A 243,793-nucleotide genomic window follows, 5' to 3' on the forward strand; every position below is an offset into this window, starting at 1 on the left:
ACGCAGCTTTCACCTGAAAAATGTTGTAGCATATTTGCGTGAATCATCTCTGAGGAAGAGGATACGGGAGCTGGGCTGTGCCTCTGGTCCAGAGGCAGGCACTGAATGCTGGGATACCCAGCAAAGAGATCTCCCACAGACACACACAAACTCTGCGTTTACACATGCGCCTGTATGTATTTCTGCCTTTAGAACTGCAGAGGTAAACCTCTCCAGTGAGGGAAACTCTTCTCGGTGAATCCTGCCTGCAGAGCAGGTCCCCGGTGCCGGCTGGGGTTCACGAGAGGGGAAAGAGGAGTGGGGCTGGGTGAGGGGTGTGAAATGGGGGCTGGAGGTATCAGGAAGGATGCAGAGCAGAACAGAGTGGGAGAAAAGTCCAGCAAAGTCTCTAGCATGGCTCTGTGCCTACCAGGCAAACCCCAGAGATGTGTCGGGGCTGAATCCTCCTGCAGCTCCCTCAAGCTCCAGTTGGTCCCTAAAGCTACCTCTGTGCAGCAAGCAGTGTCTGGGGTGAAACATCTACGGAAAAACACAGGCACTTGGAAAAGCGTCTCACCAGGATCATTGTGATTTAGTGGAGACCCCCATGCAGCACCGTCCATCTTGCTCTCCTCCCCAGTGAGAGCACGGGGACAGCTGGTCTCAGAGCACCTCTATGCACCAGAGTTGGGTCCCAGGTAGCTCATTTGTGGCAGTTACATCACAGAAATGACATAAAACAGGCTGGAAGTAGCTCGGGAAACCACACAATCCAATCTACCCCCTACTCCTGTCCCAGACCTCCAGGTCCACATCTCCAGCTTGGAAAGAGAGGGAGAAGCTGGGCCCGTGGCAGCTGTTGGTGAGACGCGGTGTACGGTGAGATGCCTGGAAAGCAGGGGAAAGTTTTGTAGAGCTGATCACATGAAGCCCTTCTGTGCCTGTTCTGTTGAGTCCTTCCAATTTTTTGCTCTTTGAAAATTGGAGTGTTTCCTTCTGCTCAGTTTTGGTGTCTTATTAGTCTCAGGTTTCCTTGTCTTGCTGGGTAGCTCATTAGGGAGTGGATAATGAGTTTTCTCTGCCCACTGCTGATAGTGGTTGGAGCAAAATCTTTAACAGATATATTGTTTTTCCAAGTATTTCTTGAGCACTTTGTTTAAATTGGTGTTAACATAACAGAACAGGGGGGAATATTTTAAAGAACTCAAATACAACTAAAGTCTCTTTGTTAAGCAGGGTTTGCCACCCACCACGGTGTCTGACACCACTCAGGGACACCCCTCTGCCCCACCAAGGGAGGTTTCAGAGGTGCAAGTGGTACGTAGGTGGCCCTGCTGAGAAACATCATGGAAAGCAGTCTCCTGTCCTGAAAATCCACTGGGTCCAGCTAGACCTGCTAAAGGTACAAGAATTTAAATCACAGGAGCCCAAACTCCATCCACTGTGAGGCACCTGACCGAGCAATCTGGTTTGCAGAAATTTTAAGGGAGCCAGGGGCTCCTAATGTTCCTGTGCAGCCTCTGCCGCTGCCCAAGGCAGAAAAGCTGCTCATTTCAATTGGCCAAATTTTGTGAGTGAAGGGAAAATGATGGTTATTAGACACACTTTTTTTTGACCTGAAATGCAGCCTTTCACTCAGATAACAAAGAATGGTTTATATTATGGGAGTTTTCAAGTGTAGTGTTTTGGATAGTGACATCGGCAACAGAATCCCAGCATGAAAAATGCAAAATATATAAGTGAGTCTATATGAGTATGATGTCCTCCGTGTACCATGGGCATGCACCTCACAGTTCAATTAATTTAAAGGCAGCTCTAACCAATCTGGACCTGACTCAGCCATCCCTCTCAGGACTGTGATAGCACAGCTGGGCTGGCTGGGTCAAGAGCTCCCTGCTCAAATTCCATATGCAGGATAAATAGACGTGCAGACAAAAAATACGACGTGGCGTTTGCCAGAGGTGTCCACCTGCCTCACCTGCAAACAACGCTTTTGGCAGGTGTGAATTTGCAAGCCCCAGTTTCTCTGATCTCATCTGGAAAAGGGGGGCTTGGGAATGCATTTTAAGCAATTTTGTTTTACAGCTGCTCTGTTTTTGTATCCTGGTCGCTTCTCTTTTAGTAGGAAGGACACGGGAATGCAAAATGAACAAACTTACCCGCTGCATTTGGAAAGATTGCAGCATTCAGAACAGTGCAAACTGAAGCAAAGCGACATCCATCCTCTGCAATGGCTATCCCACCCTCAAACAGGCACTGGAGAGATGCACGGGTGTTTTTGCCAGTGGAGTCTCCACTCGGAGGGCTGTCCGGGCTGCGATGCCCCATGCCCATGTCCCACATAGCTGGTTCCAGTGCCTGCGGTCCTTCAAGACCAACGTTATGATGCAGGGAGCTCTTGCAAACCCAGATGCTCCATACAGTGACTGGCAAGTGGGTACATGAACGTCATTAACTGTCTGAAAGCATCGGGTGGACATGCCAATGGCGGACATGCCAAGGGTAGACACAGATATTCTGGGAAGGCCACAGAATGGGCAGAAGATGTGGGCAGAAGATGTCTGATGGTGTCCCAGCATGTGGTCGCTCCTCCGGGCCCCCACTGGGCTGTCAGTGTGGGGCAGACATCAGCTCCTGGCATGAGCATCTGCCCACGAAGTCCGAGAGAGAGGAGCAGCAGTAACAGCCCTGCCTGCTGTCACACAAATACAGCTCATGCACGAGTCCTGGGGGTCGTGGTTCAGCTATCGTGAGCAAGGCATGATTGCTGCAAGGGCTTGGGCACAGAGGCGTGCAGGAGTGCTGGCAACCGTTCATCTGAGCTTGCCAAACTGTCATGGGTCTAACCCGCGCAAGACACCGAGGCCAAGCACGTGACGGCTACAGGATTGACTCATTTATACTAAACGCAACAGACTTGCCACTTCGTGTGCTTTGCTGAAAGGATGTGAGGTGGAAACTGTGGAGGCTCTCTGATGGTTATCATCAAGCTTTGGACCCAGGCACATGAAGGAGCCAATTTGCATCTTAGCCTGAGCTTCTCATCTGGCTTTTTAAGAGAGGAGGAACCAAACCAGTGAGTAATCCTCATGCCACCAGCCTGTGCCAAGCAGCCGCAGCAGTGCATGGGAACAAATATATGTCACCTAAACAAAAGCAACTTCTCGGGTCCCACTGCTCCTCATGCTACTTGAAGATGTTCAAGCTTAGAGATCTTAGTGGGCGCAATGTTATCGGTTGCATTAATCCATCTTTATAAGATGCCGCATCCTGAAGCGGCCTCACAACGTTAATGCAGCCCCTTAGGAGGGTCTGGAGAGGGTTGTACATCAATGAAAGAAAAATTGCAGCAGACTTCACAGGGTGCAAGAAGTCCCTGAGCTGCAGGTAGATCATCCAGCTTGGGCACTAACACCCTCACTTGTGGTTCCTCCCGAGATCGCGTGGCCAGGAATCAGCTCACCGGCTGCTGTATTGAAGCCGACACCTGTCACCTCTGATGTCTGGTGAGACAGTGCAGAGCCCGGAGCATGATGCTGGCATTGGCTTCCAGCTTGGCATTGGAGCTTGCACTGCCCATGCATCCCCACTGACAGAGACAATTCCTGCTCCTGTCATGACCTGAACAGGGACTGGACAGCAGGTAAAACCTTCCCCAACACCGGGTTTCTAAAGCCATGACTGATCGCTTTCAGGGGGTGGTTTGGTTTTCCAAAGAGAAGGATACGGAACAACACTTTTTGGATGCAATCCTGGGAGGTGGTTTTCCAGTTTAGCTGGGATCTCCATTTGAGAACCAAGGTGGGACAGAAGGAGGTAAACCTAGTGTATTTGAGTGTCTGATCCATAGCAAAATAAGCACAGAGGCTCATGCTCATCTATAGAGATCACAGTTATCTGGGCTGTCTCCATAATCAAAGGTGAGATTTAGAGGACCCCAGAGAGTGATTTCGCCAGGCTTGCCTTCGACACCTCCAGCGCAGCGGAGAGAAAGCACTCTGGAAACATCTGTCTGTCTCCCTGAGTGGTTATGGGATCCCACACCACCATGGGGTTAGCTGCTGTATGGTGACAGGCAGGTCACACAAATACCACCCACCAAGCCTTTTCCGCAGCCAGCAGTACCAGCCTCGGGTAGGACAATGCAAGTACAACCAGGTGATGGTGGGCTCCTGAGCCCTGGATCCCCTTCCCAATGGATAGGATGCATCCATCCCACCAGAATTTGGTAACACTTGGTAAAAACTTTCTGAGAACTGTTTCCCTCCTGTCTGAGCATGGACAGTGCCAAGCACAGCATCTCATAAACCAAACCTGCATCTGTGCGGTAGGCATCTCTGTGGGGAAGCAATCGACCACCCGAGAAACATTAGAGACAGGTTATTGTCAGCAATAACTGGGTAGTCCAGCAGTGATCCTGCCAGGGATGGGGTAGAGGAACCCCTGGGGATGCATGGGATCAAGAAAACCTCAAGTGATTCTCTCCATCACTGGTGGCAGTGAGGTGCAGGTCCCCCAGGTGAGACCACCATCCTCATCTCTTCAGAGAGTCACAGAATAGTCAGGTTGGAAGGGACCTCTGGAGATCATCCAGTCCAACCCCCTGCCAGAGCAGGGTCACCCAGAGCAGGTGGCACAGGAACGCGTCCAGGCGGGTTTGGAATGTCTCCAGAGACGGAGACTCCCCCACCTCTCTGGGCAGCCTGTGCCAGGGCTCTGCCACCCTCACAGCAAAGAAGTTCCTCCTCACGTTGACATGGAACTTCCTATGGTCAAGTTTGTGCCCGTTACCTCTTGTCCTGTCGCTGGGCACCACTGAAAAGAGCCTGGCCCCATCCTCCTGACACCCACCCTTGAAGTACTGATAAGCGTTGATAAGATCCCCCCTCAGTTGTCTTTTTTCCAGACTAAAAAGACCCAAATCCCTCAGCCTTTCTTCACAAGAGAGGTGTTCCAGTCCCCTCAGCATCTTGATAGCCCTTTGCTGTCCCCTCTCCAGCAGTTCCCTGTCCTTCTTGAACCGGGGAGCCCAGAACTGGACATAGTGCTCCAGATGTGGCCTCATCAGGGCAGAGTAGAAGGGGAGGATGACCTCCCTCGAACGTGGGCACTTCAAGTTCAGAGTTCATCATGTTGCCTTTAGGTAAAAGGCTTTAAGGAGCTGGAGGTGCCATTTTGCTCCCATGCTGCTGCTACCCACAAGGAGGGAGCAAGACCCCCAGGGCTGCTCCTGCGGGGACCCTCCCGGGTGGCACTGCTGAAGCAAAGCCCTCGCTGTGCGAGCGATGCTCTACCATCCCTCTGGCTTGCGCCAGGAGTGCTCTGTGTCCCGCGTGAAAGGTGAGAGAGCATTTAAGCCACTTTTAAATCTGTGTAAGACCTTAAACCCTTAGTGTCACATAAGGACTTAAATGCTTTAAGACTGTAGCATGTCATAAGACAGAGTTAAAACAACATAAGCCTCCTTTAGCCTCTGCGGTCCTTGAAGGGCAGTCTTACAGCTTCCCAAGGGCTCCTAGTTTAAAGGTCCCACAAAACCAGGCTTGCAGAGAGTTGTCCCTTCTGTTGGGCTGCTCCGAAGGCTCCCGTTCGACCCCGGCTGCATCAGGCTGTGTGCATGCAGGAGGTCTCTTCTCCTTCCTTCACCAGGTTTGGATGCCGCATTAAGACAAAGGGCTTCTGGAGCTTGTCAAACCGAGCTGGTTTTTTTTCCCCCCTTTCCTTGGTTGTGGGTTTGAAGAAGCAAGTCCTTCTGGTGCATCTGGTGTGTCTCGGAGAGGAAGAGGACGCTGCAAGATAAAGCAAGAGCGTTCCCCAGCTGGCGCTGACACAGAGGTCCGAGCGAGGAGGCAGGAACACGCATCTGAGCAGCAACGTGCAAGGTCAGGAAGAAAGCCCTGCAAGGCAGGCAGATGAGCGTGCCCTATGCAAACACACAGACCCTGATCCATAGGGCTTATCACAGGCTATAAAGACATATTTTGTGGAAAACCCTGTTAAGATACTGGCTGCACATCACTGCTTTAAGCCCCTACAGCAACTTAAACTGGCTGTAATGTTAAGCCTTCAGAGTATTTTAAACTGCTTAGATTGCTCAAAAGACCAGCTTAATCTTAAACTGCGGTGCAGCTGCTTAAACAGTTTAAGCTGATCTAAAAGCTCGCAGGAACAGGGAGTGCTTGAACTATGCTTAGCCCTTTTTGTTGACTGAAGTGCGGTGCTGGCCCTGTCACACCCAGTGTGACACCGGGGCTGACATATAAGCTGTTTTTCTAAATAGACCTTGCAGAACCTGGTGGAGGAAAAAAAAAAAAGACTTTCTATTATCCCTTCCCGGCACCAGGCACAGCTCCAGGTGTGCTCATCCTTCCCCTGAGTACCACGAGCACCCCAGGGAGAGGAAGGTCTCCAGGCACGATGTCCTCAGCTATGGAGGGCACCGGTGCTGCGCAGCACGGTGGGAACTGTCACCTCTTTTTTTTTGGTCAGACACTTAATCTTTGCAATCAGAGTTTTGCAGGGGAAAGATACTCACTAGTTGGATTATTAACGGTGCTTCCTTGCACAGCCCAGCGGGAGCGAATGTTGGTTATCATCTTTCTCTAAAATAAGCAGTTGCTGGAATCTCCAGCTATGAAGGCAGAGGACAAAGCCCCATCCCTGAGCAGGATGAAGCCACATCTAAACCAACACCTGGTTTGCCATTGAGTCAGCCCGGTCCTGTGAATCTCTCCCCCAACAGGGCTATTTTTTCCCTTTCCAACAGAGAAAGCCCAGGGTTGTTTTGTTTTTCATTAAACTTTGTTTTTCCAATTTCTTTGTTTTTTTCTCTTTTTTAACACCATGACTGCAGCCAAGGACTTGTGCAATATGTGCATTGGCTTGGGAAAAAAGGGTAATTCTCCAATGTGCCTGAAGTCTGGCTGGATAGCCTGCCCAGGTATTAGAAAACAAGTAAATGTGGTTCCCAAAGTACAGATTATATTAGGCTCAGCAGAGGCATTGCCTAGTGGATGAACGCACTTGATGAAGAGACATGTTCGTGATGATTTTGGTCTGCCGTGTGAAATTCTCAGTTTTAATAGCATCATGATATTCAGAAAAAAAAAAAAAAGAAACAAAAAAAGAAACAAAGCATTACCTGCCCGGTTGTACCAAGCATCTGTGAAAAACTGTGGAAACCTCGTGCTGTAATTTTTGCTCCCTGGAATATTTATAACCGTTTTGACATATTTATTACTCAGGGAGTTTGAATTGAATGCACCTGTTATTTTGTTTTCCTAATGCGTGTTATACCAAGACCCAAGCAGTCCTGTTCCTCCTGATGGTGGTATCTAACTGGCCTGAATGGTCTTCTAGTGCTTTTGTAGTGTTGTTTCCTAATAATCGGCTACAATATGCTCAGCAGCACCATGGTCTGGTGCTTCCACATCACGTGTTGACACACACACACACACACAGAGGGGTCATCAGTGCTAAGAATGATTCTCCAACACGACAAAGACCTTGAAATGCTGCAGGGCTCTGGGAACATGTCCCATTGTCCATGTCCAGCTCTTGCAAGGGGATGGAGGTCCAGGCCCGCCTCTGGTAACATCTGAAGTTATTTCATAGGGTCTTGTTGAGATATGAAAATCTAAAAATAGGAGTCACAAACTGAGGAGGGGACTGAAGGTACCGGAGAAAAGGCCACGAGTGTCACTGGTCCTGCTGACAAGCTCACCATGGATTAGATCTCAACAGGGCATCCTCCCGCCCTCCTGTCAGAATTCTGTGCTCCCGTCAAACACCTCTGTTTGCGCAGAGGGAGGTCATGCCCTGTAGGAAAAGCCTTCCCCCACCCGCTTTGCTTTCCTGCCTGCCGAGACACCAGCCGCCAGACCAAGCACCAGAGCCCCGACGCTCAGCACGGCCGGATCCTTCCCCTGCACATCCTCTGGGAGCTCTGCCTACTGTGCGGGGACTCGTGAACTTCCTAGCAGGCTTTCTTACTCGGGAATCATTATCATTTATTGATAGGATGCCTTTTGCAAGCCTCAGGGCACTATTGCGGACTTTCAGGCTGTGCACATGCGAATTCGGTTCACCCATCGCAGAGAAGCTGCTGCGGCATGCAGAGATGTTACAAAACTGTCTTGGCCAGGAAGCAAAAAGCAGTTCCTCAGTGTGTGTGTGCGTGTAGCAACTGCAGCAAAATCACTGGCTCATCAGCCCGAACAACGTGTGCAGGAACGACACGCGTTCCCGGGGCTGGGAACAGGGCTCTTGGGAAACACCTTCCCCGCTGCACTATGCAGATCACTATTCCAACAGCATTATTCCAACCTCATCCACCCCATCCCCAACTCCTGAACACCCTCACCTCAGCCCACCCTCACTTACCCTGTACATTTACCCCCAGGCCAGCCACACCAGCCCTATCCCACACTCCCCATACAGCCCCAAGCGTCCCTAATGGAGCATCTCCACCAGCTTTGTCAGTCTTCTTTCCACCTTCAGCTACTGCCATGGGCAGAATGGGAGAAACGCATTTTATAACCCAAACTCCTCAGGACTCTACCTCAAGCTAAGGATTGAGGGCTGTGGTGCATTTTGAGCAGGTTTTCTGGGCAGTTTGTGGCACCCGTATTAAGGCAGCATGGCCTCCATGTTTGACGGTTGGAGCAGAAATGCAGCAGACCCCCTTCTCAGCTTGCCTTGAGTTCTCCTACGAGAAGATATTGCAGTAGTCAATGATCAGAAACGGAGTGACTCAGAGAAATGCAACATTTCCAATAAATGGGCAATGAAACAAGCTTGAGGTCAAAGAGAAGCTGCCAACTCTTTCTGATGGGTTTTCCAAAGTGCAGATTCATCCTTGGGAGTGAAGATTTAAAGGCATTTCTGCCCACTGAAGGCTCTAGGGTGGTGGAGTGCCCAAGCTCTTGAGGCTTCTGAGACGCCCGGTGGAGGCATTTCGACAGATTGCAATGCTGTCCTCATGGCATGGGGGCGCGCCATGTGGAGGTGGAGATGACACCCTCAGGGTTTTCATGGGGTGACAAGGATGTGGAAGTGGGCTGGAGGTCAGTACCAAAGGCTGAGGAAAGGTGTTCTCCTGAAGAACGCCATCAAGATGGCTTCATGCAACCGGTTTAGCCAGCGCTCTAGGGAGAATTTCCTTGAAGAGACGGGGACAGGAGCATGGTTATATTTCTTGCAGCCAACATGCACCTCTCTCACCCCTGAGAAACGCGTGCCTACCCTGCCACCTGCCCATCCTCTCCCAGGGCCCCAGCTCCTGCGTCTGAGCAGCACAGAGACAGTGTCCTCCCCTAACTGGGTTATAGGAGATTGGATTAGCAATTTGTGAGTTAGTAAAAGTCTAAGAATGGAAGATAAAACAAAGTGTGACAGGCTAAGCAGCCCCTGTCACTGGGGATTGATCACAGTGCTAATAGCCAGCGACAGCCGCACATTAATAACACAATAACCCAGCTTTGGATATTGGCACTATCACAACCCTTTAACCTGGTAATAACTCATTGGGAAAATGCTAACAGTGTCATAGCCAACATGTCTCTGCTGCTTACATCCCCCTCTACCTGCCGGCCTGGCAGAGGACGGTGGCAGTCGGACCACTGAGGGGTCATCGGCTCTTCCACAGGTGATGTTTCAGGTCCCATCTGCAACCCCATGGTGCCCTGTGCTCCACCAGGGACATGGCACCTGGGTGCCCTTGGTGTCAGGCAGGGAGAGGAGCTGGGCAGGCAGGGACGGGGCATGTGCAGGGGTGAACCTGTAGTGGTGGCACACAGCAGGGGATGGGGAAGAGCTGGGCTGTAGGGTGCTGGTGGAACCAGGAGTGTGGGACCGAGCTTGAGCTCAGAGCAGTCAGCAGAGGCATCTGAGAGAACTTGAAAGCAAGTAGTTTGTTTGGGGTTTTTTAAATTTTTCTCAAATACTCTGGATTTTAATGACACGAACCATTCCCAATATGCCTAGGAAGCCTTCTGCTGCTACTTCTGGCTGTGGTGGGAGAAGAGACACTGGGGAAGTTATGAAAAAATCACAGCTGTTTAGAAAATAGGAAATTAAATTAGAGATCAAGCTTTTTGAGAAATGTACATCAAAATTTGGGGGGAGGCGGGGAGGGGAAGCAAACCCTGTCTTAAGGCAGACAGCATCGCCTTGTTTACAAAGGCTTTCCTGAAAGCTGCTCCGTGTCAGGGAGCTCGAAGGGGGAGGAGAGATGGAGAAATATCCCTGCTGTTTCTCCACCCCTGAGCACAAGCAGCAGGAGGCATTTCCCTACCTCGGCTGGAGCCCAGGCTCTGCTTTGGCACCCGCCCAGCAGCTGCATCTCTTGGCTGCGCTGGTCGGAATAACGCTGAGAGCAACCGATTTAAGGGATTCAAAGGTCAGCAAATCCCAAGTGCCAGCTGCAGGAGAGTGGGGCTGCGGCACCAGCGAGACATCCGCAGAGGAGCCCTTCCCCTCCCAGCGGGGACCAGCTCATTGTCACTGCCTGTGCCTCAAACCCAAGACCTCCCTGGGCCAGGGCGGGGATGCATCCAGAGATGGGTCCACCAACATCTCTGCAGTAGCCAGAGCCCCAGCACAGGTAGAGTCAGACCTGCGAAGTCCTGTTGCTGCCCCAATTTGGCCAGATCAGCGATACGGGATTGCTTATGGCCCATTACACCCACGGGCTGTGGAGTGCATCCTCTCTGTCACCCTTTCCAGCAGACAAACTGCCCTCATTTTCGGCTCAGACAATCCTGGGAATGTCCGCGTGTGGCTGTGCAGCCCAGACACGGAGGAGGAGGTGCTGGTGAAGGAGTGGGGTATTGTGCCATAGTGCAAGGACTTGTGTCCCCCCTGTCTTCAGGGGGGCTGCCTGCCCTCCCTGCAGCCCACCATCCCTGCAAGATGGATTAACCCACTCATTGTGCGTCAAGCAATGCAATTTAAGGGCAGAGAAACCCCCAGCTTTTATAAAATGCATTAGTTATCAGCATGGCATGCTCTGCTCCACCTCCCCATCGATGCTGAGGTTTCTGCTCAGACCCTCCTTTGGAGTCGTGGCCACTTGTTGCCCAGAGCATCAAGTCACTACCAGCCAGCAAGAGGGCAAGGGGAGGCACAGTAAAACTGGGGGAGTTAACATAGGGATACGGCTACACGGCTGTGCCCCAGGGGAGTGCAAACCCCTCCAATGCACGGCTCCCTTCGGCAGGCCAGGAGAGAGGATCTTTCCTTCCTTCCCAATGGGCTTCTACCCACATGGTGCTGCTTCCCATCTCTTTGGGGCAGAAGGCAGACCCGAAAAAAATAAAAAATAAAAAAAGGTGGAAATGCAATCTGGCTTTGAAGGATCCCCTGACTAATTAGTTTTGGAGGCTGAGATCAGCCAGCCTTGCCTGCAATTACTCTGACAAGAAAGGACCCCTTTGAGATTTGCTGCCCAAGGGGGGCATTTCCCCCCACTGCCCCACTAATGGATCGAGGGCCAGAGAAGTGATCAGGATGGAAGACATCCCGATGCCCCATGCTAAGCTGCTTTTTTTCTCCAAAGGTGCCCCAACAAGGGGGTTTGCTGCAGTGTACTTCTGGTGCATGCAAGGGACATGCATCAACAGTGAAAAAGGGAGGGCTCAGCTTGTTTGGCTTAATTAGAATAATGAAGCTGTGAGCCTAATAGGAGGAGGTTGGGAGTGCTGAGGCTGTAATTGGCAGAGATTGGGAAGCGTGAGGCTGTCGGCTGGCAGCCATATGGAAGCAGCAAAGTGAGGGTAGTGAGTGACAGCCCGAACCTGTGGCGCTCTCATTAATTCCAACAGCAGAGCTGTGATTGATGTGTCAGCTCCCTGCTGCTCTGCGATTCGGGCGGCTGATTCCACCTCACTTCTGCTGCCGCTACTGCTGCAGCCCGGGCTGGGGAAGGGAAACACGGAGAGGGGAGGAGAAGAGGAAAGCGCATAAAGGAGGGAGAGAACAAGAGGAGGAGAAACAGGAGAAAGGTTGCGGAGATGGAAGGATGGATGGATGGATGGATGGATGGATGGGTGCGGGGGTGGATGGATGCGGGGGTGGATGGATGGATGGATGGATGTTATAACCTAGGCATTGATGTCTGCGAAGCCTGGTCAGCCCCAAAGGCAGTCTTCAATTCAGGCTTTTAATCCAGACTCAGGTTTTGAACCCAGGAGTCACTCTGTGTTGGAGTCAGAATTGTTCCATAGCCCCCAAGACCCGTAGGGCTCTGTTCCTGCTCGTGCTTTTGGAGATTTTGGCAGGCTGCAGGCAAATTGGCAGGGCCAGGCTCCCCGCCTTGACCCCTCTGCCTGCACAGCGGGATGCACCGCTCGGTCTTTACAAGTTTGTCTTCCTGCTGAGAAGCAATCCGCTCCCACCGGTGCCTGACACATGGACACCCCGTGGGCACGGGGCAGCAGTACTCCATCACTCTGACTTTGCCAGCGTGCACAGTCCTTGGCTGAGACTGCAAAGCTGGTGTGTCTGAGGTGTGGGTATCTATAGACCCACAAAGAGTTTGCAGGGGAGAGACCTCAATTTGTGGCAGGAGAGACTCCTCCTTTTCCCCATCATAAGGAGGACAAGAGCAGCCCTTACAAAATGCACGCTGAGAAGCAATATGCTGCTCAGACCCCCTTTCTTTCATTACCCTAAATCTGCCGTGATCCTGGCAGAGTTACAGTATTGCCAGCCCTCAGTGTGTAACCAGCTAACTAGATTTAGCTGCTTAATCTTTCTGCAATGCTTCCAGTGCATCCCTTCAGCTCCAATCCTATCCGAATGGGACCAGCCTGTGTAGGATGCACGCTGGAGGCTCTGCACCAGCAGCAGCCCACTCGTGCCCTTAAGCCGTGGCTACCAGGCAGGGTCTGCCTGCGCAGCCCATGCCATGTGCCTCGAGACAGCTCATCAGCCGAGTGTGCAGGGAGGAGGGGAGAACACGCCTGTCCCTGGGGAGGGAGCAGGTCTGCTCAGGAAAAGGTGTTTGTGGGATATGGCCTGGGGCAGGACATCACGAGAGTGGGGAGCATAGAATCACAGAATCAGAGAATGGTTTGGGTTGGAAGGGACCTTAAAGCCCACGCAGTCCCGCCCCCTGCCCTGGGCAGGGACACCTCCCACCAGCCCAGGTTGCTCCAAGCCCCGTCCAACCTGGCCTTGAACCCCTCCAGGGATGGGGCAGCCACAGCTTCTCTGGGCAACCTGGGCCAGGGGCTCACCACCCTCACAGCAAACAATTTCTGCCTCAGATCTCATCTACATCTCCCCTCTTCCAGTTTAAAACCATTCCCCCTCATCCCATGGCTCCCCTCCCTGATCCAGAGTCCCTGCCCAGCTTTCCTGGAGCCCCTTTAGGGACTGGAAGGGGCTGGAAGGTCTCCCCGGAGCCTTCTCTTCTCCAGGCTGAACAACCTCAACTCTCTCAGCCTGTCCTCACAGCAGAGGAGCTCCAGCCCTCCCAGCATCTCCAGGCCCTCCTCTGGACCTGCTCCAACAGGTCCCTGACCTTGTTATGCATGGCTGGAAAGAGTTTGGATCAGACCAGAGTCGTGTTTCTGGTCTGCAAACACCAGACACGGGGAAGGGACTGGTCAGTGTTAGCTGAAGCAACTACTTATCTGTGGGCAGGGGGTGGTTATATGCCAACCCTATTTAATTTCTATTCTGTCTTGCCCAGTCATTTTGAATCTTTTCTGTTGAAATAGCTAGTTATTGCAGATGTCCAAAAGCCAGGTTTGGTAGTTTAAATGTTCTTTTACCTCCCTTTAGGGAAGGGAAAATGCCTGGGCAGATCCACCTCAGTGCTATGACTAAATGGGTGTCTTGGCATGGCATGCAAGCAGTTTTCCCTCATGGAGCAAGACATGGCTATGGGAGGCTGTGGGAGAGAAGGCCAGGAGAGTCCTGTCTGTGTCACCATGATCTGATGTTTCATCTAGCGTTGTCTGCCTGCACGAATCAAGACTTCTCATCCTTCCCTCTGAGGAAAGCAGCTACCCATGAAGGGGAACGGGGTATAAACTGCCAAGTTGATAACTCATTTGGGTAAGGCTATCAAGGCTCATTTGCTTTGCCTTGTTGCCTTCGTGAAGGAGCAGGCGAAATGAAGCATTAGCATGTGGAGAACAAAACTTCAGCTTTACCCTCTCCATACGTTCCCGTAGTCCCAGCTGGGGGGAAGCTGAGGTGATACCTCACTCCAGGGCTGGCTCCTATACACTGCAAAGCCGATGGGGAAAAATGGGTTGCCTTTTTCTCTGGGCAACGCCATTGAAAACACACAGACACTCCACTAACTTGAAGAAGCAAGAAAAGCAAGATGGAGAAGGAAAAATTGTTTTTGATTGCAGAGCTCCAGCCATGGAGTTCCTCTATCAGGAAAAGAAGTAACAGCCGGGGCAGCAAGAGGCTTTGTATCCAGTACAGTCACTTTTTCTAGTAAGTAGTCACTTGTACGATGAAGACCGTTAGATAAAGTATCTCAGAATAACTCTCATTTGCAGACTACGTGGTGAGGAGGTGGTTTCTCAGCAACTGGTACCTCCTACACAGCGACTGCAACTGTTCCTGGAGTAGGATGAGGCTTTTGCTCATGATGATGCTGAGATGTGCTTCATGCAGCTTTGTTCCGGTCTGGGTGGCTTCCTCGGTGTCTTTGTCATAACTGGACGTGCAGAAGTCCAAATGACAGGGGCTACATTTGAACTGGAGGGAAGGTCTTCTGCCAGCTCCCTCTGCACAGCGAAGAGGCCAGGCTGACCCTGCTTTCCCAGTGTGGTGGCTGGGGGGAAGCCACAAACGCACGGCGAGACTGTGGGTGTCTCTGTGGGTTTGGGTCAAGCAAGCTGTTCCGCAATCAGTTTGTTCTTCAATGAAGTGGGTTTCCTAACAGCCAGCTACCACTTCACCTCCGAGCTGGGGAAAACAGACTGTCGCAAGCTGTTCCCACGCCCGCTCTCACAACCCAGCCTGTGCATTTGCTATGAGGGGCAGCACTGACCCCGTTACTCTTGGACCGATCATCAGCGCAAAAGATGCGTGGTGTCTGATCCTCCCTCAGATCACTCCTGCAAGGGCTGGCATCTGAGACAGACCATCAGCCCGCAGCTGGCTCCACTCTCACCTGCGAGGGGACAGGTCGTCCTGCAGCCTTCACATCTATGCTGCTTGCTCCCGGATCGTTTGGCCCAGAACGCGGCATGCAGGCTTGGCTGTTCCCAGTGCAGAGCCGGGCGTGCCTTCAGATCCCCGCTGGCAGCTCCAGGTCAGTGGCGCTGGTGTTGCTGGCGTCCTCAGACCAAGCGAAAGCATGGCATGCATCCCAGGTCTGAGCAGTTTGAGCAGAAAGCAGCACTGATCCTGGACAGGAGCTTTGCTTTGGTAGAGCAGTGAAGAAATTAATTAGAAGTATGTGCCAGCAACCAAACACAGCAACTCTGTCAGGTTTTCCCACACATTTCCCTTCCTATAGGTATTTCCAGGAGCTGAAATGCAGAATTAAGCTGGCTGAGAGTCTGTGATGCTGTTTCCAAAACTCTGTCCCTACAGCTCTGCAGACAGTCAACCTGTCTTGTAGCTACCGTAGCTGAGCAGATGAGATGAGTGCTGATGCTTAGGTCTCTGGAGCTTCACGGGTCTTGCATGGGTGGTAGACAACAGAAGGCAGCATTTGTTGAGTAGTCAAGAGAAGAGAAATAACGACTTGACGGCCCATGATTTGTCCTCTGTGTCCATCTCAGCATTTCTAAAGCTTATGAGTGAGCAGCAGACTGATGCGGAGCGGGGATGTGCATGAAGAGATGTCTGGTTTGCGTGGGCCAATGCGCGGCCAGCTCGCCAACTGCAGCAGCCCTTACCTGTCTGGGATGCCCTGAGCTCCCTCTGTGGTCGGTCTGGGGCTGGAGAGGTTGTAAGGACTCACGGGCAGGGTCTAAAGAGCCCATCATTCATTGTGGCCAACGTAAGAATAATGAGACAGAAAACTATGAAGATGGTCCCAGGACCCCATGTGCTGACTTGGTGACAAGCCCCACGTGCCCGGTGATGTCTCCCACGCGGCTGCAGGCTCTGCATGTGCCAAAGGTGGCCAGACATCGTGGCCAAGATAGGACCCCTCTGCTCAGTGCCAAGGATGTGCAGCTGTGAGGCAGCAGGTCCTCAAAACCACCCCTACAGCTGCCAAGTGCCAGCGCCGAGCTGAGCCAGGCATCTCGCTGAGACAGAGCTCTTATTTCACCCTTTGCCACTGGTGCCTTGCAGTGGAACGGGGCGGAGAAGCAGCACCTGCACAGCAGCTGTGTCTCAGCTGGGAGCTGCGATCTGCGACAAGGAGAATGGTGCAGCTTCCTAAACTGCTGCTCACTAATAGGAGTCTCCAGATTAATTCCTTGCTCTGGTCCCCATGCATCCGCGCAGGGGGAACAGAGGCTGAGTACCGATACGCTTCCCCTGGCAATCCATCGCCCTCGCTCCGTCTCCGAAGCATCCCGTGCCAGAGTTGTCAGTGAGCTGCAAGCACGGCACAGTAGCAGACAGTACACACACCCTGCAGGCACCTATAGGCAGGGAACGGGCAGAGAAAAGAGCACCTGGGACAATTCAGCCTAGACTGATTTTGGACATCAGGCACCGGAACATGCATTAGCATCGCTGAACCGTCCAGGGGATCCTATCCTGGTGCTGGCCCGTGGTCCCAAAAAACTGTGGATCCACAGGATCTACCACCTGGCTGTAGCCTGGGTCTGCCAGGGGATGCAGAGGACACACCAGCCTCACTGACCAGGGACTTCCCAGGCACCTCCAACAGCTTTAGCTGCCATCAAGGTTCTGCCACGGTTAGTTTCCCCCTTGTAAGTTACAGACACAAAGGTACTGGTGTGGTCTCCTCGGTCAACATTTCACCTGGATCGTTTTCAGCAGTATTGATAAGAACCACCATGTGTCCTCTTGGCAGAGCTCCCTGGAAGAATCGCAGAGCAAAGCCCAGCCAGTTGTGCGGCTGTGGCACTGCCTGGCACAGGGCAGCGGGCGTGGAGGAGCTCCTTATTCCTCTTGGTTGACCCTTCTTGCAGATATTGGCTGGGTTTTGTATTCTTCACAAGGACACCTTTCTCAGTCAAAACACCTAGATGTTGCCAGCTGATCAAAGTGACTGGGAGAGGGACCACATTTCTTTTCCCACCTGAACAGTACTGGCACAGCGGGGTCATTTTCCATGTTGGCTCAGCCAGTGCTGTGCTGCTGAACATTGCTTCTCTTTCTCTCCACTGTTTATTCACAGCATGGTGTATTTTTTTCTGCTTTGAGGGCTTCCACACCCAGATGTTCAGAGATAATGGTGCCTTTACTGTAGCATAGCCAAGACACGCTGAGAAAAGCTCTGAGGAGGGTCACCCTGGGGGCCGGGGCTGGTCAGGGAGCTTAGATGAGAGCTGCCAGAGTGGGCTATGACAAGAAATCTCCATCCTACTTGCAAACCCAAGCATGATTACGGGCAGCCATCACCACCTCGTGGGGCTTTTCCCAGCATTTCCTCCAGGCACAGCATCCCACAGTGCTGCGATCATCTCTTCTGCAGGCAGAGACTTTAAAGCCTTCCCCTCCTTGGTCTGGGCTTTTATTAACCTCACCTCACTGTGCTGAATAACTTTCTGCTCCACGCATCGCGCTGCCTGCTCGACTGGCCCTGTTTGGTGTGAATTTGGGTATGGGGACACACGCCCTTGCCAGGAGTTGCTGGCCGACCACGCTCGGGCTTAATGATTTTCATAACGCAGAATTGGAACTGTTTTGACTGCAAACAAGCCGTGTGATGTGGATCTGCTTCTTAATCACATCAGACTCCTCAGGTTTCCAGTGTGAATACTCATAAGTTCAAAATTCATGTCTGAAACACATGCTGCTGCATCTTTGTGTAGAAAACATTCCTGTTGGCAAGCTCTGCAGGAGTGCTTATAAAGAACAAATATCAAAGTGTGACAACCACGGCTGATTACAAATAGCAGGAACATTTGCAGAGCACTGCTCTGCAGAGCTGGCCCCGCACAAGAGGCTTCTCCGTCTGCCGTCGAAGCAGAGCCTGGGCGCTCCCCGGGGACCGTCCGACGCTCGGCATTGCTACCCACGAGCCACAGAGCTGCTCTGACTCACCAAAGCCGGGAAAAATAACATAAAAGGTGTAAGCAGGGTGGCAGAAACGGAAGAGGGAGAGAAATACACGCCACAAAAAAAAATGAATTCTGAAAGCAGAAGCAATATTAGTGGGAAAGCAGAAGAATTCGGTTCCTGCTGTAGTCTGCACAAAGGCAGAATGATGGACGTGCAGAAGTTATTCTTGTGCTGCCTTTTTAAAGCTGCAACAAGGAACAGGTTAAGCAACCTTTTCATGTTGGTGCTGCAGAACACGCTGTCCCGCTCCAGGACTGCAAATCCCACTTCAAAATACCAGAACATGTTCCTACAACAAAACAAAACACTTTATTGTGATTTTTCCGGACAGGTTTACACGCTAACTTTTAATATCTTTGCAAAGTATGTTGCCTTGGGTATTCTATTTGCATCCACGTCGGTATACCAGCGATGAACTTGGTCTTCCTTGCAGCAGATTACATGATGGTCCGTGGGTTTTATGGGAATCATGAGGCAATCCAGAGAATTTCTTCCTGGATGTCACCGATAAAGTGGTGATCCAGTAATAGCACCACAGCCTGCTAGCAGTTAGTGTTCTCAGACATTAAATAAATGTTCATGGACAATTTTCAGGGTACATATTGTACCATCTGTCATAGCAGCACTGGTAGGTTTTAATTATGGTTTATACTCTGTCTTCAAGCACCTGGATTCATTTTTTCACACTGTCTATTATTCATGATGATCTGCTAAGCAGTGCCTTACTTCTGCTTTCTGCTATTCCCTTTCAACAGCTGGGCCAGCGATATCAATGGGAAGGTGCCCAAGGTGTGCAGTACGCGAGGACATTTCTTGCACAGACAATTCCCAGTCTGGGGGGGGGGAGCGAATTCCGCGACCGTTTCCAGCTTTATCTTTGGGATAATTTGCCTTAGGCTTTTACTCGGATAAATGATTTGCAGAGAGAAAAATGGATCACAGCAGCTTCCCAAAGAGGAAGGAGATCTCGGTGTAGAAGAAACTTAGCCCAGCTCCGGTAATCCCACACGCAGCTAGGCAGCCCCCGCTAGTAATAAAGCGTCTTGCTTTCTGTCTCCCTACAACCTGGATATTTCAGACCAATTTGCTCTTGTCAACTCAGCCATGAGACAGCTCGTGGTGGAGGTTTGCAGCTCTGTTATTAAAGTTACTGCCTGTGGGTTGTGAGCATCGAGGGATGGCTCTGAAATAAGCGCTAAAGTTACAGTGAACAGCGTCTTCAAGCCGCGCTAAAGCCATTGACGCAGCGAAGCCGTGCTTGGCCGAGTAGCTGTAATCACACTACGGAAAGTACGGCAGGGATATGGTCGGAGAGGACCTGCTGTTTGCATGTTGGGGCCACGTGGGACAGCATCGCCTTCCAGTGACTTCTCCAGCAACAAAGCGCAGCTCTGAATTTTAGCAGAGCGTGCCCACAGCCCTCACCGAACGATGGTGTGGCCTCGCAATGTCCACGGAAACTTCAAATACGTCTTTAGCATGGGATGAAACAGACCCTTGGCCAATCCGCCCGATAAGAAAGCGTCCATGAAACAATAAGGGCATAGACCCAAAAGAGGTGGGGAAAACCCAGGCTGCCAGATATACTTGCATCCATGATATGGCACTTTCAATGAGTAATCACTTGCCAATACATATGGTGTTTTTGTAGATGTGAAATGTCACGGAACATAACGTACTGATATGTTTAAAAATAAATTGCTGGGATAGCTTAAAAAATAAATGACTGAAGTGAAGGGACTTATGGTGCATTTTGCTGTGGATTAATTTTGTCGTTTGATTTGGGTAAAGCTTGATTCAGGTGTCAAACTCAGTATTGACTTAATAAACTGGGGGTTTTTCGCTTGCTCTCTGAGGAGTACTGGGGAAGGAGGTCAGTCTCTTAATTAATTTATGCAAATTGCTGTTTTCTTCTACTCCGGATAAACGTTAGTGATACCTGTCTTATCTCCTTATAGCTAATTGAACAGCAACAAACATGTAGCCACCCGCAGGACTTCAGGAAAGTCACAAGCAGGTAGGATGAAACTCTTAAATTTGTCCCAGAACACCTGCAAAGTGATCATAATAATTATATATGTGTGCACAGACACTTTTTAAAGCACTGATCAAAGGGCAACGTCCAAAACCCACATTCGGTTTGTCGGCATCAGGAAGGGTTATCTAAAGGCATCGGGACAGTGTATGGCCACAGCCCGGGCTCCCACTGCAGACCTTGCTCTGTGCATGGAGCAGAGGTACCCAGAGCTGTTAGCAGGAGCCTCGAGCACCAAGCGTGAGCTCCTGGCTGACTATCACGCTGAACCCATGCTTGGCAAATCCGCCCCCACAGCCCCTTTCTCAGTTTCCCCCATGTTTGACCCACCTCTTCCTCCCACAACTGTGTCATAGAATCAGAACCATAGAATCACAGCATCACAGAATGGTTTGGGTTGGAAGGGATCTTAAAGCCCAGCCAGTGCCACCCCCTGCCCTGGGCAGGGACACCTCCCACCAGCCCAGGTTGCTCCAAGCCCCGGCCAACCTGGCCTTGAACCCCTCCAGGGATGGGGCAGCCACAGCTTCTCTGGGCAACCTGGGCCAGGGGCTCACCACCCTCACAGCAAACAATTTCTGCCTCACATCTCCTCTAAATCTCCCCTCTTCCAGTTTAAAACCGTTCCCCCTCGTCCCATGGCTCCCCTCCCTGATCCTGAGTCCCTGCCCAGCTTTCCTGGAGCCCCTTTAGGGACTGGAAGGGGCTGGAAGGTCTCCCTGGAGCCTTCTCTTCTCCAGGCTGACCCCCCCAGCTCTCTCAGCCTGTCCCCACAGCAGAGGGGCTCCAGCCCTCCCAGCATCTCCGTGGCCTCCTCCAGCCCAACTCCAACAGCTCCGTGTCCTTCTGCTGTTGGTGTCCCAGAGCTGGAGGCAGCACTGCAGGGGGGGTCTCACGGAGCGGGGCCGAGGGGCAGAATCCCCCCCCTTGCCCTGCTGCCCACGCTGATGGGGATGCAGTCCAGGCTGTGGGGGCTTTCTGGGCTGCCAGCGCATGTTGCTGGCTCATGTGGAGCTTCTCATCCACCAACACCCCCAAGTCCTTTTCCTTGGAGCTGTTCTCAATCCATTCTCTGCCCAGCCTGAATTTGTGCTTGGGATGAGCCCAAGAGCTTGCATTCCAAGTGCACCTTCACAGTGTGATTTCTCCGTCAGTATAGCTTTGCTATAAACAAAGAGATTAATACAGAATGAGGCGCTATAAGGTGCCATCCAGCTTCTGGGAGCAGCTGTTGAGAGTTCGGTGTAGAGAAGGGCAGGGATGAGCAGGATGGCACCGCTGGGTTTCCAGCCTGCACCTGGCAGTGGTGCTGTGGGCACCAAAATAGTGGTGCAAATAATGCAAATTCCTGCTCCACAGGGAGTGGAGTGAGGGAAATGGGGTAGGAGAAGGCTACAGGCACCAACCAGCTCCAGTCATTGCAGTGGGAACGATGTGCCCCACAACCCATCTCACTTTCTGCTCATTCCTTCCTCCGTCCCCTACCTATGGGTTATTTGCGGAAGAGGAAGTCTTCAAGATACCCAAAAAATCACACCTGCGTTCATTTTGCTATCAAAACACTCCAGGTAGCATTTGTTTGTGTTTTCGTTGTTGGTTTCTTTTTTTTTCTGAAGTAATTTCGCATGCTTTTTGTTAAGGCGCAAGAAAGAAAACAAAGCAAAGCCAGTCCCTCAGGAAAAAATCCCAGTGAAGGGAAGGGAGTTGAGGAGATGTCAGTGCAGCTGCACAGAGCAACTGTCTTGGTCTGAATGTCATTTTTGGGAGCTTCCTAAGGATTTCATCACCCACGGACAGGACAACCTGGATTGGCTGCAAGTCATGAGGAGCTAGATCCATGCAGATGTCCTAGGAAAATCTGCCTGTTTTCCTGCTGGAAGATAATACAGAACTAGTCAGCAAATGGCAAATGCTTATTTCCAGGAATTTTAGAGGATAATTTGTCACAATTTCCTTTTGATCTTTTGGGTTTTTTGCCAGAAAAAAAAAAAAAAAAAAGAAGTTACAGGTCTCATTTTTCAAAAAAAAAAAAATTATTTGGGCGCAAAATTTCAGGGTTCTGCAAGAAACCATGTACAGTTTTTAAAACTGAGTTCTAAATTTCTTGTTTGTTTGGTGGGTTGTTTTTTTTTTTTTGAAGTAAACCTGTTTTGTGCAGAACTACGAAGCCTCCAGCATTATTTCTAAGAGATCTTCACATTTTGTTCCCTTCTTTTTTATTTATTTTTTTTTTAAGAGAACTATTTGAAAATTTGGCCAAAGCGAAAAGAAATAAAAAATTAAATAAATAATCACAGGAGTCCCGTCTGGCATGAAAGTTACTTTTACTGGCAAAATCAAACCCAGATACGATGACAGCAACATACCCTTGGCTGTGCAGAAGGGAAGCAGCCTCAGCCCAGCAGGAGAGCTGGAGGTAGGGACTGGAGGCTGGCCCATTACCACTTCTATGGCACAGCAGGTTTCCCACGTCTCCGTTGCTTTTTTGATGAGCGGCGTAAATAGCGGAGCCACTCTTCCCTATGAAAATGTTCCGTGTTTTTGCGAGTCGCTCCCCTGCCTACCCCCTGGGGCTCTTCTCTCCAACCCATCGCATCCTTCCCCTGCTTCCTCCCCGAAGTTCAGCCTGGATGTATTTCTCCCAAACCACCTTTTGTGGAGCTGAAAGTGGGGATGAAGGTGATCTTGCCCATCTGTCTCCTTCCACATCGCACCCCCAGAGCACCCCGCTCAGCAACCAGCACTCTGGGCTGCAGAGGGATGGTGGCATGAGGATGAGGAGGAGTGGACATGGGGCAGCTTAGCAAAGACGTTCTTATCACCGTTGGTTCCCAGCCTGTGATGGGTGCTCACAGCAACCTGAATGTCAGTGTCCCCACTGTGAGCAGGGGGTCCAGGCTCTCCTGACGGCCAGCAGTGGTCCAGGGATGCATGCAGGTGGTCTCACAAGTGGGTCTGGAGCTGTCAGAGATGCCCTGGTCTCAGCTACACCTTCAGGAGGCATGGCCTCTTGTTTGTCTGCCTCCAAGCAAACATGACAGGTGCGAGGGACTTTTTTATCAGGCTCTAGACAATTCCATTTGGGTAATGCCAGCTATCAAAGCCAGGGGACAGCCCACCTGAGAGCAGAGGTGGGCTGGCGAGCCCTGCAGCAGGGCTCGGAGCCCACCACCCCACCCAGACACTTAGGGCTGGTGGCACAGCACAGGTGGCTTGGTCCTGAGCATCGCCCCTGCCGCTGGCTGCCTGAGCTCTTCTCATGTGCTCTGGGGCAAAGTCAAACGGGTTTGCTTAAAACAACCCCCGCTGAGCCCCGCGCAGGCACCTCCACTCTGAGCTGCATGGAGGGGCTAAGCACAGGCGGGTACCTCAAGCACGGAGGCAAATTTGGTGCTCGAGCGAAGTGCGAGACTGTGGGAAGCGTCTGGACCCATTGCGGCTCCACTGTGACTGGCGGCGAATCGCTACGTGCCAGCCTGGCAGCCAGCTGCCACCGTCCTTATGGCTCTGCCTACATGCATCCCCTCTGCAATGGTTTCTAAATGTGCAATATCAACATTGCAGGAGCACAGGATTTTTGCATGTAATTATCCTAAGGTTTATTTGAATAAAAAGATGGTGAGGGGGGAGGAAGAGCCCATCTAAATCTTGCAGATCATGCAAAGTCTAGCAGCTCTGCGAGCAGAGCTTGGAAATGCCGATAGACAGTTAAGAGCACAGACACACAGCCATATCTGTATTTGCTTTGAAGCGTGCTGCTAAAACATGTTGCCATTGAGATTCCTAAGCCCCACATTTTAAAATATTCATTGCCACAGCCCAGATTCTCTCTCGAGGAGCAGAAATCCAGGCAGAGTCGAGAATCTATCTGGCATCCCCTTGTGGCTTTGCTTCCCCCTGCTGCAACAGGAGAAGGATTCATAAAACCAAAGGACACTCCATATCTTTGTGGATCGTAGCCAGACCTCATGGCAGAGAAGAGAGGGTCCTCCAGGAGTTATCTCTTCAACGTCTGTAAAATCTGGGATGAAGAATAATGAGGAATTCGTAATAAAGGATCCTTAAGGAATATCTGTACTCCTATTAAGAGCTGCAGCAAGGAGCAGTAGCCAGGCAGTGTGGGTAGACCCCTTTAGTGATACCCTCAGAGTCACCTGGTCACCTTTAGAGACACCTGAACCAGATGTGCTGTGTCCAGGGGCAGGATGGATGCAGAGGAGGAGGAACTTCTTCCCTGTGAGGGTGGCAGAGCCCTGGCACAGGCTGCCCAGAGAGGTGGTGGAGTCTCCGTCTCTGGAGACATTCCAAACCCGCCTGGAGGCGTTCCTGTGCCACCTGCTGTGGGTGACCCTGCTCTGGCAGGGGGTTGGACTGGATGATCTCCAGAGGTGCCTTCCAGCCCCTGGCAGTCTGTGATTCTGTGATTCTGTGAGGTGCGACCCTCCAGCACGGACCACCAGCCCCTCTCTTCCTGCAGTCGGGTGTCTCACCCCCACCCCCTGTGTGCTCTGCTTGCCTTTCAGGTTCTCCTCACTGCCTCCGCTTGGTGCTGCTACCCTGAGGTGTCATGAGTGGCTTTACGTGAGAAAAATACATGCACTCTCTCGTGACCTACAACACTAGCAGTCGAATCTTATTCTCCCTGAGATTTCCCTAGGGTTTTGGTCACAGAGACCACATTTTGGAAGGACTCAATGCATAGAACGTGGCCCCTGGGTGACCACAGCTGCTTCAAAATGACCTTGTCTGGGGACAGGGGTCCTGTTTCAAAGAGTCCAGGCACACTTTGCTGTATGTACTGCAACTAATTTGGCGGTAGCATCCCCACAAAAAGACTGAGGAGCCCCAGGGGTTCAAACTGCATCTACAAATTGTAAAGTGCAGATGTTCTTCCCGCGCACGGTCCTCCCAGCAAGCTGCAGACCAAACCATAATTTTTGTGGGTCAAATTTCGTTAAGGAGGGCCGGGTGTTTCTCAGACATTTAACATTTGTCTCTGGTTATTTTCCTGGTGATTTACATAATGGATTAGTACAGATTAGCCCAGCATTCGGAGAGTCACCGGGTTGCTTTGCATGCACCATAGGCAAAGGATTCAGGCTGTAAATGGGATGATCTAATAACAAGCATAATTGCTGTTTTATAGACTATAAGTACTGCCATGTCAGTAGCTCGTCTAACTCTACAGCGAGGCCATTGTACAAATATAAATCCCGCAGTCACCGAACAGCTCTTCAGAGGTTCCTCAGTGCAACAGCTACAGCGAGTGTCCTCGCACTGACTTGGATGCACACGGGAAGCTGAACACCTCCGTTATGAACCACCGGCAGCAAAATTAATTGATCCAATCCTTTAAAGCTGCTGTGCTGAGCATCAGAAGATGCAGGGCTCCTTTGGTGCAAACGTTTCTACTTGCCCAAGCCCCAGAGCGTTGGCTGGGGGGAAACTGAGGCAGGAGCCTTTGGAAGCAGGGCGCAGAGTATAGGATGAGTTTTCCTTATCGTACCCCAATCCCAGTGCTTTTCTCTCCAATTCACTGGGGGTAAATTCAGGGTTCAACAATTAATTTCTCCCAGGTGTTTTGCACCACTCAGGAGCAAACCAACCCCATACTGTTAATATTACAAAGCTTTTTAGAAAAGGAGAGGCTGGATATTGCGACAGCACTTTTGAATCATTCATAATTTTGCACAGGGACAACTTCTGTAGGTGTCTTGTTGCCTCTATATTTGTAATGTTTTAGGACTAAAAATAACAAGGAATTGCTGCCCAGAATGTAAGCAAGGAATTAGAGTTGCGAAGAAACTTGAGAGTAAAACTGCAGTGGAGGACATCAGAGCTTTCCCACAGCTGCAACTACAAACCCAATTAATCCTGGGTTAGGCAGAATGAAAATGTGCAGCTGGAGAGATTCACAGTGAACGCTCTGAAACAGCTTTAACTTTCCATCCAAGCAATATGGAGATAGTGATTGAGAAGTTGTTCTGAAAATTGGTTTGAGCTCATTTGTGACCACAAACAGCGAAACGCTGTAATCCTAACCCCATGGACATTGTTTGCCAGCCCTGAGCACTTGTGTTGCCTCCCTGTGGCTTGACCTGTGCATTTCTGGGGAGAAAAGTGATGCTTTGGGGCATGGGAGGTGCACTCCTCCTCCTGCTATGTGCTCTCCTCGTGAGACTGCTCCCATCACTTGGACCAAAATACTGAAGTGGTTTTAAACAGCTGCTGCATTTCCTGGATCGCCTCCTGCAGATGGGCTTCAGTCTCCTTGCTGGAGCTGCCTGGGCTCATTCAGCAGTGACATCCATGGAGCCAGGCTTGGGGATGAGACACAAGACTACATGGGGAGCACAGCCATTGCATGCATGGAGGCACCGAAGCTTCAGGAAATCAGGAGCAAGGCAGCCTGGAGAGATGGAAGTGGGGAAGACCCTGTTCCTCTGTGGGGAACAGGGCACGGGGCTGATGATCCCGCCCTAAGGATGCTTTGAAATATCTACAAGCAAGGCGGAGGGTAGCCAACAGCATCTTGGTCAGCGCATCTGCAGGGGAACGTCAGCATGTTCCCATGCGACCCTGCTCAGGATTCTGAGATGATCTGAGGTGGTTTGGGGAGGTGAAACCACCACTGACCCATCATTGTCCTCCTTGTGCTCACCGTGGCTTGAAGCCAGCTCCAGCCCATCGCTCTCTTCAAAGTTCATTTTGCTGGTATCTCTGTGCCGTATGTAGACCAGTTGATCCACCCCACTGGTAGAGCCGTTGACCTAAAGCAAAGGCCACCCTCTGGTCCCTTTGTTTTGGGGATGAGCTCAGCTTTCTTTACAGCAGGTCACCGCCTCTATTCTTCCCTGCGCTTCCCACGCGCTTTGCCGTGCCCATCTCCTCCGAGTCCTTCTCTGTAGTAGGGGTCTGCTTAAACTCGCTGCCTAATGATTTCCATGCTGAGCTCTCCTCCGAGCCGAGGGGATGAGAAGAATTCACGTCCTGGAAGTTTCAGCCTCTTATTTTGGAATTAATTTTGCAAGCTCCTCCCTGGACCGAGCTCTCTGCGGGCTCAGGCATAACAGGGCCAGTGAGAGGGGAAAGTCATGTTGCTGGTTAAATCTCCAAAGCAAAAATAATCCATTTTAATGAAGGTTCACAATCTGCAATGAATGTGAAACAATGTTGTCAGCTAAGCTGTTGCATTATTCACTTTTATTTGTACAAGGTCCTTCCATTAATATTTGACTACAAGAGAATGCAATTAAAAATTTTCTACTTGAATAAACCTCTCACCACTGTGTTAGTTAAAGGATAAAAACCTTTTACGTTGCTGTAGAAGAGAATTTAGCACACTGGCTCTGTGCACGTGGGGCAACACCAACTCATTAAGCTTCCCGTACCCCAGATTTTGTTCTCTCTTCCCACTTCTTCACGGTGCCTTCCCTTCAGCCCTCACCCCATAAAGGCTCCTCTGAGCTTCCCTTCTCCCCCTCCCTGTCATTTTGAGTACCCCAAAGCAATCATTTCCTTCTGAAAACAAGCAGGGAAGGCGGGTGAGGGGGTTGTGCAGCCAGGTGGGAAGCACCCGTGGTCCGCAATTCCCAGTAATTTCACAAAAATAATAGTAAGGCTGCCTCAAAATGAGACAGAGCCCCACTTTGCCAGAAAGAAGTGGGGCTTTGCATTTGTGTGCATGGGTGTTTGCTGGCAGGGAGACGTGATTTATTATTTAAATTTTTGCATGCATGGATGGGCACTGAATTAGATGTAATTTCCCAGGGAGGGAGGAAAAACCTTCTAAGATCCTGGAAGACACTTCAGAGAAAACACGAGGTCGGCTCGCAGACTACTCGCAAAAGGGAAAACAGTAGGAGCAAGGGAAAGAAGGATGACATGCAAAGCATGGGGTTACATAGATAAGCATTATGCACTATTTCCCTTTCCAGAGCATCCAAGAATGAAGGGCATTTGGTGAAAACAAAGAAACAGAGTTTAGGTGGGCACAGAAGTGAATACGGTTAGTTTGTAGAGCATGATATGACAAGGCACTGATGAAGAAATAGGTCCGTGTGTGTACAGACTGGTCGCAGAGGAGAGGGCAAACCAAGTGTTTGGAGAAGAGATGAAGCAAGGGGACTGAAGTGTGGGCTCTTTTGAAAACACTTCCCTGCCTCCCAGGCTAATTCAGGGAGCTGTGGTGTACAATGGGGAGACAAACATTTTATCCTGGTCTAATTCGTCTCCTGGAGTCTCTCACACTACTCGCCTGTGACTGTAGCTGTTGGGAGAAGCAGCTCATTGCAAAAGGAAAGTTCACCCGTGGTTTAGGAGACTGAAATCCAGAACTGGGTTGGATAAAAAGAGAAAGTATGTGTGCGCATGTAGAAGAGGAGCCTGTGGCCTTAGAAAACTAAGGCCAGTAGAGGTTTGGAGCCATGGTTCTTGGAGTAGAAATTTGGGGGCAAAGAGAGCCAACCTTGGGGGCAGGCAGATGGCAAGGTGCAGGTGACCAATGCATTAGGTCAGGTGTAGAAGAGGCACTAGGACCAGAAGAATAGCAGTACCTTGGTAAGTGTCTCTTAGGGGGAAAGGACCCCTGGGAGAGTTTTCACTGCCCCAGGGATCTCCAGATAAGCAGAGGAGCAAACAGAGCCAATTGTGGGGGACAGAAGCCCTGGTTCAGCAGGTCCAGGTCCAGCATTCTGTAGATCACCATTGGTTTTTTGGAAGAAGATCTGCCAGGGCACACAGTGGACAGCCAGCTGTTGTGAGAGGTGGTCTATAACCCCATCACACACCAAAACCTCACTGGTCCCCGGGGGAAATTCACACACCGACCATTAAACACCACCCAGGAACATGGTAACATTTCTGGATCTACATCCACCTCGTTCCAGGACCAAGCAGGCACCTTACTGCTGTGCAACAAAATCCATGCCACGGTGTAAGAAGCTACCAGCGCTGTCCTCCTCTTCCTATGATGAACATTTTCCCATTTCTGTGACAAACACAGGTCCACAGCTAGATGTCCTTCACTGAGCAACGGAGATCCGTTGCTGGGGTTGGAGCAGCCCAATGTACGTGGATCCTGGGGCAGAGGGACACAACAACCAACCAGTAGCAATTGCAATTGATAATTAGGGAGTATTCTGCTCTTCCATCCTCTCCTGATCTCAGAGGTGGGCTCTTTCCTAGCCGTTGATGGGGAAGGTGGCAGTGATGTCCAGAGCTCATGGAGAAGCCGCTGGCACCATCTGTGGGCTCTTCTGAGATGCTCTGGCTGCACGGCTGAAGATCTCACATCCCACAGCTGCTACTGCAAGTGGGGGAATTAGCTCATCTAATGCTAAGTAATCCGTCCATCGAATACTAAGCACCACCTAAAGCAGGTCCTCGGAGTCTCAGATTGCACAACCATATATAGAGGAATCTTTGGACCTTAAATGCTCTATGCTTCAACTCTTCACTGATAAAATGAGGATTAAGAAGCTCATTCATCTCAGAGAGTGTTGTGAAAAATCAGTCCATTAGTTTGCGTCCCGTTAATGTTATCTAGGCCAAGGAGATGAATAATTCTGTCCCCAGAAGAAGATTTGTACAGCGAGCAGCATATAAGACAAGAGACCATACCAAACAATAAAGCTAAAGTGAGATCTTGAGAAATGGTTCGTTAAGTGTACGCCATTCATCCCCACACCCAGCAGAGGGTCAGGCTGCGTCTCACAGAAACAGCGCATGTTTATGAGCAGAGCCCGCGGTGTGGCTTGACGCGCACAGGGGCTGCGTTAAAGCTTTGCAAAACACCCTAATTGGGATGTGCCCCACCTTGCCGGTGATCGATTTGCAACCTACGTTCTATTATTTTTTTTTAAAGCTGTGTTTTTCTATGTAGTCACTTCAAGAGCTCTAATCCTTGTTAAGTGACAGCCATTCAGCAGGGAGCATGGGAACGAGTTCGTGGGGACCAGCCATCCTCGCTGGAGATCAGCTACTCCTGGAATAGCTGAGGCAGCCCAGAGCCACGGTGGGGGCGAGCAATTTGCTTCCAGTGCTCAGAAATTTCACTGTTATCGCCCGCCTTTGTTCTCTGAAGGGTTAGTGTAACTCCTTCTTACCAAGTCTGCGTCTGGAGGCCACTTAAGTGTCGGCGCTCATGAAGAATGCATGAGCTTGGAGCTGCGTCCCTCCTCCAACACACAAATCTCTGCTTGAGTAAGGGTGGATGCTGCCAGTCGACTGCGAGGGGTTCTGCCTTTGACTGCCGTGGACCCAAACATGTCCATCTCAGGCACTCATCACTGTAGCAGTCCTCTAGCTGTTGCGAGCAGCTGAACCCAGAGCCCTCTGCTCCTTGAGGTCCTCAAGAAAGGGACCCTTTAAGCATCCAGGGAGGTGACAGCAGCACCTGCGGCATGGCCAGTCCTTGCTTTCCCACACAAAAGCAGAGCAGGATGGGGGTTTGAAAGAGGACAAGTTTGTTCAGTGAAGGGAACAGGTTTTCTGATGCTTCTCCTGACTCCTGTGGGAGCTTGGTGGCTTTGCAGGGCTCCTTGTACGCTCCCGTCAGTAAAACTAAACACGAATGAAATTCATGGCTTCAAGATTTGTTTTTAGAGGTGAAATGCTTAGATTTCTTCTTCTCTGTCCTGCATTAGTCTGTAGACAGGAAGGATTTGGGTTAAAATATCCTATTTTCTTTCCTTTTCACCCTCAGCTCTGGAAAGAGATGGGGTAAAGGTAGACTTCAGCAGCTGGGCTCCTATACTGAGCCACAGCCAGATTTCAAATCCTCAGCAGAGCCTGTGGGCCTCCAGCTGTGGCTGCCAGAGCTTTTCTTCAAGCAGAAGTAGTCAAAGTGCAGCCTCTGGGTGTCCAGGACGTATAAGGCAAGGTGGTAAGATACCTCCACCCAAGCCGTTCAAGTGACGTGCCCAGATATGCTCAGGGCTTCACAAATGAGCAACCAACACACCACCCGCGTTTGAATCTGCTGGCTTTAAACCTGCACCATTCGCCGCACCAAACAGCTTTTGTATGCGATAAATGAAACCTGAAATATCTGCTTCTGACAGCCTCCAAGGTATTCATGGACAAGGCTTCTGATGATAGAAAGAAATATTTTCATTTCATTCAAAGTACCTCCGCTAGTTACAAGCTTGCCCTTTTAGCAGAGACCGATGTGGAAAAATCTCAGTGTCAGAGAAGGCAGCCTGAAAAAATTAAAAGCAAATGGAAAAGGCAGTGGCTGAACAGGAGCTGGCAACTAATCTTATCTGCAGTGAGCCCCTCTTGTAACAGGTACGGAGCTGCCTGGGAAGGACTAAAGGTGCTAAAATATGATGTTTATTGAATGATCAAGGAGTACTGCACTGGCTGTTCAGGAAGATTTATTCTCCATCTGTGCTTGTTTTTATTCTACTGGCACGTCTAATAAATATCAACTCTTTTAAACAAAAGCATCTCCATTTGCAAACGTGTTAGCAAACCTTTGGCATTTCCCAATGTTTTTGCCTCAGACCTCCCCGCCTGGAGGTCCACGTGCTCATCCCCAGGACTTGCCAGGATTTATCAGACTCATGGCGGGGGCTGGAGGTCCCTCAGGTTCACTCCTCTGCTTGTTGCCTGATAGAAAAAAAAAATCAAAGATCTCTTTTTTTTTTTTTTTTCCCCCCAGCACACGCACTTCCAGATGCACACACAGGTGGCTACCAATAATCCAGGGAATTTTAGAAAGCAATTACTAAGTAAAAGGTCCGCATTACACAAGCACGCTGAGGCTCAGAAACCTTTGCCGTGCAACTAGAGAAGAAAAAAAAAAAAAAAAAGATTTAAAAAAAAAATTGAAATTAAAATCACCAAATCCCAGGGCCCTGCGAGGCAGTAAGTGAAGTTTGGCAACTTCCAAATGCATAACCCGTTGTTACAAGCTGTTCCACGCGGCTCCCCAGAGGGCTGGTCCATAAAGGATAACAACCTTTGCCTGCTGGGAGCTATTAGCTTAAATGGTAGCGGGCTGCTGCAGCGTTTAAGCGTGATTATAATAGTGTCATTGGATTTGTATGCGCTGGGATCCACGCAGATGGATTTCACAAAAATTCTAAGAAATTACATCCAGGAAAGGGAGTTTAAGGGATGCCTCTACGCGTGGCAAGCGCTGGCTGACTAAAACTGCAAATAGAGGATGGCCAGAAAAAAATAACAAAAAAAAAAGAAAACCCCATGTTAAATGAGGTTCAATATTGTGATGGGGAAGTTAGGAGCAGAAACATTTTCCAGGCGCTGGAATCTGCTGGAATGGACAGATGTATTAATGATCAAAATGTCCACATCTCTTTTCTTTTTTTGCATTAAATTCATATTATTTTATTAAGACAGCCTATGGGTACCTGCGTGTCCATTAGGTATGCGAGCACATTAAATCATTCGCTGTGTTACACGCGGCGTTGCAGGAAATTTGGCAGGGTATCATAACCCTCCATGCCGGCGTTATCTGCAGATTAGCACTTCTCCCTTCCCATCATTTCTAGGGATTCAGAGGACAGACTTCAAGCCAGGAAATCTCATCAGATCAGATAGCAAAACCCGAATTTCCTCATCCTGGAAATGAGCTGGGAATTTATACCTGGCTAAAGCGCGTCACCCAGAAAAGCACCAATCTTGCACAATTCATTTGTCCGTCTTTGACTCACAGACGTCAGGGCACTTACACGTTGCAACCAACACACGTCCCAGTCTCCTCATGCACCTCCCAGCCACCTCGTTGAGAAGATAAAGGGCTACGCTCTTGCAGCATCTTCCGCTCAAGGTTTTTTTGTTTCTGTTTTCATTTTGGGTTCGCACACTGAATGGTGTAGTGGATCCTTTTGGCAGCTTTCTCGCCCGCGGAGCTGCCATAGCATCCGCACTGCTCCCCAGTCTGCCGGCGGGACGTCCTCGAGCCGCTGGGATGTGGCTGATGAAGCTGGGCCATCGCTGACGCGGCAGGTGACGCCACCAATGGTCACCCCACCAAACCCAAAGGTGCCCAGCACGGTGCAGCTGGGAGACAGCGAGCTTTCCAGCAGCTTCTTTGTTTACAGAGCCATTTATAAGCTTCCACTTAATTAAAATAGTCACTAATAAGACTGGCAGCTTAGCAGAAGCAGCCTGCATCCTTCATGCAGCCGCAGAGGGTCGCCTGCTCCCAGTGTCTAAAGCCACTGCCTTGGCTCAGTCGTGGCTTACCAGGGATGTTGGAATGAAGGAAAGGACCACCAGGAGACATGACTTCAGACTGACTGATACCAGCCTGAAACAACCTGAGCATGACACTCATTTTCGGAGCCGAGCTTACGCATCCCCATCCCACGCCCATCCTTGCAAAGAGCCAGCTGAAGCGGGTGCAGAGGAGCACGGTACCCACCACCCTGCCCACACACGAGTGGGCAGCCCTCAGATTTCACCCCCACAACCAAGACAACAATCCTTGGCTTTACAGCCCCAGCCAGTGTCACCTACACAGCCTCAATAGGTTTAACCCTTCGTCACCTCTCCAAACTTCCACCGCCTGGCCAAACACTGCCTCGTTGCCCGATAACACTTTTTTTAACTTTTCTCAAAATCTTTCCCTCCGTCTTAAGGCTTAAGGAGAACAAAAAAAAAAAAAAAGCACATTCCCTATTTAGAAACATTCTTGTGATGTTTATTGGAACAGGCTGAAAGAGCTGAGGTTTGAAAATTAGTATCTGGCAAGGAAACAGTGTCCTCAGGGGCCAGAGAACAAGCCGCACTGGGAGGAAAGTGATGGGACCAGCCTTTAAAGGCTGGAAAATTGCAAACCAAGTGTGCTCAGCAGTATTTTCCTTTATGCAGTTCCTTTATTCTTAAGATGAAAATTGCTCGGGACAAAAGCATCAGCCTGATACCTGGGACAGTCTGCTCCTTACTCTCCTTTTTCCTGAGAAAATGTGTGGTTCTTTGAAGAGAAGAAATGTTCAGCAAGAAGCAAATGCCAACGTGACCATTTTTAATGCAAATTCTCCGAGATCTCTCCCCGCTCTTCTAATGCTGCATAGGAAATCTGTGACAGTGCCTTGGCAGGGCTGTCAGTCTGCACCGCCTCTGCACCGCCGGGAGAGGAACAGGGGCCTGTGGTGGTTTTACATGATGAGAAACTGCCTTGTTCATTTTCCAGCCTCTGATCCCTCAACGCGATAGCGAGGGCCTCTCCCACCCCTCCCCGGGACTTGCCGTGCCCATCGCGCAGAGGTTTTTATGCATGGACCGCGCTGATGCCGGCGGTATCGCTGCAAGGATGCTCCCGTGGGCAGGAGGGGTGGCAGCGGTGTCCCTTGCTGGGGAAGGGGCAGGCACAGAGGCACGTCCTTGCACCGCCAACCCCAGCATCATGCAGCATGCAGAGAGTTAAACCCCGCTGCGGTATTCCCGGGGGGTTTGTGCTTTAGCTGCTGCTCCACTGCCGGCTCCAGGGGTGGGGGGACGCGGCGGCTGTGACTTTCCCAGCAGTTCTTCCCACACTGTCCCTCCGCCGGGACTCGATGGAGCCCCGAGCTTTGCCCCGCGGAGCATTGCACCGGCCCGCGACCCGGGCTGCCGCTGCTCACCGCCCCCGCGGACGCACGGACGGACAGGCGGACGGATGGGGAGGCCGGCGGTTCCCACAGTCACGCCAGGGAGGGGGAGGAGGTGCAGCCCCCCCATATGCAGCCCCCGGGAGCCACAAATCATGATGGGCCCCTGCCACCACTCTCCGCATGGGTGCGTGCCCCGATTGAGGGTGCTGTACCAGCAGCCATACCCCTGAGCCGACCCCGCTGCTCTCTCGAGGTGTCTGCAGGCTTGGATGCACGCAGAGGACATGCATGAGAGTCCACGTTCCTCTACAATATGTCCTCTAGCACCCATCCTCCCCAAAACAGTCCCACACACTTCATTACCATCTTGGCACCAGCATGGACCTGTCCCCAGTGTGCACAGCATTGCGCGCTGGTGCACGCAAGTGTGCACACCTATAGGGGGGTCAGTGCCTCTGGCTGATTGCTCCACTGGCAAAGTAATCACGACTTTAATTAACATTCCTCTGCCCATAAACACACTCAGCCACAGTCCCGACCTGTGCATCACCTGTACCGCCACGCACACCACGGCGTGGACCATCCACACAGAAGCTGGAGGCACACGGGAGCTCATGGAACTATATTTTGGGGGCCCAGACTAGTTTCTGAAAGCCCTTCTTCAGTCTTGTACCCTCGTGCTAACTGGAGGTGACTCCTCTGCCCCAGAAATGTCCGTCCGGAGTACAGTTGCAGAGGGAATAGTGGGTGTAATGGTTCAGCAAGTGATGATTCATAGGTTCCAAGTGCTTTAGTAGTATTAACTAATTAATACTCACTAATTAGCCCCATCTGGTCAGCATGTGACCGAGTGCTACGTTATGCATGCAGGAAAGGTCATTTCTACCAGGTGCCCGTACACCTTGTCTTTCCTGTGGAGACAATGCTCCCAAAGCAGGAAGGTGGTGGGGTGGCCAGAGAAAAGCCTGTGCACAGTGTCCTCTGGTCAACCCAACCAGGAGAGAGTCCTTCCTGCGAGACGGGGTGACTCTGCTGCAGACCGCGAGCACCCAGGCCGATTTTCCCACCTGCGATGCACGAGGGGTGTGAGAGAAGGTGAGGGGAGAGCCCCGGGGACCGCTCCCAGTCTCCGGGATGCCCAAGCCGATGGGAAGGCAATGGAAACGCGCCGGAAGACCGCAGCGGGCAGGGAGCTGCCGAGCTGTAATCCAGCCGGCTTGGCTATTTAATGCTGCTTATTGCAGCCCTCCATTCTTCCTCTCCTTGCAAGACAAATGTGATCACCGCGCCGTACGCTCCACTAGCCTTCCCCAGCAACATTCAATTCACCACTGAGTTTTGCTGGGGGGCAGGATAAGATTGTGCAGATATAATAACTCCATTCGTCACCGCCGAGCCGGGGTGGGCAAACAGCGCTTTGTAAATGACTGGGGAAGTTTGGCAGCTCCGATCCCACCAATCTCCCTGACAGGCAATACCAGCGTGCCCTCGAGCCCCACAGCAGCGCAGCCGGAGGAGCCAGACCCACTGCCACCACGCTGGTGTGGACCCTGCCGCCCTGCAGTGCACCAGCCTGGATGCACGTAGGAGCTGATGGCCCTACTGATGGCTGACGGCACTGAGTCTGGGGGTGCTGGTACCCCAGCAGGGGTACCCCAGCCATGAGTGATGTTCTGAGACTGACTGCTGCGGTGAGCGCACCCGCGGCTCCTGGGGGGACCCATCTGCAGCCTCCTGTGGGCTTTGGGAGCTTTGCACTTGGAACAGGCTGCCCAGGGAAGTGGTTGAGGCACCATCCCTGGAGGTTTTTAAAAGATGGGTAGACAGAGTGCTTAGAGATACGTTTTAGTGATGTTTTTGGTCAATGTTAGGTTGATGGTCGGACTCGATGATCTGAAAGGTCCCTTCTAGCCTGGACAATTCTATGATTCTACGGCCTCACCAGGTTCCTGTGTCCCACCATGGATGTGTTACCCATGACGAACCTGAGCATCAAAAGCTTTTGGTGCTTCCCCAGCACGCTCACTCACACAGACCCTGGCGCTGCTGGCCGATGCATCACCCCTGCTCTATCCTGCCTCAAAAACATGGCTTCCACTAGCCAAAATATAAAAGAAAACAATGAGTATTTTAAAAATAAAAGGCGCAGACATGCCTGGCAGCTCCAGCCACATCCCACGCTGCCCCCTCACCTCTCTTGACACCTGGGAAATGCAATCCTGCTGCCGACATGTGGCTTTGATTCAGAAGCTGTATTAGCCCTAATTCCCTGTACAGATATCCTCTGCTGATCCAGGATCTGTGGGCAAGGAAGCCTGAGCCAATACTGCTAATTTCCATAGCCATCCGACAGCCTCTGCTACACTCCACGTTGGAAATGGCTTTGCAAGCCGGAGCCGTGGGGAAGTGCTCCCCACGTGCTGGGCTCACATGGTCCACAGAGAAATCACTGCAGGGCCATGGCTCGGTCACCTCCGGGGCAAGCTGGCTGTTAAAAACCCATGAGCTGCTAAGATCACCCATTTTCAACTAGATTTTTGGCCTACATCTGTTTTTAGGGTTTCGGGTTGGGTTTTTTCACAAATATTTAATTACCAAATTTGTACAGAAGGAGCCCTTTGAAAACCACTAGTTTAGCGAGGGCTTGCTACTATCTGGGCTTTTCATCCGAAGGCTAGCATCTGTTAAAGAAAATCCAAGGGGCTGACTTTTTCTTTCTTGACACAAAACAGCCTTTCCAGAGCTTAATAGAAATGTGAGTAAGGCGCTTGCTGCCAAGGATGCAAAAAAAAATTGATTTAGCGTGTTCAAGTTCATTCATTATTTTTTGCAAAATATTTTCGAGGGTGAATTTTCCTGCGTTTGTTTTCAGCAGAGTTTGCAGGAATGTGTTAAGATGCTTCTCAGTAGAACAGCGATTACCAATGTTCATTTTCAGGATTAAAAAAAAAATCCCAGGTTCCTCTGACTATTTTCATTTCACAAACAATTAGAAAACTGCCGCAGCTTCCCACACAAATACCGTATTGTGAGTATTTCTCTAGAAAACACGTAGCACACCTAGTCTTGTTTAAAGTGAGAATAAATAAATAAATAAATAAATAAATGACACAAATAATTATCAAAATGCCTTCCAGCGCTATATATTCTGACGGAGTAATGAAGTCAGGTACGCACTGTACTTCATCAAACCAAACAACTCACTTTTAGTATTCCTCCAGTGCTTTCTTCCAAGTAAGCACTATATTTATTTATGGATGACTATATAGGCACTCTATTTACTTATATATTTCCTCTGCTTTTTCAAGGAAATGGCATTACAGGTACTTCACATCAGGAGATGGAGAAGCATTATCTGGAACATGCAACTCAACCCATGGTGGGATCTGCTCTGCGATGCCCGTTCCTGTCATCCTGGGAGTGTGCCGCGAGGCTCCCCTGCCCAAGCATGGTCCTTTGGTCTGAGCAGCTCAGGGATGCCGCTAGGGGCAGCCTAGGTGTTTGGGTCAGTTAACGTATGAGAAGATCCACACAGTGAGTAGAGAGGAGAGGTTTAGAGGTTTTCAGGCACGGGAAGAGGAATTGGCAAGTTCTCCTTACAAACCACTGAAAAGTCAATTTACTGTTGCTGCTATTCTTCTTCCCTGTACTGGAATAGGAGGGAATTACTCACAAAGAGAGTAAAATAGGATGAGAGGTGCCATACTCCTTTTGAGTGAGACCCTCCATGCCAGAAAGTCCTCACCCTTCTGCTCAGTGGTGGGTTGGGGGTGCAAATCACTTGGACGAAGGTTCATGGAAGAGTTCTCATGAGCTGGAGCTATGAGATCAGCACAGTAAAGAGCGGAGCAGTATGGGGACGCAGCACATACAGCTGTGACTGGTCTAGACTGGGCAGACTGGGAGGAATAGCTCAACGGTAGGCAGGGCTGGAGCAGAGCTCTGGGAAATCCACACGGAAAATGGCAGTGGCCACAGGACATGTGCAGAAACACCATACAACAGCATGTCCCTAAGCAATGAACAACTGGGAAAGGCACATAAAAATCCACATCCTGGGAGTGCCTATGGAAAATGGCAATACACAGCAGGATACAAGGGTCGTTAGACCAAAATTCAAGGACTTTTGGCAGGGCAGCTTCATTTCTAAGAAAACTTTACATTTTTTATTGCTACATGGAGTGCACTATGTGCATTTATTGTTTGAAATAGATGAACACTTTCCCAGGGGTTGTGGTGTCTCCTGAGCAGACCAACAGATGTTGGGAACATCATTCTCATCCCTGCAACTTTGACTCCTGGAGCAAGCTGAGAGCAGAGCCCAGACCAGCCAAGGAGAAGTGAGCTGGGACCACCATGGGCATAAAAGTAAGGGCCTGAAGGTGGTGTGATACCCAGGACCAACCTGGGGTTGACTCCATTCAGTCTTTGCAATTATTTTTCCTTTCTTCTCTTCCAGATGCAGCTTCACTGGAGGTGTGGATGGCTCATGAACAGTTGGGAAGGAGACAGAGCAGCCTGGAAAATCCTTGGATGTGGAGATCTGGGCCACCAGTGGGGTCTTCTGAGCAGCAAGGAGCAAGACCAGGCTTCTAAAAACTACAGAAATGAAAACAGCCATAAACTGGGAAACAATCTTGTCTCTCTGATGGAAAAGATGCAACTCTCAGAGGCTTCAATGATGTTTTATGCCAATGTCCTAATGAAGCACAAGAAAAGACACATTTCTGACTATGGCCGTAAAAGAGACATTTGCATAATGTTTGTCTGCAGATTGGGGTGTTACGCTATGATAGCTTTAGAGGAAGGACAGGCTGTCCTCTTGAAAGTGTCGCTGAAAAATGTGCTTCCCTCAGAGACTAAGGGACGGCATTTGCATTCTTTGTTCGGTGGGAAATAAGCAGCCCAGAGGCTTCTTGGTGAGACATTCACCAGGTCACCACGTGCCTTGGGACAGCAGTGAGGGTGCAGAAGGGTGCCCACCACCTTCCCAAGCACATCCCAGTCTGGAAGGAGCTGGGCCGGCTGTGCCAGTCACGTCCCAGCAGAAGTGGGAGAAGTCGGGGGGCAGACGGTGACAAGCACAGCTGAAAACAGGAGCCACCAGCTCTGGGAAAATAACACTGGGGAGAAGTAGCCCCAGTGTCTTAGGTAATGAAATGTACACTTCTGAACAAGCCTAGGTGTAGGGCAGGAAAGATATTTGTCATCCAGATATTGGCAGGCAGGGAGGCAGGCATGAGATGTCAGGAAAAGACTAGGGCAGTGGAAAAGGTTGCACAGGTCACCAAGGTGGACGTCCATCCATATAACAACAACACTGGGTTTGTGGGAAATCATCCTCTGATTGAATTTTACTTAATAAAACTGGATGGAAGCAGCCAGCATTTACTTGCTTGATTGAGGAGTGCGACAGAGAGAGAGCTAATTACTTATTGCAACCTGGGGCTTAAAAAACAGCCAGAAAATCGGTATTTGAAATGCTGCTTTCCCTGGCCTGGCTGCTCTGACAGAGCATGGAAAAAGCCGTGGCAACACCATGTAACCCATCCTTCCCCATGCTCGCGAAAGGGGATGTGTCCACCCCTGAGCTCAGTGAGAGTGGAGCTGTACCCGGCTCCCACATCTTACCTGCTAAACCAGCAGGAGGGATCATATTTACAAAAAACTTCAGCTTCCTCATAGATTCTAGCAACAGAAATATAGGAGCTGATAGCGGACACCAAAACGGACCTTTTTTTAAAATTTTTTAAGGACTTCTATACTTGGAAGTCTCCTGTTGGACCTCAAAGTGGACCTGTTACTCTCTGCTCTTTAGATGATTTATTAATTACAGGCAGAGTTACGGCAGAACTGCCTTTCCCTCGGTCCTGGTGATTTGTGTGAGACTGGAAAAAACTTCGCCCTTTGCAGGAATAAACCCCACGTGCATAGCCAAAAAAGGGAATGTAGTCCTTAAAAGACTACACACACACAAACACACACAAATATCTATTCTTATATATATGGCTTTTGGTGACGCGTCTCATGCTTCAGGACTGAATCTATTTTTACGCTTTCATAAATGACCATGGAAGAGCATTTCAAACGAATCTCAAAGAATAACATCCTTTTGTTCACAGGCACAGATACACAGAGAATGGACTTGGCTGAAAAATAAAATAAGACTCTGAAAGAAGGAGAAAGAAGAAAGTTACCTGAATAACTACAGACTTAGAGCTTCTCATCTTGTTGTCACGGCGTGAGATATTTCTCCAGTTGGGAGAAAGAGCTCTGGATTCCCATCTTAGGAAGGATGTAAACAATATAAAATCTCCTTCAAATTCTGAATGAAAAGTGGCATTTGATACTGTTTTGGACGTAGTTAAAAGCTGTGAATGCTTATAGAGATGTGTTAATTACAGAGTACCTGCTTCTGGCTGCGTGGATGATCAGCCATGGAAGATATTTTAGTGCATTCAGGGAGAGAGCAAGAGCAGACACACCAAAACCTGAATCAATAGGTGCTCGTGCTCTTTCTTAAACTTAAAGAGAGTGCCAGGCTTGGAGAAAAAAGCTTATATTGTTTCTTACTGACCAAATCAGAGGATCTCAGCTTTACTTGTCCAGGAGGAGAGTAACAGGTTGGAACAGGTTGCCCAGAGAAGCTGTGGCTGCCCCATCCCTGGAGGGGTTCAAGGCCAGGTTGGACGAGGCTTGGAGCAACCTGGGCTGGTGGGAGGTGTCCCTGCCCAGGGCAGGGGGTGGCACTGGCTGGGCTTTAAGGTCCCTTCCAACCCAAACCATTCTGTGATTCCATGAGAGCAGGTACTTGGTGGTGTGAACATAGCAGCAAGACATTGTGTTCAGGACAAATATTTGGGATGCTCATGGCGAGGCATGAACACCAAAGAGGCTGATGGAAGCAAAAGGTCAGGTTAGAGAATTTTTTTGGTGGTTGTCTTGAATAATTAACCACCAGTGCGGTCTGTACCCCATGATACGCCTTGACTGCTCCCTGTTGGTGCTGAGCTGGGCAGACAGCAGGTTGGGAAATGCTGGGGCCAATACGGCCTCAGGCGCCTCTGTGCATCACTGGGCTCAGTACCTCCTGCTCCGGCTTCCGCTGAAAACAAAGAACTCCAGATAATGCCCCTTTTATTTGTTTTGGAGGAATTAAATTTAAATTCCCAAAGAAATTCAATGAAACGACATAATAGACAGCTCAATGCCCACGAGCCCAAGCTGCGCATGCCAGTAGACCAGAACAAAATCCATCTTTTCAAAACTCAGGTATTACAAATTGGGAGAAAGTTTTTGTGAGAAAGACGCCTGGACTAGAGTCAGGTCTTGAAAGAACCAGGAGGCAGCCTGACCTGCTGTTCCCTAAATAAGGATTTAGAAAACACAGTTTCTAACCAAGAAATCTGAGGGACCCAGAACATTCGTGTTTGAGATCTGAAGTTAGGATCTTAAATTCCTTTTCAAGAACATCAGCAGGAGGAGGACCAAATAAAAACTGTCACTGTTATTTTTCTTGTTGTCATTATGCGGTTACACGTGAAAGCAGAATGGGCCTTTTGCATCAGAGGATATAATACAGTCTGTAGGTGTTGTAGGAAGAAAGAGAAAAGAATAAGCAGAAGGGGAGGCGGGGAAGACGAGTGGAAAGTTACATAAAACTGCAAAGTTGAAGCCATTTTGGGCAATATGGTTATTAAGAAACTGAAAAACCATGAAGGCTGGGAAGGCTGTGCTTGAGTGGCCGTGTGTGGTGGCATCCATGTGGTTTGCTTGGTAACATGGAGAGAGCCTGCCCATGTGGCTGCCCCAGAGTATGCATCCTCACAGAGCCTGGCCAAGCACCGTGCGTGGGTTGGCTTAAATTTCTGACTTCCATCAGGGCACGACAAAGAGGATGGGAGACCCTGCCAGGTGCCTTCAACCTGTCTGAGTTCCAGGAGCTTCAGAGCAACTGGATAGCAATAGGACGACAGGTAATGGCTTCAAATTGGAAGAGGGGAGATTTAGATTAGACATCAGGAAGAAATTTTTCACTCTGAGGGCGGTGAGCCCCTGGCCCAGGTTGCCCAGAGAAGCTGTGGCTGCCCCATCCCTGGAGGGGTTCAAGGCCAGGTTGGACGGGGCTTGGAGCAACCTGGGCTGGTGGGAGGTGTCCCTGCCCAGGGCAGGGGGGTGGAACTAGATGATCTTTAAGGTCCCTTCCAACCCAAACCATTCTATGACTCTATCATCTAGGGTTTCCAATGCATCAACAAAGCCAAGGGGAAAGGTGAGGGCTCCCTTCCCTCCAGGGGAAAATTTCTAGAACCCAGAGGTGCTCATGCCATCCAACGCTGCAAGGTCGGACAAATCCTCCTGCCCCTGCAGTGCTCCTCAGCAGGGATGTCTGCACTGGTGACACTGGTCAAAGGCACGAGCATTGTCCCAGCAGCAAATGATGTAGGACAGGGTCGTGGCTGCTCACCTACGCAGCCGGCGTTCCTCATTAGGGCAGCAGCAGAGATAAAAGCCAGAGTAAAACCACAAAAGTGCAGAGCGTGGCTAAGCCGCGGGGCAGAAGCGAAAAGCACCGCGCAGGAAATTGATTCCATTAAAAAGTAATCTCAAATTTAATAAAAGTTATGATTTGATTATAGCCGTAGAACCGGAGGGCAGGGAAGGGAGTGCAGAGAGAGAGGTGGGGGGAGGCACTGGGGAGGGGGAGAGCAGCTCTCTGGTCTGGCTGAGCTTCCAACACAGCTCTTGCAGCTTGTCTGGGCTCCCATCCTGCCAGGCGACTGCCTGGTCTACCTACAAACATCTCTGCTCCTGCCTCCACCCCCCTCTGACCAGCAGCACGGCTCCCTGCGCTGCGCTCCTCCATCCCCACCATGGGAACAGGTATGGGAGGGTAGTGCAGCTGGGCAGGACGGAGAGCATCATGGCAGGGAGCTCATCCAAATAAAGTCAGCGTTTACGAAATCAGTGCCTCAGCGTGCTTGGATGAACGTAGAGCAGCCAGCATATCCACCCCAGAAGATGCTCTTGCATGCCAGGACCAGCAGACGCTGGGATGAACCAGGTGGCTGCTGATAGAGCCCAAATTCTGGGGAGGAGCTGATGAGGCTGATACCTTGAGTGCCCTCAGCTGTGACGCATCTGCAGCCTTTAAAAGCTGTCCTTGCCCCTAAGAGCTGCTTGGTCTGAAAGCAGCTTTTCTTTTTCTGGCCCTGGTGGAGAGCAGCCCCTGGTCACTGTGTGTTCTTCCCCTGGTAAGCTGAAGGTTACCCCTTGGGGGCATGGTTGGGAGGGATGCATCAGGGTGACACCAGCAAAAGGATGATGGGGACAGGTGGGTACCAGCCTGGTGGTGATCCAGACCCCACATTGCCACAGAGGATAGTAGTGGTTTCCCTCATTTTTGCTGGGGGAGGAATGGGCACGGCCTGGGGTGAGGAGATGCTGCATTGCTTTCTCATGACAACATTAGTGCTGAGTAAAACTGGTGGGGAAATAGGACCTAGAGGAACTTTCTTGCTCCCAGAGTGTTTTTTCTTGCATGTTTAATTAGATACTAAAGACCCACGATTCTGCTGTGCAAAATAAATTAGTACATACGTACTGGTTTGCATGTTAGGGTAACGCAGAAGCCCAGCCCCTATCCTGTCAAAAAGGAATAATAACTTGGCCTGTGAGGCAACGTCTGCCCTGAAATCACCGGCTGCCCCCTCTCCAGTTTCTCTGCTTATATTGATAAGGTTGGCAGCTGGATGGCTGCCAGCGTCTTGACAGTAAATGTATATGAATGATATATGTACACACCTAATATCATTACATGTGATAGGTAAAGATGTTTCTTTAAGCGTGGGTGACAGGCAGTGGCTGTTAGAGCACACACATATATGCACGCGCATATACAATGAAGGGAAGAGACAATAATTAACATAACACCAATTATCTGGGCATTACCTTTTAAGCTGAGCTATTATATTATTTGAAAGCATGTGGTTAGAAAGGGAAAGAACAAAAGAAGAAAATAAAAATGTGTTAGGACTAAAAGAAATCTGATATTAGGAATTAAAAGGAATCTAATGCTGGTATAAAGCCCACTACTGAGTGGGCATGATAAAATTGATAGTGGTGTTACTGAATAGTCAAATATGTCCCAAAAATATTTCTGCTTGGTAATTAAAAAAAAAAAAAGGACAGCATATTGGAAGTTTACAGAGCTAATGAGATATTTTTCATTCTAAACTGTAACTATGGTGGTTATTAAATTGTATTATTGAGTCAAATGCATTTAAACTAGAGATGCTGTGCAACCGGGCTTCCAAGTGTTTTGGAGAAACTCCTGGGGAACTTGTGGCTTAATAATATGTATGGTGATAATGTGAAATACTGAGAAAGCTTCAGAGGTTGGGGAGAAGGGAACACTGAGCTGAAACTGAGAGCAGAACGAAAGTGCTAAATTTATTTTGTTGAACACTGAACCTACATAAAATAGCAGGGTAGCCGGTAAAAGATACAGCTAATAATTAATTGGGAATATAACATTATTAAAATAGTATATTATGGCCACTCAGCAGGCTTTTCTGAGTGTCCGTGGTAAAGGATCGTAAGTCAATAAGGATAACCACTGGAGTCATTTTCTTGGGTGCCTCTCCCAGGCGTGTGTGGTGCGGCGTAGCTGGTGAAACAGGAGGACGGAGGACTACACAGGGCCACTGTGAGCCCAGGCAACTCCGAAAGAGAAATTAAATCTCCAGGGGTTCAGATGAACATCCTGGAGCTTCAAAAGCCACAGATAATCCTCCGGCATACTTTAATATACTTAACTCCAAGTCTAAAATACCAAATACTACACAAAGTATTTGCCAGAGGTAGAAAGCCGGAGAGACTGAATGTTGTCGCTGTCGTTGGCTTCTGCAGCAACAGGGTATTCGCCCAATAAAAATGCCCAGGTGGCCTTTGTTAGAGTAATGCCATCTTGTAGAAGAAGGTGAAAAATATAAAGGCATCCCTATGGTCCTTGACTTAAGGAAAACTTCCTTCTTCATCCCAAACCTGGTGATCAGGTTAATCCTGGGCATGGGAGCAAGTTGCATCCTCCCATGCCAAATCCACCTTTACCCGTGGCTGCTTGCTGATGCTTCAGAAGGCGGGGGGAGGGGGGGGCGGGAAAAAACAAACCCACCCAAGTTACACATCAAGTGGTGGAAATAGTAATTCTTTCTGATCCCGAAGACCAGAGAATTATATATAGCCTAAGCATGGCATACTAAATAAATCTCCTTGTATCCCCTATTTAGATGCACCAAGTAACTGCACGCCCAACCCCTCGCATCACAAAGTGGCAGTTTCTCACCATCTCCTTGGAGGAGGAGGGCTGGTGGAGGATGTACAGAGTTGTCTGGGATAGGGTGGTGGTGTGGGTTTGGGTGCTGCCTGTCCTGAAGAAGTGCTGGGAGCGACCACTGAAGGGGAACCTGGAGCGTATCATGCTGGTGGGACCCATGCTGATGTCTGACAGCCCCAACCTGCAGTCACGGTGTCCTTAGAGGGAGGCAGCATGACTCAGATGGTGTCATGGTCTGTTTAACTAAGAAACTAGAGAGAGGGACTTGAAAAAGCTTATTGCTCCATTTTGGGAGAGGAACAGCTGGTTGCTGCCTGTTCATCATCCCATCTTCATTTCCTTCTTGATCTTCAGCACAGTGCTGCTCCGCAAAGCCGTCTGACTCACCGCTTGTGAGTGGGAAAGTGAAGCTCGCTGTGAACTCAGGAAGCTTCCTTTTCAAGTTTTGATCAGGACTGGGTTTATCAGGAAGGCTGGGAGCTGAAGCTGGCCTGTGGGTGCAGGCTGGGGGTGAAGGCTAATGGGCATGTGCCCTTCTCCCAGGTCCTCCCCGCGCTGAGGCATCTCTGCTGCAGAAGTCATCAGGAAAAGCAGTGTTAAAGCAGCACAGCTCCTCTTTAAGTTGTGGGATTGTGGGGTTTTGGCATCATGTCAACTATTCCTGAAACAGTTCCAAATTATGCTCCTTTTCTTTGTGCCTTTTTTTTATAAAAATTTGTTGTTTTTCTCAGATAGTTGGTGCGTAAGTGTTCTTATTTATGTGAAATGGCTTCTTACAGGGCTTTTAAGTAAATACTCGGCTGGATGGATTTGCACTTTATTCTTCTGCTTGTAGATGAGTCATTGAAACTGTAAACTCTGGTCACAAAAAAAATAATATTTGCTTCTGTGACTTTGTTTCTATCTGTGAAGACGATGTCTGGTCTAGAGTTGGACATGGTACACTCTACATTAGGTGACAGCCCACAATAACTTTATGGATCCTGTGGTTACTTGAGCCCTGGCAGCATGAGAGGGCTCAGAGACAAGGAGGACAGCAAGGTCTTGGCTCACGAATGTGGCTGGTCCAGCAACTGAGCTCTGTGTTCCTACTGGTCAAAATGAGGTTTGGTGTGTCTAAGCAAGACCCAGGATTGCCCTCAGAATACCAAAGGGCTTTTTCTGGAGAAGACGCAGTTCAGCCCCAGCAGGAGAGGTCTCCTTAATGTCTCCTGAGAGGTACAGGCACCTTTTTGGACCTCCTAATAGTTTATAGACAGGCTATTCGGACATGAATTGGAGCAGTTCCTCCCCACGATACAAACCTTTTATTCAGAGTGAGTGCTTCACAGAAGCTTTTTGGACTGCTGTGTCCTGTTGCACCTGTTCTCCTTAGCGCTTTCAGGGAATGAGTATTATTGGTTGCTGTATTGGGATCTCTAAAGACAGATGGAAGAGCTGAAATTTAGCTGTGCATAAGCTGCAAGCTGAAAATGTCTTTAGCAATTGGCAATTAAACCTCAGCATGTCCCCGGAATGCGGACAGCAGAATGGGTTGCACGTCAGAAGGTGGTTGAGATGGTGAAGGACCAGGGTACTAGAAGATCTGCTGCTGTTCTGTGGCAGAGACCCCATCTCTGGTTTCACCCCCAAGTGCTGCACCTGATGATCGGTAGTCCCACACCTGCTGCCAGAGACTACTAGGGAGCATGTTCATGAACTTGCATGAAAATGTGCATCACCCTCACCTCAGCAGCCTTTGTGCAAAGACGAAGCTGCCTTGGTCCTCAGTGCCACCAGTTTACGCCCCCCCATCCTTGCGCCGTGTGCTAATGCAATGCTTTGTCTGTGCCGTGTAGCAACTCTGAGCCCAGGAGATGCCTTTTTCTTCAAAATCTGATCTGTCTTCGGGCTGTGCTGCAGGGCCCTTGTTGGGGGTGTTGAGTTTTCCCCTCTGTTTTTGCAGTACCCTTCGAGTCCTAGGGAAATGCGATGTTTTATCAGGCGCTGATTTTGCTACTGAAGCAAAATCCTTGCTGTCACTCACTTGTGTGTCGCACTGTCACAACACTTCTTTGGACCTGACTTTTTTTTTATTCATTATTGATCATGGGAAATTGTTTCTAGAAGTGGGATGTAATTTATTTATTACCAAGCCTTCCAGTGGAATGTGATTTGCACTGAAGTCCTCTTCCCTGAATCGTGCTTTGGCAAATACGATAAGACTCTGGAAGTAGGACAGCTTTGATGCTGAAGAGTCACTCTTAACATCCCAAATATGCTGTTGTAGATGTGGCTGTACCCTCCCTTCTGTGCTTCATTTCTGCTGCTGCCAGAGGCTCCCCGTCTCTTCCTCTTAAAATCTAAGCCGTCTCCTCCTGCCGTTGGTGGCAATAGGTAGGGCCTGAAGTCTATGAGACCCACTCACATTGTACCACATCAATATTATTACCCTTGATAAGCTCCCAGGAAGTATTTCAGGCAGAACAAACTTTTTTTATGGAAGGACGCGAGCAAATGAAATCATATATGTATAGTAAAGGCCAGTTGCTAGCCAACAAATAGATATTTTTAAGTACAGAGTCAGGTGTCTTATTCTGTTTGTCAGAACTATCCCTGATTTAAGGATTCACTATATTTTTGTATGTCAGTGTGTTTGTCTTCCCCACGAAGTGAGGGACAATGGGTTGAGGGGGGAAAATGGGATTTGAGTGCTTCCAGTCAACTAATATTCACTGACGTCCGCTGCTCTGAGAGCCTCCACGAGAGCCTATTCCAGCTGCAGGCATATTACGAGCTCCAGAGATAATCTGGGTAGAAGGGGGAAAGCTCCTAAAACTGGTGTTATAATCTGTAACGCCACAAAATCTTTCTTAGTTTAGCCTGATTATATATATTTTTTTTTCATGGGGGAATGCCATCTCTTTCATTTCCTCTGCTCTCCCTCTCCTATGATTCACTTTTTTCTTTTTTATCCATAAAAGTCTGAAATGTCCTCTTGCACTTCTGTTCCTATTGTACCCAGGATTTTAGTGGGAACATTTGAAAAATAAATAGTAGCCAAGGAGCACATTCTTTTTTTATTGTAGCTATTCTCTCTGCATATGCGATGGTGAATTAACTCTATTTTTGCAAGTCTCTTGATTTTTATGTATCAGTGGAGAGAAGCTAAGGCCATAAAGCTTGTTTGGTCCTGCAGACGTTTGTGTTCTTAAATATGTAAAGATACCCCAGTGGAGCCCACGTTGTTCCTCTATTTTTTTTTTTGGGCAATTCTGTTTTAGTGCATGTACTGCTAGTGATTTCCATTTTGTTTAATTCACTTTAAAAGCTGAAAATCTCTCCAAATCTGTTTCTTTTCCTATTTTTGAGACTGCCCGTTATTGTTGCAGAGTTATAGCATGACATTGCCTGAATATAGGCAATTTTCTACTGCAAACTTGTTATCATTATTCCGTCAATACATTTATTGCTTCAGAACCTCTAGGGCAGTAGTTGCTTTGCTCTAGTGAGCACCAGAGATAGCAGACACTTGCTGGTCCTAAAGCTGTGGAATAGGTGCCCTGGTCCATATTACACTGTCTGGGGCATTTTGTCCAAACGTGTATCTACCTAGGAAAGATTTTTCCCTTCCTTGGGCTTTTTGACTGGATCCTAACGTAGCCCTGGGTTTACAGTGGTGGGAGGCTTGTGGATGCGCGGACTTGAGCTCAGTGCCCTCTTCATTGAGTTATTTTTATAGTAGTTTATATCCTTCTCCCTTAATCTCATTTTATGTCTTTTTTTCCCCTCTCCCAGTCTTCATAGTACTAACTGTCTCTCATATTTAAATGCCCACATACACGATCAGTAGATCTTAAGAGTAATACTTTACCTCATCCATTTAGTAAATGCTGGGTATGGCTTGCTTTGCGAGTAAATCTGGATGATGTGATGCTCACGTTGCATGGTCTTTTCTTCAGTGGTCACAATAGTAATAAATAGGTTTATTGCTATTGTCAGAGACATATGTTTTAAGGCCAGCAGGGCCTTTATGATTATTTGGTTGGAGATTATGGATTGCTCAGAGCAGAATTCAAAGCACTGAGTCAAACTTAATAATGTGGAGGGGAGTATGCGTGATCCGAATGCATCGCTCGGGAAGACGCAGCCCTTATGTAGGTGTCATTTGTGTGGCGTGCGAGCAATCGTCTCCCTTCCCAAAGTCCGGAGTGTTTATCCTGTATCAGGCCTCCCAGACTGGAGGTGATGATCTTCCATGTGCTCAGAGTTTTCTTTGCACCCTGGAAAAAATTGCATGTTATTTACAGTTTGTATTCTGGCAGCAGCCAGACCTTGGAATGACAGTGTCTGTCAGCAAGCTGGCTAAAGCCTCTTAATAAGTATTACATGAATCACTGCATCTTTATGGTCCTGAAGACTTTATATTTTTCTGAAGGAGCTGCTGTTCCTAGAGATGCCATCTCAAAATGACACGTCTTCCCCCAAGAAAAGCACATTGCTCAAGGGGTCTTTAGAGCCATTCTGCCGCACTTAGGCCCTGCTGCGTCGTGCGGCTGATTATGATGCTCTGCAAAGAGTTGTTTCACAACTATGATTTTCCAATTACTTAAATCACCTGGAACCGAGAACCAAACCAGAGTTCCCTGTTATTTCTCTCTTTTTTTTTTTTTTTCCATTTGTTTGAGTGGTGCTTTTGGTTTCATTTTGCTTCCTCCAGAGAGCACTTGTCTAATGCCCAGTCTTGCTGTCTGGATGGAGACGTGAATCCCACCCACTCTTCCATTGCAGGTGGGCTTTGATTTAAATTTAAATTTAGGACATGAGAGCTAGGTGTCCCAGCTGCTGTTAAAATGACCACGGTTGGATGCACAGGGGACACAGACACATCAGGAAGCTAAATTTCAGTGCCTTAATCTCCAGCTCAAACCCACTCTTTCTATATGGGCTGCTTTTCTCCTGTTGAAACCAAGTGAGAGGGATGTTCTCAGTGCCTGCCAGACCAAATCTTCTGGGAGGCCGCTGCCAGAGGCTTAGTAAAGTGACCCAAAAGCACTGCTGTCTAGAGAGCCTCAGCAAACAGGAGCACTTCTGCCCACCCCAAGCTGCCTGGCCACAGACCCCGAGTTGCCCAGAGCTTTGAGGTGGATCTGCCCAGACCTCCACCTTATTGCTAGGGCCCAAAGAAGACTCAACCTAAACATTAGACAGAAAATACACTGAACGTGATCAAAAGCAAGCTGATCAGACAGAAGAAAACATTAAAAAGGCCTATTAACAGCTCTTCCCCAGCTCAGGATGTCATTGCAGGCAGATCCTTGCTTCCAGACTTGGTTTAGGCAAGTGACTCGTCAATTCCAGGGTTGCAGCAAACTGCACAGCCACTTCTTGTCCCAGGAGATCTTCCCTTTCCACTTTCTCCTGGGCCTGGCTCTTTGATCCCTGTCCCTCTGAGACCGTGGGCTCTCTGACACTGCTGGGGTTGCAGGTTCCCAGCTCCACCAGCCCAACCCTGATACCTCCCACCCTGTCCTCTCCAGCACCTTCTGCCCTGCAGTGGGCTCAGCAGTGATTTGCCCTTCCTCCATGGTATCCCACCTGATCCAAACTCCTTTCAGGAGGGGGAGACAGCTGTGAATGCGCCTTCTCCACCCAAGATGCTTCATACAGGTCCTGGTGGTAGCAGAGGGTAGGTGGATGTGCGGTTGTGTAAATTCCCATGACAACTAGAAATTGTATTTAGCAGACAGGGGGATAAGACTGGATAAGGATTTAATACAAAGCAGTTGAAATCTTTTTGAGAAAGGGAGCCTAATTATCTGAATTTTATAATTACCAGCTCTTTTATAGTATACACTTATAAAAGGCAGCTGGAACTTGGAATTACCTATCCAGAGCAGTTCACCATATTGTTGCTTCTGTGAGAACAATATGTTATAAACCACATACCAGTTAAGTTGTTTTAATTAACCAATTATCTATTCAAAGTTTCTTGTAGCTCTCTTTATCTCTGCTCTTTAGCTACAGTACAATATGGAAATTAGAGTAAATTAAAGCACTTTATTAGGCAAAATAGAATTAACAAAGAAAACAAGAAGTTACAGCAAACAAAACACAAGCCACCTGATCATGCTTGCAACATGTAAAATGATAACTTTAACTCTAGTTGTTAAAAATGATGAAGCATAATGAATTAAATCAGCTAACCCAAGTCATCCTACAGTTGTGCTGACAGAGCAAACTGTATCTGCTGGTGGGGCAGATGACTTCTGGAAGAGTGCAGAGCCCTCACCAGCACCATACGGGCTTAGTGCTGTCTGCAGGAGACTGTCTGTGCCTGCGAGCCCTGTCTCGCATCAGGCTCCCTCTGGAAGGGGGACCAGGACTTGGGGCCTACAAGAAAGCTGGAGAGGGACTTTTTACAAGGGCGTATAGCGATAGGACAATGGGTAATGACTTCAAGCTGAAAGAGGGGAGATTTAGATGAGATCTGAGGCAGAAATTGTTTGCTGTGAGGGCGGTGAGCCCCTGGCCCAGGTTGCCCAGAGAAGCTGTGGCTGCCCCATCCCTGGAGGGGTTCAAGGGCAGGTTGGACGGGGCTTGGAGCACCCTGGGCTGGTGGGAGGTGTCCCTGCCCAGGGGCAGGGGGTGGCACTGGCTGGGCTTTAAGGTCCCTTCTGACCCAAACCGTTCTATGACTCTGGGCTGTGCAGCCAGCTTCTATCAAAGTGCTCTTAAGGCCATGGTTTCTCCCCAGTGAGACCACAAGCCTTGCGAAACACACATACAGTAACACTCCATGCAAGGCCCAGCAGCTGCTGTCTGCTCTCAAACCACAGCTGGAGAATCTTCCCATCTCTTCCCTCCCCACTTTCTGAAATAACCCTGATATCAGAGCACTCATCCGGGGCACGGGCAAATCCCATCCTTGCCTGAGGGCAACAACCACATCCTCTGCCTCCAGGCAGTCTGTTGTTCCCTGGATGAGCTATTTAGCAGCAAGCTTGCAAGCAGTGCTTAATAAAGCACCTAAAATCAGGGTGGGCAGACAGGACTGGAGGGTTGCCTCTCTCCAGGGCTTTCCTCCTGGCTTGGGGCCCTTATGGGGTAACCCGTCAGGGCCAGGACTTCTTGGCCCCATCGTGATGGTACATCTTGTTCACAGCACGACTGCCGGGTCGAGGCGAGCAGCGGCTTTGCATGGAAGCAGGTTTATTACGAGAACAACATGCGTGCTGAGCAGGCAACAACTATTAACAGATAAAACCAGGCACACTGAGGATGTGATTGCTGCCAGGCTTCATGTTCGCAGATTGTTCTTCGCATCGGTATTGCTCCCTGCACAGCAGCAGCTCCTTTCCTTGTGAATCAAGGAGAGCCTTAAAAACTGAAGTCCCTTGCAAGGCTTTAGCTAAGGTATGTGCTTTCAGAGAAGTATTTGGACACAAAGAGTTGTCTTGTCACTTGGGTAAACAAGACACAACTATCAAGCTCGGTTTGGGGCTTATCAATTGGAACCAGCATGAAAGCGAGTTCTCCAGCTCTGGCTTGCAGTTGCAATGACTGGTTTCTCAAGATAAACCAGGAGTGCATTCAAGTACTTTTTCTCTCAAAGTGATATGAAAGTCACATTGTTGTTACTCCACATCTTACGAGCCGGTTCCCTAAATAGGATTTCAGAGACACAAAGTTAATGGGATGCTCGCCTTGAATGCAATTGGAGGCGTTACCAGATGGATTGATGGCTGCTACCCCTCGCTGCTCCTCCCCACCCCCAGCTTTCTTTGGGATGCTGTGTGCTCCAGGGAGAGGAGTCTGAGCACAGCATGCGTGCTGTAGTTGGTCTCTTATGGGTAATGCCTCCTCTTGGCAAAGCTGGCACTTGCTTATCGGAAAGCGATCAGGTGGGTAAAAATTAGGAGATGCCCACCTGGGGCAAGTCTTCTCGTGGCGCTTCCAAGGAAGGGAACAAATTGTATTCTGTATTTTGGCTGCTCTGTGTTTCTGGGAATATAAAAGGAGATGTGTCCTACCAGTTTGGGCAAGACAGCTCCAGCCATCTCTGACCTCTGGTTAATTGTACGGCTACAAGTTATCCTGGGATGTCTGTTAATTGAGGCACTGACCAATAATGATTTGTGGAAGGCGCAGACTGGGTGACCTGCTAACTGGGAGGCCATCCTGAGCTGCCTTCAAACATCCTTCCCTGGCGTGTTCAGACATCGGAACCGGCCGGAGATCTCCATTTCAAAGCTGTAACAAGGTCCCCCGATGATTCTCTCCTTGCTTGCGGGGATGCTGCTGATGGCAGGGAGCCAGGAGCTGCCTCTGCCCCTTCGCCCTCCCTCACCTGCCTCTTAGACCCACGTCGTCATTACAGGGAAAAACAGGAACACCTGTTTCGTGGAGCTATGGATTTATTGTTTGTCTAATTGCAGTCTAATCAAAATATAACAGTTATTATCCCAGTTACAATAATACTAAGACTCTGAATTAATACGGAAAAGCATCATTAATAACACAGTCATAAAAACCTTGCTGGTATTTGTCTCGAGTTATGCTCACCCTTCTGCTGTTCCTGAGCCTGGTGGCACTGGTCCTCCTGGAGCAGAAAACGGGTCTGGGTGTCAAATGGGTTGATGGCATCTCAAGCCATCACCAGGAGGAGCTCAGGGCGGCTGCAAATGCCCCTTCCCAGGGTGCTTGGTGTTACTTTTATATCTCCTCTTAATGCAGACGGCTTTCTTGTCACTGCTAATGTGTGTAAGCTGCACCAAAAAAATGCAACCCAACCTCAATTAATGTATAAAGTTGCTTGTTGTGCGGTTACCACTGAGGTTTGCTGCATCCTCACGTAGTGTTTTGCAGAGCTAAGTTGAAACAAGACAGGCAGTAGCCGCTGATGGACGGGGATTGCAGCCCAAATGAGCTAAAACCAGCTCATGGACCATGGTGAGCCCACAAGTCCCATCACTTTGGTCTCCAAGCGCAAAGCCAGCAGACGATCCCGGGCCCTGCGTGGAGAAAATCACGTTGGAAAAGGCTGTTTTTAGCTATTTGGCTATTTCAGTAGCAACAGTGTTAGTGATAGTTAATGGGAAACTCAGTGCAGTAAACAAGCCTGTTTACTGCTTCATGAATATCCCATGCTGCTCTGGATATTGTTCCTCATGTTAATAATATTATAATATTAATTATAGTTTAGTTTAATATTATATTGCTTATATTTAATAGGTTATATATATGAGAAATTAATATAAACATTTTGTCTTCCTGCACTGTTATGAGTTATCAAATATTAGAGCCAGGTAGTTTTTAAAATATATTTTCCCTAGGAAAATGCTGTTTTGTCAAAAATGAAGCTTTAAAATGGAGTAGGGCTCTTTAGATGTTATAAGGATTTAATCAAGGAAAGCCACGATGATGGCTTTGGTTTCAAAATAACTCTTTATTTATGGACAACTGTAGCACAAAGACTTTTTAATACTGAAATTATATCAGGGTGATTTGTTGCAGATGGTTTAATCCGGTCCATGTTCTAGCTTTTAAATGTGATAGGTACTGAGGGTTTTAAAGGTGTAGTAAGGACACTCTGGGAACTGGCTTTTGTCTGAAGTCCTTCTGCCTCTGGGCCTTGAGCTTCCAGCCTTAGTAGATGCTCCCTGGGGACCAAGCTCAATTGATACGAGGTAATTGTGAAATCTGAAAGGGGTCCCTTACGTCTCTGCTCTTCCGCTCCTGCTTTAAACGGCCGCAAAAGAGACTTCAGCTATGGCTACGCGCTGCACAGAAATTCTCCTTGACTCCCCGATTTTAGTGCTAGAAAGGCCCATTAAATTGCCTCGTCTGATGCCCTTCGGACTAGGGGTTGCTATCTGCTTGGGATCACAAAAACTCTCAAAAAGCAGTGTTACAGAAAGCAGCCTTAGCTATTTCAAAGAGGGGGGACGAGAGCTTGTTTTAGTAATATATTACAAGTATTCACACTACCCAAGCACCTGCTAACTGCCCTCAGTTTTAGGTATAAAATAATGGACTTCTTCCAGGGAGAAGTGTGCGTTTATAACTGCAGGCAATAATTAGAGGCTGGTGATTCAATGTAGTGCAAAAGGAATAATAAAAAAAACCCACCACCAAGCTGTGGGGGGAAAAGAGCTGAAAACTGCTCAAGTTGTTCTAGGATAAATTTAACTTTCCTGAAACTTATCCAGGCCGAGCTTTTCCCACCTCTAGAGAGCTGCCGTAGGGATGTCTTGAGCCAGTGTCTGTTCTCTGTGACTTACCTTGCCTGGGTCACACCACGTGCTCCTGCACCCAGGAAGCACCTGCAGGATGACCAAGCCTGTTGGGCACCAGCTCACCTTGTGATGATGTTGCCCTGGTCTCCTTGGCAGCTGAAAGAGGTGGGTGCACCCAGGGATCCCTACCCAACCCATCTCCGCCCCCTGCTTTAGAAAGAGCTGGGCCATGTCCCCAGCGCCTTTGGCTTCATCTCCATCCTCCAAGTACAACTGGGCACAGGAGACCCCTCTAATGGAGACCCCAACATCTTGTTGGATGAATCCCTATCTCCGTATTTTCTCACACGCAGTGCTCAATCCTCAGGTATAAGATTGATGCAGACGGCGCTCGGGCTGTTCCTGTGCGCCAGACGCTTTAATCCTTCCCTCGCACGCTACAGGAACGTGTTCACAAGTTTTATACAAACTTTTAATAGCTGATCCAAACAGGCTGGAAACAAGGTTTCTGAACAAGCAGCAGGGCTTGACCAGCACTATTAAATAGTGATTTTATCCATGTTCACACAGGTCTTGGATGAGGGAATGGAGAGTACATAGCATAAAACAGATTTATTTTTTTTCTTTTTTTACAGGAGCTTTAGATTAAATAAGTTTGTGGTAGCTGGTAGGATAAATTAGATAGGAGCTGGTGGGAGATAGCAGGGAGGATTAGTGGGCGCTTTTAGCAATAATGTAGAGCAGGTCTGAGGTGAGAAATGTTACCCGTAAGCTGCGGGGGACGTAGGCTCAATGGGAGAAGAGCTGAGGCTAGGGTTGGGGAAGAACTAGCGTAATGATGATCCTCCTTTTCTACATGAGCAGTGGTGGCCACACTCTGCTTTGCATGTCAGTGTGGTGGTAACAACATCCTCTGTTCCATTTTGTGACTGGAAATTTCCCTTTTCTTGACTTTTTTCCAGCGATGTGGATCAACCTGGCAAAATCTTGCTTGGTAAATTTCTGAAGAAATTCAGGAGAGAACATTAATTCTGTATTTCTCTTCTTCATCAGATCACTGCCCTTTAAGTATGCTCATAAACTCATTTTGCTCTTGCATTTCTTTGCAATACCTACAGAGAAGAGGTACTTACGCAAAACTATTTCTTTTTCCTGTGCGCTTCTCCATTCCACTGTTGTTTGCACATTAAAAAAGTGTTTGTCCCCCATTTCTCTCTGTATTTCACCTTCACACTTTGAAGGAATTCCTTCAGTCCTCTCACTGCTCAAGAATATTCTTGTTTGGGAAACACAGTTTTCACTAACCCAGCAGATGTCCGGACCCTTTGCAGTACCTATCACCCTTCTTTCGCTGCCCTTCCTTGACCTGGCTAGTTGGACCAGACAAGTCACTCTAATTAGCTTGCCTGTTAACTACTCAAACTCATTTTGGGCTGATTAAATGCAACTGTAAGCAGTTGTCTCCCTGCCACACAGTTTCTTACAAGGAAAGTGTGCCTTTCCCAAACAGTGTTTTTGTTTTGACTGTAACATCTGCGACAGCATAGAGCCATTTTCTAAGGAGCATGAAGATGTGCTACAGAGGCTCTGATGCCTCCAGGCTTGCTGGTGGCCTTCTGCAAAGGGACTTACTTATCTGGTCTTGTTGCTCTTTTTTTTAAAGCACTAAAATACACCAGACAAGATCCAGAGTGTGCTTGTATGGACAGCCAATTTGAGGTTTACACTGCCTAACAGTTGCTTACTGAGTGCTAGCAGCGTGATTCAGTGTGATGAAGTTGGGTAATGATAACGACTAACCCAGAAAGCCACGGTGTCTACCATAGCGCTGGCCCTGTTCAGCGTTTTGATCAGAACTGCTGCACCCAAAGCTTAGACCATACCTTTTATCTTGCTGAGAAGCTATTCACTCCTTGGCAGGTTGATTTCTTTTAGACTTAATGTGTCCAAACAGCTCAGCACAGCCTCAAAGCCATGATGGAGCTGTAGAGAAGATGGAGCCGGCTCATGCTGGTAGTCAAGTAGGTGACACAACAAACTATGTCCATCAGAAATCAGCTGAAGAGAAGATGATAGTGGCGTTGCTTCTCTACACCTAGAAACTTTCACATAAACCTTGGTTGACTGCCTTATGATCTTCATCATCTGGATGCATCTGGGAATGATGAAGGGATCTTCAGTCCTTCTTTCCCATGACTTGTAATTCTGCAAGGACTTGTTCCCATGCTTTTTGTTTGGGAGTCCTCTGCACAGCACAGACACAGCCCAAGAACAGAAGTAGCACTGTGGTTTTACCAGTGCCCATGGCCTTTGTGTTCACGCTGGTGGACCCTCTCACTCTCATCTCTCTGGTCTGCCTGGGACGTGGTCACAGTGGTGACAGGACAACGAGGTCTCCCTGGCAGACTGAACACAGACACTCTCAGCTGGTCAGTTTTCGGTGCAGCAGTTTAGCAGTTAACAGCTAGGAAACTTAATTTATCAAGGGTGTTGGGAAGGTGCTAGTTCATTTGGGCACCCAAGACCAATATGACTAAAGAGTGGTGGGTTCCCTTGCCCTGATCCCCCTTTTGCCTTCAGCAGAGGATCTGCCCTTTCTGAAGGCGGGGTGGGAGGGCAGAAAGTCCAGGTGATAAATAGACAGCAACGAGGTTTGTAGGTAGCATCACGGCTCCGTGGCCGTGCCTTGATATCAAACCAGTAGTTTTCCACCTCTCTCCAGGTGTTACTTCATCTGGGGGCTGCAGGAGGCCCCCTCAAACCTTTCCATATCTGGGTATTCACGTGGGATTCCCAAAGCTCAAGCGAGTCTCATCTCCTGGGGCATGATGGGCGTGACACCAGCCTTTTTCTTTCTGTGGCACTTATCTCTGCGGGCTGCCCTGACGAGCTAGAGGACAGAAGCTATTTTGGGTGGTGAAAGGCTGGCTTGACACATTCCTGCAGAGAGCCTCCCCCAGCGCCCGTTGAACTCGGGCGAGCTGTCGGAGAGAAGCCCGCTAATTAGCAAAGATCCTCGTGCTGCAGCCGGGAGCAGAAAGGGTGTCTCTGCGCGGCTCTGTACACAGCAATGACAGCTTCGGCTTTGCTATTCTGTCCTGGCTTGTTTTTATTGAAACTTTGCGTAGATGTGGAAAATGCACAATTAGAGGCTGTTATGTGATTGATTTCTGGGCGCAGGGGCCTTTCCTCCTTGCCTGGAAGGTCTGGCAGGTATTATTTAAAGAGCTAATGAATGTTAATGGGCACATTATTTGCAAATCTTGAAGTGGAATATTAGATCAGGGCTCCTGTGTGTCATGGTAATCAGCTTTCCCTCGCTCGCTCTGGCTCGGGGGGGAAACACCCTGCAGTTGCTTTGTTGTATGCTTTTCAGATTAATATCCTTTTTCCAATCCAGCAGCTTTTCTCTGGGTGTTTTAGTCAAAGAAGCAGATGGCTCGCATGCTGGTATTTGATGCCTGACCAAAGGGATTGTCCTGCTCAAAACCACCCCGCCGGGAGCACGAAGCGAGTTTCCTGCTTTGTCTTCTCCTGGGGGAGTTGGAAGGATGCAGGGGTGGGCTGGCTTGTCCACTCCACGGTAGCACACCAGTGATGGAGGCCATGGGCAGGGACAGACAGGCAGCATCTCTTCTGCTCAGTGCTTGGCACAGCCCAGGTGAACGCTCCTCTGGATGGGGATGGGCTGCAGATACCCCAAGGTCCGGCCATGGGAGCAGCTCACATGGGGAGCATCTTGCTGGGCTCCCCACTTTTTGCTCCAGTGCTTCCTAAGTTTATCTTGTCTGCCACCACTGCCCACCACCTCAGTGCTTCCCCTGCACCTCCATCCCTTACCCCCAGTGCCCTCCAGTGTGCCTCCAACCACCCAGAGATGTCTGCTGGGCGGCGTGGGGCCAGTCCAGACCTCCATGCAGGTTGGTGGCTCACCAGCCCACGTCCTCCTGATTAGCGAGCTGCTGCTGAATGCTATGGGTAAGGCTTGAGTCTTTCCTGCTGTGCTTCCAAAAATACAAAGAAGGATTCATCTCCCATCCCGTCTCCTGACTTTCACACAGTTCCTGGGAATGTGCTGATGTGGGGACGTCTGTCCCTCTCAGCTGTGGCTTTGGCTGTCCTATCAACTCAAAATGCCTGGCAGGCCACTGAATAGCACACAAGTCCTTTGTTTTAGAAAACCAAACAAAAAGAAAGGAAGAAATCACAGGTGACTTTCCAAATGCCTCTGCTGGAGCCTTTCCCAAGCATTGGATGAAGGAACGAAGCCGCTGTGCAGTGGAAAGTACAACTCTGCCACGCATCAGGAGGTGCCCAGGGGAGAGTGTTGCTCCGTAGGGTCCAAAGTGAGCTGCAAAAGCAGCAAGTTGTGAGGTTGCACAACCTCTGGGTGATGTGAAATCGTGATTTAGGTGCTAGGCTTGCAGAGAGCTGCTGCACGTGTAGAGGACCCGAGCGAGATAAGCAGCGCCGGGGAGCTGTGCCGTGGGAGGCGGCTGCTGCCCCAGGTGCCTGCAGGCACGATGCAAATGAATGATGGGGCAAGGCAGGCAGTCTGCTGCCACAATAAATCAGCAGATTAATGATGAAAGAAGATACATAACCGAGCTATATATTTCCAGCACCCTTCTTGGTGAGTCAGGAGGATTTCTGCTTAAGAAGGGGAAGAGTTTTTTACTCCGTAGTATCCTTGCTCTGTTGACTACAGACTTCTCGGTATCTACCCACCCATTCTTCTCAGCTCATCGGTGCCAACCTACTTTGTATTAACAGCAATTCAAATGTTAACAGCGGCTGTCCATGTTAATCAAAAAGAAGCTTAATACAAATATATGATTCCTGTATGAGCATTGTATAAATGATACTTGGTTATGTCTTAAGCTAAAATAACAATATACACTTTTATCCAATCCTGATACGTTTATAAATATATTTAAATGGATATAAATATTTATAAATAGTTTCTGTAATCTTCTGTAATTAGGCTTTAAGCTCTGTGACAGACAGCATCTGTTTGATCTGCGTGCGCTCCCGGCGCCTGTGTGTGTGTCAGGTTTCTCTAATAAAAGTGTCGGAGTCGGGCAGATGCCTCTGAAGGGAGCCGGCATCCTTGCTCCTTCCCTCGGGAGAAGGCAGCCTGGACCTGGACCAGCCTCCTGGGTGCAGGAGGAGGAGGCGAGGAAAAGCTGAGCTGGGAGCCCACAGCCCCTTCCAGGAGGCTGCAGAACAGGGGGTGATGGATGGACAAACAGCCCAGGGCCGCTGCAGCTCTCTGAGTTATTGTCAGCTGAAACCAGGTCTCGGAAGGAAGGACCAGCCAGCAAGGACGTGATGGGTGGGGAAGCTGTTCATAAAACCTTTTTATTTCTACTCATAACTCTTTTTATTTCTACTCTGTTTGAATTGGTCGCTTCGAGCTATCTTCATTGCAGAAGAAAAGAAAGTATCCTAATATATAGTCAAACAAAACTGGCCCTTTTTGCTCCAAAAGCCTTTTGGGGATGGTCTCCACACAGAGGAAATCGGGTCGATTTTTCTCAGGGCTGGAGGCAGCTGCTCGCTCCCTGGGACCATCTGATGAGCGTGGTGGCAGCAGGGCAGGATGAGACACGGCCACACAATGCCACCAGAAGCTCCCACAGGTACGTCCCAATGCACCTGGTGGGACAGAGCTGGATGCCTGTCTGGACTGCTTTTAGAGCTGGGGACAGGCTGATGTTGCTCAGGTGGCTCCTGGCTATTCAGGCAAGGCCACACAACACCACAAAGCAGGCAGCGGAGGATGATTTGTCCCCTGCCCTTGACCTGTTTGTCCAACTAGCCTGGCCACGTAACTACCTCTGCTGCATGAGAAGAGCGTGTTTTGCCCATGGCCTCAGGGGCACCTCTTTTTTTTAGGAGATGGAGGGGTCTTTGCTGTCATCCAGGCTGAAGAAGAGGACGTGGAGGAGGATGGGGAAGTTTGTATGTGTGGGATGGAGACAAATACTGGGAATGGGAGGAAAAGAGAAAGCGGTGCAGAACAAAGGCAGAACAGAAGCTGGAGCCTGGGCTGGTGCAGAGTGGGAGACCCATCCAGAGCTGGACTGGCTGTGCCAGGACACTGGGGTGGGAGCAAAACCCTTGGGAATAGGGACTGACTGGATTGTGGCTCTCCATTTCCAGCCCTGCTCTGGAGCAGGGGCACTATGATGCTCTGTGATGGATGATTGTCTTTTCCAATTTATGGGTTTAAAAATCACGGAATCATAGAATTGTTAGGGTTGGAAGGGACCTTAAAGATCATCCAGTTCCAACCCTCTGCCATGGGCAGGGACACCTCCCACTAGATCACGTTGCTCAGAGCCCCGTCCAGCCTGGCCTTAAAAACTTCCAGGGATGGGGCCTCCACCAGCTCTCTGGGCAACCTGGGCCAGTGTCTCACCACCCTCATGGTGAAGAACTTCTTCCTAACGTCCGGTCTGAATCATCCCATCTCTAGTTTTAATCCATTCCCTCTAGTCCTACCATTACCCAACATCCTAAAAAGTCCCTCCCCAGCTCTCTTGTAGGCCCCCTTAAGATACTGGTAGGACACTATAAGGTCTTCTTGGAGCCTTCTTTTCTCCAGACTGAACAGCCCAAACTCCCTCAGTCTGTCCTCATAGGAGAGGTGCTCCAGCCCTCTGATCATCCTCATGGCCCTTCTCTGGACACGTTCCAGTACGTCCATATCTTTCTTGTAGTAGGGGCTCCAGAATTGGACGCAGTACTCCAGGTGGGATCTCACAAGAGTGGAATAGAGGGGGAGAATCACCACCTCTGACCTGCTGGCCACGCTTCTCCTGATGCAGCCCAGGATACGATTGGCTTTCTGGTGCTAGCCCTTTCTGGGCTGCTAGTGCGCGCTGACGGCTCATGTTGATGCAGGAGAACAGACTGAAAAAAAAAAATGATAATCAAATTGCACATGGAAAAGGTGCAGAATGATCTTTGCTTTGCAGCTTTGACTTGGGCCCTGGCTGTGTATCTTTAATCTTTCAGAAGTCTTTAATCAGAAGAAAATCTGGCTTATCCCTAAAGCCCAGGGTCTGAGCCCGTGCAGTGCAAACAGAATCCTCCGGAGCCTCCAGGAGGAGATTGCACAGAGACAAGCAAACAGGCGGCTGTAGCTGTAGCTGTACAACCAGACAAGGACGTCACCGCACAGCAACAGCCAGGTACGGCGTCCAACAGGATGCAGAGGAAGAGAAGCGATGCTCCAGGCATGAACGGGGAAGAAATGAAACCGTGGCAGCTGCAAATTAATAAGCAGGCTGTGTATTTTAAAGGGGGAAATTGGAAAGCCTGGGAAATGTTGCCCACCCTCACCTGGAGGGAAACCTGCTGGTCCTTGCCAGGCTGGGTTTCTTTAGGGCTGATGTTGAGGATTTGCAGGGGTTTGGGGTTTTTCTTTTTTTTTAGAAATGGGGCAGCGCGCTTTGCTACCAGTTTGCTGAGAGATCACAGAAAACAAGTAGAAAACATGAGAAATCAGCAGAGCCTGTGCAGCCGCTCAGCTCCCCTTGATGCCGGCCGCGCTGCTCCCAGGATATATTGGCAAAACCGGCCCTGCCAGCACTGCTTTTCGGTCTAAAGCTAAGTGTATCTCCTTCAGACCCTGCCGGGACACATTATTTTGGCATGAACAAGGCTTTCCCCAGTGTCCTAATGGAGAGCAGACTTGCTTTAGAAGTGTTTTGAGGCAGAACTATCCAGGGTAGATGGTGGATCCTTGCTGGCCATCCTCGGAGACGCGCATTTGCCTGCGCCACCCAGTTTTTGCTGCTGGATTTCCCCTTTCCTCCTCTCCTCCCTTATTGAATGCTCCTGGCAGTTTTTCGCTGCGATTTAAAAGCTCAACGGAAATGAGGAGACTTGGAAACAATCCTGCTTTCAGCCTAAAATGTGGGAGAGGGAATTTCTCTGGATTTTCACAACCTTCCCGCCTGTCGTCACACATTCCTGGCTCCTCTACGGCAGGTGGGATGTGAGGGGTCAGAGAAGCCTCTGCAGGCAATATTTCTGGTCATGGAGTATGACAAGTTGCAACCCAAAAAGAAACCTGAAAAACACTTAACATCCTTTACAAAGTGGCTTTTTTCGTTTTGGTTTTTTTTTTTTAAATGCTCCTTTAAAATAGCAGCCCTGGTTTAAATGTCTTGAACTGAGAAGTGGAGAGGTTTGTTTTTTAATTTAGAAAACGTCAAAAACATGTTTGGACAGTTCTAAATTACTTTTTCTACTCAGGAACAACCTGAGTTCTTTAATTGCTTTTTAACGTTGTCTCACTTATTTGGAATAATACTTATTTCCACAAAAAATACAAAGTCGGTCTGGTGAGAGGGTCCAGCCTGCAAACAGGCTCAGGCTCTTGAGCTGCCCGGTGCAACGTGGTGGGATGAGGCGCTGGAGCCAGGTCCCAGCAAAAGCTACAGGCTGGGATGTGTTGCTCCCCTGCAGGGCTCAGCCCCAGGTGGCAAGGGAGATGTGGGAGACCTGGGGGGACACATCACTGCTCAGGGTCTGCAGGAGAGGAGCAGCATGCAGGCATCTGCATGAGTCCAGGTTGCCAGAAAAGAGGTCCTAGCCCAAAACCCATGGCTGGAGGAGAGGAGACCTGGGCCACCACCAGGACAACTTCATAGACGTTCTAAAGAGAGGTGAGACCGCCTCAGAGCATTTAGGTATCCCATAGCAGTTGTTTCAGGAGAGGTTGTGGTAGTGCCTGGTCCTCCCAGACTCCCTCTGCTCCCTGCTTCTCCCCTCTGTGTGATGGGATGGTGTCTATGGGAGACAGCTCTGCAGGAGTCACCCATGGGAGCAGCTCTCCGGGTCCGTGCCTGTGCACCTGGGCTGGTTTCCAACAGCTGAGCTCCCCATCAGGGTTTTGCTGGCTACCAGGATCAGCAGGGCCAGCAGCAGGAACCACATCTACCCCCAACACCGCCCTCCTGCGCTCTGCATCCCCTCCTGTCTCCCCACCTTCCCCCCCTGGTTCCCGGCTCCTCTTCGCTGTGCTTCAAGGAAACGCAGTCCGAAGGCAAAGGTGGGCAGGGATCCATCGATTTCCCCACTGCCCTTTGCAGCGCTGCTGTCTGGAAAGCTGGTGTGTGATGGAACCAGAGGCCAGCAGTTCTACTGATGGTAAGGCTTCATTGCACCGTTAATACCAGCAGGGGGCTTGGTACCAGCCAGAGGTGGAGGCAAAGTACGGGATGGCTTAACTAGCTCCCTGCCACCTTCCCCCACTCCCATCCTGCTGCAAACTAGGGAAGGGAGAGATTCGTCTTGGAAATGCAAAGGAGGGAGTCGGGAAAACAGGCAGGTCTGAACACACTTGGGTTTTCTTACACACTGGACGTGCCAGGAGTGGAGGGATCAATGTCTGTCTGCCCCCAAGAGCTCCCAGGTTACGCAAGGGTCAGGAAGACGGGACGGAGGTGGTGGTCAGGAGGACCTTCACACACAGGTGACCACCGTGTCATGGGAGAATGGATGGTGGGACAGGACCAGCGCAGCTGGGTACTCAGATGGGGGATGCAGAGATGGGAGGGCTTGGAAAGAAAGTGATGGGGTCAGCTTAACGAGCATGGGAGACTGTCTGAATCTTGCCCTGGTATATGCCTTGGGGAGAAAGGTGTCCAGAACTCAGCCAGGCACATGTCCTACCATTTGGGATCAGACAGAAGGGCCAGATATCCAAGCCGTGGTCCAGGGCACGCTGGGGGGAGGTCTGCAACCTGAAAGGTTCTCAGGGCTGGGGCACATCTTCAGGAATTGCAGTGAAACACCACCAGTGTGAAAGTAGCCTTCTTCCTTAGGAAGAGCTGTGATGTTTGTTGGGGGGTTGGCAGCCCTCTTTTAAACTTTGTAATTAATAACATAAGTTTTCCATTGCTACAGTGAAATGTATGATTTTTATATTGTTTTCTCATATATATTTATTTGGCATCACATATGAATCCAGGTAAAGCTTTAGGATCATGGACATGCCCGTCTTTAGGAGCAACAGCTCCAACTGAAATGGGCAACTCTCCCAGACCTTTATTTTGGGAAAGGGGTATCCTGGATGTCTCATTCGTCCAGCAAAGAAGGTCAGTGGGAGACACTACTGAGGTTTTATCCCAGCCCATGAGTTTTCTGTGAAAACTGGGGGGACAGGGTGACCTTCACGGTGCCCACAGACCCCAAACCATCAGAGCATTGGTATAACAGGCACACCAGACCAGGAGAGAAAGCATCAGTGGGGCAAGTGGAGGAGTGTGCTGGATATTAATTACTGCAGAATAAGACAATGAACAATAAAAGTTAGAAAATAATAGGCCCCCTGTGGGTTTAAATTCAACACCAATGCAAAAGGTTGAGGGTACCTCATCACGCAGCCTACCACCAGATGACTCTTAACCACCAGGAAGATGGAGGGGGCCGAGGGGGTGGAAACCAGCCCAGTACTGGGGGGACTTCAAATAGTCCCACAGAGAAATGGATAGATGTCTGGAGACAACATAGAAGATAACTCCTTCTAAGGACAGCTAGTAGAAGCAGCGCTAGATCTAATCCTGAGTAGGCCACGGGGCTAATTTAAAATGTTATTATTGAAGAGTCCCTCTGTAAAAGTGTCTGCAACGGACTTACACTCAGTAACATTGTAGAAATTTAAAAATAAAACTGAAAAGTTCATTGCCACTTCGTTTCAAAAAGGGTATCCGCATTAAAGTGGAGAGGCTTGTTAAAAAGAAATTAAAAGCAGCCGCCAAAAGGGTAAAATTTTTCCAGGGGACATAGATATTTTTTAAAGAGCTTCTATTAGATGATGAGAGCAAATCTATACAATTATCAAAAGAGACTTTAAAAGGGCAAAAAATTAGCTGTTCTCATTAAAGAACCGACTAAAGGAGCCTGTCAGAGGTAAAATAGTATCCTTCAAAAAGCAGAAGTCATGTTCAAGTGAGAAAAATAAAAAAAAGAGTGCAAGATGACAAATTAAGCGTAAAACTATGACAAAGGAGACAAACCCTTTTCTTGATGAGCAGCTTTCTAAGGTGTAAAAGTCTAATAATAGACCCTTTTTCTCAAACCCTTCAGTAGCTGTGGAGATCCTCGGGGCTCTTCCCACCGTGGAGGACCCATCCCGAAACCAGCCGTTGTTGGAAGAGGTTGGGGAGCAAACTGGGGAAATTAAGAGTATCAAAAGAAGCAGATGGCGTTCAGCCCAGAGGCCAAAGGATGCCTCATATGAAGCAGCCGTTTAGCGGTGCTGCGCAAGGGACTGTGTAAGGTAAACGTGGTACCATAGGAGCTGAAGGTGGTAAATGCAACGATATTTAAAAGGCCCACAGCAGCAATCCAGGGGACTGCCCAGCTGATCTCTGTGCTGGGCAAACAGTCAGGAAAACATAACAAAGACGTCAGTAGGCACAAGAATAAATACGAAATAGTGGAGAAGAGTTGGTGCAGGTTTTGCAGAGGGAAGTCCTTTGTAGAGCCGGTGAGCTTGCAGAGCAGGAGCTGCATTCGGCAGAAGCTTTGGAAAATTACCTTCATCAGAGGCTCTTAAAGAAATTAAACCACTATAGTGTAAAAGAGAAAGTCTTCCTCTGTCTAATAACTGCATAACAACACGAAACACAAATTAGGAATAAATTAGATTTTGCAGTGGAATAAAAGTGCCGAGGGACCTGCGGTGGAGCATCATCTGCCGATCGGGAGTTGACCTGGAGAAAGAAAGGAAAACATGTAGGGGATGAAGCTGCTGACAACATTTCAATATTCAGAGATGATGGTGAAAAGCTATGGCAAGGTCCCTCCATACTGAGCAACCGGACAGTAAAATGAGTGTGAAATTCAGTAGCAAGATGTGCAAAATCATGTGCAAGGGTGAAAGCATCCCTCTGTACTTGAACTAGTCATAAGCCTTAAATGAGCTATTACTGCTCAGGAAAGACAACTTTTTCCTTGCATACCCACGTTGCAGGTAGTGTTACGAAAACATCGCCTCAGTGATCTGTGATAGCCTAGAAAGTAAATTGAGTGTGGAAATTTTTAGGGGGAAAGTGTTAAACAGAAGAGATCAATTTGTCATTGCGCAGATCAATAATTCAGCTGCTACTTAAATACTGTTTGCAAATCTGTTCCGTCCGCTGGAGGGGGAAAAAAAAAAAAGGACAGAAAAAAACCCTAGAAACTGGAAAGGATGCAGAGAGAAGTGGGAAAGACAAGGGTCGGGGAATGGCTTTGGAAGTGGAACGATTATATGGACTGGGACTCTCTATCCTGGAAGAAGTGTGAGTGAAGGGCTGTGCGGTGAGGAGGGGCACGGGAGTGATTTTTCACAGCTCCCCGCAGCACAAAAACTAGGGGTATCAAACCATGGATCAAGACATTTGAAATGGGCAAGAAGAAAATGTTTTCTTCATATTCTGCATAGCTAGATGTCTTCCCCACAGGGTGTTGTTGTAAGGTTTGGATGGGCTGCAGGATAACTGACCAACCCAAGGGACAGCATCTGCTGGGAGATACAGGGATATGGTTTGGGCCCCATTGGCCTTACAACACCTCCCCAGGGAGATGGTTTGCTTTTCTTGATGTTATTTCTGGTTTTTAAGCTTCATGTAGGAATTCATCAGGAAGCTCCTGGAATGGATGACCTGGGCCAAACTCTAATTTGGGCTTGGAGGGGAATGAGGGAGGGTCTACAAGCACACGTTTCTGCGTATCTAGTCCAGACTGGAAATTGAGAGTCTGTCTTTAATACAGGAGATGGGATTTCAGGTTGAAACATAAGATCTTCCATATCATAGGAGACATCCAGCTGCTTCTCTAAGGGTATTCCCCACCGTACGTCATGCTCACCTTTCATTATTGTAAGGAGATAACCAGGATGGTGGTTGAATTTCTTGAAGAGCCTTTGAGGAAAACTATTTTTAAAATCCATCTCATGCTCTAGGAAAGCTGCAGTCCTACGAGCAGACGAGCATCGGTGTAATTGCACCCACGGAGGAAGGCAGCATCTCTGGGACAAGGGCCACACGACGGCTTCCCATCTGATCCCTTGCGGAGCCGTGCTCGGTGCCAGCTGAAGGCTGGCAGGTCATCAAACACAGGCAGGAAAAAGAAAACAACAGGGCACTGCTTCAAAGCACATTTCTAAAACGAACCGGGACTCAAAGCACATTTCCACTGCAGCACTGGGAAAAAAAAAAAAATATATATTTTGCTTACGGACTGCAGTTCTGCCACGTTCAGGTTTAAACCATCGGCCACGGAGCAGCGGTGCATAACATCGGCGGTGTAATTTTTCATTCTACTGTCCTGAAAATGGTTAAACCATCGTTTGTTCAAGGTTAAACAACCCAACAAAAGTTCCTCTTGTGCTGAGTGGAAATAGGCAGATTTTCTGCATGAAAAGTAAAATACATAAAGTTTTGAATACTTCGCATTTGAATGGAAATTTGTGCACCGCCCGAGCCCCACCAACGATGTGCTTGTAATGAGGAATCAACGCCGAGAGGGCTGGGGAGCGTGCACCCGGCGCAGCAGCTGCCTGCCTGCCTGCGCCCAAATGGGAAAATAATTTATTTTCCTCATCGAAATTTATTTCATGAAAAGTCATTATTCTAAAATCAATGTAAACGAATCAAACAGCAGAGGAGAGCAGCCCTCCAGCGCGGGGAGCGGCCGTGGTTTGTGCCGCAGTCGATGATGGCAAAGCTGGGCTGGTAGCGTGTCAGGGTAGATCTGGACGGTGGCAGCCAGGCTCACACAGCACCAGAGCAAAGTTTCTGGTGTGTCCTTCTGGGCATAGAATCACAGAATCATAGAATCGCCTAGGTTGGAAGGGACCTTTCAGGTCATCGAGTCCAACCATCAACCCAACACTGCCAAGTCCACCACTAACCCATGTCCCTCAGCACCACGTCTACATGTCTTTTAAATACCTCCAGGGATGGTGATTCCACCACCTCCATGGGCAGCCTGTTCCAATGCTTGATAACCCTTTTGGTGTAGAAATTTCTCCTAATATCTATCCTAAACCTCCGCTGGAGCAACTTGAGGCCATTTCCTCTTGTCCCATTGCCTGTTCCTTGGGAGAAGAGACGGACCGCCCCTGGCTACCCCCTCCTTTCAGGGAGCTGTAGAGAGCGAGAAGGTCTCCCCTCAGCCTCCTTTTCTCCAGGCTGAACACGCCCAGCTCCCTCAGCCGCTCCTCACAGGACTTGTGCTCCAGACCCCTCACCAGCTCCGTTGCCCTTCTCTGGACACGCTCCAGCACCTCAGTGTCTTTTTTGTGGTGAGGGCCCCAAAACAGGTCACAGTATTTGAGATGGGGCCTCATAGTGCCCAGTACAGGGGGACAATCACCGCCCCAGTCCTGCTGGGACTGATACAAGCCAGGATGCTGTTGGCCTCCTTGGCCACCTGGGCACACTGCTGGCTCATATTCAGCCGGCTGTTGACCAGCACCCCCAGGTCCTTTTCCACCAGGCAGCTCTCCAGCCGCTCTGCCCCCAGCCTGTAGCGTCCATGGGGTTGGTGTGACCCAAGTGCAGGACCCGGCACTTGGCCTTGTTGAACCTCAAACCATTGACCTCGGCCCATCGATCCAGCCTGTGCAGATCCCTCTGAAAACCCTTTCTACCCTCAAGCAGGTCGACACTCTAAGTTTAAGCCCCTCTTCTGCACACTCCACAGCATTTTCACTGTGGTCTGTTGCGGGGGATGCTCAAGGCAGGGAGATGTGGGGTCACCTTGTGCTGCATCCATCTCTGCAGGATAACATATATTCAGATTTATGAATTTATAACCACTGTAGATGGTGGTCTAGGAAACAAAGGTGATTTTTAGTGCTGAGACCAGGCCAGGGTGCACAGCATCTCCTGCTGACAGCCTCTGCATCTACAAGAGAGGTCCCAGGGATTAACCATCCCATTTGGATGCAGAAGCCCTTAGCAAAATCTGCTGGCCAATTCTCACAAATGCAGTGCTTTTTTATAGCTCTCTCCACTGATTCATTGGCAAACAGAAATTCCTCAAATTCTCACAGAAATAAATGCCTTTTGTTTCGGTACCTTCTTGACAGGCGTATTTATGATGATCACAAAGAAAAGATCACAACAAATCCTGGCAAAAAAAAAAGGAAGCAAGAAGAGCGAGCCGAGCTATAGATAATAAGTAACAAATCAGGAAAGGGAGGAAGATAATGGTTGTGATTAAAAATCAGATGCTATGAAATAAAGAACAATGGATGTGAGAAGTAAAAGTATCCATTAAAAAAAAAATCCATATCCAAATGTGTTATGGACAACAAGGAAGCATTTTAAATTATCTGGAACAAAAGAAATTCTAGCGAAATTACGATGTTATAGATCCATTTTTTGATAGGTGCAGCAATGCTGTCAATAATAATGCAGATGATGCAGAAGAGCCCAAAAGCCTGCTCTGCGAAACAATGGAGACGACATTTTTGCAGCTCTTGGTCCCCATCATTCTCTATTCAACAGCAACTGAGTAGCAGCTACCAAATTGTTAACAGTTTAAAAAATGTTAAGCTGCAACCTTAATTAACTGAAATAATTATTAAATTTTAAAAGCTTTAAATTAATTTTTAAGCTAGTTTTCATCTGCAAGATCAGCCAACTTGCTTCTAAATTTGTGGAGAAAAAAAAATCACTAAATATTTTAAAAGAATGACAGAATAAAGCTGGTGCGGCAGTGGTATTGCGAAGAGAGTGAAAAATGGGGCTGTGGTGCATCATCAACCCCCGTGACACCAGCTCGGGTGTCCCACTGTCCCCCTATGGCTTAGGCTGGGTCTACGCTATAAACTACCCTCCTTTGCTTCATCAAACATACGATATTTTTTTATAAGCTGGGGGGGAAAAAAAGATGTGTTTCCAAAAGCATCTTGTGAGCCTGGGGTTTGCCTTTGATGCAGAAGTTTATTTTTCTTGTTATTCCAGAAAAATAGTTTTGAGACATTTTAGTTTGTTGGGTCACAGCAGATAGAAGGTGACATGGAAGGTTTGATTTGTGATTTGTGAGATTAAGGGTTATTGTGGACATTCAGGGGATTGCTCTCAGTTAATTCACCACGACTCAAGCAGAATATCACCAAAATAGTGGCGGGGTCACTGTGACCCTAATTTTATTAGAAATCTTGAAGCAATACAAAGAGAACTGATGTTTATCAGGGGGAATCAGGAAGAAATTTTTCATTCTGAGGGTGGTGAGACACTGAATCACAGAATCACAGGATGGCAGGGGTTGGAAGGGACCTCTGGAGATCATCCAGTCCAACCCCCTGCCAGAGCAGGGTCACCCACAGCAGGTGGCACAGGAACGCCTCCAGGCAGGGTTGGAACGCCTCCAGAGACAGAGACTCCTCCACCACCTCTCTGGGCAGCCTGTGCCAGGGCTCTGCCACCCTCACAGCAAGAAGTTCCTCCTCATGTTGAGATGGAACTTCCTATGGTCAAGTTTGTGCCCGTTACCTCTTGTCCTGTCCCCGGGAACCACTGAAAAGAGCCTGGCCCCGTCCTCCTGACACCCACCCTTGAAGTATTGATAAATGTTGATAAGATCCCCCCTCAGCCGTCTTTTTTCCAGACTGAAGAGACCCAAATCCCTCAGCCTTTCTTCACAAGAGAGGTGTTCCAGTCCCCTCAGCATCTTGGTAGCCCACTGGCCCAGGTTGCCCAGAGAAGCTGTGGCTGCCCCACCCCTGGAGGGGTTCAAGGCCAGGTTGGACGGGGCTTGGAGCAACCTGGGCTGGTGGGAGGTGTCCCTGCCCAGGGCAGGGGGTGGCACTGGATGAGCTTTAAGGTCCCGTCCAACCCGAACCATTCTGTGATTCTATCAAATGATGAATTCCATTTCTACAGCAAAATGTGAGCCAACGAAAGTAAAATCCAGGTGATTTGGGTTCCAAAAGAGCATCTTTAAGAAGTAACTCCCTCGAGCCTTCCTCGAGCTTCTCCTTGCTTCTAGCACACCACTTCTCTCATTTGGCCAGGCTGGGGAGGCTTTGCCATAGGAAAGGGATGATAAATTTTTGGCAGGACTTTGTTAGAATGCAGATTTGGGTTTGAAGGAGCATTTTGCTGCTGCTGCTTTGTTTCTGCCCAAGCGAGATCAGACTTTCCCATGACAGCTTCCAATGTGACTGGTTGGAGTCAAACTACCAAAAGTAGCACGTGTTATTTAAGCTTTTTCAATCTCAGCCAAACTTGGCAGTGAACTGGTCTGGAAGGGCCTCTGCGCTGCTACGGAAGGAATTAACGCCCGCTGGGGTACGCTGGCATCCATACCCTGGAACCTGTGGCTTTTGGCACTGCCAGCTGTCCTGTACTTCGTCAGGGCTTTGCACAACAGTGTCCTGCCCCGTAACACCAAGCGACGGTGGGAATAGGTGGAGGGACATCAAACATCCCCCAGGGCAATGCCACCGCTGTGCAAGGGCACCGCAGGGAGCTGTAAGCCGGGAGCACAGCGTGCTCCTCTCCTGCTGCCCACAGGAATTGCGTGAGATTCAGTAATTCAGGTTGTACGGAGCCAGCAGGATCTTGGCTACAACCACTGGGAGGTTATAGGTGAGCCCAAGCCCATGCCCAGCTCCCAGTTCATGCTGGGTGAGTGATGGAGAGAAAGGAGCAGGGATGCAGGTGCTGAAGTCAAAGCTTCGGCACACACTGCTGGGCCAGGAGAAGACCCGCCCAAAGTGCAGATGGGATGGTAACATCCATGCATTGCTCTCAAGTGGGCACCAGCACCGTTGTCAGGTCCCCGGTGTTATGAGCGCCTTTCAATCAAAGCAGAGGAAGCTCCTCAAAGAAAAATGCATAAACAGAAGCACTAGCTGGAAAGTTTCTGTAGGTTTTACCATCTTCCTTCTGGTCCTTTGCACTTAATATTGAAGACATTCACCATCTTTTGGCAACTCACTGCTTTCCAAGGTGGTCTGGACACATGACGTCATTCATTTTGATGCGGTACAAACATTAGAGATCTTTCCTCCTTTCTTTCTTTCTTTCTTCCTTTCTCTCTTTCTTTCTCTTTCTTTCCTTCTTTCCTTCTTTCTTTCCTTCTTTCCCTCCTTCCCTCCTTCTTTGCCATAATGGCTTTCATTTTGAATAGCGTTCGCTGAGTTGAAATTTCTTTCCCAGCAGGCGAATGCGTTTTCCTGCACTGAAGCCAGGAGAGGGTGTATTTTGTCACCTGCGCCCTGGGCTGAAGCCCCGAGCTGTGGCTGCACCATCTGCTTGCCCCCACGTCTAGGCAGGGCTGCCGGGTCCCCGGTGGATGGAAGGGATGAGTTAGCAACGAGGGACCGCTGCCCTTTAACCAAGCCTGGCTGGGGACACATTGGGATGGCACCGACCGGGTGTTCAGTAAGAAACCATGCAGTGCTGCGTGCTCTTCATCTCGTATCCCCAAGGAGTGGTGACGGCTGGGATGGGAACTCATTAAACCCATCTCCCAGGCATTTGTAAGAACTGTTGTTGGTTTTTGCAGCTTCTCCTTTCAACATATGACACACATGAAGCTCTAAAGGCAGTGCAGTGCTTTTGGTGGTGCAGAGGAGGTTCACAGACCTTTGTGCGAGAACCTGTTCCTCGGCCACCGGTAGCGCAGGGTGTCACATCCCATTGCTCTTCTAGAAGGCCCAGGAAAGGCTGTGTCCAGCATCCCTCCAGGCGTTGAGCATCCCACTTCCCTGGCCCCAAACTCACCCCGGGAGGGAGATGAGTATTAGGTCTTCCCCAAGCTAAAGCCCTATTTCTAACCCTGCTCCACTGGTATTTGAAAATAAGTGGGCTGAATTGAGCTCTTCCCATTTCCAGAAGCCCAGGAGAACAGCTCAGAAAACACCAGCTTCTCTATTTCCAGCCTGGCCAAGCTTCTAGAAGAATCCAGACACCCACAAAAATAAGAAGCTATCTAGCCCCTGCAGCGATGGTTGTTATTCACCAGCACCAGTGCGTGTCACACCCCGGAGAGCAGCAAGGCAATGCCACTCGGATCGCACACGATGCCCTGCCTACGTGCCTGGCACCACGCTAGAACGGAGGGACAGCAGAGCTGATAGCTCGTTCACACCTTGCACGGCACCAACCCTGCCAGACCCAGGTCAGCCTTGGTCTGGTCATGCCGGGGACAATGCTTTTCCCTGGCACTGCTTGGCCAGGGTAGATGTTCTCCAGCTGGGAAGGGTGAGCAGGGGGAGCACAGGTGCTTCTGGTCACCAGCAGAGCCCTTAAATTCCCACCTGCGGGGCAACACTTTAAAGTAAGTTGCAGAGGGTGTGGAAGGACAGGCTCCCCTTGGATGTGCTGAAATATTTCTATTGTACTCACAAGGACCTGGCCTGGCTTGTCTGCCTGTTTGCCTAACTGATGATGGCTTGATAGCTGCAGCGGGGAGCTTGTTAATTGAATTCCAAAGGGACTAATTATGGCAGGAGTGAGAGAGCTCTCTGTCATCTCGCAGGTTTTTCCATGCATCTGGATTTGAGGGGGCTGCAGGAGCTGGGACCTGTTGGCAAGAGGCAGCTGGAGGAGCCATGCTGCCCCAGCCTGTGCTGCTGCTGCCCTCCTGCTGGGCGCAGAGAGGGGTGATGCCAGGGTTTGGGGAGATGCTGTCATGTTTCCCTTCTCCAGGCACCGGAGAGGTGCTCAGCTCACTGGGGACTGCGGGGCGCTAAGGTAAGTGTGAGGAGGTGGGTGCAGGACATGCATGCCTCCTGCTGCGTGTCTCCTGTGGTGCCGTTGGGTGGCTCCTGCATGGGTCCCTTCAGCTCCTCAGCTAAAACCTGATCAGAAAAAAGCAGCAAGGTGCTGTGTAGCTCCCCCACGGGCTCTTGCATGCCCAGGAGAACAGGCATAGAATAATAGAATCGCCTAGGTTGGAAGAGACCTTACAGGTCATGGAGTCCAACCATCAACCTCACACTGACAAAAACCATCACTAAACCATATCTCTAAGTACTATGTCTACCCATCTTTTAAAAACCTCCAGGGATGGCGACTCAACAACTTCCCCGGGCAGCCTGTTCGAATGCTTAATAACCTTTCAGTGTAAAAATTTTTCCTAATATCCAGTCTAAACCTCCCCTGGTGCAACTGGAGGCTGTTTCCTCTTGTCCCATCGCCTGTTCCTTGGGAGAAGAGACCGACCCCCCTTGGCTACCCCCTCCTTTCAGGGAGCTGTAGAGAGCGAGAAGGTCTCCCCTCAGCCTCCTCTTCTCCAGGCTGAACACCCCCGGCTCCCTCAGCCGCTCCTCACAGGACTTGTGCTCCAGACCCCTCACCAGCTCCATTGCCCTTCTCTGGACACTCTCCAGCCCCTCAGTGTCTTTTTTTGGTGAGGGGCCCAAACCTGGACACAGTATTTGAGGTGGGGCCTCACCAGTGCCGAGGACAGGGGGACGATGACTGGCTCCTTTTGTGATGGCAGCCCTCGGCTGCTGTATTGCCGAGCAGCCACACCGGGGCAGGGCTTGACATGGCAGCACGGAGCGAGACCCCTGGGCCGAGCATCTCGGTGGCCATCATCTCCAGGAGGGCAGGCTGCCAGCAACTAGTTATATGCACAGAGGGGGGTTTATCCCGCAGGCTGGAGGTGGATACGAGGAGCCGGAGTGTTGCAAAAACCCGTCCCTGTGAGCTGCAGGGGGCTGCTGCGGGTGTTTCCCTTGGCTGCGAGCCCCGGCCCTGCCACTTTCCCAGCCCCTGTCCTCGCACTGCATCCTGCATCCCGCCCAGCAGCAGCGGGGAGCTGCGCCCCAGGGAGGCGACGAGAATTTCCTGGGTTTAAAAATACGTATTTTTATATGCATGCATATATACATATGAATGCGGTCCTTCTTCCTGCTTTCCGAAGTCAACGTTAACTCCAGCTGTGCCAGTGGTGCAGCTCACAGCACAGACCCACGGACATAGCCATAATTGCTGGAGAAGCAGCGAAGGGGGCAAAGGATTTCCCCAACCTCCTTAGCAGCTGGGGGGAAAAAACTGTACTGGGCTGCAACATCCTAAACCAACTCCTGGCCCTGCCTATATGACAACTTAACTGACTGATATACCGTGCAGAAAATGATTCTTGGCCATTAAATGGTTTTATCGCAGTCAAGGAGTTTTATTGCAAGCAGGGACATGTATTTTCACCTGGCCCTGGCTGTGTGTTTTGGGGACATCGTGGCATTTTGGGGATGCATGGGGGCATGTGCCCTGCGTACCGTTGCCCAGCGCTGGTGCAGCAGTGCTGCTGCTACAAGGCTGCAAAGAAGTGGCTTATTTTTTTCATGGGCCAGGGAGAAGGCTGGTCCTTCCACGCAGCTGGAATAGGATTTGGAGTGCCCCGTGCACAAAGGATGGGCCGTGCAGGAATTCCACTTCCTTCCACCAAAGGCGGCGAGGGCATTGCTGGCTCTTGGGCATGAGAAGGGCTGCGCAGAGCCCTGCTCTGCAGCGGTGGGAGCAGGACACACATCTCTGGCAGCCTCGGCCATGGCCCCAGACATGTCTGCCTGGGGTCAGCCCCTTTGCTAATCGCCGTATTCTCCTCTCCTGGTAGAGCATATGGCTCCGCGCGTGCTACTGCCACGGCCAATCTCATATGGTGTCTCTGTTCCTCTTAAGCAGCAGGTTACAAATGTCTAAATGCCTTGAGAAGCGAGTCAGTGAAAGGTTTGTAAGGGGTATGGCAGTAGTGACTGTCATAGACTGTCAGTTCCCCCGCCTTCAGATTTTTGGGAAATGAAAAGTACAGCCCAAACAGCCCCCAGCTGTGCTTCCCATTTGCTTGACCATGCTGGTTTTTTGAAGCACCCAAATGAGGGACTTTTCAGGATGGGGAACTGCAGCTTCTGCAGCAGCTCTGGATAAAACCTCGCGGCAAGAAGAGCTGTCCCCAGAGGCTCGGATTTCGGCAGAAGGAGCTGTTTAGCCCAGTGTAACCTGAAACACCCCACAACCACAGGTCTGGGGTGCAGGTGTAGCCCGGGAGAAGCTACCTGTCTGTAATTGCTGGCACCAGCCTGTTTTATCCTGGGGTAGAGGCAGAAAGAGGTTTATAGACCCATACCCAGAGCTGCAGCTGGGTCTTCCACCTTGGGGACTCCAGGACACTCGAGGGCAATAAGAGGGACATATCTTAAAAATGTAAGAAACAACTTGCTGGGAAAAAAAACCCACAAGGTAAAGGCAAAAATTGAATCTACTCAAGCCAAAGTTTAATAGAAAAGGGACCGAAGTTAGGGACAGCTGCAGCAAAATAAAAGAAATCAAATTTTTAATGTATTTGCCTGTTCTTCACGCTGGTTCCAAAAAGTTTGGTGTGATCCAGGCAACAAGGTAATGAGTTGCTGAGATATTTACACTACTTCTGGACAGCACTCTGGTCTGGGGTATTAATTTGATTGGGAGGGGTTGTGTATTGCAGATAAGCTTCCATTTTTTTCATTACAATCAAACTCAGATACATTCTTCTTTTCCCCCAAAAGGTTTCTCGCTATTTCTAGCATAGGGTTTGTCCCCTGAGGGTCTCTGCCCCACTTCAAAGGAAAGAAAGGGGCTTTTGCCAGGGGCTGCGTGGGTACGTGGTTACCCAGGGAGTGGCTGAGGGTTTGCAGGATTGAAAACAAACCTGAAAGGATGGACCTACCTGCCCGGGGTGAATATTTCTATTCTGTCTCATTCTGCGTTTTCTGTAATTGCAGAGGTTCAGCTCTCAGGTTTTGTGCTTTTCCTCGGGGAAAAGGTGCAGGCAGGCTCTCCTAGAGCCCGGCTCAGGGGCCTCGCGGGGTTTTGCTGGCTTGTTATCAATAATAGAAGTGATGGTAATGAAACATCTCCGGCAGCTTCAGGTCTCGTTTCTCCTTCAGCCCGCATGTCTCGAAGGTAAACTATTACACTGCCGATATTGAGTGCAGGGTTGTTTGAAAGTATTAAGGCTCCAGTTCATCAGAGGTCACGTTTTATTTGATTTTGGCCAATTGGCAGTTCCCTGTGTTTGCATCTGCTCCTGGAAGTAAATGTCTTTTCGGATTCTGTGCCAACACCAGCAGCGGCCAAAGGCTTCCTGAGTGCCTGGGTCTATGGGGGTGGTGGATCTTAACCACCTCTCTGCCCCAAGGCTGGCGAACAGAAGATCCTAAGACACCACCTCTGAGGTCTGATATGGAGCATTTTCCAGCACCTCTGGCTTCCAGGCTGGAGAACCTGGATCCAAGCATCAGATGGAGCAAAACTCCCTGAACCGAGCAGGAAAACCCCATTTTGTGCACAGACCTCTCAGCTGGCAGCAGCAATCTGTCCCGTGGAACCCAGCTGATCTGTGCACGTAGGGTGGTCAAAGCTCCTGGGCACCTGGACGAGGGATCGGCGTTAGGAGGTTTCAGCATCGGTGCATGGATGCCTCCCTGCACCTGTGATGCTCGTGCGTGGTGCGTATCTCCTGCCCTGGGAGATGCCGGAATTGTTCCACTCCGACTGTCCATGGACAGCAAGTCCAACCTGAGTATTCTGAACACGTCATTTTTGGGTCCTGCCAGTGGTGTCACTCCTCCGGAAGACAGGAAAACCCTACAAGATCTTCTTTCTGTGTCCTTCAGAGCGATAATAGAGCTAAAAAAGATTTATCAGAAGCTAAGAACAGGAGTGGGTTTGCATTTTCTTCTGAAGAGTTAGGTTTCCAAGCTTCCGTTTTCAGATTATTTTTTTTTTTAAAAAAAGAAAAGTATTTGAGGGGAGGCAGACATATTTCATGAACAGTTCAGTATTGTCCAAAAGACGACAGCAAGCCTCTACTTAAAATTAGCGCCACAGACCGCTCCGGAGCAGCCCTGCCGCGTTCCCTCTTTGTGGGAACGCCAACACGGTTGCCAACCCAGACACCTGGACTGGGAGCCGCCTCTCCATCTCCATTAAGGCTCCCTTCGCAACACGGGTTATTGTCGGGCATTGTTTGCATCTCTTGCTTTCTGACGGACGATTGTTGCTGTCAGCTTGCTTTTATCCCATTTATTATATAGGTTGCTTTATTTGTTTTTACCGCTTCTTTCACCTTTCATCTAAACAAGGTGCATTTTTTTTTTTGGTTGCTTTTTTAATGAAAGCGGCTTTTTGGAACACATTTAGGGCAGTTTTTTAAATGGTCTTCAACAACTCTAAATTAATCACTCCAATTATCCCAATAATTTTCCTCCCGGTTCCTAAATGTTTTCAGCAAGGCCCTGTACCAGTGCCCAGGCACAGACTGCATTAAGGCTGAGCAACAAAATCGGTGTGTAATAAATATGTTAATAAGTTTTTTTATATGGTGAACAGTTTACCCTAATCCATTAGGAAAGGGGCTAAGGCAGCAATATTCTGAAAGCAACGAATACTGTGTGTTGGAAAGTAATCGGGGTACGTTTCTGAAGCTTCGAGGATGTGTGATGGGAAGCCACCTGAGATCCCCCAGGAGTGGGGTATCTCAGCCCGGGGTTCCCACAGCCCGGGGTGCATTTATCTCCCTCTGGGTAGAGGGAAACCAGAGTCAGTTGATCTCCATCACTCCCTTTAGGGGACAGTATGGGCACAAGGAGGAAAATCCTCCTCCTTTGGAAGAGGTCGCTCAAAAATACCCACTCCAGGCTTTTCCCAGTCCCAGTTGAGGACCAGCAAGTTACCCTGTGTCGGGTGTTTTACAGGAGATGCTGGGGGCTGGCTCCTGCCTCCTGGCACTTTCTTAGAGAGAAAATAAATCTTGAATTACCTTGTTTTCATTTCCAATAAAACCGCATGTTGGCAGTTGCCTTGGAGCTAATAATCTGACACAGTGCTGTGCATCCGTGAATGCTCGTAGCATGGGTGTGCTGGTTCTGTGTTTGAGCCTGACAATGCAGCTCTATATTGCTGTTTTCCTACCACTATATTGTGTTCCCAGCGCATTGTAATAAAAAGAAATGTGAAGGGAGGTGATTTATCATAATACAAAAATAAAAGGCATAATAATGTAAATTATGCACATCATTAACCCCAACTGTTGCTCTAAAATGGACACGAATTCTGTAAGAAAATCCTCTTTAGGTTGAGGTATCATAATTTTCTCTGAAGGGCTTCCTTATAGGTGCTGGAAGACCCACGTGTCCTCTTCTCGAGAGGTGGGTTGGAGCCCTGTTAATGCACCAAGAGCAGCATAAGGTGCCTGTTCCTCCTTGGGGCCCGTGCTGCGTTACCCCCGGAGGGGCTGCAGAACCCCCAGGCATGCTCCCGCTCCATCAGTAAATCAACAGCAGGTCAGGCATCACAGGTGGGATTCATCAGGCTACGGTAGACATGGACCTGTCACCATCAGCTCCTTGCCTGGTCGAGGCAGATGAAGTCAACGGCACAACTCATCTCATCCCGCGGTAAGGGCAGGTGAGCGACACACCGCCCCAAAGTGCTGCGTGTCCCCTCTGTCTGCGTGGCAAACCAAAAATAGCCAGCTCTGATGTCTCCCTTTGATGTCTAACGTTGCCAGAGGTGAATCCCATGCCGTGCCGCTGTGTTTTCAAGAAATGTAACAGAGGAGGAGAGGAATTGGTGTTGGATGCCTCCTCCTTTCTGGTTTCTCTCCTTCCTTTCTGCTCACTCTTCACCCTCTTCAAAGAGGAAAGAGTCAATTTAAACTCTTTCATCAGTTATCACCCTCATCAAAGGCAAGTGGGATGCAGCCTGAATGGGATTTCCCAGCCCCCTCCCATCGCCCAGACTCCTAAAGCTGGTTTAAAGCGACTTAAAACCTCCTTGCATAGAATTTTCCCCTGCAAAAATTAGACCTCATGAAAATAAATAATTCCCGGAGGAAATTTCAATTTGATTACAAATATTGACTTGCTTGGGGGAAGTTTGGTTGGTTTTTTTTTTAAAAGAAAAATCCATTTGGAATCAACATTTTCAAATTAAACATGTATGTTCACTCTGTTATAGTACTTAACTTGGAAAAATACTAATTTTGTTTCCTGTGGTTGGGGATTTTAGGAGTTTCTTCCATCCATATTTTTCCGCAAGAGCTGAACAAAAGAGGTGCCTTAGAATTGGGCAAAGCAAGGAAAAGATTTGTTTTGATTTTAATTTTAGAAGATTAAAAAAAAATGTAATATGAAATGCTGTAAATCATTTTCATGCTTCTAAAAAAACCATAAAAATGCATAAACATGTGTATTAAAGCTGTAGCCCCAGGAGATGCCTGAGCTGCAGAAGCACCAGGCAGAGCAGACACGGCGGGTGCTGCTCCCCTGTCTCCATCACCTTGCTGCTCCCGTTTCCAGCAGGTTCCCGGTGATTTTTACGAGGACATGGCAGCTGGGAGACGTGGGAGATGAGCAGGCAGGTGGGAAGAACTTGGTGGCCCATCAGCTTAGCGGTGGCACCAAGCTGTGCATGGACTCCCCATAATTTCTGGGTTGAACCCGTGAGCACGGCGACCCTCAGCACCTAGAGGTTCTCCCCCAAAAGCATCCAGGCCAGCCAGATGTTTGTATGGGTCACTGAACCCCATTTTGGGCTTTACACCCCACCAACATTGTACTTCAGACCTTTCTGTGCCCTTCTGGGGTTTGCTCCGGTTAGGCAAAGCAAAAAACAACTGCTTAGGACGTGTGGTTTTGGTTTTTCCCTCCAGATTCTCTCTTTCTCTGCTGAGAGGGATCCTTCTGCTGTTGGAAATGCTGAAATTGAGCTGAAATGCTTCAGAAACCTCAGGCGTGTCAGGACATGGGGTGAATCCGTGCTGCCTTTGACACTTTACGTATTAAAAAAAGGTAAGAAACCAATTTAGCTGTGTAAAATGTAGGAGCTTCATCAGGGGAGAGGGGAAATTGTTCTTTGTACGAGAAGACCCTGGTGAGGTCTGTGTCCTGCTTGTTTCTGGAGGGGAAAGAGTGGGCAGGAGGAAGAAGGAGCTGGAAGAACACCGACCTTCTTCTGATGCAGACAAGGTTTCCATGCACTGATGTTGGTCCTGTGAGAGGTGTTGATGGGGGCCAGCCCTCAGTCAGTCATGCCTCTGCCAAAATAATAAAAAAAAACAAAACACACAACTAAAATACGATCTTTTAAGACTAAAAAGTGACCCTGCATGGAGTTTGGGGTTCTCTTGAAGCTTGAACCAGGGGGCAGGGGGTGGTTAAGCTCTCCCTGGAGTTGGGGACCACCCCAGGGCCCCAGCAGCTGAAGATGCACAAGCTCAAGCAGATGCTTCTCGCTGGGGGCACCCAGGTATCAGCCAGAAATTACTCCAGAGGGTGGAAGTGGTTTTTAGGAGCACTTTATTAATAGCCACAGATAACCACTGGCTGGTGACAAATGCAGAAAGCCCTTGGGATCGAGGCCCATTTACCCAGGCGACGTCCCCACCGAGCGCAGCAGCCATTATCTGCAGCGGGAACCGTTCTCTCCGTCTGGGTCAGCTCTCTCCGCTCCTGCCTCAAAATGGGAAACAAAGGCCTGAACTGTTTCCCACAGCAAAGGTGCCATTTCTGCCCCTTTCCAGCCGTACCCTGGTGCCCTGGTTTTGAGGTAAAACAACCAACTTTCTGTTCAGTAATTTTAGTTTTCAGCTAAGCCTCTTCTAACGAACTGAACTCTCTGAAATTAACGATGTGTTTTTTCTGATGGTGTCCACTCCCTGAGTGGTAAGACCGGATTGTTTCAGATTTATGCCAAGGGATGGTAGACAGAGAGGCTCTTGCTTATAATTATTGCTGTAACATCCAAGGTCAGCTCAGTTCATTGTGTGCCCCCTTGGAGGGTCGGAAGCGTAGAGGGGTCGCAGTCACAGGGGTGACCCCAACCTGGCCAAGGGGGTGTTCCATCCCATCGGCATCACGCTCAGTGTAAAAGCTGAGGGATCCAAGGGTCAGCCTCTTCCTTCAATGGCTGGCATCCAAGGAGGACTCTCTCTGTTCATCTGCCTTTGATCCTGATCCATGCGTTCCTGAATCCAGCTGTGGAATCCAGTTCCCATCCATCACTGAGTCTAGTGCCTGCTGGCGACGTGATCGTCATCCTGGGAGCTCGATACGGTTTTGTATATATTGCATGTCATTATTTCCTTTTTATTTTATTAATATTTTCATTACAGTAGTTTAGTTTTCTTTTAAACTCCTAACTGTCTTTCTCTCTCTCTCCCCGCAGGGAGACGCTCTCCTGTCTGAGAGGTCAGGTAGCATCTGTCATTCGTTTCAGTGGCCAGTCCGGCCCCAAACACGACACCTGGCATGTGGGTGAGTGCCATGGGTTGAGGAACCCACAACAATTTATTGTCATTCCAACAATTATTCTCTCACCCAATGACCCCTCCCCACCCACAAGGAACAAGAAGGGTTGAAATATAAACAGATTCAATAGGATAAGGCTAGATAATTCCCATGAATAACACCACAGAACCAGTACTGGTCCCCGTACCAATATAAAATAGACAAGGACTATGCCCAGCCCATCCCACCAGCAGGAGCCGTGCACTCCCCGCAGGGACAGCCAAGGTGGGACCCTGCGAGCGCTGCGGCTGCGGGAGGAAGGGAAGGGCTCAGGGCTCCGGCACCGGGGCGAGGAGTGCTCAGGATGGCAGCCAGCAAGGGGGGGAGAGAGAGAGAGAGAGAGAGAGAGAGCTCCTCAGCAAACTTTCCAATTTCTACCGAATGTGCCGTTCCTGGTATGAAATAACCCTGTTGGCAGCTTGGGTCAAGTGCCCGGGTCTCACTGCTCCTCATCCCCGCACCTGGGGAGCTCGTGTTTGCCCATCCCCGCGGTGAGCCGTGCGGGTGTCCAGCCCTTGCTCCAGGATTCCTCAATACTTTTCGCAAATAATTGTGTTTCAAACAGTGAAGGCAGCCCTCGTGCAGACATGCTCGTGTAGACATGATTAAGCTGTTTAGGACGACGGGTGTTGCCAATGAGGCTAACCTCTCTTGAGGTTAATTAATCATTTGTAAAGCGACCTTTGGATGTATGCATTATTCATCAGTACTTCTGAACTAATGGGCCAGACCATTTTCGGCCACTGGGTTTTTTGGTCAGTCTGTAGTTATTCCATAACTGAGGGCAATTGCTGAAGCACAGGGAGGGCAATGCCCCTGAGTGCTGCCTCCACGTGGGATGCTTATCCTTGCCCATCATTTAGCCCTGGGTTTGGCTGGACCGCAGCCCGACGGCAGCTTTTCTTCCCCACCTGCCCATTCCTTCCTTGATGCCTGGCTGACCTTAAACCATCCTGAAGCCTCTTCTGCAGGAGCTTGACATTTAAAAGTGCAGTGACAGAAAATAACTTCTTCTAAAAATACGTGTAACTTATTTACCAGCACGAGGCAAGGGAGAGAAGAATTCAAATGAAGGCATACATATACATCGTGCTGCTCCATTGTGACTTTTCGCTGGTGCCACACGGTAGCACTGATTTCTCCTCCAGCAAAGATGCTCCCTGCATTATGGGGGGATGTAAGGCTTTTCCCCCAACATCCAAACCTGGGATGGGCCGAAGAGGAGCAGGGATAGGGAGGGAGGGGATCCCCGTGTCCCCTCCTGGGCAGCAGGGAGGGGGTGGGGCAAGGCTCCAGACTTGGGGGACCCAAGGAGCTGATCTAACATCTCACAGCCACCGTAAAGTGGAAGGCAGGGAAAGACAGGCCAGCATTTATTGAGAAAACACCCCGAGGATCGTTCTTTGTCAGATCCCATTAATGAAGAATTAAAAAAAAAAACAGAGAAAAAAAGAAATCAAAGACTAAACACTTCACAAAGTCTTGGAAAACTGCTTATATCTTCATGGGGAAAAGCCTCCTGCCCCCCATGTCCTCCCAAGGAAGAGCAGACCCTGCCCAAATGGGCTCTTCACCCCTTTCCCCACCCAAAACTACAGCGCAGCAGAGGAGGAGTCTCCCAAACATGAGGTGTTCATGTATCTTTAATTATTGTTTCAGCCACTTAAATCCATGCTGAATTAAAATTCATGATGGTTCTAGGGTACAAGTGCAAACAATTTGTTCGGTAAACTTTGCTCTAATTGGCATTCTGAAAATTTCCTGTTAATCAAGCCCCTTGGGCTCGGTTTACCAGTGTAGTTCTGCCTGCGAATGTCAGTGCTCGGAGGGTGCACGCATGTATGCCGATTTCAAGGGTCTTTATACGATATTAACTCATACACCTTGTCCTCACATTAATTTGCAAGTAATTTTTTAACAACCTTCCGTGGCCTTGTCTTTTATCTCGCTGCTTCATTACTCGAGGCAAGCAAGCGAGCGGAAGAGCACTTGTAAAACCTGAAACAAAACTGCACTCAGAAATGTCTAGGATCCAAACGCCCCTGAGGGCGCCTGAAATTCTTCCCTGCAGGATCCGCTTCTCCAGTGGCACTTGACTCCAAGTGGCCACAGGAGAAATGAGAAGACTTTTAGGCCAGCTTGGTAAATGTCAAACGTCCAACTGGAGGGTCCAGCCAAATGTGTCCAGAAATAGAGCTACGGAGGTGGGTAACGCTTTGGTCCTCACGAGCCGAGGATATGGACATCCCCTGAAGAGCCAAGGCATGAGCAGAGATTGTTTATCATCCCATCCCCACATGCATGGAGAACATCAGAAACGATTCCAGGAGATGCCTGGGTCTGAGGGGGGTTCCTGCCACAGAGCCCTGCTTACCACGTACCATCCAACACGGACCAAATGGCCAATTCTGGCACCAATTGGCCAATTCTTGATCTTTTTCTCCAAGCGACACCTTCTTTGCAGCGATGCCCAGTCAGACCCACTTGGGGGTGGGGATGGGGAAACAGGGGATTTTAGGAGCTTTCAGTGATCACCCCTCCTTCAGTTTTGCAGCGTTATCAGGCTAGTCCTTAACTTATATCCCAAGAGATTTGGGAACAGAAGAAGCTATGTATAACCTGAGTGTCTCTTCCCACCAGCACAGTAAGGCAGAAGAATAGAAATAACGAAATAATGAGCATCTGACAGAGATCAGGGAAGCGTTGGAGAAGCTCTCTCGGATGGAAATACGTGGTAAGGAAACGTATGAGAACTGGCAGTTCCCAGAAGAGACCAAAGATGGTGCACAACAGCAAACTGCTCCCCGGCGAAAGCAGATAAGAAGCATAATTAGATGGCATTACGGCGGCAGCAGGGTCTGGAAGCTGGAAAGAAACCGTATGGAAAGTCGAAGTGGGCATGTGCCTCAGGGGAGAATAGAAGAATAATACAGGTTCACAGCGCGAAAGCGGCTAAGTCTGCACGCACAAGGTTTTGGAGGCAACCAGCAAGGGTCTGCAAATAAATTAGACATAAAATGTGAATGGCAAGATGCGTAGGGATGTACGCGTCTGGGGAAGGAGAATGGACTGAGCTTCCAAAGCAGGGATTTGCCCCATCTCCCTTGTTTCAAGTCTTTATAAAAAGGTTAATTGTGAGTGAAACTTAATGAAACAGGCATTGAGGGGAACTGTGGAGAAGACCAGCTTAAGGAAAGAAGTTTAAAGCCATTTGGGTATGTCAAATGTATTCAACATGAGAGGATCTGATGAAATGCACCCACGAACATTGAACCCTTGGTGGTTATCTTCAAAATTTATGAAAGCGTAGAGGTCCCTGGAGATGAGAGAATCACCTCTCTTTAAAGAAGATACTTTAAAAAAAAAGTTTAAAAAATTGAATAATCATCTTAATCTCAATTCCCTGAAAGAGGCTGGAAGAAAGCTTTAAACGAGCAACTTGTAAGATGTAAAATGATGAGTAAAATCAAAGAACATGGGTTTGTCAAGAACCAGTCATGTCAACCCAATTTAATTTCCTTCTTTGATAAGGCAATAGACGTACTTGATGATGGGGAAGCAGAAAACACAAGAGAAGCCCTTTGCATTTTCCCACCGGACGGTCTTGAAGCAGCTGAGAAAACGCCCTCTAAAAACAATCAGAGCTCAACTGGCAGAGTAAGCAGTCCTGAAGAGGAGGGATCAAGGGAGAAGGAGGTTTCTCCAGCCTCTACCACGGCTCTAGAGCAGGGGCTGTCAACCTTCCTCTCCATGCAGCTGATGGGCTGCCTTTCTCCAATTTGGCAGTCCACAACTTTGCCCAAAGATGGCTCCTTGCCCAAGGAAAATTGAGATTAAACCTTTGTTATGGTAATTTCTAGCATCTCCTGTTGGTTTATCCCTAATTTCCCCATGACATCAGCATCCCCGTGCATATTTAAGTAGAAACATTTTGATGCAGCATTATCCCATGTTCACCTTGGATACTGGCATCAAGCTGAGAAGAGGCTTTTGGTGGAGCTTCAGTTGCTCCACCCAGCTTGGAAATGGTGCAAATCTGTACAAGGAGCCTATGAAACCCTCGTGCGAGCGTGGAGGCTTTGCCGCTCCGCTCCCGGCCCTCCGGATGGGCAGACGGATGGACGGACTGATGGATGGGGACCCTTGCCAGCCCCAGTCAAGGGAGTTTGTGAGCTGTAAGAGTGGCTGCTGGAGGAACGCAGGAACAGAAGCTTTTGATACAGTTTCAAACAATGTGTAATTATCAGGTAGCTGAAAATTAGCCCATCTGTGCCTCGGGAAAAGACAATGAGAAGTTATGTGTTACTAATGGCTGAAAAGCGCTGGCAACATAAAACAGGAACTCCTCAGTCAACTTTTTGTCTTCAGGTAATGTAATTACACGGCGTAATCCCCAAATCTCCTGACTTTTTGGTGGTTTTTGATAAAGCGTACGAGGTCATCCTCCTCCTTTCTTTTTCCTCTCCCCGTGGCAGCAGCCTGGTTTTTGGCACCTTGCGCAGTGCCAGCCGCCTGGCTGGGCCACCGAAAGCAGCAGCTGTGGGTAACATAAACTGCTTTTACAACAGAATAGCTAACGACACATATCAGGTTTTTCTAAAGCAGATTGTCAGTACCCGCCGTGCCTTTGCCACAGCCTTGCTATCTGAATGCAGAGCACCCGAGCCTGTAATACTATTTTGGATAAAATTTCTGCGCTGGTATGGTTGGTTCTGATCCAGGTCAACGCGCAGGCGAGCATCAGCATGGTTCAGATTTAGGACTCCTTTTGTTTTCTCTGCTTTTGGTCCCTGCTGATCCAGCACGCAAAAAAAAAAAAAAAGAAACCCAGGCAGCACGATTTCTTTAAGTGCCCTGAGGATCCAGTGATAAGGTCTTTGGGGGGTGGTGAAGCAAAACTGGAAGAGCATAAAACTCATGCAAACAGTCCAGGCAGGGTAAATAGCTCATGATTTTTTTATTCATACTTTTGTCTGTGGAATAACTGGGAGCAAATTGCTTTTTTCCTTTCCTAGCCCAAATTATTCAGAGAATTTTTCTGCTGATTTTTGCTATTCTCCCTTTTGAGAGCGTTTGCTCTCGAAGATGGCCCGCTTAGCTCTGAATGGAAAGCAAATGTTGCCTTCACCTTCAGTGAACTTTGAAGCAATTGATTTTCGCCGGCATAAAAGAAGAGCCGAGAAGTGACAGCTCACGGGCTTTGGGGAGGATGAGTTTTGCCATTTCGCGACTGTCCGTGCAGGAGGACGCGGGCGTCCCAGAAGAGAGATGACAGATACTCTTTCGACTCATCCCCGTTCAGCCACCACCCCGTCCTCTGCCACACGCGGGGTCCCCGCGCCACCAGCTTCTCTGCAGCTGCCGTGCAGAGGCTTTAAGCAACCCGTAATAGGGAGGACTCCAAGGAAAATTATTCTCGCTAGCTTTTGTCTGGTAATCTGAGGTCAAGAAAAACAAACTGCTTCCTCTCCGCTCTCTCCAGCGCTGCGGTGAGAAATGCAGCCAAGCTCCGGCACCGAGAATAAAGGCAGAGTTGGCACAAACACAGGAGCTTCTTAAATGAGTTTGCCATTAGCCGGAAGGGCTGCAAATTGAAGCGAAGATAAGCCCCTTAGCATTTCCCTTCTTTAATCCAAGCCTCATAAAAGCAGAGATGTGTTCCTATTCAGTGGGCTTTATACAGAGGCAGGTATTTCATTTACCCAAAAAACCCCTGGATCGGATAAATTATTAATGTTATTTATAAAGGCAATTCTGCCATTCAGCAACTTCTTTTGGATCCCTACGCTTAATCTCACTGCTTAGCATAAGATACACTCCAGTTAAAAGGCAAAATCACATTCCCTTACAAGGCCTGCGAAATAACGGAGCGCCGAGGTGCCTGAAAAAGGGTTGTAGTTTAAATTCCGCTTTAAAGACTAATACATTTATCAGCGGGAAACATAAGCCCTGACTTCCACTTGCTTGTGCCCTCCTTGTGTGCTGGAGGGGGCCTCCCTTGCACGCATCCAGAGCCGTCAAAGCCGCTCAGCGAGAACGATGGAGATGCAAAACATGCGAGTGCTTACATGAGCCTCCGTAAGGCTGTTTGGTGGCTGGGTGGAGCCGTATGGTGAGACAGCAAGTAGCCCTGTCTTCTCCCATCATGTGTCCTAGAACACGTCCTATAACGTGTCCTGCTCCGGGACACCCACAGCCATGACTTGGGCTTCTGCAGGCTCAGCCCCACACCCAACGTCACTGATCAGGGTGATAACAAGGGCAGACCCAGCACAAGAAATATCCAGACGTCTCATCGAGCAGAGGCGCGGGCTCACCTGCTTGGGTGGTGGAGTCAGGATGCTCCAAGTCCCAAAAGAGGTCCTCAGAGACCCTGGGAGAGCTGCCACCCCGGTGGCACTGAGGATCTTGACCCCATCAGAACCAGCATGGCACATAACCACAAGGAGCAAGGGAATAAGCACAAGCACCTGGGAGTCCCGGTGCACGGCCAACATTGCCATTTCAGTTGCAACAATGGGACGCGATGGACCAGTTTCAACGGCAAAGAGCCAAGGTAAAGGGACAGGCAAAGCAAGCAGGGTGGCAATGGGTATTTTGGGGTTAAATGCCCACACTGAGGAAGAGGAGGGCCAGCAGCCCCCCCAAAAAAGATGTGCTCAAGCCTCTAGGAGGGGAACAACGGCTCCTTGCTCCCACATCAGGAATACATGTGGAATTAACTACAATGTTTTCCCCCCTGCAGCCCCCACGTACGTCCTGGTGGTCGTCACAGCAGAGTCACACGCAGACATAAGCCATCCTCCAAATCCGAGGGCAACGCACGCGTTGCGTGCTGGGGAACGGCAGCGCATGGGAATTGCAGGGAGGTTTTGGAAAATTTCTCCTGAAACATTTTCTCCGCACAAGATGTATGTTCCCCCGAAATCCTTTTTTTCAGCATTTTCCTCCCCAAAGGCTGCACGGCAAACCACTGAATGGAGCGGCCGGTGCTGGCTGATGCTTTGTTTCGGCACGATTTGAACCAAACTATTTTTGTTTGCTAAACAGGCTCAACTTTTCCACAGCAGGGTTACGACGGCAGCATCGCCCCGAGGGAAGGAGCACTCGGGACGTTCGCGATCTATTTTTTTTCTCCTGGGCCGTGGGTGCCGGGGACGAGCGACGGCTCGCGGGTGGCAGCATGGCTTTGCCTTTGATCAGCCACGAGAAGAGAGGGCTCCCGCAGCTGCGCTTGAAGCCCGAGATGTCTAAGCTACGGGCACCACAGAGAAGCGTACTTTTATGTCAAAGCGACTTACAATAAGATTTTAAGTTTGTTCGGGGAGCTGGAATGAAATATTTAAACGCAGCATCATAGTAGCGTTTTATTCTCATGAAAATGCTGCAATGCCATTTGCAAATCAGAAACGTTTTAAAAATTTCGCTTTGAAATAGCAGTGTCTTTATGCAGCTGTTTTGGGTTGTTTTTTTTTTTTTGCTTTCCAGGAAGAAACAAATTGGGGGCAGGGGGCGGGGTGGGGGAAGCTGAGATATTGGCCATTTCCTCATAAATGAGACGTCTGCTTTTCAGGCTGTTATGGTGAGTCTGTTTGGAGCCATCCTTCCCATTTGGAGCGGGGAGAATCAGCCTACGTTGCTGCATCCAGCATTCAAATTACATTATCTTTGTTTCTTACACCGACGAGGAGACATTTAGGTTGGAGAACTCCACCGGGCATTAGAGCTGCTCTGAAGGGTTTGCATGGTTTGAAATAAATGTCATAAAAGAAATAGCAAGTTCTTGTAGAAAAGCACAGCTGTCCTACTTTTTTTTTTTTTTTTTTTATTGGTGCAGATCTCACTTTCCTTAGGTACAGTATATTCATTTGCAGTTCTTAATTTCCCTACGTATACATTATACCTTGTTAGACAAGGCGCGGGTAGTTTCTCAGCCGACTCCTTGCTGTTCCCAAGCAGCACACGGCTCCAGGCAGGTGGCCCAGGGCCACCCAAGCTCTTTGGTGCCTGGGTCCGGGTGGAATTTGAGCCATGCCGAAATTCAGTCACTTCTAAGGGATTGAATTTTGAGAAGTGAATTAAACGATTTTCAATGGGAAAAGCAGTTCTGCAGGCAGTTCTGGCCAAATTCAGCACCTGAGGTTCAAATCGCTATTAAGAAAGGGTTATTCTATAATAGTGACCAAAATATACTTGAATTCATTATCTTAGCAGGATCAAAAAGCCCCAAATCCCTTAAGATGATGTCTGACTTTAAAAAAAAAGAGCCCTTCTGGTTTGTATACAGTTTGTTCATAGGGATTTTTAATACAAAAACTCAAAGAACCGCAAGGGTAAAATGTTGGCAAGCGGCATAACAAACTGCTTAAAAATAACATATGAAAGCATCAGAAGAAATCTATATCATTTATCCAAAACGCTAAGGATCCGAAATAGCTGATAGAGTTGAAAAGAGGAGTAGAGTAGGCATAAGAGAAATCCTTCAGGACTGAAGGCAGGGCTAAACAGAGAGAGCAGAGAGAAGCACGTCTTGGCCAGTTAAACGGACAATGGTAATGTCAGACGAGTACAAGACTTTAAGGCACAAAAGGCAGCTTCCCCAGCAGCCGGCACGGGTAGGGACAGACCTGGGAATTTTCTGGTCCCAAAGCTGTAGGGGAAGCTGCGGTGATCCGAGGGGTTTCTCCGGCTCAAGCCGTCCCGTACGCAAGCGACATTTAGGAAGCCAGTAGATCTCCAGCCTGCAAACGTTGCTCCTCTAAATCCTCCCTGAGATTTGACCCGAATGAGCCAACCCGCAGCCTCTCACCAGTGGCAGACGCACTGCGAAGTGAGATAAACCGAGCCTGTTTTAGCAACGCAATAACCAGGAGCTCACGCGGTCTCCAGCTGATGCCGATTTCCCCGTTAGTTCCCCACCTCGCCGATGTTTCAGGCCCCGCTTTCTTGCTGATGAAGCTCTCGCGGCCGTCGCCAGCACCCAAGCCCGCACCGGCTTCTCTTGCCGCTTCCCTCGGAGCCCGTCTGCCTCTCCCAGACAAGCAACTCTGCGATTTCTCGTGCCCCAAAAGCCGATCCTCATCGATGATGTTCCCCACCAGGCGGACGGAACAGCGCTTAAAAACCCAGCTATGGCTTGGAAACCTAACGCACAACCGGTGGCGTGTCAAGACGGTGATTTCGGCCCTGCGCCTCCCTCCTTCACCTGCTTCTTGCTGCTACAAGCAGGGAGGCAAAACTCCCGCGATCATCCTGCAGGTGATTAGAGGAAATTGCATTGCCGAAGCGCTCCGTGGCTGCAGCCGTGCTTCAGCTCTTGACTTGCCGGCTGGTAAGCTGCCAGAGAGAGGGAAGTGTAGGCATAAAATGAATAGCAGAAGAGATTGCAGGTAATTATGTTTCTTAAGCTGTTAACAGGATTGGCCATTTGATAAATGAGAGGATTTGGGAATGTTTTGTCACTGACAAGCCATTGTAGGATCCGAGTGGAAAACGGGAGCGTTTCTCTTCCGTAGCGCGAACAAGAAGGAAATTCTCTCGGGATGCTCACGCACCGTGAAATTCATCTGAAACCTGGATGCCAGCGCACGGAGGCGAAAGGACAGATATAGGCCTCCTGCTGAAAAAAGAAGAACCAAGTCTCTTACATGTGTTATTCATTTGGTTTTAGTGCCCCTCCCTCGTTCCCAGAGGTTTCTGTTCTATTACGGTGCTCCCCAACATTCTTACATATGGGTTTTGGTGCCACCAGAGCCCCTCAAATCCCTCCCTTTGCTTTTCAGTGCCCCACATCCCTCTGATTCCGCAAACCTCTTGGTTTGCTTTTGCGGTTCCCCAGCTAGCTGGAGAGGCGAGAAGGGAAACCAGCGCTGCTCTGTTTGTCCTTCTGCTCCAACCATGCCCCTCGGGGTGGTTTTGGGTACCCCTGAAGCCACTCTATTTCTTTTCTGGTGCCCTCAACTCCTTGGTGTGCCTTTCAGGGTGCCGCAGAGCTGTTAATCTGCTTTTTGGTGCCCCTTGCCCCTGGAAATCCTTGTGCTTTGGTGCTCCCAGGAGCCCTCAGGACTATCAGTCCCATCACGGAGCAGCGAGGCAAGGGCAGAACCCACGGTCTCACAGCCACCTGCATGGGGACAGGACGCAGGGACGTTATCTTTGTAAGCCATTTGCCAAGGAGTTGGCCTGAAGCAGAAGGGCAGGGTGAGAGCTGGACCTGCTCCAGGGGAGGGGAACCAGGACTCACCCCGGGGACGGCGCATGAGGCTTGCTCTGGTGTGAAGGGTTTTGCTCTGCGGCGAGGGAAGATGGTGTCAGCGAAGTGAATCACACAGTCGTGTTAAAAATCATCATCTCGGGTGTCAGCGCTGCGTGGCTGGTGGCTCCGGCCATCTGCTGTGGAGGTGGCCTTCTCTGCCAGGCCCCCCTGGAGCCCCCATCCTGCCTGGTACGGATCTCACCCTCACTGCAGAGCCCAGCACCGGAGGTCAGCGAAAGTGGCAAGCAAAGAACAAATAAAACTCCCTAAAAGTCATCCCTTATGCTGCTTTCTGGGGCTGCCTCCCCCAGCCAGGGCAGGTTCCTTGCAGGATCGGAGCCCGAGGCAAGCCCCTGTTTGGGTGTAAGAGCAGAGGAGGAGGGGAAGACTCCCCAAAATCTCCATCGCAGCTTTTCGCTTTTTTGCTTTACCTGGTTTTTGGCAGCCAAAGCCAGGTTATTTGTATTGCTTTGGTTTCCCTGCAGTTATTAGCCGGGAAGCATTGCTGGTGCCCCTCAGACGGCCTTTTCCCAGCAGTGCCTGGGCAATGGGAGACACACTCCTTGCTTCACTCCTGAGAGCAGTCTGGAACAAGGGCTGGGTGCCCGAGGAATAGAGGCAGGATGGGGGCAATGAAGCTGTTTTCACATCCTACACAGCCGTAGCACAGCCTACACCGGGCAAACAATGGCAGAACTCCATCCAGACAGGCTGGACACGCACGCAGCCCCACAGAGAGGATAAGCAGCCCTCTCTCCAGTATCCCTGCCTGGGGAAGAAGCTTCCGTGGTCCTGCCTGGCTGGCATTCCCAGCCGGCGCTGGCTGCCTGTCCCTGAGGAGGCAGGTAAAGCAGCAGCTGCCTCTTTGAGAGATTTAGGTACTAGGAGACATAAATACGTTCCCGCAGTTTTGTATTTGAGCTCTTCCCAAGAGCAAAGTGGCGATTCAGCCTGAACAGACTTATTGGGTAGAAAGAAGAGACGTGTTTCAGCCTCAGCTGCGTTAGTTGGTAGCAGCATCCTGGAGGGACACAGCCTTGGTGCTTCTGCCCCGTTGCCAGCTCCCCGAGGAGAGCAGTGTCCTGCCCGTGAGTCAGGCTGCAGTTAGCCTGCTTCTGTACCAACTCCAAACAACCCCAAAAACTGCACAGGGATTCCCTTTTGGGAAGCAGACTCAGTCCGTTAACCCACTCCGCTCCAGCACCCAGGGCTCTTAAGAGCAGCGATCGCTGCTGAAGCTGGGTTGTGTGGAGGCAGAGGCCCTGAGCGGTATTTTTATCCCCACACAACTCATTTGGGCTGCAGGGTGAGGTCTAGGAGCCACCATCACCCCCTGCCTCGGCCCCTCTGAATGGGCCTTGCCCCACTCCGGCAACTTCTCCGGTGGGGCCTCCCCCCGCCGCCCACCTCCGCACTCACCCTGTGAAGGAAATCTTTTTGGAGACTTCTCTTAAAGAGTAACAAGACGAGACTTTAGTGCAGAGGTGGGCACGGCCCCAGTGGAGCGGCCGATGCTGCCAGACTTTGCTCCCCAGACCTATGTAAATAGTCTGGGCGCAAAAAAGCCCCTCAAGTGTTCTGCCCTCACACGGCTCAGCCTCCGCAGCCATCGCTGTTCAACTTCCAGTTCACTTGGGGTGCCCTTGTCTTTCCGGGTGCCCTACTCTCCCCGCCCCCGGCCCCGCATAAACACTTCGTACCCTTCGTTTAACGGCAACGTTTATGACGCATATCGGAACAAGGACTTCAGCAGCGGGAGCTGTGTTTGCTGGGCCCTTGGCTGAAGCGGAGTAAAGAGCAAGCTGGGCTGAAGGGAGCATCCACGAAGGCAGAGAAACAGCCCCTTCTGGCACTTACTCACCGCAAGGAAATAAGAGCCGCTGCAGCAAGACTGCCACGGCTGTTGGCTGCCGCCTTTTAGCTCCACCAGCACAGCAACAAGCTCCTTCTGACGCAGGAGCTGTGGGACAAGCTGAGGATGAGGAGCAGGGCAAGGTCTGCTCCAGAGCCCTGTTACCGGGGATTAAGCAAACAACGCACTGAATAAACCAAAAGTCACCTTGTCTCAGCTGTGGCTTGCTCCGCGTTTTATTTCCAAGAGGAAAACTAACCCAGCGTGATGCCGGCATGCTTCGTTCCTGCTCAGCACTTCTTGTGGCGCGCCTCCCCAGCGAGGGCTGCGGGGAACTGGCAAACGCAGGCCCTTTCCTTCCGCGGCAGCTCCTTAAGGAGTAAAGGAAGGCAAAATCCGGCTGCTGCTCCTTCAAATAAGGTCCCTGGAAAATAACGTCACTTACTCTTCGCAGCTCAAGCTGAAGCCTAAAATGTTGGCCCCAAGCAGTTGGCGGAAGGCGGGCAAGAGGTGAAATAGCACTTATTCTTAGCTATGTGCACCTAGGAAAAGAAAACAAAGAAAACAGCAGGAACAGAAACTCCAGCTGCTTTTCCTCAACAAAAAATAGGACTCAAACCCCTGTTTCCACCCAGGCAGGGGCAAGCGTGCAGACGCACGCACTGGATTTGTGCCCCCTTGCTCCAGCAGCCCCCAGCCAAGCCCAGGGCTTCACTTCTGCACACACAGCAGGAGCTACAGCTTCAGCCACAACTGGGCAAGGCAAAAGCTCTCCCAAAGCTCATCCAGAAGCACAGGGCAGCCACAGGAGCACAACTGCCACCTCGAGCGGGTTGTAGTTCAAGCACAGAGATGCTTGTTCTTGCCAGCGCATTTAGGAAAGGAAATATGGTTTGCCAACCCACTCCTGGGGTAGATGGATGAGAAAGACTTCCCCAAGGGCTGACCCACAGAGGCAGCCTTTGCCATTTATAAAACCCTTGCCAGCCAGGGGAACTAGAATGATCAGAAAAAGCTTTTATCTACAATGAAGAGCATCTGACAAGGGAAGGCCGAGCCAGCTGCTTTCGTCCCAGCCAGCCCTACGAGACATGACCACAGGCAAGCCCAGCACCGTGAAGATGGTCTCAGTCCAGAAGCCAACTACCACCCGCTCCAAACAGCCTCAGCTCAGCCGCTGACCCCCTGGAGGGCAGCCCCCCTGTGTAGGCCCTCTGGATGTTCCTCTCAAACAGCGACTGGGAAACAAACTCCTCAGCTCACATTTAACTGTGCTCCTGCTTGTTCGACCCCCATCAGCCTTTCCCACGGGGAGAGCATGGTCCAGTTCCTGCCTCCGCAGCGCAGCACTCTGTGCTTTGACTGTGAAGCCCTGAAAACAGCCCACCACCACCACCAGCTCATGGGGGGCCTTGCAGATCACCGTGCCTCTGGCTAGCACTAAGGGATCCCCTCCAGGTTGCCCTGCCTGGACCTTCCAGGCTCAACCCACCCACCACAGGCCCCAAAGCCTCCTTGGGCTTTAGCTTTGGTCACTCACCACTTATCTGACATCTTCTCCTGTGCCCGCATCCTCCTGTGCTCCCCATATCGTCCGGGCTGTGCTCCTCACCAGGGACTTCTGACCCTTTGTTGCAGAAAAACAGCGTCACCTCTGCTGAAAGAAAAGCTCCTTGTGAGTAAATGAGGGTACAATCAGACCAACACAGGTCTCTCCATCACCCCAGGTCAGTCTCCTGCCCTGCAAACTCCAACCTAACAAATGCTATTTGGGAACTGGCTCACTGCCGGGGAAGAGCCCAAAATCCCAGCAGCTTCCCCAAATACCTTCCCTGATGGGGAACAGCATGTACCATGTCCCATCTGATGGCACGTCTCTTGTACCCTGTGCAGAGCTACGGGCCCACCATGCACCCTGCCCCAGACCCATGGGGCATGTGTGCAGGGACCCCAGATCACCCCCATACCAGGAGAGGAACAGGCACAGACTTTTTATCTCTCCTTTTCTTCCAGAAGTCACCCTTGAGGGGGGATTTTCATGCAAGGGCCAGCAGCAGCACATCTCAAGCCCTCACACAGGGATCCTCGCCAGCTATCAGCACCCTTGTGCCCACAGGCTCCCCCCTTCCAGCCACCCTCTGTGGGGTCTCCGCTCACCAGCACAGGAGATGGGCACCGGGTGCTCCAGGTTCAGCCCCAGCAAGCAGGAGCTCTCCCACTCCAGCCCAATGCTGCCCGTGGTGGCTCCATTCCCATCTCGGGAACCGGACCCACAGCCCTTTTTGGGGCAGGGGCTGATGCTCCTGGTGCAAGTGCTCCCGGTGACACAGGCATCCCCACGTCTGCTCATCCGCCCTCCTCTCTGCCACATACCCCTGCAATCCAAAGATGCCCACAGACCTTCCTGGGGAACCAAGCAATCACACGCCGAGGAACGAAACCCCATCTCCTGAGTTAAGCTGGCAGAGTAACACAGCAGCGATCTCTTCGCAGCCCCCTGAAACCCTGTCACCGCAGCCCGCCACGCTCTGCACCAGCACGTCTCAAGCATGCTGCGGAGACCAGGCAGCTCCGCAGCGCCTAAAGACAAACCCCAGAGAAAAAGGTGAGGGGACCAAAGAGCCTCAGGCAGGGAGAGCGTGTCTGACATCGCAGCACAGGATGCAAAAGCCTTTCGGGGGTGCCCTCCATCCCGGCAGCCCTGGGGAAGAGCCTGCGCCAAGGCAGAGGGACGTCTGCCCCTGGGAACAGAGAAGCTGCTCCAGCTCCAAGGGGAGATACTTAAAATTATTGCAGTTTCCAGAGACAGAAAGAAAATGATCAGCACAGCACCTGATGATGTACCTGCTCCGGAGGGATAGTGGGAACTCGGGGCAGGGCATCGATTGATGTGAGCAAAGAGGCCGGCCAGCAAGGCCTCGGAGGCGAGACAGCGCGATGCTATCGTTTCATTTTTTACAGAAAAGGCGATACAATAAAACTTGCTTCTAACAACATATACAAGGACTTGAAAGGGTGCGGGACAGACTTACAGACGTCTGTGCTATTCGTTAGTCTGTGCTCTTTCCCTTCAAAAGATTGTTCCAAAAAAAAAAAAAAAAAAAAAAAAAGAAGGAAAAACACCCCTCACCTGTAGCTCTTCCGCCAGCCCCAGAGGCACAGCAGCACTCAGCAGCCCCGGCACAATCACCGCAACAGACTCGGCTCCAGGATGGGGTTCCACCTCCAGCCCTCGGCTGCTGCCCCTCGCCTCCCCCGAGCCACAGCACCGCTGGCTCCATCCTGCTGGATAAATCATGTGCTCGCTTTCTCCTCTTTTTTGGTGAAACAGATGTAGCTTTAAAAAAAAAGGTTGAAATTAAAAAAAAAAACAAAAACCAAACAATTCTTCCCCCCTCCAAACCTACCAGCACCTCAGCCAATCTAGTTTGGTGCTGGCAACCTCCAGTCTCTTTTAATTAGCCTCGTGGTTCTGTTTAAATATGTAAGTTCCCCTGCTTGGGAAGTGGTTAGTTCAAGATCTGCGGTGTGTCTTTCCGTAGGAAGACCTGTAAGTAACCTTACTATTCAATTTGTTTATTTTTTTTTAAGCTGCTGTCCAGGTTAAGCTCCGCGTAGCTACCAGAACCAGGCACTAAGATTAAGGAAGGATTGTGTTTCTGAATGCTGACAAAGAGAAAAGGAAGTAATTTAAAGTATTTCTTAAATTTGAAGTGACTTCTGGTGCCCCCTGAAGCCTTCCGCGTGGCTTGCAGTACTAACTAGAGCCCTGTGTTTGGCTTTCAGTGCCCCCCCAGAGGCTCCTGTGTGCACGACGGTTTTCAAAACTTGTGTATGGTTTTTATTTTTATTTTTTAATTTTTCTGCCCCGTGGAAAATGCCATATTCATGCACGGGGAGGCTCTGTAGGTACCCAGACCAACGTCTGGGGCGTTTCAGCTCCCCTGGCCGTATCACGACAGCATCACAGAGAGATGCTTACGGGCACAGCACAAATCAGCCTAGTCAAAACGTACGACTCTTCCCTCTGTGCTCCCTGTTCTGGGTTTTGCATGTTCTCACTCCTCCACCTTAATAGTGTGTGCCCGTCTGCAAAGAGTGTCTTAAGGCTCCATTGCTTGCTAACAACCACAACCCCTGTATGACAGGTGAACCAGAAAGCAATAAGGAGGTTTTACGTGCCCAGAAAGAAGCAGCCGGTTCCAGCAAACAGTGCTGGAAGCAGCAGCACTGGAGGAAGGCTCAGCAAAGGCAGCGCCGCCCAGAACAACTGTCTCTCTTCCAAATATTAGCCAAAACTGGAAAGGGCAGGATGGTCCATGTCTTTGGTACCCCAGCACTTGACGGAATAACTGAGACTTTCTAGTTAATCCAGTGGAAAGAGTTTCGTAAGGACTCGAAGGAAGCAACATGAATATGCAGCAAATATAGACGAAACCTGCTGTCTATTGAAATGGCTCATTAATACCGCACAGACAAAGCAAATGAGTGATGCTTACTGCAGAGTTACCAGTGAACGTATCTGTGCTCGGATTATCGAAGCAGTGCAGAATATTTCACCCCATATGGTTTGCCTGAAGAGGCTGTTTCAGATAATGGTCCTCATGTAGTTTCCATGGAATTTCAATATTCCCCAGAAGACGCTCGCTGGAGCACTCCAGAGCAACCTTGTGTCATTTGGTGCCGCGCGAACTAGCAGAATGCTGGGTACTTACAATTAAAAGTGGATTACAGAAAAATAATAATGAAGTTCAAATTTGAAAAAAAAAAAAAAGGAGCATGAAATGATTTCGCTGGAATCAGGTTACTAAACCCAACTTTCAACATAATTTTCTTAACGGAAAGTGTCACTCACAAAATAATTTCATGTACATGGATAAAATTCATCAAAATCACTGGAAGAAAAGTAGCGCAAGATTAAGTGTCCTCAAAAGATGCCTAGGCACCAGAGATCTCTTGGCAGGAAGGATGGAAAGGAAAGGCCTGGGACTCATGCTCCATCTGCTCATAATGAAAATGAAGAGATACAGCGGTGCGAGTACAAGAGAAAGATTCACTAAGGAAAAGCCCTTCAGATTGGACGTGCCGTAACTGTAGTTATGAGAGAAGAAAGCCACTGGGCTTTAAGGTACAAAGAACACAAAGCTCATCCTACTCAGGCAAATCAAAGGGCCACAGACTCTCTCTGCTCACATCTTGTGACCTGTAGTGTGTGCGATGGGAAAAACTTTGCAGCAGAGGATAAATATATATTCTTTTCCTAGCTAATTTTCTGGATTGTCAGTTAATAGCCTGTGGTCACCGAAATTCACAGTCCAAAGCAAACACAAGCAAACAGAGGGAGAGAATACAGCACGATGGCAGGGCTTTGTTAGCCCACATAGGAGCAGCTGCATACATGTCTCTCTGCATGTATGTATTCTGCATGTTGACCTGCCCATGTACTCCATCCAGGGACGGCATCGTGCCGTGAGGAGGCTGGCGTGAACAAGAGATAACGGCTTTGATAAAGGAACGAGGATCTCTGACATACGGTGATGAGTCTGGGGTACGAGAGCCTGGGAAGCATGAATAGCTTTTAAAAGAGAGGGCGGATTTGCCACCTGAACTGCAGTGATCAGGCTGCATCTGTAAGCCCCCTTTTACTGCTTGCCTTACCTCCAGCTCCGCCGATGTGGTATCGAGATGCCTCTCCAGATGGAGTACAGGTAGTCCTGCCGGGACAGAGCTCTTCCCCAGACACTGCTGCTGAAGACGACAGCATTCTGCTCTCCTCATCCCCTTCTGTGCCCTGGTATCTACAAATAATGAGGTAATGGTAAGATCCTTGAGGACAGGCTGAGAGAGTTGAGGTTGTTCAGCCTGGAGAAGAGAAGGCTCCGGGGAGACCTTCCAGCCCCTGCCAGTCCCTAAAGGGGCTCCAGGAAAGCTGAGGAGGGACTCTGGATCAGGGAGGGGAGCCATGGGACGAGGGGGAAGGGTTTTCCACGGCAAGAGGGGAGATTGAGATGAGATCTGAGGCAGAAATTGTTTGTGTGAGGGTGGTGAGCCCCTGGCCCAGGTTGCCCAGAGAAGCTGTGGCTGCCCCATCCCTGGAGGGGTTCAAGGCCAGGTTGGACGGGGCTTGGAGCAACCTGGGCTGGTGGGAGGTGTCCCTGCCCAGGCTTTAAGGTCCCTTCCAACCCAAACCATTCTGTGATCCTATGTTGTCATCCTTTATAAAGGCCTTAAGTAGACTGAGTCTGAACGCACATGCTGTGCTGGTGGTTTCACATATTTGCTGCCAGCCCTGCACAGGAGGCACCGCACAGTGCTGGGCTCCAGTCCAACAAACTTGGACAAGCACCGATCTTCCCACCTCTATCCTGTAGACTTTCCCTGGCCCCACCTGTGCCTGGCCAGCTATTTTTACTTCTCTTCCCACCTTACACCTGCTTACCTTCTAAGTCCTTCCACCTGCCTTGCTTCTGAGGTCTGCCGGCACGTACCGGCTCTTCTGTGCGCCACAGGTAAAATCCTGCTCATGCCTGAAGCCAGAAGCGGTGCTTGTTGTTGGAGAAGGTCTCTGCGGAATACATGGAATACAGAGCTGAACGCTGGCAAGTCTCAGCTGAACATACGTAGACTGACATGGTGAGAGACTCGGAACATGTCAGATTTCAAAGAAAACCAAAGAAAAAAATGCACATCTTTCTTTCACCGGGGTTATTCCTTTCCTAAATTTCAAGCCCTGAATTTAAATATTAAGAAGCCAGCTTGTCAAAAGTAGACTATATGGCATTAGTGTTGGGGGTTTTATTTTTATATATATTATATATATTCCATATTAAACATATATTACAAAGATATATGTATGCATTTAAAACACTGGAAAAATGATATCTTTTTCCTAATCCTTTTGCCATTTTACCTGACACTTTGAAAAACGTGAAAAATATCAGACCTGAGTCAGACACTCAACAGGAAGTCTTAAAACAATTGACTCGCGTGGTTAAAGCTTGGTAGTGATATCAGCAAAGAAAAACAAAGACAGAAATGTCAGACACTAGTACTGCATATAACTAGTTGTAAATCAATAGCCAGGAAAACTCCTGACCTACATGAACAGAAGCACGAAACAAAGAAACCTCAGAATAAAATCCATGGCTGACAGAGCTTAGCGCAAGAAAGTTGTGTTTGCAAAAGAAATCCTAGCAACAGTACGGGGTCACTGCTCGGTGCAGACAGGAGAATTGTGAAGGATTATGCAGAAAACGCAGAAGTGTTCAAACAGACTTTTATTCGGTATTTGGAAAGAAGGATGATTTGCTTTCATTGCTTGAAGATGATGAAATACTTTCCAGTCTATTAGTAACTGTGAGAGATGTTAGAATCTATCAACAATGAACATTTTTAAATCAGCAGGCTCAGAAGCTCCAGCATAGTTGGCAGAGAAGCTCTCGGGTCCACTAACGTTGAATGTTAATAGCAGCAGATCTGTAAATGCCCAACTTATAAAAATCTATTAAATGAGAAGGGAAGCAAAGGGAATCAATGAACCATCAGAGGAAAGAGCAACTCTGGGTCAAAGCAAGGGAGGGGTTTTTTCCATCCCGTCTATTGTTAGGACAGTCAAGGGTAACACGGAGTCCAGTTCTCCTAATGAACTGGAGCCACCATCTTTCCCAGGCTCATTTACTGTGAGGGGGGTGAGCCCCCGGCCCAGGTTGCCCAGAGAAGCTGTGGCTGCCCCATCCCTGGAGGGGTTCAAGGCCAGGTTGGCCGGGGCTTGGAGCAACCTGGGCTGGTGGGAGGTGTCCCTGCCCAGGGCAGGGGGTGGCACTGGCTGGGCTTTAAGGTCCCTTCCAACCCAAACCACTCTGTGATTCTATGATTTAACCTGATAGCTCTGAGGTACAGAGCTGTCACTCAGCAGTCACTCAGACCAAAGTTTTCCTCTTGGTAAGAAAACTTTGAAGCAGAAGGCTAGCTTGAAACCTGCTGGAGTTAAGACAATCAAATGCAAAAGGATAAAGAGATGCGGGCGCAAGCCCAGCTCCCTTACCATGTGCAAGGTCAGATAGCTTTCTAACCAGGATGTAGCTTTTTGTGAAGCTTTTTCCTTAGATGTCTACTTCTGCCGGTGACTGTGCGTAAGAAGTGGCTGGCTTGTGGCCACGCAACGTCCCAGATGGGCACAGAGAAGCTCAGGGAGCAGCACTCAGGAGCGCGGCGCTGCGATGTGGCTCTCAGGAGCCCTACCTCTCCCAGAGCGCACAGGCATCCGCGCCTTGGCTGGCTTCAAATGCCAGCGAGAGACCGACTTAAACAAGCTTGAGTCCCTCTTCCTTGTCACAAGTTGCAGTTAGAAGTGAAGAGAATTAAATCAGTGCACACTTTGCACCACTATGTATGCTAATTCAAACGACTGAACGGGGCTAGAAAGCATTATCGGCTACTAGAAGTCATTTTTGCTTCAGGATAATACCAAAATACATTATACACGCCCAGCTGCGCACCAAACTTTGTCTTTGGAACTTACTGATGTTTTCAACCCCCCAAAAAAAAGTGTCGCACTAAACAAGCTAGTGCATAGTGGAAGTTGTAATACACTCTCTTTGATCTCCCATTTAATGTAATGAGGCTCCACCGGAAAAAAAAAGAAGAGCAAAAAAAAAAAAAAGATTAATCAAAATCCTATGTGAATTTATTTATGGATCACAAAAAATGTTTCTAGAATATCCAAGACATGGTCGAGGGATAAAGTTAGATGAAGTTAGGATTTATCTCGATTACCTAACCTGGCATTAAAATCCTTTCCACTGATCAGCAAACAGAGGGATAAAAAGATTTCAGACACATTATGTAGGTCTGGAATAATTCCCAGTACGAGTTCCTATAAGAAGAGGAATTGTGGGAGGAATACAAATATTAATCAGGAGAAAAGGTTCTAAATTGGGAAACTGCTCTGGCAATGAGACAAAAGTCTAAGTCATTAGTGTAACAACCTCTAATCCCTATCAGAGCAGCCAGTCTCATGACAGAGATGGACGTGAAATGGCTTTCTCCATAAATATTTCAGTTTTGATTAATTCTAACATTCTATGTCTGGACGTAACAAATATGTTGTGAAATACATCATGGAAAAACAGAGGCGTTTGGCTGAACGTTCCAAAACCGTGTAGAAAACTCATTTTCTAGGAAACAGAGAAACAAGTTTTAAAGCTGTTTTCTTCTTAACTCAAGGCAGAAAATTCCCCAGCGTCCAACTCTTTTAAATGACTTCTCCCCAAAAAAGCAGCCTCTCTAATTAAGTCCAGAACCACGCTACCATTTTGACCCTGATTTCCATTACCAACTCCCTGACAGGCACCAAAATACCTTATTAAACTTTTCCAGGGACAGCAGTTCTGATTTATTAAAAAAAAAAAAAAAGAAAAAAAAAAAAAAAGAAAAAAAAAAGAAAAAAAAAAGAAAAAAAAGTAAATATTTTCTAGGTCAGAAACGCGAGGAACAGTCCTGCGGTCACAGAATTCAAACGGAGCATCAGGCGGTAAGCTCAAAGTCCTGCCATGGTGACAAGTACTCATGTAAAGCAGATCATCCCTATCCAGAGACTGAAGAACATACATATGCATACCAAATCTCTGAGATTACTCAGAGCACTCTCTCTTTTTGCGTGTAATTACAAATCTTTTCCTTTCAGAGGCCGTGCCAGCCTAAGAAGCGCCTGTGACAGCCCCACGGCTGTGACACTACAACTGTGTCGGGGCTACATATGAAAGTGGATCAAGGTGGGTCCCAGGTAAGAACAGCCCTGTTTTGGGAAAAGTGTTTTTCAGGCAGCCCCGTTCTCTGCCCCGGGTTCCTGGGCAGCCTCATCGTTGACCTGGTTTGAGCGACACAAAACTAATTTCTCTTTCAGAAATTTTACTTTCCGGTAAGATCTCTTCTAATCCTTGGGAAAACTGCACTGCTAGAAGACTCTAGTGTCCAAATTTGTGAAAATATTTACTTTCCAGCCAGCTCTGGTGCGTGGGTTTCAAGGTCTCGGTGTTTTCGAGCTCCCCAGGTGCGGGGACGAGGAGGAGCAAGACCCGGGCACTTGACCCAAGCTGCCAACAGGGTTATTTCATACCAGGAACGGCACATTCAGTAGAAATTGGAAAGTTTGCTGAGGAGCTCCCTCCCTCCCTCCCTGGCTGCCATCCTGAGCACTCCTCGCCCCGGTGCCGGAGCCCTGAGCCCTTCCCTTCCTCCCGCAGCCGCAACGCTCGCAGGGTCCCACGTTGGCTGTCCCTGCGGGGAGTGCACGGCTCCTGCTGGTGGGATGGGCTGGGCATAGTCCTTGTCTATTTTATATTGGTACGGGGACCAGTACTGGTTCTTTAGTGTTATTAATGCGAATTATCTAGTCTTATTCTATCAAATCTGTTTATATTTCGACCCTCCAGTTTCCTTTTTTCCCCCCAGTTCCGCCTTCGCAGGTGGGGAGGGGTCATTGGGTGAAAGAATAATTGTCTAAACGACAATAAACTGCTGTGGGTTCCTCAAACGGTGACAATCATGATCAAAAGAGACGGTGGACAGAAGCCGGTGCCCACTGCTTAAGTCTCATGCTGGCCCTAGAAGAACCGTACTTGTAGTCATGGCCTTTGGTTGAGGTGCTTAATAAAGCAGGAATTTCCTGTAGGAGCGGGAAGCTGCAGCGTGCTTCTACCAGGCTCATGGACATAAGGGCCCTGGGCTGTTCTGGAAGAGGACTAATGAGTAGTTCCTGAATTTAAAAAACAAAAATAACCCCCAAAGTACTAATGGATTTCACCATGTCGCAGCTCGGCACGCTTTACAATAAAGGGTGTAAAAATCGCCACCGAATTTACCCTCACTTCTGATGTTATTATGGGCTTCTTATGTAATACTGAAGTGTGTTTTAAAGCCAGCCGCATTAGATTCCAAGTTCGCTTTTAAGTAGTGCTACCGACCTAATTAAATCATCATTCCCCGAGTTTGCACCCTGCACATGAGCAATACTGCTTTGCAGAGTACTCCGAGTCCTTCTGAAGTCTGCGGAGCCAAATTCACCGTTGCCTGCGCACACAGAAAATACCTGCAACCATTTAAGAGACAGGGGGAAATCCCCTGGGGACAGCCAGCCGGCGGAGTAACTCAAAACAGAAACAAGCCTTTTTCTAAAGCACAAAACGAAGGCTGAAAATACACCCAAACAAAATGGAAAATGAAAGCAGGATTGAAAGAGGAAAGTTTGGGACCACTATACACAGCTTTATACTAAACTAAACTTATCTGCAGTGGTAGTCACATTCATAATTCAGTCCTCTCCCGTATCGGAGAGCTGGAGATGTTCTCCAGCCTTGCTCTCCACAGCCCTGCATGTCTTGTTAGTTATTCCTCTGAGACAATCCACCCAAACTGACTCCGTTTGGGTCATTATTGGGTGCCTTCTGGATCCCACCTGCAACTTTGGTAATGACTGAAATACCGCTGGTCCTGCAGGGAGTTTGGACCTGAGCTGAATGTGATTGTTGGCAATTTAAGTCTTCAAGAACCACGCATTGCTTTAGCGAAGACTAGATTTAGCAAGTGAGTCGTAGTACCTCCATTTGAAGCCCCAGGCAGCAGCATAACCAGCCGCAAGCCCTGGGAACAGCTCGACTGCTCGTGGCTTCCAGGATTTTCTTCAGCCAGTCAACTCTGAGGTGCTGAAGATCATGAGCTCCGAACACCGCTTCTTGTTCCCATCTTCTGGATATTACCCATGCTAACAACTATTGTTTTATGGCTGTCATCAGTCTCACTCGTTTTCTATAATTTCTGCACAGGATTTCTCTCCCTGCCTTTCCCCCTTCTTTCCCCAAAGTCTGCGTTGGAGTCTACCACAATTCCTACGCCTGAGATCCCGGCAGCGGTTCTCCCTTCATGGTGTCCTACTGACCACAAGAACAACTATCGGCGGGGTGCACAGCAGTTTGTCACTCACGATCTCTGTTCTGGCCTAGAAATTACCTTTATTGTCCTACTTAGCTGCCTCGGAGTCCTTCCCATGTACCTCTACCTGGCTTTTGACAGCTGAATGGGCTTTCGTAATTCTTTTTGGCAGGACACTGACTTCCCATCAGCCTTCCAGAAATTCTTAATTCATTTATACTTTTGACCTACACAACAGACTCTGGCAATAAGTTCTACAATTTAATTATACGTTATATGAGAATGTATGACTTTCTGGTTTAGACCTGATGCCTAATAATTTCCTGGGCTATCCTTAGCTTCTCCTATTCTTAAAAAGAATAGCCATCCCCTCCTCCGTTTTCCCCCAGCTTGCTAGGGGATCTCAAGATCTCTGTCCCATGCCCATTTCCTCTGTTCTGACGTGAAAACCATTCTGTCCTCATCCAGTTTTTGTGGGTGGAATTCAGATTAAAAAGCTTCAATTCAGTGTTGGAGTTTAGATATCTACCTCATAGATTGACACCTACCGGTAGAAAGCTAAATTTAGGTGCCTAAACCTCTGAGCTAAATAACTCCCACCCATCCTTTTTAGTTCTATTTTATTCTTTATGAGACAGGATGAACAGAACTGCACATATTAATCAATACGTGGGTTTGCCAAACATTTATACCGTGACATAATCACATAATCGTGTTTCTCTTTTCCTTTTTTCCTTTTCTAAAAATTTCTCTCGTTCAGTTCGAATTTTTCATTGCTGTGGTCACTGCACCAATGTTTTCGCAGAGTTATCCTGCAGCAACTCTATTTCTGAGTGATAATAACGTAATGTTCAACCCATAATTGAATAAATATAGTATATAATTGAATATGTATAGTCTCGGACAAACTACTTTGCATTTATTAGCATTGACTTTGACATGCCATTTCTGACACAGTCACTCACTGCCATGAGAACCATCTGCCTCTCTTCTCAGGGTCAGATTTGACGATCTCAGCTAATTTTGTGTCACCCACAAACCTCGTCATTGCAGTATTCGCCCCCCTTTCCAAACCGTTTATAAGGATATTGAAAAGCACAGCTCCTAAATCAAACAGTTGCATGACTAAGCTGTAGAGCTCCTTTCACTGGGAAAACTGATCTTTTCTCCCACTTTTTGTCCCATTTTGTCTCCACCTTATTTACTTACAAGAGGACATCTTATTATCTCAGCTTAACTACTTTAAGAGTCTTTGCAGGAAGACTTATTGACATTTGTTTGGAAGTCCGTACACACTTTATCAACTAGATCAGCCTTACCTACAAGCTTGTTGACATCTTCAAAGAGTTCAAACAGATTTATGAGACATGGTCTCCCTCTGCAAGAACCGTAATGACTTTTTCCAAATAAATCACATTTATGAAATTGTCTACTGGTTCTCTTCTTTATTATTGTAGTTTTTACCCACTTATTCAGTTTGGAAGTGAGATTTACTGACATGTGGTATTCCACATTTGTCCTGGAGTCCTTTTTCTCAAGGCTGAAGACACATTTGCCACTTTCCATCCTTCTTGCAGTGTGGTCAACTTAAATGACACTCTTCATGCTACATTTAGCTTTCTCTTAATCTAGTGTTTGAGGTCTTTCAGAACTCTTGATTGAGTATCATCTTATCTCGGTGCTTTCTTACTGCTCATTTTATTGATTCGTTCCAAAATGTCCTCTGCTGAAACTTCATTTAGGGACAATTCCTCATACTCTCCACTGCTTCACCACTAATGTACCCCTTTCCAGCCTTCCTCTATAATTTGTTCCCTATTATTACAGTTTCCTACCCTTCTGCCAAGTTTCTGAGGCATTTATTATGTCAATAACTTCCTCTAAAATCAGACATTCTAGTTCACCTCTTTTAGGCTTCAGAGTTGCAGCATTTGTATAGATATATTTCTACATTTTTTATTGATCTGGTTGCCCATTTTTCATGGGGCCTGCTTAGCTGGGACTTTAATTGCTGAGACCATTCTTTGCTATTTCCTTCCTCAATGTTATTGATTTCAGTTCCTTCCATTTTTCTAAATTACAAGAGTTTTCTTATTTCTTTTGAAGGGGAGTTGCGATCTCAAACCATGCGCTGTTGCGTATTTGGTGAGTTTCCACAACTGTCAGCTATAAAAATACCTCATTGCTTTTGAATGTTAAAACCTAGTTTGCAATTTAGTTGCACGTTGATTTATATGGCTTATCTCTCTTGTAAAAACTACCTCACCAATGGCTGAGAATCTGCTTGCCTGGTACCGTGACAATTTATAACGCTGTGATTCCACTTTCGAAATTTCTTTCCTACTCGTTCCTCTGTCGTCAGTACCCACACCATTCACAAAGACCGAAAAGTCCAGCAAAGCCCTCAACAGCACTGCAGAAAATGAGACTTCCTCCCGTGTTTTAATAATACGTTTCATTAACACCTCCCAGTATGAGACTTTCGTGATTGCCCACTCATGTTTAATTTTTTATTTCCTCTAATTCCCGGGTCTTTTCCTGGCATGCTTCAGGCAGTCAGTTATACCTTTTCTTATATTTTCCTATTTGTTTCCTCTTTCATAAATGTGGCACATTTTGCGTTTCTTTTTATTTCGTACCGTGGGTTTCTGGATCATTTTCTCCAGTTTCCCCAAGATCATTAGAAGTCTGATCCTGACCTTCAAAAGCGCATCCTGGTTTATCCACAAATTTTATGAGCGAGTTCTTTGTTAAATCATATAGGTCATTAATTAAAAAACTGAATAGAACTGGGCCCAGGACATACGCCAGCAGGACTCCGGTCAAAATAACCTCCCAGTCTGACAGTGCACCATTGCCACCCACATTGCAGGAATATCGCATACCTTCTAAATGACGAACCTCGAGCTACGAACCGCACAGGGCCTGCCAGGACAAGGAATTTGGCTGTGGTCTCTCTTATTCCTTTCTGCGTCCAGACCAGAGTCCGCAGGGAGAAGGGCTGCCCGCCGGATGGACTATTTTGAGTACACCGCGGGCCATCTTTGCTGGGAGCCCACTTAGTGCCTCTGATCGTGGCAGTATGTGAATCTGTCTGCACATATGCAATAAATCTCACTGCCCCAGGAAGCACTGGCTTTTGTACGTTCGCACAATACAGTTATGCATCAGAGAAAGGGCTGCAACATATGGTCTCTCCCTTATACAGAAACAAGGTAAGTGTCTCGCCCAGCCAGAAATACTGGGCACACTGATATGGAGCATATTTCTTTAGTCTGCTTCTGAGAGAATCATGTGGAACAGTTTCAAAAGCTTTCCTAAAGCAAAATATGTCCCATCTGCTGCCTCCTCTTCATCTACTAGACATTATTTTCTCAAAGAAGGGAATTACAGTAAGATGGCATGATTTATTCTTGGGAAATCTACGTCTTTTTTTTTTTCTTTTTTATCTTCTATTTGCTTTAAATTGATCGTGTAATATTTTTTTTCAGACTTATTTCTCGGAAGACGGGTCTCTAATTCCCTGATTTCTCTTTTTCAAAAAAAAAAAAACCCAACAAAACAACTGTGTTTGCCTTTCTGTAGTGCTCAATGATCTTACCTGCCTTCCAAAAGCTTCCAGGGTAGTCACTAATTCTTCAGTAATTGCTTCAGCGACTGTCTTCATTGCCCACATGGCTCTCACAGCACGTACTCGAAGCGGTTTGAGGCCAGAGCTTCTAATCTGGAGGCACAAAATATAAATATATATATAAAATATAAGGCAGAAAGCCAGTGTAAAAGGGCACGAGGGACTCGGCTGAGCTCAGACTGCTTGCTCTCCTCTCCTAACGGATAGTTTAGCATAGCACAGAATAGCGTAACACAGCCTGGTATTAACATAGCAGGAAGCTGCTTTCCAGCTGAGGAAAAGCAAGCTGACAACTCCAGGAAGGCTGTATCTGAAGGTACATTTTCAGTTGAGAACTTTTGGTCTGCTGTGCTGATGGGAATTTAAATAGCAGGAGCATACCAGCAGCCGGGCATACGACGACAGAGATTTGCTGACTTGTAGGCAGAACATGAAGGGGTCTTTTATGAGACACCGAGGTGGATGCTAGGAGGTGCTGGGGAGGAGCATGAGGTCCTACCGCATGTCACAAATTTTAAAGTGAAAAGCAAGCGAAGGATCCTGGAAGGCAAAGTCAGACTGCTGGCTGGAAGATTTAGCCCCAGGGTACTGTTGACAGTTTCTCTGAAATCCTTCCAGTTATACACACAACTCCAATTAGGCAGAGGGGAAGGAGACGCTATCCGGAGGTGACGGTCTCCATCAAAAGTCAAAAGTGAAATCAGACTTTTCACAAGGAAAACATATATGATGTGTTTAATTAAGTGGGAGCTGGGGGAAATCTGTCACGAGCTAAGGCAAACAGATTGCTAAGGGTTGGTAAAACAAAAATACTCCGTGTATCCAGCTACTTCAGAGAAAAAGCTTAGTACAGGGACAGGATCAGCTCATAGGGGAAATTTTATTATATCAAAATGACGTTGGAGTAAGCATCTAAACAAAGGTGCTCCCCAAACTAAAAACTACAAATGCATGTACATAAAAGCTTTTTTTTTTTTTTAATTAGAAAAAAAAAAGCTGGATCAAGTAAAACACAGGTAATAAAATCACATCTTGACACAGCAGAAAGTAGTAAACCCCAGTGACAAAACCAACAGTATACCATAACGTGTGGCCAGAACCTACAGAAAAGAGAGCATACAGTACAGAAGTGAAAGAATTCTTTTTGTATCAAAGAAAATGTATTCAGGAATCTAGTCAGACTGAAATTCTTACTGGAAAAGACCACACACTGAAAGTGGCAGTAAGAATGTAAATATATGACTAGAGTTATGCCATCAGTCACCAGAGAAAGAAGACTGAGTGCTTAATGTTGAGAGGTGAAATACTAAACATGGGGACCTCTATTATTCATAAATAAATCGATATAACGGCACGAAGGGGGGAAAAAAAAAAAAAAAAAGGTTAGAGAACCAATTCAGAGAAACACAGTCTGACTGCTTTTCAGAATTATTAGATCCTGAACACCCAAGAAGAGAGGCTGCTCTCTGCTTAATATTATGCAAGGTACAAGAGGAGTGAGTTCAAGAAGAGGCAGTCAATGAGCCAGCAGAGAATATGGGCTGCTCTCACAGAACAGAAAACTCTATCTTGGAGTGCAATGGTTACGACTTAGAAGGTTTTAATGGGCAGGGAGCTCACCACAAACGCTCAAGGTAAAAGCACGATAAAATGGGAGAAGTGATTAGAAATAAGGAATCCGTTCAACCTCTGGGTACAGCCTCGTTGAAACCACTAGTATATCTAATTCCGATGTTCACATTTAAAGCTGTTGAAAGATTAGATTGGGGGCAGAAAAGAGCCATAAAAAGTATATGAGGAGAGAAGAACACGTAACCGGGAAACTTAAACAGCTCAATTGTGGGGCCATTCGATAAATACTTTCACAAGGGGAAAATATCAACCAACACTTTTTAATCTAGCAGAGACAGAAGAAAGACTAAGGGCTGAAAAATGAAAGTGATTCAAACCAGAAATGAAACACACATTTTTTAACAGCAGTGATGATTAAATTTGGGAACAAACTACCACCTGAAGTGATGGATTTTGCAACTCTTGACATCTGGAACATATGTTCCTGTGAAAAGTTCAAGTTTTGATAAATAAGAAAATTTTTTTTCCCTGAAAAACAATTTTGTCAGAAAATTCTTAGCCGCTATTTGGGTTTCTTGTCTGCTTTAAAAGGATATAAGATGAGCCAGAGAAACAGCTTTATACATTGAAAGTTGGTCAAAATGATAATTAAAAGCAGAATAATGGAATTCCAAGATAAGGAGTATGACACGGTAGGAGCTAATTATCACAGTGCCTGTAATGAAAATTCTGCATCACTAATATTTCAGAATTATTTGAACGTATCTTCATAATAATGATCAAAAGGGAACTGCTTGACATAATCTACTTGAACACTTAAAAGCCTTCTGACGGCCTTTTCTCAGGCAGGGCCTATTCCAGAAGAATCCTGCGTGGCCAGATACTGTGGATGCCACAGAAAGCCACAGCCCAGCCCCAGACGCAAAGGCTACCCCAGCAGCCAGAGCACTGCCTAATACCACAAACAAGTATTTCGCTACACGCGTTGGCTTTGATGCGCTAAGTGGCATTATCCCAAGTATAATTTTTGTAATTGCAATCAAGGCCCCCAGAACTCTTGCATAAGTGCTTTTACTACACTACAGGAATGAAATATGACACATAAGGCAGTGACAACTTGTAGAGCATCATTAAACATACCACGATCATTAACAAATGTGCCAAGGAAGGCTAGTACATCTGTACATAATTCAAGCGGAGGAGTTGGGCTCCACATTATGATTTTATTTTTTTTTTTTTGCGTAAGATGGTTTAGAAGACACCAGCTTATCCTGAGTCAATAGAATGTGAAGCATCACTGAAAGAAAAAACAACATCCTCTTGGGATTTCTCATTGGACTGAGAATTGTGGCACTTCTCAGTAAATGTCAGGCTTATCAGCGTTGTGAGTAAGCATCAGTTAGCTCTCAAACAAGCTGACTCTGTTCATTTCTCTCAGAACTGTATGTAATATTCTCCTGGCAAGGAACAGCTCTTTTAGTAGACTGCAGCACAAATTGGTAAAAGAAGCTTGCCTCAGCTCCGATCCAAAAACCAAAAGATCTAGAATAGATTAGACGGCCATAGAAAGATCTGCTTTTTGACTGCAAACCCTGGATAATTTGGAGTTAAAAGGACACAAGAAATACAAATTTCTCCTTTTCAGATCATGCCAGATGCACTAATTGTAAGAAAACTTTCCTCTTAATACTTGTTTACCTACTTCAAATGACATCGGTAGCTTCAAGTGTAATTTTGACCTGTGAGTGGTTAATGACATCAATATTCGCAATACATTTTCATCCCTTTATAAAGGTCCTTTCTTCATTTCCACCGTGTAGCTTTTCTCTTTATATCGCTAGATGAGACCTCGCAGCATCGTGGTGAGATCTTCATTAGCATTCAAATAAAAATTCATTGTTTGCTTGCATAGTGGGGAGATGAGTTCGGCGTTCCCTGTTCAGTGTTCAGTGTTACCATCAGAAGTGTTTACATTCATATCTATGTTTCATTTTCTTCTGACAGAACATAACAAAGCACAAGAAAGGCTGCACTGGGTCAGATCGAAGGTTCCTCTACTGCAGCATCTGGTTTTCAATACAGATGCCTGGGGAAGGAGTTTAAGAACATACCAGGCATGCAGCGGTGCTTTCTTGGAATATTACTCTTTTCTCCAACAATATGTGTCTTGGGACTTTTTGAGTCACAATCCTTGGTTTTACTGTTTAACAGGTTACACTTTAACTTCTCTCCATTAACTTTTCCTGTTACCCCCCGAGCACAAGTAAACTTTGAGCATCCATAACATCTTACGGCAAAGGATTTTACAGCTCAATTACAAGTTTTGTAAAGAACCATCAACCAGATTAAACTGATTTCTGGTTGCTGCTTTGGAAGAGACACTAAAGCGGCTTCTCAGTTCGGAGAGAAGGCAGCGAGAGGGATACGAGTGAGACTTATAAAATCATGGTCATACTAACATGTGGACACGGTCATACTAACTGGTGGACAGTGCAGACAGATGGACCACGGGTCTGACCCACCAGAGCATTTCTCACGTTGTTATGACTAGGTCATCTTAGTTGCATCTTCAGGACGCTTTCAAGAGCTCTAACAAATTTGTGACACGGCTCCTCACTAGAAAAACTTTCCCTAGTATGTTGGATTTTATCCATTTAATCTTCTTTTTTTCCCTTATAATTTCTACTCACTTGCTCGGTACAGACTCCAGTGCGACGGTCTGCTGTTCTCCACTTCGCTCCTGGGGACCTGCTCAAGGACTGTTGTCACATTTACCATCTTCCACCCCTCCTGCAGGGAGGCTGATTTAAGTGACGGGTTACACACTATCGTAGCTCCGTAATTGCATATTTGTTTTCCTCCAGAGCTCTTGAGTGATTACCATATGGTCTTGGCAATTTCTGACTCTTCATCTTATCAATTAGTACTAAAATGCATTTTATTGTCATTTAATTTTAGACACTTCCTTACACTTGTCCCCATAAGTTTGGCTCTCATGGGGGAATAACCTACCTCAACCATCAGGAACACAAAGCTTCGGTTTACTTTTCAACAGCAGTTTGTCTCTCTTACAGTAATCCTTTGAGAGACCGGTCATCTGTTGACCAAACCTCTGGAAAAGTACCTGATCTTGGCAATTTTAAAAATATTTTTACTAGTATTTTTATTATTCCTTTAGTGAGTTTGCACCTTAAAATTTTTCCTTGCCTGCCCTACAGGTTTAGCCTCACAGTTAATGCTTTTTTTTTTTTTTTTTTAAATAGTTTCTTTATTTGCTCAGAAATCCCTGATTTTGAATACTCTCTCCCACTCTGCTGTTAGAATATTGCCTTTTTGGTCCCTTGTAGAATTATTTCACTTAGTGATATATTGCTCTGAGCTTCAGATAGGGTGTTATTATCTAGTTTCTCATCTTCTGCATCCTTATAGCAGCTGCTTTTAATTTCCTTTTAAGAAGCTTCAGCACTTTTGAATAGGTCCCATTTTTAAGTTAGGTATTATTGTGAGGTAGTTGTGGGGGAAAATCAAATAATTTTAAGATACACTGTCACGAATCTTTCTGAAAAAAAAAAGGATAGGTATCCACCAAGGTGTTTTCAAAGAAGGGAGGCTTTGGAAGAAAAAGGACATCTAACATCTCCAGCTGGAAGGAGAAGGATGGAGAGGACTCTGCCACGGCACTGCAGGGAGCAGGGACCTGGATGCTGGGTGAGGCTGGCACCAAGCTTGCAAAAAAGCCTGCGAGGAGGCTGTATCAGGGCTGGGTAAAAGACCCGGGAATGTGGGAGAAGCAACTCCCAAAGAAGGATTCACATTCAAAAGCAGGAATGCACCTGTGTCAGCAGAATGACGTGAACTCACTCGATCAGAGAGGGGAGCCGGAAAGATTCTCCGTTATTACAGGCTCTCTATACTTCCACAGGCGGTGCGCATGGAGCAGAGCTGTCATACGTGGCATTTCTTCAGGGTGCTGGATCACTCTTCCGCTAGGCAGGCTCTGGGGAGGCCGTGGGGAGCTGGGGGTGAAAGCCCGTGTGCATTTCCCTATACCACGGCTCCCACCTCTACTGCAGTGCTCAGTACCCTTGCGGCTCACAGGAATTAATGATTCATGGCTGATGGAAAAGCTGCGTTGCTTTTCTGGGTAGCTGGCACCCGGCTCACCTGGAAGAAGCGATCTCACGCCAAAAAAGAAAGGGCCAGTCCCCATGGGATGCAGCGTGGGCCACGCACCTTCCTCTGCAAGGGCAAACATGCAGGTAGGACACCCCTCTGGTCGCTGTGTCGCTGTCTGGTGTCATCCCACACCTGGACGTCACAGCGGTTGGTCAACCTCAGGGTGCCAAGGCTACTGAGTCCGGCAGCTTTCTGCTCACAGACGTAGGTGTCTCAGTGCAGCAGCACCCTGTCCGTGGGGACAGGCCCCCTCCTCGCGCTGACAAGGTTTACAAAATGCAACGTAAACGGAATAGAAAGCAGGCAGCTGGCAGAACCCAGGCAGGCCTGCAGATCCACGACGACTCACGGAGACAAATCTACCAGATGTTTCAGCCTCACAAGGGAGCCACACGCCTGTCCTGCCGCAGGAATTGTGTTTTGCCTCCTGTTGTGTTGGCTTCCTGCAAGAACGCCGGAAAATGGTGGCGGTTTGAGAGTTACTTTCCCTTCCTAAAATTGGTGCTACCACAGGTTTGTGTAGCTAGTGAATATTAACAAGAAATAAATCAGAGCTCAGATAAATGCAGCTCTCCGCTCTTCCTCCAGTGCGGCTTGTTTACACTGCTGCGCTGCAATCTGAAAAATGCCATCTATAATGAATACTAAATAGTGGGAGTCTTTTTCTCAGCAATGTGTTACTAAACCTGATCGCTGCGCGGTATAATATGCTGGGAGAGAGCAGGGGCTTGGCTGTGTTTCTCTGTTCCATGCAGTCATAGAAACTGTCAAGCTTAGGTGCCTCTGTGATCTCCAAGCAGCATGTCTCCCTACACCCTTTCCGAGCTACCCATTTATTTTTTAAAATGTTCCATTGTTACTGGAGCTCGGTTCTTTCAGCCAATTGTAATGTCATTATTATTTCTGTCTCTTTAAAATTTATCTACTTATGCAATTTTAATCTCTCTTTCCCCCCCTTCCCCAAACCAATTCAAAGTCATATGTTAACAGCTGCCTTGGAGTGGAAGTCACCTAGAGTTAACACTCAAAAGTCCTCGCCGTTAAGAAATGACTCACCTCTGTGTTATAAAACCTGTACCGCATCGTTTGCACCCCTGTCCTCAGTACGTTCACACGTGTCTCCACTTCATCACCACGAACATTTCCAACTTTGGAGTGAGTATCCGCCTGTGGAGGGTAGACGCAAATCCAAAGGATACCAGAAAGCAGGAATGCTTTTCCATACACGAATGACTTCTGGAGTACTTCTACAGCTCCTTAAGCCTAAAGGACCAGGAGTAGCCGGGGATCTATATTGCAGATGATGATGAAAAAAGGGATGAAAGAAGAAAGAGCCGTAATAGGGGTTGTTCAGCCTGGAGAAGAGAAGGCTCTGGGGAGACCTTCCAGCCCCTTCCAGTCCCTAAAGCAGGCCTACAGGAAGGATGAGGAGGGACTCTCAATCAGCGAGCGTAATAATAGGATGAGGGGCAATGTTTTAAACTGGAAGAGGGGAGATTTCGATGAGATCTGAGGCAGAAATTGTTTGCTGTGAGGGCGGTGAGCCCCTGGCCCAGGTTGCCCAGAGAAGCTGTGGCTGCCCCATCCCTGGAGGGGTTCAAGGCCAGGTTGGCCGGGCCTTGGAGCAACCTGGGCTGGTGGGAAGTGTCCCTGCCCAGGGCAGGGGGTGGCACTGCACGATCTTTAAGGTCCCTTCCAATCTAAACCATTCTATGATTGGCCTCTATTCTGGGAGTCTGATGACACTTTTGATTTCCCTCCTCTATCAGCAGTTCCATCTCCCAAACAGTTCAAGGCACAACCGTGATGATAATTCTACACAACAAAATGCACAGTGGAAATGGTACTGACCCAAAGGCTTTTTAACGCACAGCATAGATAAGAGTTTGCTGGGTGGTATTTTTTTTTTTGCCCTTTAGAATACTGAATTCAGGCAAAATCAAAGTTTCTGAAAAACAGCAAGTCATTCATACCAATGCAATGCATATTCTTTCTTCCTTGACTCCTATCCTGGAGTGTTCATATAAATATACATACTCTTCTTACATGCACAGTATCAAACACTCCCGCAGAAGTGCTACAAGACGAAGTATAACACCTTGTTTTGGTAAGATCAAACTTACAGTCACGTGGGCGCGTTGAACAGGAGATACTAAAACTTACCACACACGCACTTCTCGTTGAGCTGTGCAAAGGTCATTCTGCTCTGTGAATAAGCCCATGTCAACAGTGAGCATATATTAGAGTTCAGAAAACACTTTACTGAGGAGATCCAGGCTTTCTGGGTTAAAAGGTTATGAAATTTAGTCTAATCTCTATTTCTGTTTTCTTAGATGTTCACTACCAATCTATTATAGGCAAAGAAGTCAGTGCAGACCAAAATTAAGGTTTCCCAGCTTCTTCTTTTACATGACCCTGACCATATTTCTACAAGACTGTTCAGACTTGTAGTTCAAACTGTTCAGAATTCTCTCAAGCTAGCTTGAAATTTCTTTTTTAAATTAAGCTGATTTGCATCACAATTTCTCAGACCGAAATAAAATAATTTCTTTCTGTGAAAACATTCCTTCCACCGCTCTCTTGAGAACCTTTTGTGTCTCTGTGCTTTATCGCAGGAATTTCGCATTTGGCACTGGGTTTCTCTTGGTGAGAGGTTTGTATCTGGTGCCTTCACAGACTGTCCCCAAAGTTCTTACACTTTCAAACAACTGGAACCACTAGCGGTCATCGTCTACAAGTCAAACAGAACAACCAAAAGATTTAACCTCCCAGAAAAGAAAAACACCGGAATAACCCGAATGACTTCTAAGCGCATAGAAACTAATAAGGGGATGAGTACTTGTCCACCTGAACTCCTCATGAACAAAACAAGCTGAGTCAATCTAATTTCCCTCTCTGATGGATGAGACTTTGTGGATAGGGAAGAAGCAGCAGATGCCACACACCTCAGTGTCACTGAGGCTCCTGACATTGTCCAACACGACATTCACGAGTGCAGGAATGCCCTGCCTGAAGTCGCGACAAAATCTGGTTGGAATCCATAGTCTGAGAGTACTTTCCAAGGGTTCGCTGTGAAATTTAAAGGACAAATTGAATGGTTACTCAGCTGTTCATAAGTTCCATTCAATATTTTATTGATAGCCTGGATGAAGGAATGGACTGTGTGTTTATTAAATCTGCCAAGATTAAATCTGTGAAGAGTAGCTACAAATTCATGGGGGATAGCAGTATTAAAAACTTTTGACAACTTGGACAAGTTGTCTATAAATATAGGAGTCATCTCAATTGTAAAAAGTGGAGCGTTTTAACTTAGGCGGGAGCAAAGTGCACAAATACAGGATAGACATCAGCTGGGCAGAAAGCAGTGTGGAAAAAAAATAAAAAAGAAAGATCTGAAGGTTCTGATAGATCACAAGCTGAACAGGAGTTATTGCCCTGAGGAAGGAGAAAATGCTACACAGGTATATTAACAGAATTATTACCTAAAGACATCTTGCAGGTCCTTTTGCTGTACTCAGTAACTCCTCAGTGAAGAAGCACATCCCGTCTTGGGTACCGCTCCTCAGGAAAGGCTGCCAGGCTAAGCCGCGAGAACAACACTAATGGCGAGAGGTCTGGAAAACATGACCTGAATCAAGAGACTGAGAACAAGAGATGTTCAAAAGAGCGAAGACCATGGAGAGACGCAGTGACAGTCCTGACAGAGTCCGGATCAGTGCAGTAACAGTCCTGCAGCAGGGAAAAGTCTGCTACAAAGCGGAAGAGAAACAACGGTTCTGCATATGCCAAGAATGTCATAAGCAGATCTGGTTCTGTTGTGGAAGAAGGGAGATGGACTAGATGATCAGCTGAGATTTCTTCCAGCTTCACTTTTTAACGATTCTGTACTCAGCTGATGCTGATTAGGGTTTGTCTGTACTCAATTTGTCCTGATGTACCCCAGTGACTTCATACAGTAATTGCTCATGCACATTTACATCATTTCTGCATTAACATCATCATTAAGGTTACAGTGTTTTACGTTCATCTTACCATCTTAAGACCATCTGTCTTACAAATACCTTATCAAAACGCTATTTGCCAAACCAGCTTGACTCGCAACTCATTAATCAAAAGCCATTTTAATAATTAGTCCTCAAATAGTAATTCAATAAAATCTTTGCATCTTGATTTTCCTTTCTAACCAGCGCAATGGGCAAAAGGGTTTGTAATCATTTGGCACCACTACTCTCAGCCTCAGAGAACCTAGATTAGAGCTGCTGGTGCCCGTCTCCCACTCCACTGGCATAATTTTAGAAACTGTTACAATTTTAGAAAAAAATCTAGACATCTTGGGCCTCTCAGTTCCAGATTCTTCTAGAAGACACCAAATCACTGCTGCTGCCATTAGCATCCAGTCCGTGCCCTGGCACAAAGGCAGGACCAGCCGCTACCTTTGTCCATCCTGAAATCGGAAGAGATGTACTTAAAATCTTCCCCAGATTACCCATTTTGGTGATTATACATCCTACATTAACAACGCATTCCTAACGTTTCCGTTAGTGCAGTTCAGCCTGTTATCTCCAGCCATCCCCGCACTGGGCATGGAAAATAGTTTGAGATGCAGCGGCGAGGCAGGGCACTGTCTGACATGACTGCTTCTTGCTCACAACTACTTATTCGGGGTGCCAAGGGAAAGCGGTGCTGCCTTATCAAATAATTATAATCAATTACCAATATCAATTAGAACCAGCTACAGCTCGGCTCACCACAGGATCCATCAAATTAAATGGTTGTGCTGTCGTACGGCTGGAAGGAGAACAAAAGACCCTTGCGAAGTTATGCAGGTTCTGAGATTTATGAAAATACAGCTCAACTTCACTGGCATACAATCAGTTAAATCAACATCATATAAAACCAGAAATAATACCAACCACGGACCTCGTTAGCTCTGTATACCCTTACACCACTGTTAAATCGAGTTGATATGTCAGAGAGTGGAAACCCAAAAGATACCAGATTTATCATCTTAATTCTTTACGTTTCTTCTCAGGAATCCACACTGCTGTCATTTTCTCTTCCATTCTGATTACCTTCTTTGTAACATATTGGCTTTCTTACTTTTACTGAATAATTCCTGGTCTATTATATCTATAATTATACTAATAATTAAGCATGCCTTTTCATCAGCGAGCAGCTAATTACTTCTGTTCCTACCCAGCTTGCTCAGAAAACAGTCAATTCATCTGTATCCATCTCACTCTCGCTGTTGCTAAGCAGTCCGTGCCAGTCAGCAGTCGCGCTGTAGCTGGCGTTGTTTGGTTCACCCTGGCTTGAAGTCTATTTTGCAGTGGCTGAGCGGTGCTGCCTTTCAACCTCAGAGCAAACGTTTTTCACTGATAAGCAAGCTTTACTCACACGTCGAAGTGCGGCACCTGCTTGGCAAAGACCGCTTACCCACACCAGCTTCAGAGCACCTTCAGAGCCGTCAGTAAGCAGCTACTACTTACAGTCTGGAACTGGAGAGACCTGGAAAGAGTCAGCTAGCAAACCAGCCTCTGCCATCTGCAGTCCTAGTCCTTTTGTGCTCAGATCTTATCCAAGATTTTGTTATATGTAAACCGAAGTCACAGAATCATAGAATTTTCTAGGTTGGAAGGGACCTTTCAGATCATGGAGTCCTACCATCAACCCAACACTGCCAAGTCCACCACTAACCCATGTCCCTCAGCACCACGTCTACATGTCTTTTAAAAACCTCTAGGGATGGTGATTCCACCACTTCCATGGGCAGCCTGTTCCAATGCTTGATAACCCTTTTGGTGTAGAAATTTCTCCTAATATCCATCCTAAACCTCCCCTGGGCGTTTTCTCCTGTCCCATCACCTGTTCCTTGGGAGAAGAGACCGACCCCCCTTGGCTACACTCTCCTTTCAGGGAGCTGTAGAGAGCGAGAAGGTCTCCCCTCAGCCTCCTTTTCTCCAGGCTGAACACCCCCAGCTCCCTCAGCCGCTCCTCACAGGACTTGTGCTCCAGACCCCTCACCAGCTCCGTTGCCCTTCTCTGGACACGCTCCAGCACCTCAGTATCTTTCCTGTAGTGAGGGGCCACTGGACACAGTATCTGAGATGGGGCATCATAGTGCCCAGTACAGGGGGACAATCACCACCCCAGTCCTGCTGGGACTGATACAAGCCAGGATGCTGTTGGCCTCCTTGGCCACCTGGGCACACTGCTGGCTCATATTCAGCCGGCTGTCGACCAACACCCCCAGGTCCTTTTCCACCAGGCAGCTCTCCAGCCGCTCTGCCCCCAGCCTGTAGCGTCCATGGGGTTGGTGTGACCCAAGTGCAGGACCCGGCACTTGGCCTTGTTGAACCTCACACCATTGGCCTCAGAAATCAGTCTAAGCTTTCATTCTCTAGCACTGTCGCAGTGAAGAACTACTTGCATTCACACGCTGTCCTTCCAGACTTCTTGGTATACCGGACCAGTCCTGTGTCCACTAATGTGAGAACTGGATGTGGTCAGCATGACTCTGCTGTCTCGCTCTGGTTCCCACCAGCACAGCGTAGATGGCTTCTGCCCAAAACCACTCAAGCTAGTTCGTACCAAACTTCAGTGATGTGGTGACAAATCAGCCCAGATTGCTTTTTTTTTTCCCAATTACCTGTCATTTTATCTACTGTAGGTTAGAGAAAGAAGCTGATGTTCCAGGACAGGAATTCCCACCATCTCCAGCTCTGGCAAGACACTTCCTCCCCTGTTTCTCAGTTAATGAAATTAGTGAAATTAACATTAGTGAAATGTTAATGGCTGGTATTTCTAGCCTTCCTAGAGACCGGGCTAGGCCAAAACCCTTAATCCTTTTATCTAATTCATGACTCCATACTCTGAAATGAAGAAACATTGGCAAATGCAGCACTTGTGCTTGATTCCAGAGAAAGGGAATTCAAAAATGAGGAAACTTGTTTAAAAAAAACGCTCAGAGTGGCAGCCAGAAAGGTAAAATGTTTTCAGATGGCAGGTAGACTATTTTAGGATTCTATATTGGAGGCTCAAAGCAAATACACATAACCTGTCAAAAAAAGACTTGAGAGAAAAACAAAAAGCTAGCATCATAAAACAGCAGGATCAGGGAGGCTGTTGGAAGTTAAAAGGTATCCTGCAAAAAGCTGAAGTTGTGTCTGAAAAAGGAAAACTAAAAAGAACATAAATTCTGGCAGACTAAATGTAAAAGCCCAATAAGATAGACTGAAGAAAGAGTTTAGGAGCAGTTTGCTAAAGAAATTTAAAAAAATGTAATAAATCCTTCTTGAACGCATCAAGCGCAAGAAGCTTGCAAGAGCCAGTGAGCTCTACAGATATGAAAGAAGCACTCAGAAAAGATAATGCCATCGCAAAAAAATCCCAACCGCTTTCTTTCAAAATCTCTGTTCCCCTGGAGAATCTCGGAGAAACTCTGAAACCAGCAACTTGTTTATAAGGCATTCACGGAAGGCTTGTCTTAATTTAAGGTTGTTAAGAGTAGATTACAAACCAGGCAAAATGAGTAACAACATATCACTGGGCGCAGACGATATTCACACAAGACTTTTACGGAATGTTGAAAATGAATCATCTGAGCTTAGCATGTAACCTTTAGCCGAACATTGCTGCAATTATCAAAGGACTGGAAGGTAACTCATAAGAAATCAGTTTTTAAACATAAATCCAGCGGCAATTCAAGAAACCACAGAGCTAACGTCCATACTGGTCACCTTGGCTGAAGCTCTAGTAAAGAACAAAATTAGCAACTACATAAATAAAAGTAACACATTAAGAAAAAGTAAACATGACTTTTGTAAAAGGAATCTGAGCCTCCTAAATCTGCTGGAATTCTTTGAAGGACTCAAAAGCATGTAAATAACAGAGATCCAGCTGAGAAATTTTCCCCGTATTTCTACCTCACACCAATCTTCCAGAAACCTCAGACACTGACGGTCTCATCAAAGGCTCTTAAATAAACTAAACAGCCGGGGACTACAGGTAAGGACCCCCCAGAGTTAAATAATAGTTTAATATCGGAAAAAGAAGATAAGACTAAAGGATGAGTTTTCACTTTGGAAGATGCGCATCAGTGGAGTCCCATGGGGATGAAGGTGTTCAGAAGTGAGCTGGAAATTAGGTGGAATAGTGAAGATTTCTGATAAAAACTAAATTAATTAGGATAATATTTACTACAAAATCTTACAGATCTCATGACGCTGAGCAGCCTCACGATAAAGTGGAAGATAAATTTCAGCCCCGACAGCTATAGTCTGGCTATCCACGAAAAGCAACACTAACTTTACACGCAGAGCGACAGGCTCTGAACTAGTTTGCACAATTTCAGAAATGCATCTTGACAGGATAATCGCTGGTTACAGGAATGTATCTCCTCATTGCTCAATAGCAGCTAAAAAAAAAGAAAAACAAAAGTCCAGAATTCTTAAGAGAAGAAAGTCGGACTTTGCCACTGTATGAATTCATGGTGCGTCTGCTTCTCGAATACCAAGTGCGGTTCTGGTAGCCTCACCTCAAAAAAAAAAAAAAAAAAAAAAAAAGACACTCTAACAGTTAAAAGAAAAGATACACGGCAGAATGACAAACATGGTAAGGAGTACAAAACTGCTTCCATCTGAAAAACAAAGTTAGCGGGCAGAAGTTGAATAGGAAGCGATCACTTGCCGTTTGTCTTCCCCAACTGTACTGAGCAGGCCAGCTGCCAGAAAGGGGAGACGGACATCGTACAAGAGCTCTGTCGCGTGCCTTTTTGTTCAGCTGCCAAAGCCTTCATATTCTGTCAGACAAGAATTTCAAGGGATGTGTGAGAATCGCGACGGCTAGCTTTCATACGCAATGCCAGCATTTTTTTCAGGAAAAAACATAAGGGGAAAAAGGAGGAACAAAAAGACTGCTGTACTTGCAGTACTTTCTGCATCCATTACTTCTAAATCATAATTCATTACAGTCTCCACTTCCTTTCCCATCTGCCCTCCCCACGCTACGATTTCAGAATTAAAATAAATAAAAAAGCACTTAGGCGGCATTTACTAACATCTGACTACGGCAATCCAGCCATGTTGCTTGCCAGCCTCTAGGGTGGTGCATTTTTACAACAGCCCCTCTCACCTTTTTACATCTCTCTCATTTTTCAAACTGCTTTGAGCATTGTGGGTTCGGGTTGTTAACTCAGCTCCCTCACGGACAGCACTGCTTTTCATTCGGTTGGGCAGGGGCTGGTACCAATTGGTCCCATACCTGGTAACAGCCTTAAGCTACTGGCGAGCTATTAATAATACGCAAGCAATCATTTTAATTGCAACCGGGCGCCTAGAATGTAGGAGCTGGACGAAGAGTTCCTTCCATCTAAGATATTATTGTCCCATTGTGCATTTTGGAGTTTAGCTCTCATTAAAAGTAATAGAGGGAAATAGTCTGTGGCAAACTGAACGTGTTTGTTTTCACAGTTCACCTCCTGCTCCTCTACGCTAAAACACACTCTCACTCGGTGACAAGACCACAGCTGTTGCCATCTTTTACTTACCTGCTGAGTGCAATATTTAGCTTGAGGGACGCTGAAGTTTTCTGTTTGTTAGTTATCAGGTCAATAACTCTCACCTTATCACTTCAGTTTCCATTCTGTTGATAAAACCTGTCAGCCTTCCTTGAGTGGTTCCTGGCCCTCAGAAGAAATCACATTAAATTGGCACAACCAAGTAAATCTGTAAGGGATGTGCTCCTGACTTACCGAAGGGAAGGGGGGAGGGCTTGAGTCTCTCTCCCTGTTCCTCCTTGCATGGCTCCAATGTCCAAGGGCCTAGAGCTGTGCTGAAATCCTCCCTACGGATTCAGCAGTTCAAGTCAGCTCAGGTCTTTGAATATGGCCCAGAGGAGATGTCTGTGGAGCCGAAATTGATATGTTTAAGTGCAAGAGACAATAATCAGTTCTTCAAGTATAAGCTAAAAATACCCAGAAGAAAGTGGAATTCATAATGGAGATTTTAAAGATCTGTGACATACCAGAGCCTGCACAAGGCTTTTAATGAGAGAGAAGCCAATTTAATTGGTCAGTGCCAGCAGATGCTTTGCTGGGTGAGTGGGCTCCAACGTCTCACATTCCCGCTTAATGCCAGGAGCGTCACCGCTGAGCTTGACATGGCTGCCACAAAGCCATGTCAGAGGAGCGCATCGTCAGCGGCGGGAAGAACCTTCATAATCAGCGTCCCCGCGTTGTCAGATCACAGAGCCCAGCCACGAGGAGAAGGCACTAAAAAGAGGAGGCAAAACTGTCAAAGGAGCATTTCTAAAGGTAATTGCATGACTGACCGTCTCCGGTTGTCATTTGCTTAACTGTTACACCAGGCACGAAGCTGCAACAGCCCGTTCAGTTTTAAAGTCCGTTAACGCCGCGTTAACGGGGAGTTGCCGAGTACCAGGGTTAAAATCTGCAGGCCTCCCCTGTGAAAACACTTCTGGAGTCTATGTCACCGTTCATAGGAAACCCAGAAATAACTTCCGCGGACCATTCAATTATAGGCAATCACCACACAGCGCTCCTTCTACTTGTGGCATGGCTCATCAATCAGGTTTTCTGTCATCATGTCTCTTCTCATAGCAGTCACCAGAAGGCTCTGAGCTCCCTCCGAATTCATGTGACATTTACTGTCAGGGGCTGTCAACACCAGGAGATTCTCCCAGGGCCTCCGAGTTCATCACAAAGCAACGAGATATATCCCCAAAAACGCGCTCCCAGTTCCAGCTCTGGATTACAATGACAGACTGAGGGGCTTTGCAGCAGTCAGGGAAGAGCGAAACGGCAGCATGAGCTACAGCTTATGCCCAAACACCTTCCCTTTCTTATTTTTCTTGTTAGAAAAATACAACCGCGTTAAGAGAAGTTTTTAGGCCTGTGATTAATTAAGGCTTCCTCAAAAATGCCCCTTACAAATTTACTAAGAGAAAGATGAGATTGTTTACTTTGAAATTTAGCCTTCCCATCTCCAGCATTGATCCTGCATTCAATGTCTGTTTAACAATACAGCGACCTAGTGGAAAAAATTTATAAAACTTAATAAATTGCAGCTGGCAGTATTGACAGAGTGTGTATATGCACATTTGTTTGTGTATGAACATATTATAAGAAATCTAATAAAGTAAACCAAACACCTTTTCTTTGTCTCTGAGCTGTGAAACTGGATCATCTGTAATTACAGCGTTTCAAGTATACTTGGTCAAAGTCACACGGTGGGATTTTTTAGCCATAAATTTCTGGCTTTAGGAAAAAAAAACCGCCCTGTTGTGTACCAAAGCTTACATGTTTCACTAAGTTACTCTGCTCAAGATGTAGAAAAATGCAGATGGAAATCTAACTTATCAGAAGACAACTATGAGACAAGAGGAAACGGCTCCAGCACCCAGGGAATATAGTTCCAGTGGCAAATGTGCCCCAAAGAAATAATCAAGAACTCGGAGATACGCTGATTTTTGTCTGGACTTTAACGGGGGACTGGCATTAATGAGTGCTTAAACCAGTGAATGGAAGAGTGCTTTCAATTACAAGATTTTTTAAAGATTTCAGAAGGTATATAACCTCCAAAAACGTCAATGTTTGTTTTCAACTTGCTTTCTACAACCAGTCTGATTTCCTCTTTCCACCAAAATAGATATATTTCCTAAGGAACACAGTATTTATTTCCCTAAGGAACAAAGTATTTATTTTCCTAAAATTATTGTGTGATAACAGAGTTTTCTCAGCTGCTTCTTGTATGCTCTGTGTGCTGGCCCACTGATCACCGTCATCTTTTTTCATTTTCCATCCCATTCGTAGTTCATTTACCCGATCCATTCCTCACCAGTTTGGTAAGATGACAGTATGGGATACCATGTTAAAAGCCTTGCTAAAGTCCAGGTAAACAACACCCGCTGCTCTCCCCTTGTTCTCTGAGCCAGTCCCATGGCAGAAGGCAATCAGGTTGGTCAGGCATGATTGCCCGTGTCCCGTCCACGCTGGCTGTTCCCAACCACCTTCTCGTCCTCCACGTGGTTAAAACAAAGTTTCCGGGAGAAGGTGTGCCATCGCCTCCCAGAGACCCAGGCTAAATAGAGTGTTTTAGAGTTGCCCAACCCTTCTTCTTACCCTTCTTGAACGTGTGTGATGTTTGCCCTTTTTCAGTCATCAGAATCCTCTCTGCATTACTGTGACCTTTCAAAGTGGCCCTGCAACAACGGTCACTTCCCTCAGCACCCTTGGGTGCATGGAACAAAATCCCACCACCAACAGTCAGAAAAGCTGGAGGAAGACACCCTGCACTTGCAGCAATTCCTCATGGCTTATCGCCTCTTCCTTCTCAACGTCCTTTCCGCTCTCAGACTGCAAGCTGCAAGGACGCGAACTAGCTGAGCTGGGAAGACACAAGAAGCAGAACACACTGTCCTCCCGCCTGCATAGCTCGAGTCACTTCTCTCTGCGACATTTACTCCTTCAGCCGCGTTACTCCATGCCAGCCCACATCTCCGATCTTCGCTATCTCAGCTTTGTTCTTGCTTCAGACGGTCCCCTTCCTCGTCTCTCAGATCCCCCTCCTGTCTCATCTTCATTTTCCTTCTCTAGAGGAAAAGACACAAACACACAGCAATGGCACAACGGACATTGTTCAGCTCCTGTGGTATCCCCACGATATGAATCAAATGAATTTAGCTCTGCTGTTGACTTGCCAGTTGCAGAAAAGACAGAGAGTCTCGCACACCAAATGGCTGGGGACTTGAAAGGAAACTAGGACTAACGGCATTAAAAATAGAGCGATTACCCAATGAGATCTTGGGTGAACCAATACCAACAAATGCAGTTTAAGTTTTTTGAGCATTAATTACTGATATCAACTTGATGAGCGAGAAAATTAAGGCAAGATTATAGAGTGGAGATGCTGATCTTTCTATTTTCCATGTAATTTTCATCCCAAAACAAACTGTAGTAGCTGAGGAAACACCAGTCTACTAACACGAGACAATTACAGACACATTTACTAAAACAGACAACTAAATGGCTTCGTAATTAAGGTATTAAGCCAAATCTGGGGTGAAAAGGATAAAGGATTTGTGTCCCAGATGACACTACAAAAAAATAAAAGCTATGGAAAACCAGAAAAAATTCGGTAGTTTAAAGCAAGCGTTTAAGCTGATGAAAGAGAGCGATTACATATCTCCTGGAAAGCCACACTTGGAGCTAAACTTGCCGCCAGCCAAGCATAAAACACGGATAATACTGAACAAGAACTACGAGTTCATAACAGGAATTACCAGCAAACAGAAAACCATATTCTGGAAAAGGAGACAAACTGTCAGAATGACCAAGAATTTCTGTGTCTATGGAACGAAGAAATAAACACCAAAGTACGCTGTTCAGCTGGAACGAGAACAGGGCAGCAATACTCATACTTCTGAAGGAAGTCACTAGGGTAAGAAGAATATAAAGCATATCTTTTTCTCACACTGGCATGCCACGCTTTCGGTTGGGAACTCTGCCATCTCCTGTTGCAACACGGTTGAAACAAACACACAGGCGTACAGCAGACACAAGCCAAGGCAGGGCCTCTGCGAGCACCATCAATCACACCACCGCGCTGACTCCCGACAAGGCGCGGATGCAGGTTCACACACAACCCAAACTGTAACCGCATCTTAACGCGTTTCTTACACATTTCCATTCACAAATGTTTCGCATATATACCCATTTCCCAAGTATAATTAATCCCATCACTGGTTACAGGAAGATGAACCGGCTGAGTTTGCGATCACACCTGAAATTACTTTTTTTTGTTGTAAGTAAAGTACTTTGCAGTACTATGCAAATAGCGGTATGCTATTTTTTCCTGTCTAACCCATTGCAGGGCACTCAAATGTCCACCCGCACTGCTGTTGCAGGTCATTCCGACTCAGGAAAAGGCACCATTTATTAGGTTTATTAGGTAATCGCAAGCTCGGGTACATTTCAGCACTTCCCACCACTAATTTGGTCCCTACGCTGTAAGCCCTCATCCCCAGGGCTCATCTCTGGGCTCAGGGACCCTCACAAAATCCCCAGACAAGCAGCACAACCGCCTACCCCCACCTGCTTGTGCTTTCCCGGGGGGATTCATCCCCCCCGAGTTGCAGGGCATCGCCACGGACCCTCCCCGGGACACCCAGACCTACAGGGGACCCCCCTCCGGGCCTTCAGGGAAGCCCCTCGGCACCCGCTGGGCCCACAGGGGACCCTGACCCACAAGGGGACCCCGGGGCCTGGTGGGGCCCCCTCAGCCCCACAGCCCGGCCCTTCCCGCGCTCCGCCGGGCGCCGCTCTAGCTCCTCTCTATGGTATGGCGCCGCTCTATCCCCCCTCGCCTCAGGGGCTGGGGCCGCCCGAAGCCGCCCCCCGGCGCTTTGCCCGTGCGGGCTCCCCTCTCCCCCTCGCCCGGTGTTGGTGCCGCCGCCGCCGTCCCGCGGAAAGCCCGTCGGGACCCGCCGCTCCCTCGGCCTCTCCCCCTTCTCTATGGCCCAGGCCGCCGTCGCCGGGCAACGCGCCCTCTCTACGGTGCGGCGGGCGGGATGTGGCGGCTGCTGCTGGGCCGCGGCCTGGGCCGCTGCTGGCCGCCCCCCGCCCGCCCCGCCTGCGCCGCCGGCCCCGCCACCCCGCCGAACGACAGCCGCGGGCCCAGCCCGGAGCGGTGAGTGCGGCCCGGTCCGCAGCGAGAGCCGGGGGGGACGCGCTGCCCTCAGGGCACTGCTTGAAGGGGGAATGGGGTTGGGGGGGGGGGGCGGTGTCTGAGGGCTGATTTCTGGCTTCACGGTGTCGGTGTTTTCTGGTCGTTTTAGAGCGCCGGGTTCTCAGAATGGACAAGGAGGAGGAAGGCAGCAGCCCCTGCCCGGCCTCGTGCCCCGCTACTCGGTGCTGGAGGCAGTCACCTGGGTGAGGAGCAGCCTGGTGGCCCTGCCCGTGAGGGGTGTCACCAGAAGACCTTTTGGGGGGGGGGGGGGTGAAAGGGGATGGGAGCTGTGGGCGCTGCGAGACGCCCCGTGGTGGGAAAGCTCCCCAAAATGGAGCTGTGGACATGCGGCCACATGGAAGCGTGACAGAAAGAGGGAACGGGGCTGTTGTCTGAGACTTATGTCTGTTTTTTCTTCAGGGAGCGCTCGGTGCGCTGCTTCTGCAGCTGGTCAGACAGGTCTCGTGGCTGAGATCGCTGCCGGACGCCAGGAGAGAGCACAGGTCTCTCTGGCTCTCTTCATTGCCCTCTCAGCAGACAGGTTAGCAGCTCTGGCTTGTGAGAAGGGGTTGCGGGAGGGCCCGGCTGTCGGACAGGATTTCTGCCACGTGATATGTTAACTAAGTCTGGAATAGAGCTGTTGTGAGAAGTCGACAAGCAGCTTTCAAGCTCTCTGGGGAGAGTGAGGGCTGGTATCTGTCAGGGGAATCTCGTTTCTTAACAATTCGGTGCAATCCCACTTTGCATCCCACATGCCCATACCTTTGTTTTCCATTCTGGACTCTGCTCCCTGAACTTTCCTCCTGCTTGGCTTTGTGGTCAGAGCAGAAGGACGCTGGGTAGATATACGGTATGGTGGTGTCTCCTAAAGCAGACACTGCATGGCTAACGGGAACTCTTTTGTGCTCTATATTTCAGGGGTGACTGAAGCCTCAACCAGCTGTCCCAGTGCGCAGCTGGGGTCCCACTTCCAGCAGGAAGCAAGTCCAGAGGTCGTATCAGAGAACTCATCCTCAGGTATCCCCTCAGGGCAAGGAGAGAGCCAGCCCTGGGCAGAAGTGGGTATGTGTTATGTGCCGCAGGGCAGGATACTTGTGGCAGGAGGACTTCTCAGTCTGAGGTTCCCCAAGGCAAAGCTCGGAGCCAAGAATTGTATTTATTGACGCTTGAGGAGGTAGGTTAGAGTGGAAAGACAGAACTTCAGAGAGATCAGTCAGGAGTCCAGAGACAGGAGGAAAAAGCTCCTGAAGGCAAGGAGGAGCCTGCACTGTAACTGTGCAGGTGACATGGGCTTTACCAATACTGGTCTGCTTTAGCGACGTAATTACAGTATCCAGTTTCTGTTCTTTTATTGTGGACAGATATGTGCAGTCAGCAGGATTCAGGTGAATAGTGTACCAGTGATCCGGGAGACTTGTGTACCTGGTGTGAAACTAAAGGAATTATTTTCTTCCAGGAAGGTGAGGATGTATTTCCAACCGCTTACGCTGTAGATAAGACAGTGGAAGGAGGTATCAAAGACATTCTCATTAAAATGAGGTTTGTAAAAATAGGAAGATATACTTCAAAAAAATTGAAGTCTCTTCCAGGAAAGCATGACTTAACACGGTAAATTTAAAGTCGTATCAAGGAAGATCAGATGAGGCCTCCAATAGGGCTGCTCACTAGATGTATAAACACTAATAATGGCTTCAGGAAAACTGTTAGAAGTAGGAAGCCTGCTGGAGCAGGTAGAAGGGGGGACAGCATATGATCCTGGTGTAGAAGAGGCACATAAAAAAGCCAGCCCACAAATGTTGATGAGATGATGTAAGGTGTTTCAGAAGAAGTCAGAGGGGTTTCCCCTCTTTGCTTTCTTCCAGATTTTTGGCTTTCTTCTGTGCTGATTTAAGCTACTGCCCATCACTGCTTATCAAACCCATCTCCTGCCAGAGGTTACCATTCCCATCAGTTGGCAAATGGAGCATTTTGTTTCCATGTCTCCTAATTAGCTCCAGGAAAACAGCCAGGTTAATTTACCTAAACTGCCAATTAGACTGTTTAACCCATCTGCTTTTGCCTGGAGCATATTAACAAGCACTAGAACACACTGCCTGGCTGGCAGATTACTGGACATGGACCTCTGGGAGAAGTGGTGGGGAATAAGTGGAGACAGCGATGCCTTCAGTTGGCACTGCTGAACATTCGGGGAGTGAACGTGTGTCTGACAAACAGTTTCCAAACTGAGAGTCAATAGGAAGAGCTTTTAGGCAAACTTGATAAATTGAACAGTGGCAAGTCGTAAGGCCACGTGCTCTTTGTTCAGATGTTCTTCAGAAGCTATGAAATTGCCAAGCCTCTAATGATGATATGTGTTCCAGTGCTCACATCCACTGTATGACCAGAAGGATGAACACTGACAAATTGGACACTGGCTTTTAAAAAGGCGGGGGGGGGATAGGGGAGGGGTAGTTTGAGCCACAGAACTGCAAAAAAGGTAATTCTAAGTTGATAGAAACTGTGTTCTAGAATAGAGATGTTAGATACCTGGATGATTGTGCTATATCAAAGAATCAAAGGTCTTGGAAGGATTTAGGAAGCCATTTCTCAGGCCAGCTTGCTCCATTGCAGAGATTTAAGAGAGTTGTAAATCTATTAAGAGTTCTTTGGAGAAGTCAACAGGCTGGTGGAGGAAGATTATCCAGCTTTTAGCTTTCAGAAAATCTTTCAGCCAGAACCTAAAACAAAGCTGTCTGGAGAAATAAAGCTGATGTGAGGGAAGACAGAGGGGCTACTCTTGGGCTAGTAACTCCTTAAAGTACAAGAAATAGTTTTCACACTGGAGAGCATTTGCTGGTGGATTCCCCTAAGTCCTTTGTTGAAACCTGTTCTGTTCAGTACAGTCAGCGGTGATTTGGAAAAAAGAGGTGACGAGTCGGGTGACAGAAGAAGCAAATGGTACAAAATTATTCAGGACAGTTAAATGTGAAAGTCACAGCAAAAGATTACACCAGAACTAAAACCAGGGTAATCCCAAGGCAGGTTAAATTACTATACGCAGGGGATTGTAACTGTAAATACACATACAGAATGAGGAGTGTCAAATTAATAGTTATATTGCAGAGGGAACATTTGAAGTCACCGTGGGTATGTTTTTGATAAGGTTAAGTCAGTGCTGAGCAGCAGTGAGGCCAATTAAATGTTAATTATTGTAAAGGAAGGAACTGAGGACAAGACAGTATCGTAGGTTTGTGTAAGTCTACGACGCAGCCACATCTTGAACTCTTAAGGAAAAGACACTCTGGCATAAAAACTGTAACAAAAATGGCATAGAAAAGGAGGACAAGGAGACAATTGCATACAAATAGAGAATGACTCTTCAGCTTAAGAAAAGAAGTGGCAGCGGGTGTGCTAATGCCCTGTGAAACTAAAAGTGTTGAGGGAAGGTGGATAGGGACAATATTTTTCATAATACACATATAATAAGCAGCACAGAATTGGTCAGGTAACGGGTTTGCAAAAAGGCCAAAGGCAGTACAAGTTTGGCCAGTGCACAGGTAAATCGTGGAACTCGTTGCTGCGGGCCAGAACTATAAATGGGTTCCAAGAAGTGATTAGGAAAAACTGCACATTGAAATTAAACTTAATTGGTCCAGCCAAAACCTCCTGCTCAGAAGATCACAGAACAGCTGATTGCTGGAAAGTTCTGTCAGGAAAAGCGTGACTTTATAATCCTTATTCCTTACACTTTCTGCCCAAGCATCTGCAACTCTCAGTTGTCAGAGATAATATATGTCAGAAATAATTTGATTTTGCTCAACACGTAAGTCCTCAGGTTACATTCTTACATTATGCTCTACAGCCATTTTGTGGGAATTTATTGAGAAAAGTCAGGGTGAAGAGATTCAGGAATTTTCACTGAGGGCTCTGAAAAAATGCGTACTTTTGTAACGTGAGAAGTCCTGTGAATCTTTCTGTGGAAAACAGGAAGCTTGGCGATACCTTTCTCACAGAGTATGTTTTACTTCCTACAGAAAAAGCTGCCTAAGATTTAGGATTTTATCTTTTTTTTTCTGGTGTTTAGCTACCGAAAGGCAATGAGTCTCACTAAACCAGAATGCAGCAAGAAGCTGGGGAGAGCAGAAGGAAGGGAAGGACAGACGCCTGGCAGATGATGCAGGGGAATCTGGTAGCAAAGTCTTGCCATTAGAGAACAGACCTCCAGAACTCAGAGCGGAGCAGAATGTACCTTTCACTTCTCCGGTTTGCTGCTGCCAGCAATGGCAAAGGACTTTATAGAGAGAATTCCGTGTCCTCACCCTTTCTTTCAGTTTCAGTTAATTTCCAGATTTGCTTGTGCTGGTCTCGGTGTACAGTGACAATCTGCTATTGCTGTCAGCTGCTTCGTTACCTCAAGTTGCAAAGATCTTTGCGATGGATCCAAACATCCCAGCTTTGCAGATGAGCCGTTCCAGATTTAACATAACACAATATGATAGAATCTATTACTTTTAGTGTGTTTGTAAAAAAAAAAAAAAAAAAAAAAAACCACACAAAAAAACTTGAGGAAATTCATTTAAAAGTTGCTATAAATAGCATTCTGGATATTACTATCAGCAAGTCTTCAGCTGCACGATCGCATCTTATTTTTTTCATGCAATTCGTGCTTCGCTCGAAGCTTTTTTTGCCGAAAGTTAAAGGCACATATTGAACGAGCGGGTGATTACAGCCAGTCTCAGTGTTATAGCAGCTGAATGCTGCCCTGGGGAGTTGTATTTTACCCCTGGCAGAACTGTAAAATTCGTTATTTCAATTCGGAGATTACAGACATTTCGAAAGCGTGTTTTCATTTCAAAGCACAATGAAACCAATTGGAAACACTAAAATTTTCCATGAGGCAGAAATCCTGGATTTTGTCCAGCTCTTGTTGTGAATTCATTCTTGTGAAGCTTTTGGATGTTTTGGGATGAGCAATCTAGACTGTCTATGAGAAGATTATTAATTCCTTGTTTGGAGCTAGCTTTGAGCAACATTTGATTAGTACAGGATGAACAGTGGGAAAATACAAAATATTTATTAGCTGCTGAATATCTGAGCGTTGGGCATCCAGTACACTGAAAGCTGCAAGATTGCATGGAATAAAGGATGAATAGTCACGTTACATCGTAGCACGTGTTTGGAGAAGTAGAAATGAAGTTGCACAGAAAATTGCAACCGTGGTGTTCCCAGCTTTTGCGTGCGTTGAACACACAACCTCAAGAATAATTTAACGTGGTTTTGTGTCTTCAATATAGCGATGAATTTGTTCAAAGCCTAGTTTCCTATGGAGTTCTGCTGAAGCTTGACCATTCTTTGGGAAGTAAGAAACAAACAATTGGGGTGCACTTGTATGAACTAACATCAGGTTGAAGGTTAATCTAGGCTGGTCGTCTCGTTCTTCTGAATTGGGATGGGATTCTTTGCTGCCCGGGGGTGCTTTTATTTCTCCATTTACTGCTGAAGGAGCCTAGGTGATGTGTTTAGATTGTGTGCCTGGTGCTGAGGCATCTGCTCTGAAACCGGCGAGTCTTCAAAGTCAGGACAGCCGTGAAGAGATTTGGTTTGAGGCTTGCCCAGCCTCAAAGGTGAGTTCCGAGAGAATTCATTAATCTAGTCCTTCAGGAGACGGGGCTGGGTGTCGGGATCGGTGCATCCCTCTTTTTTCCTTCCAGGTGACCTTATGCTCTTCGGGAGCGGTAACTCTAATCTAGGGAGATTGCAGGGATTTGGGTGAAGACAGGTTTCCAGTGGGAGAGAGGCAGGCGACAGTTTTGCAGCCTGATAAAATTCAGAATTAATTTCTGTTTATTTTTCGTGGGGTAGTAGTTTGTCCAAATTACAGCATGTTTTCTCAGTAAATGACGAATCGCTGATTTAGGAGTAGATGTCTCTGCCAAATGTAAAGTTTCCTGAAAGCGTGAGCGTACTAATGTTGTTTAAACAACTAGTTGGGAGAATTTTTAATACAGACGTTTTTTTCAATGAGATTTGTTGTTGTATGTACGGCAAAAAAATAAATTACATCATGAGGGAGATACCTGAACTCTAAGATAGAGTCTTACAGTGAGAAAGATCCGATAATTTTATGCCTGATCTGAAAATAAATGTAAAGCACAACTAATAAATTCGCAGATTGTATTACTTTTGATGGAATGATGAATAGAAATTGTGTTTGCCATGGCGATCTTGCTTGTTGGGTGAGTGGGGCTTGTTCAGATAAAATACATTTTAATACAGCCAGAGGGGAATTGTTTATCTGGGAATAATGAGGCTGCCGCTGGAACATCGGCCAGGGCTCCGCGTGCGTTGTAGGACGGTGCAGGCACTGCAAGAAGCAATTCCGCCTGTTGCACACTCGTTTCCGCCGCTGTGCCAACACAAGTGCTGGTGTAGCTGTATAGTGCCAGGAATCAGGGAACTGGGCACCCAAAAAACCTGATTTTTCACTCATATTATCTCCTTGCTCTGCAGCCACGCAGCTTGGGAGGGGAACGGGGGGACACAGCTACTTCTTGGGTTAGAAGCACTGGCTTGAAGTGGTCCGGGCTTCAGCACCTGGTGTTGGGTGTCCAGTGGGATCCAGCCGCTTGTGGCGATTCAGGTTAAAAATAATTGGCCTCCGTCAGCCCTCTCCTGTTCGTCCTCTTTGCTGGAGGTCACCGTCTTCTTGGAGTAGCTGGAGTAAATGCCTGTGTAATCACTTCCAGCACAATTCTGCTAAGAGCGAGGTGGCTTAGCCTTTGCTGTGATGTTTTCGTTAGATAATTCTGATTGAAAGTGGCTGAGCACGTGGCTGTGCCAGCGTATCTAAGAGGGCAGCGATGAGCAAGGGGGGCACGTTGGGGTGATAACCTAAGCTTGCATCCGATGCAGCCAGAATAGCACGTCTGATCATCCCCTTGCAGCGGCAGAACTGTATCCTGGAAAGAAACTACCTGGAAAAGGAGCTAGGGAGGCACGCACCTAAGCATGAGATCTTGGTGTGATGCCCTGGGCAATGGGAACAGGAGCACAATTCTGGTACATGCAAATGAGGCAGTTACAAATTTGAATAAGGAGGCAATTTTACCCTTCCTGTGACACTGCTGAGAGGGTCCGCGCTTCAATAACAATGTTGAAAATTCAGGAATAGTGGCAAAAAGTCAGAAAATTAATCAACTCGGGCAGAAAAGTACTTCAGTTGAAAGACATGAACAGCGCGGTCTGTTTAGAATCACAGACAAGAATCAAGAGGGGTTGATTAGTCGTATCAGGACTTTCAAAAGGAGAATGGGCTTTTTAGTAAAGAGGAAAAAAGGCCTAGAAGAGCCAGTGTCTGCGAGCAGAAACCAGATGTATTTTAATTTGAAATGAAGCCCAGAGGTTTAAAGCGGCGATTACAAGTTGTTGAGACAAACTTTCAGAAGAAGAGGGAGATTCTCTACCGTTTCGTGTCTTCACATCAAGACTGGGGGCCTTTCTGGAGGAGGCGCGTTAGCCAGCTGCACCTTACAGGACTGTATTCACGTGTCATTTTGTCGCTTTTACGAAGGTCAGGCTGGTCAACATCCCTTCTGCTCTTAATGTCCCTGGCTGGGCAGGTGACCAGTCCTCTAGGAGAGAGCTGTGGAGTAGAGAGGATGGGAAGAAGAGGAAGAGGTGAAGATACAGCATTGCTTCAACTTCATTTTTTTGTTCTTTTTTTAATGTAGGGCAGTTCCGCACCTCTGAGAGCTCCAGCCTGGGGACAGTTCTCTGCACTCCAAAGGTGAGCTTTCCTTTTTCACACCCTCCGTCTGCGCCTGAGGACCCATTCCTACAGGAGGACATCTCAATGCGGTCCCAAGCCCAGCCTGAGCGATCTGCTCACACACAAGACTCTTTTCTGCCCTGAGTGGCTGGAGGCCAGGAGAAGGAGAGATGTGATATGCTGCCCTATCCTTTAGCCAGAGCAAAGTTCCAGGAACTACAAATTGGCATCCCCATCCTTTAAGGTGTCTGTTTAACAGTGGTGCTGGTAGAGAAGAACTGGAAGAAAATGGAAAAAAAAAAAAAAATCAAACCCTGTCCAGTAGCACCAGTCTGTTCTCACGTTTGCATTTGGATGCAGTCTTTCACTAGGTGATTACATGCTGGTGCTATTTTGGTTTTTACCAGACAACCCATGACTGGAGAAGGGGATGTCATTCCTCCTACAGCTGGACGTCAGGACTGGCTTTTGTCTGTTATGGAGCGGAAGACGCTTTGGGCCTGAAAAGGGTGCCTCAGCTTGAGAGTTGCAAGGCTGTGAATTTTGTTATTGTTCTTGTTGCGATTAAACCTGCTAATTCCTTGCAGTTCACAGTCATAGGTGCGGACAATTCCCCATTTTAAAAATCAGTCAGCTGAGCAATTGCTCAAGGACGGTTTGAACAGAGTAAATTCAGTATTTAACAGAGCGGGATCCTCTCTTTGACATGGAAGTGACCTCCAGAAAGACATTGGCTTGATCTGCTGGGGGGATGAGCGTCGAGCTCCCCGTCCTGGGAGACGCTGCTTTCTGCAGGGCCCATAGGAAGAGTCTCTGGCTCGTTCGTAGGCAGTGGGACAGGTCTCAGGAGGTTCTCGGGAGAGGAGAGGAGTTGATCCATGTCTTGTCCTCTGGTGAGCAGCTCTGAGTGCTGGCTGAGCAGTAAAGCTGTTGGGTGGCAAGGGGCATTTTTGCTGCGTGACTTCCCGGAGCGCGGTGGCATCTCCGGTGGTGTGCAGTGTGTACTGCTGCCGCTCGATGGCACTGCGTTTGTACGCAAGCTGGGAAGCTAAAGCTGCAGGCCAGGCTAATCCGCCTCCCACCTCCCAGAGCTGTGGTAAAGTAAAAAATACTGTTCGTTACTGAGAAAGAAAAGGCATTGTCTGCCGTGCAGGATTTTATTAGGAGTTTGCAGCGTTCAGTAAGCTCATGGTGTGGGCTCAGCTGGGACTGTGTAAAGTGTGTACAAATACGTCAGTGCATGTTTGGCAGAGACTGTTTGTGCTGCTGACATGATGTGAGAGGGTGAACAAGGGCTAATTTTCCTTGTGAAAAGGGAATTGTGAGTGGTATCAGGTATTTGCTAAATTCTGAAAGGTCTGATGGTGTCCGAGAGGCTACACCAAGCTCCCTGGCCAGGGAGGAGGCGAGCAATATCCATACAGCTTCCCTAGCTAGATGGCTGTGTAGGACAGGGAGATTTTTTTGTGGATGCATGACACCAGATTACATCATCCTCTTGATAACTACAGTACAGTACAAATGTGTCTCACTGCTCAGTTTCCAAGAAATAATCTCCTATAGGTTTGGTATGTTTTTTGTTGTCTTAATAGCTTTCTTCTTTAACTCCTCAGGGTGACCCAGCTCAGCGAGGACGTTTAGAGGAAGCTGCTTTCCAGTTGCAGCAGATTTTCCGGATTGACATTTCCATTGCATTGAATATCCTCGGTAATGTGGACTTGGATTTGTTTTGTCCTTAAACCACACTTTTCTCTTTTTGGAGGACCTCCAAATCGTTGCAGGTCTTGTGTGAAGGCAGAGATGGCGTATACCCAAGCTGAAGCCTCCTTTCAGCAATTTCGACTGTGCTTTAAGAGATTTATTGCCCTTTGTCCCATCCTGCCACCTGATTTATATCAGCGTATTTAAATCCAGGCTTGGTTGAAGCCTGCACTGTTGTCCTGACATCTGTAGTTGGAAATTAAGCCATCTCTGTCTTTTTTTGCGACACGAGCTGTCATATCCTTGTATCCTTTTTCATTGTCTGAGATCTCAGTCTTCCTGGCAAGCTGAAAAAGCAGTTGCAGAATTGCAACTCTAAGAAGAGCTGAAAGAAGATGCAATGATCTAAGAAAAAAATCCCTGCCCTATATACACCACTAGTTGCGGCACTAAAAAAGCGAGCCGCTTCTGTGCGAACCATACGTTGTGTTAGCCCGTGATCCTTCTTTGCAAGGAGACTAGAAAAATTCCTAAAATGCAGCGTTGCCATTTTTCCTAAGGAAACTTGGCTCCTGTGGACTGCGGGTTGGTGAGCCAGCCAGAAGTGGACCAGAGCACTTGGCATATGGGCCAGAGAAGGCCCAGGAGCAGGGCGGGGGGGGAGGTTGCTGCGTTTCAGGCTACATTCTGTCCATTTTCTTTTCCCCTGTTTTTACCTTGTTTTCTTCTCAGGGATTGAAAGTATGAGAGCGGGCCATTACAGGGTAGCCTATACCTGCTTTAAACTGGCAGCGGATCGAGGCTACAGCAAAGCCCAGTTCAACGTGGGTCTGTGTTACGAGCATGGCAGAGGCACGGAAAAAGACTTGGAAAAGGTATCCACGGCTTGTAGGGTTGCATATGTGCGGCACAGACCAGGAGAGTGGTCTTTGTTGGGCGCGCGGACGCTTTTCTCCTTATGCATGGGTGTGACAGTCTGAAGTCTCGTTAGAAAATGCTGGAAATAATATAAGCTGCGGGTCTGCAGTGCTGGCTTCAGTGTCCTAGATCCCCCCAGAGAGGTGCTCCTGAAATCCCCTTTCTCATAGCTGCCGAGGTCTTCTCGTAGGTACACAGGCTGTGCCACAGGCACCCGGGAGGGTACCAAGGAGAAACCTGTCATGTTACTGTATTTAAAACACCGTTGCACATCCGAGGGCTTCTTTACATCTCGAGCCGTCCAGTTTGGGTACCTTAGCTACAGCCTGCCACCTAGCGCGCGCTGGCCGTAGTCAGCATCTTCTGGAGCTGGAAAGATCTGCAAAGGCGGCTTGTTTGGAGTAATTGTGCAGATCCCCGTTGGCACAGAGTAAGCTTTGGTGTCGTTGGCCCAGCGCCACCCCCTTCAACACGGGGAGTTTTGACTAGAGAAGGCAGGGTGGTTAGAGGGCTCTCGTATAGTCGCAGTCCACTGTCTCGCTTAAAGACTCTCGTGTTCTTCAGCGGGGAGGCGCGGGAGAGCTGCTGGGGTAAGCGTGTGCAGCTTATGATAGATCTAGACAGAGAGGTTAAGCTTGTCCCGGCCAGAGGGGAGTCATGTCATGTTTGAGGGCATGTATTGCCTGAATCACACAAGTGTGTTTCTGTTTTTCCAGGCAGCTTTTTATTACTACCACGCGGCCAGCAGCCGTCACCCCATGGCACAGTACCGCTACGCTCGATACCTCTTGTGCCACAGACCTGAAAATGAATGGGACAGGCATCAGAAAGCAGTGACTCTGCTGGAGCAAGCAGCTACGGCCGGGATTACAGAGGTTAGTGTCCGCAGCATGGGGGTTCATCGGAGAGAGCCAGCAGAGAACACTGTCTAAAGGATTTGAACCACAAGACATCCTAGAAAGCTGCATCTGTGGGACCAGAGGCAAAATGCTTCCTACGTATTTATACTCCTGAGAGTGTATGGGAGACTGCTCTGCCTGCACATGGGAAGCAACTAGGTACTCACTGTGGTGGTTGTCTGTTTTGCTGTTGGGCTTTTTAATGCAGCTCCTAGATTAGACACCTAGATTAGACCATTGGCTTAGGAGAACTGACCTACAGTTGAAAACAGCTCTGTGTTTCATCTCCTCTCAGTTCCGAGAGTACAGCTTACTTTGCTGGAGGAACTTCCATGAGTTGCTTGAAGTAAGAACAGATCCTCATTTTGTATCTGTGACTTTTCAAGATGATTCATCCGCATGGATCTGTGTACCCTGCCCTCCTTTCCCACTCTTTAGGAGATGCGTTTAGGCATGTGCCATCTTGTGTTGCGAATGGCAGTCGTCCTGGCAGTCTGACTGTATCTCATGTAGCACGCTGTTCCAGGAAGTGCATCTGCTGTATCTTAGGGACAGCTCACGGGTAGGAGCCATTCTCTGGCTCTGACTTCCACCGTGCAGTTTGAAAAGATATTCTGGGTCTTACGGTGTTAGCATGGTGATGTACCTGAAGGGGGCCTATAAGAAAGCGGGGGAGGGGCTGTTTGCAAGGGCAGGTAGCGACAGGCCGAGGGGCAATGGTTTAAACTAGAGCAGGGCAGGGTTAGATCAGACATTAGGATGAAGTTCTTTACACTGAGGGTGGTGAGACACTGGCCCAGGTTGCCCAGAGAGGGGGTGGAGGCCCCATCCCTGGAGACATCCAAGGCCAGGCTGGATGAGGCTCTGAGCAACCTGATCTAGTTGAAGATGTCCCTGCTCACTGCAGGGGGTTGGACTAGACGGCCTTTAGAGGTCCCTTTCAACACAACACATTCTAGGATTCTATGTTACTGCACGTATAGTGGAGTTCTATCGATGAAATGTGACTTTTCATGTTTACCATGTCAGACTCATTTTTCCTAGGACAGACCCTCCTTCTCTCAGTCAGGCTCTGAGCAAGCAGGGTATTTAGCACACCCGTCTTGCCTCAGTAACCCCAGCATTTGATCAACTCGCAAAATCAGTAAAAGAACTGGAGTAATTAAGGGGGAAAATCCAGGCTGATTTGTACTATGTGGTTTTGTTGCAGGCACAGGCTTATCTTGGGGTGTTCTACATGAGGGGGCTGCAACCCAAGGAAAAGAGAGGTCTGAAGTACCTGCTGCTGGCAGCGAAGAACGGTGTAAGTACTGCCTTTGTAAGCTACGATTGTTCTCAGTTTGGGATCATTGCAGGTTATAGGTGGCAGATTTTAGGGCTTCTTGGAGATGGGAGTGAGTGTTGGGACTTTATCACGCTGTCTGAAAGGAGAGAGTGGAGCCTTGGTGCATCTTGGAGACGAAACAGGCCCTGGGACACAGACCCTACAAAACATGAATATAGAAATATCCCTATTGGGTTGGAGTAGTTCTTCTAGCACCGGTGTTTATATTCATCTGGCATAATTTTACAGGTTTCCATTATGGAGCATCTACACCCTCTTCAGTCAAACTCTTTCACTACTGTATCATTTTGAGAAGTTTGTTGCGTCTATCTTGAATCTCTTCTTCAAAATTGCCCCGCTATTTCTTCCCTTCTGTAGAGAGGATGAAAAGTTATTTCTGTTTCTTTGCAGGGACCTGTAACGTACTTAAATACTTGAATCTCCGTTCAGCCTTCCCCCGTCGTTTGAGTTCGTTCTGACGCATCGCGTGGTCTAGATCACCAACAATTTTCTGGCTTGCTGTTGAACTTTCTCCAAGTGACCCAGGCTTATTTTTTTGAAGGGCAGTGCCACAATCTTGGCATAGTACTGCTCCTCAACCCTTACCAGCACTTAGAGCAGTTGAAGTATGACATGCCACGTCTTGCAGCCAGGTTTCTGCATCCCACAGTTCTGTTTCTTTACAGCGCTGCGACATTGTTCGCTCATTTTCAGCTCTCACGGTGTTGTAATAGCTGGTTTTTTCTGAAGAACTTGTTCATTTTAACTTCAGTCCCCACAGCTTTTGTATAATGGAAAATAATGAATAGCTATTCCCTCTTCTTCTGGCTAATACTTGTGATTCGGTCGCCCTTTAGTGTGTCCTCTCTGAGTCATTTCTTTTGCAGGCTGCAGAGCGCTAGTTTAGTTTGTCTCTCCATGTAGTTAAGCTGTTCCGTTTTGCTTGTCAGCCTTCTCTCTATTTTTCTAATTCTTCTTTGACCATTTTAAGATGCTTGGACTAAAAGTGGATTCAGGATGGAGGTGTGCCAGGGATCTGACATAATGAGATCCTCTGCTTTGTTCTGTTTTCCCGTCCAATAATTCCTGATGTTGTCTGCCCTTTTGCATGCCACTGAGCAGTGACTTGATGGCTTCAGGGAACTATCACAGTGACTCACAAATTTCTTTCTAGAGACACTATTTTGCATTTGTCAACACTAAGTTTCCTCCGTGATTGTGTTGCCCACTCTTGATCTTGTGAGATCTTCTCCAATTAATTCTTTACAGTAAGTTTGATCACGCCGAATGACATTACAATACTTGCAAACTTTGCCACTCCAGTTTTCACACACTTTTAAGAATGCAGACACTGTCAGATCACTGGTGGGACTAGACCTGACTAGCCACAGCAGCTCAGACATCACGATACAGTATTTCATTCCAAATCAGCTAAAGATCTCTCATAAGCTGCATCATTGACTCCTTTCTTCCAGCCTGATGTCAGAGGCGTATGCTGCACAGTATAACAATGAATTATCTCATGAAATAGACGATTTTCATTTACTGAATGCCTAGTGAGCCCTTAACAACAGAAAAATCTAGCAGGTAGCTGCAGGTCCCAGGGGTACACCTCAGTAGATTGGTGTTTTGCGTGTTTTAATCGCAGCCATGACTGTTCTCGGAACCCAATCATCTTTCCCCATCTCTGCTTCCTGATGGATGCTGGCTGTGGAAATGCCCCAGCCTCATCCTTGGCGGCAGGCTTGTGCCTCGGCTCCCTGGGATGGAACCCCACGCATTCTGCTGGGAGAAGGGCTCTGTGAGTACGTTCTTTTCCCGTTATTCTGGAGTATGAATTTATGTTTACTGGACGTGGGTGAAGCAAGGATGGCACCATTTAGCTACGACTCCAAAAAAGGGAAAAGAGGCACAATAAGTTGTGGGTTCAGTGTTTCTCTCAGGTTGTTGCTCTGTGCTAGAGCCAAGGGGGGAACTCAGACGAGTGTTCTTCCAAATACAACAACGCTTCAGAGAACTGTTTTACTTTGGTTACCACTTTTTATCCTCCCTTATTTTCTGCGTGCAACCACGGAATATAAAGACCGCATTAAAAAGTGTTGTCGGAGAACCGAGTTTGACCTTCAGATTTCAAAGAATATCGCAGTCACTTATGCCATGCTAATTTGGGGATCTCTTCTCCTCGCGGTCTTGTCTTTGAGGCGTTCATCATATAAGAGATGGCTAGTGGAATACTTCATACTTCTTTAACCCTGTCTCTTGTCACATCTGAAGTGCCAATCCTTCAACATGTTTATCTCTTCTCTAAAGAAGTTTATTGCTGTCATAAACCGAGACTTGCAACATTTTGCAAAGCACCCACTCATTGAGTTCTTCGCTTTCCTCTACCAGCTCCATCCCAGACAGCAACGCTTGCAATATGTTCTGTTCTCATGGCTTTATTAAAACTTGCTACTTACTTCCTTTTTTTTTTTTTCCTTTTTTTCCTCTTATTTTCTTTTTTTGCAAAGCCTTGTTTAGATTCTGTTTCTGGCAGTCATCCTCTTCAAGTTATGTTGCTGGCTTTTTTGCTGGAAAAGGCCTGGGTGACCACTAGCCCCTGCTGTCTTTTCAATGTCTTCAGGACCATCATCTTGCTTCCTTGCTATGTGTGACGCTCTTTGTCTCCTATTGGATCTCAAAGGTGAAGTCCACAGCCGACATGGAAACGTATCACAGGTTTGGATTTGGCTTCACAGACCCATCTGCAGTGACATCCTCTGCTTTCTAGTTCGTGCCCAGCAGGTAGTTATGTCTGAGTAGTTCAGGTGCTTTTTCTCTGGCACTTACTTGCTTGATTTCATTTCTGCCGCTTGAGGTTTCTTCTGGAATATAATTAGGTGGGGCTGAGCAAGATAGCGGTGCACTGTGGTGTTGAAGGCCTGATGCTGCCAAGGGGAATCTTCCAACCTTTGGCAGCAAATACCTCTCTGGCATTTGTTATATTTTCACAAGACGTGTGCGTTAGGGCAGTCCACAGGGTGTGCTCAGGGTTTGGGTGTGATCAGGATGTGGGTGCAGTCAAGGCTGCCCGAGTCCTCTTAGCTCTGACCCCTGAGACAATCGGGATGTTCTCCAGAGACAGCCAATTCTTTGTTCCCATGACACAGACCTGGATGTCCAAGGGAAATCAGTGAATTTAATTGCGAAACGATAGGAAAGAGCAGAGTCAGGGATAGCTGGTAAGAAATTCTGCTTCGGTGTGCTCGGAGAAGGGACTCAATTACTGAAGATGTGGTCTGAGAGATGGAGGAGTAAACTTCAAAGAAGGTGACCAAAGATAGAGCAGTAAACTTTAAAGAAGGTGTTAAAGACTCTCTGTTCTCCTTTCATGTGCTGTCGTCACTTCTCCGTTGTGCGGGGCTGATTGCCGTGCTTTCTCCTGTGGCTAGGATGCCCAAAGCAGGTATCATGTGGGCGTTTGCTATGAGAAGGGCCTTGGAGTGCAGCAGAACCTGGCAGAAGCGATGAAGCACTACCGACAGTCAGCTGCTGCGGGGAACGGGAACGCCCGGGAGAGACTGCGAGTGTTAGAAGAGGAGGTGGAAGGTACCGCGGGCAGCGGGGGAAGAGGGTGTGCGGGACTGCATCGTGTAGTGACCCCGTGAAAGCCAGGCCCATATTGCCAGAAGAAGGGTAGCGCAGGGCCATGGCAAAAAGGAGTCCTTTTTACTGAAGGGAAGGGAACACTTTTACTTTTCAGTTCTTTCTACTTCTTACCAGCTATTTCCAGTTGAGCTGAAGTGGAGAAGCCATTCCCATAGTACGACGTGTCATTAATATCATGTTTTAATGTACTTTCAGATGTGCAAACAAAGCATCCCTTCCCTTCCGGAATAAGAGCCTCTTCCTCTAGCCCCTGTTTCTGGACTATTGAGCGTGTGCCTGCGGGACTCCACGCCACCCAGCCAAGACAATCTGCCTCCGCCCTGCCCCACTCTTGGAGCGCAGACGGACTCCACATGATGATGCTCGGCGGTGCAGGATGGAGCCGTGCCCTCGGAAACGGGGCAACGTCACTGGAGCTGCAGTGCTTGGAGCCCCACCACTGCTGTTTTTAGAGCAGTCGGTAAGTGACACACGCAGGCAGAAGGGAAGGCAGCCCTCCTTAGGCTGTGTGGAGCTGGAAGCAGGCTAGCAGTGAGTGCAGAGAGAAAGCTTTCTGTTGATGGAACAGGAGCCATTTATAAATACCAGGGCTTTGAGAATAAACCTTGTGATATCTCTTACGCCACCACGTCGTCTGGCCCTCTGCCTTCCAATACAAGGACGTTTTTAGGCTCCTGCACTTCTGCATAGAGCTACATACAGACTCCCACCACGCCACCCATGGTGCTGTGATTTGGGGCTATAATCCCAGTAGCCCTCCACATCTTGCACATGGTCCCCCAGTGAATTTTGCAAGCCACCGTATGGTGATGCTGGCAGCTGACTCTGCGATGGGCCTGGCCTGCGCCCTCTGAGGCGATTTGATCTCACTTCAAGGCTAGCGGTGCCCACAGTGGCTCTGCTACCAGCACAATCTGGGCTTGTCTCTACATTGCCATCGTGGCAGTTTAATCTGCTTTCAAACCTGTGCAAGCAGGAGAGTGAATTCTCGTTATTGGGACACAGGTTTTTGTGGGATATGGCTTATGGATCCAGCTGGACTGGTGACGCTAACGGCTGTCCTCAGCCATCCTGCACCATTGTCAGCGTCCTTTGTCCCCAGTTATTATTCCTCCAGCTCTGGCAGTGAGCTGCTCCCGTGGGAACACCCCTGTGAGGCACAATGAGCAAGGTTTGCTTCAAAATTTATATTGTACGTGTTTGCTAAGCACGCGAGCTCATTTTCACTGAAGTGGATAAGGAATGCTCCCAGCGGGCAGTAACCACCGTCAGGCAGACAGCCGCAAGCAGCTGGTACGGTAATTTCTTCCACTGGGGCAGCTGAATCCGGAAAAAGACATTTGTCCACACCAGTTTAAACTGGTTCAAGGGCATCTGTACAAACTGTCCAGCTTCCTGTAGCCGTGGTGCTCTGGTGCTTTGTGTAGATCAGGCTCTGAAAAACAAAAGCCAACGGCCCCATCCTGAACTTGCTGTGGGCTCCATTCAGCCAGGGAGGGGCACAGCCAGTGCTCAACACGTCCGATTGTTCTTCTAGTCTGGTCTCTCCTTCTGCTCTCAGACCAAATTTTCTTAGCCCGTTTCCTTTATCAAGCAGGATACAATTAGCAGGAAATTCCTCGGGTGGATTTCCTATTCTGTGATAATCCGCAGTGTGCTTACGCATTGGTCAGGACAGGACGGGGGTAAGGGCTGGGGGGGGTTGAAAGCAGTTTGCAGAATCAGAAAATTGAACCGAGAGAGGAATTTGTCTCCTTTTTAGTCTTCTTATTATAATGTATTTTTGTGTAAAGTTTTGTCCTTTGACAGGCACATCAAAGTAACTTTCCAGAGCAAGACGGGAGGTTGTGCCGCGTGTTTGTCCTCTGTGTGTGTTCTCAAGATGCAGAGGAATCCCGTAGGGCTGCATCTCCTCGCAGTCACAGATATGCCTCCCTCGTGGTTTGCACAGCTGCATCTCAGTTAGAATTTGGCTCACTGTCATTGTTTTGGTGCAAGAGGCGGTTTTGTTTGTGAAACAAAACAGCAGGGCATTTCTATTAGCAGAACGGCAGTGTAAGCAGGCTGGGGCAAACCCATCAGCGTAGTTTATTGTCAGCGATGGGGTCATCTGCAAAGCACTTCAGAAACTCCAAATGCAACAGTGGGTATTTTGAATATTAAAGAGTCTGCCGGGGGAAATCTTACTCTCTTGCTTTTGCCCTTTGGTCCCAAGAGCAACAGGAAGGGATAACTTTCTCATTTACTCTGCTTGAAATTATCTGTATGATTGTCTGCTGCTGGGGCTTGTGTGTGCACGCACTAAAAGCAGGGCACTGACACCTCTAGGTGCATGGAAAAGGAACACAGGTAAGACACCCTTGAGATGCTCCAGGATCATGGCTGCCGGGTGGTGCTGCCTGTCCTTTTTTAACTCAACAGTAAAGAGGAAATTAAAAAATATCACCCAGAGACACCTGGCATGACAGCAAGTTAGCTTTGGAGAAACCTGCGTTGTGAACTGCGGTGTCTGTGGAGAAGTCAGCGCAGTATTTTTAAGGTAAAGATGGTGAAGGAATGAAAGCCGTGTGTATAAAGCGCTGCTGGCCTTGCGCTGTGCCGGAGGGGAGGCTGGTAGTCGCTTCTCAGCCTCGCTTATGTAGTCACAAGCAAGGATGTTGTGCGTTGCTGGCAGCAGAGGTGGTGGCTGACCCTCACTCCCATAGCGTGGTTCCCCACCCGCCCACACGGCCGCTTTGCCAGCGTGCCCCACATTTCTTCTGGTGTCTTCTGTCGTAGTTGCAAGGCGCAAACTATGGTACAGAAGAGAGCCCTGTGTGTACACCATCCAGAAGCACTTACCTGCCATGCGTGCACCGCTGCGTAAGCCTACAACTGCGCTCCAGGTGGTTACGCCACTGTTGTCTTTCCATTCTCTGCGAGCGCAAATCCCCACGGTTACACCACCTTCCTTTGTTACCAATATCCGTATCTTAGCTTTCCTACACGTGCTATTACCCTAAAACTGTCTTACAGCTCACATACACGCAGATCAAAGTGAAAACCCCTAGTATGGGTGAAGCTCATGACTGAATATTTCAGAACAGTGTTTTCGTGCTTCCCTTTTCCCAGGTTACCTTTGGCAGACTCCAGCCATCTGTTGTCTGCTTCTGGGCAAGGACTACGCTCCAAAATCCAATGGCCTCAAAAGAGAGCCTGGAGAAGGAAATTGTGGGCACCTAGTGCAGCCGTAGCAGAGATGCCAGAGCAGAAGCGCTGGTTTTGGGGCGTTTTACAAAATGCCAAGTTCGCAGTGGTAGAACCACGAAAGCTGAAAGGATCGGCGGGAGACAAGAGGCAGATATCCCTTTCTGAGTTGCCTTTTCAGGCTCTCTGCAGACAGATCATCATGTCACCTGTAGTGCACCTTGTTCCCGAGACGGTAGTGTTAGAAAAAAAATCAATTTTATTTAAATAAGGACTGAGATCCTGGAGCCTGACTCTGCAGCATGTTGCAGAGTCCATGACTGTAATATTTTATCATCCGTGGTGCACAGTCTACAATCACGTGGGTGTAGCTCGACTGTGTTGTGCTTGTGGTTAATTTAACAACATCCCCCCCCACCCCGATCGGCCTGCCCTGGGAGGAAGGGACCCTCCTGCTGTTGTGCAACTGGAGTGCGACGGTAAGGTGAAGGATGAGGGTGGGAGAGGAGGAAAGCTGGGAAGGCAAGAACAGGCAGGTAGAAGGGAACTAAACAAGGTGACATCAGTCGTGGAGAAGTTTGATGGGGCGAAGCAAAGGAAGAAAAATGCCTGTCGTGATCAGTCTAGGTGTGGATGATACAATGACCCTGTTAAAGCACACGTGTGCACCCCGAAAGCGGAAAGAAGCTCTGTCTGACTCTTCTCTCCTTATCACAGCCACCAAGCTGCCTACAGAACAGGAGCACCGTCTTCCAGTCCAAGGCTCTTCCCACGCGCCGACAGCTGCCGCAGAAGCCCCGAGCCTGTTTCGTTGTGGACTTGGACCTTCTGGGACAAAATCATTTCAAAGAGGGTGCTCATTTCTGAAAGGAAAGTGCTGGCCAGTCTCGTCCCAGCGGCGTTCGAGTCAGACCCAGCACCTTTGCCGAATGTTTCAAAGGTCCTTGGTTTCTCCTGCCTCGCAGCTTCCTCATCCTGAGGTGAATGCGGAGAGTCGGGGGAGAAGACGTTGTCCTTGTAACTACTGGTGAGCGGCAAGGAGAGCCGAGCCACCCAGGCCGGGTCAGCAGCCGTCAGCCTCTTGAGGGCCAGCTCTGCAGGGAGCGAAAACAAGAACTGTTGGTGAGACGTGGAGTGGACGAGAGGGAAAAAAAAAAAAAAAAAAAAAGCACAAAAGACAAAAAAAATACTGAGAGATGAGGAGACTTCCTGAAATCAACTGTGAGAGGACTGATTGTAAACAGCAGCTTGAAAAAAACCAAACAAACTAGAACCGGCTTAAAGCTACTGGAGGTTTTGTGTTGGGTTGTTGGGTTTTGTTTTTTTTTAATATAATAACCATTACGATCGCTTTGCTTTCTCATTTATTGCAGCCTCAAGTGGCGCTTCACTAAATTGTGAGCAAAGCCGGGGCAAGCGAGGGGTTAGGACTGACTAAAGGGGAGATGACAATGGAAAGCTTTCGAGGGGGAAGTATCGGACAGAAAGAAGGTCACTAGTGGACTTCCCTTAAGGGTCACTCTCAGGTGGGAATTTGCTGCTAAGCAGGCATATTGAGTCCGCGAAGAAACGGGTTATTACAAAAGCAATAATAACAGAAGCGGAATTAAATTCTGGATTATAAAATGCACAGCTGGATGGTAGAAGACTAGTAACAAAAAAAATTGAGCTGTAAAGTTCATCAATTAGAGAAACAGATGAGGAGCAGCGGGAGCCTGGTGTGGGTGGTGGCTGCGGGCTCGTTAATGTACCAGTAATGCGATTCTGCCCCGAAACGGGCAAATGAAATCAGACAATGTGCTGGTCAAGCTATTCCCTGTTGGCACGAAGACATAGCCGTGGCATTGTCACTAGGTCTGGCGAGACCTGGTTGGGAACGTTACGTACAAATCTGATGATCCCTCTGTAGGGAAGAGGATCTGAAAAGACAGAAGTGCAGAGGGAACTACTGAGGTGGGAACAGGAGCGGGTCCAGGCTTAGATGACGGACGCCCCAAGAGGTAGGGGTTGCTTAGCCTAAGGAAGCAAGCGCTCACTGGGGATCCGGCTGCAACCTGTCATTATTTTGATGGGATAAGCACCGACAAAGGAAATCTTTATGCTTAAAATAGCATTGGCAAAAGAAGAAGTGATTATAACTGTCCATGAATAGACATAAACTGGAAATGAAAGGAAGGACCCCATAGCAGGGTGAGCCTGGAATAGCTTCCTCATCAGACGGCAGGAAAGGAAACGGGGGTTCTTGTTTTTTAAAGTAGAGCTTTGCAGTTGGTAAACAAGGCTCCGTGATGGGATGCACAGACGCCGCCGTCCAGCCCCGCGTCGCTGCGTTTCCACAGCATAACCCGGAACCACCGGGAGGTTGGAGGCGACCGCCGGCTCGTGAAACGCCGTTGAGTCGGAGGGCAGCAAAACAAATCGCTGGCGTCTGGTAACAAAACACCAAAAACCCCGGCAGTCCCAACCAGATAGCAAGAGCTGGTGTTATTATAATGATTTTGTGGCTCTGACTTATAAAGTGCCCTCCCAGAGGAGGGTCCCCATACTCATGCACTTAATGCTGCTTCCAGAAGGTAATCGATACCCTGCCACCGCCTGGGACACGTGGTCCTCAGTCACTGGCAGGGGCCCTCAATCACTGAGACAAGTCTCCTTCCTCAGCCAGCTAAGTAATTAGTCCTTTTTCTCTGAAAAACAACTCTGTCCTGGGGTGGGATGGGGGTGAGGGTTGGGATTCAAACCTAGTGGGGAGAAAAGGGCAAGTACATCGCTTCGATTTTGTTGCAGCTGAAGCCCCAAAATTCTCTTGTGTTGCTTAACTTCCAGGATTTCTTTCTGCAATCTCAGTATTTTCTTTCCGTCGCGGTGACTGTTCTTTATGAGATCTCCCAAGCGTGCTGAAATCCCACATTTTTGCTCTAAAACATTCACAGTTGTCTGCTCCTCGGGCTGCGAGAAGCATTCCCTGAATATTTTGACGCTTCGGCTATGGAGCAGAGCACAGCAGCAGTCCGCTCGCTGCGGGGAGAACCGAGACGCTGTAGGCTGATGGTCCTGTGACCATGAAACCTTGTAATTAGGTATGTTTAATTTGACCGATAACTCTTTACTGCCTTATTTTAATGGTGTTTGGCCTTGGTGGGTTGGTTTTTTTTATTATTTTTATAATGAATAAAGTTATACCTCTCATCTGCTGCTGCGAACACTCTTGTTTCGCTGGTGGGGGAATAGGTGTTAATAGACGGTGCTGAGCGCGGAGAGTTCAGCCCCTGGCTCGATGCTTAGAGCATAAACAACCCCGATTGTGGCTGGGACAGATTTTCCTGCTGTTTCCCCCCACACACACACACACACCCCCCGCTGCGAATAGCACAAAGAGCCAGACGGCCTCAGCCAGCTGTTACGATACTCCTGAGCCCAAGCAATGCTTCCTTCCTCCCTCCCTCTCTCCGGATGCAAGTCCGCTTCTCTGTTTGTGTTTGGGAGAGGAGGAAGGAGCCCGGCAGCTCCGTCGTCTGCGCTCCGTTGCCTCTTTGGGAAGGTCTGGGCTCACGGTTAAGGTTGTTTTTTCACCACTGAGGCAGGGCAGCCTCTTTTGTCATGGCCAGCACTGCTGCGTGGGCCGGAAGCCACACTGGCATGGCCTCAGCACGCGCCACTGGCGTTTGCTGTGAAATTCCACTAATTTGGTAAAAGGGTGGGTTGGTTTTTTTCCTATCAAATCCACGACGTATGGGAGGCGGCCCTTCACGGATATGGCTGGCCATAACACAGATTTTCTAGCAGGCTACCTGTCGGGGCACGACTGCATCCAGACAGATCTACTGAGCAGGTCCACCAGTCCCTTTACTGGGACCAGTGCATGTCAGTGCGCGCATGGGATGGAGCTGGGCAGCCTCTTTGCTCCCTGCTCTTGGCTGCAGGACCTTTAAATCTGAGGGAACTTCCAGCTCTTGTTTCACCCAACCTTTCTTTCGCTTGCTCCTGACTAGAATAAAAGGGCAGGAAGGCAAACGGAGAGAAGCAGCGTGGTTCTCCGTCTGAGCAAGAGGACAGAAAACGCCCAGCTCTGGAATGAAAACCACCGCAGCCGCAAACCTCAATGAGTTCCTCTTGCTGCGGAGGAGCGCGGAGGCTCCACAATGAAATTTCTGCTACAGGACGTGAGTCAGCCCAACTCTTTCAAATTGAAATGCCAGTAGAAGAGATTTTGTAGAACAAATCAATAAAAGGAACATGTAGAAAATGTCAGGCCCAGATGGTATTCACCCCGGAGTGCTAGAGGAACTCAGATATGAAATTGCTTGGTTTATTAACTGCTGTTCGTTAACTACTGCTTCAAATGAATACGGTATCAGAGGAAGGGAAGGCAGAAATTGTGACGTAAGTTTTTAAGCACATGAAGGTGAACCTAGAGCAGGCAGATTCACAGAAACCATCATATGTGAGACTCAGCAGAGGGAGAGCCGAGTACCTGCCACTCGGACAAGAACGGACGTGACATTTGCAAGGTGGGGAATTGCATTTTGCAAATGTGTTGGCGTCTTTGGAAGAGGTGGGTGAAGGGGTCCTGGTTGACCGAGGACACCCAAGCTCTCAGAAGAGCACCAGCCAGGCTCCCAGGGGACCTGAGCTGCCCCTGAATTAGCAGCCAGGTTCTGTTAGGGACTGGTATGTGTTAAAAGCTGGAAAGCGAGGGTAGGAATAAATAATCTTCCCTGCAAAGGGAGGTCATTAGTGGAGTCCCAGTGATAAATGACATGGAGAGGTGGATGTTGGTGTTGACTCCACTAAAACACCCAACAACATAAAAGCGGAGGGGGGAGGGTTGCTGAAGGACCTAATGATACCGAGTGCCATGAGCAAAAAGTGGCCGGTGGATTTCTGTGTCATCCGCTGTTGGATAATTGTCACGGGGATTGTCATGTATTGATGACTCTCCCATCACGCAGAGGAGGGATTTGGGAGTCACCATGGACAGTTTGGTAACAGAGCTCAGCGTGGAGCTTGGGCAGGACAGGAATGAAGAACAAAGCAGAAGACCTCCTTATACCACCAGCGTAAATGTATCCTAAACACTGCGCACAATTCTGGTCACCGCATCTCAGTGAAGATTAAAAACTAAAATTAGTAACAGGTTGGCCACAGGAGATGAGACAGGACTGGTTCAGCCTGGTAGCAAATAGGAGCCTGATGGGGTTCAAAGGGTATATAACATTTTAAGAGGCGTGACTAGGACAACGCTTCACCTTTCTCACTCTGGAGACCATGAAACGAAGGGGCTCAGGTCAGCATGGGACGCGGTTCACGTGGTGCATAGTTAAACTGGACTTCACCCCAACAGAGGTCTACCTTACAAATCAACTCAACAACAGAAGACGCATCCATGGGAGGAAAGATCTACCAAGCGCGATTAAACACATGAAAAAATCCAACATGAAGCTCAGCAAGTCCCTTTGCTGTAAACTGCCTGGTACCAGCAGCGTAGGATGGTCCACACACACTGTCCCAAGTATCTGCCACTGTCAGAGCCACCCTAGGAGACGAGATGTCCCCTGGCTTGCTGCAGACCAGCCAGTTCTCTCTTCTGAATGGGCTCAGTGTGTTACTTGAGGAGATCCCACGGCTGGACCCCCCCCACCAGCCCCAGCGTGCTCCCGGTAGCGAGGCCACCTCACCTGCCTGCGGCTCCAGGAGGGTCTCCAGCTCCTCTCCCACCAGCTGCGGCACGGAAAGCTCAAACCCACTCTCCGAATCGCGGTCCTCCGCCTCGCTCTCGCCGTGCCCGCTGTCCTTCGTGCTCAGGCAGTCAGTGTCCAGCCCCGCAGCCCTGCGAGGGGGCCAAAACACCCAGGTCACACTTAACTCTCAGCACGACCCTGCCCCGACGATTACTTTGAAGGTGGTTGTCTTTTTCCCAGAGGTGGGATGTGGGCATTGTCTGTTTTTATCCTTCTGTGGGGAGATCCTGCGCAAACAGGGAGCTGCTGGCTCTTCCCCGTGAATTTGGAGGAGCTTCCCTCGTGCAGGACCAGGCGAGAAGCAGCCCAGGCCAGCCCTGCCCCTGCAGCCCCAGGGCGGCTCTCCCTCCCTCTCCGTCCTCACCAGGTGGAGATGGTGATGAGAAAGGTGGAAAGCTGTGTCTGCCCATGGCCTGGGCAGGTCGGGACAGGGAGGACATGACGAAGAAGTGATGAAGCCCTGGCATCCTCAGGAGCGTTCATCCAGAGATGTCAATAGCATAATTTAATGGGAACACCATAAAGTTTGTCTCTGGGAACACCTTCAGCTCAGAGCTGGGATGTCTCAGTCCTTCCCATCCCTGCTAGCAGCATCTCCCTCTTGGCCCAGGGACAGATGCCCTAAACTCATGTCAACAGGCAACAGCACCTCTAAGCAGGTACCCGGAGCCGTGGGAAAACGCACTCTTGTGCTGCTGCTGCCTCCAAAGCTGGGACCCTCTGTGCTCATGAGCGCACCTTCCCGTCACGCTTGAACACATCGGTGTTCCCCTAGCGAGGACAGGCAGATGGTTCGTGGCCATGGAGGAGCTCAGGCGAGTATGGAAGGAGCTGCCAAAGGACCTCCAGGAAGGAGGCAAAGAGCAGCCCTAGGAGGTTGCTGGATACCAGTGGGGAGCCAGGACCAGAGGAGCACAGCCAGCCCCTGAAGGGAGGACCTACCTCCCCAACTCAGGTCAGCAAAACCGGCGACGAGGTCTTGCCTTGGGTGTCTGCTGCCCTGGTGTCTCCTGCCCTTGGAGGCTCTTGGGCCAGTGGGGCTGAAGCAGAGGCAGCAGAGACGCGGGGCAACGGGGCGTGGGGAAGGGAAGGGCTGAGAGCCAGCCTTACCTGCTGCCGTTCTTGGCCGTGTACTTGTTTCCCCTGTGGTTTGTTTTGGGCTGGAACTGGCCCTGGTGCAGCAGGGAGAGCAGCTGGGAGATTTGCTGTAAGGCAGGAAAAGCCTGTTGAGCCCCGGCGGGTCGCCACTCAAGCTGCTTCCTGCCAGGACGTCCCCTCCGAACCCCCCCGGCCTTTTTATAGCGTTTCCTCCTCCTGCAGATGGTTCAGCATCCCCACGCCGGGGGGGGTGGAAACAAGCAGCCGGGCAGCCCACCTGCCCCATCTCTGCCCACCGTTCCCTGCCTGCCCCCTCCCCTGGGGAAGCGAGCACAGGATTGTCCCCTTCTCCCCGTGACAGCCATCCTCCACCCCCAGCTCCCAGGGTGTCCTGGTGGGTGTGGGGAGACCCTGGCCGTGGTGTGGTGGCCGTTCATCCTACCCAACCCCTGCTGCTGGGGCACCTCTGCCCAGGGCTGGGAGAAGAGACCAAGCAAAGACCATCAGGTTGCACGTTCCCACCACCCCGCGGTGTGCAAGGCCCGGGCAAGGAAGGCATTGGGGGGAAGTGAGAGGGGTGCCCACACCTCCAACAACACGCAGAGCATCTCCTACCTGCACCGGGGGTGACTCCATCGCGAACTCCCCCGTGGGGCTCTGTTCCGCCAGTGCCACCAGCGACAGCCGGACCAGGCTCCTGAGGATGTGCTGGTGGGGCTGGGGCTGCCCAGGTCCCCCAGCACCCACGGGCTGGTTGGGTGGCAGTGGGGGCTCTCCCATGGGCCCCTCTGGTGGCTTCACCAAGCTCTTGCAGTGCAGTGGTGCATCCAGGGGGCTCACAGCCTCTTTCGCCGGATTTTTTGGTCTGTGGGGCTGGCGCTGCAGGATGGGCAGGGTGAAGGTCCCCTGCTGCTCGTCTGAGTCCTTTTGGGTCCTCTGATTTCTCAGGGTCCTGTAGAGAGTGGGGGTGAGGTGAAGGGGAGCCTGTGGGCAGCCACCCGCCGCGGGGGTAGCTGTGCTGGGCAGATCCTCCTGGCAGGGACGGGGGGGCTCAGCCTCCCGGGGACGGCCCCGGAGCAGCGGGACAAGGTGGATGTCCGTCTTCTGGATCTGCCTGTGGGGCTTCTTGAGCTGCTGCTGCCTGCGGGCATCCTCTGCCTCCCTGCAGTTGTAGGCCATGCTGTCCTTCTTCTCTTTCTTACGCAAAGACAGGGTTAAAGCCAAAAGGAGAAGGCACCCACCCAGGAGAGCGGCCAGGCAGATAACGACCACCACGGCCGGGCTCAGCCACCCAGGATCCTGGGCTGAGATTTTGGAGAACGCCCCGTGATGCCGGAAAACTAAGCGGACCCGGGCCAGGGTGTGCAGGGGGATGTCCCCCTCATCGCTCACCCGCACCACCAGCTCCCGCTCGCTGCCGGCGAGGCTGCTGGCGTTGCTGGCGTTGAGGAAGACCTGCCCCAAGAGAGGGTCCAGGATGAAGAGCCCAACATCATCCCCACCCACCAGATCATACCGGAGAGCCCCGTTGATGCCAGAGTCCACATCCCTGGCCGCGATGGTGAAGAGGAAGGGAGTGCTGGCACATGACACGAGTGTTGCATTGGTCACCGCTGCAGTCCCTTGGGTGCTCCCATTCCCAGGCACCACCCAGAAGCACCCAGTCTCCACATTGACCAGGATGGAGAGTGTGGCTGCGCCTCCCACCAGCGCTGGCGTGGTGATGGCGGGTGCGTTGTCGTTCTGGTCCAGCACAGCCAGCCTGATGGAGGCGTTGGACGCCAGCTTGGGGTGACCACCATCCTCCGCGGTCACCAGGAACTCCAGACTCTTCACCTGCTCATAATCAAAAGCTTGGAGGGCAAAAACATCCCCAGTGGTGGGGTCGATTGAGACCAGACCTGAAGCAGAGGAGTCCGAGATGCTGTAGATGATTTTCCCATTGAAACCCAGGTCAGGGTCGGTGGCACGGACGGTGAGCAAGAAGGCAGGTGCTTTGCTGTTCTCAGCAACAGCAACCTCATAGGTGGCCTTCTCGAAGGAGGGGGCATTGTCATTGACGTCGCTGATGCAGATAGTGAGATGCTTCAGCACCGCCAAGGAAAGGTCACCCTGGTCCCGCACCACCAACGTCAGGTTGTACTCGGCACGCAGCTCCCTGTCCAGCGTGGCGTTGGTCATCAGCACGTAGCTGTGGCTGTTGGTCCTCTTCAGCCTGAAGTGCTCATACCCTTGACTGAGGGAGCAATGCACTTGCCCATTGCTCCCCGAATCAGGGTCGCTGGCCGTCACCAGAGCCACGAAACTGTCTTTGGGGAGGGCTTCGGAGAGGACGGGCACCCGTGCGGCCCAGGTGACATGGACATCGGGAGCGTTGTCGTTGACATCCAGGACTTTGACCAGGATCTTGCAGTGTGCTGGGATGGGGTTGGCGCCCAGGTCCCGGGCTTGCACATCCAGCTCGTAGGAGTGGGTTTCCTCATAGTCCAGCGGGTGCTTCAGGATGATGCTGCCCGTGCGGGCATCGATGCCAAAAGTGCTCAGCACCTCTGGGGGCGCGTGCTTGCTCAGGCTGTACTCGATCTCCCCATTGGGACCCTGGTCGGGGTCAGTGGCCGTGACTGTCACAAGGAGGGTCCCGGGCAGAGCATCCTCCCAAACCTCAACCGTCAAAGAGCTCTCTGCAAAGACGGGGCTGTTATCATTGGAGTCAAGGACGATGACTTTAATTAAAGCGGTACCTGATTTTGGTGGCTCCCCATGGTCAGTGGCTGTCAGCACAAGGTCGAAGGAGGAGTGCAGCTCACGGTCCACTTCTTTAACCACAACGAGCTCTGCGTGCCTCGTCCCATCAGAGCTGGAGACGACCTCCAGGGCAAAGTGCTCGCTGGGGGAGAGGGCGTAGGAGCAGCGGGCGTTGGGGCCGGCATCGGCATCCAGGGCTCGGTCCAGCGGGATCCGCGTCCGCAGGGATGCGCTCTCCGACATCTCTAGCTCCAGCTCGGGCGTGGGGAACCGCGGCGCATTGTCATTGATGTCCAGCACTTGAACTTCCACATGAATAAGAGCCAGGTTTCGGGCAGCCAACACGTCAAACGAGACCCAGCAGGGATCGCTGTGCCGGCACAGCTGCTCCCTGTCCACCCGCCCGGCCGTGCTGAGCACCCCGTCCCCGCTCCCCACATGCAGTGGGAACCTCCCGGGGGTCTCCATCAGCTGGAAGGCATCCGCTGCTTCGCCGCTCTCGCCACCCTCGACGTGCTCGGCCAGCATCCCTATCACCGTTCCCGGCGGCACTTCTTCGAACACCCGGTACTGCACCGTGAACGTGGCCACCTCCTGGGCATCGGCAGAGAGGAAGAGGTACCACCACAAGGTGGGGAGATGGAGAGCGGAGCGGCTCAGCAGCAGCATGCTGCTGGCGAAGCCCACCGCCCCACTGCCCCGGCACGCCACCACGGGCTTGCCCGCCCGCCGCCGCATCCCCCAATGGTCCTTACGGCGATTGCAAGTCCTCGGCATCCTTTCCCATGCCCAAGTCCCATAGGGGCCAGCCACCAGTTGGAAAGAAGGAGAAATGGCGAGTGAGTCCGGCTGTTGTCCCCCACCCCGCCATCGCCAGGGGACAGCCGGGAGAGCCAGCTGCTCCCCGGGCTGAAACGCTCAGCCCAGAGCAGAGGGGACCGTCACTACCGCAGCTTCAGCCGGGGAGCAGCGTCCGTCCGGCTGGGTCAGGGCCGGGAGGTGGACCAGCCGTGTTTCCTATGGAAACCCCACCTACAGGAAAAGGGAGGACCGGGCTGGTACAATGCCTGGGCGGGGTGGGGGCTCGTGGGGGTGTGGAAGGGCCCTGGGTTTCCAACCTGCAGGGACCACCACCACCGCTGCCTGCTGTCACCTGCAAAACGCGTTTTTACAGACGGCACAATCCCTGCAGACAGTCCCCAACCCATCTGCAAAGCCTCGGGCGTTGCTTCAGGAAGACGTCTGCAAGGACCAGCGATGATGGACTCCTGCTCTTGCGTTATCCCAAAGACTTGTTCCCCACGCTGTCCGATTCCTGACTTTCTTCAATTTATTTTCATTTTGTCTAAATCCCTGCTCCTCGCTCTGCCTTTTGTCGTCAGTTTTAAAGGGCAACGCGCCCATGCCACCTTTTCCAACATATGGCTTTTGATTATGTCATTGCATCACTTTCATCTGGACACACCACGGTGACCTAATGAGTCACTGGGAGAGCTGCCACGTCAAACACGGGCCGGGTGGGCACACGGGAAGAAAGGAGCCTCTGGCAGATGCGAGCTGTGTCCTGTCTGGCCTCTCCCCGTCCCCTACGTCCGTCTGTCCTGGCCAGCTCCCCCGGCCTTGGCACGTGCTCTATCCCCAACTTGGCTCTGCTTTGGTACCCCCAGGGTCACTCCTCACCCAGCGCTGATTTTGCACCACCAAATCCCTTCTTTGCCTTATTTCAACACCTTATCCGGAGCCCCCACCCTGGCACAGCCGTACCGCCCACCCCCTGGCCAGCCCTGCACTAGCATGAAGGTGTTTCGTGTATCCCTCCTAAGCAGGCTAGGGAGCCCGCTTACCCCAAGCTGGGCTGTAATTCGGGTCTCGAGGTGATTGAGGTGTCCTCAATGGACAGTCACTGCAGAAGTTTCCCTGGCCGTTACAGAGAGCAGAGCATCCTCATGGTGGGGTTTGAGTCCCACCACCCACATCCTCTTTGTCTTGCTCCCCACGTCTACCAGGCAGCTTCCAGCAGCCCTGTGCCTGCCATTAGTGTCCCATCCCCAGCTTGTCCCTCTCCTGCTGCTTTTCCAGCCTTGATACCCCCGTACCCGCCTCCTATTCCCATCCCTCCCTGCTCCCCTCGCAGCTCTGCTTTTCCCAGTTGAGGGTCTCCATCGCCAGCATCCCTGCTCTCATCTTTTTTCTTGATTATCATAAATTTTAAAGCCACAACGAATGGCAAAAGCAGAACCACCCCCGTGCCGACCAGCCCTTTCACCCCAGGTGGGTCAGTGCCACCACTCAGCACAGCGGGAGGAAGGGACGACGCAGGAGACCCGGTGCTATTCCTGGGCTCGGCCCCAGCTCCAGGTGACCTTTGCCAAGTCATTTCCCCGCTTTGTGCTCTCGCTTCCTCCTCAGCTGAGCGAAGGCATCCCGCGGGCTCTCCCGGAGGGATGCTCTCCCGCTCGCCGGCTGCCCGCCGAGCTGCGGACAGAGAAGCGGATGTCTCCCAGCCCGGGCCCTGCTTTGGGGCGGGGGGGTGGTGGGAAGGCTGTTTCCTTCTGGGGGGGGGTGTCTCATCCCGCCACCTCCCTTTTTTTATGCCTTCCTTTCTCGGGGATGGAGAGGAACAGAAGAACCGCACTGAAATAACACCAAGGAAAGGAAATAAATCTTATGCCGGAGAACTGCGGGGGGTTCCCCAAAGAGCCCCGCAAGACGAATCCTTCTCCCCATCGCCTCCCGGGCCTTCTGCGGAACAAGCCAACCTCACCAAGTGTCCCACATTTAGCCCAGCGCTGATGCACCAGGAGATATATTCCCCCGACACCAACACCCCCGTGTGCTGGTCCCCACTCAGTGCAGCCCCCACCCCACCAGCCGGAGGGATGAAGCCCCTTTAGGCTGCTGCAGCCCCAAACCCCTCCTTTTTCTCCCCAAAGGCAGGGAGGCAGATGGGATTTGGAGCAGCAGTTTGCTCAGCTGCCGTAGGGACAGGCTGATGTGACAATCCCGGCGCTGGGAGAAGCCACAGTCACCGAGACGAGGGCTGTGACCCCCTCCTAGCACCGTCCCCCACCACCAGCTGGGCTGTCCCCACTCCGGCTGTGCGGATACCGGTGTCAGATGCCCAGGAGAAGTGGAGCTGGAGGAGCCAACGCGTTAATTACTATTGATGCTTCAGGAATGAATCCCTATAGACCAGACCCGTGGCCCCGAGCCATCAGGACATCAGCAGTCCGCAGGGAGGACGGCTGCAGGACGCAACGAAAGCATTGCTGAGCTGCAGACCCCGCCGGCTGCGTCTCGGTGGAAGACGCAAGGCAATGCTCGCAAAGAAAAGAGAAAAGAAAAACGGGGTGGAGCCGAGACCTGCCAGAAGCAGGCGCAGTGAAATAAGATGGGGTGCTAAAAACCGAACGCGGATCCTCCCTTTTCCTGCGCACACGCAGGCAGGTTTCCAACGCGTAGGTGCTCCAAGACCTTCACAGACAACGTTGTGCCTATGAACATACAATATCCCCCCCAGCTGCACCTAAAACCTATCATTTAAAGCTCAGAAAGAGCATCAGTTACACTCAATTATTGCGGTAGCATTCATCAGCTTCTGCCTGATGCCATCAGTGCCCGAAGCAGATGTAAATGCTATTTAGTGGTGCGAAAATCTGGCTCCTCTGAAGCTCAGCTGCTCTCCCGGCTCCGGAGGAAGACACAGGGGACGCCCCAACCTCCCAGGGGCGCAGAACTGTACTCGAGGCACCACGCGCTCGCCGCGAGCAGCCCAACCACGTTATTTCGAGCTCCGCTGCGCAGCTGGAGGTCTTCAGACTTTGTTTGGACATTTTGGGGTGGCTTGGTGCGAGCCGGGAAGCACGAGCTGTGCTGCGCGTCGCCAGCAGGGTGCATCGGGCAACATAAAAATGAGAAGGGAAGAGAATTTTCTTTCTTCCTTTTTTTTTTTTTCCCCCCCCAAATCTGATAATGAAAAACAACATCCAAAGGAGAAGAGTACAAAATGAGCATGACTAAAGACGCGCCAAGATTTGGCCTCATTAGGGTGCTCAGGGCTCCCCAGACCCTGTGGGCCCGTTCAGGGAGGCAGGATTTGGTCTCATCTCTGCTCTGCAGCTGCTCCGTGCGGTGGGAGATGGTGTCTGGGGGGCAGGACACAGAGGCCGTAGACAGCAGGATGCATCCCATGGTGGGACGCTCTCTTCCAGGCTCGGCTCCGGACCGCAGAGCGCCATCCTCAGCAGGAGGACGGCTGCGAACATAGACGGAGCAAGCAAAAGCATGGCTGCTTCTCACCAGCTGGGGCCCTTACACCAGGGATCACGCTTTTTTTCCCCCTCAACTATCCCAATTCTCAGCCCTTCAAAGACAGGCTTTGCTTCTCTAGAGGCTTCACTCCCTTTTCAGCAGAAAGAAAGTATGTTTTCTCAATCTCTCTCTGTGCATTAGATGGTTTAGGAGCTGGGTGCGGATGGGCGAGGTGGCCCAGGAGCTGCCCCATGCTCAGCTCCCTGCCTGGGGGGGCTCTGGGGGCACCTTTCTCAGGAGGAAGGGAATGATTCAGCCTCTCACACCAAACAGCGAGCGCACAAATCTGCAGGAGGTGGATGGACCTTCTCTCAGGGGGCTCTGCCTCTCCCTCTGCCCATCTTCTCTGTAAAATCAGAAGCTGACACTGGCTGAAAGTGACCTTCAGGTGCCACCTGGTCCAGCCGCCCACCCCGATCAGGTCCCTTTTGGGCTGGTTGCTCAGGACCTCACCTGACATCACAGTGAAGACTTCGAATCATAGAACTGTTTAGGTTGGAAGGGACCTTTCAGATCATGGAGTCCAACCACCAACCTAACACTGACAAGACCACCACTAACCCGTGTCCCTCAGCACCACGTCTACATGTCTTTTAAATACCTCCAGGGATGGCGACTCCACCGCTGCCCTGGGCAGCCTGTTCCGATGTTTGATAACCGTTTTGGTGTAGGAATTTCTCCTAATATCCACCCTAAACCTCCCCTGGTGCAACTTGAGGCCGTTTCCTCTTGTCCCATCGCCTGTTCCTTGGGAGAAGAGATGGACCCTCCCTGGCTACCCCCTCCTTTCAGGGAGCTGTAGAGAGCGAGAAGGTCTCCCCTCAGCCTCCTCTTCTCCAGGCTGAACACCCCCAGCTCCCTCAGCCGCTCCTCACCAGACTTGTGCTCCAGACCCCTCACCAGCTCCGTTGCCCTTCTCTGGACACGCTCCAGCCCCTCAGTGTCTTTTTTGTGGTGAGGGGCCCAAAACTGGACACAGTATTTGAGGTGGGGCCTCATAGTGCCCAGTACAGGGGGGTGATCCCTCCCCCGCTCCCGGCCGCACCATTCCCGTACGGACCCTCCTCCAACAGCGCCTTCCCGGCGCCGGGGAGCCCGACACCAGGCGCATCCCTCCGGACGCGAACTCACCGCAAGTGCACCCTCACCGAGGGCGGAGGGAGGCAGAAGTCGCCGTCCCGGCCCGCTGCCCGCCCCCCCTGCAGCCCCCGCCTCCGCCGCAAGAGCCCACTGCTGCCCCGCGCTGGCCCGGCCCGGCGGGCAGAGAGCCACCGAGCCCGCGGGCGAGCAACGAACCGCCGGCCGGGGGGGGGCAGTCTCTGCCCACCCTCGCCCCAAGGCAGAGGTTCCAGCGGGGCTCAGGTGGCTCCCGGCCCCGCAAGGAGGCACCGGGTGATGCTGCAGCCTCTTCCTTCCTCCCTCCATCCCTCCATCCCTCCCTCCTCAGCCGATGCTCTGGCTGCACCCCTCAGTTTTTGCGCAATTTTAGGCAACGCTGCAACATCATAAAGCAAAGCTTCCCCCATCCCCACCCGCAAAACCCCCGCTAAAACCCTCTGTGTCCGTGCAGGGGTTGCGTAGCTGTCCCCTCTCCCCGCCCCCCCCCCCAGCAGGTGAGCGCCCTAATTAGCAGGGAAATCAAAGGAGGTGCAGGCAACCCCTAACCGGGGCAGGGTTAAGAGGTGATGCAGCAGCTTTTAAAAAGATCCCTAAGGCACAAATCTGGCTTCCAGAAAGGCGACCGACTGTAAAGTCTCCATCAGCTCCTGCTTGCTGTGCTCCAGGAGCCTCCCCCGTGCAGAGGGTGTGATAAGGAGAGTTATTGTTGCTCCGCGTTCATAAAAAGATTATTGTTAAGGAGGGGAAGAAAGTTATAAGGGAAATAAATTGGAACAAGCTCAGTGTTTGAATAGAGAATAATGACGTTATGATAATTTGCATGCAGAGCCTCCGCCGCTCGAGAACCTTAATGTATTTTATAAAGCCTTGTGCTACAAAGAGCAATCCTATAAGCGGATAGCGGTGGAGTTGGCCAAATATAAAAGAGGAGAATCTGTAAAAATGGCATTTCATTGTGTAGGAGAAAGCGGCGAGAAGCAGAGCTGGGATATAAGCCTTGGTGTCCTCCCGGAGGAGAAAGCTGGCAAAAGGTTGTCGCTTGCTGATAGGATCCGGTTTGTTGTTACGAGTCTAAATTTTTTTCCTGTATTTCAAAATGTTATATCTCAATGTCTGTTTGCAAATGAAATACATGGGGAAAAAAAAAAAATCTCTAAAGGCAAGGACTTCAATACTTGATCTTTCCGGAAAAGGTCTTACAGGAGGAAGGGTCGCTACTGGACCGGGCCGGAAGGATCAGAGCACGGGACCAAGGGAGGGGACGCTGGAGCCCCATCGGCACCACCGTTCACTGCCAGTTATATTTGCTTTTAGTTTGACAATCTGAAATACCTGAACGACGGCAAAGCTTTTGGCAACAGGGGGGTTTCCCCAGCTGCTCCTCTGTAGAAGTGATAGATCTAGGCCACAGCACGCTGGGACACAAACCAGACCTTTACGAGTTCCCCAGCAGCTGCAAATCAATGATTTTTAGTAATAACCACCCATTTTATCTTCCTCTTTATTAATATTTGGAAGTTTTTAATCTTTTCTTTGCAAACACGATGTTTCCCTGCTGCGGTTGGCCTTCAGCGGGTGCTGCCACGAAGGCCCCCGTTTCTCCGACTGAAGGCTTCGAATGGGACCAAGCTGCTCCCTGACCCAAAACGACACAACCACGGAAGTTGGGTGACGCCTCCGCCGGTTCACCGAGGATGGGTGACACCACCTCAGTGCCCAGCCGGTGTCCCCGAGACGCGGAGCAGCCAGCCTGGGTACCACGGTGGGTACCTGGGTACCGGGTGATGGTCCTAAGGGCTTCTCTTAAGCTCCCAGAGCAAGCCCTCATCCTCGGCGTGGGTGACACCTGGGTTATCACAACTTACATCCGTCATTTAAAGAGGTGTCCCTGGAAGGTGGTTAGCTCTTCAGGTGGTCCTTGTTAATTCGGGACATATAAAAATCTGATCTAGTTAAAGATGCCCCTGCTTGCTGCAGGGGGGTTGGACTAGGTGACCTTCAAAGGTCCCTTCCGACCCGACGCATTCTATGAGTCTATGGAAAATCAGCCCAACGCAGACGCGCAAAGGGCAACGGGACTCTCAGTGGTTTTCAATTGCAGTGACAGACCTTATCTCCTCTAACGCAGGCGTGGGAAAGCTGATAATGCACTATCACCTCTGGAAAACAAAAGGGAAAACAACCCCCCCAAAAAAGTCATATAAATTACGTTTATTGTAAAGACTAAAATTTTCCAGCAAGTCCAACCACTACTTAGCTTTAAAGTGAGTGAGAAAAGAAGCTGGAAATAAGCGAGAGGAAGGATGCTGGAGCATCTGCCGTGTCAGAAATACCTCCAGCAGCTGGAGGAACAGGTAAAACATCCCGTTTCTTGTCCAGCAGTGCACAGGGGCGTCTGTGCCATGGATGTGGTTTAGGACGGACACGGATCTGGCTTGTCTGTTTTGGGATGGGGAGAGGCAGGAACCATATTTTGACTCCTGTGACTATTCAGCAAAATCAAACCTTGAGGGTGATCCCAGAGGCTGCGCTCCCTCCCCAGGGACTGTCCTCCGAGCCCACACACTGAAGACAGGCTTTGATGTCCAGCTTCCACTGATCCAGGAGAAACTGAGACCAATTTCTTGTCCAAAGCGATGCCCAGCACCATCAGAAAGACTCCCAGGGCTGAGCAGGTCACCGTGGTCTGCTACCACCAAGGAATTTCAGATGAAGTTTCACCCCTCCATCTGCTCCCTCTGTGCCACCTCAACAAGCTTCTGCCCATGGTGACCGAGCCACATCAACGTCAATCCCAACATTGCTGGCTACGCCGACCCCACCGTCGCTCCCTCCTCAGCTGGGACGTGCCCTGCTGCTTCCAATGCTGAAACCATCCAAGTGCCCAGGTCCCCGGGCAGAGCATCCCTTGGCACAGGGACAGCAGATGCTGCTGGGGACAACAAAGACGACCACAATGAAGAGGACCTCAGGTCTCCCCATCCTTGTCATCATGCACAGAGATGTTGCAGGCTCTGCCCAGAGACGTACGTGTTTCTCCACTGGTGCCAACACCTTGAGATGTTCATCCAACAGCAAGGAGGGGGCGATGTGCCGTTATCACCTCTCCTGCCTCTGCCGTGTCACCTCTCTTCTCTCACCCACCTCCACGGTGAGACCAGACGCGTTGTCCTCTGCTGGTGGCTCCACCGCTGAAACACCAAGGTTGAGGTGCTGCCTCCTCTCCTCCGGCTGTTTGCCTCCTTTCCGGGGCTGACAGGGAGAGGACAGTGTTTCAGCCCTATGATGGAGGGAACGGGGCTGCGGCGTGGAGGAGAAGAGGGGCTGGGGGCTCTCCTGTGCCATATAAAGGGCACAATGAGGACACCACGCATGTGGAAACACCTTTAATCTGGAAAGCGATTCCAGATGATGCAACTTCCAGCTCCTGCCAAGGGGCCGAGCGTACGCCCAGTGCTCCCCAGCTGGAGCAAGAACCGAGGCAGCTCTCCTGGGCACTCCCAGGCAGCGTAGGACAGGTAAATCGAGGGCAAGAAAAACCAGAAGAGGTGCTAACGTTGTCCCACGCAGGCTGACCCAGCCCCAGAGCCTGGGCTGGGGACCCAGCTCTTGCCTGGGGTTAGTGGCACCCCCCGGCTGGGCTTTTGGGGGCTGATGGTGCATCACCGCAGTGACACTCAACCTCCTACCTGAGCCTAGAGACACAATCCTGGGGAGCTAAAACCTCGGCGTGCGGGAACTGGTGAGTCTCAGGCTAAGCTAACGTCCCAGTCACTATTTTTCCAGTGGGACGTGGTCCCTTGAGTCCTGCCCGGGTGGCCCACAGCCTTGTCACAGGTAGGTGATCTCAATGATGTTGGGCTCAGCGCTCCCGCAGGGAAGGTGATGCCTGCAGGAGCACTGGCAGCTCACCCTGGCCGCGTCCATGCCACCCGGCTCCTGCTGGCATGGCTGGGCAGGTGGCTTCTTCTGGGAGCCCAGCTTCTTCCAGTCCGTGAGGTGCACCCCATTGTCCAGGTCCTGCGGCATGGGCTCGTGATAGAGGGTGATCTGGACAGTGCGGAGCTGAGGGCCGTAGTGCACCACGAGGATGATGAAGACAGCCAAGAGGACGAAGATGACAACGATCACTGAGATCATGGGCAGGGCATCGGATTTCTTTGTCATGCTCCGGACAATGGAGACGGGGGTGAAGGCGGCGGCATCCTGGGGCTCGGGCTGTCTCAGCTGGCTGCCGGGGGCAGAGGCGTTCATGGCTGAGCAGGCTGACCTGGGACAGAGAACACGTGGTGGAAAGGGGTGACCACCGAGCAGAGGCCACCCGGTGTCCTCACCTCCTGCCCTCTACTCGGCAGCTCCTGCCTGCGCTTGTGTCTGCCGGGGAATGGGACAGTCCCGTAAGTGCTCCCTCCCTCGGGCTCGTGGGACGGGTTAGATTTTGGTGGTTGTATCTGGGGTTGTAGGATTGTGCCCAGATACCTTCAGCCGGGAAGGTGATGCCCTGCACCCCCGCGTCCCGGACAGCTTCAGCATGGGGCTCTTCCCTCCTCGCTACCCCTTGCTCCCTGGTGGGGAGCCCTCCACCCTCCCCTCTTGGCCCCCAGCCCCACGGTGCTAACCCAAGACCAAACCCCCCGGGGATCTCCCTGGGAGACCCAACCCCATCAAAACACCCCCCCCCGAGGCATCCCTCACCGCAACCGCAAAAATCCCACTGGAGCCAGCACGGGTGGGAGCCGGGGAGAGGGAAGAGGTGGGAGGCAGAGCCCTCCCCAGCCCTGCGGGGGTACCTGGGCGTCCCTGCCGCGTGGGAATCATCCTCTCCAGCGGCGAGGCTGAGGGCAGGACCAGCAGAAGAACCTGTGGGATGGTTCTCCGGCGTAGGTGCAGCCCGACTCACCTCGCAGGCTGCCACGTCACACCTCGGCCCCACACCCCCCCGGGATTCCCCGGGGCCGAGGAGGAAGCGCCTGCTCATCCTGGCGAACAGGAGAGGTGCTCCCTTACCTCGCCCGGTGCCACATCACCGCCGCCACCACCCCCTCCCTCGCTGACACGCACCCTCGCCGGAAAAAAAACCTTTCCTCTCGCCCCGCTGCAAGACAAGCGCCCTTTTGTTCGGGGAGAAAGCACCTACCGCCCCTTCGGCTGCACGCACGCAACCCCCGGCCGCCCAACGGCAGGAAACTTCCCTCCTTCCACCCACCCGGCGTTTAAATTTAATGCGGTTAAGAAATGGGTGTAAAAAAAAAACCAAAAAACGAAAGAAAAGAAAAAAAATCACTCTTCTTCTGCAGGTGAGCTCTTTGCACAGCCTGGCAAAGCGTATCCAGGGGCTGGGAAGACCCTCGCCCCATGAGATGATGCAGCCCAAGGGCTGATGTTCTCTGCCAGGGGGATCCCACTGCTGCGGGAGGACCATCCACCAGCAGCGCCGTGGGGTCACGCTGAAGATGTTTTGAAGCTCTGGACCCTGGGACCCGCTGTGGGTCGCGGGCAGGAGCCAGGTCAGTGCTCACACATCCCTCCCCTCGCGCTCGCAGGGATGCCCTCGAGTGTGGCAGCATTTTCCCCCGCGCGCAGGCCGGTACCATCCCCCTGGTCCAGGGATGCCGGGCCGTCGGACCCTCTGCCAGCTGGGGTGACCCCGAGCACATCGCAGAGAAAAGATGGATCCTCCAGAGCTTTATGTCTGCAAAGCCGTTAGGAAACACATCTCTCCATCTTTCCATCCCAAAACAGCATTGCTTTTACCTGGAGGCTCTCAGCAGATGAGCTGGGGTGAGTATTTGGGCTCCGTCTTTCCCACACATGGGGAGGACGGGGTGGGAAATGCCTCTTCCCCCATCCAGCTGAGTGTCCAGAAGAGATTTGGCCGCACATTAGAGCTTCTGGGAATTTGCACTCGTTTCAGGATTTGGTAAAACCTTAATCTACGGCGTAATCTCTGAGCATCACATCTGTGCAAGGGAGAGGAAAAACGGGGGGGGGAGGCTGCTGCTCACCGAGGTTTTGTAAAGCTGAAGGGGCTGCTGGTTGGTGGGGGCAGCTTTCGGCCTGACGGTTTCCTCGGGGTTTCAGAGGTGTTTGAGGAGACCCACCAAAACGTAAGGAGCTGCGCAGCGCCCGGGACATCACTCCCTCTGTTCCTGCTGCTGCCTCCTGGCCGTGGAAAGCAAGGATCTTGCCGGGGGTGTAAGACACGCTCCATGCAGGGAAGGAGCAGCTCCGCCGCCCTCAGCCGAGCCAGGACACGGGGACGGGGCTGTGACGAGAGGCTGGGCTGGACCGCAAGCTTTCCTCTGGGGTCCCGGTTGAGCTCCTGCAGGTTCACACCACCCCAGCACGGTGTTACCGTGTCTGGCACGCGGATCAGGCCAGGCTCCCAGAGGGGGTGACAATGCCACAATCCCATGAATTTGCATCTCGAACCCTCCGAGATGGGAGGCCACAGGAGCCTTTCCCACGTGGGGATGCTAAGACCCTTCCTTTCCCTCCACAAACATCCAGTCGCATCCAACACAGGGCAACTTGTTACCTCCTAAGTTCAAAAGATGCCAGCAAGGGACAGACAGACGGACAGGATGTGCACAGACAAGTGCGTCACAAGGTCGGGGCCAAGAAACCGGCCACCCCGAACCCTTTGGGCTGGACTGGGGGCAGAACTGGCCCATTTTTCCAGTTCCTGCCCTTGTCAAGGAACCGGGGTTGGGGTGAGTGAAAGCCTGCCGTGGGCTGCATGTCCTGCGGGGAAGGATGCTGCTGCCCCCTGAAAAACAGTGTGCCAAAGCCAGCACGTCCCGGTGCCCTCTCTGGAGCTGCACAGGGAGGCGTGGGGGACAGGGCAGCACCAGCTGCTGGGTTACCCCGGCCCCAGGAGGAGGAAATATTTCCACATCCCTCCCGGAGGTGTTAAGAAACCCCCTCTCAGGTGGGAGGGGAGGACGGGCTCCTCCAGCAGCTCCTCGCCCAGGAAGGACCAACGCCGCCTGCCGCCCTCAGGATTGATGCTGTGGGGATTGGACCTGGGGTGCACACCTTCATCACAAACGTAGCATCTCCCCAAAAAACCCACGCGCCATAAAGAAGCCCAAAAAAAAGGCCCAAAGCAAGGCAGGTCCACCGTGCCACCGCTCCCCCTCCTCTGTGAGAGCCGAATCCCCCCAACAAACTGATGGCGAGGTTTCCTTTGCCGTCGGTAAGTGATGTCTCACATCCTCTCCGACCATAATGGGCTAAAAAACACAGTTCCCCAGTGGATTCAGCCCGTTTCCTTCTATTCTTTAACAGGAAGCTCTGCGAGAGTCAGCCCGGGCAGGCAAATCGCTCCTCGCCCTCTCGTCCCCTCCCGGGATGGCCAGAGCCTCCGCGGGGCTGCAGAGCCACAAGCCACCGAGAAGATGCTGGCTCCGTCCATCCATCCGCTCCTCTGGCTCTGCGGCTGCGTGCTGTTCCGAGGTGAGATGCTCCGCTCGCACCCCGGGGAGGGAGAAGCAGCACCAAGGCAGGGGATTTGGGGTACCAGGGGGTTCAAACGTCCAGTAGCTGCCATGGGAAAGCTCAGCCTTTAAAATCAGGGGTGGCAGGAGTCACGTTGCGGGAAAAAATGCAGCCGTACCAGGTTTACAGGGTTTATTTGATGGCGCTGGAATAAAAGAACTTGTTTCCTCGTTAACAAAAGGAGTGTTTGTGGTGAGGGCTGCGGTGCTGAGGCAGTTTGTAGTGACTTTTGTCAAATAAGCGTAAAGGTAGAACATTTAAGTGGACAGGACATTATTTTCCTCAGAGGTATTTTTTTCTTTGGCTGGTTTTAATCTTTTCCTCTCGTCGCTATAAATACAAAGAGCATGGGCAAGACTCGTGCAGAACATGCTGAGGGACGTGGTTTAGTGGTGGACTTGGCAGTGTTAGGTTTACAGCTGGACTCTATCGTTTTAAAGGTCTTTTCCAACCTAAATGATTCTTGTCCCTATTGTAGCCGTTCTGCTCCTTTGTGATAATTCTGCTTTAACTCCTCTTTCCCACATCGGTGTGGGCTGAAGGGACCAGACTCCTGCTCTGAAGGGTGACAGGTTGTTTTTTCCTGCTTGGTCGGGCACCTCTTGGGTTGCTGACAGCCGTAGGAGTGAGGAGCCGAAAAGCCGTCAAAGGAATATAGACTGCAACATCACCGCCGCTTCTAATAGACAACCACCTAAAAATAACGTGTCTCCAATCCAAAGCGTTTGTCGTTGAAATACAGAAGTTGCCCGTGGGTCAGAGCCACTGGGCTGGTAATAACAGGATTTTTAAAAGGCGGAGAATATAGAAACCAGCTCAGTTGGTAGCCGTGTAATTCTGGGAAGTAAGAGAAGATGGATTGGAAAAGTTCTCTCTTTGTTAGCGGCGATCCTGCTGGCTTCAGCAGAGGGGCGAATTGTGCCTGGTGTCAGGCAAGGGGCTTTGAGACCCTTGGCCATAGGGCGATGCTCCTTAACGCCTGGCCAGAACGCTGGTTTTCCCCTTAAAACTACTTGCTGTGGTTCGCACGGGGTACGAATGCCACGGGGGCTGCATGGCACCTTCCCTGGCTCGGCTGCATGGCACCTTCCCTGGCTCGGCTGCACACCCAGATCCAGCCCCTGGGAGTCATCTCCGGGAGGGACCCGGCAGCAGATGGAAGGGATGCCACGCTCCGTCCTTTGGTCCCGAGCGCGTCGTATTTATCCCCTGCAGCCTGCTTAAAATCACGGGGCCGGGACCGCTCTCAGTAAACTTTTTATAGGAAAGTCACTAAAGTGGTATAAAACTTGGCTGAGGAAAAGCTTCTGCCCAAGACAGAAACGCTCAGACATCTCCCGGCACCTGCGGAGGTGGAAATAACCTTGCAGGAGAGACAGAATTTTCTTTGGCTGGAAACTAATACCTGCCTGTTCCCACATAGGTTGTTTTGTTGTTTTTTGTTTTTTGTTTTTTTTACTTTGTGCAAGTTCATTAATTTATTAATGAATTTATTATTTTTTAATTTAAATTTCTAAGCTCTCTCCGTTTTTTTTCTAAAGGGAGGTTCAAATACTGTTATTTTGAAACCACCAGAGTGGGAAGGTTTGGAACATTTCCAACCTGTTTTTCCTCCCCCAGAAACACTTAACAGAAATTTTGTCCAAACAGACCTCTTCCTATGAACCGTTTCCATTACAATGGGCGGGCATTTTCCAGACAAAACATTTCCACTGAAAAATTCCTTCTCGAAGCTGATGAGAACCCAGCAGGGTTTTCCCACTGTCACTCCATCCACGGCCCTCCTTATCTGCGCCACAGCCAGTGGACGGATAATGCCACGAGAAGCATTGAAAACTTATAAATATGTCACTATATGTTTTTGATATGATCACAAACATGGGGTGCAGCGAGAGGACAGACATTGAGCTACCAGGAGACCTTCCAGACCCGGTACCTGCATCCTTAAACTGGGACATCCAGTGCATCCTAGGCCAAAGGAGACGCCAGGTCAACCCTCACCTGGTGAAGAAGGAAGAGAAAGCAGGAGGTGGTGAGCAGAAATGTTTGTTCACAAAACAAACTGCTCCCTTCTAGTAACACGAAACCCCGCAGATGACTCTGCAAATCTGACCGAAGTGGCCAGAGACGGTTTCCAGGAATTATGTCCCATTTACAATAGGTGAGTCAACAACAGGTGTCCTTGAAGGTGACGGTACTGGTAAGCCAACACCGGGAATGTTCCTGCTGGGAAAGCCAAGGCATGGGCTTATGCCCGAGGCTGGAAAAGGGAGATCTGTGTCTTGCATAGCACCAGCAAAAGGCACCGCTGCCAAGCCTTGGTGAGAAGGTCTCATTACTCCACTGCCCAAAGGAGCCCACTCAGCATGACCCAACCACCACAACCAGGAGGAACCTCCCATTCAGTCTTTTTTGTAGACTTATGAGCTGGGGGGGGCTGGTTTTACCTTTCAGCTGAATCATCCCAGCACAGCAGAAAGGAGCAAAGTCCCCTCTAGTAACTCTGGCAGCAGCAGCATTTGCAGATATAAAAGTTTCAAGGAGACTTTGCCCCTAGTGCCAGTACCTGATGAAACTTCCTACAAACCTGATGAAACACCAGGGATGCAGTTAAATGGCACTGCCTTACAAGCAGTTGGGTTTCACAGGTTAGGAAGAATCTTCTAACCCCTTTCTGGTGAGAAACCACTGGCTTGGGACCCAGTTCCCTGAGATCGAGGGATCCAGGACACAGTGATGGGACAGGGACATCATAGTACAGGAGTAAAGATAAAGCTTGGGCTGGCCACCCCACGTGAAGAGGAGGCAAAGAAAGCTCAAGTGGAGCTGTTTGTTGCAGCAATGTGGAAAAGGGGTCCACAGAGATGTGGAGCATGTCGGTCCACCCTCCGGAGCACCCCAGGCAAACCCTTCTGCCACTGGGAACAGCCACTGGGGACAGCCATCACCAGTTTTGGGCAAGGGAGGGGACCCGAGGTGGGTCTCCCCTACCTTTCCCACCATCGGCAGGCACAACTGCAGACCCAACATGGTCCCGAGGGCAGCACAGCTCTGGGCGAGCAGCTCCAGACACGTGATTCAATAAGGTCCTCTCAGACACTAGCTAGAAGTGACTCTGGAGTTGCTCAAAATCTTGGAATCGCACTGCAATTAGTGCAATTAGAAATCAGGGAGAAGCATGTCCCAGCTGACGATGCACCAGATGGGGACACAGGACCGCTGGGCTTTGCGTCTGCCACTTATCACAGCCACAGAATGCTCCCGTGCCTCGCTGTCCCCGGATATGAAATAGGGATAATAAAATTTACCTCTTCCATAAAGTGCTTTGAAATCTGTGAATAAAGCCTAGCTGATAGGGGGTCACTCACCTAAAATCTGGACTCAGACGAAGCTCGTCAGGCCAAGATGCTTTACCTGGTCTTTAGCTGCTGCTTCTCCGACACTCCAAGGCAGCAGCCGCACGGTGCCTCCCCAGCACCGACACGCGGAACCGACCGCATCCAGGCAGGGGTGTCCTTCAGCCGCTTCCCCGGGGCGCAAGCCAGGAGACTTAAGCAAAGAAAGTGGAAAGAAAGGAATTATGAGAAACTCCTGTTTCACCAGCTCCTCACACACCTCAATCACAAGGTGGGAGCTGAACCGATCCCAGCAGATCACGTTTCTGCATGGTGGTTCATGAACACCGCACAGCCCGGCTGCTACCAGCAACGCCCAAATAAACCTGGGGAATCTTGGAATAACTGTAAAGACTAATAAATTTGTGAATAAACTTGGAAACGGTAGCAAGGAGCCCCCATGAACTCGGTGGAAGCGAGATGTGCCTGGTAGGGACCAATGGCCGACCCACCAGGTTGGTTGTGATGCTGCAGGACATGGTAACGCCTGTGCTGTCCCAGGCTTTGTGGACACCTGTCTGGAGGTGCAGCCTTAAAGCAAATACAGCAGCTGGAGCACACAACATTTGGAAGAAAATCATACCAATTAATGAGGACCACCTGCGAGGTGGCCTGGACAAGAGCAGGACCTTGGCTGGGAGCCTCATCAAGGTGTAAAAGTAGCACTGCCAAACTAGCCTGCAACTCGGGATGCTTCCTCCGTGCCTCAGTTTCTTCATCTGCAGAAAACAAAGCAGAGCTAACACCACCCCTCTCCTCTGTAAAGTGCTTTGAGACCTGCTGATGAATAATATTAGACCCTGGCCCAGGTTGCCCAGAGAAGCTGTGGCTGCCCCATCCCTGGAGGGGTTCAAGACCAGGTTGGATGGGGCTTGGAGCAACCTGGGCTGGTGGGAGGTGTCCCTGCCCAGGGCAGGGGGTTGGAAAGAGATGTTCTTTAAAGTCCTTTCCACCCCAAACCATTCTGTGATTCTATGAATATTGTTTAAAAAAAATCTGTGGGTAGGCAAAAAGCCCACGTTGGGCTCCGTCTCCCATCAAACCTGGATAACTGGTCTCCCCATCTTTCCTTTGAACTGGGCATGGAGCGATTTCCTCCTCCAAACTCCCAGACCCATGGTCAAATCCCAGGAGCAGCATAGCCAGGGGAAGGGCAAGACCCACATCACCAGCGCTACGGAGACCAGGAGCAAACACAGAGCTCTAAAACAAGCAGGTGACGGAGGAAACTGGAACCAGTAAGTGGCTGGGAGGGTGGCAGCGCAGCAGAGTGATGTTTACTCCCCAGACACCTCGGAACAGTGGCAGTGCAGGCAGGAGAAAAGCCACGCTGCTTTGCTCTTCCAAGAGCAACCACGTTCGGTGGAGATACCAAGCCCTCAGCACGCAGGGCGATGTGGCAGAGCCCGCTCCGTGCACGCGGTTTCCCCGCATTGTTTGTCTCACGGCTTGTTTTCTTACATTCAAGTGGTTTTTAATTCTCTTCCGCTATGGTCTGCTTCCAGCACTGCTCACCAGAGAGAAGCACAGAGCGTGATGCTCAAGGGATGCCCAGAGCCGGGCGCAGCCCTTGAGGAGGGGCAGAGGAAGGCTAAGGTTCTTTTTAATTGCTGACGAGATCCGGGTTTAATTCCTGCCTCTCTAAATTTTCCGTAACACTTTGGCCAAGTCATTACAATTCAGAACCACTTGGCAGCGAGCTGCCAACCCCCCCCCCGTTGTCATTTGGGAATTAGATGCTTAAGTACCTCTGTGGATGTGGGACCTGATTTAGGCTGTCAGTTATCCAGCCTGCGTAACAACGCTTTTCCTTTCTCTCCACCGCAATTTCCACCTTACCTCTTCTGCTGTGAGACCCTCAAGGCAGAGGCAACCTTTCTTAGGCACTTAATAAAATAGGGCCCAGGCTTTTGCAGAGCTCTCTCCTTTCCAAGTTTCTTAATACAGCCGTTTTTTCTTCCGCGTGAAAGTCCTAAGAATTGTGTGTTGTTGCTCTCCGTTGCTTCGGCAGCTGCTGCGCTTCGCCCAGGAAACAGCTGCACTTGCATGAAACGGTCGGCATATTTTTGTCATTTTAACGGAAGGGCCAAGATATGAACTGAAAAGTCTAATTTTAGGTGGCTAGATCTCTTTTCTGAAAGCGTTTGTTTTACGCAACCGGCAAGCAGAGGGTGATGCTGAGGTTGGTACATCAGCGAGGCTGGACAATGCCACATGGGCTCTGCAGCTCCCTGCCACCTGGGGACAGGTAGGACATAGAATCATAGAATCATAGAATGGTTTGGGTTGGAAGGGACCTTAAAGCCCAGCCAGTGCCACCCCCTGCCCTGGGCAGGGACACCTCCCACCAGACCAGGTTGCTCCAAGCCCCGTCCAACCTGGCCTTGAACCCCTCCAGGGACGGGGCAGCCACAGCTTCTCTGGGCAACCTGGGCCAGGGGCTCACCACCCTCACAGCAAACAATTTCTGCCTCAGATCTCATCTAAATCTCCCCTCTTCCAGTTTAAACCCCTTCCCCCTCGTCCCATGGCTCCCCTCCCTGATCCAGAGTCCCTGCCCAGCTTTCCTGGAGCCCCTTTCAGGGACTGGAAGGGGCTCCAAGGTCTCCCTGGAGCCTTCTCTTCTCCAGGCTGAACCCCCCCAGCTCTCTCAGCCTGTCCTCCCAGCAGAGGGGCTCCAGCCCTCCCAGCATCTCCGGGGCCTCCTCTGGCCCAGTTCCAACAGGTCCATGTCCTTCTTGTGCTGAGGACTCCAAAGCTGGACACAGCACTCCAGGTGGGGTCTCACCAGAGCAGAGTAGAGAGGTAGAATCACCTCCCTCAACCTGCTGGCCATGCTTCTTTTGATGCAGCCCAGGATGCAGTTGGCTTTCTGGGCTGCAAGCGTGCACTGCCACTTCTCCCCCCAGGGGAGGAGAAGTCCAGGGTTACGCGTCATTGGGGATAGACGGTCCCTCTCCATCACCAGTTCTGAGCGGACAGGACCAGTCCCTGTGCCTTCATGCTGGTGCCAGCGATCCTCCCCTGTGACTCCGTCCCTCTGTGAATACAGGCTGGACAACACGAGCTCTTCTTGAGCCTCATCCAAACCCTGCCGAGGTGTCTCCATCAGCTGTTCCAGGTCTCAGCTACAGCAGTGCTGCTCTGTGGAGGCTCCAATGTAAAGATTGGGGGTTTTTTAAATGTCAGTGCCTGTCTTTGGTCAGCATCTGGAGAAACCACGCTTTAAATGTCTACGAGTGCTAAAAATAACACCAAGGCAGAAATACCTAAAATTAATCTTTCTTTTGGTTTACGTCATTCTCTTTTTGTGCTGAGGGGTGAGCAGGGTGAGCTGCTGGCTCCGGGAACATCCCAGCTACCGCAAGAGAAGGCTCCATGGAAAGACCCCTCTGCTCTCAGTCTAACACTCACATCTAACCTCACAGAACTACTTCAAGTAACAGAAATCCTAAATTCCCCTGTTCATCCTCTGGAAAAATTAACCAAAAAGCAGCAAGAGCTGAGTCAGGGCTGAAATGCACCTGCAGCTCCGCCGTGCTCCTCTGCAGCCCTGTGGCTCCGGTGGGTAATGAGGAGTTCCCCATCACAGCAAGAGCAGAAAGCCATATTTCCCATCGTAAATCCCCCAGCAAGCTCCCCGTCTCCACCTAGAACCGCACAATCCAGCTATGAATCACTTGCCCCCAAACATGCAACAAATATCGCGGCAGTGCTTACGCTCAATGGCGAGTCATTTGAGCGGCTTTGATGTTTATTGCAATTACAGCTGTGCTGGCTGCGTCCTAACTATTATCATTAGCTGTTTATATAGCCCGGGCGCTCTGCAGAGGGGAGCAGGGCTGCGCTGGCAGCGGCACCAGGAGGAAACGGTTTCCAGCACCGTTTGCATGAGAGTCCCCCAGGAATGTCCGCAGGGAGCCGGGACGCGTGGCTCTTCTTTGTTCGTACCCATCCTGCTGCCCGGCTCCATGGCGTGACTTGGGTCTCTTCCCACTTTGACCACGTCCGTCTCCCTCTGGTGGAATTCAACCAGGATGCTAAAGCACCTTCGCCAAAAGAAAACACCTAATGTAACAGGGCTTTTGATTATTTGAGTTGGCAGGGAAGGCATAACAAGCAGCAGCGGCCAGAAGTCAGAGCCAGACCTGCTCCGCTTTGAAATAACGCACGGTTGTGTTTAGAGAAGCCAGGGCCATTTATTCCAGAGCAAAGTGCCGAAAGGGGATCTCCATCCCTTGGCCTCTTCGCAGCAAGACTGGCCACTTCTCCACGGCAAAGATCAAACGCGTTAGACCAGGGCGAGCATCTACTCGGCCAGGTGAATTCCAGGCACTGGAAAAAAACCTGCTTATTCATCTTCTTTACAATAACCCCAAGGTTTAATTTTGCAAACGGAGAACTCCCCATGAGCCAGTGCCGTGGTGTGACCTTCAGCAAAGCTGTGGTGGAAGAAAGCGTTGAGAGCGACCCTCCTCCTCTTGCCCTAGCGCCAGGGATGCTGGAGACAGCCCAAGGGGTGGTCCCACCAGGGGTGGCACTACAGGGCAACATCATCTCCCTTGTCCTCAGCTTCCTCAAGGCTCTGTTCAAGCGCTCAGGTTGCCGCTCAGCTGCACTGAAAATGCCAGAATAAACGGCCAGCTCAGCACCTCTATTCCCTTTGTCCTTTGGCAAAGACTAAGTGTAGACAATAGCCCTTTCTGTAGCGACTCTTGACGCTTTCACGTGCCATGTACACTAACGAGCGCCTGTGATAATTTAAGAAAGAAAATGTGTTACAAGCAGCTACTTCTCCCCACGGAGGAACAACACAACGGCTTCTGCAAGGGAAATTTGGAGAAAGAGGAGCTGCTTGAGTTTGGCAGCTGCTAGAGGATGTTGGCCCCTGTGATGATCTCGGCACATTATTTTTTGTGCTGAATGTATACAGAGTACCACAGCATCTAGAAATTGTGTTGCAAAGCTGTTAAAGGAGAGGAAGCCCAGCGACAAAGGAAAAACTTGGCAAACTCTTGGAATCAATGGAAACTGCCCGAGTCGCCGCACGTTCTCCGTGGAGTCGGCTGTGCCCCGGGGGCAGGCAGTGCCCCACAGCGCCCCAGGAGACAGGGCTGCAAAGGGGGACATTCCCCTTCCCCCCAAAAAAGCTTCTCTACCTCTTAAAGAAGGGCAACCGTGTGCCCAAAATAACTTTTTTTCCATTACATTAGTTTATTTAGTAAGTGACGTCACATCTGTCCATAATCCTCTCTATTTTACCAGACTGATGCTCATTTAACCTGCTCTTCAAAACCTGCGGAGAAGGATATCCCGTAATTCTCCTACACAATCACTCCTAACAACTCACTGTCCTTGTGTTAAGGCAGTTTCCTATTGCCCAGCCTCCCTTTTCCTTGCTGCAGTTAAAAGCCCTTGTTTTCTGGTCCCGTTCCCAATGGATTTAGAAAACAAATTAGTCCCTTCCTCTCTGTGTAATTGAAGGTTTGATCATGTCTCCTCTTTCATGGACTAAACATGAGAGTTTTGCCAGCCTGCCACCCAGTACGTTAAGAAGAGAAAAGCAGGGAAAAGATCTGAAAAGTCAGGTCTGATTTTCACAGCCAAATCCTATCTGGAAAGAGTTTTATTGTGCATTCACCGTGATTTACGCACTGTTTTGGTTCCTGTTTGGCTGGGATCATTGTCATAAAGCCTCAGACAAAAAAACAATTATGGCTCCAACACCATTACATGAGAAAAAAAATGAGATCAATTAGGAGCTTGCTACTCCCAGCCAGTCCTGAGGAGTGGGCTCTGAGCCAAGCCCCGGTAACTCACATCACCCTGGACACTAAAGATCTCGTTCCAGATGCACACCACTGTCAGGGCACTCATCCGACCTCTTTCAGACACCTACAGCGTAGGTACCTGCCACGAAGTTCATCGCCTACATCGCCTCTATGGCCGCTGGTAAGAAATGGGATGTTGCAGGCTGCGGCTCCTCCAGACCCAGCTGGAGTAAGGTAGAAATCTGAAATCTGAAATGAGGTAGACATCTGAAACAGGTCAGAGCAAGAGGGTTTTAGAAGTGCCTGGTCTTCTTCACTGGAACAAGATGATCTTTAAGGTCCCTTCCAACCCAAACCATTCTGTGATTCTTTGGAGAGAAAGCGAGGCAGGAGCCGAGCTCTCTTGCAGGCTGGCTCACAAGAGATGCAGAGCAGCAGGTGAGATGACTCTCGTGTACAGGGAGGATAGATTTGGGCTGGAAAGGGGCACACAAGCCCTGCTCTGCCACGGTTGGCACTGCTTTGCTGGGTGTCCCCTCCTGCCACCCCACCAGGTGCACAAAGGCACTGCACCGCACGGCTGACCACCGCCGCAATGGGGCTACGGGCACTACGGCGACAGCGAGCTGGAAGGATTCAACCCTTCCTGCAGTATCTTTTTGTCCAAAACTTGTAGCTCTCCTGGGACTCTAGTGAGACAAATCACCGGTGGGATCAGATTCAGATGGTTTCTGTAACTGTAATGTAGCTTCTTTCATGAATCTTAACTACAGGCAGCACCAGGATCACCGGTAATAAGCATTTAAAAATACCAATTAGGATGTGCATTTCAAAAATAGCGTACTCAAAGTCAGTCATCTTTTCAAAGTTAAATCACTTGGGTTTGATTTGAGCTGCTTTTAAAGTGCATTTACATTTTCCAGTTCTTGTCCCCAAGTATGGGAACTGGACGTTTCTTTTTCTCATTTTAAATGTCAGCATTTTCAGTTGGCGTCTCATCTAACCATAGGAATCCAGGAGAGCTGGGCCTTTAAGAAAAACACCAGGGATCCTGAGAGTAGGCAAGATGGGGGATTGGTGTAGGGATGCTTTGTCATAAATCCACAATAAAACCCAAAAAAAACCCAAACAAAACCAGCTTTCAGTTGAGAAAGGAGGGACTCGGTGCAACACTTACAGTCCTGGGAGAGCAAAGCCTTGCATGGACCTACAGGTCTACCCACCACCACCGGGGAAGGCAGCTCCCAGTCAGTCCCAGGGCTGCAGCCCCCTTGCTGCGTCCACGGTCACACGGCCACAAGCCTTCAGCCAGCTTCCCAGGACACAAATACACAGGACAGAGGATCAGAGGTAGGAGAAAGGAAGGAAAAACAGTCCCATCGGGTCCTGGAAGCCTTTACAAACCTCATCCATCCACTCATTAAGGTCTCAAGGGAATAAAGCGTTCAAATATGTGTTTTAACTCTTTAAACAGCTCCAGAGTATGTCAAACAGCCTTTCTCGGCCCAGATTGAGCTGGGGGCAAACAGCTCACAGGGAGGGAACGACCCCGCGGATTTCTACGGCCTTGCATTTTCCCTGTAGCAGAGGAAGATGGTTCCCTGAAGGGTTGGGTTCCATCTGCAGAGGAAGGCATTTATCCTGGACGAATAAACTCCAGTACTAATTTACTCAGAACCCGATACTTTTGCACTCAAGTGTTTGCTACTGCTTCTTTGGGGAAGTCATGTATTTCAAAGCCATTCCTACAGCAGGTGAGGAAAAGCCAAACCAGACAACCGGCAAGAACACCAATGCCTTAGTGACAGTCACAGATTAGCACCGCTAATACTCTTCTTCTTTCTTTTCAGGTACTACAGCCTCCACAAACTCCTCCGTCCACGCTGTGACAGGTATCTCCTGGGTTGTGATCTGCTTTGGATGCCTATTGGGATGTGGATGCATATGCCCATGCGGGGATGCAAATGGAGAGGGCACAAATGGGAACCAGATTCAGAACTGCCACCCGCTGAAGCACCTTCTCCCAGGACCCCGTGTTGCCCACATCTGCCTGCCCCACCTGCCATCATTCACCCCCAGGTCTCCAGGGGCTCCCCTTTTTGCCTGAAAGACAGCAATTCCAGGAAGCCTAGTGAAAGGAGAGGGATCCTGTCTCATCTCTGCTCCCCATTTCCCCCAGATGTTTCCGAGCAGTTCACATGCTCTCCTCCACGGATCTTCAGAGCCAAGGTCCCTTTGCCCACAGGTCCCTACAGCCACACCAGTGACAAACTCCCTCCTTAGCGTCTCTTGCCCCCGTCACCCTTTCATCTCTTATTGGCTATAACGGTCCCTTTCCAGCCCATCCTTCAACCCTCCCTGGGGGGATCCCACCAACAAGGAGCATGTGTAGGAGATGTCATCTCCATGTCTCTCTGCTTGTGTTACAGATCAATCCCGGTCAACAACACACAGCCCTGAAGTGAAGAACCATACCTCAGGTAACGCTCATAGAATAGAATCATAGAATTGCCTAGGTTGGAAGGGACTTTTAAGATCATCGAGTCCAACCATCAACCTAACACTGACAAAAAACACCACTAAACCATCATCTAAAGACCTAAAAGTGCAGTTCAGGGCATCCTGGCTTGTAACTGGTCTGGCCTTCAGTCCAGCTGGGTCATCCAGCCATAAATGGGGCTGTACAGCAGCAGATTAGATGAGAACAATGGGGAAGAAGGAAATTTGTGGCGTAAGGGCTTCTGATCCAGCCAGCTCACCCCAGATCAAGGCACAGGCGAGAGTAAGAACAGGGAAAAATTGCAAAATTGAATAGGGAAAACCCCTTGTGCGCACAAAGGATGCGACTGCCCGGGCAAGGAGCCAGGCTGGGTGGTGTCCATGTTTCTTCATCATCCCACCTGGCATCACCTGCTCTGCGTAGCCGCTCCCCGTGCTCAGACCGCAGTATGAGCACGCACGGTGCCTCGCACGCCAGCACTGGCCCTGGCTCCGAGTGTCCTGGAGGAAGGAACAGCAACGAAGTCATTGTTCTAACAGATTCCAAGCATTACAGTTCAATACTGCTCTCTTGACAAACCTGACCCCCTTTTTTTTTTTTTTAATTAAAAACTTCCAGTGCTTTGCACACCCTCAGCACTTCCCATGCAACATGTTCCCCATTTCTCCAAGAGGAAAACGGGAAGCATGAAGAAGCTTGTCCTAAACTGTACAAAGTGTCAGCACAGGGATGAACACTGCCTTAGCTCTAATTCAGTTATTCTTCTTGGGGGTTTTGCTTTCTTACCTACCTTCACGGTAACAGCAATCACTCATAAGGACAGAAAAATATTTAAAAGGGATACGAACCTCTGAGGAATCCCCTTACGTTATTCTCTTTTTTCTGTTCTCCCCTCCTGCTGAAACCAGCTTCGGGACACCACCACGCGTACGTGGTCGCACAGAAGCCCTGGGAGGTGTTAGCAGAGAGTTATGTGTTTCAGTCTGAAAAATACACCAAAACCAAACACACAAGAAGAGATCTCTCCACCTCCAGATCGACATCTGGCAGCCCACCTGGATCTCTGGAGACAAATCTCTTCCTGCTAAGTTTGGGGAAAAAATATCTCCCTAAGCATAGCTACCCTTCCAAAGGGACCCCAAAAACATAAAGGAAAAATGATCTCAAAAAGATCTCAGATTCTGCTTCCATGCCTTATGGAAAAAAAAAAGAAATTTATTTCTAAATTCAAATATTTTGGTGGAGCATTTGGATAAAAGGTAAAAAAAAAAACCCACACAACCTTAAAATCATTTTCACTCTTTTCTCCTTTTTATTGCGAAGCCAAGAGAAGTCTAGACGAGGAACTTGGCTATAAATTCCAAACTGGTGAGGCACTCTTCCTTACAGAGGGCGTATTGAAAGCTTTTTACCCCCCCATCTTGCTCCGGATCATGTTCTTGCCGTGCAGCTTTGAGCAGCAGGTTGAGGAAGATGACAGAGCCCCCAGACGACTGCATGAACTGAATTCGTTGTGCTTAGAGGCTCTCGGTGAAATGAAACGTAAAAGTTAGCATTTCAGATAGCAAGCAAATAAACACGTAGGTGCCAGGCAGCTCTGGCCAGTGACAGCGTCCAGTGGTAAAAATACTTTCATTTTTAAAGCAGGAAAAAAGCGGTGGCAAAAAGCAGACTTTCTCCATGTGCCTCCTGAGCTCTGCCGACTCAGCACCTCCGTACACTTAAAAAAGCAAAAGCTAATGCTGAAGTACAAGAGCTCCCTGACTCTGAGCAGGACGAAGGCTATTTCCTTGTCTACTCATGCCTGTGCTTTCCCTAGCCAATTATCCATGACTCCCAAGGAGTGTGAGGACCCTTTGCAATAGCCATGCCCTCCTCCAAGCTGTCTCTGGGCAGAGCTGGTGGTGAGCAGAGCTCCTTGAATCACAGAATCACAGAATCACAGAATCACAGAAACTTCAGAGTTGGAAGGGACCTCTAGAGATCATCTAGTCCAACTCCCCTGCTAGAGCAGGATTGCCTAAAGCACATCCCTCAGGACTGCGTCCAGGCGGGTCTTGAAAATCTCCAGAGAAGGGGACTCCACACCCTCTCTGGGCAGCCTGTTCCAGTGCTCTGTCACCCTCACTGTAAAGAAGTTTTTCCGTGTATTTGAATGGAACTTCCTATGGTCTAACTTGTGCCCGTTGCCCCTCGTCCTGTCACTGGGAACCAATGAAAAGAGTCTGGCACCATCCTCCTTCAACCCACCCTTTAGATACTTATATGCCATAAAAAGGTCTCCCCTCAGCCTTCTCTTCTCCAGGCTAAAGAGTCCCAGCTCTTTCAGCCTTTCCTCATGAGGGAGATGCTCCAGTCCCTCAATCATCTTAGTTGCCCTATGCTGGACCTGCTCCAGTAGTTCCCTGTCCCTCTTGAACTGGGGAGCCCAAAACTGGATGCAGTATTCCAGTTGTGGCCTCAGCAGTGCAGAGTAGAGGGGGAGAATGACCTCCTTCGACCTACTGGCCACACTCTTCCCTGTGCAGCCCAGGATTCCATTGGCCTTTTTGGCAACAAGGGCACATCATTGGCTCATGGATAATTTACTGTCTACCAGGACCCCCAGATCCTTCTCCTCAGAAATACTTCCCAGCAGGTCCACCCCTAACCTATACTGGTGCTTAGCATTCTTCCTCCCCAGGTGGAGGATCTTGCACTTGCTTTTGTTGAACCTCATTAGGTTCTTCTCTGCCCATTGAAGTAATGCTACGCTTCCTCTACAGAGCCTGCAGCAGAATCAACGACACCAACCCACTTGAATCTCATCACTCTGGGTCAAAGTACTACAGCCAAATCCTCTTCCCTTGCTACAACGCCGCTAGCGTTGACCATGCGAGGTAAGTATAGAAAACTCAAATTATTGCTCGGGTAGGACCTTATCCAAGCAAAACTGGGGGCATCAGAAAGACTGGGCTGGTCCACACCACGCTACTTATTCAGCAGGAGCGAGTTTTGGATCTCATTGAGTTTTTGCTAAAAGAGCAGCTCATCGCAGCTCCCCAAAAGCACAGGGCTGGACACAACCATGAACCGGTTGTGGCAGCTGCAGAGAAAACCCAGGTGGCGCTTCACCAGATGATGTTTTGTGGAGGAGCTACGGGCACCCCAGCCTCCCCAGCTGACATCTCCCAAGCTCAGCCCTCACGTACTCTCTCTACATGGACTGCACAGCTTGCTAGCTGCACATCTTGACGTTTGTTTGGAGGGGAAGCCTCACCCAAACAAAGTTTTTTACCCCATGGAAACCCAACAGCTCTCCATAGCACCATTAGGAGCAGCTTCAAGAGTTAATTGTCCTTTCCCATGTTTTCTTTACCCAGATGAAAAGTCTAGTGGAAGCAGAAGCACAGCAGCTTCGTCACCTCAAGGTATTTTATCCTTTAATAGAGTAAGAATAAGTTTAAGATAATTTCATGGCAATTAGCTTACTTGGTTCACATGGTGCGGGTTATCTAAGTCTTTATCTTGGGGTTAAGCCATGAGTAACACTCAAAAATCACGTCTGGTATCCCTACAAGCAGTGATAAAACACAAGACCAAATGCACTTATCCTCTGCCTGGGATGAACCTGAACAGTTGAAAGACTGATCGATGCATGGGAAAAGGGAGCCCTTTTAACATCCTTTAAAAAAAAAAAATCATTTTGCTTTTGACAGTTTGCTAAGCCCAGCTTGTAAGTAAAAATTAGAGAATTCAGTAAGAGTTTTCTCAGAATGAGGGCAGAATCCAAGCGGGTGGGAAGACTGAAAATCTGACAACCGAGCTGATTCCCCATTAAAGACTCAGCCTCAAAAATCTGCAAGGGTCAAGAGAAACTGCTCTGCCTCTCCCAGCACCTCTCATATCTTCTCTAATGCAGGCAAGGTTAAAAACCCGTGGTCAGCTCTGCCTGCACAGATGTCCAACCAGCATGCCTGTGCCCAGCGAAGCCAACAGCCCTTTGCATCAGAGCAGATCGCTATTAATTATAACCCTGCTTTATATCTGAAAAACTCCATATATCTTTGGCTATAGAAATGTTGCTGATGCTTCCAAAAGCCAGGTTTCCTGTTGTGTGAGACCCAACATCGCCGAGGGACGGGGTATCTGTGCCAGGCTCAGCAAACCACGGCTTCTGCCTGCCGCCTGTGGCTAGAAGGACAATTTCAGAACGAAACAAAGGGTTTGATGATGACTGCTGGAAAAAATCACACAGCAGTAGTCCCTGCTTCTCCAGACTCTTCTGCTACGTGTGGTTATCCGCTTCTGAACCAGTCAGATGTGTTATTTCATACATTACCCTTTTTTCTTCTGGCTTTTGGCAAAATTACATTCTGAAACAGTGATGTTTTCCGCAAGACAGGAACCCCAGTTTCAGCTGCACGCCCTGCGGTCCACCGCAGAGTGCCAGGAGCTGTTTCACCCTCCTCCAGGCAGCACGTGCTTTTGGCCAATGCTGCTGTTGGGAAGGTGGGGATGGGAGAGGAGGAAAGATCCTACTCAACCTGCAGATGATCTGCAGAAGCTCTAAAGTATCATTTTTTAGCCTCCTGACAGGGTCTGTAGCTCTTCATTAAGGTCAAAGCAAATAATCTGGTGGTTCAACACACACCCAGGGGGGCAACAAAGGGTTTTTTCTCTGTACAAATGAAACACGCAGGCCAGCGTTAAATTTGCTTGCACAGGCATTGGCAGCAGCTGTCACAAACCCAAGAGCTTCGTACAAGCCAGTTCATCCCACTGAGAACTGGAGTCCTCGCTCGAACAAACCTCTGCGCTGCCACAGCTAGACTGCATATGGTGTACAAGTTAGCCCAACTCACACTTGCGTAATTACTTCTAGCTAACCCAAGACAGCATATCCACTAATTCCAAGGACAAGCTGACCAGTCAATCCACACCCATAATCTGCAGAATTTCTTCCCCTAAGCAGCTTCTTTCTAAAGTCTCGATGTTCATGGGCAATAGCAAATCTATAACCTTCCCGGTTCACTCCTCCAGTATCCAATTGTTGTATCTGCCCAAAAAACTGCATCTGAGACTGCAGAGTTTATACAAGGGTATATGAATTTTGGTTCCCTGAGCTTCTATTTGGACATGGAAAATAGTATTAAAGTGTGTTTAGTGGGAAGGTTTTAGCCCAAGTATGAGTTCCATGTTTTCCCAGATATGACCAGCATTACTGGGAATCCCTTCTCCCCTCCAGCACGCCCATTAATTCTTTTGGTTATTAGATGCCACTCAAGGACAAGACTCACATTCTGCATTTCTCTGTGCAGGTCAAGAGCCCAGGAGAAGCGAGAGTACCACAACATCAGCAGCTCCAGGTGCTTTCTCCTTTCTCTCTCAGAGAGATGATTACCACTAGGTATTTTATAGCCCTTTTCACAGCCAACAGCAAGGCCATCACACTGCTATCTTCAAGGCAGCGTTGTGAAGGGCTAACAAATACGCGAGGGATGCTGGCCATGCTATCTAGCCCTTGAAAAGCCTCTAAAGCTCCACAGAAGCAGCACTTTGGGGCAATCTGTTGAGCCTGGGAACGGAGGTTGTGAGTCACAGCAGGGAAGGTGCCATTATGGCAAAAGGCTGTGGGAGGCAGGACAAGCCCCCCCCTGCTGCCTGATCAGTCCTTCACCTGCCCCGCTCAGCTTCCTCACTAGGTCCCTGCAGAAAACCCTGTGGGTGTTCTCAGATTGTCAATAAAAGGGGTCACGCCAAGGCAATCTGATTCACACATAGGTCTTGGACACTTTGCTGTTAACGTTGATGGGGCTGGTGAGTGCGAGTTAGGTCCTCTAGCATTGCTAGAAATCATCCTCCCAACCTCGGAAGAAAGACTTTTATATAAAAGCTACCTTTTTCCCCTCTTATAGGCACCTCAAAACCAGCCACCCCAACGCTGGAGTCCTCTGGCTATTTGCCTGCGCCCACTCCGACAGATGATAAATCACCGCTGACGGTGGCAGCTTTTGGTAAGGTCTTGTGCAACCTGGGGAGAGGAGGGGGGGTCTATTTTGGACACCCAGCTTCAAAGGCACTTCCCTGGAGATGGCTCCACAGTTTTCTTCTTCAGCATGCCTGATCCTGGAGTTTTCAGGATCGAGGAAAAACCCTTGAGAAAAAGACTTGTCACCAGCAGGCAATAAAGCACCTAGAAATACTCCCAGCCATGCCCAGTACACAAGGGACGGACAATTTGGAAGTCCATCACAGCTATGTCTGAGCTTGGGATCTCGTTCCCAGCACCAGTGTTTGCCCCAGCTCCATGTTAGGACAAGACCTGGGCACAAATGATCCTGTGCTATGCCTCTGTTTCGCTGATAATGTCTAGAATAAATACACTACCCGCCTGGAAGATTAGACAGGCTTTTTTTTTTCCCTGCAAACCTGTTGGGACTTCATTCCCACCCTGCCTTACTGCCTTCCCCTGAAGAGCTCACCCTGCTTGGCAGCAAGCAGCCAAGTCCTCCGCATCCATCAGACTGCGGAAGGATGGAGCAAGAGATGCCGTACCTTAACCTGGCAATAGATTTGAAGATAGGCACGGGGCAGATTTGAGACACACTCTGCCTTGGGCTATACTGGCCCCCTTCTCCGTGAAGACAAGCAAAAAAACCCAATTTGCTCATTTCTATCACGTTATAGGAAAAAGTGTTACTTCAGAAGCATTTTTAAAAGTCAAGTGTTAATTCTGTAAGTATCGTTTCCTTATATCCTCCATGGGAAGCCAGGAGAAATCCTGAAGCAGTCTTACAGGACAAGGCTCCCCTGCAAAGAATAATTTGATTTATTGATGCCAGATGTCAGAATCAAATCCACACTCAGCCACTGGTTTATGAGACAGAGAACATCATTCACAGTCTTTAGCTTGTCTCTCCCTGTTATATTACGTATTTATCTGAGTTTATACACCTTTAGGATAAGATTTACCAACTGTAGTAGGGACATATTGACTTCAGTCAATCCCCAGTGTAATCAGCTGACTTCTGCCCTCCTGGCGCTGACTTACCAATTAAGTATTTATTCATTAGAAGCCCTCAGAGGCTAAAACTCAGGAAGATAAGCCATTCGCTCCAGTGACTTCTTACTTCTCTGACTATTATGCTCATTTTAATGAAAATATTGATTTCCTAACCAAGTTTTGATGACAGTCAAAGTCTCTCCGCTACCCCAGAAGCCGAGGACAGGCACGATGTTATATCAATCACAGACAGTTCTTTCCTCCATCCCCAGGTGTCATCAGCTTCATAGTTATCCTGATAGTGGTCGTGATCATTCTGGTCAGCGTGGTCAGCCTGAGGTTCAAGTGTAACCGCTCAAAGGACTCAGAAGGTATTTTCCTTGGGGCAATCTGTCTTTCCCTAATGAAAAAGTCATCCACTTCCACGTGGATTTAGCAATTCCTAAAAGATGCTTTTAAAGAGCTTACGCGGTGGGGAGGTTTGGAAGCCAAGCTGGAGCGCAGATTCCGCAGTTAGGAATGTAGTGTGACCACCTCTTTAGAGCCCCAGCCCAGACCCTCCCACACAAGGAAACACTCCAAAGTTAAATGTGCAGATTTCCAGAGCTGGGCAGCTCTTCCAGCAAAAGTCATGGACTTCGACACTCCTCTTCCTCAGGAATCCCATTTCCCGCTAGACAGTGCCCGCTAGAGGGCAAGGCTGCTCTACAGCAAGCCGGTACCTGCCAAAAGACCGAAGGATGTTCGTGACTAGAGACAGCAAAGCATCCAGTCCTGCCCCTACGTCACACTAGTTGAAGAATTTTCTCTCATCAGCTCTCGAGTATCCCTCGCGGTGTCTCTAATCTCGTTTGGATTTCATTTGTAACCCTGTACAACGCAATTCTGAATATAGCTGACTTATTGCTTGGCTGTGATGTTTTCTCACCTCTACATCACCAACTGCCTTTCTCCCTGCAGACAAACAGAAGCCAGGGACCTCCATGGTATCGGAGAGGTAAGGCTGCTCACGCTATTCACATCCTATTGAAATTGCTTATTCCAGAACTAATTTTAGCAAGGAAAAGAGGCTGCTTTGGTTATTTCAGGTGGAAGGAAGCATTTCAAGACACATTTGAGACAGGTAAACAAACAAAATGAGCACTGATAGCACCTCATCCTCTGCCTGATGGAGGCAAAGGTTGAAGTTCAATATTTAGGGGCCTCGTTTCAACGCTGCAGTGACATCTGTGAAGACGCACCACCTTCCAAAAGCAGTTTGCTTGTCTTTCTTTGCCTAGATACAGACTTGAGGTTTCTGGATCTCAAAGCAGCCTCAGTGAGGTGAGATCAGGTGCCCAAAAATATCTCCCGTAATACCTACTACTGTTATCTAGCAAGAGCAGGATAAGGGGGCCCCAATCCAGAGACCTTCAGAAGAGAAGCACCAAGGTCCATCTGAATGCATCTGGATGCATTCCATCTAGATGGTCCATCTGAAGCCCATGGTCCATCACTGCTACCCAAGAAGAGAGGCTGCACGTGGGAAAGCAGCATAAAACAAGAGCCGGAAGGGACCAAAACACGTTGCTCCTATTTTTCCATCTGACAGTTTCCTACCAAAGTAATAAACCCCAGTTTGGAAAGAGGGAAAGGACACAGGGAGCAAAGTCCCTAAGTATTTAGGTGCCAAATTTGCATCACCGTGAATGGTTCACAAAAACCCTTAGTGATCGTGATCTGAGTGATCTCCAGCCACCAAGGCAGGACATGTCAGAGCAGAGCACTGTGCCCCGAGGCACCCTAATCCCCAAAGTCATCCAGTCTCCATTGGCACTAAATGCATATCCCAGCCCTCAGGGTAGGGAGAAAGGGGAATTCCACCTTCCTAACACTGGTAACTCTCACTCTTTAGAGCGGCGCTGGCAATACACGAGCAGCGGCATGGGATGTAAAAATATCCAGGGCTCCTTTCGTACGACAAATAAACTGATGGGCATAGGACAGAGGGACACGGTAATGTTTCCTTTTGTCCCAGTTCTGCAGGGCTAGAAGGTAATTCAGTCACTGGGAACGAGATCCAAACTGCTCCTTGGTTCTGCCCACAATAGCAATGCAGGTGACAACGGTGATTCCTGTCGGGCAAACCATTTAAATGCACTTCTCCTTTCCCCAGAGACCTCCCAACCTGTGTTGAGACCGGGCATGGGCACTAAGGATGGGCCTGAACCAGGACAGCAGCTCCAAGGGCTGGTCATCCCTGGTCCCAGCCAGCTGGCAGCCCTGCCTGTTAGCCTCCAGTTGTGTGCAAAGAAACTCCCTTATCTCCTTTTCCAGAGTAGTTAATACGGCCTTCTCTTCTTGACAGCTGCTCAGCAGGCACAAGCCAGAAGGATAACAGCATCACTCTGATCTCCATGAAGAACATCAACATGAACAACAGCATGATTTACCCACCATCAGAAAAGGTTTCCCTTTTAAGCCTCACCTTTTAGAGTTAGCTGGGGATTACTTATCTTGCTGGATAAGAGCATGCCTTTGATCCTTATTCCTTCAGAAAGATAATAAAAACCAGCTGCCATCAAACTCCCAGAGGTCCAAACTGGTTCCTGTGAGCCTGGTGAAAAGTTTGGATGCCCATCTCAGGTTTATCAAACCTGCCTGAGCTCAAGGCATCACGTCTACCTCATGTATACAGGTGCCATCAGCCAGGGCCAGCCAGCAGAGCTGGAGTGGTTTGTCACTAAACGAAGAGGTCAATAAGCCAACCTTTGTGAAGTCGAGGTCTCCCCTCTAGTCCAAGTTCACCACACCCCTGCTCCGTAGGTGATATCGGAGCACATTCCCATCAGTACTCTCAGATCCCTCCCACACCAGTACTTCACATCATTTTAAGCTGTTTTAAAGCTAAACTAGCACTGGGACTGGTTGAAGTTAGTTGCTTAACTTCTTCTGCCAGCCCAAAGAGGCTGCTGCTGATGCACCATGTTTTCTTCCTTTTGCAGGTGCTATGAAGCCAAGGACCCGGAGCTTGAAGCTGACTCGTGACAATCAGCAGTGACTACCTAGGTTCTTTTTTTCAACCTTGGGGAAGAGCGAGGGTGGACTTTATATATAAATTATTACGTCCTTTCTGATCAATACATTTACAGTAGCATCCCACATAGCTTCCTCGCCTGGGGCCTAAGGGCTTTCTCCAGTTACAGCCTGCCATGCTCAATGGTTGATATCTAACTCTATTTTTTATATGCCTTCAAAGCCTCAGATTATTCCAGCAGCAAGAAGCACCGAGGAACCATCTACTTCGCTAATAAACTGCTGCCTTGGATTAATGGCCTTTATAGTCTGCGCGAGCCACGTACAGGCTCGTTAATCAGTACAGCGCCACACTGAGTCAAACCCCTGCATTAGAAGAGCACGGTCTGAAGCTGACGGCCTCATGGGACGCAAATGGCCAAGTGCTAGGTCAAATCCCAGCACCATTGCTCCAAGTCCCTTATCCTCGGTGTCCTCATTGTCCCCGCAGCGGTGGGGATGACCATATCCACCTACCTCACAGGGTTGTTGTGAGGCTATGTTAATCAACGTCTGTAAAGCATTTGGAGATCCATGAATTAAAGGTGCTGCTGAAATGCAAATTGCCATCGTAAATACTTCATTATTAATAACTGAGCTTCAGGCAGGCAGACGGCTATCTTCCCACAGGTCCAACACGCTCACAGAAGACTCAAGTGTAAAGAACAAGGTCTCTGCATAGACAGGGTTTTATCTGAGTGCAAAAAAGGAGTGGCCACAAGAAAAATGCTGAGCTACTTTAGCTTCGGAAGTGCGGCAGCCCAGTTTTTCTGGCAGAGTATCCATCTTCTGTACCACCGCTTTGCCAGAGCTTTCCAATAGACCAGAAAAGCAGATGCCCCTCCCAGTCCAGACAGAGCACCCACCTTACGGCAGCACCAAGAGCCACCAGTGCACCCTTGAGTGGCCACAATAAGGAGAACAGTCCTCTGTTAGACTCCACGGTGCATCAGCTCATGTTAGGAGCCAGCTGGTTCACAACCCGAGCCAGCTCAGCCCCAGCTGCCAGCCACTTCTACCGCCTACAGCAAAATAGATCCTTATAAGCCGAGTGACAAAGGATGATGGAGATGTCAATACTTATCCATACTTATCAATATCTAAGGGGTGGGTGTCAAGAGAACAGGGCCAGACTCTTTTCGGTGGTGCCCAGGGACAGGACAAGGGGCAACGGGCACAAACTGGAACACGGGAAATTCCATCCCAACATGAGGAAAAGCTTCTTTCCTGTGAGGGTGGCAGAGCCCTGGCACAGGCTGCCCAGAGAGGGCGTGGAGTCTCCTGCTCTGGAGACATTCCAAACCCGCCTGGATGTGTTCCTGTCCAACCTGCTCTGCGTGACCCTGCTTTGGCAGGGGGTTGGACTAGATGTTTCCCAGAGGTCCCTTCCAACCCCTGCCAGTCTGTGATTCTGTCATACCCAACTTCCACACGACCATAAGAGAAATGATGCGCTGTTGGGTATTTCTGGAGGTCTCAACTGCTTTATTCGGCAGCATAATGTACTAAATCACTAATTCTGCAACTATATTTACCTCTGCCCATCTTCACCATGACTCCTGCCGGCAAGCTTCGCCAGCTCCAGAGTCAACACAGACCTCCAGAGCACCTCGTCCACCCAGCAGCAGTACGCCGAGATACCGCCTTCTCCTAACGTGAGCATCGACGTCCATCAACCCTGAAGGTAAACTGCGAAGTTAAGGAAAAAAAGATCTAGCCAAGCACTCAAAATAGGTAGCACTGCACACAATCCCCTGCACAGTTTGATGAAACATAATAATTTAGCTTGATTTAATTTAATAGGATGGATAAGAGATGTTTACTGGAACGCGCAGTGCTAGAAGTAGCTGTGCTTTGCAGCTGGCAATTAAGCATTCAGCAAAATAAATGCAACGCTTGCACAACTCCTGCTAAGATCCCAACACAATTTCTGTCTTTCACGTACACACCAGGTAGTTTGATGGGGTATTTTTTAAAGAAATGAAGCCGTTCTGGTAAAATTCCTGGAAAGTAAAATGACATCACCCCGCTTGCCCAGCCTCCACCAGACTGGTGAGCTTGCTCAAGCACAAGATCCCAGGTGATTCTTAGGTAGGTGGATCCAGACTGCTCCAGATCTGAGACCTGTGACTTGGTGAATGGAGCCTCACAAGTAGGGGTTTAGCCCCAGGAAGACACCACAAAGGCACAGGTAAGCACCTGTGGTATCAGACACTTCAGTAACTGTCAGGCTTTAACTAACCTCCCCTCCACAACAGCCTCTGAAAGGTGTCCCCATGCTTAATTTTCCATCCTGTGCACTCCTTCTTCCCACAGACTCTTGAGGGTCTTGACAAATAACCCAAGCCTGCTCCGCCCTAAAACTGATCCACATCCAAAAGCAAACTTCCAACTTTGACCTTGTTCAAAAGAAACAATGAATAAGAAGTAAACAATAGAAGTGATGCAGCCCCTAACTTCCAGTCGCTGCTGCTCACATGAAAGGAGAAGTCTTCTCCAAGCTGCTGTGCTCCTACAAAGCAGGCTGGTGGAAGACACCAGCTCTCTCACACCACGACTCCACTCGCACAGCTCATTAGCACAGCTTTAATTGGCACGTGGGATGAGGGGAAGCAATGCATGGAAGGAGCTGCAGGACAAGCGCGTGAGGGGTTTCCAACCAAAGGCTGATCAGAAGGTGTGGAGCTGGCATTCCTCCGGGCTCCTCTCAGTCTCAACACAACGACTCAAGACCATCTCCCATGGCCCCGCCAAGCCACCAGCGCTGCCAGGAAGGACCCTGCAGCGCCGAGAGGGCGATGTCATAGAATGGTTTGGGTTGGAAGGCACCTTAAAGCTCATCTCGTTCCAACCCCCTGCCCTGGGCAGGGACACCTCCCACCAGCCCAGGTTGCTCCAAGCCCCGGCCAACCTGCCCTTGAACCCCTCCAGGGATGGGGCAGCCACAGCTTCTCTGGGCAACCTGGGCCAGGGGCTCACCACCCTCACAGCAAACAATTTCTGCCTCACATCTCCTCTAAATCTCCCCTCTTCCAGTTTAAAGCCATTCCCCCTCGTCCCATGGCTCCCCTCCCTGATCCAGAGTCCCTCCCCAGCTTTCCTGGAGCCCCTTTAGGGCCTGGAAGGGGCTGGAAGGTCTCCCCGGAGCCTTCTCTTCTCCAGGCTGAACCCCCCCAGCTCTCTCAGCCTGTCCCCACAGCAGAGGGGCTCCAGCCCTCCCAGCATCTCCGGGGCCTCCTCTGGCCCCGCTCCAACAGCTCCGCGTCCTCCTGCTGTTGGTGCCCCAGAGCTGGAGGCAGGACACTGGGCTGTGGCAGTCCCCACACACGGGCAGCTTCCTGAGGGGAGCGGGTGACGGGGAGGTGGCGGGAGCACCGCGGTGCTCCCGCCACCTCCCCGTCACCCGCTCCCCTCAGGAAGCTGCCTGTGACGTCATCCCTCTTCACTATGTCGTCACAAGCGCGGCGCCCGCTGGGCACTGTAGTCCTCGCGGGGGGACTCCCCTACCCACAAGCCCCCGCGCGGCGCGACATGGTGGAGCGGGCGATGCGGGGCGGCGGGCGGTGAGGGGGCGGGGGGGGCTGCCCCGGGGGCCGCCGCCGCCGCCGCCGCCATGACCTACACGGCGGAGCAGCTGGACGGCGTGAGGCGGTGAGAGAGGCCGCGGGGGCGGGGGGGGCTCCGGCGGGCCGGGGGAGCCCCTGAGGGAGCAGCGGGGGCTTATGGAGCCCCTGAGGGAGCAGCAGGAGGCGCTGAGGGAGCTTCGAGGGCCTATGGAGCTCCTGAGGGGGCTGCAGGAGCGCCTGAGGGAGCAGCGGGGCCCATAGAGCTCCTGAGGGGGCAGCAGGAGCGCCTGAGGGAGCAGCGGGGCCCATGGAGCCCTTGAGGGAGCATGAAGGGCCCATGGAGCTCCTGAGGGAGCATCGAAGGCTGGTGACAGGCAGCAAGGGGGACATCAAGTCTCCGTGGCGGTGTCTGTGGGGGACAGGCCGGTGAAGCTAACCCTGTTTTGCCCTTCCAGAATAAAGAGGTGTCGGAACTACTATGAGATTCTGGGGGTGGAAAGGGACGCCGGCGAGGAGGAGCTGAAGAAAGCCTATCGCAAACTGGCCCTGAAATTTCACCCTGACAAGAACCGCGCTCCCGGGGCAACAGAGGCTTTTAAAGGTGAGGGGAAAGGGGGCTGGCCTGCTTTCCAAAGCCGTACAGCAAGAGTAAAACAGGGACAGGCTGCCTCAGGCTTACAGTTCTGCACCTTATATAAATAAAGGCATTACACAGGCCTGTATAGCTGGTCGTTTTTATAGACAGATATGCGCATCTGCACAAAATCCCATAGCCGCTCGGCAAGATTTGCCTTTTAATCTCCAGAATACAGATTTCTGTTAGGAGGAAAGGGAAACGTATCCCAGATCTCATTCCTATGTACTGCTAAAGGTTCAGAATGATGCAAGGAAATAATACTGGCCATGCAGGAGAGTGTGGTGTTGTGTAACCAATAACTTCTGTGTCATAAATAAAATAATATATATATATAAATGCAAGCATATTAAATTTGAGTCCAGTATTCACTGTCTTTTCAGTAGCATTGCAATCTAAACCTGTATCAACTATGTTAGCATCTAAACTCTTACATCTTTTTGCCTTTTCTGTGCTCTGTTGCAGCTGTCTGCAAGAGCACTGTAAGGCAGCGCGAGGAAAGAAAGATAGTCATTCATAGTCTATTAGACTAAGGAGGTTTTGAAGGTCTTTTCTTCATTTTTTTGTGTTATGGTTGTATTTCTCTATGAACTTGTTTACAGCCGTGTTCTGAGGAAGATCAAGGAAGAAGATGAACCAAACAAGCACTTCTGGGTGGTTTGACATAAAGTGTGAAATAGATATGCTCTACAGCTTCACAAGCATCTCTGCTGACAGAAAAACTCGGAATCTCGTTCTGCATTTTAATTAGTGTCTGCCGTTATTAACTTTGTATCAACTGTATATGGAGGTGTATTTCTATGTCAGCACTTAGTTTGATCTGATAAAATGTTGCAGTCTCACTCAATCTCTTGACTGAAATGGTCTCTCTCGCCTCAGTTTTACAAATATTTCGGCTCTTTCCATATACATTAACACTTTTGTCTTTCTCCTGGTATCAGTGATAGCAGGAAACAGGTTCCATCACAGGTAATGACAGTGTTGTAATGCTTTTTTTACAAAGGCAGTTCTTTCGAAAGTAACTCAGTCTTTGATCAAGCACAGATTTTCTATGCCTGTTTGGGCTATTTTGCTACTCTGCTTATAAAAGTCTGAGATCTGGAAATACTGCGTGGTATATGCCTGTGTAACGCTTCTTTTAATTCACTCTCCAGCAATAAGCAATGCTTTTGCAGTTCTGAGCAACCCTGAAAAACGACTACGATACGATGAATTCGGAAGCGACCAAGAGCATGTCAGCACTGGCCAGGCCAGGCACTATAATTACTACACAGAATTTGAAGCAGACATTACACCAGAAGAAATATTCAATGTGTTTTTTGGTGGGCACTTTCCTACAGGTCAGTATCTGTCTGCGCTGTTTTTGAAATGCAATGCACTGACACTAGACCATAAAGGAAGTTCAGCTTCTCTTGGTACTGCTCAGGGAGTTGATTATACTTCTGAAAAGAGGAAAAACTTTTTTGCTTTTACTCTTTTCTCCCTTCCTAGCTTTTTATGCCTGGAAAAGCTCCCTTAATGCATGGTTTAAACTACAGATTTTAGCAACTCTGTTCCCCAAAAAATGTTGTCAGAGCCCAGCTTTGCTGTCCAGAAATGCGCCTGGAAGAGAGAGCTGCCAGTGGGGTAATGGTTGTTGCTGCTGGGAGAAGTTCCTAACCTCCCAGCCTCTCTTGAAAATTTCTGACAGTACTTGTCAGGGGTAAGAACATTTTAGTCTGGCAGGGGGTTAAGCTGTTTGATTCTTGGGAAGGCAACGTTTTAATACTGGCTGTAGCTAAAGAGCCTTCTTTTTGATTTTGCTTTTTTTCGCTCCTTTGTCTTAACCCATCAATGTTATGGGAGGTAAAATAAGGGGTGAATGAGAAGGTATCAGAGGCATCTTTGCTGACGATGATGTACTGTGTCCAGTTTTGGGCCCCTCACTACAGGAAAGACACTGAGATTCTGGAGCGGGTCCAGAGAAGGGCAACGGAGCTGGTGAGGGGTCTGGAGCACAAGTCTGGTGAGGAGCGGCTGAGAGAGCTGGGGGTGTTCAGCCTGGAGAAAAGGAGGCTGAGGGGAGACCTTCTCGCTCTCTACAGCTCCCTGAAAGGAGGATGTAGAGAGGTGGGGGTGAGTCTCTTCTCCCAAGTAACAAGCAATAGGATGAGAGGAAATGGCCTCAAGCTGTCCCAGGGGAGGTTTAGATTGGATATTAGGAAAAATTTCTACACCGAACGGGTTATCCAACATCGGAACAGGCTGCCTAGGGAAGTGGTTGAGGCACCATCCCTGGAGGTTTTTAAAAGATGGGTAGACGTGGTGCTGAGGGACATGGGTGAGTTGGGTTTTTTTTGCCAATGTTATGTTGGTGGTTGGACTCCATGATCTGAAAGGTCCCTTCCAACCTGGACAATTCTGTGATTCTATGATACTATGATTCTACCTTACTGTGTTCCAGTGCACCGTGGCAGCAGCTCCTGGCGTTGTGGTCTCAGTGCCCCTCTAACTAGGAAAACATGGGAGTTCGTTCGGCTCACAGCAGCTTGCACGCTGTAAAGAAATTAAAACGTCTTAGCTTAGAAATTGATGCCTGCCAGGAAAGGCTGGCTGTTACTGGGTATGCAATATCTAGTAACAGAACAGCAGATCCCTACCTGTAGAAGCTCGGTGCATGTCTCAGTCCAGCCTTGGCTTTTGTATTTGTAGAAAAAATAGAAAGATATGCAAGATTGGTGGAATACGGGTTTGGATCAAAATAAATCTGAAAGGTATGGTGAGCTCAGGAGTCTTCCTGGCAGTATCTAGCGAATTGCTTTAGCACTCTTGTAAACTTTCTCACCTCCGAGGCATGGTATAAAGCAACATACACACCAATTACAGCCTAAATTCACAGATCCATGTAGTTACTTACGAGCTCCCTGTAACCTTATTCTCTGTGGTAGCATCTTGCAGCTCAGGGGACCTCAAATTGTTTTCAAAATGCCATCGGTAGATGTGCAAAGGGAGCCAAACTCAGCGTGGCACACGGCGTTTGCAAGTTTTCCGTTTCTGACTTTGCAAGAAGTTGCACCTGCGTGTGCCTTTTGCCTCAGCCACCAGTGAAACGTTGCCCTCGTGGAACATGACTGCGATGTTGCTGTGGGCGGCAGGGGTGCTTGGAGTTGGGGACAAGAAATTGAGGAGCCGGGGGAGGAATTTGAGTGCTGGGCATGGCAAATTTAACAGGTAGAGTGGCATGAAGAAGTAAATGGGAATTTTTGTCGAAGTGGCAAAGAAGAAAAAAATAAAAAGATAATTTCATAGTAATAGGCGTTGGTGGTAAACAATAGTTTCCTCGCCAAAAAAGTGTTTGGGTCTGAATTTATGTACGTTTTCCAAATCTAAAAGTGAGTTTTAAAACATGGAAAATTGACAGTTCAGTAGTTTTCCAAGTAGGCAAAGTCTACACAATTTCTACTTAGGGAGAGAATTACTAGTAAGAGGGTGAGCAAATAGTTGATATAAAGACGATGTTTTTTAAAGTGTCTTAATGTTAAGTAGGACCTGTGTGCCTGAGCTGAAGTTTGTGCGAAGCTGCAGCATTGTGCTGGGTTTTGTTTTGTGACGCCTTGCTGTCACCAGGCTTTCTGGAAATCTGAATAAGATTAAACTCATTAGGGTAAACTTGGAGTACTCGTTCACTTAGGGTAAACTCATTTCTACAGCTGTTGTGGGCAGGTTTATGGTTTTGTTGTGTTTTTTTACTGTGCATTTTTCCTCTATGGAAATTCAGTGGAAAAATATTAAAAGTTAAAATGTTAAATCTCATAGGTCTAAAAGGAGACTCTGCACTTGTCATAGTGTTACAGTTATAATGGGTAGAGGCTACAAGTTGAACTTCCTTCTCATAAAATAAATGCACAATGGAAGCAAAGAAACTGCTGGCAGAAATTCTTTGAGAAACATAGGATTTGGGAAAACTTTTTTCTAGGCACCCCGCAAAATCCATTCTTCTCTTCCCGCACGTGCTTCTGTTTTTTCACAGCTTGGTAAAATATTGTCTGGGCAGTGTTGAATAATAGAAACAAACTTTCTTTTTCAAGAAAGAAACATCCGTTCTTCCCGCGGGCCTTGTTTGGCTCTCTGTTGGAGCTCTGACTACAAACATGTCTAGAACCTTGGAAAAATGTTTGAACAAGCAGTGAAACAGACGTTTTGACACAATACCGAAGGTCACTTCCGCCCAGGTTTCTTGTAGAATTCTTTGGGAAATTTGGAGAAAGGACAGTCCAACAATGTAAAATAACGTGGCATCTTTCACAGGGCTTAAAAATAGATTTGCATTTCTGTTGTCATGATAAGGCCACAAATTTCAATTCTCTTAATACAAAGACATTCTCAATTTCAATAGAGAGAGCACAGCGATTATTAAGATATTCATATGGCGATAAAATCAGGGTTGAAGCTTCAAATCGAAACAACATATGCAATTCTTTCCTCATTTTAGAATTTTTTAAAATAAATCAACTACATTCAGTGTGCAAGAAAGGAAATCCTGAATTGTACTCTTTTTTTTTTAACTCATTTTTTAAGTCTTTTTCCTTATTGTAAAATCATTAAGGGAAACTATTATTAGCTTGAAGGAAGAGGAAGTAGAAATGAGCGTAGAAGACCATATTCAGTAATTATGGGAAGCCATAATTCATGGCCTGAGTCTGGTGAGGCAGATTAATTTTCCTGCGTAGCGCCTGGGGATGCAACACAAGCTATGGCCTTGCAAGTGAATGTGACAAAAACAATATTAAAATATGAGATACAACAATAAAAGTTTTGGCATGTTTCTGCAGTTTGATTTAAATTAAGAAGGACTTGGGGCATACTTTACGATTTCTCTGGTAGGCTTTTTGGAACGGCATATTATTTTGACGTTTAAATCTGAGGTGTGTTTGCACTTTGTAATCTGAGGTCTCCCAACTCTCGTTCACAACGTGCAGATAATCAACTAGAAACTCTGAGAAATACAGGTGAATACCAGCAACTGGATGAAAATGGTGACTCTCTCTTGGTTTCTCTTAACAGGAAATATCCATATGTTCTCAAATGTAGCCAGAGATGCACACTATTATCCACGGAGGCACCGACATGAAAGACCATGGACGCAGGAGCAGGAGGAGGAAGAAAACAGGCCACAGGTAGCCAGGAGGAGGCATCTCTTGGGCTTAAATATTTCACCAGGGTGCGGGGGCCACTTATGCATCTGAAGCCAGGACAGACTTTCCCATCCTTAAATGCTTAAGTGTTTATCCTCAAGTGCTGCAGCCAAAATGGATGTTTTCAAAAGTAACTACATTGTTTGTTATTAATCACTACATTAAAAATACATTGTATCAATAGGATTACAGGCCCTGGAGCTTCTGTCATCGAGTGTTTTGCTAGTGCTTGCTTTTTGCAAGCTCTGATGGTTTTGTAATCCAACAACAATTAGTCCAAATGTGGACTGATAACAGATACGGAAGTACTGGCTTGTCCTCGTGGCATATTTAAGCCTTCTGTAAATTAGCTCACAGTTTCTGCCCAGGTGCTGCACAGGCTTTTTCCAGCCTGGGGCAGGATAGGTCTGGGATAGTTTTCTACCAACTGAAACCTCTGGGTGAGACACAAGGTGTCATTTGTTACTAGCGCACATACACACGTGCCATCTGCCTTGGAAAAATCTTCCTCTGGAGGCAGTCTGTTAACCTACTGAGATCCTTCTCCAAGGAGGATTAATTTTTCCCTGTGAATCTCTTGCAGTCAGGCTCTGGAAAACCTGATACAGCCTATAGACAGCTAAGCTGGGGCAAATGAATCCCACCTACTGCTGCGTCAGGTATTCTTGCTGCTATCCCAGGGCAGTGAGCAAAATCTAAATAGCTGCATATTATATTTTGCTCCTGATGAGAAAAGGCATTTTAGAAGGGTGGTTTAAAAATCAGATGAAGAGCAGAAGTACAGATCTGTGTTTTCTCTGTGGCTGTCAGAACTCTGGTCTTTTGATATTTTTTACCCACTCTTTTGTTCTACTAAATTCATTCAAACAAAAAACCCAAGTGCTTGCATCCTGTCCCAAGTCACACTGCATACAGTCTCTTAACCCTTTCCTTTTCAGCCATTTTATCCAGTCTTTGAACAGAGATTGAGATTTTCAGAAGGCACGTAGCAAGCTTCAGAAGATGCACAGAAAGCTGTAGGCACAAATGGGAATTGCAGTGTCTTCCTTCAGTTTGGGTTGTCAGCTGGTGACTGACGGGTGCAGCCTTGTGAAGGAAGCTGTAGATGAAAGAAAACTCATGAAAATATAATTGAAAGAAAATGGGTTTAAAGACTTTCCTGAGATTATTGCTAATATTTTGAAGTTAAGATGTTATCCCTCTCAAAATTTGAAAGTACTTCCTCTTTTTTTCCTTTCAGTTTACATTTAATACATTGTTGATCTGGATAGATAGCCGTGTTTCTGTGAACAGATGCATCCTTTGCCATCTATATCTTTTCTTGACTGCTAATTCTTCTTGTTCGTTTCAGAATTCATATTCTGCATTTATTCAGTTGATGCCCATTTTCATAATAATAATAGTGTCGGTAGTAACTCAACTGATGGCCACAAACCCACCCTACAGCCTATTCTACAAATCGTAAGTTATTTAAAAACACATTTTTCAGGTCCTCAGTGTTTGTGATAAGGAGGTAGACGGAAGTCGGACTTGATAGCAAAATGCATGTCAGTGTTCTTTTCTCCTCTTTCTAGAAAGTGTTATCAATTTGTAAATAAGGAAATACCAACAGTCTCCGTTGACGAGTTCTCCTAAGCGTTATCGCTGTGAAGTTAACTATGGTGAGCTTTATTGTGCTGTGTGCTGAACAAACCGAGGCGCCGAGCCAGAACGCTTCTCAACTGGTGTGAAATGTTTTCGCACAGCGCTACAGTAGCAGGAATGTGGGAGTAGCTCAGCTACACCGCCGAGCCGCCTCTCATCTGCCCAGCCCCCAGGGAGCTGTGGACGACTGCTGAGGGTCCCCGTAAAGCAATTAAGAAATGAAGCCTGCTGTTTCACAATATAGATCCAAATCTGCTCTGGAGCCTGAATTCCTCTGGAAGAATTGTCAAGCTCCACGGATCATTAAAGCCTTGAAGTGCCGTGGTTTAACGTTTGTAAAGAACCAGGACCCCGGGCTTGCAGAGGGCAACCTGAACTGGTCAGCTCTGGAAGCAGAACCTGCTGGCATCTGAGTTTACAGGACAGAAGAAAATCTACTTGCCCCTCTCGGCATCCAGTGTTGGGAGGAAGGAAGCTCTCGTGGGAAAGAGCTGACCAGTTCAGTCACCTTCACTGGCTCTTACTGGGATAGGAGTGGGAGTCAGCAGGTTTTGGAGAGCCTGCTGCATGCAGCAGTAGCAGAGTGCTCCAAAGACTTCCCTTGCTCCCTTCTAGCAGCAAAACTACTCAGCTTTAGGCCCATATACTGTCATAGTAGCCCAACAGCCTTTATCGTTTGTTACCACAAGATGTCAGTGTGTAGAGCTAGCATGAGAACAAGAGGGTGGTTGTTTTTTGGTTTGGATTTTGGGGTTTTTTTCAGGGTGTTTTTGCTATCTGTCAGTCCCATGTGAAACCTCCCACACTGCTGCCAGAGCAGCTAATCTCTCCTGCTTGTCTTCGCTATCTCCCCTTCTACTGTTGATTTGAGATAGTCAGGCCCAAACCTCATACACAGTTATGCTGTTTCTCTAAATCATATCCTTGAAAAAACAAACAGCCTGAAAACTAAACGAAATGGTTTATCTAAAGCGAGCATACATCTCTGAGACATAGTGAGAGAGAAAGAAGAGAGTCCAGGAAACAGAAGGCACAAACTGGATTCCATTGAGTAGCGCGTAACCTTTGTGTTTTGGCTGCCTGCCCCTTTCTCTGGGCAGTGATTTGGAAAAACGCCTGGGTGTCTTTGCTCAAATAAGGAAGTTCAGTATAAGGGTATAGTTTAATCCAGGGGCTGTGTCAGAGTGGCTAAGTCTACCTACAGGATATTCTGCGGGGTATTCCATGCCCCACTTCGCTTACTGATGATTATAAAACCCTAAAGGAAAGTATAACAAGACGCTCCCCTGCTAATTTTTATTTCCACTAAAGGGTCCAGAAATCGGGAAAGTCCAGATCCAATTGCATTATGCCCTAAGCAATATGAGGGCTGTATGCCTTTCCTATAATTTCTATATTTTTCATGAATTCCTATGGATTTCTGGACCTAACTTGCCAGAAGTTACCAGCAAGCAGAAGAAAGCATGTGGAGCTTCCGCTCACAGATAAACTTTGCTCTTACATTTTGGTAGTTGTCTTGACTGAGCTGTTGAGAACAAACCCAGTATTTGGAAGGAACAGTGTCAGCTCCGAGTCAGTTCTTTGTAGATCTCTCCAAATATTAGATGCTTTCCTATGGGTTTTGGGCGAGGGGAGGTGCGTGTGAATTCTGTTTGTAGTGCACAGCTTGCTGTGCCTGAGACTTGTAATTTCCTAATTGGATGGCTGAGGGAGCTATAGTCCTGCAGAAAGTAACTGTAAATAAGTTGTAAATATTGTCCTCTGGAAATACTAATATGAAGCAACATCTCTTGATTTCTTTATATTTGAACTGCTAAAAAGAAATCCATTTTCTCCATGATGTTTTCACAGGTCCATAGGCCATGTTATTAGTAGAGAAACGGAGAATTTGCAGGTGCCTTACTATGTTGATAAAAACTTTGAAAAGAATTATCAAGGAGCGGAACTTCAAGAGCTAGAGAAAACGGTTGAAAAAGATTACATAGACTATATTCAGACCAGCTGCTGGAAGGAGAAACAGCAAAGTAAGTTATTTTTGTTGCAAGTGTGTGCCTACAACCCATCAGTAGTTGTATGGTGGCTACGCTTCACAAAGCACTGCCGGTTTTAGCCTCATTTTCTGATGCTTATAAGATCTCGAACCTCGCACTGGTATTTCTCACATCTGCTCTTAGCACTGTGTTTGCTATTCTTGAGGGTCTGTCAAAATTAATTTTAGGTGATTCTGAGAGACAAGCGGAAAGTAGGTTTCGCCGTTTGAGACGTTTTTTTCCACTCAGTTTTTTATGCTTGAATAACTCTTAGCGATGATGTTTTAAACGTATAATCCACCCCATTTGTCTGGCTCTGACAGATTGTTAGGGCTAGAAAAGATCTTGAGACGTCACCTATTACACATTTCCTTTGCTGGAGCAAAATGATTTTGCTTTGACTGGCTCCATGAGAACATCATTTAACTTCTTCAAAACTTCATCAGAAGTTTTGGCCTACTTAGGTGCTTTTGGTAACCTTGCAGTGGACTGTGTTACTGGTATCAGTTATCAAAGAGCGTACTCCTGTACTTGTTTTGTGCGCTTATTTGCATTTCCTATCTTTAGATGAGTTTGAGATCATGTTTTTCACCATAGTCAAGATTGCCTTTTAAAAACAAGAATGGAATGCAGAAAGGGAGAACACAAAAATGTGAGCATTCAAAATGATTATTCTCATGTCAATCCTAAGTCAATCAGTGGCACCTATAAAGGCGTGTATTTTAACCTCGTAATGTGTTATTTGTTAATTATTACTCTTCTAGTTCATTTTAAATAGAGCAAATCCCTGCTTCTTTTGTAACTGTACAGAATAATCTGCACAGTATCGTACAGAATCTGGACAATATAGTGTACAGAAATCAAGTTACAAGGACTAACTGAAGTGGGGATGTCGTGACTGATTTTTTTTTTTTTCAGCTAAAGAACTCATCACCTTTAAATGCGTAAACACAAACTACTGCTGTGCGTAAAGGAAACTGGAAGAAGTTGTCTCTGTGTCAATGTTTAATAGCCGGCAAGCTGCTTTCACACACTAGTAGGGCTTTCTAAATTGCTGCAGTCCTCGGCACACTACTAAAAACTGACTTTGCACTTGTTTACAGTTTCTTTACCAATTGCATCGTTATGGAAGCATACACTTTGTCTAAACAAGACTTGTTTAATCCTGGGCTAGAGGTAACATGAGTGTTGCTGACTCCAAACTATTTACAGGTTTTTGATGGGAAGGGTTGTTTTGTTTTATTTTACGTAAAAGTTACCAATCTTGCTTTTGAAGAGAAATGCACAGAGGTAGGCTCTGAAGTTAGAAAAGCAAAGAACCCATAATATAAGACTGTAAAAATCCCAAACAGTCCCTTAGTTTCTGCTGTGTTTGACTTGTGATCTTTGAGCATCTGTGGCTGGCGGTAGCAGCCTCTAGGTATAACGTGGCTGTTAATAACCGTAAATGTAGGCTTCGTGTGTAGGCTTGCTATAGAGAGAATTTAGTTCTTACAGAAAAATCCTTTTAATTGACCTTGTGCAACTGAAAGTCGCCATCTTGTCTCTCTCACGCAGGAGTGCCGTGCCCCAAAACGGGCAGCAGGGTTTGCAAGGCTTACAGAGAGGGTAGTCGGAGAGGGGGAGATGATCCAGCATCGAATGCCAACTAACGCCTGCAAAACGATGCTCCTCTGCAGCTTTTTACACTTAGAGACTTCATTAGTCACACATCTGCAAATATATTTACAAGGTCCACAATTAGCAGTAGCCTGAGGAGACCACTGTAATTAAAAAAAAACATTTTCAGAATGATTACCATCTAGGCCAGCGAGCAGGTAATGAGCACAGCTGAGACTCTGCTAACTTTAGCACAGCCACGTTTGTAAAAATAAACTGTGAATACAAGATGGAGTGCTGGGGAAGAGTTCTCTGGAGATGTCGAGACAGTTCTTGGTCAGCTCTTGCTTCATAACTTTGGTCCGTTAATTCTTGTTTAAGTGTTTAATTTAGTGTAATCAGCTTTTTTTTGTGTCAGTTGAATGCCTATTAATAGCGCATTTGTTTTGTTTACTGAGGGTGCATTTCTCTTTAGCACCAGCACAATGGACATAGATTAGTTACATAGGAACAGGTTGATTTTTAAAGTCCTTGATTTTATGACCTGACAAGTCTTACCTGGTGTCCGACTACCTTAAGGAAAACTGTAAAAGTAACTGATTTATCAGGCAGTCACTTTCATGCTGCTGCACTAGACAGTGTTCCTCCCCTCACAGCAGAAGAGCGTCTAAAAGTTGCGTACGCTGTGGGTTTTGGTCTTCTGAAGTTTTTGATACAATTAAGTACAAAAAGCACGTGCCAGGTTTTTGCAGGGGATTGTTCAGCTGTGATAGCACAACTGTAAAGTTAAGACTGCAAAGAGCTCCGAGTTGTAGAAAATTACAGAGAGGCAACTGAAAACAGAGTAAATATGGATGTGGAGCTGGAATTCGGTGTTTTAGGACTTCCTTAAAAAGTGCAAAGGAACAACTCTGTGTACAAGATTGAAAAAGACAAGAAACAGAGGTGACAGAATGAATGCTGTCAGAAGTGCAAGCATTTGCGTAATTTTGCCCCATTGGAGAAGCGTAAACTACAATTCTTCACTGCACAACTCCAGGGACTCTGGACTCGGAGACAATTACCCGAGTCTAGTTTTGCTGAAGGCGTGTCGGGGCTGTGTGCCCAGCAGTACTTGCGTGGCATTTTAGTTATAAAACATCAAAAATTGATTCCTGATCCGAAATAAAATGTTCGTGGCTGTCAGTTTGTAAAGCTTTTCAATAAATAGGTGGAGGGTTAAAGGGCTTTAAATTTCAGTGGGACAGGGACGGAGGACGTAAGGCATGAAAGGACCTATTGAAGTTCGTTCCTCTCTGAATGATTTTGTAAAAGGAAGGACTTGTAGGGTGTATAAAAGCTCTTTGAAAAACTGTGTGTCATCAGGTAGCCTGTGCTTAGGGAATTTTTGACCTTTTCAGAAACAAATTACTGCTATTCTCTTAGGTGCATCTAATCCTCAGTCTAAATTATTCTCCAGGGAGAAAGCTATATTAAGACTTCCTTACCTAATCAGCAAAAGAAACTTCTCTGAATTACTGGGGGGAAATAACTTAAACAATGGGATTATTTCACTTTTATGTTGCTTTTGAGAAGAAGGGGACAAAATATGCAAAGTACATTCGAGATTGTATTGTTAATGGAAGGGCACAGAGGCCTTTCAGACACGTCCCTCGGCGAGCTGTTCACCTTCCTGTAATCAATACCAAAAAAATAAAATAAAATTAAAAGGATTTGTAATGCCTTCTGGGCAAACCTCTTGCCAGACAGTTTGAATTCTGAGAAGTGCAGCGTGGAAATAACCCATTAAAGTATATATTTGGACGGGTGCTCTGGGCCCTTGCGGAGTGGATGTGCCAAAAGAGCTGCGTTTTTGGGTTACGTGGGCAGGGATGTACGTCTGGTAATTCCTGCTCAGTTTAGGAGGCTGCAGGCAGCTGACACAGCCCCGGGGCAGCCAGAGGAAAAGGAGTCATGAGGCTTGTCAGCGAAATGCCACTGGTAGGTGTGGGGTAACCCCCCACTCCGAGCCAGTCTGCGCCTGGTGACCCGCCGGTGAGGATCGGTGCAGGAGGGACGAGATGCGGTTCAAATGTGAATAGCGGTGTCACCTAAAGCAGGTGCTGTGTGGCAAACCAAGTGGTCTCCTACTAGTCCCTTTTTATGCATGGTTAGTTTAACGATATACCTATATTTTACAGCAATCGGCTACTCTTTAGATCATTAACAGAATTTTTAGTGTTACGTGACTTCTAAGCTACACTTCTATAGTTTGTGTTTTCTTTGCAGACAGTAAACTTATTTTTTGTTTTGGTTATTGTCTTACTAGTGCACTAATAGAAAGGGTTATTATAACTGAGTTTTCAAGCATTTATATATAAAATATATATAAATATATATAAATATTTTATATATATATAAAATATATATAAAATACTGTTTTCTTAAGTAGCTAGCCTGGTTAAAGAGAATGCCCTCTCTTTAAAGAAAGTTATTAACATGCCCATTTTCACTGGAACGAGGTGAATTAAAAAAAAAAAAGCATGCCACAAGGATAACAGAGCAACGGGAAGCAGTTATTTAAAGCAGGCGGACGGCTTCATCCTAATATATGTATTTTTTTTCATCTTTCAGAGTCTGATTTGTCAAATTTGGCCAAGCTATACAGAGACGAGCGGTTAAAACAGAAGGCGGAATCGCTGAAACTTGAGCACTGTGAGAAGCTCTCCAGTCTGATTGGAATGCACAAAGGGCGCTGACCAGGACACGCGCGTTCTGTAGTTTTATTTATTGCTGGTTTAGCTTATGTTTTTATTTTCCTATGTATAAAAAAGGGAAGGAGTCTATTGTGAAGAGTCTGAACATTGGATTCCTTCTGCATATAGTGCAGAGATGGGCCAACACAAGCCGTAGAGCCAGTGTTGCTGTAATATATTCTGTACACTATATTTGGTTCCAAGGACCAGTGGCACTTTGTAAATTAATTCCCTGGGAAACGCTGTTAGTTTGGAACCTGTCTTCGTCGGTAGTTTGTCTGCCATCCAAACAGTATGTACTTCCCAGGAGAGCAGACGAATGTCTTAGCTTTCTGTATTTTATATGGACCTGCGATGCACTCGATCATGCGAGCGGCGTAGTTCTCAGTATTAAGTGCACTCGCCTTCTCATGCAGATTCCAAGCGGCTGTCCTCGCCTCTACAGTGGTTTGGAAGGAGAATTTAGACGGAAGGCGGTGCGTTTCCTGTTGGAGCGTACTGTGCGATGCTTAATTCAAAAGAGTCGAGCACCTGCCTCAGGGGAGCGCTCGAGCGGGCTCCCAGCTCTCCGTACAGGCAAAGGGAGCTCACCCCACGCTTGTCTGGCTGCAGGGCCGTGCCCGCACTGTTCCTCGGGGAGACAACACGCTGAGATGCCATCGGCAACGTCGAAGGAGAAGATGGGAGTCTGTGAGTGGCACCAAGTCTGCCAGACTGTAGAGAAAGGACAACTCTCTTTATTTCCTCGTATGTTTTCAGTGGCATATTTTTAAGCTGGCTGTTTAATTCTGATTTTTATCTGCAAAGTCTTCTCCAGCTGTTACAGAGGTCCTGCTTTTTCTGGTACAGTTTTGATGTAGCATATTTTTACTCTGTTGAGCAGTTATGAATGTTTCACTGTAGAGATTACTATTGCAAGGAAAAAGATCCCTGTGGTAGCGTCCTCTTTTTTTCTTCATCCTCCTTCACAAAACCAGGGTTGAGGATGGCTTATGCTCGTCGGCAGCAGAGGACAGAGTGTTAGTGCTCCAGTTGAGCATCTTTAACCTCCTGAGCCAGTTTCTCTGGTGGGGTGCCGCGGGTGTGTACCCCACGGGGAATGAACTGTTCTTCCAAGGGACATCTCCGAGGAATGCAGGCACCGGAGGTGCAGGCTTCTGCCCTCCCTCCCTGATGCGGGGGCTCAGTGTAGCCTCTCTGCCATGGAAGTTAAAACCGGACATCCCTTGGGTGTTGCCCCCATTCCTAAAACTCGCTATGATGGCCTTGGCTTAAACCTCAAAAGTTTGTGAAATGCCAGTGAAATGCCAACGGTGTCCCGTTGGTGTGGGTGCACCACGGCTGGTGCTGAGAGCGGGTAACTGGGACCGTAGGTGCTGGGCAACGTCACCTTGGTGTCCCTGTCCCCTCTATTAGAGTGGTGGGAGGTCGGGCACCAAGTGAAGCTGGGAGCTGCAGGAAGAGGAGGTGATTCTGCCCCTCTACTCCACTCTCCTGAGGTCCCACCTGGAGTACTGCGTCCAGCTTTGGAGTCCTCAGCATGGGAAGGACATGGAGCTGTCGGAGCGGGGCCAGAGGAGGCCATAGAGATGCTGGGAGGGCTGGAGGCCCTCTGCTGTGAGGACAGGCTGAGAGAGCTGGGGGGGTTCAGCCTGCAGAAGAGAAGGCTCCGGGGAGACCTTGGAGCCCCTTCCAGGCCCTAAAGGGGCTCCAGGAAAGCTGGGGAGGGACTCTGGATCAGGGAGGGGAGCCATGGGACGAGGGGAAACGGTTTTACACTGAAAGAGGGGAGATTTAGATGAGATGTGAGGCAGAAATTGTTTGCTGTGAGGGCGGTGAGCCCCTGGCCCAGGTTGCCCAGAGAAGCTGTGGCTGCCCCATCCCTGGAGGGGTTCAAGGCCAGGTTGGACGGGGCTTGGAGCAACCTGGGCTGGTGGGAGGTGTCCCTGCCCAGGGGCAGGGGGTGGCACTGGCTGGGCTTTAAGGTCCCTTCCAACCCAAACCATTCTATGATTCTATGACTATGATTCTGGAACGTATCTGGAATACACTAAAGTGGTTGAGCTTTGTTCCATGGAGGTGGGAGGCCACCTGGGAGGAGCACAATAATTTTAAGTCTTTCAGTAGGAAAGAGGCCGGGATGGAGCAGAAGATGAGACTGGAAAGTGAAAATGTTTCAAAAAAGCAGTAAGACGTTCTTTGTTGATAATCACAGCCGAGGCTGTTGATGACCATCTGCCTGAGGGTGCTGTGAGGAAGGGCATTTAGCCCAAAAATGTCTGCAGTGGTCAACACGAGTTCTTATTTTTGCACAAGCACTGGCATTGTACTCAATAAGGGGGAAAAAGGAAAACTGTTCTCTCATGCCCATGGCTTTTGAAGTGCATTGCTGTCATTAACCACAGGTTGCTTGTCAAAATGCGATCGACTTCTAATTGTTTCTTGGACCTCTAAATTGATAAAGGCTGTTCCAGGCACAGGCCGGGTCGGCGTGGAGCTGCTGCTGGGGGAGTACCAGGGACTTGCAGACGGGGTCGTGTATGTTAATTTATTTATTTTTTTTCTTTTAAATGAAAGGCTTGACTTTTTTATCCCGTGGTAAAAGCCGGCCTTTGAAGCAGGAGGCGTCACGGGCCGCGGCCCCTTTAAGCCGGGCGTTGCCAGGAGACGGGGCCGGCGCGGCGGCGGCCGCCATTTTCCGCGGGGCTGCGGGAGATGGCGGCGGCCGCCCCGCACTGAGCCGGCCCGGGCCGGGGGGGCTCTGGCAACGGGGCTGGGCCCTGCAAGTCCTGACCCCAAAATAAGAACGGCGGGATCCCTCCCGTTCCCCCGGGGGCCAGGCCGAGGTCCTTGAATCCCTTGAACCCCATGAACCCGCCATCTCAGCAGACCGGGGTGTCGAGGTCGTGCCTCCTCCCAGGCCGCAGGGTCGGTGCGGTGGGGAGGGCGGCAGCGTGAAGTCCTCGCAGGGACTTGGAGGTGGATCCCCTCACAGATTTGGCCCAGACGAGCCCCTTGTACCAGCCCCGGGCTCACATAGCCAACCCCAAAGTCCTTCACACTTGTCGGAGCTGCCGGCGTGTGTGGGATGCCCAGGTCCCTTCCGAGCCCCCAGAGGTGGCTTTGAAAGCCTCTGCCAGGCTGGGCCGGTGTCTCCTGCTCCTCTGGAGTTGTGCAAAGTAGCTCCAAAGCGGGAGAGGTGTGTTCGGCTTTCGGCAGCCGCTGGCAGACATCGTCTTCCTCCTTGCTGCCACCCTCTCAGGCTCGCCAGCGTTGAGGCGAGCGCACACGGAGCTGGCACGAAACCGAAGTTAATGAGCAAATGCAGTGGTAGGTCTACAGGCAGTATCGTGCTGGCTTAAACATAAATCAGTGTGTAATTAGCAAGTCTGGCTCAGCCTCAGTCCGCCCGTTGTTTTGTAACGTGCTTGTGCCTAGCCAGGCTGCTGCCCCCACCCCCTGATCTGTGCTGCGGGCGCTCCAGGTTTACAGCCTCTTCACCTGCAATGGTTGTGTTTTGGTTGGTAGGAAGACCTCCAGGATCTCCGCCGTGCCCTGCTGTCTCTCTCCTGCGTAGGAATCACCAGCCACAGCGAGGAGCGGGGGGGATGCAGGCAGGGACCCGGAGGAGGAGATGCCGGCGCTGGAGCCTGGCTCTTGCCCGGCAGGTTACTGACAGCCCCGGGCTGCAGCCGGGGCGGTGAGACAGGTTCTGCCCAGCCCGTTCCCTCTCTGCTTCAACAACGCACCCAGACAGGTTGTTCGTGGCAGCTTCGGGGATGCTGGAAGAAACCAACCAAGCCGGCAGTCCTTGCTGCAACCCGGCCACGCTTTTCCATCCAGCTGGCCCTATGGAGCAGAGGGCGTAGAGGGCCATCCCGTCTCCCGCAGCACTGAGGGCGGGTGACGGGGAAGCAGATGAATGGCTGGGCGTGCAGCGGTACTTTCCAGCCACCCTCGCAGCCTCCGGTATTGCCGTACCGCTTGTTGCAGCTTTGACACTGGCCGTTTCGGTTTTGGCAGGGCCCGGGTGTCGGAGTGAAAGGAGCAGCAGCAGCAAGAGCTGTGCCTAGCGCGAGTGCTGGAGAAGAGGCAGAGGAAGGGTTTAAAGCGGTTATACAAGTCATTGCCCTGAACCTGCCTCGCACCCGCTGCTGGGAGAGCAGGACCTGCAGGCAGCAGCACAAAGACCTTTCCCTTTGTGCCCAGGGAGAGCTGCTGTGATCCTCCCACTGGGCTGATTATTTCACTTTATCCAGCGCTTCACCAGCTCCCGCAGCCCGTGTTCCCCTTGTGCCCTTCCTCTTCACCCTCAGTGGCGGCACCCCAGATGCACCGAAGGCATCAGCAAGGCACGCCGGGGAGGCTCAGCAGGACACCAGTGACGCCAGGCTGGACCAACCTCCCTTTTCCACTGACTACCAGTGGCCCTGGGACACCGGGCACAAGCCTTGGCGAAGGAGAGGGAACAAAACAGCATCTCTCTGGGATCTAGACTGGCTGGGGACTGAGGAGCCATCTCGGCCCTGGGGGAACTGCATCCCCATGCCCGTTGTGGGTCTGTACGTACCCCCAGCACTGTAAACCCGGCAGCTGGCAGGGGCTGCATGCACGTCCCCAGCTCCCAGCTGGGGCTAGAGCCAGCAGTGACTCAGCAGGCGCCCGCCGGGCTGCTGTGCTGCGAGCCCATGCTGCGGGGAACCGGGTCCGGGGGGCTCGGGGACACTTGGCAGCCCCAGGCTGAGAGCCGGACCCTTCGCCTGGGGGCCATTGGCTGATTGCAGCACCCAAACAGCAGCCCAAGGTTTTGGGGTTCATCGTGTTATTCAGGCAGCACCGCGAGCTCCTCCGCTGGCAGCTGCATCCCACCGGCTCCCTGCAAAGCCGGGGTGTAGGGATTTGGGGATTTGAAATCACACACACGCATTGTCACAAGTGCTGCCCACGGCAGGTCTCCTCTGCTCCCCGTGGCCACAAATGCCACCTGCAAGCGTAGCCCTGCTCAGCAGCGAAGGGTTAAGCGCCAGGGCAGCTATCAGGGAAGCTTTCCTCTCCTCCTTTTCCTTGCCAAGGTTTAAATTTAGACCCTGCATGAACCCAGGCGACTTGGGCATCGGGTTGCTCCCAGGCTGGCAGCGCTGGGCAGCACCTGCTACCGCTGCTTCACTACAAAAATCCCCCTGAAAGCCGGGGCTGAGCTCTGCCGGCGGCGGTCAGGGCTTGCAACTGCGGAGACCCTCGCGTTATGCCAGGTGTCCCGGCTGCTTGCTTTGGGTCCCCCGGAAAAAGGCAAATAGTAGCCGTCCAGCGTTTGGCTCTTGTGAGTCCTGGAGATGCTCGGTGCCCAGTTTGCTCCTGGCTGCTTGCAATTCGTTTTAGGGGAGCTGCTGCTTGGGGCAGGGTGGTTTTTGGGGAAGCCCCCAGGATGGGGACACGCTGTCCCCACAGCGAGGCAGGCAGAGGCGCCAGGAAAGGAGCTGTGGCAGGGACAGAGCGGCACCCTGGGGCTCTGCCATGCCCTCCATGCTATGGATGGGATGTCCCCGGAGGGGACCCCAGCCCCAGGGTAGACCAGCCCGCTGCAGTGGGGGGCATGGCCCAGGTACCCCCGTGGGGTGTGGGGACACCCTGCCACCTCGCCTGTGGGTTTGGGGAGCTGCAGAGCGGGGTGAGGGGGCAGGGGACAGTGCTGGCATCCCCCCAGCAGACCCCCAAGGCTGGGGGCGGCAGTGACATCCCTGCAATGCGCTTGGCATCGCCTCCCCCGGGCTGGCGCTCGCAGACGTCCATGTGATCGAGGGGCTGCTCCATCCCGCCGCTGGGTCCAGCCGCCGTGACGGCGAGGGAGCCAGAAGGTCGAGTCGCCAACGTCCCCAGCAGAGCTTCCCCAGCACCGAGGAGGGTCCCCCGGCACCAGCTGGCATCCCCCGGGGTCATCCCTGCCATGATGCCCCGCGGGATGAGGGACCCCGTCCTGCTGTCCCACGCTGAACTGCCCAGCACTGACGGCGAGGGTCCCCGCAGCGGTGGGGACGGCCGGCGGTCCGCATCGGAGGAGGAGGGCCACCTCCCCAGCCTCCCCTGTGACGACCTCACCAAGAGCATGTCGGGCTCCTCCGTCTCCTCCTACCACTCTGCCCTGTGCTCGGAGGGGACAGAGACCTTCAAGGACTGCCTGGAGTTTCTGGACGAGGAGGGGACACCCCCCCAGGACACAGGGCGGCATGGCGGCTGTGCCGAAGGGGCTGCCACGGGGCGCTGGGCTCCAGCAGGGGCCCCTGGCATCCCCCCACTGCCCGGCCCCCTCGCCCGCCCGCGGCAGGCTCAGCTGTCCATTGCGGCTAAGAATAGCCCGGCGCCGGGGCAGGGGGGCAGGATGGGTCCCCTCGGCGGGGACCGGCTGCCTGCCACCACCGCCACCACCGCCAGCGGGGAGCTGGGTCTGCCCCGGCAGCCCGGGGGGATGCTCAGCGGGGCGCCCAGCGATTCGGACGAGGCAGATGGTGAGGTGCGGGCACTGACAGCCAGGGCTTTCCGCAGCCTCTCCGGTCCCCCCGGCGCCCGCCTCGACATGTGCAGCTCCCACACCTCCTCCAGCCTCTCCAACTCACTGTCAGAGGACGGCGGGCGGCCGCGGCGGTGGCCAGTGGCCGGCGGTGAGTCCCGGGTTGCAGTGGCAGCCCTCCATGGCAGGATGGGCTGGCCCTTCCCCGCTGGCGTGGACGGGGAGCTGCTGGGCTTGCTGGGAAAGGAGCAGTTTGAGTGTGTGGATGTGGAGCTGGAGAGCGGGGAGGCCAGGAAGGGCCACGGCAAGAAGAGGACCGTCCCTAAGCGCCAGATCCTGCTGAAGAGGAAGGAGAGGAAGGAGGCAGGTTTCAGCCCCTGGGGTGACAGCCCAGCCCCCCAACCCCTGCCCCCTGCCAGGAAGGAGCCTCCCAGCAAGGGGAGGGCCATTGGAGAGGACTTCAGGCTCAACTACAAGCAGTTCATGAAGACTGCCTCCCTGGACACTGATGCCGGCAGGACCAGGGCGGCCTCTTGCCTGGTGAAAAACGTCCTCGCCAAGAAAATGCAGTACGAGCAGAGGATCAAGATGGAGCAGAAGGGGCTGCGGGGCAGCTCGACCTCCTCCGGGCCGTCCTCCGCTGGCACCGACCTGCTGGGGGATGGCCTGGAGGGCAAGTCCAGCTCGCTTTCCCGCTCGGACTGCAGCTTCTCAGCCGAGGACCTGCGGGGCGGCGGGATGCCGGTGGCTGTGGGGGCCACCACCACCACCCATCCTACCAAGGGAGTGGTGCTGAGCGAGGCGACGAGGGAGAGCGTCTGCAAGCTGAAAACGACTTTCAATGAACTCAACGAGAGGATGAAGTACCAGGAGGTGTTGGAGGGCCACCGGCTGCCGAGCACCACCGAGGAACCGGCGACAGAAAGGATCCGCTACCAGCGAGCGCGTGCCTTGTTTGAAGCCCAACCGGACGCGGGGAAGACGCTGGATGTTGCCCCCAGATTTGAGAGAGGGCCGAAGCCGTGGCCCAGCTTGAGGCAGCGAGCCATCCGCCCTAGCCACCCCCAAACCTTTCCCTTCGAGAACGACAGCCTGGCACTTCCCGCCACGCCGCCCCGACGCCTCTTCACCTCTCGGGCGCGGGAGGTGAGGCTGGTGCCACAGAGCCAGCAGGAGGAGAAGCCACCAGCAGTGCCCCGCCAGCCGCCCAACCCCGGCACCCTGGCCCGGGGGTCCCCTCCAGGCAGCCCCCCCAAGCTGAAAGATAATGGGAAGGGGCGCATCCCCCAGCCCCGGGACGTGCGCAAGCTGGTGAAGAGCAGCTACAGCCTCTGCTTCGGGACTGCCGGCGCAGCCCATGGCACCACGGCACCGGCCAGTGGTGGGGAGCCGCCGCTGGCCGCTCCGCTCGTCATCCACTGCACCTCGGTCCGCCGACGGGAGACGGCAACTGAGCCAGGGGACAGGGAAGTGCTGGCAGCTGCTGGCCAAGAGCCAGCCCCGGCACACGCCGAGGTTGCCGCAAAGCTTGCCAGTGGCCAGCCTTCGCCTGCCCAAGGCTCCCCCGTGCAAATCACAAGGGTCCAGGCCACGCGGAAGGAAGTGGCTGCTTCAGAGGAGCCACCGGCATCCCCTCCACGCCGGGAGAGGAGCGAGCTCCGGGTGCCACCGCGGGTGCCAACAGCCGAGGGGGTGCCACATGTGGAGTCCCATCTCCATGTCCTGGTGGGACGGCGGTCCCCGGCAGCAGCTGCGGAGGTCTCCCTGGCTCAGAGCAGCACCGTGCTGCGGACGGAGAAGACAGTTCTCCTCCCGCCACCACCACCAAGTCCCACGGAGGGAAAGGATGGACATGGCCACGGTGGCACCAGAGGGCTCTGTGCCACCGAGGGGCCCACGTCAACAGTGCAGCAGCATGGCAACAGTGACGGTGGGGACCCCCGTGCTGGACCTCTCGCTGGCAGCAGCGTGAACCCACAGCCTGAGAAACTGTCGGAGAGAAGCGCACCAAAGCCACCCACAAGTGAGCAGGTGTCGGCAGGGAGGAGCAGCAGCTCTGCAGTCAGCACTGGTCCCACCACCCCATTTCGAGCCGGGGAGGCCAGTGAAAGTCCCTCAGGCCGGCTGCCGGAGCAGAGGGAGGCCTGGGAGTATTTACCGAAGTGGCCAGTCGCCACTGAGCCATACCTTCCTGCTTCCCTGGCGGAGAACTCCAACTACTTAGCAATTCCTGTGAAAGCCCCCAAATCCTCTCCAATGCCAAAGCTGCCCTCCGTCCCCAATCCAGCCAGTGGGTCCTTTGGGACCCCCATGGTCCCCAAGCTGGTCAGTGCATCCTTTGGGACCCCCTTAATCCCCAATCCAGCCAGCACATCCTTTGGGACCCCATTGGTACCTAACCCAGCCAGCAGGTCCTTTGGAACCCCCGTGCTCCCCAACCCAGTCAGCGGGTCCTTTGGGACCCCCTTGGTCCCCGACCTGGCTAGTACATCCTTTGGGACCCCTTTGGTCCCCACCCCGGCCAGCACATCCTTTGGAACCCCCATGGTCCCCAACCCAGTCAGCGCGTCCTTTGGGACCCCCTTGGTCGCCAACCTGGCTAGTACATCCTTTGGGGCCCCCTTGGTCCCCAACCCAGCCAGTGGGTCCTTTGGGACCCCCTTGGTCCCCAACCTGGCTAGTACATCCTTTGGGGCCCCCTTGGTCCCCAACCCGGCCAGCACATCCTTTGGGGCCCCCTTGGTCCCCAACCCAGCCAGTGGGTCCTTTGGGACCCCCTTGGTCCCCAACCCGGCCAGCACATCCTTTGGAACCCCCTTGGTCCCCAACCCGGCCAGCACATCTTTTGGAACCCCCTCAGTCCCCAAGCCTGCCAGTGCTTCCTTTGGGATCCCCACGGTCCCCAATATGACCAACTCATCTTTTGGCTACCCATCAGCCTCCAGCCTGGCCAGCACATCATTTGGGGCCCCCTTGATCTCCAACCCCACCAACAAGTCTTTTGGGACCCCCTTGATTCCCTATCAAACCAGCGCATCCTTTGGGACCCCCTTGGTCCCCAACCTGTGCGGCGCATCTTTTGGGACCCCCTTGGTCCCTAACGCAGCCAGCGCGTCCTTTGGGACCCCCTTCATCCCTAATCCATCCAGTGTATCCTTTGGGACCTCCTTGATCCCCAATCCATCCAGCGCATCCTTTGGGACACCCTTGGTCCCTAACCTGACCAACTCATCACTTGGGATCCCCTTGGTCCCCAACCCAGCCAGCTCATCCTTTGGATCCCCCTTGGTCACCAACCCCGTCCCCACTTCCCTTGGACACCCATCAGCTTCCAACATGGCCAGCTCATCCTTTGGATTCCCATTGGCTCCCAACCCAGGTAGTGCTCCCCTGGGGACCGGCGTGTCCCCCACAGCCAGTGGGGAAGCACCCTGGAGCAAACCCAGCCCCGAGCACCCCCTGCTCCGACCCCCTGAGGGCCCGGCTACTGCGGAGCACCCAGTGCCACTGCCCCCAGCACCGCTGCCCCCAGCCCAGCCCCAGCCTCGCCTCGAGGACGCTCCCCATTTCCTCAGGAGGACTGACGGTGCCTCGCCGAGCAGTAAGAGCACACCGAGCCCCACCAAGCCCTTTGCGCCCCACCAGCCCGCGCACCGGAGGATGCTCGTCGACCCCGGCAACGGGAAATGCTACTACATGGAGCCTCCACGGCAGCCCCAGCTGAAAACGCTCTACGACCCCGAGACAGGGCAGTACCTGGAGGTGCTCATCCCACCGGTGGCATCGCACGCCGGGCTCTACCAGGCTCCTTTCAACCCCCTGGTCATGGCCCCAGGGGTCTACGCTCCACCCTATGTGCCCTACGGCAGCTTCCCGGGGCTCCCAGCAGCCCCACCGCCTGCAGCCCCCTCCCCGGCACACCCCGACCTGCCGGCTGCCGAAAACCCCGTCTTCTCCGGGACCTTCAGCCCTGCTCCCAAGGGTGAGGGGCCACCCGCTGCCGGGGGTCCTGACTGCGGGTACCTGGAGAGCATGTACTACATCCCCACGGGGATGCGGGCCAGTCCCAGTCCCGGCCAGCCCCCTGCCCGCACCAGCCCTGCCGGGCCCGAGAAGGAACCGCTGCTCCGGATGTGACGGTCCTCAGCCAGGGACGTACCCGCATGGCATGTCCCTTCCCAAGCAGCCAGGCTTTAACCCCAAAGTCAGCGTCACCCCAGCACAGGAGAGACCCCCCCTGCCCGCGGCTGAGCTGGTGAAGTGCCGAGGGGCAACGGGCATCGGCTGGACCTCACCGGCTCCTCATGGGAATGGGGAGAAAAAGAGTATTTTCTGCTGTGAGCACCTGCCAGCCCCAGGGGCGGCTGAGTCACAGGCCCCGGTCAGCGAGGGGATCAGATGTGCGGCCTCCCCTTTCTCCCGTACTGCTGGTCCCGTCCCAAAGGCGACCCGGGCTGGATGGCACAGGGGAACGATGGCCCAGCCACCGCCAGCCCCCCGCAGCCACAGCTGCGGCACGGACGCCCTAAAATAGTGGTAAAATGCTGAGACGGCATTAAATCCTGCATATTCATCCCATCTTTGTGTAGTCTGTAAAGGGAGGGATGCGAGGGGCTGTAGTCCGTCTGTCTGTCCTGGAGCGCCCACTGGATGAACCCCTGGTCTCCAGGGGCAGGAGGGGGACTCTGTGGTCGACTCTGTGATCCTTAAACCCCAGCCCTGAGCCCCAAAACCCAGCCCTTGAACCCCAGTCCTGAGCCCGGAGTCCCCATTTCTTGAACCCCAAACCCCATTCCCGAACCTGAAACCTCATCCCGGAGCCCCCAGCCCTGAACCCTAAACTCCAGCCCTGAACCTCAGCCCTGAACCCCAAATCCCAGCCGCGAGCTCCATCCCTGAACCCCAAACCCCAGCCCTGAGCCCCAAAACCCCACCCCAGCCCAGGAGGGTCCACGCCATCCCGGGGAGGATTTGGATCCGGGAGAAGGGGTTGGGCGTTACAGGACTGAATTACACCAAAAACCTCCCGCGGAGGGAACAGTCGCTCGGGGACACCCCACACCTCCCCGCCCCGAGGCCCCGGGGATGGACGTGGCCGCCTCAGCCGGATGCAGGTGCGTCGGCCGCGCATCAGCGCTCGCTGGCCGGCCCAGGGGGGTTTATAGCCGCCCCGTGCCTCCGCCCTGGCGCTTTCGGCATCGTGGCAGGATGCAGCCGGTGCTGGCGGTGTGGCTGGCCCTGAGCCTGCTGGCAGGGACGGGGGCCCAGGACATGTGCGGGGAACCCTCCACCCGCTCCATCTCCGCGCCCCAGCTCAGCCCCGAGGAGCGGCTCTCACCCCACATGCCCGAGTCCCTGCGCTGCGACGCCTGCCACGCCATCGCCTTCCAGGTGGGGATCGGGGAGGCTGCACCCCGAAAACGGGGGTGAGAGCCCTCGTGGGGATGCTCTGGCTTGGGGAGATACTGCCGGCTCCCCTGGCGCACCCCACTGATGGCTGCCCCCCCCGGCCGGCACCCCAAAAAAGCCCTTTGGAGCCAGCGAGCCCCCTTGCGTGGAGCCACCACCCCATGCAAAAGTGTCGGGGCTGCAAGGAAGGGGGTGCGGACCCCATTCCTGCTTGGGATGAGGGTCACAGGGGGGGGCTGTCACCCTCACCAGCTGGTTTCTGCCTCCTTCGCCCCCCCCCCCAGATCGAGGAGCAGCTGCGCAGGGCGGAGGGGAAGGTGGGCAGGAAGGCGCTGAGCGAGTCTGACTACGTGGAGGTGCTGGAGAGGAGCTGCTCGCAGGGCTGGGAGAGGTGAGTGGGGTGTCCCCGGGGACGGGGGTGTCACCAGGGATGGGGTTGTCCCGACAGATGGAGGTGGCCCCATGGATGGGGATGTCCCAAGGGGTGGAAATGTCCCCAGGTGGGGGGAGGCAACCCCAGGGAGGGAGATGTCCCCACAGACTGGGCGCGTCCCGAGGGATGGAGGTGTCTGCATGGATGAAGGTGTCCCCAGGGATGGGGGGCGTCCCCATGGATGGGGTGTTCCAAGGGATGGAGGTGTCCACAGGGATAGGAGTGTCCTGAGGGATGGAGGTGTCCCCATGGATGGAGGTGTTCCAAAGGATGGAGGTGTCCACAGGGATGGGGGTGTTCCAAGGGATGGAGGTGTCCCAAGGGATGGAGGTGTCTCCAGGGAGGCAGGCATCCCCAGGGATGAAGGTGTCCCCAAAGACTGGGGGTGTCCCCAGGGGCAGGGGTGTCTCCAGGGATGGAGGGTTTTCCTGAGGGACGGAGATGTCCCCAGGGATGGAAGCATCCTGAGGGATGGGGGATGTCCCCAGGGATGGGGGATGTCCCAAGGGATGGGGGTGTCCCAAGGGATGGAGGTGTCCCCAGGGACAGGGGTGTCCCCAACCCCTGCCTCTCCCCGCAGCTACGGTGTGCAGGAGCTGGACGGGGAGAAGCGGCTGGCGGGGCCGGGGCTGCCGAGGCAGGAGCCCATGACCGTGATGGTGACAGGGGGGCCCTGGCCGGGCAGGTAAGTCGGGGGATGTCGGCAGTGTCGGGGGATGCCGGGCACCGTCCCCTCGCCGCCGTGGCAGGGGGACACTGCGTGACCCTCTCCGGCTCCTTGCAGGCTGTCCAAGATGTGCCACGGCTACGTGGGCGAGCAGGGGGAGGCGCAGATCTACGGGGCTCACCGGCGGGGCCCGGCCGCGCTGCGGGAGCTGCTCTGCCACGGGGACAAGGGGCCCTGCGCCGGCGGCAAGGCCGGGGGGCCGTCCCCGCCCAAGGCGCTGCAGAACGAGCTGTAGCCCCGGCGCAGTTAATGCTTAATGCCCCAGCGACCTTCGGAGCCGACTTCGTCCCCAGCGAGAGCCGACACGTGCCGCAAGGTGGGCGCCTTCCCAGCGTCACCCGTCACCGCCATCACGACCGTCCCTCGACGCCCAGCGCGGCCGTGCCGGGGCGATGCTGGTGGCAGCCGGTGCCCGGCGCCGCCGGACCCCCTGCCCGCCGGGAATTACTCTGTAACCCTCTGGCTCTAATGTTTTACCAACGCGGCGCTGGCGGCGGGAGCGCCCCGGTCCCGCCAGCGGTGCCAGCCCTAATTAAAGGAGTTAATAGCTGATCCGTCCCCAAGGCAGCGCTCCCCGGTTTCACAACCGGCAGCCAATGGCCGCCTTCCAGCCTGCCACCCCGCACCGCGGCCCGGCCCGGGTGGTGACTAAAGTCCTTCCCACGGCCATAAAACCCCCCGTGCGGTGACATCGGTGCCGGGGCCGCATCGCCGGAGGATGGGGACCCGCTCGGGAGACCTGGCTCAGCCCCAGGTGAAGGCAGCCCCCAACCCTGTCCCCATCCCCATCCCCGTCCCCTCCTCAGCCGTATCCCAGGGCAGCGGGGAGGGAGGCGGGTGGCCAAGGGTACCAACCCCAAAGGACGGCCAGCTCGGGGCCGTGATGCCCAGCCGGGGCTGGCAAAGGATGGGGTGAGCCTGGGGACTGCGATGAAGCCCGGGACCAAGGGGACACGCCAAGATGCTGCAGTTGGGACTGGCTGTGACATCCTTCCTGTGACATCCTGTGGGATGTTCCGGGCACCCAGCGGCCAGCGGGGATCCCCCTCCAACCTCCCCTGGGGACAAGCCATCGCGTGGGGACCGGCTGGTTTCGGGGCAGGTGCTGGGTGGGACTGACTGGCCACACGTGCCGAGCGGTGGCCCTCGTGTCCCCGGGGCAGAGCCCAGCCCCATCCCTATGGGATACCGGGGACAACACTGACCCGGCTCCCGCCTCGCCCTCGCTGCCAGAACGGGAACTCGACTCTTGCCCCCGTCGGGCCCCCGCATCCCCCGGGGAAGGAGCTGCCGGCGGTGGGCAGGGTGAGTACCGGGACACATCACCCACCCCACGTCCTTCTGTGACCCACCACCGGATGGAGACGGGCTGGCCGGGACCTCCCCCCATCCCTGAGGGGGCAGGGGGTCCCATGGGGCGGTCTGTGCCACCCGTGGGGACGGTGTGGGGTGTGTCCCGCCCCCCCCTCCCCCCAGCCCCAGCCCCCTGGGGTGAGCCGGGGCTGAGCTGCGCCCCCCTGCCCGCCAGGACCCCGGGGCGGCCACCGGGCCCCCCCGGCGGGAGGTGGACATGCTCTACAGGATCGAGGATGTGCCCCCCTGGTACCTCTGCATCCTCCTCGGCTTCCAGGTACGGCCTGGAAGGGGGGTACCCCCATCGGCGGAGCCCGAGACCCCCCCCCTCCCTGCCGTGTGGGGCACCCCACAGCACCCTATTCCTGCTGAGCCCCCCCCCCCTCTCCCCTGCCCACCGCATCGCCCCCCAGCACTACCTGACCTGCTTCAGCGGCACCATCGCCGTCCCCTTCCTGCTGGCCGAGAGCCTGTGCGTGGGCAAGGACCAGCTCACCGTCAGCTACCTCATCGGCACCATCTTCACCTGCGTCGGCATCACCACCCTCATCCAGACCACCGTGGGCATCAGGTAGAGCCGCGGCCCCAGCGGGGATGGCCCCCCCTGCCCGTCCCCAGGCCGCGGGCGCAGGCGTCCCCTCTCGTCCCCCCCCCAGGCTGCCCCTCTTCCAGGCGAGCGCGCTGGCCTTCCTCATCCCCGCCAAGTCCATCCTAGCCCTGGAGAAGTGGCGATGCCCACCTGAAGGTGAGGACCTTCGGGGGTGCCGGGGGGGGTCTCCAGGTGCTCCCCCCACCCCACCCCACCCCAGGGACCACCTCACCCCCCTCCATCCCCAGAGCAGATCTACGGCAACTGGACGCTGCCGCTCAACACCTCCCACATCTGGCAGCCCCGCATGCGAGAGGTACAACCCGCCGCCATCCCCGCGGGACCCCAAAATCCCCGGCGGGGTGCTGACACCCCCCCTCCTTCCCCCTCCTGTTTCTCCCCCCTCCTCCCTTCCTCCATGCTCTGCAGATCCAGGGGGCCATCGTGGTGTCCAGCCTGGTGGAGGTGGCCATCGGGCTGCTGGGGCTCCCCGGGGCGCTGCTCAGCTACATCGGGCCGCTGACTGTCACCCCCACCGTCTCCCTCATCGGCCTCTCCGTCTTCCAGGCGGCCGGCGAGCGGGCCGGCTCCCACTGGGGCATCGCCGCGCTGTACGGCACGGGGACGGGGGGACAAGGCTCCCCATGGAGCCAGCAGCATGAGGGCGTGAGGGACCTCATCTTTCCCTCTCCCACCCCGACCCAGGACCATCTTCCTGATCATCCTGTTTGCCCAGTACCTGCGGAACATCACCATTTGCCTGCCCGGCTACCGGCGGGGCAGAGGCTTTGTCCTGCTCCGCGTCCAGATCTTCAAGTTGTTCCCGGTAGGGATTGACCAAGAGCTCATGGGTCCTGGCTGGGGAGGGGGTGAGGGGGCTATGGGGGGGTGGGGGTGTCCCCAAAATCCCCCCTTTCTCCACGTGTGGGTTTGCAAGCGATGTGGGGGTGCGTCTCCGGCTCCGCAGATCATCATGGCCATCATGGTGGTGTGGCTGCTCTGCTACGTGCTGACGCGCACCGGCGTCTTCCCCAGCCAGCCCGAGGAGTACGGCTACAAGGCCCGGACGGACGCCCGGGGGGAGATCCTCTCCGTGGCACCCTGGTTCCGCGTCCCCTACCCCTGTGAGTGCCTGGCAGCCCTGCGGCGTGCAGGTCCCCCCCGGCCCCTTCGCCGTGGGGGGGTGCAGGGACCTGGCGCAGCATCACCGGGGCTGGGGAGCCCCTCAGGGTCCCAAAACGTCACCGTGAGCACCGGGGGCGGCCGGGTCCCGGGGTTCTCCCCACCCTGACACCCTGCTCTGTCCCCCCCGGGCAGGCCAGTGGGGTCTGCCCACGGTGACCTCGGCGGCCGTGCTGGGCATGTTCAGCGCCACGCTGGCGGGCATCATCGAGTCCATCGGGGACTACTACTCCTGCGCCCGGCTGGCCGGAGCCCCCCCGCCCCCCGTGCACGCCATTAACAGGTACGTCCAGCTGGCCCTGCCGGTCCCCTGCCCGCGCCGTGGCATCCCCAGGGTGTCGGGGACCAGCCGCTCCGGTTGTTCCCCAGGGGCATTTTCACCGAAGGCGTCTCCTGCATCATCGCGGGGCTGCTGGGAACCGGCAACGGCTCCACCTCCTCCAGCCCCAACATCGGCGTCCTGGGCATCACCAAGGTACCGGGGCAGGGGAGGGGTCCCGGCTCATCGCTGGGGGGGGATGGATGGAGGGATGGATGGATGGATGGATGGATGGATGGATGGATGGATGGATGGATGCCATCACCCCGTCTCTCCGTGCAGGTGGGGAGCAGGAGGGTGATCCAGTACGGGGCCGGCATCATGCTCATCTTGGGGACCATCGGCAAGTTCACGGCGCTCTTCGCCTCCCTGCCCGACCCCATCCTCGGCGGCATGTTCTGCACCTTATTCGGTAACCTCGGCACATCAGGCCCCGCCACCATCAGCCCCCGAGGGATGCGGGGCCGGGGGGGCGTTGTGAGGGGTTGGGGCTGGGTTTGAAGGCCCTTGGCTGCCTCTGTGGGCGTCCCAGCCTGCCCGCAACCCGGCCACCGTCTCTGCTGGCAGGCATGATCACGGCCGTCGGCCTCTCCAACCTGCAGTTCGTCGACATGAACTCCTCCCGCAACCTCTTCGTGCTGGGCTTCGCCATGTTTTTCGGGCTGACGCTGCCGAACTACCTGGATTCCCACCCCAAGGCCATTAACACAGGTACCCGCCCGCCACCAAAAGCCCCGATTCGGAGCGTTTAGGGAGAGAGGTGGGCAGATCTCGCCGGAGCTTGCCCACCCCGGGTAAGCAACGATTAATTAAGCGAATCCGGCTTATCGCAGCGCGCCCCGGCTCAGTCCCCGCGCTCTCGCAGGTGTCCCCGAGCTGGACCAGATACTGACGGTGCTGCTGACGACGGAGATGTTCGTCGGGGGGACCATCGCCTTCGTCCTGGACAACACCATCCCGGGTAATCCATCACACGGAGCCGGTGGGGAGGAGGCTGGGGGTTTTGGAGGCAGATTTATGCCGCTTTAGAGCTGCCGGCGGGGATGACGGGGCGAGGGGGGTGGTGTTGGGCTGGGGACAGGCAGGGGACGGGGTGTCTCTGCGGCAGGGACGGCAGAGGAGCGCGGGCTGGTGCAGTGGAAGGCGGGCGCACACTCGGACAGCGCGGCCAGCGCCAGCCTGAGGAGCTACGACTTCCCCTTCGGGATGCGGGCGGTGAGGAGGAGCCGGTGGCTGAAGCGCGTGCCCATCTGCCCCGTCTTCACCGGGTTTAAGGCCCGGGCGAGGGACGACGGCACGGCGGCGGTGGCCACAGAGGGCACCGCGGACGGGCTCTCCGTGTGCACGAAGATCTGAGCCAAGGGAGGGCTCGTGCCCCGGCGCCGGGGAAGCCGAGCCGAGCTCCGGCGGGTGCCGCTGGGGTTTGCTGGCGGCCGACAAGCCCAAAGGCGAAGGCGTCTGGTGGTGTCCCGACACCGGGTAGGGAAACTCGGAGTTGCCTTTTGGGGACATCCCCAGCTCCTGGGGTGCCTGCCCGGGGACCACCCCCCCCCCGTCATTGCTCCACCTCAAGCTTTAGCTGGTCAAGACTCCTTCAGCCCTTGCTGAAGCTCATTAGCCACTTGCTGAAGCTCATTAGCCACCATCGGAGCCAGCCAGAGCCCCCAGAGTTTTCACCCCGTGCCCTCGGCTTGGGCAGGGCTACCCGGCGGCTGAAGCGGGGGCTCTGTGCGGGGTACAGTCTCCAGCCCGGCGTTAGGATGCCTAATTTCAGATCATCCATTAAAAATAAAATGCAAAATTCAAGCTCACTTGCCCTACCGAGTGTCTTTGCCGCATCCTGCGGCGCTCCCTCGTCCCTCCGGCGCTGCGAAGGCTCTGGCAGTTTTCCACGCTCCATCCCAGGCCGCCCAGCGCGGAGACATGCCGGGTTTCACCCAGCCCCGGGGCCCCCAGAGAGGTGGGCCAGGACAAGCCCCTGGCAAACCCGTCCTGCTTTCGGGAGCACCGGAGAGCCGGCTCCATCCCGGACACCCCAGACTCACGGAGCCGGTGGGTTTCCAGGCAGCCGGTGGCCTCGTTGGTGACAGCGAAGCCCGTTTCTGGGCTTTTTTGTTCAGCACCAAAATGCCAAAGTTGAAGCCAGCATCGCGTGACCCTGTCACAGTGTGTCCCCACTGTCGTGGTGGCACGGCCACGCTCTCGCTCCCCGGCCCGGGCAGGAGCACAGAAGGGAGAAATCCAGCGTGTCGGGACAAAGAGAGTTCAGGAAGTGAAGAGGGGGGAAAAAAAATAACCACCCAAAATCCCCAAGTGATGCGAACGCCATCGCTCGCCACCTCCCACAAGCTCAGCGATGCCCAGCCGGGCTCTGAGCAAAGAGCCCCCTCTCTGCCTCCGCTGCCCCAGTCCTGCTGCCGACCCCCACGTCCCAGGGTGCCCAACACCCTTTCGGTCGGCCGGGTCCCCTCCCGGCTTCTCGCCCACCTCGCTGGGGCAGGAGCAAGAGGACGAGGGATCCCCGCCGCTGTGCCGGGGCGGTCCAGCAGCCGAAACGCCGCTGTGCTGCCGTCAGAGCCCGAAGGCACGGGCTGGGAGGGAGAACGACGGCTCCGTCCCAGCAGAGACCACGGGGGAGTTCCCTCCCCCCCGCAGTGAATCTGCCCCCGCCGTAGCGCTGCGATACGGCGGGGAAAAAACCAAAGCACGGGACCGGCGGCAGGGCTGGCTGTTCCACGACCCAGTCGCCAATCAGCCCCAGCTAATTGCACCCGGGCTCCGACACCAACGAGCAGGCGCTGCCAGCCGTGCCGGGGCTCTCCGGAGAAACTCCCACCCCCGGCTAAAAATAAGCCGGGGGACGGTAGCCTGTTCTTTCCTGACCTTCTGCCTTTAGATGCCGGAGTCCAAACTATTTCCAAGTCAGTGGAAGCGCCAGGATGGTTTTGCTGTTTCTAGGAAGGGCAGCAGACCCCAGGTGAGGGCGGGGGGGGGTTAATTGCAATTAGCATTTCGCAGAACACCAGCAAAACGAGATGGTCTGAGCAACCTCCTCCCAGAGGTTCCTTCGCCCGGAGCAAGACCCTGTGGTTTCGCTGGAGGCCAACACCTGCACAGAGGTTTCGTCTTGCTCTTCCCCCTCCTGAAGCGCTGCATCGTTTCCCAAGTGTTTCCATTCGCTTTAATCAGAGGCCGATTAATTGAAGCGAGAGCGGATCAGACTCGTACAGGAGCCTCTGGCAGCGCTCCCGGGACCCGGAGCAGCCCAGCTCCACCAGCACCGTGCCAAGGGCACACGCTAGGCAGGGCTTGATCTAATGCCATCAGCTGTTAACGAGGACCGACGTGGGATTAGCGGCAGTGAGAAGGGAGGAAAATATGCCCAGGCCAGCGCGGAAAGCGGGAGGAAAGAGCCGAGTCCAACCTCACATGAGGATTTCGGGCTGTCGTCTCCCAAACAGCCTTAAGGGCCCCGTATCCAGAGCGTCATCCCCGTCCCCCGCAGGCTGCCGAGCCAGCTTCCCTGGGAGACGCGTATTCACGAGACGGCCACCACCATCAGTTCTACTATTATTTATTTTTTTAAATATTTTTGAAAAAATATAATTTTTTTACAATATTTTCAACTTAAACACTATTCACACTGAACACGTATGGCAGCTTAACCTACCCGAATATGAAGTTTAAGAAGCCAAAACTGTTCTAGCTTTATTAAAAGAAAAAAAAACAAAAACAAAACAAAACAAAAAAAAACCCAACGAAAAGTCGTTGTGCTGTAGACTATCGTGTAGTGATGATTAAACAAAGCAAGGGAAAAGCACCACTCAAATCACTAATGCTAGGGGTTTTTCCTTGGTTAAATCCAGCTATAATAAAGTCGTACGCTTAAAGTTACATAGGCAGCGCTATGTATCCGGGGTTCTTGGAAGAAACTTGGGATGAAAACTCCCGTCTCCTTTAACGTCATTCCGGAAGCGAAACGTTTCTAACATGATAACACACCGCAAAGCACAGGGCATTTTCTTCCTTCCGATCGCTGGGTTGTTAGTTGGGTAGCTGAGATCTACGACTCTGGACAGGTCTGTAAAATTTCTGTTAAAGCTCACGTCGTTTTTAAAAGGAGCATGAAGTTGTGTTTGGTTTTTTGTTGGTTTTGTTGGTTTGTTTTTTTTTTTTTAAGGGGAAAAAAATTAGCGTTAGTAACAATACTGATACTTCAAAGGAAAGTTAGCTAATCTGCATAACAATCAGATCTCCTCGCTTTCATTTTTATTTTTTTTTTTTTTTTAAGTTAAGGCATTATCAGGTGCAAACTAGCGCCAGTTCACACACCTTTAGTTAAAAACAGACCATCCATAGCAAATTCCAAGTCCTGTTTAAAAAGACAAGAGTCTGCAGAAGGTTTTATAAACGTGGTACTTTGTCTCAACTTGACTGGTGCTTCTTACCTCACCCTCTCCTTCCCAGAGAGCCAGGGCCCAATTATGGTTCCATTAAACTTTTGACAGATTTACTTAATAACAGTCTCAGCACTTTTATTGAGCATGCAAGACTAACAAAACTTTGGCAATGCATAAGTGTAACACAGTGACAAGAAGAGAGAGCTTTTACAATTAAATCTTCTAATACTGGCTTCACAGTGTGGAAATTGTGCTACATCCACCAAGAGAGGGCCCAGTCTACTCAAATATTTAAGTACTTCACCCCGGGAACAAACTCCTTTGCGTTTGGATTCAGGTTACTCTTGACCTGAGGAAGGGAAAAACAGAAGTCCAGTTGAATCATCATTTTCATCTTCCATCTTCCAGCTGAACACAATTCTAGGAAGAGTTTAGGGCTTTAGAGTTAACAGCCAGGCAAAGCGTACGGGGTTTTGCACACACCAGAAGTCTTTATAATCCCTAGAAAAGGCCGCTCCTCTGTGCTAGTACCCGAATCGTCCATCCTTCCTCAGCACCACCCGGACGTTTCGCTCAGGTTAAGGGCTCAGGGACTAAGAACGCCCCCCCACGCCCCACACCCCGGCACGCATCAAATGCGGCGACTTCGATTAAGGCCAAAATAGCTTTTTCCGGAGCCGAGCTCTTAGAACGTGCCACGAGGTTTTCAGATCTCGCTTCTTTAAGCGAGAAGAGATTTGTTGCAGGAACTTAAGCCGCTTCTGTGAATTTAACGTCTACGAACACTGTATCGATTTTTACCATTTCTGGGCCTGCCCCGTCCCCCCCCGCCCAAGGTGCTGCTCTACCCTGTCCTGCAGTTACCGGTGGGCAGCCAGCACGTCCAGAATGAGCTCTTTCTCTCAAAGAAACGGAGGATTAGGCTTTTATGTTCTTAATTGAGTCCAAAACTGCTGCCTGCAGCTGCTTAAGCTTCCAAGTGACCAAAAGACTGCTTAAGCTTATCAGTAACTCTGTGTTTTATTAGGGAAAATACTTACACGCTGCCCTTCCCTTTTAGTTAAGCTCTGGACAGGAGTCGCACAGCAAGAAACAGGGAAATAATCATAGATTTGCTGCTTCCCTCACCTTTACAATTTCTACATAGATCTGCTACGGTTCGCACGATCCAAACCAGAGCTGAGGACGCGGCTCGTTCCTGCCCAACAAAACTGCTGACAGATGCCAAATTAAACTTTTGCCGTCCTGTCAACGAACGGCACCTCACAGGGCCAGCGCGCTCCGCTCGCCGCCTTTCTTTTATAACACAGAACGCACACCCAAAGCCACTTGAATTTTTGCCATGGGCTAGGAGAGGCACCGTGTGGTTATGAAGAAAACCACGGAATAGGTCACGTCACTCAAGGAATCATCCCTTCCCCAACCGCTCCACGTTTCCCCCCCACCACAGCCAGGCATGGTTTAAGAGTCTCTGGCCTACATGTAAAGCATTTTCTCTTGCCATTAGCAGCAACGAAAGTCAGCCTTGGAAAAGGAGAGACGTCAAGCTTTAGAAATATGACGAGAAACTGAATTTACCACCAGATCCTCCAGTGATGAGCTGTCACTGATAACAAGATCATTGAACTGGTCCTGGATTTGATCCATTGTTTGTGGGAGATCACGGGCTGGAATAAACCATTCGTGCTCCTCCTCTTCTTCCAGCATCTCCTGGAAACAGCGCTCAATAAATTCTTCTTCCCACAACTCCTCTTCGATCTATACAACGAGAGGAAACAGCTTCATCAACAAACTTAGGGAGAGCTTGTGTCTTCATTCCAAGGTTTTGTGCACCTTGCTGGCCCTGCTTTCTACCTGCGCAACAGCGTTTCTAGCCGAAAACCACACCTGTGCTGCAGGAAGGCAAGCAGCGTGGATTTTTTTTAACGTAGAAAAGTGTTTTGTCCCAGAAACTCGGGCTGCAGCTAAAAGGGAAGGGCGGGAGAACCCCCCCAGCCCTAGATGTTTTCGTCTGCAGCTTGTTAGGAGCTCAAGGAGAAGGAAAATGCTGGCTCCGAGCGAAAGTTTTGGTTGTACCAACTAGTCTGGACTGAACTCACTGCAAGTATGAGGAGAGGAACCAGGGACAACGCAGGCAGCCAGGCACACTCCCTTGGAAAGCATCCTGCAAGATTTTTGGGAAAAAAAAATAACCACTGCCTGTCACTTGGAACGAGCAGCATCTCCTCAGCTGTAGATTACGCGTTCACCCAACGCAGTTCTCCTACGGAACTCCCCATGATCTCAGGGGCTGTCAAGAACGCTGACCTGCCGCGCCATAAGCGGAACAAATCAACTGATACAGAACTGACACAGAACTGACACACACTGCAGAGATTAAAGGAAAGTTGGGCTTGGTTGTTCAGTAAATAAGCTTTGGAGGGAGTTCATCCCGACAAATTTTCCATGTCCTGCATCACAGTATTTAAGAGTGGAAAGCCGGGAAATAGAAGCTGGTGTGAATGACTTGCCAGGCACAAGGGAGTGGAAAATTATTCAGGACAGATTTAAAAGTTCACTCAGTGGAAGCTCAAACGAGTTTTCCTATCTAACCTTCACTCTGAAATCAAATACATACTCGATCCTGAAGTGGAAATTCAGTTACATACCACAAACACCAAATCAAAAGATTTCACGGCAGAGTTCAGGATTCCTGTAAAATCAGAGGTCCCCTGGGTGCCCCTTGGGGCAAACACACTCACCAGCTCCCTCGGTGCTCAAGATGCACAGCTTTGGGGAACGGGGACCCATCACCATACGCTCTAAGCCACTGTCCAGACAACTCAAAACCCCGCGCGAAACACCAGCTTTGTGATTTCCCCAGTAAAGCGCTCCAGCAAGGACAGTGGCCTCCAATCAATCCTCCTTGCGAGGCACCGCCTCCGTCCTGCGCGCGGGTACAAGGCAGCCGCGGGCACGTGGCCACGAGCCATGATTACAGCAGGGGTTGCCGGGCTCCGGGTTTTGTGTTACATGGTTGCACACCTACGCGTGCCTCCAATGGCAGCTCCAGAAGTACTAAATAATGTCTAATTCCCCAAATGTCTTGACATTAATATTGCCTGTTTGTATTTTCCAACCCAAGTTTAACTTGCTCGGGTGCCTGCAGCGGCAGGCGACCAGGTTGCTGCACGGTGTGTGCCTGCCTAAGACCACTCTCCCCTCATGCTGCCACCGTTCCTCTTCTCCAAAAACGGAGTCTGTACCTGAAAAATAGTTTATTTACAGCACAACTCCCAGCTCCCTCCCCAGGAACTACACATCCCGTACGCGAACCACAGTACAGTCGCCAGGAGGAAAAACCCACCAAACAGGAAACAACACTGAGACCATCCCGGCATATGCACAAGAGAATTTAGATTTTTGCGAGCAACCTGAATTCCAGATTAGCTTTGTGCCCTGCCGGCACCCTAGAGAGAGAGCAGCAGCCATATCCTGTTTCAGAAGCTCAGACTTCAGCACAGCCGTCCTGCGCTGGAGTGCAGAGAAAGCGGCTACTGGAGTACAAAGATCAAGTTTTGATTAAGAAAGGGGCGGTGGAACGCGGTAGGCTGTTCCCAGCCTCCACAGGAGAGAAAACTGCGTCCAGATGCAAGGTGAAAGACGAAATGAAGGCTTCCGTCCAAACCTGGTTGTGAAGGCCAGCCGTGAGACACTTTAATATTAAGCAACAAACAGGACTGTCACCCAACAGCTCTGTCCACCAACTCCCTTGGGAACACCAGCCCTGTTGACGATGCAGGAATGCACCCGGACGTATCCAGCTCAGAACAGACGGCATGTCTGCACACGTGAAACCTCCGCAGCCTGGCAAGCCCCATCCCTTCCAAAGTGCCACATAAAGTCTGTCAACTATGGGGTTTTTTTTCCCCTTCCCGCAGAAGTAGGGAATTAATGGATGCACTAGAACATGCCACACTTCCCATATTTTCCAGCAAGATTACAGAAACCAAGTATTTATTGCCAAGAGACACCAAGATCTGTCTGTTCCCCAGGATTATTCTAGCAAGCCCCTCTAAAACCCTGTCTCCAAAGGATTCCCAGTCTTGCACCCCAGTTGTTAAGCCACAGCGCCCCTCCCTCCAGCTAGAAAATGGCAAAGCGCACCACAAGACATTTAAAGAGGGAAATGACTTGCCTGCCTGTTAAATTCCTCTTCGTTTTCCATCCACATGTACTCCGCAAAGGGATTGTCATCTTCATGAGAGTGACCATTTATAATCACATCTTCACTGATGATGCTTGGGCTAGTACTGCTGCGACTTGGATCTTTCATGGCTGCGCCTCTGATTCAAAGTCTGCAATTAAGACAGGCGGTAATTAAAGATGTGCAGATTTGCTCATCACCCTGCTTCTGCATAAGCCCGGCCCAAGGGACGGCTGCACCTGGAGGCTCCAAGTAGCCTGACCGGGGTTGTAGCAGAGGAGCTCTGCTAATCCCAGCAAGTCAAAAAAGTATCAGAACCGTCGTTTCCATTGCATCCAGATCAGAGTGACAAGTTAATTTCCCAAATTAAACCTCGCCAAATGCCAAGCGCCGAGGCCAATGAAAAGCAGCAGGAAAAAACAGAAAGCATGTGTGCTTGCCAGTAGGAAAGTATTTAAGGCAACGTTCAAGAAACAAAAGGAAAATTCGTTTTCCAGAATGCTTTTCAAGTTCCCACCTGAGTCTCGACCAGCTCTCCCAGAAACAAACTGCCCAGAGCCCACGGGCAACACCTCAGGGGAATTTCCAAGGATACCCACGGCAGGGGAAACTTCAGTGCGACTTTCAGCCTACTCAAATTCAGTTACGGGATGTTCTACGTGATCACATGAACCAGCTTTCACAGCCATTTCACCGCTGAGAAACCTCACAAGAGAGGCAGAAACCCTTCCGCACCCATTACTCACAGAGCCAATTTGGCACAACAGTTCTAACAGCTACCTCATTAGCAAAAGCCCACTGATTAAGAAGCTTCAGGTAAAGACAAACATCTGAAGGCACTGGAAGACAGTACGTGCTTGCCTCTCATCCCACTTCATTAATATGGATTGAGTCACATCTGGAGAGAGCTCAACATTTCTGCCTGTCCGTGATACGTGATATCGCGACGTCCTGAGCTCAAGGAATGAAGGCACAGTTGGCAAGCGGGTTTTGCTCCACCTAACCACAATAAAAAGCAGGACAAAACCTAAATTTCATCTGAATCCCTGTCCTAAGAATGGTATGGCAGCCTGTCCGGCCGGCTCGCAAGCCTGTAACTCTTGAGTCCAGAGACCCAAGTCTGCTCAGAGCCCAGGTTCTAATTGAAAATCTTATTTGTGTTGCAAATTAAATGAGACAATGCTACTCTTTTTCCTATACCTTGCTTAAGTACAGATATCAATATTGGAAAAACCGAGTATTTTATGTACTAATACTGCTGGCGTTAATTTTTTTTTTTTAAACAGTATACAAAGCACATGTGAGGCAATGAGCTCAAAAAAAATAATCCAACTTTAATGTTTTTCTAGTGCTAAAAATTCACAAGGAAATGATGCAGCCCTGGGTGAAAATATTTGTGTTTTATTCTCGAATCGATGTTTTAGCTCGTTGCCTGCATGTGAAAAAAATGACTTATTCAGAGAAGATGGTATCAAAATACAGCCTCCATTGTTATTAGAGCACAAGGGCTTATCACGTACCAGCTCACATTTTCTCTTTGTATTTCAGTTGGTCCTATTATCTATGGAATTAATGCACGTTTTCGTTCAAAATGTATTCTTGATAATACCAGGTCAAAGGCTCGTCACATCCAAATGATCAATTAAGAAAAGAACAAAGAAGGAAAAAAAACTTGCCCGGTTTGCTCTATTCAAGGTTTTTAAATCAAAGGCAAACCCAAGTACGGAAGTCACTTTAGCTCCCTAGGAAGTACAACAAATGAGACCAGAACCCGGGTATTCTAGCAAGAGAAAACAGGTTCTTTTTGATGTTCTTTCAAAACAAACTTGCAAAGGATTCCTGGCAGCATTTAACATAAAACAGGAAAAGACATTGCATTTAACACCCCAATTCAAGCTTGAAATTGCTTTAAGCAACTTCAGCTGTTCACGAGCTAACAAACAGGATAGACTAAAAGAAATAAAAGACTTCAGAGTCTAAAAAACCTAATTTTTTCTTTATTTTTTTTTTTAACTGGCAAGCGGTTTTACCTTTTTTTTTTTGTATGGAGTGAATCTTGATATTAATATTCCCCTGAGCTTTCTGTACCCCAGAAATTTATATTATTGGTGAGGAACTTTGCATTAGCAGCGTAACGTACTCGGGCCAAGTTCCAGGCGACTTCTGTACAAAGACGACTGCACCCAGACAAGTCAATAAAGGTAAAAACAATAAACTCAAACACCCCTACGTGTTTGTGTAAACGCTTGAAATGTTAATTTGTTGAGTTAGGAGCTAGTTTTCCAATTTCTTACATGTTGCCATAGAACACAAGCTATTTGCTTTAGGAGGGAGGGAAGTTCAGTATTTCACTTTTGGACTGGAACAACTTTTTTCGTGACTGCCCAAGGACCATGCGGGTGATTATCTTCAAGAAAGATCCGAGGCTCAACCTGAACAACGTCTGAAGTTTATCTGATGAAGCCCCAGGTCCGCTAACATTTTCCCACAGGAAAACATGTCAGCAAACACTTACCACCCTGCACGAACAGTTAGGAAGCCCCAGGCCAGTCCCTTACTCACAGCATTCCTTGTAATTTCATTTTCTGCAACTTGTAATAAAATATACTGCAGAGGGAGCTTTCCATCTCACCGTTGCAAGACACAAACCAGTTGGCTTTCCGTGCTCATTTGCGAGGACAAGATTAGTCTTGTCTCACCGGTGTTAGATACAGGCTTTTTAGTCATGAGCTACAGGCAATTCCGAGGAAGAGAGCCAAATGCCACTTTAGTCTTGCATAAAGTCACAATCTAAGAGAGCCGCTGCAGAAAACAAGCCGGAGTGACAGGCTACACTACGGGCATGAATAAAAATACATTTTCCAGCTGGGAGTAGGTGGAAAGCTGAGGATTTCAAAGCTCCTTACACTAGAAGAGGGAATATAACATTAGTAGCGCTAAGGAACAGAAAATATGGAGAATTCTGCCACAGTGATATGATTGGAGATCCAGCCCCAAATTATTACGGGATTTTGGCAGGGGGTGGGGGGCGGTGCAGGAAGAACAGTGTAAGTGCATAAGGAAAGACACTAAACCCCAGGATTTTTATCTTAGGAACAATGTCAGAAATTAAAAACCCTGTAACAACAGGACTTTTAATTAACTCAAACCGTTTGCTGTATGAAGTGTGTAACTCGTTATCCCAGAACATCATTAAGGTCCACTAATTTACCCGTTTCTCTGGATTTTACTGCATTTACAGCAATGCAGAGCCCTACACCAGCCAGCATTAAAATGCAAAGCTTCGTGATTGACGATTTTGCATTTAAACCTTCAATCACAAAGGAAGATTATCTCACACCTACTTCGGAAGATAAGGTCAACGGGCCTACTTCCATACGGCAAATCGCAGGTCCTTATCCTTGATTAAAAGTTAAAAAAAAGGAGGAAAAAAATTACAGTATTTGCTGAAAGCATCCAAAAGCAACACAGCACACGGGGATTTTAGAAGCAGCTGAGGTTTAAGCAAAGCTGTTTTGGGGCAGCAGGGAGTGCTCTGAACTTCTGCAAAAAATGGTGTCGTTTGTTTATTAACTAGTGATTACTCTTGTGAGTCAGGGGCGCTGGCCGAGTTCCTTGTTATCTCATTAGATTAGCAAGTGGCAGTTATCAAGTCAAATGATTACCCTCCGCATAATAGGTAGATTTCTTAATCAAATTCATGCGGGGGTGCCAACGCTATCTGATAGAAACACTTCAAAGCGTCGCACCGGAGTTTACTCGCAAACGGCCGAGGCTGGAAAACAAAAATCGGTGGGGAAAAGCAGCGAGGGGACACGAAGCCTCTCGGAGGGGGCAGGTTTGTCCCCAAACCCCTTTTCTCGGTACCAGCGACTGAGCCGCTCCGCCTCAGCGGGGCCCGGCCCGCCATGGCCGCCAGGCAGGCGGGGCGGCCTCTCCCCCCACCTCCCTGCTCCAGGGGGTAGATGAACCCCCCGGGGCCGAGCTGGGCTCCCGGCCCCGCCGCCTGCGGGGCCCAGCGGGCGGCCGCGGCCTTTCCCCCCCCCCGCCGCTTTGTTCGCCCCCGCGGCGGGGGTTCCGTCCCGGCAGGCCCCGCGCCGCCCCCCCTCCTCCGCAGGACCCGGATGGAGCCGGAGACAATGAAGACGCCGCCGCGCAGGCCCCGCCGCCACCACGGGGGGGGAGGGGGGGGAACGGGAGGAAAGGGGGGGGCCGGCCGCCGCCCGGCGCCGCCTCAGGGGAGGGGGCGGCTCCCTCCGCCCGCCCCCCTCCCCCCTCCCTCGGCAGCGGCGGCCCCGGGGCTGCGCGGCCGCCGCGGCCGCCTCACCTGCGCGCAGAGGGAAGGCCCGCGGGTGCGCACGCCGGCTCCCCGAGCTGCTGCTGCTGCCGCTCCGCCGCCTCGTCCCCCGCTCGCTTCCCGGCTCCTCTCCGCGCCCGCCGCCCCGCTCCCCTCCCTGCACCGCAGCGCCGCCGGATGTGAAATCACTTCCGCTACCTGCGTGACCTCATAGACACCGCCCCCCCCATCCCCGGAAGCGGCAGCGGCAGGCAACGCTGGCGGGCGGGCGGCGCGAAGCATGCCGGGAGACGTAGTCCCGCCCGGCCGCCATTTCGCGCGGCGGCGCGGGGCACGCCGGGAAGCGTAGTCCATCTTGTGAGGGACTTGTGAGCCGCCATCTTGTGGCGGCGGCGGGGCCGGCCAGTGGTGCTAACAACGAGGTAGCCGCCGGCCACCCTCCTGCCTCGCCGGCAGCGGCCCCGCAGCCCTGTGCGACCCAGCCCCTCCGGGAGGGGAAGAGGCCCCGGGAGCGTTCCCACAGGGGGAAAGGTGCCGCCCTGCTGCCCTCCCGGGGCACCAGGCGACCTAGAGAAAGCACTGAGCCCTG

General features: G+C 50.2%; 10 protein-coding genes across 13 annotated transcripts; 6 read left to right on the top strand and 4 right to left on the bottom strand.

Annotated features, from left to right (window-relative positions):
• Nucleotides 1–91,757: 91,757 nt before the first annotated feature.
• Nucleotides 91,758–112,333, bottom strand: LOC141750029 (uncharacterized). Its single transcript, XM_074604434.1, has 7 exons — nt 112,259–112,333; nt 111,543–111,751; nt 103,169–103,294; nt 102,388–102,527; nt 99,860–100,066; nt 98,270–98,383; nt 91,758–97,271 (listed from the first exon to the last, which is right to left on the bottom strand). The coding sequence occupies exons 1-7, from the start codon at nt 112,331–112,333 to the stop codon at nt 97,258–97,260; spliced, it is 885 nt and encodes a 294-aa protein (XP_074460535.1). The 3' UTR covers nt 91,758–97,257.
• Nucleotides 112,334–132,373: 20,040 nt separating this feature from the next.
• DELE1 (DAP3 binding cell death enhancer 1) lies at nt 132,374–155,392 on the top strand. Of its 2 annotated transcripts, none has more exons than XM_074603536.1 (12): nt 132,374–132,741; nt 132,890–132,983; nt 133,201–133,321; nt 133,699–133,842; nt 140,490–140,545; nt 142,141–142,234; nt 142,961–143,103; nt 143,863–144,021; nt 145,256–145,348; nt 148,801–148,957; nt 149,213–149,477; nt 152,921–155,392. In XM_074603536.1, exons 1-11 carry the CDS (start codon nt 132,389–132,391, stop codon nt 149,467–149,469), a joined length of 1,671 nt encoding a protein of 556 aa, XP_074459637.1. In that variant the 5' UTR covers nt 132,374–132,388; the 3' UTR covers nt 149,470–149,477; nt 152,921–155,392. The 2 variants fall into 2 exon arrangements, with proteins under 2 accessions (XP_074459637.1, XP_074459638.1); XM_074603537.1 differs by having other exon boundaries at nt 133,699–133,797; nt 152,921–153,553.
• On the bottom strand, nt 152,443–163,127 carry PCDH12 (protocadherin 12). Its single transcript, XM_074603535.1, has 4 exons — nt 159,658–163,127; nt 159,055–159,149; nt 157,882–158,033; nt 152,443–153,297 (listed from the first exon to the last, which is right to left on the bottom strand). Exons 1-4 carry the CDS (start codon nt 162,562–162,564, stop codon nt 152,933–152,935), a joined length of 3,519 nt encoding a protein of 1,172 aa, XP_074459636.1. The 5' UTR covers nt 162,565–163,127; the 3' UTR covers nt 152,443–152,932.
• Nucleotides 163,128–169,414: 6,287 nt separating this feature from the next.
• On the bottom strand, nt 169,415–172,099 carry SMIM33 (small integral membrane protein 33). Its single transcript, XM_074604290.1, has 2 exons — nt 172,008–172,099; nt 169,415–171,487 (listed from the first exon to the last, which is right to left on the bottom strand). Exon 2 carries the CDS (start codon nt 171,469–171,471, stop codon nt 171,049–171,051), a length of 423 nt encoding a protein of 140 aa, XP_074460391.1. The 5' UTR covers nt 171,472–171,487; nt 172,008–172,099; the 3' UTR covers nt 169,415–171,048.
• A 2,402-nt stretch (nt 172,100–174,501) lies between these two features.
• ECSCR (endothelial cell surface expressed chemotaxis and apoptosis regulator) lies at nt 174,502–196,982 on the top strand. The gene is made up of 11 exons (XM_074603813.1): nt 174,502–174,675; nt 185,734–185,775; nt 186,313–186,363; nt 189,149–189,262; nt 189,746–189,793; nt 191,684–191,731; nt 192,281–192,379; nt 193,641–193,739; nt 194,329–194,365; nt 195,716–195,815; nt 196,353–196,982. Exons 1-11 carry the CDS (start codon nt 174,618–174,620, stop codon nt 196,359–196,361), a joined length of 705 nt encoding a protein of 234 aa, XP_074459914.1. The 5' UTR covers nt 174,502–174,617; the 3' UTR covers nt 196,362–196,982.
• Nucleotides 196,983–199,927: 2,945 nt separating this feature from the next.
• On the top strand, nt 199,928–214,731 carry DNAJC18 (DnaJ heat shock protein family (Hsp40) member C18). The gene is made up of 7 exons (XM_074604072.1): nt 199,928–200,073; nt 200,444–200,589; nt 201,777–201,962; nt 205,666–205,778; nt 207,148–207,257; nt 209,292–209,464; nt 213,683–214,731. The coding sequence occupies exons 1-7, from the start codon at nt 200,036–200,038 to the stop codon at nt 213,805–213,807; spliced, it is 891 nt and encodes a 296-aa protein (XP_074460173.1). The 5' UTR covers nt 199,928–200,035; the 3' UTR covers nt 213,808–214,731.
• Nucleotides 214,732–219,605: 4,874 nt separating this feature from the next.
• Nucleotides 219,606–224,450, top strand: PROB1 (proline rich basic protein 1). Its single transcript, XM_074604297.1, has one exon. It carries the CDS (start codon nt 219,749–219,751, stop codon nt 224,444–224,446), a length of 4,698 nt encoding a protein of 1,565 aa, XP_074460398.1. The 5' UTR covers nt 219,606–219,748; the 3' UTR covers nt 224,447–224,450.
• Nucleotides 224,451–225,260: 810 nt separating this feature from the next.
• Nucleotides 225,261–227,428, top strand: MZB1 (marginal zone B and B1 cell specific protein). Its single transcript, XM_074604300.1, has 4 exons — nt 225,261–225,700; nt 226,003–226,109; nt 226,732–226,836; nt 226,936–227,428. Exons 1-4 carry the CDS (start codon nt 225,395–225,397, stop codon nt 227,111–227,113), a joined length of 696 nt encoding a protein of 231 aa, XP_074460401.1. The 5' UTR covers nt 225,261–225,394; the 3' UTR covers nt 227,114–227,428.
• Nucleotides 227,429–228,105: 677 nt separating this feature from the next.
• SLC23A1 (solute carrier family 23 member 1) lies at nt 228,106–232,068 on the top strand. Of its 3 annotated transcripts, none has more exons than XR_012589524.1 (14): nt 228,106–228,183; nt 228,407–228,508; nt 228,645–228,802; nt 228,888–228,976; nt 229,069–229,136; nt 229,250–229,431; nt 229,526–229,646; nt 229,788–229,944; nt 230,138–230,285; nt 230,372–230,477; nt 230,604–230,733; nt 230,889–231,032; nt 231,155–231,282; nt 231,430–231,564. XR_012589524.1 is itself a non-coding variant. In XM_074604298.1 (14 exons), exons 2-14 carry the CDS (start codon nt 228,449–228,451, stop codon nt 231,675–231,677), a joined length of 1,707 nt encoding a protein of 568 aa, XP_074460399.1. In that variant the 5' UTR covers nt 228,106–228,183; nt 228,407–228,448; the 3' UTR covers nt 231,678–232,068. The 3 variants fall into 3 exon arrangements, 2 of the variants coding, with proteins under 2 accessions (XP_074460399.1, XP_074460400.1); XM_074604298.1 differs by having other exon boundaries at nt 231,187–231,282; nt 231,430–232,068; XM_074604299.1 differs by lacking the exon at nt 231,430–231,564 and having other exon boundaries at nt 231,155–231,351.
• A 1,811-nt stretch (nt 232,069–233,879) lies between these two features.
• Nucleotides 233,880–243,423, bottom strand: PAIP2 (poly(A) binding protein interacting protein 2). The gene is made up of 4 exons (XM_074603984.1): nt 243,235–243,423; nt 238,899–239,058; nt 236,300–236,479; nt 233,880–235,070 (listed from the first exon to the last, which is right to left on the bottom strand). Exons 2-4 carry the CDS (start codon nt 239,034–239,036, stop codon nt 235,005–235,007), a joined length of 384 nt encoding a protein of 127 aa, XP_074460085.1. The 5' UTR covers nt 239,037–239,058; nt 243,235–243,423; the 3' UTR covers nt 233,880–235,004.
• Between the last annotated feature and the right edge of the window lie 370 nt (nt 243,424–243,793).

The sequence above is a fragment of the Larus michahellis genome, chromosome 11, assembly GCF_964199755.1.
Source record: "Larus michahellis chromosome 11, bLarMic1.1, whole genome shotgun sequence".
NCBI classification, from domain to species: domain Eukaryota; kingdom Metazoa; phylum Chordata; class Aves; order Charadriiformes; family Laridae; genus Larus; species Larus michahellis.

Coding starts and splice junctions, on each gene's coding strand:
- PROB1 (XM_074604297.1), top strand. CDS start 219,749: ATGATGCCCCGCGGGATGAGGGACCCCGTCCTGCTGTCCCACGCTGAA.
- PCDH12 (XM_074603535.1), bottom strand. CDS start 162,564: ATGCCGAGGACTTGCAATCGCCGTAAGGACCATTGGGGGATGCGGCGG. Junction 159,150..159,657: donor TGGAGTCACCCCCGGTGCAG/GTAGGAGATGCT, acceptor CCTGCCTTACAG/CAAATCTCCCAGCTGCTCTC. Junction 153,298..157,881: donor CCTCCTGGAGCCGCAGGCAG/GTGAGGTGGCCT, acceptor CGCTCCCTGCAG/AGCTGGCCCTCAAGAGGCTG.
- LOC141750029 (XM_074604434.1), bottom strand. CDS start 112,333: ATGTGGGCAATGAAGACAGTCGCTGAAGCAATTACTGAAGAATTAGTG. Junction 102,528..103,168: donor CAGGTGGAAGGACTTAGAAG/GTAAGCAGGTGT, acceptor CATTATTTGTAG/ATACCAGGGCACAGAAGGGG. Junction 100,067..102,387: donor CCACATCGGCGGAGCTGGAG/GTAAGGCAAGCA, acceptor TTTTTTTTAAAG/CTACATCTGTTTCACCAAAA.
- DNAJC18 (XM_074604072.1), top strand. CDS start 200,036: ATGACCTACACGGCGGAGCAGCTGGACGGCGTGAGGCG. Junction 200,074..200,443: donor CAGCTGGACGGCGTGAGGCG/GTGAGAGAGGCC, acceptor TTGCCCTTCCAG/AATAAAGAGGTGTCGGAACT. Junction 205,779..207,147: donor AGGAAGAAAACAGGCCACAG/GTAGCCAGGAGG, acceptor TGTTCGTTTCAG/AATTCATATTCTGCATTTAT.
- SMIM33 (XM_074604290.1), bottom strand. CDS start 171,471: ATGAACGCCTCTGCCCCCGGCAGCCAGCTGAGACAGCCCGAGCCCCAG.
- SLC23A1 (XM_074604298.1), top strand. CDS start 228,449: ATGCTCTACAGGATCGAGGATGTGCCCCCCTGGTACCTCTGCATCCTC. Junction 230,286..230,371: donor CCCGTGCACGCCATTAACAG/GTACGTCCAGCT, acceptor GTTGTTCCCCAG/GGGCATTTTCACCGAAGGCG. Junction 230,734..230,888: donor CATGTTCTGCACCTTATTCG/GTAACCTCGGCA, acceptor CTCTGCTGGCAG/GCATGATCACGGCCGTCGGC.
- MZB1 (XM_074604300.1), top strand. CDS start 225,395: ATGGACGTGGCCGCCTCAGCCGGATGCAGGTGCGTCGGCCGCGCATCA. Junction 225,701..226,002: donor GCCACGCCATCGCCTTCCAG/GTGGGGATCGGG, acceptor CCCCCCCCCCAG/ATCGAGGAGCAGCTGCGCAG. Junction 226,837..226,935: donor GGGGGGCCCTGGCCGGGCAG/GTAAGTCGGGGG, acceptor GGCTCCTTGCAG/GCTGTCCAAGATGTGCCACG.
- DELE1 (XM_074603536.1), top strand. CDS start 132,389: ATGGTATGGCGCCGCTCTATCCCCCCTCGCCTCAGGGGCTGGGGCCGC. Junction 132,742..132,889: donor CGCGGGCCCAGCCCGGAGCG/GTGAGTGCGGCC, acceptor TGGTCGTTTTAG/AGCGCCGGGTTCTCAGAATG. Junction 143,104..143,862: donor CGGAAAAAGACTTGGAAAAG/GTATCCACGGCT, acceptor CTGTTTTTCCAG/GCAGCTTTTTATTACTACCA.
- ECSCR (XM_074603813.1), top strand. CDS start 174,618: ATGCTGGCTCCGTCCATCCATCCGCTCCTCTGGCTCTGCGGCTGCGTG. Junction 189,263..189,745: donor GCTAGCGTTGACCATGCGAG/GTAAGTATAGAA, acceptor TTCTTTACCCAG/ATGAAAAGTCTAGTGGAAGC. Junction 193,740..194,328: donor CCGCTCAAAGGACTCAGAAG/GTATTTTCCTTG, acceptor TTCTCCCTGCAG/ACAAACAGAAGCCAGGGACC.
- PAIP2 (XM_074603984.1), bottom strand. CDS start 239,036: ATGAAAGATCCAAGTCGCAGCAGTACTAGCCCAAGCATCATCAGTGAA. Junction 236,480..238,898: donor AAGAGGAATTTAACAGGCAG/GCAAGTCATTTC, acceptor CTCGTTGTATAG/ATCGAAGAGGAGTTGTGGGA. Junction 235,071..236,299: donor CATCACTGGAGGATCTGGTG/GTAAATTCAGTT, acceptor TCCCTTCCTCAG/GTCAAGAGTAACCTGAATCC.